Below are 220,670 nucleotides of genomic sequence, written 5' to 3' on the forward strand. Positions count from 1 at the left end.
AAATATTATTTTTCATAAGTCGAGTTAGTTTGCAAATCCATCTCACAAGATACGGTCTCATAATTTTTTTTTTTTATTGTATAAGGACAATACCCAATTTTAGTCCTATAGTTTTAGATTTTATGAAATTGGTCTTTCATTTAAAAAAATATATATTAAAACATGGTTGTTAAACTTACCAAATTTGACTTGATAAAATAATTTTACATTCAAAAATTATAGAATCTTACAATGTAATCTGAGTTATACTTGAAACAATTCTCTTTATATTTTAATATCATTAGATACATTCAAAAATTATAGAATCTTACAATGTAATCTGTGTTATACTTGAAACAATTCTCTTTATATTTTAATATCATTAGATAATGTGAGTCTATCGTATTTTAATAGAAGCTGACATTAATTCTCCTTATATTTTAATATCATTAGATCACGTGAGTCTATCATATTTTGATAGAAGCTGACATCTTGGAATTATTATATAAAAGTCACAATTTCTTCATATCGTGAGTGATAAACACTATAGATATAGCGTAAGAAAACCAAAATATAACGAATTGGTGCAAACGATAGTCACGAGACAAATATTTCCCTTAAATTGGTCGATCATCTCATTTAATTTTATTCTCAAATTTATCTGACCATACTGAAAGAGTGGGAAGCAAAAAATTTGGAGGTAGTTAATGAAATTATGCCAGGAAAATTGGCTTCCTAACTAAATATCACTTGCTCAAAACCGTTTTCTAATGTTTCCATAACGTTGAGGGCATTATTAGGAAATCGAGTCATTTTACTCTGAATGTCTCATACTTAATAATATAATAATAATATAGATTTGGGGTTGAATACTTACGTTGTGTGCGTAAAAAATTATATATAAATATTATGAAAATTTTATGTGTGATAAATATTTAAGTTGATTGAGAAATGTGAAGAAGTTAGAGAGATATTTATAAGGAAAAAATTAAAATAAATGAAAGTTCTTATATGTATTTAACTGATTTTCTTTAATATTTGAAATTGATTTTTTAGGAAGATATTGAATATTAATAAATTGTTATAGAAATATAAGGAAGTTAAAAGTATTTATTTTATTTTAAAAAATAGATTAACCAAGTTATTAAAATAGTTAGGTGATGTTTTAATCTTTAAAAAACTAGTGGACTGTGACATATTTGATGTGTGTGTTCTATAGAAAAATTAGAGAAGTAATATTTTTTTGTAAAAAATCATTTTAAACTAAAGTTATTAATTTTATATATAGAAAGAAAAATGTGGTATATATAGTTGAATATGTTTCTTGTGAGACGGTCTCACGAATCTTTATCTATGAAACGGATCAACTATACTGATATTCATAATAAAAAGTAACACTCTTAGCATAAAAAATAATATTTTTTCATGAATGACTCAAATAAGACAGCTGTCTCACAAAATACGACTCGTGAAACTATCTCACACAAGTTTTTGTCTATTTAGTTAGATTGGTATTTTGAGTAATAGATTATCCATGTTCTCACTAAATTTTTATTGCACTTGAAATAAATATCAACATTATGATTCATTATTTTAACACCCCCCACCACGCATGCGCGTTAAGTAAAAGACCCTTATGTTCAACTGTAAATCTGTTTTGGATATGGTCATTGCTCATTACCGACTATTTCAATAGCTTGCTTTCTCTTATCAAAAGATTTCAATAGCTTGCATTCTCTCATCAAAAGAATTCATCAGTGCACTTCAGAACTTCGATCGAGCAAAAGATATACGCTATTTGGATAGATTTGGACTGCTTTTTGGAAAAGTTATAAGCCGGATGAAATATCCTTTTAGCTAAGAGTGGCTGATAACAAGCAACTATCTATATATTGGGATTATGGTGCCTGTTTTCTTAATCTCTTTGATCAGCAGTATTTTCAAGTGTGTATCCATCTGAAATTTTGAATGTTGGAGTGCAGATTGGTTCAATATTTGAGTACGTGAATGAAAGTCCCGTGTTTGGAATTTTGAACTCCATTGCTCGGGATCTTTGTACTCGTGGGCATCCCTACATCTGTGAGTTGTTTCATTCTGCTTTGTTCACTAAGTTAAAAAATGTTTTAGTCATATTCTTCGAAGACTGGCAATGCAATATTTCTAGTAATGAATGCATATATCCTAAGCAGGCTTTCATACTTGCAACTGAAGAGATTCAGGTATTATCTATCTTTTCGGTCCAGCGTGGTTTAGGGAGAATGAGAATTTCATACCACTAATTGAAATTGAAATTTAAACAATTTTCAACCTTTTGAAGGGAAGTAAAGATTTTCCCATCAGGATAGTAACTACCGTTCATCATATGAGCAAACTCTGAGAAACCGGTGTTTAAATTGACAATGGTTTTCCTTGGCTATATGTGTATTTGCATTATCATTTCTTTGGGAAACAAGGGTGCATGGTTCTCCAGACTGTGCTTCTCAACACATCCAGAATGGGACAAGATCATCTACAAAGATAACTCGTGTATCTTAAAAAATCCCATTGATTTTACTGTATTCATGTGGGATTTCGTGAAGCTTTTGAAATCATAAATTACGAATTTTTTGCGCAATCCATGTGAAGATGGATACATAGCGCTGATATCAATGCATATTCTCATATTTTGTTGTGCAGCCATGATTCTGTTGACGCTTCACTGTATATTACCATCCATGTTCTCTGTTTCTCAGTTTCGATTCTTTAATCCCTTTCGAATATTTCCTTGTGTTTAATTTGATCCCCAAGAAATGATTTAACGAAGAAAGATGACCTGTTTTCTTTTCATGATCTTGAATAATGTTATCAGATGCAAACATTCCATGAAAATATGGACAAATTTCTTATAACTGATGTCCAACATTCTTTTTTGATAATGCTAGCTCAATAGAAGATGATTGTCCAATTCTATATACGCAACTTCAAGGAACTCTATCCAATTGATGTGAGACATCTTAATACTCATACTTAGGAATGAACAACTGATGCGTGAAAATATTAACAGGTGGTCCAATTATGGACAGTCCAACACAAAACTGTAGGCATGAGCTCTGGTACCATGTTGAGATTGAGATTTGGATCTAACTCAATCTAAAAGCTAGCTCAAGGGAGATGATTGTTCAAATCTATATTTGCAACTCCCAGATATTTATCCAACCGAATGTACGACAATTAACACACCTCTCAACCCAAGAATGAACATTTGGAGCGTGAAGTTAATAAGACAACGAGTGACACAACTATAGACAGTTCAACACATGACGGTGTAACATAGATTCGATAATATGTTAAGATTGAGACTTTGATCTAATTCGACCTCAAAAAATAGCTCAAGGGGAGTTGTCCAAATCTATATATACACTCTCAGAAACTCTATCTAACCGATGCGAGACATATGAACATTATTTTTCTCAGTTTTAATTACATTTAATTTTTCTTCTTAAATATGTTTCCTCTTTCTAGTCAAAGTTCGTATTCCAAACCTTGAAATGACGCGACGAATCAACTCTATATTTCAAAAAAAAAAAGGAATCTAATAATCTTTCTCATTTCCCATGCTAATTTTTCAATCCTAAATACTAATTTCAACATATATTTTTGGCCTATAACGGACACCGATCGATGTAGCCAAATAAAAATATCGTCAAAGTTAGGAAAATGTTAGAAAATTGAATCCGAGTGATGCTCAAGAAAATCCAAAGGACTAATTTCAAGAGTTGTTACCTGCTTGTCATGAAATGATACTAAACGAAAATCCTTCATCACTGATTCACGAGATATAAAATAGTTGCGTATGGCTGACGCTCCACCAAATCCAAAGAACTTTAAAGGATTGTTATTCGTGCAGTGTCACGAAATGATACCCCTACCCCGACCTCGACCTCGACCCCGACTCCGACTCCGACTCCGACACTCTAGCTAGTATGATCATAAATAAAAAGAGCTTGAACAACCAAATAAGAATTAACTTATCATGACATGTCTTGAGAATTAAGGGAATAACTTGATATATTTATAGGTTAATGGATGATCTTGTGAGTTTTATCTTGTGGAACCTGATACCTTGCTGGACATTGTTTCTTCAATAAATAGTCCTAATGATGGACCTTAATAAACAATTAATGAAACCCAAAACCCACCATCTATATATTCCATGTACCTACAAAAGTGAAGATGTCATGTCATTGCAAATTGACGGATATAACATCAGTTATTTGTTGGATTGATAAAATCAATTGTGTTTAGCACTATTTGAGGTCCAAAATATTGATTATGCTTGCAGAAGCTCAAGATCATTAGATTTTCTTAAAAATCTATAAATAGAGGAGTTTTCCGGATATATATATATTCAAGGTATGCTCTCATTTTTATAAAGTTTCTCTTGTTCGGACCCGGATCACCTACAGTGGTACCAGCACTGTAGGTGATGATGTGCCTATTTTTTTTTTAATTCTTTTAATTCTTTTCTTTTTTCTACTTTCTTTCCCTCTCTTTTTTTCTTTTGTTTTCCCTATATTTTCCTCATTTTTCCCTCTTCCACAAATATTATTCACACAGTTTTCTTTTCTTCTCGGCTATTTCATCTCGTATTCTTTTGTCTATTTTATTTTTTTTTCTCATTTTTTCTCTCTCACTTAATTTTATTATTATTTTTAAATTTTACATGAAATACTATAACATACAAGGTTCGATTTTCTTGTTTATTTAAATGTCTAATTTTTTCTCTAATTGTTTGGCTATCGAATTTTTTATTTGATTTTGTTGGTTTGCATTTTTACGGTGCTATTGATATGAAACTCTTATTGTGTCAATTCAATTTCGCTGAATTATTGATGATATGAATTTTAATGATATCTAGAAATTTTTTAGTGGTTAAAAATCTTAAGCCAAAAAAATATTAATTCTTATATAGTAAAATTGATTTTATAATATTTATTCTTATTTAATGTAGACATAATTTGATCATCCTCACCATTCTCTTGAAGCATGGATTTCAATAGAGATATATCCATTAATGTTCTTGAGTAGTTTTTTATTTAAAAAATAGCCGATTTACATTGTTAGTTGAAATGAAGTCTCAAAACATATGAATTATTTATTTTTGATGGAAATGTGGTGTTGAATTTTAATTTTTGATATTGCATGCTGGAATGTTCTAAATTTTAATTTAAGCATTAACATGTTAATAGTTTTATATTGTTAAAAATTTTGTTCATTGAAAAATAAAATTAATAATACTCATCAAATTCGAAAAAAATTATACGATTTTTCACATGTAAAAATTTAATATAGTAATTTTTAATGACAAAATTATTAATTTAACATAAAATAATTAAAATGTTTATATTATTTTATATAAAATTGTTGGCTAATATTTGTGAAAGAAGAAAAAAAATGGAGGGAAAACAAAAGAAAAAAAAATGGAGGAAAAAAAGTAGAAAAAAAAAATGGAAAAAATAATAAAAAAAATAGGCACAGCATCACCTACAGTGGTGGTACCACTGTAGGTGATCTTGGTCCCTCTTGTTCTCTGAGTTTTCTTTGAACTGCTTACTGACTTGAGCGTCGGAGTGTCTACGTCGGGAACCCTCCCGAAGCCCAATTGATCACGAGTGTTCGTGACTTAGGTGATGCCCCGTAAATTAACTGTGTATTGTTTACGTGGATCCGTTTACCAACCAAGTGAGCTCATTTACGTGCCAAGTGAGCCAGTTTACTAATCAATCGGATTTCGCGTGCACAGTCTACGTGACTCGTTTATTTTAGCTGCATCACAAAAGTTTAACATTATTTTAAAAATGGTCAATGATTTGATGTCAATTGCCCGTTAATCGTTCTTCAATGAGAATTTACGTATTGTCATGTATTAATTACTTTTTAATGCAATATGACATCTTTGAAAAGTCAAATATAATAATCATAAAATATTATATTTGATATTTTTGAATTGATGTGATTTTAATCATGTACTTTTATATATATTTAATTAATTATCTAATTATTTTTTTTATAAAATATAATTTCAAAAATTATACAATGAGGGTATTTTGATCATTACACTATAATTTACAAAAATTAATACGTCATTTTAAAATCATGTTATAAACATCATATAATATATTATGATGTACGGTTTGTTTTTATATTTTATTTTCTTATAACTCATATTACACATCTTTTATTTATTTCATTCAATGAAGTAAACGATATTTATGACATAATATTATATCAAGTCAGATTCGTTCGATAAGGTTAGTACTCGATATATTCATAAACTAAACTATTAACAACAAAGACTAAAATTTCAACTCCATAACTATCATGCATGCGTTTGTTTTGTGAACAATGAATTCGATCTATATCTACAATAAAAAATAATAATTTTTTTTATGAATCTAATAACAACAAAATTTTGGTAAATATATGTATATACCAATAACAATAATATATGAAAATTTCAACCCACTCCAAATACAAAGTCAAAGGAATTCTAGGCAACTTCCAAGCAGTTCACAAAACAATTGAACAGGAGATTCTTCCATTTATTTATATGCATGATTCACCGCAAGAAGATGAATATATAAAAAAATTTCCTCTTGATTCGACCCCATCTGCCGAAAAACTCACATCAAATGGCGAATCCGACCATAATCATCGTAGCCATAGCCATTCTCTCTTTGATTTCCACGGTCGTTGAAGCTGATAAAAAGCTCGAAATCTTCAGCAAGCAATACGGCGGCCCTTTCAACGAATCATACTACGACATTTTCGAGGTCGAAAAACCTGCAACTATTAGCAATGAAGCACTTCAGGTGACACTTGATACAGCTTCTTCTGAAATGAATCTAACTCACCAATCAGGACGTGTGTTCTTCAAAGAGCCTTTCAAGCTCTGGGATGGCGATATCAACGTAAAAGTTGTCGGCTCTTTCAACTCTTCGTTCTTGATCAATATTTACCGCCCGAAAAACGAGACACCAGGTGAAGGGCTGGCGTTCGTGATTGCACCGGACCTGAATCTACCGGAACGAAGTTCCGGAGAGTTTCTTGGTTTGACGAATTCGTCGACAGATGGGAATCCGAGTAACAAGATTGTCGCGGTTGAAATCGACACTTTCAAGCAAGATTTCGATATCGACGACAATCACATCGGGATAAACTTACACAGCGTGAGATCCGTGATAAATACGTCTTTAACACCCTATAACATAACTATTGCTCCGATAGGAGCCAGGTTCTACAATGTTTGGGTGGATTATGATGGAGTTGGAAAGGTCATGGAAGTGTATATTTCTGAACAAGGAAGCAAAACAGGCTCGACTCCGCCGAAGCCTGGTTCCCCGATCCTGTCATATAATCTAAACCTGAGAGATCACGTGAGACAGTATTCATATTTCGGGTTCTCCGCTTCAACGGGGGACGACATTCAGCTAAACTGTGTTCTGAGATGGAATCTAACGGTCCATTACTTCCCTGAAAAGGATGATCAGTGGCTCAAGATTGTTCTTGGAGCAGGAATTCCAGTTCTTGTGCTGCTGCTGATAGGAGCTTTCGGGTTAGGGTACTACATACACAGGCGAAGGATGCAGCTTGCGAACCCAAATCTGGTCGGGGCTTTGAAAACCCTGCCTGGAACACCAAGGGAATTTGGATTCAGCGATTTGAAGAAGGCGACGGGGAATTTCGACGCCAAGAATAAGCTGGGACAGGGAGGATATGGGGTGGTTTACAAGGGGTTTCTGGTTAAGGAGAATTTGGAGATTGCAGTGAAATGGTTTTCCAGGGAGAGTATTAAGGGGCAGGATGATTTCTTGGCTGAGCTTACAATTATTAATCGTCTGCGCCACAAGAATCTTGTCAAACTACTTGGTAAGTGATTCTTTTTGTTGTACATGATAATAAGTTGAATATTTTTCATGATTCATACCTCATGAGTTTAATTTTTTTATAATTTTAAAAAATTAATCCTTTTTTTTTATCCCATCCAAAACGTCATTGACTTTCTCGTATTTAGATAAATTCGTTACCACCTTATCAGCAGATTTATAACGACTTTTATTAATCGTGTTTGTTGACCCTTGAGCTAGTCAACATTTCTTGGTACCAAGACCAAATCAATTTGGTCCACACTTTTATTAATTCTACATATGTTGATTGTCTAATTTATCATGTGCTCAAGCAAGAAACTTCCTTGTGGTTTGATCCTTTTATCCAACCCTTTCGGGTATGTTAGATGTGTGTTTGATTGATATTTTGGGTATAAGTTTTGATTTTTCTACTGGACCAAGTTTATTAGGAGTTTTATAAAACCCGAACCACTTAGACTTTAGGTGGAGGTAATCTTCTGTCGGGCTCAATGCTTATCTTAAAGAATCTCCCTTTTGGTTTGGCAGTTTGACTTTTCTATAACTGGACAAGCTGGTGGCTATCGAAAATGAAATCAAGAATTTTTTTTTATGTTTTAAGTTCAAAAGGTATTGATTTAAAGCATACGTGTCTATAATAGGAATGGTGGATAATAATAGGCCAAGATCCAGAATTCCACTTGTCAATTCTGAGTTATTAAGGACTCCTTTAATTAATTTAGGATAAGAAATGATTGAAAGTGCGTAGATTTAAAAAATATAAGAATATGACATTCAGTTCCTGTCGTAACTTCTTTTAATTTATCGTAGTTAATTTACAGAGATTGTTACACACTCACATATACATACATAATTTTCTGCACAGGATGGTGCCACAAGAATGGAAAGCTACTACTTGTATATGAATACATGCCAAAAGGCAGCCTAGACAAGCACCTCTTTGCTCCTCCAAATGAAGATCCTCTCCCGTGGAACCTCCGATACAATGCCATTTCCGGTGTTGCCTCCGCCCTACACTATCTTCACAATGAATATGAACAAAAGGTCGTTCATCGCGACCTCAAAGCAAGCAACATCATGTTGGACTCGAGCTTCAATGCTCGTCTAGGTGATTTCGGCTTGGCAAGGGCTCTAGAAAATGAGAAGACTTCATACGCCGAGGTTGAGGGAGTTTTAGGCACGATGGGGTACATCGCCCCGGAGTGTTTCCACACCGGAAAGGCTACTCAACAATCTGACGTGTATGCATTCGGGGCTGTGTTGCTCGAACTAGTGTGTGGCCGACGCCCTGGTGCCAAGATTGGTGGTTTTAATTTCTTGGTGGATTGGGTTTGGCTCATGCATCGTGATAGGAGGTTGCTCGAGGCCGTGGATCCCAGGTTGGGAGACAAATACGTTGCGGAAGAAGCAGAGAGACTGCTTCTATTAGGACTGGCGTGTTCGCATCCTACTGCTACTGAATGACCGAAAACTGAGGCTATACTTCAAATGATCAGATCAAAAACAGTTCCAGTGCCTTTCGTGCCTGCTTTCAGGCCAGCATTTGTGTGGCCTTCCGCTGTACTTGCGTATTTGGATTCAAGCTCGACTGGTACCACGTCGATGACTCGATCTGGCCGGAGCCAACTAGAACGCAGCAGGAGGGAGAACCATATAGAATTGGTGTAGTAGTGTAAATTTTATCCATGTTTTTTCTAAGCCTGGTCGGAAAGCCAGTTTTAAGAATTCCAAATGTATGTGTTTTGTTTATAGTTTCTTGCTGTGATTTGTACATATATAAGGTTACATATTTTGATTTTGCATTGACCATAATAAGTTGTAGATGAGATGAATTGCGATGTCGGAAACAAGATGTATCTGTATCTTTTAATACAAGTATAGTGAGATTTACAATAACTTCGATATTCATCACCAGAACCATCAAATTCTAAATGAAACGGAGAAACCCGATTAAAAAACAAACAATATTTAATTTTGCAATGAAATTTATTAAAAGTACAATATCGCTAAAGAGTAGAGTTGTAAGATCTACATGATCCAACGATGATGCTGTGCATAACATCATCTGTATTCAAATCAATCATTGAATATACATAGAAATTTGGAAACTTCTGTTAATGTAAACTTTATGAAACTAAACGGCCCATAAAAAAAACATAGGAGAATTATCCGCAAATTTAGGGAAAAATTAATTGCTACAATTTTTATATACAAGGTCCTCTCAGGTTGACTATGTAAAAAAAATAGTCATATTTGCTAATGACATTTTAGAATGTTGATAATCAGTTTAATTTAACAAATCATTTTCTGACTAGCAAATTGATTATCGTAAAATAGTAATGTTAAGTGTGATTTTCCAGGCAACTTCCAAGTTCGAAGCACTTGGATATTTTCTCTCAGCATACGATAAATCAAAAATAATACTGGAACCCTTGAAGAAATGGCAAATCCGACCACAATCATTGCCGCCGTGGCCATTCTCTCTTGGCTCTCCACGCTCATAAAGAACACAAACAATTCACAGGCCGATACGGCCCTTTCGACGAGTCGTACTACGACGTGTTCCAGGTCGAAAATGCTGCCACGATTAGCAATGACGCACTTCAGTTGACACCTGATTCTGCTTCTTGTATTTTTAATTTAACTGACCAATCTGTATGTGTGCTCTTGAAATAGATTTTCAAGCTCTGGGATGGCGATGAAACGGTAGTGGCGTCTAAGTCTTTCAACTCGTCGTTCTTGGTCATTATTTATCGGCCGAATAACGAGACACCAGGTGACGGAAGAGCTGGCATTCGTGATTGCATCGGACTTGAATATTCCGGCAAATAGCTCCGGGGAGTTTCTTGGTTTGATGAATTCTTTGACAGATGGGAGTTCGAGTAACAAGATTGTTGCGGTTGAATTCGACACTTTTAAGCAAGATTTCGAATTGTCGATGATAATCATGTTGGGATCAATATTCAATATAAACAGCGTGTTATCCGTAAGAACCGTAACATCTTAACAAACCTTCCAAAACTTTTGTCTCCGATCTTTGGTATGGTATATAGCATAGAGATAAATAAGAAATGATTAAAACTGAGTAGATTCAGATTATAAGAAATTACATTTTTTTCTGCACAGGGTGGCCGGTGCCACGAGAATGGAAAGCTACTGCATGTATAAGAATACATGCCAAACGGCTGCCTATAGAAGCACATATTTGCTCCTTCAAATGTAGACCCTCTCCCATGGAATACAACGTCGTTTCTGGTGTTGCCTTGGCGCTACACTGTCTTCGCCATGAATACGAAGAAAAGGTGGTTCATGGTGACATCGAAGGCAGCAACATCATGGTGGAGTCGAACGTCAACGCTCGTCTATGCCATTTCGGTTTAGCAAGGGCTATATAAAACGAGAGGACGTCGTAAGTTAAGGCCGGGGGAGTTTTAGGCATGGATGGGTACATTGCCCCCTAGTGTTTACACACCGGAAATGTGACTCAACGATATGATGTGTACGCATTTGGGGCCGTGTTGCTCGAGCTAAGTAGTCCCAACACTACGTGAAATTTTCTTATTCAGCTATTGATGAAAATGTTCATTTTCTAGTCTAATAATTTTTTTCTTGAATTTTTGCTAGTTATTCGAGCTAAGAAATCTCAACACTTTGTAAAAATTTTCTAAGTGTTGAAAAGTAACCGGGACCTCATATCTCCCAAACTTGAATAATATGTCGAGGTCTCATATGTCACACCTCGGGACGGGGGTTAGTTGACACCGGCGTTGCTCTCAAATATTCATTCGAAAACAACAAGCCTCAGAAGTACAGAATCTCGTAAACCAGTCTTTTATTCATAATACGAAATAAATCAATTGTCTGTTACAACTCGAATACTGATGTTTTACAGCGGAAATGTAAAACCAAATATTACAGTATCTTAACAGATGCAGCGGAATAAAATAAACATAAACTGAGAACAACAGTCTTCTTCACCAGCCCCAGAACTGGATCTGTTCCTCTTCTTCTAACATTTCTTCAGTACTCTTATCTGAGATGGGTTTGGTGGATGAGTGATATGATTGTCACTCAGTAAGCAGGGGCGGGAATAACTCTCAGTTTTCGAAAAATCATTTTAATACAGAACAGTATTTCAAGAATATACAAAAACTCTTACTTTCAGAACTGGAATCAGTATTCATAAATCAGTAATCAGTAATCAGTATTCAGTAATCAGAAATCAGAAGTTTAACAAGTAAGCACTGAGCACATTCGTGAATTTCATTGCTAAACTGATATCAGTCCCCTATATGTTCTCTCCTCTAAGGGGTGAGGCCAGTAATCAGTAATCAGAATTCAGTAATGTTCAGAATATATATTCCTACCATTAGTTCACTAAGTTTCAGTGCTTCAAAATCAGAAATCGAGAATATACTTTGCTTTAAAACAGAAATCATCAAACGGGTTCTAAGATATTTATATATAAGCCCACTTACCGTAATTTGCAATAAGGTTTCGGTAGAAGTCTGGAATATGCTCGTTCTTGCCACTGGTTTCTACTGCTCGAAAATAAGCACCCTCCCTTAGCTCGAAATTCAAATGATAATTTCAGATTTGTGTAGCACCAATTCAGAGATTTGAGAGTGTTATTTATAGGCAAGATTCTGACTGTTAGTCTCCCAAATAAATGGCCATAATCTGCCATTAACAGCCTTTATTTCGAGTTAAATGCTTCAGTTACAACTCAATAGCTGAATCAGTAACTGTCTGCTGGAATTCGCTCTTCTGCTGCTGGATTCGGCCTGTTGGATTTTGTCTGCTGGAAAATACCAGCTTCTGAAATATTAGCTTCTACTGGAATTTTTAGCTTATGCTGAAATTTGCTAGCTGCTGGAATTTCAGGTTCTCACATCATATCTCCCGACAGGCTTAGATAAAGTGTTGGAGCCTTATGTCTCTCGGACTTGAATAAGTTGTCAAGACGTCATGTCTCCCGGGCTTAGATAAAGTGTCAGGGCGTTATGTCTAGCTCCCTGACTTGAATAAGATGCTGGGGCATCATTTCTTTCAGACTTAGATAAGGTATTGAAGCCTCGTATCTCTCGGATTTTTAACTTTCCTACATTTCTTGTTAGGTTAGTTTTCTTAAACACCAAATCATTAACTTGGAAATCCTGAATCTAAATCATTTACAGTAGAGTGGGATTTCCTAGTTGAACCGAATTAAGTGGTCGATATAATTGTATGTTACTGAGTGCATAGCCAAATGTCCTTCCATGCCAGTCTAGAAATAGCTGCCGAAATTCGAGCCCGGATAAATAGCCATAGATAAAATTTGAGTTCGAGCTGGTTGGGATTATTTTTGAATGGAAATCATATATATGTCTATAAATCGAATTTTTCATAGACGGTACCAATGATAATGTCCGGGTAGGTTGAGTGCGCTGGGTGGACAATCTATATGACATAAATGTGTTTTTCCCCCAATGAAGATTTTTTACATGATGGGATGAGCCCGGCCCGACCTTGATGGATGAACTCTGACTAACTTTTACTTGGACTCTACTCAGTTTTCCAAGAGGAACTTGAAATATGTCCCGATTAAGTTCTTCCATTTCCGTCCAAGTTCAAAAATGATCCGATTTCCTTTCCAAGACATCAATGACTAAAACTGTTATGTTGTCTTTTTAAATTTATCAAAGGCTATACTTTAAAATATTTAAGACTCCTGTGAAATCATATTAGAAATTAATTTTATGAGATAATCTTGATCGAAATCAATTTTCTAAAAAAATTGCTTTCATTTAAAAAATATTATTTTTATTTAAACATAAGATAGACAATCTTAGTAGTTTCATCGACCTCTTTTTATTGAAATATGTTTGAATTCTTAATTTCTCGTCTAAATATCAAAATATAATTCTAGTTTTAAATTTTAATACACGACGTCTCCTTGCTAAACTCCAACTCCCTATCTTTCTCCGCCACCCCGATCTCTCCCTTTGTCCTTATGTACATTTACGCGTATACGTTCACATGTAAATTTACTCGATCACTTTTCGATTCTGAATCTTCTTTTCTCATTGTTTTCGTTGACTGAATCGATAACAACATGGGCGTTCTTACGCCGGCGATTAAATCGTGGTTGATTCTTCCGAAGACAACTACCCGCTCCGATCATGAGCTGTTCCCTTTGGGGTCGCTGTGTCCGGGCAAGAATACGAAGCGGAATGGGATTTTAAAAAGGATTCAGGTGAAATCACAGCTTGAGAAGCAAGCATCTACCGCCCCGAGCATTGACTTCTCCGACCCGGATTGGAAGTCAAAGTACCAGAAGGACTTCGAATCGAGATTCAGCATTCCGCATATCACCGATGTGTTTCCCGACGCCGTTGCGTATCCCTCAACGTTTTGCCTCAAGATGAGGTTTGTGTGTGGACTTCGAATTAATCAAGTCTTAAAGACCTTAACTTTTTGGGGTTCTGCTTATTAATTTGTTGTCTATGAGGTGCTCGTTATAGAATATATGATTTTTTTTGTATATTTTTGTTCATGATATTCCACCTATATTTTCACTTGTTCTTGTATCAATTGATCAGTTTGTTAACTCATAATGATGATGATCTGGGATAGTATTTTCTATGCTGGATTAAGCTCTATCTTTTTTATGTTTGGAGTTTATAATTCAAAATCGCCAATAGTTTTCCTTCAATGTTGTTCTTTTGCTTATGAAAATTTTATACTTTCTTTATCTTTTGTGTAGAATTAAAGCCTGTTTCATTAATCAGTTTAAGGCACTGGTCGGGATAATAATCAATGGACCATTGGATTTTTTAACAATTGTGCTTTCCTTTTTAGAAAATAATAATTAGCTCGAGATTGCATTACAGGACTCCTGTGAGTTCTGATTTTCTGAAAGGTTATCCATCGGATGAGGAATGGCATGGGTATATCAACAACAATGACAGAGTATTGCTTAAGGTTAATGCTCATTCTGTAGTTTTGTCTTGTATCTTCCGTGCATTGGTCTGCTGCAGCTTTGTGGCTTATTTTTTTGACTCTTTGATCGGGACACCACCGTTATCTCCTTATCTCTTTGTTGAATTTAAAAAAAGAACCCCTCATTTTTCATCAGTGTGATTTTCATATGCATTAGGTTATAGAATCTTGAAATGATTATGCTTGATGATGCACTGCGAGGACCCAACACGAGTTCAAGAATTGTGTACATATAGTATAGTTTATATATTAGCATCAAAGCTTCCTTTCTTGATTATTCGACGATGGCTTCATGATTGAATACCATGTTTGATATATATGTACCTTGATATCCGTATTGTTTTCGTTATAATTTGGCAATTGATTGTTTTTCTTCTACATACGATGTCTTATTTTCACACAAGTTTTTTCCCGATACCTACGTGGATCGATATCAAGATTTGTATATGTAACAGTGAGGAATCTAAATCAGTGACGCACTTTACGTGATCAATCTGTAATGAGCATGTTCCTTCTGTTGTTAGATGATTGGAATATACTTCTTTTGTTGGTATTATTGCGGGGCTTCTGTTTTGGTTTTCATCATTTGTTCAATTATCTCAAAAACCTCTAAAGCGCTGAGACTTGCTAAAAGACTCATGTTAGACCAAATTGAAATAGATTTGAAATTGGGAAAGTCACCACAAACATTTCCGCATCGGACCACACTTAAAATCTGATTCCATTTGTTTCTCCAGCCTTATTAAATAAATATTCAAATTTTTGCATTTAATACTCGATCTACTTCTCATATGTGGCTCTTGCTATTAATTCCTCCATTATCTTGTATTTGATAAGCAGGATTAAAATTATGATAGGTGAACGTTCAACCTGCAATGTAGAGATTATTATCCTAATTTTGGTGTTTAACTAATACCTTGGGGGATGAGGGATGAGGCTTGACTAATTTATTTGTTCCTTTAATACCCTAAAGTTTAAAATGATTAGAAATTCAACAAATTTAGCAACCTTTAAATCTAACATATAATATGACTAATATTATAATTAGTTTGGTTATTATTTTATTACTGTATTTAATATTATAATTGTTACTAAAATTTATTATTATTCAAATTAGTATTGTTATTTTAATTGTTATGTTAATTATTATCACAATAAATGGATATTTCTATTATTATTAAATTTTTATTTGTATATTTGTTAATTAATATTTGTAGGTATTTTCTTTGTATTTTGAATATTGAATTAGTAAAAATTTAATAATTAATATAATATTTATAATTTTTTAATTTCTTTAAAAAAAGTAATTCAAGAAATTTTAATTATTTATTCTGTTATTTTTCAAATATATTACTAATTGATATAGGATAAGGCCTAAGGGCATTTTGGTAATCACGATATAATTAACAAAATTGATCCATGAAGTTAAAATCATACCAAACCATATAATCTATCACACTATTATTTATCCTCATCTTCATTTTATTATCATTCTTATTAATATCATTTACGTAACATATCACACGAACCAAATGGCGCCTAGAGACAAACTTCTTTTCTTTCCGTCGAGCATTATTCTTCTTTGTGCTGATTGGCTGTGAATTTCTTTTTTATGTGATGATTTCAGGTGATTCGTTATTCATCTACTACATCTGCAGGAGCGGAGTGCATCGACTCAGATTGTACATGGGTAGAGCAATGGTAAATATACTGATTCACTTTGACTCTACGAGGTTTGTTGACATAAAAAGTCTGTAGAAGCGATGATATATTAAGTATGTTGCTCTGTTAAGAAACTCATGAGATGAAAATTTAAAATTTCTGAATCTTGGAGTATTAGTTTATCAATGAATAGTATTAGTTCTCTCTAAAGTTTTTATTTTCACAAGTGAAAATGCCTTTTGTCAACTTATTTGAAACTATCCAGTATGATGATATCATTTCTAGCCTCGCAGTAGGCCTCTGAGGGTGCCATGTTCCACAAACTCCAATTGACTTCTTTGACCTGTTGAACTAGCATGGGCCCAAAATATTTGTTGTAGTAGACTGTCTGCTGGATCTTTTCATGGCGTTTTCACATGGTGTTATTATTTCTAATTTGGTAGGTTTAATTTGGTAGGTTATAGAAAATTCCCTTTTATGATCATGGAGAATAAGCTCATACAATATGTATTTCAGGGTTCACCGCGCTGGGCCCCGAGAAAAAATATACTTCAAACCCGAAGAAGTAAAAGCAGCAATTGTTACATGTGGGGGCCTTTGTCCTGGTCTCAATGATGTCATACGACAGGTATTTCCATGCGAGTGTACATTTTGATTTTGACATGTTTCAATAACATGATATTAAGCTGAAACAGCTTTAGAATCATGCACTGGACTTCACGAGGTACCATCAAGTTTTGGTTTGGACACATAAAATGTATCTGTATTGGGTCAGACCCAGAATGATTGCCTACTTATATTTACCTATATTTCTTTATGAGAAAAGAGAATAGTTAGGATTATTGATGTATTTTAATTTCTTTCTTCTTTGTTATTGCTGCAGATAGTCATCACTCTCGAGATATATGGTGTGAAAAAGATCGTAGGGATCCCTTTTGGGTATCGCGGGTTTTCTGATATAGGTTTAGCTGAAATGCCGGTGAGCTTTTTGCTACTTAAAACATTTGAAGTACACTGATCCATTTTGTCAACAAGTTGGTTGATTGAACACTTCATGCAAAAGCTATTTCTTCTACATGATACATCACCCAATCCAACAAGAATTGTATCAAAAGCCCTAGAAGCACAGAATTGAGCTAGAGACTATTATCATTTGGATTTTGGATGAATAATCTTTTCAAAATATCAAATGCATATAAATTGTATACATACACGAAAACATGGCAAATTTGTTGCTCAAGCAGTAATTCGTCTCACAAGGACTGAAGAACTTAGTTATGCTAGTTCCTTGGTAATGAATGATAATTTTCTAAGATTTATTTCTTCTTCTTTGCTAGTTCACATTTTAGTGTACTCCATTCACTAATTAATGTTTTAGTTTTCTTGGTTAAACAATAAAAAAAGAAATAAATGAATATTCAGAATAATCAGTAATAAAGAGTGAACTAGTCCAAGTGATTCACTGAATGGTGCAAATAGACAAAAATATACTGCTCTAACCCAATAATAACCGAGCAAACAAATTCTCCATTTTTTGTTGGTTACACAATCATTTTGTGAGATCCTAAATATAATTTAAAAGCTTAACTAGGATAATTAGTTCATTTAACGGAAGCATATGCCTTGTCCTTTGGTGTCAGCTAAAACTTGAGTGTGCTTTGGTGTGTCATAACAGTTGTCACGGAAAGTGGTTCAGAATGTCCACCTCTCTGGAGGGAGCTTGCTAGGAGTATCTCGTGGAGGACCTAAAGTTAGTGAAATTGTGGACAGTTTGAAGGTAAATATTAATGCTGATCCCTCATTTCTCTGGTTGTTGCACTAAAAACTCTCCTGTATGCTGAGGTTGTTTTGATACAAATCTAATTATTTGATGGCAGGAAAGAGGAATCAATATGCTTTTTGTGCTAGGTGGAAATGGTACCCATGCTGGCGCCAATGCCATACATGAAGAGGTTTATAAGACCTTACTTATACAATTTAATTTTGCTCTCAGATCTCTTTATTTCAAAGATAGCAAGTTCAATTTGGCCTGTGTGCATGGACATTGAAGGTTAAAACTAAAACTGGACAATGTTGTGACCTTTTTATTGCGGGCTGATGATAGTATGATGTATTCTATGTTTTTCAATTTTGTCAGGAAAAAATGTGTCCTTGTGTTCTTAGTTTTGTAATACCTTCTTTAGTTTATCTAAAAAATTTATTTTTATTGTTGGTGTTTGATGTCCAGTGCCGCCAAAGACAATTAAAGGTGGCTGTTGTTGGTGTTCCGAAAACCATAGACAATGATATTCTGCTTATGGATAAAACATTTGGTTTTGATACAGCTGTTGAAGAAGCACAAAGAGCTATCAATTCGGCATATATTGAGGTAAAAATGGCCACTTTCTTTATTCTTATAAGTTTGTTTTTTTATCATGATTTGATTATTCGTTCTCCGAGTTTCGGCCTTTGAAGTTTGTTCTCCGAAACCCTTCTATTTACATCCTCAGTTGAGATGATTCTGGCTCATTTGACAGGCACACAGTGCTTATCGTGGTATTGGGATTGTGAAATTGATGGGTCGTAACAGTGGATTTATTGCTATGCAAGCTTCTCTTGCTAGTGGACAAATTGATGTATGCTTGATTCCAGAGGTATTAATCTTTCAGTCAACACTTAGAAATTGCCTACTATTTTTGGTTGGCCTATTAATGGGATTTTGTATCTGCATCAGGTGCCATTTAATCTTCATGGACCTCATGGTATCTTACACCATTTAGAGTACCTTCTTGAGACGAAGGGATCTGCCGTTGTTTGTGTTGCAGAAGGAGCTGGGCAGGTTAGTATGATCATAGTTTACTTTCTAGGTCTCCAAAATGGCAGTAACTTATAGTGTAATTTCCTTGAGTAGGTGAATGCATGTGAAAATTCACTCTCTGCCATCTCTTGCAGCATGATATTATTGTCCGTCTAAATTAAATAACATTTGGAATCTTCTAGCATTTTAGATATCCACGATAGTTGCCAATGTTCTCTGTACATAATCTTTCTTTCTTGCTTTCTCTTTCCATGTTCTCGTTTATGCAAATCATCCTCCTTTTCACAATCATCCATTGGAGGACAAGCTAAACTTAGAAAAATTATACAGTTTCTTCTAGTTTAATATCTCTCACGTTATGGTTTACAGGAAGAATATATATAATTTTCTTTTCAAATTATTTTTTTGGCATTTGACAACTCTTGATCCTCAACTCAAGAAATATCTTCTCCTTTTTATCGGAAACATCATATTTTATTTTTCTCACACAGGACCTTCTTGAAAAAACAAATGCTACAGATGCATCCGGAAACATCGTACTGGGAGATATTGGTGTCCTTATACAACAAGAGGTTTGTCACTACCTGGCTCTTGTTGTCAACTTATAGGTTTATGTAATTTGTAAGCTATTAATTATTTTGGACGAAGTAAACACATTTTCTACCTGTCTGTCCCTTTCATTTGCTTTTTGATTGTTGAAAGCTGTCCAATAGTTGAGCTTACCATTCAATATCATTGCTTAATAATATAACCCAAACAAAAGAAGTGCCTGAAAAAAGATTATTGGCACCTGCTCTGATGATGGTCCATGCTTTTATCTTAAAGTCCTCTAGAGGCAATTGAATACTTGATATTGGGTCCATCTCATCAGCATTACATCTTTTGTTGTATATTAAAGGTGAAGAAGTTCTTTAAAGGGATTGGAAATCCAGCGGATGTGAAGTTCATTGATCCCACCTACATGATCCGTGCATGCCGTGCAAATGCATCAGATGGAATCCTCTGCACTGTTCTTGGTCAAAATGCTGTAAGACTACTTATGCCTGTTACTCTTTCAAACAGTTCACTAGTTCTTCACCAGTTTGACTGTAAAAACGGTTATTAGATTTGTTCAGACCGGACCATGATCGGTTTCTTGTCGAGCTAGGCATGTCCGGTACGATTTTAAAAACACTGGATAGAATATTAGTAATACATTAATATTTATAAAAATAATAATAAAATTATCGTAAAATTGATAATTATTATTTAATGATAAATATGTGCTAATAATAAATAAAAATAATAAAAGTATAAGGATGATAATACTAAATAAAATATTAATAATACTTACTATTTAATAGCAGCTATATTATAATAACAGTAAATTGTAATGATGATGATAGTAGTAGTAAATAATTTTGAATAACTATTTATTCAAAATATGATTTGCTCATTAAAAATAATTGCATCTCTCATCTCCCTATTTTTATGATATCAATAATCGGAATTGATTGTAGTAAAATCCGCCATGAATCATTTGTTGGACCATGATACACAATAATGGATACTTTTTCCTCATCGAAATTTTGTCGAAAAAGTCGTCTCTTGTGTTTAACCGGATGATCCTGGAAACCATTTTACTCAATGTACAAAACTCCTGTTACAGGTTCATGGTGCATTTGCGGGGTACAGCGGCATCACCGTCGGAATATGCAACACTCATTATGTCTACTTTCCTATTCCTGAAGTAATCGTGCAGCCCAGAGTAGTCGACCCCAACAGTAGGATGTGGCATCGTTGTTTGACATCCACTGGCCAACCAGACTTCATCTAATCTAAACGCGGCGAAGGTAATTAAACCCGAGAGACATGAGTTTCGTGTTGTAGACTAGAGTTGCCGATAGCCAGTTTTCCAGACTGCATCCCATTTTTTCCAAGTGTACAGCATTCACAATGCCATTTCTACACTAGCATGCGTTTAATAAAACTTAGAAATGCATTTCTATGACTTTTTAAAGGAGAGGAAGTTATAGGAAACTCTGCCCCACTGACTGGGTTTGTTGCCTACTGTTTATTATTCTTCAGAGAAAAAATCAACTCTAAATTTGTTATTGTTATTTGAAAATTTTAATTGATGGTATTTCTCTAGCATCCAAGTTTGATATTATTTTATTTCAACAATAAAGTCGATCAAGACACATGAAATATTAACATACATATATAACGAAAAATTCATATCGAGATGAGACAAACCATTAAACTACGATCAAGGAACATAAACAATTCATATATATTCGTTCATATAAACATATTTCATAGGATCCGATCAATAGGTCAAGGAAAAGAATCAATTTCCTTAGATTTTTAATTATAACTAAAAATTTATATTATTTCATACAATATCACGAAGCAAATAAACACTTTAAAAGTAAAAATATAACATAAAAACATACAATATTTATGTATTAAACACAGATAGTATTTATTTATTAAACGCCAAATGAGTGGGAACCAACGAAAAAAATAATCTCAACCAACACATTTGTATACACAACTTTGAACTCCATTACAGTTCAAAAACATCAGATTTTAAAAAACTACTGATTTTTCATAAAGAATTTTGTGCTCTTCTAATTTTTTTTCTGGGGATGCTTTTTCCATTGAATATGTACAAGTAAAATTTGCTACCAAAAAATTAATTATTTTGTGATATAATATATTTATGAAGCCCTAGAAATCCATAACCTCGACACCGTAAATAAGTAAAACTAATTTTAAAACATCATCCATGATTGAATTTATGAAAGAGAGAGTTTTGCCACAAGCCAAATGAAGGAATTACAAGGGAAAAAAGTCGAAACCTCACCGACTTCGCCACGAGTAAATTACATTTCCTACCCAAGTACTATATAAAATATGACCAGACTGCACCCCAAGTCAATCTTCATCAACCTTTTAGAGTAGTAATTCAAAGGTGCAGATTGTAATTTATTCGCTCTTCTCTCACCATTTGCACCTGTAAATCCGAGTTCATACAAGAAATTTTTTTCTATTTCTCAAAAAGAGTTAAGATCAAGAAGAAGCAAAACTCAAACCATCAAAATCATGCAATTTTTCAAATCCTCGAACAAATTCAATAAGACAATCATAATCATAGTTATATAGAAAACGAAGCTAATAAACACTATTTTAAGCGTCACATTTCTCCACAAACAAACTTCCGGGCATAAAGAGATGAAGTTGACCGATAATGAAGGAAACTACATACCTTTCATCTGACTGTCCTACTTTCTTCGAAATAGTGAGAAATTGACTTTGGATAGTTATGCACTCCAATACAGTTTTAATAAAACAGATACCACAACACAATACCAAGTACACAAATTCACCACCAGTCGAGTATATGCAAATTACAGAGAGATAATGACATTCAAACCCACCTCCTTGAGACAACACATAAAGCCGTTGGTTCAAGCCTCGTCTATTTGGTCCTGCATGGTCATCGAATGCCGAATTTTAATTAACTGGAATTTAATTTTTTTTCTATTAAACAAACCGTTTTTTAAATTACATTTGAAGTAAGATTGTAAGAAATACAGACTCATGGACATATTTGAAAAATCTAGCTTGATTCTTTTCATGAATCAATAATCAAGAACAACCAGAAGCCAAAAGGTGTATAAAACATTGTCTTAATTTGACAGTGTGAAGCCAGTAAATCATACATCAAATATAGGAAAATGCTGGATTATTTCATGTCAAATTCCACGAGGTAAGTATAATTTCATACTACGGAACAAACTCTCTTAGCTAGAGCTTCCAAATTTATCAAAGATGTTTTCCTTCTTTTTATTTATCAAAGGATAAAGATGCCTTCCTTTTTCTTTTTATTTTACTGAACTAAAATAATAGAGAATTGAACAGTAAAATGTAGAAATATAAATTTGCTACTGTCTGATGGCATAGAGTCATTGGTTTCCAAGCATGGACCAAATAAGTTAAGTTCTTCATTATCATAAAAAAGCAACTTCAAACACATTTACATTAAAATAGTATATACTCGTATTGATTGAGTTGATTGACAATCTGATGTAGTAAAGCACATGGCAACTTGTGGTGAAGAATTAATGAGGTAGCATATAACTAAGAAGAAGCGAGGGGGTCAAGGAATAAACAGGTATGCTACGAGAAATTGTAAGCAATGATATCTCCATACAAATTAAAGGTGGGGTGAAAGCCTTGCTTCTCCTTGAGCTAAGGTGCCATCTTGTAGGCTTTTAAATAATATGAATGTATCAAAAGAGTGTTTTACTTAATTGAAATCAAAACCTTCATATCACATCAGCTAATTTATAAAAAGCAACAATTATTTTACATTATTGAAGAGTAATGCAGCAACCCCAGGTGAATAAACCTTGCATTTCCCCTGTAGCCTCTACTCTTTACACGATAACTTTCCAAATGAAATCAGGAAACATAGCGATAAATCTAGGTATTCAAGTGCCGCATAGAGGAAGTAAGCTGCGAGCAAGAACTGATGGCCCAAAGTCAATGACGTGATCCTCACTATGACCAACAACCAAATTAATAGTGAGGCATTCAAGTGCCTTGATTCTTAGAAATTGAAGATGCTGAGATCGAGAGATTGACAATTTGAAGAAATTCAAGAAATTAAATTATGATGCTTGGAAGTCCAAGTTATTTAATAATCGAGCTTTTTTAATAGTGTAATTTAGTTGAAGGCCTATTTTGTGATTTTAAGGGACTCCATTTTGTTATTTATTTTAATTTTAGGACTTATTTTATTAGTATTTGATATGTGCCCAGAATTCCATATTTAAAGCCTATATAGCTATTTTATGTAGGTTTCTTATATAAATGTCATATAGACGAGAATCACAAGGAATCTAGAAGAAATTGATTGTCAAACAAATTGTGAGCTCAGTGCTTCTTCTCTCTCTTCCACGTGAAGGCTCAAATTGAACTTATCAAGATTCGTTCTTGTGGCAGTCGTCCCCTTATCTTTCTTAGGTTCTCAAAGACAAGTTCTTTGTGGGTTCAAGTTTCGTGGTGTCGTTTCTTCTTGTATTTTGGTTTCTACCTTGTTTATAGGTAACTCGTGAAAACATGCAATTGAAGCTACCTTCAAGTTTTGGACTTCTGTTCCAATTTCGATATTCGGTTTTCACCGGAATTGTTGAGGTTCCTAGCACTAGTTTGATATTGGGTTCATGCACGTTGGTATCGGTTCTCTATCAGTTGATAAAGCTTTGGTTCTAAGGCGAGTTTCGTTTATCTTTTTTAATTTTTGTTGAGTAGATTGAAAAAAAATCTTGATCAACAGTATGTGAGTAGCTCTTATTACTTTCGAGTCCTAGTGAAGTTTATGAAGATGTTTTGAGGATGAAAAAAAGATGTGAAGAAGAACGAGAGTTAAAAGAAAGAGTATGAGAGGATAGTAGCTTGAAAGTCAGGAAAAATCCGAGGATGAACACATTGTGCAAGAAAAAGTGAATAAGGATGCATTATTAGGTTCTCAAAGACAAGTTCTTTGTGATTTTAAATTTTGTGGCATCGTTTCTTCTTGTTGTTTTGGTTCCTACCTCGATTATAAGTAACAAGTCAAACATGCAGTTAAAGCTATCTCTTCAGTTCTTGGAGTTTTATTCCAATTTCGATATTGGGTTTTCGCTGGAGTTGTCTGGGTTCATATCACAAGTCTGATAATGGGTTCACGCATGTTGATGTCGGTTCTCTATCAGTCGATCAACTTTTTACACGTGAAAAGTTCAAGACTGAAGATTGAGCAAAAAGATTTAGTTATTTCCTTAATAAATATTAATAATTGATAATTTCGAAATCTTGACATTTCGATTGTATCTTTTAATTTTTGGTATGATTTCTTTCAGTTTATTTTGCTCGGGTTTTCCATTTATGTGCATGAACTTGATGCAATAAGGATTCATACAAGATTTCAATAATCAATTTACTCTTTGCAAGATAGAGAGGTTATCTTCTTAAACGAAGCCTCTACCATTATTCAATCATAAGTCCTCAGGTCCGTAAATCAAATAAGGGAATTTCCACGGAATTTGAGGATTTCACTGTTGAACGACCCATGACATATCCATATCACATGCAGAAAATAAATTCGTACGGAGACAGCTGTAACACTAAGGAAGGTGAAGGCCTCAAATATGTTCCTCAAATACTCAAAAATGGATTTATCGAAATACATAGGACAAATGGACCCATTGACATCAATTGGCGAGAACCTCTTCCCGAAACCAATGTACACTGGAGAAAGAAAAATATACAGCATATAAGTGTGTATACCATGCTTGGATATCTCAGTCAGTAGTACATCACGTACTTCATTGACTACACACTCAGGCGCATGTAGACTGAGCATGATATTCTTGACTTGATCTTTGATATCCGAGCATATTGCATTTCACATGCATCATATCAGTTTGTATAACCGTACATTATCGTATTGGACGATTGTCGCTCACATCCTTGCTTTCATCTTGTATTGGACGATTGTCGCTCACATCCTTGCTTTCATCTTGGACACCCTACTCCACGGGACAGGTCTTAGGTTGGTCGGTTCGGACTGCCAGAGCAGTGGCTATAGCAGTTGGGTTTTCGGTGGTGATCCAGTGGAGGTTTTATTTGGTTTTTCATATTCTCGTACATGATTATGTTTTCGATATGATTGTATTATCGTTTTAGACTGAGATTATTGTTCTATTTTCGTTTGTGTTGTAAATGATTAAGTTATTTGGTTTCGCTGTTTAATTGTTATCAATTTTAAAATTTGCATGCTTATTAATCTGTTTAGTAGCGGCTCTGGTAAGGACGCTATAACACCTGTAAAAGTTGAATTGGGCCATGATGGAAGAGCAGCTGTCGCATGAGATTTGTTTTAATTACAATGTGTGTTTGTGGTCATCAATGCAAGAAATTATTTTGATTGGAAGGAGTTGACAAGAACATAATGGACCAAAGGAGTCGGAAGACCTAGACTTATAGATACACAACAAGGCGGCGAGTTTGAGGACAAACTTGCATCTCAAGTGGGTGGCTGCAATGCCTAAGCCACATTGAGGAAATGGGCCTTGGGCAAGAGGAGGAAAGGAGAAAAAAAAAACATAAAAATGACGTAACAAGGTAGAACAATAATCTAACACAAAAATCCATTTTTTTATTTATTTCATCTATAGTCTACCGGTGTTCACCATGGAAAATTCAAGGCTAAAGATTGAGGAGTAAGAAAGATTTATTTATTTCCTTCGCAATAATTAATTGATACTTTCCAAATCTTGAGATTTCCATAGTATCTTTAATTTCGGTAGGATTTATATCAGTTTATTTTGCTTGGGTTTCCATTTATATGTATGAAATTGATGGAGTAAGGACTCATTTGAGATTTCATCATTTCAATAAAAAAATTTAATCTTTGCAAGATTAGGGGTTCTCTTGTTAAACGGGCCACGACTATTATCCAATCATAGGTCACAAGGGTTGCATATCCAATCAGAAGGGAGAATAGAGGATTCCACTGTCCATCAACCCATGACACGATCCATATCATAAGCACATAAAAATTACATAATATGACCGTTGTGCAATTCCAAGAGAAAATATTATAACAAAAAATTTAAGAAGGATTCTTAAGGAAAACATGGTTGCAGAGAGAACAACTTTAAATTGGAAAATTTTGAGATATTCTAAGTTTATAAACCCGGCAATTACGATCCAACCAAATTAATGGCACTAAAGAATAACTACGTCCGAATAAAAATATCGATTATACTATCAAAGCTCAGGCATACTAAATTTAAAAAGAACTTTGAAACAAGATTATAAAAAAATTAAAATGAGCAGATTAAAAAACATATGAGGATTAAAGTGTATTAAATGAATGCCTGGAAATAACTATTGTTCTAACCTGCATATCTGAGGTCCAAAGAGTGAGATTGTCCCTGAGAAGTTGCATGATAAGAGTGCTATCCTTGTATGACTCTTCACCCAATGTATCCAACTCTGCAATGGCTTCCTCAAAAGCCTGCAGGACAAGAGGGAAAAAATCAAGTTTGCAGATATCAAATGAAAAAGGAAAGGTCAAATGACATGAAAATATTTTCAAAAAAATCCCAATGAACTTTACCTAAAAATATCTCAGAAGTGTTTATTTTAGAAGTTGATAAACTTGCATAATAATTATGAAAGGCAGTAGAAGCTATTTCAGAAAATTGACAAGATAATTCTTCATGAGACTGAAACTAATGGTCCTTATTCTAAAACTCTCTCGATACCAATATATATGGTGTAGTCTCCAGTCTACACCAATATATGGAAGAAAGTGACATAAAAGGCACAAGATTTTGAAATTGATCCAACATAGAAACATCGGAATTAACAAGGTTCACAGTGGTAATGCTCCTGGTACCTTCCAATATAAATTGAAAGCTATGACCAATCAACTCTATCAGACAGAGTTAACCTTTTTACTGAGAATCTCAAAACTACTTACTTGGTCAAACCTTTGGAGTAACAATAAAAATTCGATAAGGCATTGCAAGAAAAAAAGGAATTTTGATGTATGGCAAAGTTCACTGATTCACACAGACCAATAAAAAATAATTTCTAGGAGAGTATTATACATAGTATGAATACTTGAGAAATTGAGTTTGTTCCAAAAAGAAACAAATTGTAATTTATCACCAATACACCAATCTTAGATGCATGTTTCTGAAAAGTAGACAGATAACAACCTGAAACCTTTCAGAACACAACATGAACACTTCGTACCTTTGACCCAATAAATGGAAAAAATTTGAAGATAGAAAGGAGACAATAAATTCTTCAAGTGCAAGGGACAAAGAAAGTAAGTAATCTTTTGCAGTATACTCAACTAACCTGTTTGGCCATGCTGCAAGCTTTCTCTGATGAATTCAGAATTTCATAGTAAAAAACCGAGAAATTCAGAGCCAAGCCCAATCGTATTGGATGAGTTGGAGGAAGATCAGCAAGTGCAATGTCCTGTGAACAATGTGAAACATAAAAAAAAAAGTTCAATCAAAAAATTCAAATAATAGCAAAACAAATAAATAAGATTGATGCATCCAGCTTTCTATTCAACTTTCTAACTTTTTACTGAAAAATAACAACAGCTTGGCATTGATATACACAGCATCTATATAGCACAGATTTCTAGCCAGAAAATTAAATTATAAACCTGCAGTCAATATTGAATAATCATGGATTCAGTCCCTGTACCAGAAGGGATGATCTTGGTAAAAGACCATGCAATTGAACCCTCAAATATTCATGGGATTTCACATCAAGTGATCTTATACCCATACCTACTTAGTCTACAAGTGCGGCATGTTTTTTTTTAAAAAAAATTTAACCTGGTTTACCTCTGCTGTAAGAAAGGCTGATTTTTTATTTCTTTGTTGCGCATGTTATAAGCTTCATTAAAGAAGGGAATCCAAACTACTTGCATAAGTACATATCCGGACATTTGTTTTAAAAGACATCAAAGTGCAAACCTGGGCAGCTTTGTAAGCCAACATAGTATCCTCAGCAGCCTCTTTGCGCTCATTCCCAACTTTAAACTCGGCCAAGTACCGATGATAATCTCCCTTCATTTTCAGATAAAATACCTTCGATTCGCTAGAAGCAGCCGAAGGGATCAAAATATCACTAAGGATCTTGAGAATTCCGGCGCAAACTTGTGACAGCTCGTTCTCGATCTTAGATCTATACTCCTTGACGAGAATTACGTGTTCGTCGTTCTTACGCCCCTCTTCCTTTTGCTCGATAGAGGAGACTATGCGCCACGCTGCACGTAGGGAGCCGATAACGTTCTTGTACGCGACGGAGAGAAGGTTGCGCTCCTCCACAGACAGCTCGGCGCCAGAGGAGCTGACAACAAGGCTGTCCATGAACTTAACCATCTCTTCGTAACGCTCGGCTTGCTCGGCTAGCTTAGCCATGTAGAGATACTGCTCGCGACTCAAAGCCATCGGAGAAGTCGTTGAGATTTTTACGAGGGTTAGGGGTTTGAATTGAAATAGGAATTTTTATAAGAGGTGGGAAGGGAATGGAATGAACGTGTGAAGGGAGTGAGTTGCCTTGTCACCTATTTTGGTCACTCTCTTTTATAATGGATAGTATACTAACCACCACAAACAAGGGGTTGTACTAATAATACGTAGATTATCTGATATCAATGTCTTGAGTTTAGATAAAATTCGAGTTCAATTTGATATCTCAAGTTTTAAATCTAATTGAACTTTTAATCACTACAAACAATGTATTGTACATCAGTCGATGACCCAAATTCCATTTATTGTTACGTATGTATTAATTCGTGAAAACTCTTCGTATCGATCTCTCGATTACACCTTCCCATACCCCAACTATCCATCCATTCAGTTGACAATGAGTTCTTCCTGAACCGGATGGAAGCTAATGAGCAGACCCCGTCTCTTTCTCACTACTCTTCACCAATGGACAGTGTTCTAAATGGTGGTCGAGGCGGCCGCTTAGGCGGTGCCTAGGCGGTAGGCAGCCCTGGACCGCACTGCCTATGTATGAGGCGGGTGTTTTAGACGGCCCAAGCTATACGGCGTTGGCGAGGCGGGTCGAGGCGGAGAGCAGGCGGGTCGAGCGGGGCGAGGCGGCGAGCAGGCGGGCGAGGCAGTCAAGATTTTTAAGTTGTAGTCAACAGTTTTAAAACTTAGTCAACAATTTTAAAAATCTAGTCAAAGTAAACTAATTTTAAATATTAAAACCCTAACACATCTCACTTTTTTTTTATTTTTGGTTTTCACTCTCAACTCTCAACCACCACACACAATCCGCCTGCCACCCCACCGTCTACTGCCGCCAGCCGTCAGAAAATAATTAAAAATATTTAAACTTAGTTTTCTGGTAAAAATAATTATATTACTTTGTTAGCATAATAGCATTAATATGATGATGAATCTTTATTAATTGAACATTATCTAGATGATATTATATTTTGTGCTTAAACATTATTTAATTGTACATTTTATATAAAAATGATTATATTACATGATTATCTATAAAAAAATTACTTAAAAAATTCAACCGCCTAGGCACCGCATGGGTACCGCCTAGGCGGCTCAGGCGGTAGGCAGTCACCGACCGCCCCGTCATCGCCCCCCGCCATTTACAACCTTGCCAATGGGGGATTGAGTCCACGGCCCTATGCCAAGGCATTTCAACCATCTCTTTCTCTCTCATAACTTGAGTTATCTCTAATATATATACTATATTATTAAGTGTGAGACCTATAGAATAATTACATTAGAGGATACCAAAATATTTAATTCCATAATTACCTTTCTTACCCTGTTAAAAATCTTCATATTTTACCTAGAAAAAAATTAAACAAAACTTCATTTTTTAAATCGAATAACTGTTATAAATTAAAAATAATTTTGTGTTAATTGTTTAGTATTATTTAATCAAATAAAAAATAATAATAACATATGTAATGCGTGTTCACTTTATTTGTATTAGAATTAGATATGTGTAATATTTTAATTTAAAAAATTAATGAGAATCATACCGTAATTTGGGATGAAAAATCTAGAATTAAGTTGAAAGGTCACATGAGACACCAAATTGGTCAATCTGACCTCTTCTGGATTAATATAATGTGGGGCCCTTAGCTCCTAATCGTTATTACAACACAATTTGATTAGGGTTAAGTAATCACAGCGGAAAATGAGTTTAAAATTTCTTTACAATGAGCCCAAAATATCTCTTCTGATATTTAAATACTAAAAATAGTATCTAAATTCAAATCATAAAACATGCCCACACGAAATCAAATCCATTCACATACAAGCAACTCATATCCTCGGGACATACCCTGGTATATAGATACATATACATATATACTGGGAACAATACATAAACATAAACCTCAGCCTAAGCTGTGGCTTCCTCCAGAATTGCCCTCCCTAGTCTCCTGATATCATGGAGTACCTGCCATTGTCCACACACAAAGACAACAACAGCCCCCTTGGGGGTGAGCAAAGCTCCGTATGGAACAACCAATCATATATACCACAGATATCTAAACAATGATATATGGTATGCAATGCATGTATGTCGTGGAGGTATCAGGTCAAATGCCCATCCACTGAGCATATGTCAGAATCAATCGAATTGCTATCAAATCAAATCAATGCTCGAGCTGGCACATCGGCCGATATGGGAATACACATATGATAGCGTCGACGAAGCGCCATCAATCCCACATCTCATATCCAATTATATGGGGCCACAATTGTCTATGCTTTACGGGTCATATAATACCGGCATAGCGATTGTGTTCACAAACCCCGGAATCCAATCAAATCATATCAGGGTATCCAAGGATCATAGCTCAACGTGCATGTCATGTATCGATGTATGCATAAAATGATGTGTGTTAACAAAACATTTATTTTATACATCGATATTCAAATCATAATGTCATGTATGCCACATCAAATCAACAAATAGGCATATAGACACGTATTCCAATCCAATCAATCCAATCATATATCATATAATACAGATACATGTCGTATGTTACCCGGTCGCAACATACCTCAATTCTTCGTTTCCCGTTGATGTAGCCTGAAGATATTGATACTACACTTTATCTACATCAATAACATACTCATTCCAATCAATAACATACTCCAAAATCATTAATATGAGTTTCAAATATCATTTGAAACTTCAAAAATTCATATCAAATCAAAATCATATCATAATTCAATTCCGACTTCGAATATGAGTTTTTGTCGGTTATTCTACTACATATCAGAATTTCAACGTCAAATACACGCGATTCCAGCACTTGAATATTTATAGCTACTGGAGCTAGGAGAAAATTACCTCAGTCTGAAGCCCTCGACGCGAGGATCACAAATATATAATTTGTTTCGAGTTTAGACAGCGTTTCGAAGTCGATTTGTAAGAAAGAAAATCGAATTCTCGAACTTATCTCTCGAACTCTCGGTGAGAATAAAGGAAGAAAGAAAAGAAATCTCATTCTTATCATCACCGATACCGCGCTCGGGCGGTAGAATTCTCGCGCCCGAGCGCGAGAGGTTCTGCCCCCGAGTCAATTATGTACCGCGCTCGAGCGGTCACAAATTACCGCTCGGGCGCGGCATGTTCTGTCCGAGAACATCCTTTATTCCATACTGGCGCTCGGGCGGTCATTTTCTACCGCCCGGGCGCCACATGTTCTGTACCAAATGTTGGTTTTGGTATTATATTGACGTCCGACCTTTCAAATCAAGTTCGTACAACATCCAGTCATATACAATATCCATTTCTCAATTCATTGTCATGATAAATATCAAATACATAATCCATGACAATTTCATTAATTATCGATAATCATATAAGATTTACGATAATACGATACACGGTCCTTACATATAATGTACATGTATTATCAGAAATATAATAATTTTGAATATCAAAATGAATTTTATGGAAACTAGTTTAAATAAAATCGTCTTTAGATATATTTATTCTATATTTATTAAATTAATAAGAAAACTTTAATAAAATTATAAATTTTTAACGTGAATTACTATATAATTTTTGGTTATTTTTTTAAAAATAAAATAAAAATCATTCCCATTTTGCAAAATATGAATCTACCACGGCAGAAATCATTTTTCCTTTTTTCAAAATTTTTCAAATGAAATAATAATAATTGATAACACATTATATAAGACCCATTGGCCATTAGTGTCTGATGATAAATAGGCGGGCTGGCAGGCAATTGGGCCCCTCCGGACTGGCAGGCTAGGGAATCGACACAATGAGCCTCTGGTTCTTAGCCACTATTACGACGAAGCATATCCCAAGTTCACGTTCATTTGATCAAGGGCAAAAATTTGTGTGAGACGATCTCACGGATTGTATTTGTGAGACGGATCTCTTATTTGGATCACCCATGAAAAAATATTAATTTTTATGCTAAGAATATTATTTTTTATTGTGAATATGGATAGGGTTGACCCGTCTCACGGATTATGACCCGTGAGACGGTCTCACATGAGACTAACTCTTTGTCAAGCACTCGACACCGATGATATGTTTATTTCGGTTTTAAATTTTTTTTCTATATAACATTGGTTGTTAATTTTTTTACTAGTTTTGTATTGTCATACAATGTGCAAAACTGAGTCGAGCTCCCACATCGTGGAAGCTTTTTAACAAGTTTTAAGCCACTACGACTGTCACATTTGTAGCGACTGTTTATTTAGTTTTTTTATATTATGAATATTTGTCACCGTATTGTATTTGGATGTGAAACATGTTTCTGTCATTGATATAATGTTTTGTTTTTAATATTTGTTTAATAGTGAAACAATAAAAGAGTTGCATATATTTTATTATTGAAATAAAATTTTGTATCCATGTACTGACATCATCGACAATCCAAATAAAATCATGGCTAAGATGTGTTCATTAAATGGTTATAACAGAAAAATCAAACTGTATCATAAAATTCATTATAATTGGTTCAGTTTAAACTGTTGAACAGTCATAGAATTTTATATTTGAAAACCGATTAAACCGAACCAAAATATTTCAAATTTGTTTATATGATATATTAAATAGGTAAAAGGATAATAATTATCCATTCAAGAGATCGTGAACTTTAATACAAAATATTAATTTGATGATTTTAAATATTTTACTATATTTAATTATGTTATTATATTTTTTATTGTATTTATTATAAATTGTTATTTTTATTTAATTTCAAATATTTTATATTTTGGGTATTTTAAAAATAAAATTCAAATATTTATTAACAATTTATTCTAAAACATAAAAGTTAATTTATCATTTGATTTTACTAATTGACCCGTAAAAACATACCGAACTAATCAAATTGTAATAAAAAAACAAAACAAAACAAAATCTAATTAATCAAACTGTAATTAAAAAAAAACGAATCAACAAGAAATTATATAGTCCAATTTTCAAATTAGGCATTTGAAAAACCGAAAAGCAATATGAACCGACTCTTGTACACTCATAATTATCACTGATTTCCGTGACTGCGACGTATTCATGTCGCTCAAGTTAGCCACTATTGTTTTAAACTGTCGCTGAATTCAACAAAAATATTTGAATAAGAACGTCACTAAATTAGCGATGATCGACTTAAATTGTCGCTAGTTACATCGACTAAAGCTACTTCCTCATAGTGCAAAAATGGTACTTAGTTTCAAAGTTAGCTACAACTAAAAACAACGTTTTAGTTGTAGCACTGTACTATGCTATTTAATAATTTATAAATATTTACCGCTCCTTTATAGATATAACCTAACCTTCCTCTCCCTTAATTAATAAGTAATAGATGAAATATTAATTTTACTCTGGAAAGGAAGACGAAAAATGAAACCCTTTTTTTCTAGAATGCATGTACATGAGAACCTTGTTGAACTAGAAAAGGGCACAAAGGCTCTTATTTCTTTCCATTAGTATTCTAAAAGACAAGAAAAAACATTGCAAAACGTGAAATTTGAGAAAAAAAATGTCGCTTAGGCCAAAAATATGAAAAAAAAAACAGATGATCAAAAAGTTGACCACATTAAACTTGGAAAGAACATATTTTTAAGAAAAATTATAAGTTATGTTTTTTATATATATAAATTATAACATTTACATTTAAAAAATAAATAAATATTTAATAATATATATTTTTTAAACAAAAAAAAAACCCTAAAAACGTCAATATAAAATCTATCATGAGCCCGTCATTTTTTTGTGACTAAGAGACTACTTAACCCAACAAAATTTTAAAATTTGTATTTTTATATATTATTTAATCTATTAATTTTTTCTGAGTAGATTTTATTTGTTAAAAGAATTGATAAAGATTTAATAAAAATTACAAACGCTTAATCTTATACTAAATCAACTTTGCGCTTTTTAGAACTTTGCTTTCCGATTATTATATCATATAACAAGCGCAACATGTTCCATACACATATATATATATATATATATAAATAAATATATATAGAGAGAGAGGCCCTTTATTTATTTCTTACCATTATCAGCCCAAAAAATGAATGCAGTGTACTCGACCAATAATGGAGTATTAAGACAAGAAACTTGAGGTGCAGCTCACCAACTGCTTTTACGACCTTTGGATCATAAAAATCACTCGTATATTTCTCTTGAGTTCATCGGGACGTACACAGAGTATAACTTCACCCATCTCCCCCTCATTGATTGGTGGCCTTTTGGCCAACAGTGAACAGTAATATTGGGTTCCCAAAATAACGCACAGCTCCCTAATCTGGTAAAGGTAATAAATTCTCTTGCAACCAATCCACATTCCCTATTCAATTTCTTTCCTTCTTTTTACCCTTCTCAACCAAAACGGATTTGTCTTATTGGTGGACTTTTTTTATGTTTCTCTTTCTTCGAGTCTTCTCTTAGTGTGTAAATCTGGATCTGAGAATGATGAGTGGAGCAATGGCCAAATGAGGATCCTGTCCCTCTTTACCTCTCTTTGTGTTTCAGTTTATTTTCCCTTTTTATCACTTTCTTGTTTTTAGGGTTTCTTCTCTTGTAAACATATCCTAAATATGGCAAAACGCCGCCTTTTGTTTCGAAAACGCTCGTCTCCCTGCTATTTTTGACCCCCAGCTTTTTGGCAACCCGGTTTATTGATTTCCATTTCCAGCTCGAGAATCTTTTATTTTCTGCTTACGTATTCACTGAAAATGGCGAGAGAGAAGATCAAGATCAGGAAAATCGACAACGCTACCGCGCGTCAAGTGACTTTCTCGAAGAGAAGAAGAGGGCTTTTCAAGAAAGCTGAAGAGCTTTCAGTTCTCTGCGATGCCGACGTTGCTCTCATCATTTTCTCCTCCACTGGGAAGCTCTTTGAATATGCTAGCTCCAGGTACTTTCTCATCTCCGTGACTGGTTGGTGCTTGCTTTTTTTACTCCGTGTTCGATTTCTACAGTGGAAAATAATGTAGTTTTATTTGATAACATTTTGAGATTCGGAAAGTGTTTTCATATCTGGTGATGTCCATAAATTTATGGGTTTGTTCAGAAATCGTATCTTGATGGTATGATGTTTTTCTTTTTCTCAATTTCCATCTGTTCACCAGTTCTTTATACTTTACAGATGGTTTCCCCACAGATTTTCCTTATGAATTATTAAAATATTATACTTCAATCATTCAACGTTAAGGGCGATTTTAAATTTTTATTTTCCAGTACAATAAATACTGTTACCTCTGCATTTTTTTTATCTTTACCTTGTATGTACGAGGTCTTTTGTCGTAGTGCATGTTATTTAACTTGGTACAACCATATTCTTAGAAATCTCTGGGGATTTCATTCATATATACACACACATAAACAAACAGTGACTAAACGTTGTAGATGTAGATTGCATTGGGAGAAGTGATCCCTTTTTACGGTATACATCTGTTGATGCATGGGTCTAACATGTACTATGTGTCGGGCCTATGTGTGTGTATATATATTTATACATACTTGAGGAGATCTACCATAAACTTTTTTGATATCAACTTTATGTGAAAATCACGTACGTATTTGTTTTTGTTTTTTTTTTTACGGTTTTAATAAAAAATATTCATCTATTCTTGAGAGTTGGATATTGAGATTGTTGCATAGTTTTTGTTGTAAGTCTTGTAAATTTATGTCATGAAATTACGATTTATTGGAAAAGTTTTTATGAGTTATCTCATGTGGACCGTCTCACGGGAAATCTTGAGACGGGTCACCCTACACATCTTCACAATGTAATACTCTACATAAAATATCTTTTTCATGGGTGACCAAATAAAGATTTCACGAATATATACCGTATTTTTGGGCCTTTTTTTATTAGCTATCCTGTTTTTTTTTTAAATTTTGGTCCGCTAAGTTTTAAAGTTTTGTTTTATACAATAACTTTTGATTTTCAGTTATTTTTGTTCAATTGCTAATGTGACACCTAAAACTTGAGTCTAAGTACTACCAATTCTTAAGACTCAACAGGCATATATATTAGAAAAATTCGAAAACCATTTGTCGGGAACTAAGTCTAGATAGGGTTTTGGTACTCAAATTAAGCAAAATTTGATCTTTATTAGTGTAATACTTTCTTATTTTCAGACATATAGTCTGATTTTTTGCTGGAGTGCGGACATATAATTTCAAACGTTGCTTATATGACAATTGATATTGCTGCCATCTTGGATCGTAATGTGAGGATTCCACCTAAAATCTGACTTAAATTTTGAAAAAACCCAATATATTTTATTAAAACCAAATTTTTGGCCAATTACATAACTAATCACTGTGATTTACACGATCTATCATCGACTGTAAACTTCCTATTTATGTCTTATTGAACATAAAAAACAATCTTTAATACCCTCAACATCACTCACATCCAATGGTGCATCCACAAGTTTGTATAGAAGAATTTACTCAGCTTCATACACACGAATACTTGGAGAATCTATTAAAAGAATGTGAACATGTCAAGAAAGGAAGCTTTTTAGTTTATAAGATTAGATTGTGTCCCAGCATCTAATTAAATTTTTGCTTGTCTTTGTGTTATAGATTGTAAACCTGACTCATACACTTTGGAACACGAAACTTTCGAAATTCGAGTTCTAAAATACCAATTATATTATAAAATTTTCGAGCATATATTTAGTACCTTAATTGATATAGTACTAAATAACAGGATGATGAGTTTAAGTAGAAGGTGAATGGATAATTATGTAACGAGTTATTTTCTTTTATGGGCCCAATAAAGTATGAAGGAGATACTTGAAAGGCATAACTTGCATTCAAAGAATCTCGATAAGTTGGAGCAGCCATGCCTGGAGCTGCAGCTAGTTGAGGACAGCAACTATTCCAGATTGAATAAAGAAGTGGCTGAGAAAAGCTATCAGCTTAGGTAAGAACTAACGTATATATAAACGTTGAGAGAATTATGTATTTTACGATACCATGTGTTACTGGTGTATATACAGGCGTATGAGAGGAGAGGAGCTACAAGGGTTGAACATTGAGGAGTTGCAGCAGCTGGAGAAGTCTCTCGAAGCTGGACTAGTGCGTGTTATGGAGAAAAAGGTAGGCTCATCATATCGCTACCCTCGATTATCCACGCATGGTTGAAAATTTGAAATTTGTGTCCTTGTCTTTGATCTGTGACAGGAAGAGAAGATCTTAAAAGAAATCAATGAACTTCAAGATAAGGTCGGTTTTAAACTTTGAACATCTCTTGGTACAGCAGCAGATAGGTGATTTGTATGAACCCCGGAAACTGACATTTGTATCAGATTATTATGTACCATCGCCATGAATTTTAAAAAAGTTTATAGCACACGCATCCTAGCATTGCAATGGTTTACGAAATTTTGTGAAAGACATTAGAATTCATTACATTGGATGAAACATATCGGACTTTCTCGTTTCTTTATGAAAATTTTTAGGGAAGGCAACTTCTGGAGGAGAATGAACGATTAAGAGAACAGGTACAATTATATATGAAATGGTAGCTAGCTCATCTGATATTCTTGAATTGTCCTTGTTTTGATGTGAAACTTGGTGCCATGTATCAAGGTGTCGGAAATAACAAATGGTCAAAAACCCGTCCCAAGAGCTGATACCGACATCCTAATCTACGAAGAAGGACAGTCGTCGGAATCTGTGACGAATGCCTATAACTCCACTGGTCCTCCTCAGGATTACGATAGCTCAGATACATCTCTAAAGCTGTGGTGAGTTGGTAACAATATTATACTTCATGATTTCTCGTGTTTTTACTTCTTCTGTTATATTATAATTCTAGTATCGAAAAATATCTACACTAAGAGAGTATCTTATAAGTTATTTTAGTAACTTATATTTATATATTATAAGATCTTTTTATTATTATAATTACAAAGAAAATGACATGATACTATGAAAATAATGCAAACAATTATTTTTTGGACATACGTTTGAGTTTTGTGTCATTTAGTTTTGGTATTTGTGATTATCCAAATACCCTCTAAATATTATAAGTTGATGTTTTTCAAAGAAGCAGATTGGTTTTCGATTGCAGGCTGCCCTATTCTGGCTGAACTCGCGGAGGGGCGGCTCATTCGACTTAGTACTTTTGATGCATGCATGTCTGATCAGTTACTGCATACTGACTCATAAGGCTTGTAATTCCTATGGTTTTGAAGGTTGTGTAACGCAGTATAAATTCAAGGGGATTATTGCAAATTAAATTATCTAGAATTTGCTAGCTATTTCATGTTCGACCAAGCGCATCTAATTCCTGATCAGATAATTCTAATTTTCATCAATATATTATTTTCTGCACTCCATTATTTCATTAGTTGGTCTTCTGGACGGTCTCACGGAACAATATCAATGAGACATGTCGATCCGGTCCATATTTGGAGTAAAAACTAATGTTTTTGGCGTAGAAAATAATATTTTTTTATAGGTCGGGTTCTTATAGAGATTTATCTCACGAAATTAATATGTGAGATGAGATGATCTTATAAAAAAAAATTGTTATTTTTTATGGTACAACGTGTTCATTTATTTATGTGGTAAACACAAATTAGCTCAGATAACTTGTTAGAAATTTATTTTACATCAGTTTAAGATTATTTTTTTAAAAAAAATTAAAATAACATACAGGGTTGGTTCATGTGTATAATTAATCTTTTTATTTATTATCACTAGGAAAAAGCAAGTATATTATTGTATGTGGAAGTTTGCTGTATGCTGGTTAGGGTCCAAATTAAGCACTCTTGTGATTTTATATTAAATTTTTATACAATACTTAAACATGTTGGCACGACTTATAAAAAAATTCTTACTTGAATATTTTGAATGAAATTGTAGTAATTGAGATATGAGGTAAAAAAAAAATGACTCGGAACTATTAATGAAAAATAAAAAGGAAAAAGTGTAATTTATTCTTAAGTATATGATATCTGTGATCGTGATTCTCTAGAATATTATATTTCAGCTTTATGCTATATTTTTTTGTAATTTTATTTATTTTCTATGTGATGTCGATATAATTGATGCAGACATGTACAATGTAATTTCAACACATTGTGAAAAAAAAAATAAAATGTCAAAAAGTGAAGAATATAAAAGTAACATTGAAATTTGACAATAAATAACCTATGATAATTTGATATAAGTCCCAAATTTCGGACCATATCTTCGATTCGAGACTCAATTATAACGTAAAATCATCTCCTCCAACCAAAAAAAAAAAACCTTTAAAAAAAATATTGAATGTACTTATTATATATATATATAACCTCTACGAGAAATCATATCGCTAGAAAATTTAAAGCCAAGATTGCACCTTCGAGAATGGCTCAACTCAAAGTATGGAGCGAAACGAACTCTTGACCAATGAATTCAAACATAGCAATTCACAATGATTCTTGTGCCAGCCATTCTTGATTGAATAACTCTTCTGTCTTTTTTGTTGGAACTTTTTCTTCCCTCCATTCTTTATCAAGGCTAATGTCATGTGAACATTAAGGGGGGAGAAAGAGTTTCATGCCGGGCCAATTATTTGTTCAAAATTAAAAGAAGAAAGTGTTGGTAAGAAAGATCAGATTTACGAAATGCTACAGAGAGCTGCGAACAATGCATATTCTTGGTGGTGGGCTAGCCACGTTCGAACCAAGCAATCCAAATGGCTTGAACAGAGCCTTCAGGGTAATCCCGCCCTCCCTGAGTCTCCTATAACCTTTTTTTATGACAAAAATATGTTCTGAGAAACAGCTACAAGATCGAAATGTTTTGTGTTGAATGTGTCGAGGCCCCTACAATTACACCGAAGCCGCATCGAACGTTTTAAAATTTTTCGAAGAAAGCTTCTTGTGTTTTTGCATAGGGAGTCAATGTATGGGGGTGTCAAATGAGCTCTCTTTTAGGAAAATGAGATATCAAATACATAAAAGTAAAATCATGAAATTATGGATTCAAACATAATGTGAATTATTTATAACACAATGCAGATATGGAAGAGAAAGTCCAAAGTATGCTAAAGCTGATAGAAGAGGATGGAGATTCCTTTGCAAAAAGAGCTGAGATGTATTACAAGAGAAGACCAGAGCTCATCAACTCTGTTGAAGAATCGTACCGAGCTTTCCGAGCTTTGGCCGATCGTTATGACCATTTGTCCAAAGACCTGCAGAACGCGAACCGGACAATAGCCACTGTATTCCCAGAACAAATTCAATTTGAAATGGAAGAGGATGAAGACTGTGCCACCCCGAAAACCCTGAAGAAATCTCAAATCCCGTCAATGAACATGTCGAACGTTCCAAAGGTTCCTAAGGCACCGATCAAAGATTTAAAAGGGTTCGTGACATCAACTTCAAAGCAGCTCCAAATGAAATCCTCTAAAGTGAAGGATCAAGTTAAATCGGGTTTGTCCAAGGATGAGGCCCTTGGAGAGGTTGACAAGCTCCAGAAAGATATTCTAGCATGTCAGACGGTCAAGGAGTTCGTGAAAAGCTCTTACGAAAACGGATTGGCGAAGTACTGGGAGATTGAGAACCAGGTAATGGAGATGCAGCAAAAAGTGTGCAGTTTGCAGGATGAATTCAACATGGATACGGTCATTGATGATGATGAGGCTCGTACTTTAATGGCCGGGGCAGCTCTCAAATCTTGTCAAGAATTGTTAGCTCAGTTGCAGGAAAACCAAGAAAAGTCTGTCATGGAAGCAAGAGAGGAATTCAATAAGATTGAAGATTCCCGGGAGCGTTTAAAGACCCTGAGGAATGAGTATCTGCACGATCGAACCGATGATGAAGAAAAACAAGGTCAGTATGATAAAACTGCAGCATTGGAAGATAAATTGCAGGAGTCAGGAAAGGAAAGAATGGAGGCATTACAGGGAAAAACTATAGAAAACTTGGATTTGAGTTCCATGGCATCAATGACAGTGAGTGAACTGGCAGAGAAGATCGATGAGCTTGTTAATAAGGTGATAAGCTTGGAAACCTCCGTGTCGTCTCAGACTGTACTTATTAATACGTTAAAAACCGAAGCAGGTGAGCTCCATGAGCAGATTCGAAGTTTGGAAGATGAAAAGGGGACCCTGATTGATGGGAAATATAACCTGAGAGCAAAGATAAAGGAACTCGAAGAAAAATTGAACAAAATCCAGGATCTAAACAAGAATGTGGAAAGACAAAACAGCAATCTCGAAACAAACTTTTCTGAAGCGCGTATGAATCTTGATCACTTATCAGAGAAACTAGGTAGTGTAAAGCCAGATGAAGAGGTACAACAGAAGGAAACATCACAAGATGAGGGCAGATCTTTTTCCCTAGATGACTTGAAGGTAGAGCAGGAAGATGATCAGAAAGATGTGCCGAGTTCTGAAAAAAGATTCAACGTTTCAAATACAGACGACAAATTGGATGTTAAGGAAGTGAATATCGAAGCTCCGCATTCTGAGGCATCTGTTCCTGAAAAGTTAACGATCGATAAATCAGCCACATTTCCGGAACAGAAACCAGAAGAACCGACCGGAATTGTTCACTCCAACGAACTTGCAATAGCTGAAGCTCTCGGAGACGCGGAGAAAGAAGAAGGGTTAAACTGGCAGAAGATGCTCTTGAGTGGGGTGGAGGATCGAGAGAAGATTCTGCTTAAAGAATACACAGAACTTCTCAGGAATTTCAAAGACGTCAAGAAGAAGCTTAGTGACATGGAAAAGAGAGAGAAGGAGAGCCAATTTGATACGATTGTGCAAATGAGAGAATTCAAAAAAGCCATTCTGAAAAGGGATGAAGAAATTCAACATATTCGCCAAAGGTTAAACTTGCTGCAAGCAGATAAACCCCAAGCAGCGGGTGAAAATTTTGGAGTAAATGAAGATTCCAATATCAACAAAGAAGAAACCAAGCTGGTTTACATTGAAAGAACACTATCCATCTCAGCTGTTGAAGAAAAATTCAGGATAGATATCGATGCCTTACTGGATGAGAACCTTGATTTCTGGTTAAGGTTTAGCACTGCATTTCATCAGATCCAGAAGTTTAAGACTGAAGTCCAGGATCTACAGGATGAAATATCAAAACTACAAGAGAAAAAGAAACAAGGGGGGAGTGTCACAACACGTCTAAAGTCCGAGGTCCTGCCCATTTACAAGCACTTGCGAGAAATACAAACTGAACTAACGTTGTGGCTGGAGCAAAGTGCGTCCCTGAAAGATGAATTGAATCGCCGATTTGCTTCACTGTGCAGTATTCAAGAGGAAATCACAAAGGCTTTGAAGGATGGCGCGGAGGAGGAAGAGATCAGATTCAGCAGTCATCGAGCAGCTAAGTTCCAAGGCGAGATCTTGAACATGAAACAGGAAAATAACAAGGTTAGAGAGGAACTAGAGACAGGATTAGAACATGTAAGTCTACTAAAACTCGAAATTGAAAAGACACTAGTAAAACTAAACGAGGAGTTTGACATTCCTAGCGATCAACCGCAATTGAAACATAATATGAGCAAATCTCGAATCCCTTTACGGTCTTTCATCTTTGGAACCAGACAGAAGAAGCAGAAGCATTCGATTTTCTCCTACATGCATCCTAATAGAAGATACCAAATCCTGAAAGCTGGTGTACGTGTATCAAATCCTGATTCTTGACCTTCTTTTGTTCAGATAGAATGACTATTTGCTTTAGAAGATCATATTGTGGATATCCCAGCTTTGGTTTTTCTTGAGGCAGAAATTTCTCAGTCTGTAAACAATGAAAATCTCATAGTTTGTATGTAAATTATGGAGACATTTACTGTTTTTTTATGTGATTTTACCAGTTAATTTCCAAACTATTAGTTTCCAGCCTATTTCTTATGTTAGCCTTGCATAATTCAGGGAGTCTACAGCAATATAGGAACATGCAATCTTAGTTCTTGCATAAACCTTTAAGATCTGTTTCTAAATGACAGATTTTGAAAGGAAAAATCTTCTGCAATATTCTTTGTTTCATTCTCGTAACATTCATAATTAATGAGATGCAACTTCTTTTAAGTTTCCATAATCAATACATGTGATGAATTTGTATTATATTTTAAAAGAGAAACTATAAAAGAGAAGGAAAAGAACATTTGATGTTTGATATAAAATAGGAAGAGATCATTAGAAAGGGGGAAAGAATATAAGGAGATGTATGGATATTACTAATAAGTAATAAATTCACATCGTCAAAGTTACATGACAAATTATGGAAAATAACCAAAATAGTTCTATAAGTTTGTTCATTTTGTGTTTTGGTCATGTCATAATTCAATTTTGGGTTTTAATCATGTACTTTAAGTTAAGTTTGGTTCTTAGTCTTCTTTTGTGGAGTGCTGATATGGTTTCAAAAATAACGATGTGACTCAAAAATGTTGTCTTGGACGTGTTACAACACGTTACACTCAATAGAAAAATGATTAAAACCAAAAGATAACTTAATTTATAGGACCAAAACCCAAAATGGAATATTTATATGACGAAAACACAAAATGAACAAATTTATCAAACCATTTTGGCTATTATTAGGTTTTTTGTGAGATGGTCATACGATCTTTATTCGTGAGATCGATCAACAATGTCCATATTTACAATTAAAAATGATATTTTTGGTATAAAAAGTAATTTTTTTATAGGTAATCTAAAAAGAATATATGTATAATAAAATTGATTTATGAGACCGTCTCAAAAAAATTTTATGTTAGATATTATCTCTAACAAATTATTTAATGGTAAAACTAAACTAAAAATAAGCTTTGGTAACATATTATTAGGGTAATCAAACTATCGAAACCCAACTCATCCATTTCCATTACGTAACAATTCTGAAAATAAATTTCTTCTTCAGAATTTGATTAGAAATAGGTACAGCTATCACAGCGCGAGGCACAACTGAGAAAACAAGCAGTTGACGATGTGCTATGGCAGCGGAAGGTAGCCGTCGGAAGACGACATCGTCGAAATTCGGCCTGTGGAAAACCAGAACAGAGCAATAGTGGAGAATCTGTTGGCCCGGCTTGCGGAGACGGAGGCGCGGCTTGAGCGAGCAAGGGCTAGGGAAGCCGAGCTGAGCCACCGGCTCGACGAGATGAAGAAGTTCGTGCACGTTATGGAGATCATAGAGACCTACCTCAGGCGCCGATGTAGGGAGCAGCAAGACCAACTGGCTCGGCTCCGCTCTTATTCTTCAGTCTGGGTATCATCGGAGTAATCCACGCCTTTTATTTCCATTTCCAGTTTTTGGCCCCCAATTTGTCTTTCTATCTTTTACTATTTCCTAGTAGTTCAAGAAGGAATAGTGATTGGTTAATGTTGTTTTTGCTGTAGTAAGTACTCACAACCGTGTTAATAAGTAAATTACCTTACTTTACTCACAACTGTGTTAATGAGTAACCTTACTTTTTTTGTCCGCTGTTGATTCATGGTCTGTTATTGATACATTGTTAAGCAAAAAAGCACAAAACTGATGCATTTATTGTTAATTGGATATGTTATATTTTATACAGTGCTTTTGTTCTTGAATGGTTATTTTTTTATGGGTTAAATAATGCTACAATAGTAGTTGGGTAGTTTTCCATTTTTTGATTGGTAGTAAATGTTTCGTCTTCTATAGTTTTTAAATTTGATCTTACTTGGAGATTGCGGTGAAAGTATCCTCATGATTGATTTCTTAGTGCTTTTAGATTAGGATTGATTCAATGTGTTTTAGCTGCTACATGTTGGAATTAGTTTAAGAGGTTATTGGGAAGAGGTTTGTTTGTTGTGTTGTCTTCTCAATCCGACGATGGAGTGGAAAGTGTCGAGTTATTGATTTGTGAAAGAGATGTCCGTGAACTGCCATGGAACCACTTTTTAGCAGATTAATATATTACTTTGGAATGGCATAGACATCCCATAACAGGATGAACCTTCAAGAGACCAGCGGCATATGGATGTTATCGATCAGTATAGCCTGTGTTGGCTACCATGAATGGTTTCATCTCAATGCTACATGGTTTGAGTGCGGTTTGTATGGCCTATATTGTATACCATGAATGGTTCAGTCAGTGCTGCAAGGTTTGAGTGCAGTTTGTTTGGGTTGGATTAAAGGAAGAAGTAAATGGTGGTTCAAGCTGGGACCCATTTATCTGCTGCTTGTGCTTGGTGAATACTTGTTTTTTGCGAGCATGCTCTATACTTTGTTTCTTATAATACTTACCTCATCTTATTAATGAACGTGACAGAAAGATGCTAGAGATTGTATACTTGTGTATGCTGCATGACTCGTGGGGCATATTTTGAATACGCCTTTAGATTTAAGCACGCTGGCTCTAGCTAGTTTCAGACTGAAGCTTTTGTGATGACTTGGGTTCAAGGGGTCACTTTTTTCGTTCAGGGATCACTTTTTTCATTCAGGAATGAGCTTATTGTTTTAGAAAATCGTACCATTGTTCGACTGTATTTGCTTGAGCGTCTATGTTGTAACCTAAAACTATAGGTGATAATAATAGTGTATCTTAAATATTTTAAATAGGACAGCAGGCCAAGCACGACATTTTCAATGTTTTGCCACATGTGCTCACATGATAAAAGGACAATTATTTCTCTCCAACCGACCACGCAGACTCACTCGGGGCAATTGAACATGTGATTTGGTTTTGATGTCATTTGTAGGAACAAGTGTATTGTTATACCTAAAACTATAACGGATGATAATGGCTTCACCTCTTTTTTAAACTGTACAATCACCCAAATGATTGTTGGTTTGTCGATACGAGTTTGTTGTTCTTATTGAAATGGGGATCTCCAGCTTGTGTAACGTGTCATGGTTCGTCCATATCGCTCGTGAATGGTCTGTCTTCTAGGTTTGTAACATCTTCGGCACCCTCCCCTCAATAGCTATTTTTTTGGGATGAGTGCTATCCAAGAGTTATAACAATGGTATCAGAACGTTCGTTCTAGATGACCCTCATTCCGATGGGTGGGAGGGCTGCTATCTGCATGCATATGGGATCCGCAAAGTCACCAACCGCAGCGGACCTCGGTTCTGAAAAGAGGATGAATTGTAACTTGACATGGTTCGTTCCACATCGTCCGCGAAAAGGTATTCTTTGTGTGTTTATAGCTTCTTGGACACCCTCCCCTCCATAACTAGCTTTTTTGTGGTAGTCTCATATCCAAGGATTGTAACAAAAGTTGACCCGACCGTGGATAGTTTTATTTATTCACGTTGTGCTAACTTCACTTCTCAATGTCCTCTCCAACAGTTGACTCGGACCACATAATTATAATAATTTCTTTTTAATTATTTATCATATAATTATATATTAGTTGTTTTATATTCACATAAAATAATTAGTAAACAAAACCTAATTATATTAGTTTTTTGAAGCGAACATTTTTTTTGAGCAACTAAACTAATTGGCAAAAACTTGTGTGAGACGGTCTCACGGGTCAAATTTTGTGAGACGGATCTTTATTTGGGTAATCCATGAAATAGTATTGCTTTTTATGCTAAGAGTACTACTTTTTATGGTGGATATGGGTAGGGTTGACCCGTCTCACAGATTGATATCCGTGAGACGGTCTCACATGAGACCTACTCAAACTAATTATATTAGTTTTAGAAACATTTTTAGTACAAATTTAATACAAGTATACCCAATTTTCTAAATTGAAGATTCCAAATTTCTTATATAGTATGATAGGCTCAAACTTTAAAGTTGGAATATTATTTTCATTCTTTTGAAGATAATAAATTTTTAAATATATATAAATCACATATCTCAGTATCACTACTCTACTACTGAAATGCAAGAAAAACAATTCAATGTCAAATATAAATATTTTATTATATCTAATCAAATATAATATCCATAAAAACCACCTAACCTCTTAAAACCGCACATCTATTTTCACAAAAAAAAAAAAAAATATATCACAACAAAAAAATATCTTCTAAAATGAACATCACATGACAATTCGATTTCAATTTAACAGAAAAATCGCTCGAACAACATTGAGATTACAATATTTATAACTTTTATGTGGTGTTTCTTCTTAACAATGGATTTGGGAATATGAAAAGGTTTGACATGATGGACGTGGAGATCTTTGGGTGCAATAACGAAGTATAACGAGTTTTTTCAGATAATGATGAACTCTCGAAGAAATCATACATCATTGAAGGAGTTTTTATATAAACTTTAAAGATCTCAATTAACCTGAGTATTAGTTGAAATAAGTTATAGACGTATTTAAATATTATATATTCACCATACAAGGTGATACATCTAAATTTAACGGAGCATTCGATGCTGGCATATGCATTCGCTACCAACAACCAAATAAAGGTATTTGTGGAGACATGCATCATATATGGATTAGAAGATAAGATCAAGAAGTTAATAATTTTATTAATCTAAATGCCATTTTTTTAGGTTTCTTTTCCACATAATGGATGCTAAAGGCTAGCTTTCTAGATGTGACCTTTACCATTAATTCCTCTAATGATAGAAACTTCACTTGTAAAATATGTGATATCTCACCTAATCCATCTTAATATTTGTCTTAATCATCAAACTTTCGTCTCTTAATTTAATTTTTCTTCTAAGCATACAAAGTTGTAATAAGTAAGAGCTTCAATTAGTCCACTTCTAGACGAAGAAATCAATCTAATCTTAACTAAAAAATTTGCAATTTGACGGTCTTTCATTGTCCCACCTTAATAATTTTTTTAAAAAAAAAACAACACACACACAAGTGTATTATATGTAAGTGTGTGCATATATTTGAGAATTAGTATATGTATATATTGTGTGTATATACTATATACATGCTTATCACAAAAACTTTTATGAAATTGATAGGAAAAATATTATTTTTGACGTTTACACTTCACGCTTGCTATAAACGAATATCAAAATAATTATCCTCGTGTACACATGGGAACGGGAAAAGAGTATACTTCACACCGACGAAAACATAGTTGGATCTCATCTCCCTCCGCCACTGTTTCAACGGCCACTGACAATGCCACTTCCAGTAGATTTAACTTCAAACTCAGTATGTACAAAAGTAGAAACAGTTGTTACAATAAGATAGTGCTGAAAGTTTTCAGCTTGGTCACTCACAATTCCCAAGCATGACACCTTCAACTGACGTTTCTCTCCACACTTATACTTCTAACTTTACGTCATAGTTTTGGTTTTTTGTTGAAGTGAGGGGAGACTGAATTGAATTGTTTGTTTGGGTTGTTTCTTGGAAATAGTTGGAACCCGTTTGAGGGAATCTGTATTGGAAGGTGGGTCGAGTTTGAAAATGGAAAATAGGGGTGAAGGGAGAAAGGGTGACCAAAAGGGGCCAGTTATGCCTCCCAAGATTGAGCCTTTTGTGCCCCTACAAGGTCATGACCCGAGGGAGTTGAAATCTTGGGCTAAAAGGACGGGCTTTGTGTCAACTTTCTCGGGTGAGACTGAGAGAAGTATGAGCAGCAGGAGGGAATCAATTGGCAGGAAAAACTATGAGAATGTTGGTTTTGAACGAGGGATTGATTTGGAGAAGGGTGTTCTTGAAAAGAATGGATCTGTATCACCCAAAATTGGGATAGATCCTATTTTGGGGAGGACCAGGAACAGAGGGATTGAGATTGAACCAGTTTCGGGGAGTGGAGGTCGAAGGGTTGATGATCGGAATTCCGCAGTGACAGGTGAAATTGAGACTCCGGGGAATAGGAAGGCTGAGTCTAATTTGGGGGGTACTGTTGGGGCAAGGCTAGATGAGCATAAGGAGAATGTCAATGGTGCTGTGAATGTAGATGGGCATGGAACTGTGACAAATAACCTGGTTGTGGAGCAAAAGAAAGATGACGGAAATTCGGGACAACAAGATGCTACTAATGCGTATACGGATGGGGACGATTCTGGGGACGCAGGCGTATGGCATCTGTCTCAGAAAATGAAATGTGGACTGCGGGATAATCCTGGTTATGGTCGGTATTATAATATTTATGTTTGCTTGATGATATTGTCCTTGTCCTTGCTTGATCTTCGTTATGGAGTTTGAATATCTTGAATCTTTGATTGAATTTCCTTCTAACACCACTGAGTGCAAAATGGAGAACAAACAGTGGAAAAATCCTCGATTTCATGAGATAGGAAATAAAATTTAATTTTTCGAAACATATTCCAAAAATTTCATTGAATGTAATTTGCCATAGAATTCTTAAATTTGTCTCTTTGAATGCTTTTAAGATTGAGGTTGTGGAATTTGCTGGAAGTTATGGAACCATAATATGCAGTCACTAGGAAGCTTATAATGGCCACATTGATATTATCTCATATTCATTGTTGACCATTTCCATCTTTTTTTAATAAAGGGCATCCTTCTATTGCAATGTGTTATCATGGGGTTGTTACTAAAAGAGTTGGCAATATACCAGTTTATGTGCTTGCTTTTCCACCCACTTATCTTTTATTTATAATTTCAGTATTGAAGATGATAATTCTACATGCTCAGATTGATTAGGCTTCATGTGAACTATCAAAAGTGTGTCATTTACTCCGACCAATCTCTTAAATTGCAGTGCCCCTTGTACTCTATGGTTTGCAACACTATTTATCTTTGGCCGGTTCTCTTATTTTCATTCCTGTTATCATTGTACCTGCAATGGGTGGTACTGATGTAAGCTTATGCTCTCTCCCTTTCTAAAATTAAGTTCATACTAGATAGGTATTTATCCTAGTGTCTTTGCCATTTTTGTGAAACAATGACAGAGGGATACTGCCACAGTAATTTCCACAATGTTGCTACTGTCTGGCATCACAACAATATTGCACACTTATTTTGGTACTCGGCTTCCATTGGTTCAAGGGAGTTCTTTTGTTTATTTGGCTCCTGCATTAGTGATAATGAATTCACGAGAGTTCCGGAATCTCACTGAAAATGTAAGTAACTTCTACGGCAGCATTATGTCTCTTGCAGTCATGATATTAAATTCCATAGCACTGTAATGTCTCTTGCAGTCATGATATTAAATTGCATAGCACCGTGGAACTCGTTTCTGTGTCTGTGAAGTGAATACCCGCTCAATAATTGCAGCATGAAAAGTGCCTTCTGCATGGGCGAAGTGAATGCGCTATTCAATTATGTTGCTTTTGCATTATCCTAAAGAACTGCAATTGTCATAAGGCCTTTAGGCGAAATCCCTATCTACTGAAAGTATCAACAATCACACATATAGCAGCAAAAGGTTTTAACTTGTCTAGTGCTCTCAAATTTGGTTCAGCTAAGTGATCTAGCAAGAGACCTAAAACAGCGCCAGCAGTCGAGTTGCTCCAATAACAACTTTTAGACATTTTACATTCTGTTCAACCTTTAACAAAAAGATGTATGAAGAATTTCATTGACGGGTTACATATATAAAATTGTTTGAAGCCAAACAGTTGCATAATATTATGCTATGCTAAAATGTGTTTTTGTCAAAAGTTGGCAAATTCTCTCTTTCCCCACCTTTAGAGAAGTGATAAATGTAAATTATGAATTATTTTTCTATTTCCTACAGAGATTCAGGCACATTATGAAGGAATTACAAGGAGCTATAATTGTTGGTTCAATATTCCAGTGCATATTGGGTTTCAGTGGATTGGTGTCTCTACTCTTAAGGTAGTCTGGCATGGGTGCCTTTTGGATTTCGAGTTTCCTTGTTATTTGGGGAAAATACTTGAGCCATGGGTAGGATATACATCTGTGAATGCAATCAGTTTCACAGTCGCTCTTGAGCTTTTTCCTCCGTACAGAATAACTTGGTTCTTGTGGGTTTTTAAATTGCTTTTTTCCACATTCTTGATCTTCAACATGATTTTTACATGGATTATAGTTAATAAAGCAAACATTGTCTCGTCAGAAACTTAAATATTGCACTGAGATTAAGTTCAAAGAACTTTAATTGGGAAATCTGATTATTTGAACACAAATTGCAGGTATATAAACCCTATTGTGGTTGCGCCTACAATAGCTTCAGTGGGTTTAGCATTCTTTAGCTATGGCTTCCCTCAAGCAGCTGCTTGTGTGGAAATAAGCCTTCCGGAGATCCTATTAGTTCTTATTTTTACCTTGGTAAGCATCTCTAAGCTGAATGTACATAAACAATATGGTTAGTCAAATGTGAATGGATAATGAATATGATAAATTGAATTATATTTTATTTTTTTTGCTTGCAGTACCTTAGAGGAATATCTGTATTTGGCCACAGAATTTTTCGCATATATGCGGTGAGTACATTCATATATGTTCATGTTAGGATTATTTATGATGTCTTATTCTAGAGGCATCTCACGTTTCCTTCAAAAAAGGTGAAAACACTTGTTGATAAATTTATTCTCTCTGTATGGCATGAGAAGTTTCCTTAATTTTTTTCCATTATATTTTTCTTGCACAATTTTTTAAAAAAATTTATCATTGCAGGTTCCCCTAAGTGTTGTGATTATATGGGCTTATGCATTTTTTTTGACGGCTGGCGGGGCTTATAACTATAAAGGCTGTAGTCCTAACATACCCAGTTCCAATATCCTCAATGATGCTTGTGTTAAGCATGCATATACCATGAAGCACTGTAGGACAGATGTATCTGATGCAATGAGGACTGCTGCATGGGTCAGGATCCCATACCCTTTGCAATGGGGTATTCCTATCTTCCGATTACGAACCTCGATCATAATGCTTGCCGTTTCACTTGTTGCATCAATTGACTCGGTCAGTAAGCATCTCTCAATTCCAATCCACCTATGAATTCTCATATTCAGGGGGTTTCAAGTAAGTCAGGAATAAAATGCCTTCTCAACCTTCCTAAGAAGGCTGAGGAACTAAATATCATAAAAAAATGGTATCCAAAGTTACATAACTTGGTTAAATATATATAAATAAATAAAAAGTAAGCATCTATTCTGCTCATGAATTCTCATATTTTAGAGCCGAATAACTCAGAAATAAATTGCCTTCTCAACCTTACTGAACATGGATGAGGAATTAAATATCATAAAATTAATAATATTCAAGGCACATATCTTAGTTAAATCTATATCTATATACCTATAAAAGTGTGGATCATCTACAATGTTTTTCAATTGTGCATTATCTATAATACCCTTCATGCAAACTTCAACAAATATATATATATATATGTAAAATTGTAACAAATGCTAATAAATTATCATTACAACATACATTGATTGTAGTAATTTATACAATTTCAATAATAAAATGTAACTCCTATATTAATTTATCAAATAATAGATCTTTATGCTATATTTAAATGTTTTATTCTTTTAATTTTCTTTCTATATTTTTTAATGATTTTATTAAAATTTTGTAATTATATTTTAAGTGCAATTTATAATTAAGTAATAAATAAATTATAGTATTACAAGAAGATGTATAAAAAATATTAACTATATGTCCAATAGTAGAATAACATGATAAATATAAAATAATATGATAATATAAAGTTTAATAATAACATATTTGAAAAATTGAAATAAGATGTCACCACACTGTTCATTACTATCATCATTATTTTCCTTTCGTTGGTTTTCTTAAATAATTTATTTTATATAAATGTGTGTGTTAGTGTGTATGATGTTAAATTCTTAATATATTGTATGTTCATGACTTCTTTAAGAGACTTAAATATCAAATTAATTACATAGAAATGAAAGCGAAATTTGAAAAGACTTGTCAAATTATACCAAAGATTTAAATACATTTGATATAATTAATAGGCAGGTTTAAAAGAATCTAATGAAAAATCAAGAAATTTGGGATTATTGGTTCTGTGATCACAGTGCTAGACATTATGACCAACATATCTAGCCGGGAACTAGATATTCATGCAGATGCAAATATGTGCAGAAAATAGAATGGAGATTTCAGGACTTGTTCAAGCGAGAAGAGGAAAATGACAAATCAAATAGGAATCAAATTTTCTGTTAATAGCTTCGAATCTTAGCAAATGTAATTTTAAAAAAAATGATAGGACAATGATTATGATGATACATGACACTAAAGATTAATTTAGAGAGGTGTCATTTTTTCCTCTTTTCTGATATAGAATAGTGATATTTCAATTATTAATTTAAGGAAATGAATCTCCATTTAATAAAATTGTTGGAAATGAAGTTTTCTTAGTTTACTGCTTTAAGTAAATATATCTAGGACATAGAAGGGGTTAGAGATGACAACTTTTCCCACGGGTTTAGGACCCTGCGGGGAAAACCTGAAACGGGGATGAGATCCCCGATTTTTTCGGGTTGGGGTTCGGGATCGGATATTTTTTAAAATCTCTAAAGTAGTTCGGTGAGGATATGAGCTTACTATCCCAAACTCCGAACTCGCCCCGCCCCGCCCCGCCCCATTGTCATCCTTAGAAGAGGTGAATAAAGTATTTATTTACTTTATTTTCAATTCTTGTGTTTAAATATATTATTATTTTTCTCAAAATACAATTTGTATCCATATGCTTTTTTTAGCTAATGAAATGTTTTATTATTTTTTATATAATTTATTGACTACCAAAATGTAGGTTTTTGAAATATTTCGAATTTACGATATTTATGTGGTTATAGTTTAGAATATAACTTAAAATGAAAAATTGTTGTCATATATTCTTAGTTATTCTAAAATTATAAGTAAGTACTATTTTAGATTTTCAAGATGAAATTTTTACATTTTATGAACATATTTATCTATTAATTGATGTAATGAGTAGATAAATATCAACATCATATAGTAAAATGTTTTCTTCCACTCTTATATTACTTAATTAAATAAAATATATTCATATAATTATATTTACACTCTTATATTGCTTAATCAATTCAAATCCTTTCATATCATTGTATTTGTATTGTTATGTTAGTTCAATTTAGGACTTTGTCTGTAAATCATTATTTCAAATTCTTATAATTTGTTTTGATCTATTTTTTTCGAACGAAATATTGTTCGATGGATTTGATCACGTTATGTAAAGATTAAAAATATTTTTATTATTAATTTATTTTTAGTTATTTAGAATTTGGGTTCACGTGCGGATGCACGTGCTTTTATGCTAGTACCTATAAAAGTGTGGATAAAGGGCATTGTTTTTCAATTGTGCAATGACAAAATTAACCTTTTATACACACTTCAATAATAGAATGTAACTCCTATATTAATTTTGTCAAATAACTCATCTTTATACTACATTTAAATGATTTATCCTTTTAATTTTCTCTTCACATTTTTTTCAATGATTTTATTGTAATTTTGTAATTATTTATTTAGTGCAATTTCTAATTAAGTAATAAATTATAGTATGACATATATATTATTATTATACCTATAAAAGTTTGGATAAAAGACATTGTTTTCCAATTGTTCAATGACAAAATTAACCTTTTTTACACACTTCAATAATAGAATGTAACTCATATATTAATTTTATCAAATAACTCATCTTTATACTTACATTTAAATGTTTTATCCTTTTAATTTTCTCTCTACATTTTTTCAATCATTTTATTGTAATTTTGTAATTATATTTTTAGTGCAATTTCTAATTAAGTAATAAATTATAGTATCACAAAAAGATATATGAAAAATTTATAACTATATGTGCAATAGTAGAATAACTAACATATTTTATGGATTTTTAAAACAATAAAAGTGTGGATAATACATTGGTAAAATACATAATTTGGTTGATTTTTAGGTTATTATGATTTATACGTTGTGTTTGAAAATATAATTTTTTTAAAAAAAATTGTTTCAGTTCATTTTGTTCTATAAATTATGTTCATTACAATGTATTATATAACATAAAATCAACTGTTTGAATTTTAATTTGGGAAACAGTTTTGAAAGTAAGTTATATAAGTTCTTATAATTCGTTTAATATGACAAGAAATTAAGCCCAAATAAATAACAAAATGATTCATTTTTTTTTAGAAAATCATTTTTTTTTTAATTTTTATAATATAATTGATATTACGTGCAACGCACGTGCATCATACTAGTATAAATAAATACACGTATATATAATCTAAAGTTGATGAAAGAAATCAGATACCAAGTTTTACATTGCGAAGTTTCTTAAATTTGTGTTGCTTTTCTGAATGGCAACATGGTAGCTGAGATATTATTGAATTTGAAGGTTAAGAGTATCCTTGATTAGAGATTCTTGGATTCCCTAATTTCATGTAACATGCTTTGCTCTCGTAGAAAAGAGCAATGGAGAAATGTTGGTGCTTTCTTTCTCTGCTGTGACAGTTACCTTTTTTAATGGTATCCTGTCAATGCCATCAAAGTTTCTTCTGCTCCTAAATTCTCTAGGACGACATAGTGAGTGTGTGTTAACTCAATATATACCAATGCAAATTAGCAGAATGCTTATCTAGAATTGCCACATTTTTTACTTAGAATGAATTTGGGGCGGGGAAAACTGCCACTCACACGCACTTGTTGAATTTATGAATGAGAACAAGTTGGTGAAAAACAAAAGTTCCAAAACTGGGTACTCATTACTATGTAGATGAAAATAGCCAGGAGAATCACTCTTTTTATTCAAATGAGGAAACCTTTATGCTCTTCCATGCTCTAGCACAGCACTTGATGCTCATGCATAATATGTCAGTTGAATTTTGAGCATTAGAAAGATGCCTGAAGTCCTACAAATTGTTAAAAATGTATTTGCATTGGTTGGCTTTGTAGCCGTTATTTGCCAGCATAGAGAAGCTAATTTTTCCAAAAGAATGCTTCAAGAATTGTCAAGTCAACACACCCATGGACGAGTAAGTGTGTGATTTAATGTACATCCTGACAAAAAAGTTGATGCAATTATATTGAACTGTTCAAAAGTTTATGTGCGCTTGCTTGACTCTAAATGCTTCTTGTGATTTGAGATTTTCCTTGTTTTGAGAATTATATGTAGCTAAAAATTGAGTGCTGGTTCATAGCTTAACACTGATGCAAAAAGGAACTGTACAGATTGGGACTTATCACACTGCATCTGTTCGAATAAATGCGGAGCCTCCTACACCTGGTGTTGTCAGCAGAGGAATTGGGTTAGAAGGTTTTTGCAGTTTATTGGCCGGCCTTTGGGGCTCAGGGACTGGGTCAACCACCTTAACAGAGAATGTGCACACCGTTGACATTACTAAGGTTGGAAGCAGAAAGGTCGTGGAGATTGGAGCCATTTTCCTTATCCTTTTCTCATTTATTGGTACTAACACACTCAATCTACCTTAAGCTTTAGATACTCCATTGTGAAAGCTTGTGTATGTGAAAAATGTCTTGTCTTGTACAACGAAGGTAATCTACGTGATTCTATCAGGGAGAATCATCTCATTTCTGTGAATTATCTCTTGATAACTTTTTCATGTTGCCGATTCCACCTCTTATGTCATTCCTAAATCTATGCATCAGAAAGCTAGGAGGGATTTAATGATGTGGATTGTGGTCAAGGGACTAAAATTTGTGACTTTGCATTTGTTAGGTAAAGTGGGTGCTCTTCTTGCTTCGATACCACAAGCTTTAGCTGCTGCTGTCCTGTGCTTCATATGGGCTCTGGTGGTGGCATTAGGTCTCTCGGCACTGCAATATACTCAAGCGGCTAGTTTTAGAAACATAACTATTGTTGGTGTTTCCTTGTTCCTTGGTTTGTCCATCCCAGTATATTTTCAACAGTACCTTCCGGAATCTGGTATGATTCTGCCGAGTTATCTCATCCCTTATTCAGCAGCTTCTGATGGACCAGTCCACAGCGGTAGTAAAGAAGTAAGTTATCAATCTGTTGGTTTCTTTATTTTCACCTTTACGATCTATTTTCATAGAAAATGGTTTGGCTTGTTCAGTTGTTTTAGAAAGGTGGAGTCTGAGAGGATCATAATTTACTATTTCAAATATAACTAATATATTTGTCAGTAAATATGCTGTAAGCACCTTCATTTCTCTTCATACAAAAACGATTTCAATTTCTCGCAGTTCGATTTTGCTGTCAATGCCCTCTTGTCTATGAACATGGTGGTGACATTCTTGATTGCATTTCTACTGGACAACACAGTCCCGGGTAGCCGACAGGAACAAGGAGTCTACATATGGTCAAACACAGAAAATGTCACGACAGATCCATCTTCACTTTCGGATTATGAACTTCCAAGTAAACTTTCTCGCTGTTTCCGCTGGGCCAAATGTTTAGGTGTTCAGTGATGTATGTATATAAAATGTTACATGTAAACTCTGGTGTTAAGAAAATATCATCTGGGTTATATCTAAGATTGTTAGAAAACAGAGAGTCTCAGCAAACTTAAAGTCATATCCTCAATTATTGGTCATGGCATCTATGTGCGCTTTGTAATGGAAAGAACGGGGGTAGACCCATTTTGTTGTATCAGTCATTTTATTTATATTGGAGCGATAAATTTTATATTTCGCGTCTTTTTTTTCATGGTGGCATTCGTTTCATTATGGCTTATTTTTTAAGTGAACATACACCCGATGCACAACCCTTGGATCAGCAGACCTTACATGCACATGGATCCAAGGTCTAAGTTTGCGCCTGGAGTACGCATAGTATTCGAAAATATGAACACGTGCTTCTTGCTGATACTTCGGAAATGATCATAAAGTTACAACTTTACATTCTGATCCAGTGAGTAAGAGAATTCATCACAACAACCTGAATTTTAATCCAGCAAAATTTGATTGAACATACATAAAATCAGCTTCTGGGAATGAAAAACAACTGGAAAATTAATCCAAACCCAAAATCAAACCTGCCACAGCATCATTCCCACCCGGCCACCCCACCATGATCATCAAAACCTATTCCTAAAGCTTTGACATGACAAAATGAAGGTTGGTATTCGACTAACTCAACCGCCGAGTTACAAAATAAATGTTAGTCGAAAATATCGAGTCAGTAATATTGGTGATGAGGCCAATCGAAGTATGGTATCGGAGATATAGTTGCGATGGAGTCAGAGGCATTAGGATTAGTGAAGTGATGGAAGAGATTGTGATGATCATATGGTGTCGTTATGGTGTTGAAAGGCACTTCACAAGGGGTATTGGTAGAAGGAAAACTAAGGCTGTTCCTGGATGGGGCTCGGAGGGTGGAGCTCGGTACTGCGGGTGGGAGCTGTTCTTCACCTTCAAGAGAGAGTTTTAACCTCTTTGCAGTCCCGCCGATGGGGAGAGAGCTGTTACCAATGGCTTCAATGTCATAACGGCTCATCTCAAAATTGGTTACTGCGTTTGCTCCTCGAAATTTAATCGCAGCGATGTCATATGCCTCAGCTGCTTCCTCTTCAGTGGCTGCCATGAGTATAAATTAGTATCGACTAAACAAACAAGCAGATATGGACCTAAAAATTCAGGTGAGACGGACGAGGGAGATCTCGAAAACATCAGAGGTGGGGGCACAAACGAAATAAGATACTTCAAGAAAATTAAGCATAAAATTTCAAGATTTTTCAGCCTCAACCTGATGCTGGTTCCACCCCTGCTGCATTAGATGGCTCATCTTTTCAAAGAATTTCAACTCAAATACAACTATCAACCAACTTTTTAAATCGTTTTCTACTTGCACACAACAGTTATTTAGCCAAAGTGTAGGAAATCTGGCACAGTACCAAATGTTCCGAGATACAGATCTTTGTTCCCAGCGACACGACCAATCCTTGCTTGCCATCGACCTTGCTGATGATGCCTGAATTTAAGAATTCGAAACCTTTGAAACTTAATTTTTTTTTTTAAAAAAAGATGACAATTAAATAAATTCACTTTGAAGAGAGTTCAAACCTCGTCACGCCCCGATAGATCGATGCACCTCGTGAGAAACCACTACTTTTCCTAAACAGAACAGAGACAGGTTAATGAAATGCGTAATCTTTCATGGCTAATTAGCATAATAATTTCCAAATTCCACAATATTTTATGACACACAAACCTTCTAAGTGAAGCAATGAATTCTTGTTTAGTAACATGCTTCATTTCCTCCAACTCCATGTAGTAGTTTGAGATCTGTTAGGAAAACTGAAATTAGAAATCACGCATATTCAAAGATAAGCGAGTAATGCGTGCATAGCACTATCTCCAACTAAACTCAATACTTGAGCTCGATCAAGTGGTCAGTTCAAGCTCTTATCGGCTTGCACGTCACTCTTCTGGAGCTTGAATCATATTTATTTTCAGCTGATGTTATCAAGATTATTGCTAGATGCAACTCTTTCATAAACTTGACCTCAAGTAGTTCAATAAGTAATGGAGCTTGGTAATAACAAAACTTGAATCGAGCTTCAACCAAGCATCGACCCTGTCTGCATATAGTCAGCATTTACTCGAAAAACAAGTATATTACCGGGAAGTTGGTGGTGGCGGTAGAGCCCCAGTACTTGAGAGCAGCCAAATCATATGCTCTTGCAGCCTTTTCTTCCTTGTCGTAACCACCTGGTTGTATCGAAATTATCATGCTACAAACAAATAAACACGGACATGAAATAGCATAAGTTAGGAGAGCATCACAAGGAATTACTTACCCAAGTAGACTGCAGATTTTAGTTCGCGAAATCCACGAAAATGACGCCAATTCATGCGAAAGAGTAGAGTTCGTCATAATACAAAATAGACAAAATCCCAGGTGCAAAACAAAAGATTAAATGCAATTCATAGAAATTACAGGGCGAAAAATCCATTTGAATACCATGGATTCTGTTAGTCCAAAAATACAAAAATAAATACGCAGGTTTTACGTCCAAGAGGCTCGGACTAAGAAAGCCACATGTTAGTTTGTTTTCCTCGAATTTTTGACAATGGAGTTATAGCGTAACTAATACAAGTCATCAATCCAAAAAAGTCGCTTTTAAGAAGCCAATCGTGAATAATCAAATCAGTGTTAATGATATGAATTCTGAAATACTCTTCAACCTCCTTTCTCTCATTCTCATTCTCACATATTAAGGGAGGGTTTTGCATATGCTATACAAGAGATGTAAACGAATCAAATCGGTTTGCGAGCTTTTCAAATCAGCTCGAAAAATATTTGATTTATATTCGATTTCGAACTTTTTTCGAGCCGAACTTGAGAAGTCCAAATTATTTATTTTGATAGTTCGCGAGCCTTAATATTTTATAAAAATAATATAATTATATATTAAATAAATAAATTTCGAATCTTTAAGTATTTATTTTCGAGCAATAGTTCGAATAGTTCGCGAACATGTTCAAATCTTTAGAGCCGAATTCGAACTCGAGTTCTAATTTGAACCAAATTCGAGCCAATATTTTTAAAATTTTCAACTCGAACAGAATTAATTCGAACCTTCAAAGTACCATTATATTAGGTTCGATTACACGGCTATGCTATACCGGGATCATTACTTCCCGTGCGACGTCGAAAAAGCTAGACTCCTTTTTTTTCCCAAAACATGAAACGAGTTTCCCATCAAATATAAAGGGTGTCCATTTGATCCAAAGTTGCAGAGATAGGGTGCTACTCACCCCGTATAGTAAATACGGAGAACTTTAATGTGATATTGAAAAATACCGACTTCATAGTAATTATTATATCCATAGCCTCACTTAATATGAAAACAGATATCCAATTCCAAGTGGTTATTAGGCAAATCAATCGACTAAAGTCCAAGTAAACACAACTAATTCAGCCATCACTCAACATGTACACAATATTATATGATAGCTGCTCATGTCTCTCAGTCTCCCTACTCTAAAATAAACAAAATATTATTATTAAAAAAACCAAAAAAATTTAAAAATACTCGATAATTATCCTACTCAGACAATTACTTCAATTAATAAAAAAAAATCATCTTGTGAATTATTAACTTTAAGAAATGGTTCACTTAATTACCAATTCTAATAATAAAAACAACTGTATTAATATTATTTTAAAATAAAAATATATATAAAGTATAAAAAAAGGTGTGAATTCCAGAAAATAAGGTGGGCAGGTGATATAATATTTGATGTGAGATATGTATATATATATATATGGTGGGATGGTGACATGGTCAAACCTTTAATTTGGGGCATCAAAGGAAAAGGCAATAAAGTTAAAGCAAAATCTGATGAAAATTCAGAAATTCAGGTGATAGAGTTCAGACTAGCTGCGTATTTTTGGTATGCGCTCAATCACTAGATGCTGTGTGTTTGGGAACACAAAATTCAATTAAAAAAACCTATCATAACTTGATAATATCCAACTCACTGACGAGAAGATCAGAAATTAGATTTTTGATATTAATATTTTTTTGAGCGAGTATAGTATAGAGTTTGTGATTTATTCGATTAACATAATTTACGTAAATTTCCTCAATGCACACTGAAAGATGATCATCGTAACAAAATTATATATTGCACTATTTTAGCAATAAATTAATTTAAAAAGAGTCTAAAAATACCCCTGCCTACTGGTTTAAATAAAGTTTTGATCTTGGTCAAAAATACCTACATATTGGTTTATAATAATGGCATGAAAACGGATTTATGTTATATCTATGTGAAAAAAATTTGCACTCATATCAAATTTTAAACAAGTAAAAAATAAAATATAAATATAAAAATCAATTCATTGGATAAATTTAGAATTTTCTGTTTGATAAATAAAATAATTTTACACATTATTCTTAGCTGTAATTAAGAACGAGTAAATGGCGGCCAAACTGATAAAATCAATGAAATATTGTCGCAGGAAACTAAGTACGAATTTGTACATTTTTCATTCTCTCAATCAATCATTAATCAATAAGAGAAATATTTTTTTATTTATTATTTTATTTTTGAAAATGAAATTAAAGACTTGTGCTTTATCGTCCACTCCACCTGAAGCAGACATTTCTTTAGCAAATGCATGCGGAATTAAATGTCCCCTTCTCCATATTTTTTTGTCTTTTTAAAAAAAAATTATTTTCGGTTTTTATAAAATATATTTGAATATTTATAAAATTATATATATTTGATATTTCTCAAGAAATGGAAACTCCTCGAAATGGTACCTTGACGCCCTTTCCTGGCTTGGCCTTCCCTTCTGCAGCTGTTATCCCACAGATGCGCCTCGTATCTCCCAGTCCATCGATGTCTGCAGCAAAATCAAAAGAAAATTTTTCACATTTTGCAGAATGTCCATGCACGTAATCAAAGATTCAATATAAAAAATCAAGAAAGTAAAACGAAAATGCCGTGTATGTGTGTGTAGATATATACATACTTGGTGACGCCTCTGTAAATGGATGTTCTTTGACCAAAAGTTTCGCCAATTTTCTTGCAACTCTCAGGGTTGACAACAATGGCGCCTTCGCTGTTCTTCTCGGTATCTTTAACGGGAATCTGAGAGTAAGCCACGAATTCTGACTCCACCGGCGACTGAGTAAACGCCGAGTCATCCACCTCCGAGCTCGACTTTGTCGAAAAATCTTGAAATCCAGCAACGGTCTTCAGATCTCGCTCCTCTCCATTGCTGACGTTGGCGCAGGCGTTGCTGGTCAGGTGGTGGTCATAAATGTGTGTTAAGGAGGAGGAGTCTTGAGTCTCGGCAGAGTCGCCGCCGGAGAAAAAGTCCTCCAGCTTGGGCTGCTGCTGCATGCTTTGATGCAGTTGCGATAAATCCAACAAACTGGTGAAAATGGAGGAATCGTTCTCCTTAGTCTGGTGGTTTTTTAACATGGTTTGGGGTTTACAATCGCTGGGGCACCCTGCAAAGTAATCTGAGCTGTAATTTGTAATCCAAGAACTCAAACTGAGACAAATACAGGGTGAAAATAGAATCTTTACAATAAATGCAAAACGGAAAACTAGAGTCGAGGTTTGTAATATTAAATATGGTTGGGTAAATGTAATCTCTTGTACAAAAAAATTTTGATGCATTAATGTTGGATATGTAATAGAGGGATGCATTCTCTTGTCTTTTCTCACATTTTTCAAACTTGTTTCGCTCAGCAAATAGAGACGAGGCCCTAATTTGTGCAAATCTTCAACCATTTACTCAAGACATTCCGGAAAGGTCCAAAAAAGCTGAATACATACACATCTCTCTCTCTCTCTGTGTCCATATATAAATGTCTAAATAATTTTTTTTACCATAGGGATAAGGATTATCTGCAAAAGGGTAGTAAAGGCGAGAATCATCCAGAGATGAAGCTTGAAACGCTGTCATTTTCATGGCGGATTCGAGCTGGGATTCCATTGGAGCTGATGACAGCGAGAATGAAAGCCAGTTTGTGCTTTCTCCTGCCATTTCCTTGATCCCTCTAATTCGCTTTTACCAAAGGAACCTCAAATAACATACAAATTCCACTTCAAAACGCCAACTGCATGAGAAAACAAGAGCCATTAATGAATCAGTTCACACACTACATATTTTTTAACATATATAATAAAGATGACCTGCAGAAATGCAGTCATACTCAGTAATTAATAATCCCTCATCACCAAGAAAACCCAGTGGATGGATCATAACAATGAGAAGAACAAAAAAAAACAAAAATTACTTGAAGCTGAATAAGATGGGTTGAACAAGGAAATTACAGAGAAAACCGAAGAAGAAGAAAGGGCACATGCAAAGCTGAATACACAAGATAATTACTGAATAAACAACCAGCTAGTAAGCAAGAGATTCTTCGCAAGTTAAAAAGAAAGAAGGAAAGACAATCTGTGATCCTCTTTTCACATCATACTACTATATATTAGTAAAAGAGAATGAAAGAAGAAACAGAAAGCTACTTATTAAACAGTAGAGAAGAGAAACAGTGGCGGCGGGTGGAGGATTACAATGGGAGAGAGGCGGTTCTATCTGCCATTCGGTGTCAAGCCTCAAGTCGACTCATCAAAGTTTCACTTTATATATTTATTTTTATCTTAATATTTGTAGGTTTATTTATTCATATGTACGCATGCATATTAACAGTGAAATAGGAAGCGAGAGCAGTGACTTTTTCGGCGGCTAAAAGAAACTCTCTCCGAACATTCGGGCGGACTGCCGCGCGTCGTAGCCATTATTCTACTGAATTGTTCGATCGCCGGCTACACCAGTTCGGTGATTAAAATTTTTGTTTTTTTGCATGTGAATGGAAAATTAAATTAAATGTATGTTATATTGAATTAAATTTTGTTAAGAGAACAAAGTCTAGAAATACTATGACTTATTAGAAATATTATTTTTTATATATAATATATAATTTTTCATTGTGTTGTTTGTTTAATAATTTTATAAAAAAATATTGTGCAATATACGATCATTTGAGTAAAATTTGATTCATTTATGTCCAAATCAATATTTTAATGATAAGAGCAATGAACGAACCGGTTTATCTTAAAATATTGGTTCAATTGATCAAATTAGGTCAACATGAACCGAAACATGTGATATCATATAAAATAATAATATTATATACTAAATAATATATTTTAGATTCTAAATATCTTAAATGTACACATAAATAATAAAAATATATAATTATATATATAATTAAATTAAAAAGAGTTAAATAAAAAAATAAAATAAAAAATAAACAAGTTCAACTAATTTTTTACTGGTTCAATATCGGTTCGATCAGTTCTTGGTTGAGTTTGAATTGAACAATTTTATTTAAGTGAAATATTTGATTTTTAAAATGATTTGATAGATGATTTCAAATAAAATTCATCTTCGTGGTATTTGAAATCAACTACAATTATTATTGAAATCAAGTCGAATTTTGTTCATGTATTCAAGCAAGTCATGAGAGAAATACAATATATTAAATCAAAGCTCAGATATATAAGTCTCAATCCTTCTAAAGAACAAGACATGCTATACTAAATTTAATGGTGAACACCATAAATATTTGTTGCTATCCATCTCAAACATTATAACCATTCTTTATATGTATATATACAAACAGCATATCAAATATCTCAAGAACCGAAGTCTCCTCCATAAAATTATGAGGATACATGAAATCATTCCATAACTAGTTCCATATGTCGATTCAAGTCCTTTAAGTACGTAGTACAAGTATAGTCTTCCAAGTCACAAGCATCCACAAGTAGTGCTCTTCCTCCCATGGATTTTTGCTTCATTTCCACCGTTTCATGGTCACCTCTTAACAGCTGAACAACCTGAGTGGAAGACAAGAATTTCACTTGAACTCGGAGGACAAAACAAGAACGGCCTCAAAAGTTACAATGTATCGAATATGATTAGTACCCGTTTCATATTGGGACGTAAGTCCGGCGAGTGATGAATGCACGTTGAAGCTACAAATATGGCACGTTTCATTTCTATAATGTCGTAATCCGAACTTAACCGAGGATCTGCTAGTTCTTTGACATTGTTCTTCTCCAGATGAGGTTTTGCCTATCAATAATAAGTGACAAAAATCAAACAGAGGAAACTCGTAGGCGGTGTTGTTATTTCTTGTTCTTGTGTATAGTTAGAAAGAGTGGCATGGTGGAAACAAGCCATACCCACATGACAAGGCTTTGTCTACAAGAATCTACTGCTCGACGACCTGTTATCAGTTCGAGCAGCAGAACTCCAAAGGCGAATACATCAGTTTTTTCATGAATTATTCCATGCATGAAATATTCAGGAGCCATGTATCTGATTTTAACATAAATTGAAAAGCGTGAATGAGAGTAATTGAATCCAAAAGGCAGGCAAGTGATCAAACTGTGGTGTGGTTACCCAAAAGTTCCTTCGATTGGAGAAACGACATGATGAACCCAGTTCTCAGGAAGCCATTTTGCTAGTCCAAAATCAGATATCTGCGCGAGATACGAATGAACATTTAGATAATGATATGGTTTCTAATAATTCTACATGTATATATATATATTCTCATTAAGCACGAAACAAGAACCTGAGCTTCGTAATCTTCAGAGAGTAGAATGTTTGAGGCTGTTATATCCCTGTGAATTATACGCCTTTGACAGTTATAATGCAGATATTGCAATCCCTCAGCAATGCCGATGGCCACCTTACACCTTATTTTCCATTCCAAACAATCTTCGGAACCTGCACTCCTAAACTTCTCATTCATTAGACAAAATATCATGCAATATAACGGAACACTGTTTTCTGATCTATTTCCACATAAGAAAGTCATTCAAATAGAATGGAAAAATCTCGGTCCTTTTTTATCCAAAATACAGGATTATCATCTTGAGCTTATGATAGTGTTACATTCTTAAAATTCAAGTTCCTTTTACGAATATGTCATACATGTTAGTCATATAATTTTAAGATAAATATTAGCCGAGAGGATCACCATGTAGTACGGTGGCGAGGCTGCCATGGGGAGAAAACTGGAGGACTAAGTGCAAGCCGTTATCAGCGCTAAAGCCGACTAGTTTAGCAGCATTTGTATGATCAATGTGAGCAATGATCCCGAGCTCAGACAAGAAGTCCCCAACTCTTTCTTCATCTTTCTTTTTTTCCTTTATTATCTTTTTTACAGCCACAACCTGACCTTCTGATAGACACCCTTTGTACACTTCTGCGTGTCCTCCTTTCCCAATCAGCTTATCTAACCAAAATTTAATGCAGGAGCTTGGTTAAACAGTTTAGCAGATAAATCATGTCACAGCTGGGAAATTATTACAATAATTTTGTCTATACAAACATACCAAGATTGTACATATATTTATTTTTGTTGTCTGAAACATTAAACATAATTGAATATGACTAGGACTCCTGCTCCACAAGTATGCCATGTGCAAAAGTTCAGCTCAGGTTCTATGATAAGAACTGCAAATCAAATTTTTTCAGATATGAAAATACAGCTACCAAATCTTGTTTTTTAACTTATACTGAGGTCAATAAATTTACCAAAAAATTATGTAGTGTCCTCAGAGACTAGATACGTCATCATCTGGAATTACTTTTCAGTAAAGCATGGGAAATTAAGCTTGGATTATTTCGAAATTTAACCTTCCTTTAACCATAATTTTTTGACATATAACCTACTTAATTTGTTAAATCTCGTCCCTTCCTTAGACTATATGTGCATGTGGTTTCTTAGCTTTTTACACAAGATACCGCAAATGGGACTACTTGTTTTTCACACGTGGAAGTCAGGAATCACAAAAACCCAAGAAGGTCATAAATAAAAAAAATGTTTGAGCAAGATTATACATAGTCATAGATAAACTCAGGGTCCCGATTCTGCTTCTATCCTAGTCTATTACCAGAGGTAGAGAAAGCATCAAAGAGAGGCCAGTCAATGCTATTGTGCTAGAAAGGGGTAAATAATATCGTTAGCAACTAAATTATATGCTGACTCTACACAGCAGGACCTAGAGATGGATTGAGTCCACCCTAAGGTCCCACTATTTAATGCTTTTTCAAAGTGCACCTAACTTTACCAATCTTATTACAAAAACGTTTAATCACATATAAATGCCAAGAAAATATTAAAAATCATAGTTTCAAGTAACATGATGCCCACTCCTATATTTATTTTTCATTTCTTTGTTTAGTGATTGGGTACATCTAATTAATATCAACTCAGTCAAAAGTGTTTGGCTACCAAAAGGAGAGGCTGTTATACTTGGAGAAAGCACTTTGACTGAAGAAGTGGGGTTGTTGATAACTTGACATTCAACCATAACTCTTAAATTTGTTAAATTATAACATGTCTGTCCACAAAATAGGATAGAAATTGCAACTTTTCTGCTGTTTTTTTTCTAAATAGACAATAATAACAAATATTATTATAACAAATTCATTTGTATCACAAACAAAAATAAACATAGCTTTCAAGATAGAAGATCATTCATCATCCCAATTTATATTGAAGCTTCTAATGTATTTCCAAGACTCTTTGCCGTGTCAACTGTTACCACATCTGATATTAGACTTGAATTTTGACTCGATCCCGTTTCGTGTTTGATCTTTAATCAAGAGTCCCAGCTTTTAATGAAATTTTAAATTTTGCAGCTAAATTTTTTTCAGAAGCTAAGACGCGACGGGTAAATAATAGTGGAGTATCGATTTAATGCTTTTTTGTATATTGTAACTTCAGACGCTTCAAGAAAGATTAATCATCTTAATAGGACAAAAGAACAGAATGAAAATATGATCCACCAAAAATCACCACTGGTAAAAGTAAAACTTTCTGTTCGAATATCCATTTATGTAGAAAAAATCATAGCTTGAAGCAAAATATGGATGAAGTATGAAGTATGAACACACTCGGAACTTAACGAGAAAATTTGAAAAACTAAAGAATAATTTAACTTACCAGGGCTAAAATTATCAGTGGCCTGCTTAAGCTCTTCAAAGCTAAAATTCCTCCAAGATGGCTTAGGCATCACGATGTCTCCACAATCAATGGCGTCCTCTTGACTACTCTTCCTCCCTATCTTCTTCCTCGTCATCTTCTTCCTCTTCAGGTCGAATCCAAACCCGTAACCGTGCCCGCCGAGCAATGAAATGGTGGGAAATTTCTTCAATGAACCTTTCTTTATCTGATTGAACAGTTTCTTCCAATGCAGATTCCCATAACTCAATTCCACTAACACTCCAGATGATTTCTCTCTCCCAAAACTGCTGCTCCTATCCATGGTGCTACCATTATCCGAGTCCGAACCCGAGATGGGAATCTCCAAAACACCCCTCGGAGACGACTGCTCCTCGATTTCTTCGTTCTTCGCCTCGGTTTCAGAAGACTCCGGCCCCTGATTTTTCCCCTTCTGTTCTTCATTTCCATCGTTATTGCTGTGTTCTGATGATTCTGTTTCTGGGTTTTCTTCCACATTCGCGGCAGTATCTTCAGAAACCAGTTTTTTCGCATGGATTTCGGATGGAACTTCATCCCCTGCATAACCAACAATCACGCATTCAAAATACATTCTCCAGTACACCCACACACGCTCAATATATTCTCCATCTTACCTTCAATGGCTATGGTTAAAGGGATAATGGGACTTCCCAAAAACAATCAATAAGCAAAATCTCCAAAAAAAAAAAAAAATCACCGATGTTTTCCCCAAATTTTTCTAGGATAGTTCAAATCTTTTTGGCAAAAAGACCTTGAAAAGTCACATTTTAGCAATCCTGTATTAATTACCCCCCTCCTCGCCCATCCTATCTTATTAAACAAACACAATCACGCATTCAAATTACGTTCTTCAGCACTCCCAACACACATATTCCATTAATATAAACTTACCTTGCATATCCATGCTTCCAGGGATCAAAAAGATTCAAATTTCCAACAAACACCAATGTTTTCACCAAAATTTTCAAGGATACGTCACATTTTTTTATCAAAAAAAAAGCTGGAAAGAGTTACATTTGAGCAATCCTACATTCATTCCCCTCTCCTTCGAAAGAGAGACACAAAAGAGAGAGAGATGGAGAAGGGAAAGAGAAATGGTATATTAGTATATCTTGTGAAGGTCGAGATTCTTGGAAGAGAGGGGGGAAAGGAACATGAAAAGCAGAGTGAAATACTGGGGCTCGTTTCAGTTTGTGGTTAAGGGAATGAATGCTATATTTATACATACAATAATAATATCTTAACTTAGACTTCATTTAAAATGATTAAATCTGGGCCGTCCATAGTTTAATGCGCAATCATCGCATCTACATTCTTACTCAAATGGGACAAGGGTATTTGTAGATTCCATCCCTACAATATAGGAAAACTTACTTCCTACACATATTGTTTTCCAAACATATTGATGTTATTTATAGTTAGACATCGTTTGACGTGAAAGATTATAGGTTAGTTGATTCCATATATTTATTTCATTCAATATTAAACTACATTTTATTTAAAAAATAAAATTATAAATCATTATATCATTTGTAGTCGTCTAATCATATCAGTCACACGACTGTGATAAAAAGACTATACGAACACATATGGTTACCTGAAATTTTGCTACAAGTAGATCGCACCATGGAAACTGAGAAAGATGAATATGAATGTATAAGTTCTTTTTTTACTTCTCTCCCAAAATATATGTAGACTTTATATGAGATTTTGGTTTGGTATTGATGGATATTTCTAAAAGTAAGAGTAAGTCTATCTATCGGATCAATGAGAATAAAAATTGATATAATATTTAGATTTCATCTTTAAACCACATTGGATGTTAGATTTGTGCATGAGTAAATTTTGGATTTAGGTTAGTAGATTGTGCATGGGTAAAGTTCGGTGGAGAGAGAGTGAGAGTTTTAGTGTAAATTCGTCGTAAATTATCACTTCATAGATTCCTCAAAAAAACAAATGATACTCTGTAGGTAAAATTATTATTTTTTTAAATTTTGGTTTTGTCAAATCATAATCAAAAATAAAAGTGTTTAGTAAATTATGATCTAGCAGTGGGGGTGTCTGTAAGTTTAAAAACTCATTTTTTTACAATTTTTATTGAGTTTTATATAAGAGATTTTTTTATCACGTTCTATCTAAGCTTTAGCTCGCACATAGACGATTGCACAATTACCTCCTGATAGCACATTCTTTTGTATTCCATAATCGTTTAACGAAAATGGATACTCAAGTATTAATATAAGTCGTTTTTTTAAATAATACAAATTCTTCAAAAAATTCCTAAATGTGGGATAAGAGGTATTATAGTATCCTTATCATTTATGACGTGGTGTCTTGTCCCAAAACCTGACCTTATATCTTATTTGCCAAAATAGCGCAGCTCCATCTCCTCTGCGCCAAATTTGGCGCAGAGGAGAGCTCTGCGTCAATTTGGCGCAGAGCTCTTTAATTTTTTTTATTTTTTTTTTTGTTTTTATTTATTATAAATATTTATATTAAAAATTATAAATATTATTTAAATAATAATTTAATATTAATATATTATTTTAATAATTAGATATAATGATTTATAAATAATAATTAAGGAATAATTTGATTTAATAAATAATAAGAAAAAATTAAATAAATAAATAAAAAATAAGGAATAATTTGATTTAATGATTTTTTTAATGTTTTTTAATTAATATAAATATGTATTAAATATTTTTAATAATAATATTATATAAATGAAGATTAAAATTAAATCGTGTTGATATAAAATATAATTCATAATAAAAATTCAAACACAAAAAAATTAATTATAATTATAATACTAATATTAACATTAATTATAATTATATTGTTAAATTTGTAAATAAATAGTAAACAAAAAGAATATTTTAGGAATATACTTTTTAGTGTAAGATTTGAAGTAAATGGGTTGGAGATGGATGTTATATTTGGTGCAGAAACTGCACTATTTTGGTGCAGAAACTGCACCAAAATAGATTTATGGGTTGGAGATGGCCTTAGAACGTGGCGTCTTTCAAAGCCTGACCTTTTATCTACCAGCATCAATAATCTAGAAATGACTCTCGTAGATGTAACATTTTGCCTCACAAGTTCAAAAAGTGAAACGTGTCTATAAAATTGTAACTTAATACGTTTTTTTTAGCGACGAGTAAATCTACGAGATGGACCAAACATAAATTATGCGGCTCTATGTGTGACAAAGGTACTCCATCTCCTTCCATGTCCTAGGAGCGGGTGAGCCCCTACAAACAATATTTTTTTAACGATGAATTTCTCAAAAATCCTCGAAAGAAAACAAAAAATTCCTTTCGCTCCCATGTTGGAAAAAAATGTGTTTGAACTCCTTAGACCCATATGTCTTTTCTTGTAAGTAAATCGGTAAAAAAACATTAAAAATATGGTTATTAAATATGATTTTTGAATATCAATTGTTTGATATGTAATACTAATATATGATTTTTGAAAAATCAAACATATATAACAAGTAGTATTAATGACACATTTATCTTTTCAGATTAAACTCGATACAAAATATTGAAAATATGACACTATATTATTTTTCACTGACAAATCTCTTTCCATCATATCTATTATCTTCAATAATTTCAATTACAAAAACTATTTTATCATTTAAATTTCAAAGTTGATAAGTTAATTTTTAATTTTTTTTAAAAAAAAACTGTGTTTTTTTATTCTACGGATAACATACATCGCATGTGTCATGACTTACTAATATATTTAATACTCGATAACGTTCTTTTCTTTTCTTTTTTATTGGAAAAAATTCAAAAATTTTTTTTATGCTTTCGACTCTCTATTAACAATCTTTTCTACTTGAATTAAGATGTATTGAATTTTTAGGTTGCAAAATTAGCTACTCACATGAATCAGTAACCACATCTATGCTACATGAGGTTGCAAACCTAATGTAGTTTACATGGTCAGTGTAATTTGCGAGCTACTTGTAATGCCCGAGATTTAATTGATACAATCAGACATTGATTAATTGACAGAATTGAGGTTATAGGAACTCAAATGACGAATCCGGGCGTTGGTTTATTTTAAACCAAGATGTTAGACCGAATATCTCGCGTCCGAGCGGTAGAAAAGCACCGCCCGAGCGCCAATTTTATTTCTTGGACAGAATGTTTGGCGCTCGAGCGGTAGAATATTACCGCTCGAGCGCCAGGAGATATTCAACCGAGGATTTGGACAGAACTCTCCGCGCCCGAGCGGTAAATTACACCGCCCGAGCGCCGAGTGAGGGCCCGGGCGGAAATTTATTACCGCCCGAGCGCCAATCAGGATTGAAGAAATGTGTGACACGTAGCTTTGCATGCAACATGATATATATAAATATATATATATATATATATATATATATATATATATATATATATATATATATATATATATATATATATATATATATATATATATATATATCAATTCATTCAGAATTGATAAGAATCGAGAAAGGAAAGCTACGAGAAAGCTTATGAAATCCTTACGCCTTTATATTTAACTCCGTCCGTCAGATTTTGAATCCGACTGCAGTACTGAGTTCCTGTCAGAGCAGGCTTCAACTGGACGTAAGTTTTGTTACGTTTAGACAAGATTTGAATTTATGATATTGTCAGAATTGAATATGATTCAGATATGGTGTTTCTGCTACAGTAGATATTATAGAATTGAAGTCAGATTGAAGAACAGATTGTTTCTGTATTTGTTATGATTTTCGAAAGATATTGACAGAGATTCGATATCAGATTTGTGTTATCGTTGAAATTATGAGTTATGTCATTATTGATTATGAGTTCTGGTATTATATCTGTGATGTTTAGACTGACGGGGTATCGAGACTGTGTTGTTATGCCGTTAAAACATCAGTTGATTAGATTGATCAGATTTAGTAATGATTTCGATTGTAACGTGATATCATTGATATGAATCAGATTGTACCTTGTTCAGATATGGATCAGATTATATACTGATTTGAGTATGGATCAGAACAGGTTTTGAATTGAGCTTATACTGATATTGTATTTGTACGATTGTCATTGCCAGACGGGGTATGGACAGATCAGAAGGCATGACTTCGTCTTCGTCAGATCGAGAGGATAAATGTATAAATAAATGTTGATTCGGGATTGTACAACTCGAGTTAGGTTTGACTTGAGTTTCCCTAAATCACATACTTTATTTTATTGCATTGATATTTGCAGATTATCATATTGATATGTTAATTTATTGACTTAGAACAAAGTCAGAGTCCGAGTCTAGGGCAGATCAGCCTAGCTAGGGCAGAACCGCCGAGTTTTTCTCAGAACCGATAAGACTCTAGACTTACGGTGTATCGAAGAGCCTTAGATGTAGATCGACGTCTATCTCAGATACTCGATACAGCATACCAAAGTCTAAATTATATTGGGATCCCTAGATTTGAGATAAGATAAGATTAGATCACGAGTCATTGATTCAGGTAATCAGATTAGATATATGTTTTGATGTTTGTTTATGCTTTTATATATGTTTTATATGATTGCATTTAATACATTGTTTATACTGGGATATTTATATCTCATCGGAGTTATACGACTGTTGTCTTGTTTTGTATGTGTGCATGACAACAGGTGGGGCAGGATCAGGGTCCAGAAAATGAGAAGAGATCGAGATTAGAGTGGTGATCACGGACTTGGATGTAGATAGGTTTATTTACTTGAATGTAGTAGTTGAACCTAACTTTAAATTAGAGGCATGTTATACAACATTTGTATTATTATACTAGTTTGTATAATAGATTGATTCCATTACCTTCCGCATTTTAAAAGAAAAATTTTTAGACCCTGTTTGTCTTAACTGATAATTAAACCCCAAAAATGATTAAGAAGATGATTAGCGTCCGGGTCCCCACACTACTACATTGATCTTTTGTCTTTACCCAGAACGTATCAAAGATAGAGGCTGCGTTGCGGGTTCTCAATGTTTAAAATATATATATAAAAAATAAACAACATCATGTTGACAACAATATTTAAGATCAACATCGTATTAGTACTACAAAATATGGAAGTAAACATGGAAGAAACCTTCTATTCATTGCATTCTGATCGATTTTTATTTTTTTTTTACAGATTGATAGCCTGATTAGATCAACTTAAAGAACCAATTTATGGTTTTCCTCTGGATTGGATTATATATTATAAATGAATCCCACGTCAATTTTATACGAAACTCGTATTAGAGTGACAATTATATAAATAAGACGATTTTCAATTTCAATTGAGTGGAATATCATATTTATAATAAATTTAATCACGAGCATGTTATATCGTATATTTAAAAATGGATAACGAATTAGTTATTAATCGGTTTCAGACACCAACTAACGATGAGAGACAAAGGTAAAAAAATCTAAGCCTGAAATTCGTGGTTTAGTTGGTTAACCAAGCTCTTCCAAAATACTAACTATTTTATAAAATAAAAAATAAAAAAAAAAAGCCAAACCAAAAAGTCAAGTCAACAACCTCACCAATGCAAATCCAATTAGAAATTACCGATTAACCACTTCGTTCTAAGCAAAAATAATATTTATTTTTATTTATAATAGGTAGTAACTAATATAACAAGCGTCGATGACTTGTAGCTTATCTGACAGTAAAATATTAAGTTTTTGATTATGTCTCGTGTTCGATACCACATTGTAACAAAATATCTCTCCATCAACTCAAAAAAAAAAAATAAAAAAAAATCAATGGCTATTTCTCCCAGGTTATATGCATGCATGCATATATCAATGTATATAATTTGGAAAAATAAAAATAAAGGAGTATATCTCTTGTGAGATGGTCTCACGAATTTTTATCTGTGAGAATGGTCAACCCTACCGATATTCACAATAAAAAAGTGATACTCTTAGCATAAAAAATAATATTTTTTTCATGAATGACCTAAATAAGATATTCGTCTCATAAAATACGACTCGTGCATAAGACCGTCTCAATAAGTTTTTGTCAAAATAAAGTTGTTTTTAGAAGAAAAATATGGATTTATATGGAGGAACTAGATATGATGAAGAGGTTAGAATTTAAATAATTTTAATGTTGGAATAATTTATACAGCATTACTTTTAGATGGGTTGATTTAAATTCGGAGGGGTTGATAGATTTTTTTTGTTGTTTTAATGGTGGCCGATGAATTTATATTGACTCCATTGGGTGAATTTTTGAAATTCAATGAAAATGAAGAAAGTGAATTTCAAACTCATGGGATTCAATACATCAAAATAGATATGATTAATTAAAAATACTGATTTTAATTTTACGTCCAAATATTTATGATTCCATAATTAATTTTAAAATTATTTAATTAACCAAAGTCAGTGGGTCTCGGACAAATTATGGAGTTGGTTAAAGAGATGGCCTAAAACAAACGAACGAACAAACATGTTTTAGTCGTATTGACCGATGATCTTCCATCACATCCAAACAATATTAGAAAAAGGCAATGTCGTAAATCTCCACTAAGGTTTATGGTACAGTTAAATATTTGGAGTAATCGATATATATATATATATATATATAGCTTCAAGATGGACCAAATCCATCAATTTTTGGTATTCGTGTAAAATATTTCAGAAATTTAATTTTCTAATATTATGAAATGAAAGACTCAGCTGACGTTTTATCAAAAATTATATATATTGATAACAGAACAAATCAAATATGCCTCAAACGCTGCGTTTCGATTGTTCTGTCAATAGATACAATTTTTTACCTCAAAAATCTTACTCACAATAATTGCACTCATTGAAATCAATGTGAATCGAATTTGTGACACTGACTTTGATAGCATTTGTAAGACAGAACTTTTTCTACTTTACCAAAAGTTATGATGTGTGTGATTATATGGAAGGTTCTGAACAACTCCAAATGTGAAGAAGTGTCGTGATTAAGTTTAAGTTTTAAGAGATTAAAATATTTTAGTATGTGATTAAACATAAAAAAGCGTTTAAATTTTTTACTTTAATTTTAAGTAAAACAATAGATAAAATGATATAATTATACCATAACTTTAGGATTAATTAAATATATATCCAAGTTCTAAAACAGATAAAGTTTTAAAAATGCAATGATTAATAGTTTACTAAAAATATTTTCATTCAAAAAAAAATAAATGAAACCTTGTGAATTAATGTTGAAACAAAAATGCGAGTGCTTCACGAGATTAAATATATTTAATTTTAAAAGACATTAGCGAGTTTTTTTAGAATATTGGTTATTGATTATATGATTAAAAATATTTAATTGTATAATTATGCATTATCACTTATTATAAAAATGACATCCAAAGAGAAAGTATTTCAGTATTTTGGCCGTAAATTAAATAATGAGAAATAAAAATAATATAATTTCAACATACATGAAATTATGAATGAAATGAAATTAATTGAATCGAACAACTGTGTACGTATGTGGACCACTCTGAATACTTTTCTGTGAAGAAATATTCCAGTAATATATTTTTCATAATAAATGAGATGTAAATATATTACGTTGTTAAGTGATAATTGAGGTTGATGGGTAAGTGATTTAATAACACATTGATATTTCATAATTTAAAATATCTGATTTACACAATTATTATCGGTGATAATTTTCGATAAAATGAAAATTTTCTATTTTACAATTGATATCTAATCTAAGATCATATGTTAGGTTACTATCAATTTCAATATGGCAAAAACTTGTGTGAGACGGTCTCACGGGTCATATTTGTGAGACGGTCTCACGGGTCATATTTGTGAGACGGATCTCTTATTTGGGTCACCCATGAAAAAGTATTACTTTTCATACTAAGAGTATTACTTTTTATTGTGAATATGAATAGGGTTGACCCGTCTCACGGATTATGATCCGTGAGACGGTCTCATATGAGACTCACTCTTTCAATATACCTCAGTTACTCTGAAATAAAATGTTAGATAACAATAATTATTTCCCTACGAACGAATCTCGGACCGGATTAACTAACCTAACCCTCAGTTGAAGAGACTCTCTTCCATTAGTGGGTGATGGAGTTGAAGTTAAAGGAATTTTGAGGAGTTGATATCAATTCATGCATATTTTTTATCGAAATATGGAGCTGTTGTATGTTTTATGATATATGATTCATATTTATTGTAAAATAGAAAATACTCGATCCAATAATATTAAATATTTTGGTTAGATTATTTTTCAAAATATATAAATATATTATATCATCGTAATATGTATAAAAACAAAACAAACGAACGAACAATTAATGCCTACGGGATAGTCCACTTTAATCCGTCTTGTACGATTGCGCAATAATGGTCGGATGGCCATCTTCTTTAAAAGTCAAAATAATAGACCACGTGACGTCTCTAATTAAAAGAATTCTCAGAACACCAATTTGTCCTTGTTTGTAAATAAAAAGTACATAACGTGAAATTTAAATCATTAATCGCATATATAAACTGCAGTGTTGTAAAAAGCACGTTTAAGTTCCATTTAAGTGTATTTAAATTTGAAATTCGACAAAAAAATCTAGTAGAAAAGTGGTCAAAATATAGTTTGATCGAATTATGTGTAATTAAAGCGTTTAATTAAATATATTTAAACACAATTAATCGCATCTGTTTATGTTTTAATTTTTTTATTTTGAATGTATGCATTTTTTTTTTAAATAATAAATTAGTTTTGTTATTTAGATGTTTATTTTTTAATTTTAATTATGATTAAGTGTGTTTGACAATGATTTGACAAATATTTAGCAATTTTTAATGTAGTCTAGTTGCAAAAACAAATAAAGATTATAATTTTGAGATTTTTATGTTTTTATAAATATGAGAATTAATGTATCAGACTTAAATTTATTATATTTATGTATTACTTTATCCATTTATTGATTTGAGATAATGACAATTACACTAAAGATAAAAAACGCTTTTCCACGCTTAAGTTTGAGTTAATTTCGCTTAAGCTTGAAAAGCTTGAAACTCGACATCCATGCTTCGGGACGTTTCACGCTTTTTATAACCTTGATAAATTGTATTACTTTAGAAGAACTTTTGTTGTTTGTGTTGAATAATTTTGGAAGGGATTGATAGAACAAATCAAGGATCTGATTTGAAGAATTTAATTCGAAATTCAAGGATATAATCCTTTAATCTTCTAAAGTTTACCATATTTATTAGAGCTCAGACGGACTAACCCGCAAATCCGGCGGGTTGGAAAACCCGCGCTATGCCCCAAGTTGTGCAATCTTTTTTAATTAAAAAAGAAAAAAAACTATGAAATAAAAGTTAATACTCGAGATTTCCAAAAAAATACATTAACAACGTAATAATTAGTAATCAATTTCACAATTAAACAAATAAACAAATCATATAAATTTTCAAGCTACCGATTTTATTTTGAATTAAAAAAACACACATACCTAAATAATATTAATAACATAAGTAGAAACTTAATTATAAAAAAACAAAGAAAATAAGAGAAATTAAAACACATCAAATATTAATTTTAAATTCCTAAATACATAATCTAAAAATAAGTTAATTGATGCAACTAATCAAAAAAATTAATGAAAAATTAGAAAATTTAATTTTTTTTAAAAAAACCAGCCTCCAAACGGACGACTAAAAACTTAACACAACATCTATTTTTCAAATTGGGACGTGCTGATACGATACGATGAGTCTGACTTTTTTTGACGACTCTAATATTTATGGTAGTGGAAGGTTCGATCCTGGGTGTGGAGGCAGTGCCCACACCCAGGATCAAGGGTTGAGATTCATATCATGGAGAATAAAAAAATTTTTTAAAAAAAAAAATTGCCCTTGGATGTACCCCTGCAGGGGTAGGGTGAAATAATCCGTAGTGGAGCAAAGAACACTAAATTTTCAGTAGTGAGGGAGTGGCATTTAACAGTGATGCTATAGATGCCAGAGAAGTGTGTGTCTACGAGTATATGATCCATTTCCATAATGCAACCATGCAAGCACTGAGAGAAATTGAGACGATGAGGACGTTCGGATTTTGGGATTAGGACTTGTGTATGTATGCAAGAATATGGAGAACATTGTTATAAATTGGGGCTCTCCCGACACACGTGTAGAAAACTTGAGAATTCCATTACCTATTGAGAGATGAGTTGCCGACAGACATTTTTCGGGTTAGAATTTAACATATGGACGTGTAAATTAAGACTGAAAATTTTCAAGAGAGATATTTGGGAAAAAGTGAAAACTAAAGGGATAAAATAACGTATTAGTTCTGAGTTTTAAATTGGGGCGGGCTAATGCACGTACAGAGCAAATGGGAATTCCGTTACAGGGGATTGATGAGTTGAGGACAAGAGACATTTTTAAGACAAAAATTAACAGACAAGATATATTAATGACACATGAAAAGTTTGAGGAACATAGTTGTGAAAAATGAAAACTAGAGGAATATAATTATGTATTATCCCCAATTGAGAGGAGCTCAAGTTGCAGCCCATTTTATAAACCAGCTTTGGGTTCTAGGCTTTGCAGCCCATTTTATTAAAAAAATAGAAAAACATTGCGGCCTTCACCAAGGCGGCGCCCTGGAAAGCTTCCAAGGCGCAACTACGATCTTTGCTCCCAAATGGTTTTTCTTAATTTGTGCGAATTTCTACAATAGCACAATCTCTGTGAATACTTCATCTAATGTTATAACATGTCTCAGCTGTTGTTTTTCTGCTTTGCAAATCTATCACATTCACAAGAAGTAAACCTTTCACCAAATAAGTTCCAACTTTTTCCAATCCAAACCATTACTTTAAGGCAAGGATCGAGGGTGCTTGGTTGACCCTTGATGCCAGCTTCAGATATAAATCAATCAAGAAAAAAAATGCACCAACAAACTTATAAACTGAACCATAAAGTATATGAATAACAATACAATCCATCAACACACACATCAAATATTATCTTTACCAAAGAACCAAAATTTCTCCATAGGGAAATTGCAAGAATCGAATGAGAAGAAATTTCAAGGCTTTGAGTTCTAGGCTTTGCAGCCCATTTTCTTAAAAAAATAGAAAAACATTGCGGCCTTCACCAAGGCGGCGCCCTGGAAAGCTTCCAAGGCGCATCTATGATCTTTGCTTCCAAATGGAATTTTCTTAATTTGTGGGAATTTCTAAAATAGCACAATCTCTGTGAATACTTCATCTAATATTATAACATGTCTCAGCTGTTGTTTTTCTGCTTTGCAAATCTATCGCATTCACAAGGAAGTTAACCTTTCACCAAATAAGTTCCAACTTTTTCCCATTCAAACCATTACTTTAAGGCAAGGATCGAGGGTGCTTGGTTGACCCTTGATGCCAGAATGGAGCAGATGGAAGCAACAAAAGAATTGGCTTCAGATATAAATCAATCAAGAAAAAAAAATGCACCAACAAACTTATAAACTGAACCATAAAGTTTATGAATAACAATAAAATCCATCAACACAAACATCAAATATTATCTTTACCAAAGAACCAAAATTTCTCCATAGGGAAATTGCAAGAATCGAATGCGAAGAAATTTCAAAACCTTTCCGCCAGGCGTGCAGTTACTGCTCTTAGCTTTGAATACACCTTCGCGGCCGGGGAACCCAAAATTAAGCTACATAGAGAGTCCCTTGCAACCTTAATGCTAGCGAAGGAACCCAGTATGTGAATCTTCGTGTCAGCTATCACGATTCTCGTTCTCGTCGAGTTTTCGATAGCGTGCTTCGTTCTTCCTCCTTTGCCACTCAAGCGCCCGATCGCCCGCGACAAGTGTTCCCCTCTCAACGTTTTGACATCCTTAATCTCGAATGATTCAACATAAAGCTCGTCCAAACGTAGCAATGCGTCCGCGTCTATCACGTCGAACCCCAGCATGAACGCGTGTACAAAATCTGCACACTTCTGCAGATTGCTGACATCAGGAGTGTCGGGTCGGGTCTTGAGCTCCACCCGGCGGGATTTGAGGTTCATTCGGATATCGATTTTCATTTTTTCGTATACAGGTGTGTATATTTCAAGCCATGCTTTTTTGAGAGGAGTATAGCGATGAGGGGGGACGGGGATTTTACGGAATTGGATTTGGCCGTCGGAGATTTCATGCGCTTTTAGGGGCTGAAAGTTGGGCTTCTGCGCAAATTGAACGCCCTTTTTTGGAGTTGTGGAGGGTGCAATGGCGGAGGCGACAACGGCGGTATCGTCCATGGCTGGTGAGCTGAAGGCGAGACTCGAATTTTGGTGGCGTCTCTCACAGAAACCCTATCAACAAATCAAGAGTTAAATGGGCTGGGCCTGTATGACTTGCTACTTAAGAAACAAATCAAGAGTTAAATGGGCTGGGCCTGTATGACTTGCTACTTAAGAAACCTCGTCTACTTACTTTGAAAACTTGATATTTTATCGTGGAGAATTTCATGGATGACCCAAATAACAGATATGTCTCACAAAATTTGACTCATAAAATCATCTCATACAACTTTTTATCAATAAATAATACTTTTTCATAAATATCTCATTTTTATCCGAACAATCAACTTATAAAATTTATGTATATATTCCTATTCCTATTCCCGTTAAAAAAACGGTTAATGGCAAATTAGGATAATTGATCACGGAGAAAAGGAGGTTCATGGCGTTGATGGGAGACGACGGCCGAGGCTACGAGCTCGCGCGGAAACTCGAGAGCCACGGCGTGTGGCGTTCCTGGCTTGGAGACGCCGTCTACTCCAACTTCGTTCACTTCCTCTCGTCCCCGGCCTCCTGGGACGCTTTCATGCGACCCAATGACTCCAAGACTAAGTCTCAGATCCAGCTGCAGCTACGTGCACGCGCTCTCCTCTACGATAAGGCCTCGGTTTCCCTATTCTTTCAATCTCAGCAGCAGTTCCCCGCCGTCTCAAAGCTTAATCCCAATTGTAATTATTCTTTTTTCTGAGGGTTTACATTCATGATTTTGTTAACTTGGGTTTGGATTTTGTTTTCGTATCGATAATTTGGGTTTCCAAACCAGGCTCAAATTTTCTCCCTCGTTCTTAGTGCAGAACAGTTCTGTTTCTAGCTGTAGTATTTGTACAAAATTGGAGTTTATGGTCTGTAATTTTAGTCTCGAATGTTTGTAAATCTTGATCTAGGTTTATATATCAGTGCCCTTTTTAGCTCGCACTTTCTTTTTCTAGAGGGCCGACTCTGAGGAATATATTTTGCTCATTGAGATCCCATTTTCTCTACTTTCGTCATTTTTGTTCCCTCCGCACCTTATTACTGCAGCAACCTAAGGTTTGTCATTTTTTTACTCAACCTTTGTTCAACATATAAATTTGAGTGTAGATTTGGAGTTGCATGGCGATGATGTGTATTTCACTTTGGAAAATGGTGCTCAAGATGGCGATCAACCCCGCCAAGGCCTAGCTGCATGGAATATGGCACCTTCCAAGGTTTTGCAATTTCTTTTAGTAGCTGTGAATTGTGATTAGTAATATCTTCTGAATTGATTTGAATTTAGTTAGAGAATCCCAGTTTAATTATCTAGAGGCTTGATTGTACTTTTGAGTTCTTGTCTAGTAAGACGAGGAAAAGGTAAAGTTTAAAATACCGGTGTCTAAGATAGAGAACAAAAGTTAGGATAAGATATTGATGCGAATAAAATACTGGTGCTCAAAATCAAAATAGTACCATATTTTGTAAATTTAGCCCGTCAGAATTTCTATTTATCTGTTCAGTTACTTGATTATCTGATCTATTCTTCTGTCTATGCAGTAATTCAAATCTTTTTCATTTGTCTGTTGCTTGATTGCTGAAGTCTTTCATGTTTTAATTCACTGCTAGATTTATTTTTCTCGTTAACAATGAATTTCGCAGGGGCAATCTAAAGGAAGCCTTAATGCTGGTACAAGGTATATTGAATCCGAAGTTGATTCAATATCCCAAAGGTTTAAGTTCGAAGAATTGCCGGAAACATGGTATACTCTGTTTTTTGAGAAATATAAAGCAAGCAAATCATATAGATTACTGTTAGGGGATAGAGAATCGGATAAGCGGACACCTGAACAGATGGCCACATATCTTAGAGTACTAGAGAATCACAAAAGGAGGAGAACAGCTTTTAATGACACTCCGAGTTTGCTATCAAACTTGGTTGCAGTTGACAGTAACACAGCTGATGAAACAGTCTTTTTCCCTGAAACCATGTTTACTTTGAATTGCGTTCCTGATAGTGCGGTTCTGCAAAGAAGTGCACTGGATAACAATCAGAAAGTACAGTTCAACGGGGTTTTGGATAACCTGCCACAGATTATGAGCAAGAGTTCTGTGATCAGCCCTATTATGATTGAAAGGCTTGGTATTAGACCTGAATATCTTAATATGGAGCAAGGAGGACGTCAAACTCCTGGAAAAAATGGATCTCAAGCAAGAGAAAAACTTCTTGGTCAAGAAGAAGCATCACAAATGTCGCAGAAGGTAGTAGCACGATTACTAATTAATGTGGGGTTTGAATCTTCTACAGAGGCTCCTGTAGAAGTCTTGACGCAGTTTTTGAGTTGTCATATCAACAAATTGGGGTGTGTTTTGAAGCTCCTTGCTGACAGCTACCGGAAACAGTGTTCAGCCATTGAGTTATTAAAAATGTTCCTTCAGATGTCAGAAAATAGGTGAGAAATGTGTTGTTTACTTTATATGTGAAATTTTTAGAAGCGTTATCTGTTACTGGAAATGAACACGATATGTTACGTGTTATCTGCGAAATACATGGGAGTTAGGACAAATATAAATGAGGAAGAGTGGACTTGATCGTACTACAATTTTGAGGTCTATTAATGGCCCGTATTTTTAATAAATCATGTTACCTTCATTTATTTTGCTCATATATTCTGTTTCTGTTGCATCTTCTAAAGCATACTCATTTCACCGGAAGGTCTTTATAATAAAATATTATTTTAGTTCTCATGCTTGGATTGCTTTGATCATTGTTCAAGCATACGTTGACTCCACTGGGAAAAAATTCTTGATATATCCCTGTATGAGGCATTTACAATGATAAGATATACCATGTCCGACTATGGAAAAGACTCACTGATGAGCAGGGACTCATGCAGTTTGTCGAGTAGAATTCGAAAGATTACATTAAACATGAGATATGTTTTGCTGTATGCCTGTACAAATCAACTTTATCGTTATACATATGCAATTATGCATTGTATTTTTGCATTTGTATCTGGTTTTTTTTTGCATTGTATTTATCTGTTTCCTATACTTTTCTCAATGATATAACTCTGACTCACCTTGCTGTGGCCTGTGAAGAGTAATCCTTTGTTTTAAGTTATGTAAGTTTTGATCCATGAGTTGCTTATAGTTTTTTCGCTATACATATGCAATCATGCATTGTATTTTTGGCATTTGTATCTGGTTTTTTTCTTTTGCATTATATTTTTATATGTTTCCTTCAATATTTTTCTCAATGATGTCACTCCCTCACCTTGCGGTGAAGAGTAATCCAGTGTTTTAAGTTATCTGAGTTTTGATCCATGAGTTGCTTATTATTTTTTCTTCGTCAATGTAGCTTGTGTTGAGGCTTATTACCATCATCTGAGAACTTCTTTCCTCCACATTTGACTAACTTGTTATGCTCTTGATTTGTAGTAATCTGGGGGCTTTGGCTGAACTTGTGAAGGACAACACTAAGAATGTTGTGCACCAAACTCAGCAACAAGTGCTGGGAATCCATGCACAATTGCCAGCACATCATCAAATTCCCTTTCAGCAGACACAGCAGGTATATGCTTTTTACCAGCTTTCTTACTCTCTTGAATACCTTTATTTACTTGTGGTTTTTGACATGAGAATATTTATAATAAATCTGATGTTGAATTAATTTACTCTGGTTTTTTTACAGATTCTAAGACAAATGAACCCTCAGATGCAGCAGATGAATAATCCCCAGTTTCTGGCTTTTCAGCAACAGCAGCAGTGGGAGAGGATGAGAAGACGACAAGCAGCGCCTCGTCCTGCCATGAATATGAATATGGACAAGGACAGGCCACTGGTGCAAGTGAAGATGGAAGCTCCATCTGATTTTCCACTTGATACAAATGCCCTAACTGCAATAAATTCCAGACATCCCCAGCTGCAGCAACAGTTGCGACAGCAACAACTTGCTGCAATATCGTCTCTCCATTCTCAAGCCAACAACCCATTTAGGCCAATGACTTCTCTTCAAATTCCACAAATCCCATCACCGTAAGAAACTATCTTGAGTTTTGACATGAATTCGATCCTTTTCCATATTTTTTTGAGATCATTGTGAAATGTATCTAATCGAGGATATATATCTTTGAATATTTCTCCTTCATACAGGAATGTGGGAATGCCGAGGGCTCAACCTGTGAAGGTCGAAGGCTTTCAGGAACTGATGGGCGGAGATTCCTCCACGAAGCACGACTCAGAGGAAAATAAGCTAATTTCTCCCCAAAAGTAGCTAACAGAAAACACTGGTCTGAGTTATCTAGCAGTGAGTTAAATAGGTACTCCTGTCACTTACAATATGAAGTCCGCGGTATAACTTTTACTTTCTTGACTATTTGTTATTATTTTTTCGAAATAAATGATTTATGTTTTTTTAATATGTCCACTACCAAAGGGGGAAAAACAGGAGAAGTGTCATTATGTCATATGTTCAAATATATGTATCCACCAAATTTAATGTACTCGAAAATTTATTTTAGATATTACTGCTCTAAGCCTCTATTTTAGAACTACCATGCCATTCTGATTCTGAATAACGAAATATGATATTCCAAATCTCGTGCAATTTATATGTTCGGTTATGAATATTTATTTTCATGCTCCGCAGAATTATGAAATTTACATATTGGTCCTTTCACTCATTTGGTTCTATTACTCGTGAACCCAGAATGCTTTTATACCATCACTAGTTTCTGGCACCAACAGTGCCATTCAATTGTAGCAAATTTGAGAGCGGGAATCGTGTCGTGTTGAGTTGACTTGACTCAAACTCGAGCTTGATTAGATTAATTTGAGTTACACGAACTCAAGCTCGACTTGCTAGACGTTCAGTGTTAATTGAGTTTGAGTTAGTGCAAGCTTGATGGGCGATATAGTGGTCTCTAAATGTCCTGCGGTCTTTCCAATATAACTCATTGGTGCATATAATTTATGAAACAGTCGTAACAAGCTCGACTTGATCTATTCAAGTTCGGTCAAAATCAAGTATAAATCGAGTTTTAATTGAGTCGGTCACAAGTGGTGATACAGAAGCCCAACTCACTTTTAGCGCCCAAAAATTTTGATGATATTTTAAAATTTTGCCAAATTTATGAATTATAGAAATTTATATTATTCTACTTTTGTTAAATAGATTATTATCAAATCTGCCATGAAATCTATAATAAATAATTGCAAATTTTCAAAAATATTATAATATATGGCGCAGGTTTGCAAAATCAGTTATATCTGTCAATGAATTTCTATAATTTTCCTAAATTGAGATAGTAATTTCAGTTTCCTTGAAATTTTTGTAAATTAACACCAATGCAATATACATCGAAACAGATAATTAAACGCCTTACAACTGTTTTTGGATACTTTCACGTGCTAAAAAATCTGTAAACAATTTGACTGGAAAACAATTCGTCCAAATATCATAGCATCCAAGGACACAATAGTTTTTACCTACGGATACTGTCGATCTTCCTGCACAAGTGAACCCCAATTCACGTATTATAAGAATACCTGGTAATTTGCACTGACAGGCTATTTTGGATTGCTTCGTATCTTATGTGACGTCGAATGGCGATCTCTTCTATTGCGATGAAAATAAGCTTGACAACCTGTTCGTGCGCATTTTGATAGTCAACAAGCCAATAACATGTGTCCTCCATGTAGATGAAGATAAACAACAGAATCAAATGCCCCCTCCCTATTCCAAGATGTTGCATTATCCCTTGTGCTAAGTAGACTTTAGCGTTTTAAACCTGTTGCCAAGGGCAGCAAAACCTGTTGTCACATGCAGCTCGGTTTTTTTTTTTTTTTTTTAATATTTGACAGTTCTCTTTAACTCGATAAAAAAAGAATCTAGCTCAGCCTTCCTTGATTTTGGGTGGTGCAGCAATATGTTGAATATATAGTTTAACATATTAATCGTTCCTCTCTTTTATAGTAATAAGCCAAAGATAATGGTGAGAGTAATCCAACATCCACAATAGAAGCGTAAGAAATGAATATTGATTACCAGAATGGAGGTCCCACAACTTCACTACCTTGATTTTGGGTTGCGTCCCAATTCAGGCGTTCCAATACCCATCATTTTGTAAATTGGTATTGAGTAAAACTTCTTCATATTAATCAAATGTATCGGATAACTAGTATTCTGAAATAACAAAATCAAAATATATAAGACAACCGGAAGAGGAACTAAAAGGAAAGTAACAACTGTTTTACCTTCTTCTATGCAGTTCATTAAAACTTCGATATTATCACCTGACAGGATTCCATGACGGAATTATTCCATTTACGCCTGTTAAAACAGAGTTTAAGGACTCAGAAACCAAGGGTACATATAACAAACAACAAATGACAAGTTATCAGATTGAAGCAAGAATAACGTACAAAACCAAAAGTGGTCCACCTGGAAAGGGTGAGCTACAAAGCAATCAAAGATAAAATTGGATATCAAAAGAGAAGGGAACCACAATTTAATTGTAATGAAATGGACTGATGTGTGTATGTCTTGTTATAAGCAAGGTTACACATTATCCTACACTCGCAATTACTTGTGGAAGGCCTTTAAGGAATTTCAGGTTCATAAATTGCTTACAAATACAAAATAGTACAACCTAATATCTCCTAATCTTCAGTATTCATCCCATGACATTCCCCCCCTTGCAATTGTGTTTGTTCTCAAACACAAACAAAGGGTATGCAACCTCAGTCTGCACAAGGGGGAACTTGCTGCTGTAGTATTCCAGGGATTAACCTTAGGTGGTGTTGGTTCTTAAATTCATTCCACTGTAACCCTGGACGATCTCGTTCCAACTACAAAAAACAGGTTGGACATCGATCTCAAGGTGAAAGAATGTCAATCCAACCTCGTCTTCCTCAGGGATCCGCTGGTGTCGAGATAAATGTTAACATCTATTAAGCCAGCCCAAGTGATCCAACTGTCCATCGACTCATTCTGGGGAAAATTTAGCTTAGAATATCGAGGCACGTAAGATGGCCTTTTTCTTTGCCTTGCAAACCTTGCAAACACCGGTCGTTGATTCCTGCCGGTTGTTGTCCTTGTCTCCGTTGTCCCAGCCTTCCGTCCATATTGATGACATGGTTTTGAACAATTCTTCCAATTGATTATTTAATGCTTGCTGCCATTTCTCAGCGACTACCTCGTCCTCTTAATATCTCTTCATAAAGGCTTCGAATTGCTGTTGACTAGCTTGAAAATCCCCTGTAACGACTGTCTCTGATATCAATTTGTTATGGTCCTTGAGTATAATCATGTGATGGGGCAGTTAATAGGTTTTTGGTGGAAATGGAGGCTCATTTTAGAGAGAATCTTAGATCTCGTAAAAAAAGAGTTTCTGAATAAATTTTTTTATTATTATTTTAACAATTAAACTCTCAAATATATAAAAGATCCACATATCTTAACTCACAATCCTAACTACGGGAATTATTCATTTCAAACTAAAATAGAATAAAAGATAATGATTAAATAAAAGATATCAATCAACTGACAGCCCTATTTGATTTGAATTTCCATGGAGTAAATGTTTTTCAAGTTATCTTCATAGATTTGGACAGAGTTTGTCAGCAAACAAAACTGAAGCGCATTGTTTGCCCATGGCCGAGGCGTTCTCCCATAAAGCATATGTGTGTGACCGCCCCTCCCAAATGGACCAAAATTTTTATTCCCTGTGTGTTAGAATGGCACGTGGAAAGGGTCGAATTCCTGCGATAGTGGTGGTAGAGTGGTATTACTAGTAGCATCCCCCTTGAACTTCATCAAGGACGAGTCATAAAAGACTGGGTAGATCTTTGAAGAATAAGGAAGTTGGAGATCGCATGCAACTTGCTAGACATGGTTGATGATCATAAATGGCCATATCGATCGAGGAGGAAACTTCTTGTAAGTGTGGGAGGCCATAGTCATTTGGCTATATAAGCAAGCAATTTCAAAAGTACCATTATCACACATTTCCATTCGGACTTTTTCATGTGAAGAATTGTAGTTGGGTCGTCATGGAATTCTAGGCATGAAATAAACATTTCCATTGGTTGTTCAACACAGTTTCACTATCTCGCAGCTAATGGTCCACTAACTCAATGTGCAAAAGACCTGGACAATAAGATAGGGGCCAAGGCATATGCGTCTGTAAAAAATTTTCAAAAGGTGTTGTTCTAAGGATGGGTGAAATTGAAGCTCGTATAATAACATGAATCATCCTTGACAACCATTCCGTCGATTTATAAGGTTTGTCTCCTATAAAGGATCACAAGTACATTTCCACGAAGCAGCTAACTGCTTCAGTTTGGCTGTCACATTGCAGGTGGTAGGTAAAACGAAAACAGAGATGGAGACCACTCAAATGAAAGAGTACCTTCCAAACGGAATTAGTAGAAGTAACATCACAATCACTATCAATTGTTTCTGAGAGCCCATGCCCCATGGAGCTTATAACCGTGGTCGAAGAAGAACCGTGCAAGGAGAACCCTCGTCTATGGATGAGAAAAGAACACAAAATGTGCGTACTAGGAGAAACCGTCCCCTACTATGAGGAGAAATTTTTGCCATGGTCAAAAGAAACCTTCAACAAAATCCATATACATGTGTTCCAGATGTGATAGGGAATGGGGTAGCAGTTGAAGCAACCCAACCAGTTTCAAATGATCCACCTTGTTGCATTTGCACACAAGAAAACTATTGATAAAATCCTGTGATGTGTATCTTTGATATGATATCACACTGATTTAGGTTCGGGAATTATTTCCCACCATATTTACCCCCAATAAAATTTTACCTACATGAAGAGGTAACAATTGTAATCAAAACCAAGATATTGTAATCAGGTATTAGTGGTCATCTGGGAATTGTGTTGTGGATGTAGTCCTCAATGGTTGAACCACATAAATCTTGTATTGTGTTGTGTGTTCTCTTCGTATATTTCTTCAACTTTAAGATTACATTTAGATTGATGGATTTGGATCTAAAGATTCCAAATCATAATAACGAATCCATTTCACTTGTTTGGGTGCTCTTGAAATTCATCTCGCAGAATTTTTGCTTGTTTATTAACTAATGCAATAGATTTCAAATTACAAATTCCCACAAATGGAGTTATTTGAAATCCTTCCCACAAATCTTTTATAAAATTCAAATCCTTCAATCCAAATACAAACTATAACTCTATAAAATGAAAATGAGATGACAATTTTGGTTTTACCATGTGGGATGGAAAAGATTTTATTGGAATGAAACTGCTATGGGCTTGGGCTTATGAGTATAGTGGGCTTGGGTTTATGGGTAATAGTGGGGTTAGTTATTTTATGTGTGTCAAGAATAAAATGGGTTGGGATTAGTTATTTTAGTATGTCTTTAATGTTATGACAGTTTCTGAGAGGGATAATGTTCGATTATGAATATTTTCTGCTCTAAGGGGACATTCATTTGAGGATTGGTCGTTTTCTTAATAAATCATATTGTTATTTGCTGAATATAATTACCTTGTGTACTATTTCCTTGAATCTCTTTTATTACTGGCTTTGTTGGTGTTTTGTGGATTGAGACCTAACAGAAACTAAACAAGACCAAAATACCTTGTAATACACAAGTATTGGCAAAAAAGAATTGTGTTCTTAGTTTGCCCTTAAAATAAACAAGCTCGTCATGTTCAAGACTCATCAGATCAACCTGCAGGAAATATGTGCATCAAAGATACTAAGATGACATAGCAATAATATACACTACTATTTGGTTGTAATTACCTTGTGAAACTCCCTTAGAGTATTGTCGAGAATACTGGCAGGATCAAAACCTTGCAACCAAAACATCTAATAGCATTCCTTGCTGATGTATCAAAGCATTCCTTGCTGATATATCAATTGTAATGTCTTTCCTTGCAAGTTAATACGAGTCAGCGTCGTTTGTCCAATATAACCAGTAGAACTTCCGTAGCCCTTTATCTCGTATGCATTTGTGGATTTCTACATGATGGCATTATCAATTGCACATTTAAGTAGTGCATATATGTTCTAGCGATCCACATCTGTGTAGAACATTAAATTCATCTACCAATAAATTGATACAATGTTAACTGAATATGACATGAAGAATGAATTTTATGCATCTCAGATAATACTACCATTGAACAAATTTAAATTTGTCCTTATGATGCATCTCAATTCTCAGACAATACTATTGTTGAACAAATATTAGGTTGTTCTAATCTTTGTTCATGATATTCTCGATATGCAACTGTTGAAACCAGGTGCACTGTCAGACTACAGCAATAACTGGTGCTTGCAAATTGATAGTAATACCTGACAGCCTCAGAGCTAAATAAAATATAAGATATGCCAAACAAAAGGACATAAGAGAAGATATCACCAGTCAGCTAAGCTGATGCATCACCTCAGAGATAATGAGCAACAGAGAAAACTTTTAAGTTCATTCTTTTCCATGGGACCATTTTATGACCCAGAAGGAGTTTCAACGATCTTTCCACATACCCTAACAAAACAGTTTGTAACTGCACCTGGGCTGGAAATTCTACAGAGAAAACATTAATCAACCAATCTCAAGATCCAATGATCAAGGGATTGCCTATCTGGCTCGTCTGCAAGGTAGACTCACTTGATCAAATAAGGTAATCAAGAACCAACAAGGAAGAAAGGCCTTGTTTACTATTGGTCCCAAAGTCACAGTTTAATAATTCAGGATGATTTTTTTAGGCGAAAAATAAGGAAAGACAACTAAGGAAAGTAATAAATTTCCAATGAGGTGGATGCCATCTTTCCTTGATCTAGACTTTCACAGCTGGAAAAAATTCCTATTGGTCTATAAAAAAAAGGTGCATGAGTTACACATTTTCTAACTGCTAGCCTCACCCACCAACTTACTTTCACTAGGAAACTATGAAGTTCATCATTTTCAGCCACCCTTTCTCCTTTACTGTGTGAAACAGATTTAGAAAGCAACTTCAACATCCCAATTGGTTGGTTGTTAGTCATGCTACCATTATCATCAACAAATGCATGAATCAGTCAACATATTCAAATTCAAAATATATGGATGCTGTGTAACTGAGAATAACTAAACAAAAACATTCCATGCAAAAGTAAGAGTAAACTGTTTGTCTTCACCACTCAAGAAAATGGTTGAACTACTAAAGATAAAAACAAAAGAAAGATAAGCAATTTCAACCAGATAGTGACAGGAATACCAAAAAAACTATATATTATGGTAAATAGTACATACACAAATGAGAAAAATAACAAGCAGAAAAAAAAGAATATTTTGACAAGTAATTAGAACATTTTTAAAATATATAATATGAGTTACCTCAAATGTTCCAAATGACACAGGCTATAGTCTATTGTGATTGCTTGTCCTAGAAACATGCAAGGAGCAGGAGTGAGATCACTGACACAACCACCAAATCCGACCGCAAAGGCTAAAGAGTATTGATCTGATATACGCATCACATACAAACCAGCACGGAAAGATCTGGTTGGAGGTGAGTCTATGCTTTGCCTTGAATAATATAGACAAGTTGATCGCGAAAAATTTTCTCACCAATCATAGACCAATACCAAGAGACGAATAAAATACTGTCTTATGGTCCATCTCTTTCAACCATTAGCCCATCCATTATCATTGTCGAAGTCTGAGGATTAACCTGGCAGCCATTTTTTTCCATGACGGTAAACAACTCAAAGCTTCCGTCCAGAAACCCTCTTTTTTGCAAGCCATCAATTAAAACCTTCCAAGCCACTTCATCATAATTGTAACCACAGTGAAGCAACCTGGAGAAGATTGATTTAGCTTTCTCATTATTTCCCTTTTCATATAAACCACAAATAAGTAACTTATAGGGCTCTAAATGAGGCAAAAATTCATGCTTGTGCATGGTCTCAACTACATCTAGAGCTTCCTCATACAGTTTCAATTTGCAGCAACAGCTTAGTAGTGTGTTGTATATGACTTCATTTGGAGAGATTCCACATTGTTTCATATGAGCAACCAACCTCCAGGCTTCAGTGATGCGCCCTTCTCTGCAAAGTCCAGTGATGAGTGCATCAGTAAGTGGTTATATTCGGCATGCATCCACGCTCATTCATCTCCTTAAAGAGTTTGAGAGCTGTATCATATTCCATAATTTTCCATACATCAACAATATTAATAGAGCCACTATCCATTTTCAGACGAAGCCTTGTTCCACTGTCATTTTCCTTGATTTGTTTTGCAATTGAGAGATGTTTTATTAAAACAGAATATGTATAATTAGATGGTTCATACCCAGCAGTAACCATAGATACAAAGGTATCAAAAGCAAGATTTACGGATCCTGAACGTCCATATCCATCAATTAACACTGTGTAAGCCATCAAATCAGGTAGGACACCTTCTTTTTTCATTTCAACCATTACATCTTCTGCTTCTTTCAATTTTCCTTGGTTGCAATAAGCAAGAAGGAATGAAGTGTATATACAGACATCAGGTTTATGCCCCAGAGCAATCATTTGATTTAAAACCTTATATGCTTGTTCAAACGCCAACTCTTTTAGCATTTGATCCACGAGAACAGTGTAAGTAACAATTGAGGGCTTCATGCCTGCATCCAACATCCTTTCCATAAATTGTGCAGCTTCAGGTAGTCTTTTTGCTTTGCACAACCCGTTGATCAGCGCATTGTAAGAAGCCAAGTTTGGAAGGCAACCCTCAGTGAGCATTTTTTCAAATAAAGTCAAGGCAAAATCAACCTTTTCCACATTGCAGTAACCATCGATCAAAGCAGTATATATAACTTCATTAGCCTTTATTCCTTTCACTTTGAGAGAATCAAATATTTCATAAGCCTTATCAACCCTTCCTTTCTCACATAAAGCATCAATAAGAGTACCAAAAGTAATCTGATCAGCGACAACATTTTTCTCTTTCATTATCCTAAGCAGGTGAAAAGCGCAATCTAGATCACCATCCTTACATTGTCCATAAACTAAAAGGTTAAAAGTGACTATATCTGGAGACATATTCTGCTCTTGCATCTTAGTGAGAAGTAGCCATTGCCTTGTGCACATTTCTTATCTCACAGAATCCAGATATTAACTCATTATATGTCCGTACATTTGGACTACAATTTCTTGCCTTCATCGTGTCAAATATCTCAAGAGCAGCATCAACCATCCCCTTCTTACAGTACCCATTGATCAATGCATTATAAGTCACTACGCTTGGAGCCAAATTCCTATCTAACATAGCATTCAATATTCCCTGTGCTTCATCCAGCTTACCATCTTTACAAGCACCATCAATAATAACTGTATAAGTGTGAACATTGGGCTCACAACCCTTTTCCTTCATCTCCTGGAACAAGTTCAAAGCCTCCAACCTCCTATCCAAACCACACAAAGCATTGATAAGAATTGTGTAGGTTCGGACATTCGGCTTACAATTATCAACCCCCATTTCCATGAATAGCCCCTTTGCCTCGTCCACCCTTCCTGCTTCACACAATCCATGCATCAAGTTATTGTAAGAAACTTCATTCCTCCGACAACCCTTTTGTGGCATTGTCATGAAAATCATTCTTCCAGCATCAACATCCTTTCTCCTGCAATGTCCTAAAATAAATGACGTGTACGTATGCGTATCGGGTCTCAACCCAGCCTGCAAAATCTTATTCAGATACAACTCAGCTTCACTCACATCACCCAATTTACAAAATGCATTAATCAATGTATTAAAAGTATAAATATTTGGAGACATCTTATCATCCAACATCTCCCCATAAACACATTTAATGTCATCAATCATAAGAAACCTCGTCAGCATCATCAAGAGCGTGTTATAGCACCTCACACTAAGTTTAAATCTAAAATCATCATGGCAACTATTCATCTCCCGCAAAACACACAATGCCAGACCCGCTTCCTCGGCAGTGTCACAGGACTTAATCATCAGCATCCTCGTTTTCTCCGCGACCCCGAAATTCCTACTCCGGATCAAAATGCGTAACAGAGATGAATACGTCTGCACATTTGGCTTAAAAGTGGGGGCACCGGAGAGAATATTGAAGAATCCGAGGGCAGTATGAGGATTGAGATGAGGATGCTGAGAGAGGAATGAGGAGAAAAGTGAAGGGGATATCACCGGGATTAATCTCTTGAAAGAAGGATGCTTTTGCCAATTGGGTTGGGAGAGTAGAGAAAACAATTGAAAGGAGATTTCACCGACAGATGATTCTGATTGGGAAACGGGTTCGGCTGCGGGTGCGATAGAGAACGATAGGGGTTTGAAGAATGAAAAGATGACAAAAAAGGAAGATTGACCTGAGGAGAGTAGCGGCTGCGGTGTAATAATGGCGGATATCGATCGTTTCATCTCGAGGGGGAATACGGAGGCGGCGGAGCGGAGGACGCCATTCATGAATGGATTTGGGAGTTAGAGCTGAGAATCAGATTCATGAAGGAAGAGGGAGACTCCTTTGAAAATTGGAAAATATTTATTACATTTGAAAATTCTCATAAGATAAAATAATACAATGACACTAAGGAAAAATATATATTTTCTCAATAAAAAAAATTATTTATTTCAAAATTATATATTAATTATGATACATAGTATAATATTTTTGTATTAAACTAGAATTATTAATTAATAAAAAAGTATATTTGTATAATGTTGTATTAAACTAGAATTATTAATTAATAAAAAATATATTTCAATTGATAAATTATATACTCAAATATAATATTTTTTAAAAACAATTAAATATATAAAAATAATATTCTATCTAGATTATAATATTACTAATAAAACTAAAATCAGTAAACAAATCATATATGACTAAAAAGCATTATAATAAATTAATAAAAAAATAATCATAAAAATAAATATATTTCATCCGAGTACACAGATATTATTTCCAAACAATTGAATAAACTTAATCCCCATTTAATTTTTGAAATACGACCATCATCATCAATGTTATAAGATAATGAAAAGACAAGGACCGCATGTGTATAACATTCCGATATTTAATTAAAGTCCAATTGAATTAATTTAAGATTATATTTATTTAATTTGTCCTAGTTCTCAAGATATAAATAAAATAAAAATTTAAGAATAATTATTGGTATTGTTAAAATAATTATTATGTCAAATAAAAATTTGAAATGTATCGCAGATGCCAAATTTAACCTGAATATTGTCACAGCAGCTGTATTACGTGTTCTTTATTAGGCTCAGGTCTAAATGGCAATGCAATGCAACCTTGAACGGAACGAATGTGGACATATAATTAAGATGAAATAACATCTACGCCTCATTCAGTTAACTGTTTTCATAAATTAAGAATTACTGCGGCGGACAGCTCTGCCAAAACAATTTATCAGGTACAGATTTTGTAACTCTAAAATTGTCTGATCCAAAATCCTTTTGATGCCTACAAGTGCTCGACAATTACAGAACGAATCAGTAGAGAAGTACCAGAGCTTCTATATTCTATCTTAAGCTACATTTCAAAAAAGAGAAACAAGAATGAATGAACCATCTGCGACTATCTCGTGATAATTTACAAGCATTCATAATTGACAACCGATGCTATCTGACCATTGTCGTGCTCACCTCACTAGTTTGGTTTAAGAGTTAGTATTTGATCACATGGTGTCGTAACCAGAGCTCATACATGACCATATGGAATGCATCGTGTTTCACAGGAGGCGAGTTCCATTGGAAGTGCTTCTGGACCTGATACAGTATATCAAAAGCATAAAACAGCCCTGTAATTAGAGTCCTGCTAAAGTCGATAAACTTATATAAAAGAAGAAACAGAATCCTGTCACTCGAGGAAAAATGAAAGTATCACACAATAAATAATTACATATCAGTTGAAGATTCTGCAGCAAGGATAATAGATTCATACCTTGACCAAATTGTTGTGCAGTGTGACAAATTCTGCTTGTGTTATATTCTTAAGAATTTGTTTAAGCTGATAAACATCTCTCTCCTTTAGTACCACCGCAAACTTTCTCCAATTCAGAATATCATTGAAAGGCAAGTCATAGAAATCAGAAAGTATCACTGTGACAACGATTAAGAAACGATTAGAAAGCAATGATACCTTAATCATGGGAAATTTTGAAAATTAACTGTAGTGGACATTTCATACACGAGGAGCATCCAAATCATTTTTTTAACTAAATTCATATGTTTCAATGTGTGACCATAGAGAACAAGGATCTGTTCTCAGTTGATGATTAAACCTTCCATAAATGAATGGATATTGTCAAGTGAACAGTAACCAATAATGGTTTTTTGTGCAGTTCACTGTAAAAAGTAATCAAAACCAGTTGTTAGTTGTTTTCTCGCTTCCGTTTTTCTTGAATGCATTAGAGACAACACATGTGATATGACAAACTAAATTATCATTTTCCCGCAAATAGTGGAAGGCAGTGAAGAGTGAGAAGGCACGTTTCAGGAGTTAAAAAGGATAAAGTTCTCACCAGGTATGCATCCATAATGTATAGAATCTGTTATGCGGGCACTATTCACCTGAGAACCACCAGGACATATGCAGAATTTATTTCTGTAAAATCTCTTTTGATACTCAAGATGTCCAGTCGCCCTGTTAATTCTGTTATTTGAAATATCAAGTTCTGTATCATTTTCCCATACACGCGCCAAAATGACCCTGATTTTAGAATTTCTATGCCCGGCCCAGAAACCGAGAATTGTCCTGAAAATAAAAAATTTAAGCTACATGAAAATAATTAGAGATAAGTTTGGGCTTTAAGAGAAAAATACTGACGGGCATCCAAAAAGAAGAGAAAATTTCAAATCGCTAAGATTTCTAATAACAAAGAAGATGATCAAATAGAAGAGAGAGCCAAAGAAATTTGAAACTGTGACTCACTCATAAAGGGAAAGTTATCAATATCAGACATCTATTTCACGAATTCACAGAAACAAGAAATCAGAGTTAATGGAGGGAAAAAATCAAATGTTAATGGAACCAACACACTACAGTAATTATTCAGTGGTGGAAAAAAAGTTGAGAAGCAAACCAGTTCAAGAGTTAACATAAATTATATACAAGAAGTTCAAAGTTATTAAACACACTAGTTCAAAGCACATAGGTCCAATGCATAAGGTGATTTGCACGCCTTAGCAAAAAAAGACACATTAAGAAATAATATTTAAAAATTAGATGTAAGAAAAAATATTCACACGATTCACAGTACGTACTTTATGAACAAGTAAATAATAATACAAAGAAACTCAGTTCTGGGTTTAGTTCTTACAAAAACAAATACAGAAACAAAGGCTTCTGAGAGGTAAGCTATAGCAGGTCTCAAGCCTCTGTACCATCAATCAACTCAAGAACCAGCTTTATTAGCTTTGCATATAGATCGATCTCCATGAGTTATGTAACTAACAAACAATTTTAGAGAAGTCAAACTTGATTCGCACAATAAAGTTTCAAGACAGCAGACCAGCTTTACAAATGTAAAAGGTACATTATGCACCAGGACACCAAACAAAGCGAGACCTAGAAACCATGCTCAAACAATGTAACGACAAGATAGAAGACCAAGTCTCCCAATTATTTATCTATAACAACTTCCAACAAATTTCATGCTCTTCTGTAACAATTCTGTTAAACAATTTCATCTTTTGGAAGTAAGAAATCAACTGCAACATGTCTTATGAAACTTCTACTTTATACCTTCTGCTTACTCAAAACCTGAAAAAAGCTGAAATATCCCTAAGCATGTAAACAAACCATGGGGATGCTTTTTCCTGCTGTTTGAAATGGTAATATTAGGGCATATGTTGCATGGACAAAGAAAGAGCAACAGAGACATGATATGACATGAACACCGCGAACATGGAACTTTTTAAAATTTAGCACACGATATGGCAAGGACACAGCTATATTTTATTGACATAAAAAAAATCGATAACATCAAGTAAACATATAAAAAAAATTTAAATTAAAATAAATATATTTCAAATGGATAATTGATCATTTTTAAAATTGAGAACATAGTCCAAATCCGATAAATATTAAATTTCTTGAAAAATAAAAAAACTGTATCGAAATTGTCTCAGAAAAGAAATTACTAAAAATAATTTGTTAAAAAAGCTTACCATAAATTTCAGAAAATATTAAAAAAACTGCTGTATCGAAAATGTCTCAGAAACTCCACGGCTGTGTCCATGCCATGCGTGCAGTGTTTTTCCCTCTTAATCTTAAAACACACCACATTGCATGTCCGACACATAACCGAGTAATGTCCATGACATGTCCTTGGATGTGTAATAAAATGCATTAGCCAATTTTTTGGAATGTCTGAGCATCATTAGATATGTATATATTCTATGATATTTCTCCGCATTTTTTTATATTACAAGAATAGTCTCCATATTACTGTGATAGTTAATTAATGTAAGCATATAATATTCAATAACAATATACATACATAAACATAAATTTTTCCACAAAGCAAAATATTTGCTCTCATATAATAAATGTGATCTTGCGAAAGATTCTATCTTAATCATATAATAAGCACATTATCACCCAATTATGCATAGGGAGAGGAGAGACTTCATCAGATGAAGAAGGCATCTCGAGCACGCTTCTAAAATTGTCCCAACAGTAGCCAAGGACCAAACTTAGGTGCCTATTCTGACTTCGGGAATTTAAATTCTCAATATAATCAAAACCTAAAGGGTTTCATGCCATGAAAAATTCTCCTTCATGGATGGGAAAAAGGGTAATGAATAGTTGATCATCCCAATCTTAAGTAGTTTAAAAATTACAGACGATATAGATCCCTCATAAGTGCATTCTCGAGCTACAGGGTAGAAACCCAAAAAGTTCAAGTAACAGAGCCATTTTAGCTACACTTAAATGATAGATAAATAAAACTAAAATGGCAGAGGACAAACACTCATGAGGTTATATGTCATGAAATACCTATTTTCCACATCATTTCCTCCAGCTGGAAGGGCAAATGGTTGAAGAACTTGAGGGAGAGCAACATCTTTATGTGGTATGAAGCCAACATCATAACTTGGAGAGCAAACAACACGAATCGAATTTTTTATCAGATTTGGAAGTCCTTCAGTGGCCCTCACACCAACATCAGTGGCAAGTAACAAAGAAGTGATCTGCACCCAGCGTTCTGTTCCAATATGGATACTTGGACATTAAGCCGTCCACGTAGTTCTGGACGATGTATGGTCATATTGTCATAGGATATTCCCTGCATGTTAATTAAAGATACATTGCATAATGGTTCAGAGGCACAAATGTTTGGCAGCAGATGTAACAGCAATAACCCCCTCCCAGCCCAAAATCAAAATCTCTGATATTTTAATAAAAACAGGTAAAACCTCGCTAGAAAACAGACAAATGACCCAAAACTATAAATAACACTACATAATGGACTTGTGAGCATTTGACCATCAACCTTTTTGAAAATGGATAGAAAATCATTTTTAAAACACGAGTGCCTCATTTATGAGCATGCAGTGACGGCTATGGCTAGATCTGATAACAGATCCTTTGGAACTGTGAACCAAAACCTAAATTATCTCTTAAAACCGGAATTAAAACCATTTCTCAGTTACCGTTCGGTCCTATATATATAGGAAAGAGGAACCTCACACGTAATAAGTCTCAAGTCTCAACTCTTAATTTTAAAATCCTGGAGCATATTCGAGAACTTAATTTATATAATTCAACTACCTGGTTCACATAAACTAAACTTTGACCCTATTTTTATTTCTTTTTAATAAAAATTTAAATATCCATACCATTTTGTAATATAATTGCTAAAAATAATTAACTTTGGTTGGATTGAGTACTCATAAATCATGCCATGTTTTGCCTGACCATGATCATACTGAAACCGGAACTGTAACCAAGTTGTTCGGTTCAGTTCCAGAATCCAAACCAGTAAGTTTTCTAACATTGGTCAGGCTGGTTATGGCAAGTGGAAAGAATACACATGGTAATTGCGGGTAGTAGCAAGAGAGATGACTGAGGATGCCATGTTATGAATGCGTCAGTCTCTAAGCACTGCCTTGAAAATATTCCACCACCAATCAAGGGGAAAGGAATACGTGGCAGATAGGGCAGGGCAGTGCCACCTCAGCCTGCAGAACTCAATGTCGCTTCCATCATTCAAAGGCACGACACTTCTTCAATAGTGATTCAATAATCAAGCATAAAACAGAAAAACAAAGACACAAATTTGAATGTTCAATCAAATCTACGGCGTCACTGTACCTTGCCTCGCATCTTATGACAAGAGATCGGAATGAAGAACAAATCTGCAAGATTCGGATCATCCGTCACGTAATTGCTCTCTCTAAGATTCTGGAAAAAATACCCCTCGCTCGCGTACTTCCCCGTCAGCTTCCTCGGGGTCTGGTAATACGTATTCGGATCCCCATCCGAATATACGTAAATCTTAAATCTTATCTTCATTTCCTCATAGTTCAACCTAAACACCTTCGGACTGTGGAAAACGTCGCCATATTCATCATCACTCGCATCCATATCTTTAACCGCAGGAACCAAATCTGCGTCGTTTTTCACCTTGAAATTTAAAATAAAAAATGGAAAATCGGTGAAATCATATCATATTGTGAAAAAATAGTGAAGGATTAGAATTAGTTAATCAATTAAATGGTAGTACCTGAGATTGAGAGGTGAGAGGGGAATTGGGGGATTGTAGAGACGGGGAGTTGAGGGATTTAAAGGAAATGTAAGTGAAGGACACTAGTGTTACGATACTAAGAGTGAGTAGGGAGCCTCGGAGAGTGAATATGGAGGAGGAAGACGACATCTGCTGGGGTTTCACCGCCGACATTCTCGGGCGGAGCTGCTGCCGGAGTGATTCTGAGTCTTAATTTTTCAGCAATATCTAGCATCGCACGAATTATCGTACGGTACTTTACTCCTCTACCTTCTTCTTTTTTCCAAATTTATAACCTTCATTTAGTTTTGTTTTCACTAAAATACTAAAATAAAATACCAATTTTTATATTAGTCAGGAAAATATATATTTTTTGAGTATTAATAATTTCTCATTTCTCTTGCTCAAAAAATAATAATAATAATATAATTTCTCTTTTATTTATATATTTGAGTAATATTAATTTCTCATTTTCGTTTTATATACTATTCGTAACATTTTTCATGTTGTTGATGGTAAATGCATGGTGTTGAAATTCCAAAAGTAACCTCGAATTAAAGCAAATACTTACGTAAATAATAATTTCCAAAATTATTGGACATAATATTTAGCAATATAAAAACTTGTTTCCAATAAAAAAAAAATTGAATTTTAAAATTTAAAATTAGATCAATTGGTTTTGATTCCCCCATTGTTGAGATAGGGAAATGGTCCAAGAGAAAATGATGCAAAAATTATAGGGAAGATTTAGGCACGAAAAATATACCTTTGATCGTCAATGCTTGTCCTATGCAATGCAAATTCATTATCATTTTCAAATAAATTAAAAATAAACTAAAACTACAAACAACACATAAAAGGTAGATGAAAACAAGAAGCCAGACCAACATATAAATTGAATGTAGGTCTCTTATAAGACGGTCTCACGAATCATTATCTATGAGATGGGTCGATCTTACTGATATTCACAATAAAAAATAATACTCTTAGCATAAAAAAGTAATACTTTCTCATGGATGACCCAAATAAGATATCCGTCTCACAAAATACGATCCATGAGACCGTCTCACACAAATTTTTGTCTAAATTGAAAAGTAGTCTTTTGGCGTACATAGACTGATCATAAACTTGATACAACAAGATCACTTGCTATAGCAGAGTCTCGTTGTTTAAAAAATTACAAAAACGCAACAAAAGAATCGATTATTCATATACTCCAAAACTGTAACTTATTAAGAAGCAATTTTTTTTTATAAAGCCTCACTCAACTTTCAACGATTTTTCAATGTCAATGACGAACCGATACTTCACATCAGATTTCAGGAGACGCTCCATAGCGGTATTTATATAATCTATATTGATCATCTCCACCTCCGGTAGTATATTGTTCTTGGCTGCAAAATCGATCATTGGGATATTATTTTCAGTTCTTTCATTGGGATATCCGTGAAAATTTAGGTGTATTCTTTAATGACTTTTTCCTTCAATTTTTTCCTAACAGACATTTATTCTCACCTTGAATCAGGGGAAAGGTGTGAAGCTCGAGTGGCTTTTCTGGAGCACCAAGCAAGATAAGCTTTCCATCGGGCTTTAACAAACTTATCAAAGGTACTAGGGGATGAACTGCGGACACAGTATCAAGGATTCCATCCAAAGTTCCTGCTGCAGCCTATGCACGCAAAATCAAATAAGTACGACGTTAGTAATTTACATTGTACTAGAATAGAAGAAAGCGATCCTCTGAAACGAGAAGAAAGAAACCTGCATCTGCTCAGGATCACGGCTAACTAAAAACTCATCAGCGCCAAGACTTTCCATAGCTTCCTTCTTTTTATTGATCGACGTACTGATGACTGTCACATGAGTCCCGAAAGCCTTAGCAAACTTCACGGCTACATGGCCGAGGCCACCAAAACCAACTATACCAACTTTCAACCCCGGCTTGTCAAGTCCAAAGAACCTTAATGGGCTGTAAGTCGAGATCCCAGCACATAAGAGAGGAGCACCAATATCGAGAGGCAGATTCTCAGGCCAACGAATGACGAAATGCTCGTCAGCAACCATGAGATTAGAATAACCTCCGTATGTAACGGTCCCGTCAGCGCAAGGCATACTGTATGTGAATATTTGTTTGGGACAGTAGTTTTCGAGATCAATAGCACACTGATCACATTGGCGGCATGATCCGACCAAGCCACCTACGCCTACTTTGTCTCCAACCTTGAATTTCTCCACCTTTTCACCTACCTCAGTAACAATCCCCACGATCTCATGCCTACATATCAATAAAATTAAGCATATGTATCATGCCCCTTTTGCTCAGTTACCATATTGTGACCAGCGAATACATCAAATTCTAACATAAATATTTAAATTAAGTTGAGGATTATACATACGTATACAGCAACAACATTGGACCAAAAAGTCAACACTCGAGCAAGAACTATTCAAAATAGTAAACAGCCCTTCTCATTTTGTACTTGAAAATACAAATTCAACTATTATATTTTGCAACCGATATCATCAACAACCCACAAACTACAAAAATCTCGCTCGAATTCCTCCTAAATAATAGCACAAGGAAAAAACATAAACCCATTATACATCAAGAAAACTTATCCACAAAATATTTACACGTGAATACACAAACACACACAAACAGGATAAATCTTACCCAAGAACAAAAGGATATAGAGTGGATCCCCCCGAACTTATTCTTGCCCATATGAAGAACCCATAATCCATTACACATCAAGAACACATTTCCACGTAATATTTACATATGAACACACATACACACACACACACAGAGTATAAATCTTACCCAGGAACGATAGGATATAGAGTAAATCCCCATTCGTTCTTGACCATATGAAGATCAGAATGGCACACGCCACAATACAGAACTTTGAACTGCATATCATGCTCCCCAGTAGCCCTACAAATGTTCCGCAAACTAAATGAAACCACCGAGAAAAAAAAACCCATGTTTAACATTAAAAAAGATCAAAACTTTCATTATTCCCAGTTCTACAAAAATCTTGAAAAACAAATGTAAACTCGGATCTGTACCTTCTGGAGAACTTGAAAGGAGCTAAAACCCCAGAAGTGTCATTTGAAGCCCATCCAACAGCCTTCACTGGGTGCTCTGTTTCCGGTGATTTCGCCATTAGTCAATGCAATCTCCCTTCTCTCGCAGGAAAAAGAATCTCAAGAAAAATGCGTGTGAATGAATACAAGAACAATGGTATTTATAGCAAAATTCCCTTCTCTCGCAGGAAAAAGAATCTCAAGAAAAATGCGTGTGAATGAATACAAAACAACGGTATTTATAGCAAAATTAAACAGCTTTAATTACGTGGGTGTCAGAGTAAATGTCTTGTGAGCAACTGTTAGTGGGAGAATTTATTGAATGAAGTTGTAATAAATCATTTTTATTTTAATATAATTTATTATTTTATGATTTGTTTTGTATATTTATTTAATTTAAAACATACGAATATCCAAATTAATATTTTAAAATTAAAATAAAATTTTTAAAACTTTCGTTATTTTTTGAATACGAGAAAGTCGAGATCTCAACATAGGGTGGTGAGCTCATAAGTAGAAAGATCAAATCAAACTCGTTTACTTTCTTAATTGTAAACAGATTGTTTTAAAAAAAATTGATATTATAACCGTTTGCAACATTTTTCATATTCGAAGATATAAAAAGAAGAAGTGCGTCAAACATGTTCAATATTATCGATTCATTTGAATTATTTTTACCAATTTTGGGTGATATATTAATTGAATGTGATCCTTAATTTTATTTCGAAACTTACAACATATGGTTTGCTGATATAATAACGGAGATTATTGTTCTAATTTTATTGATATTTTACGAATTTTTAATGGATATTGTTGTTAAAATTATATTGATATATGGAGATATTGTTCTAATTCCAGTGATATTTTACGATATTTTAACAGAGATTATTGTTAAAATTCTAATTATCTATTACCAATTTTATTGATATACAGAAATTATTGTTCTAATTCTATTGATATTTTACGAATTTTTAACAAAGATCGTGTAAAATATCAATCGAATTTTAACAATAATCTCTGTTATCATGTCAGCGATTGTAAAATATCAATCGAATTTTAACAATAATCTCTGTTATCATGTCAGCGAACCATGTAGTATAAATTCTTTATGAATTTTATCCTGCATTGATTTTTCAAAAATAAATTTTTTTGTATAAGCAAGAAGATCACTTCAAATTGAACTGTTGGGTTTTTTTTTTTTTAATTCAGGCTCTAAACAATTAGAAGAAATTTTTACATATAATTTTTTTATGGATTTTCTCGGATTCATATTTGTTGGGAGTACAACAATTACTCATGTTAAAAGAGTGGAGCATATTGCTTGGGATTGTATACAATTTAAAATATTTAAGCTGCAATGTTCATATTTAGTTTTTAGTAAAGAGAAGATTGTTCGGTCTCGTAATTGATATCAGAATTAAGATAATGATACTATCATCTACCAATAACTATTATTAATTAAAAATGACATCATTGTACAAATTAATTCTATAATCATCAAAATAAATTAGTAGATAATTTAGTCTTACTTTCAATAAATGATCCTATTAATTTATTTTGTACGTGTGTGGTAGTGTTGTATAGTTAAAATGAAATGGATTGTATATAGGCAAATTAAAATAAAATATCGTACAAGTTAAAATAAAATAAGAATATTTAATTTTATCTTGAAAGAAGAGCTTGATTCATACCTTTCAAGAAGTTCAATCAAATATATTTTTTTATGAGATTTCAGTCAATCAAATAATTATGTGACCTTTTTCATAATTCGGCCGGCCCGCCGAACTTTGGAATATTTACAAGGGGCTAGATGTTATCGGTGAGCTTGGTTTTGCAGTCTTTACCGCGCGGGGTCGGGATGAGAAATCGAGGTGGGTTTGCATAGACGAACAAAAAGTCAAGGAATCTCGCAAGTGTTTGCAGTATGAAACACTTGCAGCCCAAACCTGAGAGGACGCAGAACTAAGGAACGGAAAAGATGGTCAGAAAAAAAGATGGTTTTACCTTCCAATTCATTCTTTGATTTAGGATATCAATTCTAGCAACGAGCACTCACGGACGTGGCAACAAAATAGCTGAGCATACTCCAACATTATTATCTGCAATTCTTACAAGTAATCACGGCAGGAGCATGAACCATTTTGGAAATGGTGGAAACGTGTTGCATCTGTCGAGACAATTTCTCGATCAACCAGTTTCAAGATAAATTTGATGGCAGAATGACGGTCATTACAAACTCTAAGGTTCTTCATGATCCTTATAGTAGTATTTTGATTCTGAAGTAGTCATTAATGCAAATGAAATAGCAAGTTTTTTTTTTTCACTGTGATGCTTTAGAATCTGCTCTTTCAATTCTCATCGAGATCGGGCAGGTTCCTTCCATTTTCCACAAGCCAAATAGACATTGGCTAGCGCTGAACATGCTCCACTGTTGTCCGGTTCGATCGAAAGGAATCTCCCTGCTGCAATTTCTGCCAGTTCCACAAATTTTTTTTTTTGAATTGTACAAGCCGCTAAAAGTGAACCCCAAGCAATGACATCCGGTTCAATCGGCAGGGTCGCTATAAAATTTTGTGCTTCCTGCAACAACCGAAATTCAAACGTTTTGAATTTCTTTTTTAAAATAAAATATGGGTTCTTACCTATCGCAATACGTAAGTTTGAATATTCTCCTAGCCCGTTAAGATCTCTATTAGTCCATCAATGTATATCAATAATCAAGTCTCCCAACAATAAATACCTAAATAATGTGACTTGACTTTAATTATGACCCATAATTACATGGGTTGACCTACAAAAATAGTTTAGTCTAAGTTAGATATATGACCATAAGGCTACGTTTGGTTGAAGGATAGAGTAAACTAATGATTAGTACGTAAATGATAAAGAAAATGATTGTGAGAGGATTGTAATATATGGTGTAAAATAATATTATGTTTGGTAAGATTTTTAAGTGTAGGATTATTTTGAATTTTTTGATGAAAAGACGAATTTGCCCTTCCCCTTCGCGACGGCGACAGTGGCGGTGGTGGCCGGCGGTCGAGCGGAAATGGTCTGCCGGAAAAGGTCGGCGGGTGAGAGGCCTGAAACGTCGCTATTAGCGACGGATTTGCCGGAAATGGTCTGCCGGAAATGGTCTTGCGACGGATTTACCGTCGCCGATCTTGTTTAGATCGGCGACATTTTCTGAAAAACCGTCGCTATTAGCGACGGTTTTGAGAAAACCGTGGCTATTAGCGACGGTTTTTGAGAAAACCGTCGCTATTTGGGACAGATTTTTACAAACCGTCGCTAACTTGAGTTTGAATTTAGGAGAAGGGTAAAAATGGAAAAATAGGAGGTATTAAGAGTGGGATAATTTATCACACCTAAATTGTCAGTATTATTTGTCCAACAAATAGTAGCTACAGTGCGGGCTTTTCAATTTTATCACGGGCCCTCGTATTTCCTAAAAATCCAACCAAACGGGTGATTAGCCGGGATAAAATAATCTATCCCGGCTAATCACCCGAACCAAACGCAGCCTAAGAGGTGAGTTAGCCCAGGTTGAAGCCCATACTATCTCACGTCGTGTGACCGTCATCGATGTAATTATTTTCATATCAATAGACTATGATACAAATATACTGAACATATACTCGTAATGATATAATACAATGTTATTTCAAACGATCGATAGTAGTGGTTCACATACTTTTTCAACTCGATGTTACTTTAAAATGGCTGAGTGATATATATTTCGGACAAGATCCATTTCACAATTTGCTATTTGTGCCTCACTTTCTCAACCAGTTCGGACCAGTTTAAAGTTGTTAACATTGAAAAAATGAAGACGACCCCCCCTTTGTCCATCATCACATGCAAGTGACATGTGAGAATTGGTTTAATTGGGGCAAACAAGAAAGTGTGTGATAAAATGTGCACATATGAGTGTACATGCATATATATGTGTTGGGAGGGGGGGGGGGGGGGGGGGTGGCGTTACGGGTGTGGGTGCGACACGGAATTATCTCAATCTTACATGACTTAAACATAAAGAAAATTTGTGTAATTCATTATCTAAGTTTAAACATCGTAAAATTCTCAAACAGTACTGCATCGACATACATATATTATATATATATATCCTTTGTGGGTAAAGGGAAGGTCTAGTCATGCCTGGACAACAATGAACACACAAATATGTCCTAATTTTTATCTTGTTTTTGGGTCCCCAAATTGTCGAGGCTATAATTGGGAACAATACTTTCCATGTTTAATTGTGCATGATGCACATGGGATGAACATTGTTCATTGGCCTTAAATCCCATTCAAAGGGATGTCCTCTCCAACGTGATATGATGTTTTTCTACTATTATTACAATAATTCAGTCACCCATCAAATAAATAATTAAAATCTAAGAATATATTGCATTATTTTGACTATTATATGATTTAAAATATAATAATTTTGTTATTTTTATTAACTAAATTTTTTGATAAAACGAACGACGTTTGATCCTACGGCTTATTTCTCAAACGATATGGGTTTATATTTTATAAACAAGCTAAACACATCTCTAGGTATATATTTAAACTTCTACTTCCTATAAAAGGCAAAAACTTGTGTGAGACGGTCTCATGAGTCGTATTTTGTGAGACGGATCTCTTATTTGGGTCATTCATGAAAAATATTATTTTATATTAAGAGTATTACTTTTATTATGAATATCGATAAGGTTGACCCGTCTCACAGATAAAAATTCGTGAGAACATCTCACAAAAAACATACTCCCTAAAAAAATGACATGTTATAGTGTACAGATTGTTAGTTAATCATTGTTCTCATCAGTTCTTTTATTAATCATTCGGATGCTCGACAAATAAGTAGGTTATTTTATTGGTTATTACGAAGTTTTTTATACTTTGTACTGTCTTTTTGTTAAACTAAACAAAATAATTATCTAAAAGATTTAAAGGTATTGCTAAAAAGGTAAGATTCTAAAACTCATAACAATAAATTGGTTTTGTTTTTTTACATTTAGTCCGATTTTTACGGTGATATTACCTTCACTGACATTGTTGGTAGATGTCCAATTGAAATATTCAACATCACGTGTTCTTGGATGAAAGTTGAAGCGAGTAAAAAGAACAATTTTTATCGTCGAAAATCAAATTTTGACCAATTCATGGAAAAAAATTGTGCATAAGCCAACTTTAAAAACCAATTTAACATTTTCTCGTCTTAAAAATAGATTTTTTTTTTGACAAAGTACATATTAACGTATAATTGGCTAATTAAAATTGAGATTTGTTGACTCAATTTTAAAAGTTAGCTTAAAGAGATTCTCCAAGCTCATATATGCAATTTCTATATATTTTTATGCAACCGATGTAGGATAACTAACACACATCTCACGTGCAAGAATAAATATCTAGAACGTTGGGAGATTCACGAATGACCCAACTATGTGTAGTCTAACACATAACGATGAGTCTGAAACTTTGATAACATGTTAAGATTGAGACTCGAACTTAACTTAATTTCAAGATAATTAATTAGTTATAATAAGAAAAAAAAATTATATATATATTTGTGTTTTTCCATCAGGATCAGATAGAATCGGCAATTCCAATCACGTCTTAATCATCTCCAAAGACTGATCATGAGTGGCTTAAAATCGTCAAAGCTTGTGTAATATTTCCCTCAGGTGGAATATTATTGATAATGTTTGGTAAATAATTATGACAACTTACCTACTATATCAAAGTCAAGAATTTAATTTCCACTTAATCACTTGGATTATTACGACAAGATTTTAGGATTAAGACAACAACATGCTTTTTAACAACTACGAGTAATAGGATAAGTTTAAAACTCATAGTTGCGATCATAAATTTTTTTTTTAAATTATCAGGGACATGTTTAATCAAGATACAATACTCTTGGATTCCTAATATATGGGGCAGTCTCTCGAAAAATACAGAGTTATTTATCATTCATCGAGAGCAATTCTCTCCATATATATTTCAACATTATAATCAGATCATTTGTCTTTCATATTTTAATAAAATTGACATCATGTATTAATGATCCAATAAGTAAAATTTCATCACATCACATGATATAATACAATTCAAGTATAACATGGAAAAAAAATCCAAAAACACGAGAGGTCTACTTGATCCAAGGGTTTTGAGGGCGAAAGCATGGTTCCCCGATGCGGCTGTGATCGATGTCCGGAGCTATCTATTTCAAAATAAGTTCAATAGCCACAAGCAAATCGTAGATCTTTCGTATAATCTATAATATATTTGAGAGTTAACCGTTATTTTTAACTTTCATTTTCAAACATCATCTCTTTGTGAATTTTTATGATCTCTTCTTTATAATCTATAAATTTAATCATTTTTATCAAAATATAATCTCTTACGAACACTACCTACGATCCGACGACGAATTCTGCGAGGGTCCCCACAGTGCTGTATAGGGGGAGCTGGATACCATGATATAATATGTGTAATGTATTATGCATTTGTATCATATATTTATTCGATTGGCAGGCTATAGATACCATAATATTATAATGTCATTAAAATTAACACCAAAAACAAAATAAGCTGGCTAGGTCATTAAAAACTAATCATCTCTAAACTGAGACTAATAGTTTAATTATATTAATTTTTTTAAAAATATATAAATGAAACAAGTGGGAGCAAGATTCCATTATTTATATAGTTCGTTTTCAAGAGACTGACATCGATTTAGCCGGAGGAATCTAATGCACTTGATACCCGAATCATCCGTTTAGTCGTTTTATCGATAAAATTTTATTCAAACAACTCATGAGATGTCAAAATAATTATTTTCAGCTCCTATTGATTTATTTCTTCACAAAGAATAGTTAGGAAAATCTACAAAGTAAGAACAATTATATATGTGAGACATTCTCCTAAGATATGTACTCAATAAAAAAATTAGTAAGTCTTTTGTAAGACAGTCTCATTGATCTTTATTCGTGAGATTGGTCAATTATGTTCATATTCACAATAATAAATGATATTTTTTCATTGGTGACCCGAATAAAAAATTCGTCTGACAAAAGTTTTTGTTATAAGAAATACTTAAAAACCTAAAAACGGATTCACCTGAAAAATTCATTTGTTTGTTTTCTACTCAAATTTTACTCGTGGAATCGTCTTATAATAATTTTTGTGATTAAAAATACTCAAAAACGAATTATTCTTCAAAATCCCAACACTTTTCAAATTTGAAGACCTATCTTATCCGAATGCGCCGTAATTGATCGCGATGCATCAAATACCCAATCAATCCTTGGGAGAATTAAGAGTAAAAGTTGAACAAGTAACTTGTCAAAATTCAACCTTCATGTGACCATTAGGACCCCAAAAATTTTTCCTTGATTAAAATATTATTCCATAGAGCAATAAAATACAAAAATGTAAAAAAGAAATGGATGGCCTTATTAATACTTTAATGATTATTAGAAAAAAAAACATGACCCGTGGAAAAGGACATATAATACCATTTTAATTATAATTATAAAATTTATGACCAAGTGAAAAGATATATAATTATCATTAATTCTACGTTATGCATGTGAGGCAAAATTTGTGTGAGACGGTCTCACGAATCATATTTGTGAAACGGATCTCTTATTTGGGCCATCCATAAAAAAATATTACTTTGTATGCTAATAGTATTACTTTTTATTGTGAATATGGGTAGGTTGACCCGTCTCATGGATTATGATCCGTGAGATGGTCTCACATGAGACTCACTCATGCATGTGATCTGTTAAAAGTAAGATTTTTAATTTTTTATATTAAACAAATACAAGAGAAGAGAAAATATCTTATAACGTTATCTGTGAGACGGATCAACCTTACCGATATTCATAGTAGCTTAACATAAAATTAATATTTTTTCATTGATGACTAAAATAAAAGATTCGACCCACGAAATTGATCCGTGAGATCGTCTCACAAGAGTTTTTGTGATAATAAGAATTTTTGTGAATATTTAGAAAATAAAATAATTTATCTTTATATTTAATAGCATAGATAATCAAAACATCCCTACTCTATATATATAATAAAAATAAATAAATTGTTGTGGAACAAAATTCACCACTATTATTATGATATTGGAATGAGAGTGACTGAAACACACAACTTGAACAGAAAAGAAAGATAATTAAACAGAGTACATCAAACCCAAAAAGGGTTTTTTCACACGCAAAAAAAAAAAAAAAAAAAGGAAAGTGAAACATAGAATAAAACCTCGAATTTAAAGGGGTGAAAAGTAATTAAAAAAGTGAGGTTAAGATTGAGAGCAGTAAAACAGGTAAAAAGACAGGATTTGACTCCATTTTTGGACTGTCGCTCTCAGCCCCTCTGTGCCATTCTCTCGAGCCAACTCAGCTGTACAACTTTCTAGACCCACTCGGTCCCCTCGCCGGAATTCTACTCCGCCTTAAGCCGCCATGCGGAGGTGGCGATGAGCGGTCGAGTCTGCCATCCAAGCATCAGGCATCCGTCGTGCTCCTCCACCCTGTAACCATCTCCGCCGGCGAACAGCGCCAGTAACATACTTGCCTGTTTGAACGCGTTGGAGCCCAGGTGAACCGGGTCGAAACCGGCGGAACCCAGGCGGAGCCGCCACTGGGCCAAAGTTTCGTGTCTTTCAACCCTCTCCGCCCCCTCGCACGCCACCACGTTGCATATCTGTCGCCCTAAGTAGACTTCCGTCATCACCAAATCTTGGCTGTTTGGGTCGATCGAGCTGGAGCTCTCCAGAGAGTCGAACATGGTGGAGTAATAATGTAAGGCCTCGTTGAATCTGTCCAAGAAAACGTTCCCATTATGATCAGCTTCTTGTTCGACAACCGTTACTATTTTGGGATTCATTGATTTGATTGAATTCAGTACTTTTTCTATCGCGCTTGGTCGGGACAGCAGTCGGTGCAGCTCGAAAACAGAATTTACGGCCACCGCTTCCACGTTACTCGGCTTAATGTCCAATATTTTGGCATCAAGATCAGCCAATGAATTGGCAACAAAACCTCTGAACTCGAATTCTACGCCGATTGTCTCCGCCAGTTGAGCCAATTTCCAACCCACCTGCTGCAAAGCATCTGTGTTATCCGGCTGCGGCGGACCAATCCCAGTGAGCCTAAACGCTGGCGGGCCTCCGGGACGCAGAGCCAGAGCCTGCATCAAAGCTGGCCACTGCATCCCCTGCTTCAAGCTGAAATCTATCACATGAACTCGAGTTGCTCCAGCAAACGCCTCTAGGATCGCCTGATTGGCAGTGAAATGGGCAAATTTAAGATAAGGGCCCGTCTCGTAGAAGTGCATCTGCAAGACATCGGAGTAGGAGAACTCAAGTGAATCTTGGGGATAAATCTTGTAAATCTTTCGTGCCAAAGCCTCCGCGAAATAGGTGGCAACTTTCCTCATGGCCCCAACTTGAGAGACCGCCAGTAAACCAACGTGCTTCACCAAAGCATCCGCTACTTTCTGGTTTCCTTGCTGAACGGCCTCCGCGCACGCCATTAAAGTGTGGACGAGTCTGACTCCGGTTTCTTGCGAATCCAACAGCACCACCGGCCTCGCCGCCTCCACCATCGACCCATTCTCGAGAAATTCAGATCCAGTAGCGGATTTTATCCTCTTATTACCTTTTTCGGGATCATAATCAAGAACATCTTTCTGGTGGTTACCAAAAACAGCACCGCCAGGAATTGCTCTCAAATCATCATCATAAATGATATTTCCTCCGTTTCCTTGTATGTTCCCATCATTTGAAAAGCTGATCATATTACTGGAAGATTCACCTGAAATTACAATTGAATCGGGAAGCATATCGAAACTACTGGAGTTGTTAAGCTCAGATAACATGCTTTCGACCCATCCAGAAAGATCAGAGGGATTGTAGTGCACTGTATCAGTTGAAAGAACAGAAACCCCATCTTCAGTTGTGGTTCCCATCACCATCTCCAATTGCTGAAGCTTCTCCGCCACATCCGCCATTTCTGAAGACTTCACTTTGTACCCCAAAACAGCAAACAGCTCATCCATACCCGCATCTGGCTGCTGCCACTTCTGCTCTTCCTCCCACTTCTTGGATTTGTCTGCGGAGGAAGGGGGCGCCGCCGCTGCCTTGCCACGGTCTCGATCTCTTTTCATACTGTGAGATAAATGTAGGGGTTGATTTTTCTTTTCTTCTTTTCTTTTAGGTTTCTGGTTCTATTTTCGGTGGGCAATTGCTTCAAGAAACATGGATCTTCACAAGTGGAGTTGAAACTTGAAAGCCTTAATTTTGCTTGGTTTTTTGTATCGATTTTTGAGTTAAAAATGGAAGGGCTCGTGAAGAAGGCGCGAGCTTCAAGAGAGGAGCAGGGAGGAGAAGTGGAGGAGATAAGGAAGAGAAGAAAGCGTAGCCATAATAATGGTGAGGTCCTTTATTTATTTATTTATTTGTTTATTATTATTATTATTATTATTATTTATTATTGTTATTTTTTGTTATAAGCATTAATATAAAGTAAATTGATGATATAAGGAAATATAAATTTGAGCTTCAACTACCAAAACCTTGGTTGTTAACTATGTCAAATCATTTTATAATTCACTTTTGGTTGAATCAATTAATATTAGGGTGTATGAGTAGGGAGAAAAATTTGTGTGCATGAAGAGCAAGAGACAGTCTCGTAGATTTTATATTTGTGAGATGAGTCGATCTAATTTATATTTATAATAATAAATAAAATAACACTTTATTGATAAAAAAAATCGCGATGTGAGACTGTATAATAATAGTTTCTGTATTGCGAAAAAACATCCATGATGACGCATTTACGATTTAGCAAAACTATTAGTATAGAATTTTTAAACAGCATATGAATTGAAACCTCCTCAACCTTAAATAATGTGTTTGGATTGATATATTTGGTTTATTTGAGGTAAATCTACTCGACAATTAATTTCAATTGTTGCATAGGATTTCAGATCTAACACAATATAAAGGCATTTCAAATTCTTCTTTCGAATATTTTCTCATATCTAAAATCAACATAGAAGAAAGGGATTTGACTTGGCAAATGAGTCCATATTGTTTATATTTGAAATTCACCATTATTATTAATATTGAAATTTCTTAACTTGATATAGAGTATATTTGAAATTTATTTAAATTTTGTTCATCCAAATAAATCAAGAATTTGAAATCAATTATCTCAAATTCAAGCACAACAATGTTGTGTTTGGATCGAAAGATTTGAGTATATTTGATTTCAAATATATTGTATTATTTTGGCCCAAAATTAGAATGAATACTTTAAAATTTCTTGTATCGTCGAAGTATAATTTTTTCCTTTAATTTTAAATTCAGTCTCCAATCTAATCATTTTATATACAAAACATTTCAAATCCTTCCACAAATTCAAATGTTTCATCAAAACACAACCTTATCAAACAACTGAGACAAATTATAATTAAAAACTTTTGGTTGATCGCCCTACAAGCTACTCTATCACCATCTCATTCCCAAAGAATGGACCTTTTTTTGGGGATGCAACGATAAGGAAATGGTTTGGGTTTCATTTATTTTATTTAAGACCGAATGAGATTTAGCTTTGGCAAAAACTTGTGTGAGACGATCTCACGGGTCGTATTTGTTAGACGAATATCTTATTTGAGTTATCCATGAAAAAATATTACTTTTTATGCTAAGAGTATTACTTTTTATTGTGAATATCAGTAGGGTTGACTCGTCTTATAGATTAAGATCCGTGAGACGGTCTCACATAAGACCCACTTTTTAGTTTTAGATTTTTTTTGGGTAAATAGTTTTTAGATTATTCGAAATTCCATCTACTATTGCTTTTTTCTGACCTTTTCACATTCAATCATTGTGGATTACCTATTTTTTCCTCCTTTTTTTCTTTTTGTTTTTTTACCAACATCGTAGCTTTTATCTGCGCTTCACGCTCAATGCTCATTTTTGCCTCTTTTTAACACTTGCACAAGAACACAAATGAATTTAAACATGAACTTATATTTCGAATACAAAATTGGATTTGGACCTAATATCCTACCATCTTGACTTCAGATAAATGATCATTTAGATACAATATCACACACACACGCACGCACACTTGAAAATTTACAAACCAACTTGTCTACAGATATATATAGGAAATCAGAGAACAATACGAACATCAATGCAGATTGTCCTTGTCAACACCTATTCGGGCGAACATGTCGTACATGACTTGTTTAATACGGTTACTTGGTTAACTTGATTTACATGCTATCGTGTTAGTTCGAGTTTACTCAGTACGCAACGAAAGATAGCGACCGCGGTTTTTCACGTCATTGAAAAAAACAATGCTTCCAAAAGACACACGATTTTTAGTTGGTTCAGGATAGAGATATTATTAGAAAAATAATCTACAAGCCTTTGAATTATCACTATTTGTAGAAGATCTTCTCTGTACTTCACGTATGGTGCCTTTATATTCAAGTTTGGTTGTTCAAGTCTATTGTCTTCAATCACTTTTCAATCCTCTAGTGATGTGCAAATAAACTGATTCCTGGTGATATCATAACTACCAACTTCCAATCACTTCACTTGATGATTTTTGCATTGACATACATTGGGTTCGGGTTCGGGTTCGGGAAGCTTTCGATAGCTAGGCGGGTAGGATTCTCTACCAGATGCTTATTCATCAAGTGTATCATTTGTCCCTTACCTCGGTAGGTTTCAGGGAAGGTGGTAATCAGCTTCAGTGAAAACTCTTCCAACAATTGCTATAGCTTTCTGTGTGTGTCGAGCATCTGGACCAGGATATATTTTAGTTGCACTGTATATGTTTCGTTACTTTTAAGTTGTAACCTTTCCGCACACGTCATGTTATCAATTATCGTTGTATAGACAATTTTGCTTATGAAATAGATTGGTTTGGTTAAATTTTGTATTATGAGATTTGTTGGTTTCGAATTTTATTTGCAAACACCGGTGTCATTGGTTCTAGGCACGGGACGTGACAACTCTCATTCTAGTTAAGACGAAAATGAGAAGAATAACAAGAACGAGATCGAGGAGAACCACATTTTTGGAGGGTAGATACATGATTTCGTAGATTCGTTAGTTGCTACTTTATTTATTAACATGTTTTACTTTTGTTTATGTTGTTATATTTGAGACATTTGGAATGTAAATACAATATTTTATTACTTTTATGAATTAAAGACTGCTTTTAGAATTTTTGTATTTGAGAGACTTAATTTCAAAATATTTAAAGGCAAAGCCGATGCCATCAACTCCTGGCGCAGGACATGACACCCCCTCACTAACAAGAATATATTTTTTGGGAGATAATTGAATCCACTACCTTCTCTCTGATACCAAATATTAAGATCTCTCACCAGTAAGATAAAAATTATTGAGAAAGAAGCATGTCTTACTGCATGTGTTATCTTGTCAGTCTTATTTTTTTTTCTTGCTCGCATTGTCTCTACCTGAGATCATTCTCATCAATTAAAATCTGACATGTATCTTTTACGAATCATCAAGTCAAACAGATCTTTAATGTCAACAACTTGTCGGACGAGAACTTTCAGAAAGTCATAGATCCAAATACTTCTCACACTTATACACGTTTAACCTAACACTTTTTATCATTAAAACGAAGGTTTTTATATTACATTTCATTCTTCTTCCAAATTTATATAAATTTTTATTCTTTTAAATATTTTTAAAACAAAAATTCATTTCAGGGCAGTTAAATTTTAAAAAAAAAATCGGAAGAAAAATACAACAAATTTAGAATTTATTGAATTTGGATGAGATAGATTGTTGTTAAACATGTTTAAAGATGATCCTTTGTTTCCATTCGACTCGTTCCTTGCGTGGTTGATAACCTTCCAAAATCCTACAATAATGGGCTTTAGGCCAATTTTTTGAAGCTGTGTTTGGCCCATGAATTTAAAAATTAAATTCCATTATCCATATTTGAAATTTTGCCTGCAAATATCGAGGTTGTTTGGAGATGCAGATGAACTAATAGATCGCTAAATAGTAAAAATATATAATTATTATAAATAATAAAAATGGATGGTGAAATATTTGTGAAATACGAAGGGAGATAGGCCGGCCCACATAAAAAGTTGAACACCAAATAAATAGAAATAATTAATTTTTCTATCAATAAAAAATGAATTTTTGAATCAGTTTATCCTAATATTCGAATCAATTCAGTTTGGTCGATTTTTTCAATTTAACCGGAGTTATGCTCACCATGAAACGTAAATCTAAACAACATACTCTTCAACTTTCTGATAACATGATTTCTAGTTGTGAAACTATATTTTTATTTTTGAGTTAGGTGAAATGATTGTTACAATTGAGTCTTGAACTCGAGATCTCGTTCTAAACATGATATATTAGTATCATATTAGCTAAAAGTCATCGGATTGGCTTACGACACTCTATTTTGATTTCTTTTTAAGTGAATGTAACAACCTAATATTTAATCCATGTCGACATTTGGTTAATTAAACTTAGGCTTCTCGTTTTTTGGATCTTGTCACGGGAATCAATTGACAAGGATTCTCTTTCATTTCACATATTAAATTTAATTTTGTTCATATCTAGCTAACTTAGGCATTTTTGTCACCTTCATTGAGGTATATACTCCAATTTCAAATAATTAACAAACGCCAAACAACATTTAATGATTAATAACTCATATTATATGGAGGCGATATCAATCAAAGTATGATGTTTGGAATAATAGGGGTTCGATCTAACTATTGTTAAAAGAGTGAAATATCACATATTTAACTCGAAGTCGATATAATTATGGAATAGGTGATCGTACGAGAAATAATTACATGTGTTGTCACGTATAGAAAATATTATTCATATATATAAACAATATACTAGTATTTTCTCCCATGCACTACCTAGGCTAATAATATGTACAAAAAATTTAGTCGATTTTAGTGAGAAAAAAAATTGGATTCATATTTTCTCGACGAACTATTACCCTAATATCCAATCAAGGAATATGCGTGTAACGGTATATCGTGGCTAGAGATTATTTGTTAGCACTGTCATTTTGTATTTGGCAAAAAATTGCGTGAGACGGTCTCACGGGTCGTTTTGTCATAGGTCCCGAAAACGAAAATGACGATATGCACGGAATAATGGGCTCATTGCGCTCGTCATGAAATTATTTATTACCGTGTGGATTCAAACTCTAATTATAGAGGAGTTCTATCTGAGTCAAATAGGCTATGTAATAAATTGAAGAGATAAAATATTGGACTCCTGGAAAAAAATTTGGAGAGATTTTTGAGCCAAGTGTGTCGCTCGAGCAGATTTTATGAATGAATATTTTCTTATTTTTCAAGCCACTGATAATTCTTTCAATACTTTTCGATTAAAATGTTATACAATTGACTCTCATAATAACATGTGTTAGTCATTTTCATAAAATTAGAATTTATACGAATTAGATGCAACAAAAGTCTACTTTACAGTTGCGTTTACGAAAGCATGAATTCGAGACGTGATATAACAGTATTAGCGATAGTTGCCGATAGAGATATCAGAAAATAAGTTATATGCACAGTAAAGTGTTACGTGTATAAATAAAATAGATACGAGTCACCTCTTGAACGTGCTCGATAAAGTGTTATGTTCCCTATAGGACGGAGCCAAAAGGGGCGGAGGTCCCCTCCCCTCAAATTTTTCTCGCTCATACATCCGACCCCGTAAAGTTTGAATATAAGTTACAATTAAAATCACTTGCCCCCTTCCTGCCCCACCCAATTGTTCGACAAAATATCGTTTCTATAAATAATTCAATCATTTTTTACTACTGAGAAATAATTTAAATAATCCAATCATTTCTGTAGTTTTCAAATCTCTTCTCTCCTCTATTTGTTTTCAAAATCTCATCTCTCCTATTACTAAGACTAATCACCTGAAAAATATTTAAGAGTGAGTCTCATGTGAGACGGGTCAACACTATCGATATTCACGATAAAAAGTAATATTCTTAGCATAAAAAGTAATATTTTTTCATGGATGACCCAAATAAGACTTCTGTCTGACAAATACGATCCGTGAGACCGTCTCACATACGTTTTTGTCAATATCTAATTACTAATATATATTAAGAAAGAGATTGCTTAAACTTTCAATATTGACTCAATTATGGATAAATTTGAAATCATAAAGAAACGTTGTTCACATTTTAAAATTATATCTTTTGTAACTCTAATTTTTATATTATTAATTTTTATCCGTCGTCGCTTTATAGAAATGAATAATTCGAGTTACTAAGTGAATTATATTTCATCACAAACTAATTTTAAATATTTAATTGAGATTACATTAACTGCGTGCTGAAGTTTCTAAAATATTCAGACTCATTACAGTCCAAATCTAAGATCAGTGGCATAATTTTGAAGCACTTTACTAGGGAATCAAACTGCCTCCTTACTTCATATAAATCCACCTCGTTATCATCATACTATATGTATCTACATATAAACTAACCCTTTTCATATACTTATATATATATACATAGACTAACCCTTTTCATATCTGCAAGATACACACACAAGATCAATGGCTGTTCTAGCAACTATTCCTGCTAACGAAACCTTATTCTTTCGAAAATACTACTTTGGTAAAATCAAAACATCAAATAACAGTAGAAACAATATCATCCGAATGAAGATTCAGCCTCCGAATGTCGCGACGACGTCTGCAGCTCAACCTTTATCTCATGATATATTGATCAGTCCATCGAAGCCACTGGATTTTGTGTTTCCCAATTTCCAGTTTCAAGATTATATGGCAGCAAAGGTGCGGAGGGTGAACAAAGCCTTGGATGATGCAGTTCCGCTACGAAACCCCATTAAGATCCACCAGGCTATGAGGTTATAATAACGTGTTTCCTACTAAGATATATCTATCATCGTGCATCTTGATATATACAATAATCAAGATATCATCAAGTATGATTTTACTAGACTGTGCTAACAAGTAAACCAATCAGGTACTCACTTCTTGCCGGCGGGAAACGTATTCGGCCAGCATTGTGCCTCGCTGCGTGCGAGCTGGTGGGGGGAGAAGAACACATGGCCCTCCCCGTTGCCTGCGCTATTGAGATGATACACACGATGTCGCTCATTCACGACGACCTCCCATGCATAGACAACGATGACCTACGCAGAGGGAAGCCGACGAATCACAAGGCTTTTGGGGAAGAAACTGCGGTTCTTGCAGGAGACGCCCTGCTTGCCCTCGCCTTTCAACACGTTGCGGTCAATACTAGAAACGTTTTGCCCCGGAGGGTAGTTCAGGCCATTGCCGAGCTGGGCTCTGCTGTCGGGTCCGAAGGGCTCGTCGCGGGACAAATAGTAGACATATGTAGCGAGGGAAAACAGATAAGCCTGGATGAATTGGAGTACATTCATGTACACAAAACATCGGTGCTTTTGGAAGCCGCGGTTGTGTGCGGCGCCATAATGGGCGGCGGGGATGCGATCCAGATTAAGAGGTTGAGGAAGTACGCGAGATGCATAGGGTTGCTCTTTCAGGTGGTGGATGATATTTTGGATGTCACGAAATCGTCCGAGGAACTAGGGAAGACTGCGGGGAAAGATTTGGAGAGCGATAAAGCGACGTATCCGAAGCTTATGGGGCTCGAAAAGGCAAAGGAGTTCGCTGCGGAACTGGCGGATAAGGCCATGGAGGAGCTTAATAGCTTCGACGTTCTGAGGTCAGCACCATTGTATCATCTGGCTAACTATATAGCCTATCGCCAGAATTAGTCCACAACTTCACAGGGATTTTTTTTTTTGAGCACACGGGGAGGTGGAGTAAATCTCGGGTCATTGCCAACATTGGCCGAGATCGAGCTCAACTGAGCTACAAGTCCGGTCTCGACTTCACAGGGTTTATGTGTGTACATTACTTGATATATATGTTGATCCTCTATAATAATAAGAAAATTATATATATGTGTGACCAGTACCCCTCTCCAATTTTTTTTATTTTGATGTTACGATCCAAAATACATTTATATTTAAACAAGATTTGAATTCTGTCAGAAAGATACGAGATAAATCACAAATAAATTATTTTTGTCTATCAAATTATATAGCATAAACATGATTGCCTCGTCCCAAGATGTGTTTCAATTTGTAATTGGCCGAACGGTCCGAACCCAAATGGTAATTTAGCAATCTAAACAAAAAAATATATTTTTTTAGTAAAAATAAAAAAAGAAACTATGATTTTCTTATTCAAAAAAGTTTTGTGAAATTGTCTGATATATCTATACAATTAGACCAATATTCTACACGACCCAACGCAATAAAAAATATTTTTTTAATCCTCTATTTTTCAACCTCTAATCTCCAAGATATATCCTCTAAATTTTGCAGAAACCTCCATTTTTTATTTTTCATTCTCATCCATTATATACATAATTAAATAATTACGAAATGTAAACCCAAAATTAATTCGATAATTTTTGTATAAAAACTGTATAATGCATTAAATAATCACATGATTTATTATTAAATCGAACACAATTAAACATATATTTGACTCAATTTTTTTAAAAATAGTGGAATTATTTTGTCATGAAACATAAATTTAAAAATAAAAAAAACAATATGCAATTTTGGAGGATGACATTTTCGTAATTTATGTCATCCTCCAAAACCATCCTCTATTGCTAGATCGTTGTAGCATTAATCTCCGCTCCATATCATCCATAGAGAATGGCTGGAGATGCTATCAAAATCAACCTCATGTAGACTCCTATTTGTTATGCATCGGGTCAACCCTACCGATATTCACAATAAAAAAAAAAGTAATACTCTTAGCATAAAAGTAATACTTTTCACGAATGACCCAAATAAGAGATCCGTCTCACAAAATACGACCCATGAACACAAGTTTTTTCCATTACAATTTTAACATACGCTTCCAAAACATTTAATCTAAATCTAAATTCCCGACATGTGTTCAAGTTAATGAGTTGGATCCATCTAATTAACCATCACATAATTATATGATGATGATATTTTTTTATATATTATAAAAAACCGAAATCAAACCGAACCATAATCTGAATTTTTTCAGTAAGCTCAATAGATATATAATTCAATTTAACTCGAACTTTTGAGCCATAAAAAAGAAAATGTGATTTGACAAATTAAATAACCTCAACCCATCAAGTACGGCGCTTTTACCTCTCCCATTGCCTCCAATAATACTAACATTTTCTTTGTCAAAATCTAACTTTCCTTGATTAACGCCTCAAATACTGCCCTTTTCTTCCCTGGATCCAATCAATCTTTTCCCCTATAAATTACCAACATTTTATGCACCAAACGTACCATCACATTTTACTACTACATTTTCTAAGGGAAAAAAAATAATCTTCGAAGATATAATGGGAAGCCGTACTCACAGTACCGCTACTATTTTCTTGGTTTTGTCCCTAGTTTTCTTCCTTACATTATCTAATGTTGTTCAGGTATTTTTAAACATTTAATCTTATTACATCTTTTTATTTTTTTTAATGATTTTTATTAACATTTGTTCTTGACATTAATTTGACAGGGGTATAATCATCTTCGACCTCAAGGTTAGTGTAAAAAGTTTATTCATTCAAATGGATCCAATTTTTTTAAATAAATGGGATCTCCCATTCATACAGAACAATCCCATTTATGTCTCTGGATTCAAGTTTAAAATCCAAGAATATAACGAGCTTCGTAACTCGACTGACATTCAGAATGGTCGAAGATTGCAATTTACCCGTCGTTACTAATTAATCGTAGAAACTAATTGATCTGCATGTGGGTGCCACAGATTGCAAGCCTCGATGCACGGACCGTTGCTCGGCTACATCGCACAAGAAGCCATGCATGTTCTTCTGCCTAAAGTGTTGCGCCAAGTGCCTGTGTGTGCCGCCGGGGACCTACGGCAACAAAGAGACATGCGCTTGCTACAACAATTGGAAGACTAAACGAGGCGGCCCTAAGTGCCCTTGAACTATTAATTTTTTTTTGTGTGTGTGACTATTTCTGATTAGCAAAATAGCCGGAATCTTATTATTTTGGAATTAATTGGGTTTGTCGTCATTTGTAAAACGAAGCAGAAAAGTTTTTGTTTTCAATAACCATAAATTTGATTTAACTCGATCCTCCTTCCCGGTTTAATCGAAACCGAACCGGAACTTAAACAAAATCGAATCCAAATCCAAAACTATAATATTTTCAATGTCTTCATATAATAAATTCATTTTTATTTGTTTTTAAGAAAAGGGATATTTGTCCAATCATTGATTGAAAATAGAAAAATGTTTTTTTTTTTAAAAAACACAAAAACAAGAATAAAGAGTTTTCCTATGCCGAAAAGTGGAAAATTCTTGAATGAATTAAAACTCGATTCATTTCAATTTTATGAAGTTGAAATGGTTCAAATTGATTCAATTTACATCCTAATCCGATTCTTTTGAGTACAAATGGGAATTACACTAAATGATTTATAATATTAAATAAAATTCGTCGAGTAATTTTTGTAATATTATGGCAGCTATGCCCAAAAATGTTACAGCTAGCAATTCAATTGTCTATAGATAGCTATCAAACGGCTTGCCTCGTCAAGCCATCAAACATGGGGGATTTTCAAAATTCATTAATTATACATAATTTATTATAAATATTTCGAAAATAATCGATCATACATAAACTATTTTAAATAATACAAATATTTCAAAAATGATGGATCCTATATAAACTATTAAAAATAATATAATTTTTTTTAAATATAAAATGATTGACCAACCTCCACTGTCCCGACCCGGCCACAACCCGATTAGGTTAGTTATTTTGGACCCGCCTCCAAAGATTCTGCCAAAATCGTAATTCAACATGCATTTTTAGTGGTGGCAGACCAAATCCAAATTGACATTTCTACTGGTTTGGTAACGTTTAATGGCATAGACTAACTTAAAGGGTAAGGTAATACAATTTAGTGCTTTTTTTTTTTTAATAAAAAAAACACCATACGGTTTTGTTTATTTTGAAATTCTTTTTACTTAGTGGTTTTGCTACATTCTGACTTCATCTATAGCTTCTCAAAAAGAGACATTCCATATTTAAATATCTGGACAATAGATATATATTTGTATTATGTTTGTGTATATTTTTTACAATATACATGCAAATATGCAATATATTATAATATTAACTCATATATTATATTTTGCACAAACATGTTAGGATCAAACGCTTACCACTACGCCAAAAATTATAGTTGTTAGCTAAGATCAAATTTTATTTCCTTATAGTAGTGGCAACACATAGTGTACCTACTTGGATGTTAATAAGTTGGGCTGTTAGACCCACGATTTCGAGAATGTACGTGTTTATCTGTTGGTACTGTCTCATCAATATTATCATTTTCCTAACATCGGTTTTTTCCTAGCAAAGATGATATTAACCTTTAATATCTAACTTCACTCTTTTACTGTCCACCTAGCTAATAAGATCAACAACGTAATATTAGCAGCTTGACGGACGAAAACTTCTCAGGAGATCACTCGCCCCAATATTATGAGTTATGTACGCTTAGCCCAACTAAACTTGGTGGCTTCATGTATTTTTTACCCACAGACCGACAAGCCGTTGGAACTTCGAATGTTCATGATTTAACCAAAAATTATGATTATCCGAACTAATCTATTGGTTCATAATCGAGTCTTCCAAGTAACTGATGGAGAAAAATCTTTGTGGGCTATCACCTGCGTCACAAACAAAACGTCAGAGGCGCCGGGGTAGACACTTCGACGCTCAAGTCAGGAAATAATTCCTAGATCTTAATTGAGAGCTAAAAGGTTTAAGTATCCAAAAAATCCTACATGAATAATGAAAATACTCTCTTATTTATTGTTTGCACAATATTTGGTGTTGCGGGCGTGCCAGGTGCGAAGTGCACCGATTTGTGTGAAAATGATAAAATCTAACTTCTAAAAACAAGCGATTGTGAATTCTAAATTTGATCGTCGGTTCTAATCTCCTAAAACAACTATAACGCTAAAATGAAGAAAACTATTGGAGTTGGAAGAATAAACGCCTGACATTGTTTATATTTTCAATAAACCGTAGGAATTTACAAGACATAAAATATAACAAATAGAGTTGATGAAATCTAAAATGAGAAGACGTGAATTGTTAGAAATATGCTGGAAAGCTTGAAAAAACTAATGCTTGAATATTGGAATTTTTGCAGAGAGCTTTTGCAGATTTTTGTCTGTGTCGAGTTGTGTTGTGTTTTTTTGTTTGCCGATGTCCTCTTTTTCTTTCTGCAAACTGTGCGGTTCCTCCCACTCCCCCATGAGCCATGTTCCCCGCTCTTCATGCCACGATCTCAACCTCTCCTCCCACGATCTTCCCCCTTTTTCAGTGCTTCGTGATCGGTTTTAAAAATCAACCCGATGCGTTTGATGGGCTTTTAATTAATTTCTACATTCATTGGGCTTCGAATTAAATAATTATTTTTAGCCCAAACAATTGCCCCCCGCAAGCATTGGCCCGTTGGGCCAAAATGCTTGTATGTCAGCCCAACTCAATTGTACTTGTAGCGGCCCGCGATTTTATTTGCATGTGAATTGGGCTTATGATAGTGGGCTGAATAACCAAGCCCATTCACAATTGGACTTCAAACCATTGTCTCTTGGTTTTCTTTATTCACGCTTTATTCACTCTTCAGATTCAAAACTCCCTTGCCTGCTTTCTTCAATCTCCCTGCCTCCCCTTTGTCCGATTACTCTTCACTGCAGCTAGAAGATCGCTGCCCCTTAGAGCTTGCTCGCCTTTTCTTCGCCGTCATTTCTCCTGCTCCATCTTGCATAATCCCACACCATCACTTCCTTCATTCAATTTCTGGATTTGAAAATCTGGCCACAACCCTTCTTCACCAATTTCTTTTTCTCATACCACATCACGGCTACAGGCTCTTCTTCATTGCGCCTCCCTGGTTCGAGCTCCGTGAGTGCATCTTCTGCGCAAATCACCATCTTAGCTCCATCTTCGTCCCTTGTTTCTTCCACTACGCCGGTCGTGCCAACCCATAAGTTATTTTGATCCATTGTGCCTTCATGGTGTTTGCGAATTTGCCTAAACCAGAATACATTAAAATTTTGTCGTTGTCATTCTTTGCTAGACCGGCGCCCCAACTGCCGTGGTTCCTCGGTTCACCACTGCCTTTTGTTTCTTTGCTAGTATCGAGTTCCTGTGGGGAGTTGGGTGGTTTTGTGCACGCCACTGACAAACAACTGATTCAAGCCATGTATTGGCATAACTCCTCGCTAGATCACTGGCTCTCTTGTTTAATGAACGTGCATATTACCATGAGTTGGCATCCAAGAGGTAACTCTAATATTTTCTTTGTGTGTTGCACATCACTTGGGTCACATTTCCCCTACCCAAGCAGCCATTTGCATGCATTGCACTTCATTTGGACCATTTTCCCGCATACCTGTCTACTTATTGCTCTTGCATGCGGTGGCTCCGCTCTCTATCTGTTGACTGTTGGTTTGTCCTTCTGATTGTTGGATGTTGTTGGGGATTGGAGATGGGTTGAATGTGGTGTTGGATGTTGTTGGAGAGTGGAGATGGGGTTGAATGTGATGTTGGATGTTGTTGGGGAGTTTATTCTGAGTTAATCCAAACAACTCCCTTCTCACATTGCTTGTAATATAAATCGGCTTGCCCAACTCCCCACACCTTATCATTCCTTTAATCGATACAAATTTGTAAAAGTGGCTTTGTAGCCTACTTTATCCATGATTTTTCATAACATTCTACAAAAACATCAATCCAAATGTATGCACAAGTGGCCACCTGGTCAACTCCCCACATTCAAAATTTCTTTTCAAGAAGTGAGAGACCCAGCTCTCGACATGCTACTATTCAAACCATAAATTAACTCACAAAAATGGTTGTGGAACCCACTTTCGCTACTATATTTCTCAGTACTCAAGCAAAGATAACCAAAAGAGAACATGTGCTAAAATGGCCATAAGGCCAACTCCCTGCTGAATAAAAGTTCATCTCTCTCTTTACTCACTCTCTCAACAAGCTGATCAAATCTTGCTTAATTCTTTCTTCCAGCAATGTGCTCACATATCATCAAGTTCTCCTAAGTTGATATCTTCTAACGGATCTTGTACCTCATGTTGGCCATCTTCCAGTTGAGATGGCGCCATTAATAACTCGTCAACTTGAATCTCATCTTTTTCATGCTCCTCTTCGAACTCATCTTCATAAAACACTTCCGTCCCATGGATATTCCATTGTTCCTCATCGCATACTCTATCCGAAACCTGCTGCATGTAGACTTTCCACACGAAGGCTGCAGCCACCTCTTTCTCCATTTGGTTGTATTCAATCATCGATCTCCTCGATCGTCGGCTGAATCATCGGCCTATATGGCCCGAAGACAGTAGGTTTAAGTATCTGGTTCAACACTGAACTTGGGGTTAGGGACTGCATGTAAACTAGACTCCTTTTTCTATCCTTGCCACAGACTTTTATGGGCCCGAAATCCCCGTTATAGTATCTGGCCTCCACTGTGTTGGCATGAGCTTGGAAAGGCTGTGCATCGGCTTCCACAATCTCCACGTAATCTCCTTTCCAAAATAAAAAGAACCGGTGCATTGAGGATGTGATGCATTGATTTGCATGGATCCAATATCTGCCTAACAAAGCTTGGAAGTTGGCAGATGAGTTCACAACAAAAAATGCGCAAATAGACGACATACTCCCCACAACAACATCAGCTGGGAAAAACTCAATGTTCTTAGTGGTTTTTTCCGTAAACGCAGCAACAGAAACTTCTGTGGAGATTAGGTCCTCTTCATTTTTGCCCAAATTTTTAAACATCCTCACTGGCAAGACATTCACTACCGAGCCATTGTCGATTAACACTTTGGACACTGGCTTGCCATTCACATGAGCCTTAATGTATAAAGACCTTATGTCATTAGTCATATCGGCTGTTGTCTTTTCCAAAATCACATGCTTAGGCTTGTTAGGGTGATCTTCTCTGATAATAACTCCTGAACCTCTTTCGGGGAGTTTGTTGCCAACCTTCATCTCTTCAACCGCTACTTTAGACACTGACTCCCCGCACTCTTCCTCGACAAGTTTGAACCTTTCTGGTAGTATCGTCAATCCTGTGGCACAGTCCACTGATATGTGGAACTTCCCTATACAGAAACTGAATGTTTTCCTTTCTTGCTTCTCATAATCACTCGGTAAATCATCGTCTTCGTCGACCCACTTATCTTCAGTGGCGGACCTACCAAAGTTTGACCCACTTCCCGCTTGTGATTCGATGACTGGCATATCATGTATGGGTTTATTGTCTACCTTAGAAAGTTCTTCCTTTTTTGCAGCCGCTTTTTCCCTCAACAGCCTTCTTTTCTGGGTTCGAGTTGGTGGCCTAGGGAATTTTCTGTGTTGGGCCACTCTCCATTCGTGGGTGAATTCTTTTTTGGCTGGACGTACAAATCTGGGTCGAACTTCCCTGACCTCTACAGTCTTTCTCACCGGAGCTTCATTCACACGCTGACTTTTATCATGATAAAGTGACTTCTTCCTGATTTCTATCTTTCGTGGTTCAACTTTGTTCACGTTCCTCCTGTTCGAGTATCTCTGGTGCTGATTGCGAGACGACTCCCCTCTAAACAATTGATTCTCAAGCACTGGTCTCTTGAATAAATATTTGTTCTTCGGCCTAGAGGCCGCAGATTCACCAACACTTCTGGGAAAACGCTGCTGAAATGTTCTTAGTTGATTAGTACTATACCTTACAGCGGCCTCAAATAGTTGACCTTTCGGAATCCAACATTTCTTAATTATTCGGTCTTTCATTGCAAAGAATCGGCTTCTTCTCTTGTCATTCAACAAATTTCTCAAATTTGTGACGTTCACGTTTACCGATGCCGCAGGAGGAAATGGGTCATTGTCCACTGCCATGTACTCTTGCTTGTTAGGGAATTTCAATATTCCTTTGTTGATTCTTTCCTGCAGAACATTCTTGAAAGCCCAACACAATTTAGTGGAATGATTGTATGAGTTGTGATACTTACAATATTCTCGACTTTTCAGCTCATTCTTAGCAGGCATCCGATGATCAGGTGAAAAAGCGAGGAACTTTTCTTTAACCAGAAAATCAAATATGTCATCTGTTTTGGAAATATTGAATGTGTACTGCATGTCCTTGGGAGGTTGGGAGCTATTCTTCTTTTCAGGTTCTGTCAGCTTCTTTTTTAGCAAGGGAACCGTATATGAACCAGCTGATCGAATTTCTGCCAAAACATCTTCCACCTCTTGGTAATAAGATTCCATTGTTGTTTTCTTGTTAGACGGCTCATCTGTCAATAGTTCCTCGTACTCCCCAACCTTTGCTGCAAGTTCAAAGAAATCTCTGAATTCCATATCCTGAAAATTCTTCTTATGCTCAAAGTCTAGCCCCTTTTGTACTATTTTGACAAACTCAGTCTCTGGCAGAAACACCTTGCACTTGTTCTTTGTTTTCTTGAACCTATCAATGAACATATCAGCTGTTTCTCCTTTTTTCTGAGATATCTTTGACAAATCAGCGATGCACGCCTCAGGCTCAGTTCGGTAAAACTGAGTAAGGAATTGCTTCTCCATATCTTTCCAACCTAAGATTGAGTTTCGAGGAAGTGCGGCATACCCCGAAAATGCCGTGCCAGTAAAGGTATTTGGGAACAATCTCAACTTCAAAGTAATAAAGTTTTCCAAGTCCGCCAGCTCCCCACACCTTATAGTGAACCTAGCAATGTGCTCAAGGCTAGATTGACTATCTTCTCCAGAAAATAAGCTGAAATCTGGTACCTTGTAACATCTGGGAAATGGATTGTCGATATCTATGTGGTTGGGGTATGGCTTGTGAAATTCTGGGCGGCCAATTTGTCTCAAAGCCGGCCCATACATTTCTTGCACAGTTTCTCTCACCATATCAGGATCGATCATTGCTGCGTTTTTGTTGGGGAGCAGATGGTGATAATAGTTTGCCCCCCGAGCCTGAGCCTCTGTACTGTAACCAACATTACATCCTTGGAAACTTCCATCAACTCCATGATAACCCAAGTGTGGTATATCATCATCCATTCCTGGTTGATACAAAGGATTAGTAATCGCATGGACTTGGTTGACAGGTTGTTTCAAACTCCCTGCTCCATCTGTACGTGGATATGGCCGAACTCTTCCACCTAAAGTTTTCTCATTTTTACGTGATAGTGTGTAACTTCCTTCCCGTTGGTTTGGGAGTGCCAACTCTGGGCGGCGAGGATCGCCAGCCTTTGAGTGTCCTGCTCCCTGGTCGAGTTCAGTGAATTGATTACTCCCCTGATCAGCCTCTTTGACAATGGTATTTTGCTCTTTGTTGGTTGATTGGTTCGGTTTACCCAATACTGTCTTCAAGCAATCAGACACAGCTTTGGACAGTGCTTCTGATATTTCTTCAAATTTTATCGCAGCCAACGTTTCAACCAAATGATTTGAAATATGAGCATATACCTCTGGAACATGACTTGGATGCAAATCCAACTCCCTGGTCGGCTCTTCAGAAGCCGATTGTTCTATCTGTGGAGCATGAGTCTCTTCCTGGCTTGGTAGAAACTTCCCGTCTCTTTGATTGACGTTTTCTTTCCTTCTTGGCGGCATGATGGTCCCACTGGGCGTGCCAAAAATATGTTTGCACAATATTTGGTGTTGCGGGCGTGCCAGGTGCGAAGTGCACCGATTTGTGTGAAAATGATAAAATCTAACTTCTAAAAACAAGCGATTGTGAATTCTAAATTTGATCGTCGGTTCTAATCTCCTAAAACAACTATAACGCTAAAATGAAGAAAACTATTGGAGTTGGAAGAATAAACGCCTGACATTGTTTATATTTTCAATAAACCGTAGGAATTTACAAGACATAAAATATAACAAATAGAGTTGATGAAATCTAAAATGAGAAGACGTGAATTGTTAGAAATATGCTGGAAAGCTTGAAAAAACTAATGCTTGAATATTGGAATTTTTGCAGAGAGCTTTTGCAGATTTTTGTCTGTGTCGAGTTGTGTTGTGTTTTTTTGTTTGCCGATGTCCTCTTTTTCTTTCTGCAAACTGTGCGGTTCCTCCCACTCCCCCATGAGCCATGTTCCCCGCTCTTCATGCCACGATCTCAACCTCTCCTCCCACGATCTTCCCCCTTTTTCAGTGCTTCGTGATCGGTTTTAAAAATCAACCCGATGCGTTTGATGGGCTTTTAATTAATTTCTACATTCATTGGGCTTCGAATTAAATAATTATTTTTAGCCCAAACATTTATAGATTTTTTTAGAGGATATATAGTGGACTTGGATTTTTATAATTAACATAGTGGACTTAGACTTTATAATTAATTTGAATCTCACTAATCATTACCCGTCAGTTCATATGTACACAATTAATCTCTCTCTTTAATATTTTACACAGCATGTCTGCACAACTCATCATTGCCTTGATTCAAAAAAAAAAAAAAATTGGATGAGCATCAGCCACGAGGTGTGGGATGGTACCGGGCCTTATTGGGCTGGGTCGGCCCACGTTGTTGACCCGTTTGATGCGACTCCTGTTACTCTTATTCTGTTTCTTCTAGTACGCTGGCTGGCTACAGAGGGGCCACACACCAAGCTTGTGGTCAGAATTTGCTTCAATCCATCAATGGCCCTCATTTCACTGTCATTCTTTATTATATAGTAATAATAATATTAAGAATAGTTATTGCATAACAATTTTTGACGCAAGACTACACAAAAAATCTCAGCATCCCTCTTTCTGTTCAAGTCAATTGGAGGTAAATGCTTCCGAACTTCTCAATCTTTGTATTATATCTGCTTTCCGATGAAATTTCACCATCTTTGGTTTGGTCAGATTCATGCCAAATGTGGAATCTGGGCTTGTTGATTTCTTGTTATTGATATAGTATAAAGCTTATTATTGTCATTTTGAACTTGTAACATTTTTTGCTTGGAATGGGATATTTTTTATACTTGTGTTGCAGATGATTGATGATTATGCAGCAATTTTCCTGAAATGTCTTTCGCTATGTTTTGGGTTGGATTATATCGACAACATGAAAAGATGATTTCTTTGGGAAGTTTGCTATGATTGTAGTATAATTTTTATAAACTATTTTCGTCTAAGCGCACTGTATCTCTTGTCATTGAACATCATTTAAGTGTTGAAGTTATTGTTAAAAGTTTGTCAACCAATCTCGGTACCTATTTTTGACACTAGAAAAACAGGAGAAAAATTGAGGCCACTGGTAAAAAATTCAAGAATTTGACTTGTTTCATCCTAGCCAATCATGATATCAATTAATTTTAACTTGTGGACTTGTATATCCCTCATGAAATATAATCTGAATTCAGCTTGTTAACATTTGCTCTTCTTTTTACTTAACAGCTCTCGTACTACTGGGAAAATGCTAGCTTGAGTTTCTCATTTTCTGTATTAATCCGTTCTCATCGCTAGCCAAGCCACTTCGCCGCTGACACAAGATTCCTTGGATTAGAATTTATGGCTAGTCCGAATGGCGTTATTTATTCATCAGTCAAATTGCCGCATAGTACTAATGTATTCTCGATTAAGCAAGGAGTCATCCAGCAAAAACAAGGGGATGGATATCTCTTGGTGTTGAAACCGAAGTTCTTCAACAAGGGGCTCTGGCTTTTAGGTGGAAAAAGGAAATTTTTTATTGGATTTCGACGAACTTATCTGGTGTGTCAGTCAACAGAAACACACAGTACGGACACAAAAGAACGTGTGAGATGTTATACTGAATTTTCACATGTATCCAGGTAATGTGTGGCCTTCTAATGATTCTTCTTTCTTAAACAGTTAAACCATATGTTTGTGTGGCCCTCAAACGATTCATTAGTGTTCTAGGTTATCCGAAATGGTAAGGTGTTCTCCATACAAATATGTTCCTTTTCAAACTCTACTATTATGAATTTGCACAAAAGTGTTTCAATCCATCGTATAATTCTGGAGCTTTCCACATGTAAACTCGTCAATCATCTCAAAATGATGAAATATAGAAACTAATACTTATTGAATTGTTGGTTTTTACGGAATGGGCTTGTGAATCAGGGGCATTCTTAATCTATTTTTGTTGTGAGATGGTCATAACTCAAGATATGTATTTGTTTTTGCATCAGTCCTCAATCTGAAAGCAAGCACCCTATCGAGACTGATAAGAGTACCTGTTCGAGTCATAGATTATCTGAGGCATGCAAATTTGTTCACAATGATGCAAGGTTCATGAATGAACGAGCTAGAAACGACATTATACTTCTTTCTCGGTAAAATTATTGTCCAATTATTGCAGCTCAGGCAATGGTTATATGGTCCAAAATTTTCGAGTCTTTTATATATGTTTTTCCAAAAGGATCCTTTTGCTGGTTCATGTCATTGATCTGAAGGCTTTCGATATCTAAATATAAACGACTATGCATCCTTTTAGTTATCAAGACAATGCTAGATAAGCAACCATCATTTGTATGAATGCTAATAATTTATTCTTTCACATATCAAATAGAGGCATAATGAGGCTGGATGCTCGTGCAAGACAAGATGTTGCCTTTCTTGGTTCAGAGTTCCTTAAACTTGATGGTATGAAGTTTGTGGCTACCTTATTTTAGGATTTTATCAAATTTACGTTATATTCAAGTGTCTGAATTCCTGTCACCTGCTGTACCAATTATTTGGCATATCACTTAACATTTGTTAGGATGCTTCATTTCATTTGAGGAGCATATCATTATTGTTTTTGTGTATATGAGCTTGACCAAACTAGTTGATAAACTTATGATTATGGCAACTGGTGATATAAACACAAAGCCTCGCCTCCAAATAATGCTAGCTATAAGGGAAATAACAACGACAGAAAAACACAATCAGGATTTTTATTCAATGAAAAGTAACAGGATAAATTACCAATTCACCTCAAGACAAAATGGCCCCAGGAGCAAGAAATACGCCCTGAAGGAATAGATATCTCTCTCCTTCCTAATGCGACTGAAAATTTCAGAAGCAACCTATTCCCTCTCCCTTCTCCGGATCCTCCTAATCTAAACCTTTGATACTGGAGGATTTAAGTTACTTTGGCTTCTTCTTTATCTCACTCTCTTGGACCACCCGCTAGGCTTCCTAAGCCCAAATATCTAACAATTGTATCTTCTCTCTTAATGAATTTTCCTACCCTACACTGAAAGAATAGATTCTGCTATGCTAATCAGCACAAGCACCTAAATGAGTATTTTGAATGACTTTTCTTAGGAGGTCAGAACATAAATAACCCTGCTTTGTAAATTTTTATCTATTCAATAAGATTATGCCTTTTATCGGGCAGCACGGGCCAGAGAAGAAACTGAGAAAATTGACAATGATGTGAAGAGAAGAGCGGAAAGGCTTCATCATATTGCTACTGTAAGGATCCTTTCTTACTTTTTTCTCAAGCATATTGAAAACATGCTGGAATTATATTCGATAATGTTCTAATTAGTTTCGGCTTCCTGGAAGATTTTAAAAGAGAAAGCTCAATCAAGATTGAAAAAAGCTGCTGATAAGCACTGGAGTGATGGTGCATTAGAGGTGAGTGTCTGTGCCTTCAATACTGTTCTGATCTGAATGTATTATTTTACTTGGTACGAATTATAACTTGATTCAATTCTTTATTGAGCAATTAATTTGCATTTTTTCCAGCTTTCCACTTGCCTAACATTAAACAAATGAAGTGATCTTTTAATGCTTTCTTTTCACTCGACATACCTTGAAATATTGTATATTGTATTTCCATTTATTTTCCTCTATATTTGATTGGCATATGATTTAGAGTGACATCTATTGAAGGAGATTGATGTTGGATCTGCTGCTATACATGTTCTTATAATATTGGTTAACCTTTTGTTTATATCAAATAAATTTTTAATCGAATGAGCTAATTGGTTGTTTAGTTCTTTGGTAGCTAGTGTGTCATGAAGGCTTTTTCTTTTTCTTTTTCCCCATCCCAATTAGATATATACTTTTTTCTTTCAAAAGTATGACGTTATCCTTTTTTCCCCATTTTTTTGGATTCCTGCATTTATCGCCGCGTTGTCTGACAAATATTTTGTTATAGATATGCCATGTTCGTCATTTGGTAATCTCTCTAAAGGAAATATGGAGGAGAGATGAAATAACTATGACAACAATGGTTATTTGGTGTTTCCTCGAAGATTTGGACTTCTTATAATCTGTACTTGTTTCTCAAGTAAAAACACACTGCTTTTTCTCGTTCAGGCGGATTTGAAGAGGGCTGACGTTGCTGCCAAACGACGTGCAATGGAAGATTCTCTTATGGCTTTGGAGGTACTGTCCTTAGAAATGTGTTGTTTCTTTTCCTTGCACAGTTGGAGCGAAACGTTGTTTTTCTTGTGATGTCTAGTATCCCTCTACCAATCACACCCTCTTTCCTTCACAAATAATACTTTCCTTTGTTTTTATCAATGATTTGAGAATTCAGATATCTGTTTGTTGGAGTTGCAGTTAGTCAAAAATCTTCATGATAGGATGGTGAACAAAATGTGCAGAGTGTAAGTTACTGTAATAACATAAGAGTTTTCCGATGTAAAATAAATCAGGCATCACGTTTTTGAGACTGATTGCTCAAGCAAACGCTTTATCTGCTCAGGAAAACAGATTCAACTAATACTGAAGAGGTGGCAAGGTATGTTACACTTGAAAATTTAAGGAAAACTCTTGATGTCATTTCTGGAGAGGTATCTGCAGACCGTATCGATGCTATTCAGGTTTGTCTTGAATGTATTTAAATCTTGAGGAATTTACTTTCAAGAGTGATAACTGTTATTTGAGCCTTAATGTTTTGCTGATGCACAGGAAGCTTATTGGTGCATAGCTTCAGCGCTTTCAGAAGCTGATGGGATTGACTACACTGATCCGGAAGAGGTCTGAGCCAAATGAGTACATTGTCTGAGATTGGGAAAATGAATTTGAAATTGATTTAGAACCACTATTTTTATTTTTTATTAAGATAAAGAATCTTTGGGGAAAAAAAAGGTTTGTTTCAGCATAACATGAAACCAGAAACTCATACTTATTGTTTTTAATTGCCACTGATATTTCTCAAAATCATGCTCAAAAGTACTGGAACGAAAACATAAAATTTCAACTTTGAAGAAAATCTCGAGTCCAAATACATCGTCTATAACTCATTTAAGTCGACTATTTTTATCTTTGCTGTTTTTGTTTGGATCAGCTGGAGTTTTTGGTGGCAACCCTTATAGATCTTGATGCCATGGATGGTAAAAGCAGTGTATCCCTATTGGCAGAGTGTTCAAGTTCTCCTGATGTCAGTACGAGGTATCTAATCTCATGCCATGATTCAATGGGTGGTAGAAGCAATGTTCCCTGCTATATATTCTTTCTGTACTACTGTCCTATAATATATGCAATAAATTTGCGGCAAAACCTGAAATGCTATCAACCAAACTTTCATATTTGAATGTTTAATGCCTAAATACTGGATTCAAATATGATAGATAAGCAGAGTGATCGCCACATTTATTCCCAAACATCTCAAATTCATGTTCATGCGTTCCACTTATGTTCTTGTTTTTCGTAAACCTTGATGAGCAGGAGAGCATTAGCTAATGCATTATCAGCTGCCCCATCCATGTGGACTCTTGGAAATGCTGGCATGGGAGCTTTGCAGGTACATATACCATTGCTATCGAAATAGTCTCCACCAATTAAAAAATGAATATGAAATTTTTTTATGTAAAGTTTGTCGGAATTTCCTGCCTCACTGGAAAGATACGTGAAAGCATCTTTCTTATGATAAACTCCTCGTTCTGCGGTTAATGTCTTCATTTTCCCTTCTGTTCAGTATTATTTATTTTTTAAAACCTATGACTCTTCTTTTGTAAGAGACTAGCACAAGACCCAAATCCTGCAATTGCTGCGGCTGCATCAAAAACAATATATGAACTGAAGAAACAGTGGGAAATAGAAGAAGACGATACCTGGAGATACATGATGAGCCAGAGCTTGCCAGGTGAAATAGTCGACGGGGACATCGAAGATGATACCGGGACTGATTGACAATACCGAGTTCACATATTTACTGTAGATAGATTATGAATTCGTAGTTCATACTAACTAATGAATGGATAAAACGACTAATATATAAAGGGTTTGTGAGCTTCATCTTTGTATTCTCATCATTCTTGAACCAGATATGTTTTGTGTTATTTTTGTTGCTATTTCATTCCAAATGGTTAAAGAATATGTGAAAAATGAAAAATAAACACAATCTTCAGGTTATTTGAAGGTTTGTGAATTTCGAGCTCGAGTTGTTAGGAGGAGGGGCATCATACAAGAATTATGAAGAGCATATGCGTGAAAACTAATTTTGCAAGTATTTGATTATTACAGCTTCGATCACGGTTATGCTGATACAGATTTTTTGGTCGACTGCATAAGTTCAGCATCTAATTGCCTTCAAGTTCAATGAGTCTCATAAACATGTTAGATTAGATAATTTCTATCAAATATCTTTCGTTTATGATTTTCTAAAAATAGTTTTTATATAAAAAAAATTATGCTTCAAACATCTTATTAAAACAAAAAAGATGCAGAGAAAAAAATTTATACATCAAATCCGGCTCAAACAAATACTAAATTGATGCCCCACTAAACTCCAGGCTAGCCAAATAATTTTAGCTCTTTGGTAATATGAAATTTTCCTCTGAAACCTTGGACTCTATGATAAAGTTGTCACCTCGATTTTTTTTTTTTAAAATGGAAAATTCTATGATACTATGGGAGCTTGACTGTTTTATCGAGTCGATGAATAATAGTATTAATCTTAATGGAAAAAATTGAATATCAATATATTTAGTTTTTAACAAACTCGAATCAAGGTCAAACTCGAACTCAATTGTATTTTTTACGAGCTTGAATTGTTAAACATGATAAATGAGTTATTAATGAATCAAGTTTGGGTCCGACTTGATTTTCATGATAAACGAACTTTAACGAGTCGAACTCGAGTTTTTCGAGAGTTTAATAATTTGAAAACTAGTCGAGCTCGAACTTGATGATAAAATTCGAATCGAGCTCAAATTTCTGTGAGTTTTAAACGATCAAGCTCAAACATAATATTATTTAGTTTTGTTGTGATAATTTACAACCCTAATCCTACCTACCCAACCGGTGGCTCCTGAATACCAAGAGATATCTCGAGGTTGATTCAGATTCACCTTACCCAGCGAGAGGCTGATATTGGACCAAACACTCCCACCGCATCTCCCTCACCCACTCCTCGCTCGTGAACTCCCAAATTCCTATGTTTGTCGCTTCTTAGATTTCGCCTTTGTGGCCCTCACTCTCCACAAGATTCTCCCTTTATTCACCAATCATCATTTACAAAATACAACACTTTTCTTCCCAATTCAAATAACTAAGAATATTCAAATGGTAAAACCATTATTATAAATGGAAATTCAGTAGTACCCCTTTGGTATTTCCTCCTTTAATTGTTGCATTCTTCAACCCTTTTTCCGCCTTCGTTTAAATACTCTATGCATTCAGGGATTTGACAGTCTTATTGTGCCCTCTGTCTCTCAGATTGCATCTGGGATTTCAGCATAAAGGGTGTGCGGTTGATTTGGGATTGTCTGTTTGTTGCAAGTTTCATTTGGGATTTAAGGGACTAGGACGAGGTGAATTTTTTTCCTGTGATTTCTCTATGATGATCTTTGTTTTTCATGAAAATGGATTCTTATTTGAAGTGATTATCAATCGTTTCTGGAGCTATAAATTTACACATATACGTTGTTTTGATGTTCTTTCGGTAGCTGCCTGTTGAAACTAAATCTTGTAGGTATTGAAGTCCCTTTAAATTTCTTAAACCCGAATTTCTATGAAAAAATGCCTTTGAACAGAATAGGTTTCTGATAAAGGGCTTGATGACTCTAAAAAAGGAGATTGTTGTTGGCTATCTGAATGATTTTCTTGGAGTGAATCGCTTGGATCTTGAATGTTGATTGTAAGGATTTGGATTTTGTCCGGAACTGCCTTTGGTTATTGATTCATTTGCAAATTTTCCTTGACAACAAAAATTAAACTAAGACCTTTATCATGTAGAATAACATCAGAATAATGTGTGAGTTGCAATATTTGATGAAATATGCCAAAACATAGTTCATCTGCATTATATTTGTATGTTAGTTGATCAAGATTCGTTCTCTTATATAATGATACTCACAGACCTGCTAACTTATGATCGATTTGAATTTTGTAAAATTTATCAATGTTATGATATTTATCTAACTTCTCTTGAGGAGTCTTTGTGCGGGTATGTGTGTTAGTCGATCAAAATTATTTCTCTTATGTAATTATACTCAAAAGGCCTGCTAACTTATGACCAATGCAAGTTTCGTAAAATTTGTATATAAGTCATGGTCGTGGATTCAAATGTTGAGTAAATCTGCAAAAAGATAAAACCCATCAACGAAGCATGTCAAAAGGATATTACCTCTTTCGGCATTACACAAAGAAGTTTACCAGGTTGATAATTAGATGGTTACTTTTGAGGAAAAAAATATTACAAAACCATGCACTTGCCACACGGAGGTGTATAACTTCGACATGTGGATTCAAAACTTTCTAAATATGACTTGATATTCACACATGAATTCTGGAGATGGGATATGATGATGATAATTATAAATTACTTTTTCTGGTGATGGTTTTGTTAGGTTCTTATTTCTGCAGGAATAAAATTTTGCCAATTTGTATTCACTCACTGGTACACACTTTTTTCCCTCTCAAATCGTTGTAGGATCTTTCACACAAGAGGAAGATTTCTAATGCTATTTGTTGCTGATGCTTTGAACCATCCTTCATTATCTTTAACATTTCTAGTACCATTCTTTATCTCTCAATATCGTATCATTTAATTCTTGTGTAACTGTGTGTATACTTGTTTCACATCTCAAAGATTCAAGTCTCCATATTCTTTTCCCAGTTTTCTCTAATCAAAGTGGATGCGCCCATTTTCCATATTTTGAGAGAATTTTGAATCTGAATATGAGACTAATAAGGAATTTCAAAAATATCCGGAAGTTCTGCTATCTAATTTCATTTTCTTTTCTAACCAAAAACTGTGCAGATGGGTGATGTAGCTAAAGATCTAACCTCTGGCACAGTTGGAGGGGCAGCCCAATTGATAGTTGGACACCCTTTTGATACCATCAAGGTCAAGCTCCAAAGTCAGCCTGCTCCACTTCCTGGCCAGCTTCCTAAATATGCAGGTGCAATAGATGCTGTGAAACAAACAATAGCAGCAGAAGGTCCAAGGGGTCTGTACAAGGGAATGGGAGCTCCACTTGCGACTGTAGCAGCTTTCAATGCATTGCTATTCACAGTCCGAGGCCAAATGGAAGCGTTGTTGAGGTCTGCACCTGGTGCTCCCCTCAGCGTCGATCAACAAGTTATTTGTGGCGCTGGAGCTGGAGTCGCTGTATCCTTTCTTGCTTGCCCCACTGAGTTGATAAAGTGCAGGTCAGTTTCCAAGTTCAGTCTCAATAGGAACATGGTGGGATAGGTCTGTTTGACGTGTGGGCTCATTTGTTCAATGGCAAGATAATGATAATATGATTGCACTGTTACCTTTTACTAATTTTTGGTACAGAAGCCAGTATTCAATCTTACTATAACCATTTTAAGAATATAGAAATTCCAAGATCAATTAATCAAGAGTCTTTGATCAAATGTAGAGAATTTCTTTGATTCATCCTGCTTTCCCAAGTTTGACTACCAGTTCCTTCTCTTACAAGGTTTCTTGGACTTTTATGATAATTGGTTATTTTAGCAGGCAATTCTGAATAATCAAGTACTAAAAACGTGCTCAGAAAGGTATCTAGTGAGCGTATTGCGGAACAAAAGTATTTAAAATTGTAAAGCGATTCATCATTTAATAATAATGAAACCTTGTCGATGTTTGCATTGTTCCTCGTTGCAGATTGCAAGCCCAGAGTGCATTAGCTGCGTCTGGCACTGACACCGTTACTTTGAAATACAATGGGCCAATGGATGTGGCAAGACATGTCCTTCGATCAGAAGGGGGAGTAAGAGGACTGTTCAAGGGATTAGTTCCCACCTTGGGACGTGAAGTACCTGGTAACGCTGCTATGTTTGGTGTGTATGAAGCATTGAAGCAGTATCTTGCTGGGGGCCACGACACATCCAATTTAGGACGAGGGTCGTTAATATTAGCTGGAGGCTTGGCTGGAGCTTCATTCTGGGTTTCAGTTTACCCAACCGATGTCATAAAGAGTGTGCTTCAAGTCGATGACTACAAGAATCCGAAGTTCTCTGGATCCATGGATGCCTTCAAAAAGATCTTGAAAGCGGAAGGAATCAAAGGTCTTTATAGGGGATTTGGGCCGGCAATGGCGCGTAGTGTTCCTGCAAATGCAGCATGTTTCTTGGCATATGAAGTTACAAGGTCTAGTTTAGGTTAATTGCATTATTTTGGCAATGAAGGGCATTGCCAATTTCGCCATCTTCCGGATATTATTTTCTCCACGATCTCTTGAATTTTATTGAAAGTGGATATATGCATAATGCTAAAAAATAGAACATCGTGATTTAGAATTCAAGTAATTTTTTCTGTTCTTGCTTGCTTTGCCGGATGAGATTTTCAGCCACAATCAGCATGATCAGGCAGCCTCTGGTCATTCTTTTCTGTGGCAAACTACATTTGTCATTTATAAGTCAACAGCGCACAAAGCTCCTATGCAAAACTAATAATCTTTTAAAAACCACAAACCTAAATCTTCTAAAAGTGAAGTATGGAGTTTTGTGTTCTATTTCAAATAGTATGATGTTACTGATCTTATCTAACTCTTGGCATACATATCTATATTGTTTATTGAAGTTAAATTTTTTTTTACTAATTAACTTTGGTATAAGGGCAAAATTATTATTCAATTATATATATCAAAATTTTCTTTATATTTTATTTTCTTTCTTATTATTTTAATTTCAAAAATTAATTATTTTTATTTTAAAAATAAAAAATATATTTCATTATGTAAATTTTCTACAGAACTGCCGCGATCTCCTAATATATATTTTGATAGAAATAGAGAAAAAAAAAATTAATTAGACTTTATGAAAATTTGGTAATTGCCAACCAAAAAAGTATATGTGATGCAATAAACACCGACCCAATATTCCAACTTACCAAAAGTTGTTTTCACCAAACATCATCCACAAATTTAATTATGTCGACGTGGTGGTTCAGTTTAATTTAAAGAGCGAATATTTGTCTGTAGAACAGCAATATGCGCATACATAATTTTTTTTTATGTAAAATAAAATCTGTGTGAAATATTTAGAGATTATGCTAAAATTTAAATATATTCTTTTATAATAATATTTTAGGTTACTGGTGATATGATTTTTTTTAAAAAAATCTAAAATACAGATAAAGCTAACATAAATTATTATCGAGATATGTTATTTATAGATAAATTATAAATTTATTAAAATAAAATTTTATAATTTTTTAATTACATGAAGATTAAACATTTTTGCTAAAATAAATATTATTCGTATCAATTAAATGAATATTCACAAAATTTCATTATTCTTGTTTCGGAAATTTCAATTGCAGAAATCCATTGATAAACTTCTTGGATGCATATGATCACCAACAAGATTAAAGCAAAGGTCAATGAATCACACAGATTCTTACATGTTATCAGCCAAACCCTTTCTTGGAGTTGCGCTAAAAGAATAGTAAAAAAAAAAAGGAATAAACCAATGCAGTGTCGACAGTATAATATGTAGGAGCCATCTGAGTGAGATCTCACTCCAGCAGCTGAAAGAGGAAGTACTGGGACAATGTCGCCACTCCTCACTAGCTTCTGTAGGCTCAACTATGGGAGGAAATAACTCGTCATATCATATGACAAGACGAGGACGAAATTATCTTTTCAGCTTGAGAAGTCATTTCTAGAGAGAAAATCTCAAACAGAACCACTAGAACAAATGAGGGCGTGTGTCGAAAGAGTTGCAGCAGATCAGGGAGAATACCTGTTCAGATTTTCATTTCCAGCATCAACTATCAAACCTTCTTTGTGTTTGCCCAAAACAAATTGAGACTTGCCCACAAATTCAGCCACTTCCTGTCAATAAACTGGCTTTTGTAACAGTTCCTATATTACAAGGCAGGAAGCTAAGGTTTTTCTTTAATCTCATCGTGCTTAAGGAGCAATGCATAATTTACCTTGTCCCTTATCTTCTGTCGTAGGTTACCACACGAGCCTTCAGTCACTGAATTTTCTTGATAACATTTTGTTGAGTGTGTGTAAATCAGAATCTCTGTGGTCATCACCCTATCCAAACATTGAATCATAAGGTATGCTTGCTTCAAATTTCACTCCTTGTTTGGCATTTCAAACACAGGAGTCCAGGTCTGCTGTTGCCACTCCTCCTGTCATTATTTTTTAACCACTTTCCATTGGGACTTTTCTTCGGCTAAGTGGTGGTTCATAAATTGAAGGAATAAAGTCTAATGTGAATTACTTGAAAAGGCAATTAATCCTAATAGAAAAGATTGTCGATCTTCTCTGACAGGATATTTTTACAATACAGAAGACCATTTGAAAAAAATATGGAAACCTCTTACAATTTGGAACCTTAACTTTCGATTTTAAGAGGTAGAAAAGCGCCAACTTACTGACTCAAGTTAAAATTGTCATATAATTAACTTTTTTAGCTCTGAATATAAACATGTTCGCTAGATATTTAAGATGTTCGTCAATGCTAATAATGCCTTTTCTCATGGAACCTTGTGCATGTTTAGTGATACGCATGCACATTCTGATTCTACACATGCGGCGAATGCCTTTATGCACTATGCCTAAGACATTAAATAAACAGTTTCTGAACTCACCCAATGACAGGATTCAGATATCATGAGTTGATCAAAAATTAAATTACTGTGATTTAGTAAGATTTTCCAATGCTTCAAGAGATATTTGCAGCTCCATTTCTTGATGGGTGATCTTATTTCCTGCTACAAACTCGTGCACAACATCTTTCACCACAATCAAGCTTCTACCAGGGGGCTTTTCCTGCATTACTCCTCTCATTTCTTTCCTTATGAGTGTGACTTTGTTCCATTCGTTCTCATTTGCATACATATTCGACAAAATAACAGTTGATCCTCCCTTCTCTTTCAACAAATCGATCTTTCTTATAACAGCTTCCCCCAACTCCAAATTATTCTGAAGACGACAAGCACTTAGTAGTGATCCCAATATGGCCAGATTAGGTTCCACTGGCATGTTTTCAACAATATTATGAGCTTGCTCAAGCATCCCGGCTCTGCCCAGTAGATCAACAATGCATCCATAGTGACGAAGACTAGGCTTAATCCTATATCTTGTTGTCATTGACTCAAAAATACGTAACCCTTCTTCAACCAGTCCAGAGTGAGAACATGCCAAAAGAATCACAAGAAAGGTTACTGAATCAGGAGTAAACCTGCCAGCTTGCTCCATTCGAGAGAACAGGTTTAGGCAATCTAATCCTCGGCCATGGATTGCGAAACCAGAAATTATCGCAGTCCACGAATACAAGTCTCTTTTCATATCTTCAACATTATCGAAAACTTCTTTCGCATAACATAAATTTCCACATTTCGCATAAGCATCTATGAGTGAATTAACTACAGAAGTATCTGATTCAACCCATCCAGCCTTCTCTAGTAAAGAATGCATACATTTCATAAGGGTAACTGATCCTAAATTGCCACAAGCCGACATCGTAGAGACCATAGTAGCAATATTGGGACACGGGACACACTCATCTACCATAAGCCTTTTGAAAACAAGAAGTGCTTCACGATCTTTGGACAGAGAGACGAGCCCTGATATTAAACTAGTCCATGAAATTATATCTTTATCAGCCATTTCATCGAACAGGATCCATGCTTCTATCGTAGACCCACTAACCAAATAAGCATTTAGAAGACAATTTAGTGCAAACAGATCACTATGAAAACCCAACTTCATAACGTGACAATGAACTTCCTCAACCAAATGCAAATCAGAAGTAGCCCCACAAGCCTGAAGCAAGAACGGAAACGTGTATCTATCGGGAACCATTTCATGGCTGAGCATTTCCATATAATAACGCACAGCAATCCCACTACTTTGCAAGCCACCAAATGCGCCGAAATATCTAATCATTGTATTCCATGAAAAAATGTTGGGTTTTCTGATTTGATAAAAAATCCTAACTCCAAATTCACTTTCCACCCCATTGGTGTCTCCCAATTCGATCAAAGCCGTGTAAAGAAGGCGGCTCATTACGAATGAGTTGCGATGAAGGCCTGAAACAAAGACGTAGGAAATAAGCTGTTTGAGGTTGTGAAAAGTTTTGCTGCATTGTTCTTGGAGGAGTTGCAGTCGGGGGTGCCTTTGAAAGAGCTGGTTATGGTGAACCCATGTCGGAGTAGAGAATTTAACAGCCAATGGTTGGAGATTCTTGACCATCATCGAATTCGTAACATTCTTGATTTTTATTTCGAAAGCACAGTTAGCAGATTAGATTTTTTAAATTGACACACAATTAAAGGAATTTTCAATTTGGTAGACAACTCAATTTTATTTCCTTCCTATGTGCAAATTTGTGATTATCATTCGAATTGAAGATATCACATAACATTTAATCTATATTTCTATATGCATGTAAATATGAGTTTCATTTGTGAGCTTAATGTTGTGACATCATATTTTGTATTTTGACATAGTCGATAAAGTTATTTTATTCATTGTCAATGTTAAAGTTAATAGGATTTAATTCATTTTAGTAGTTATCATTCAATTGTATTTATGTTGGTAGATATTTGACGTCTTGTGATATTATTTTTGGTTCATGCATTTATTATCTTGTGACTTTTAGTATTACTTCTTGTGTACTTCATTTACGTACATTGTTGTTTGGGATAAAATCCATTACTCTATTAATTTATCTTTATTGTTTTTCCTTTATGAATGTTTTTTTGGATGAAAAAAATCTTTTATGGCTCGATAAAGTTGTTATTATGTTATAATCAGGTTGATTGAAAAGTTTGTCATATGAACAAGTGAACATATATGTTTATGATCATGATGTTATTTTATTTATTGTGTTTGGATCTGTTTAGATTGACAAATACTCTTAAACAATATGTTATTCATAAACAATATCTAAATTTCGTAAGTATATTTTGATCGTTAGTCAACCACGTATAACGCATATGCACTTTCCTAGTTTGTTAAATATATAAAGTTTAAAAAGTAAATGTTTATAGATTTTTTGATATCATTAATAAAATACTATGTTAAAAAAAAGGAGAACAATAGGATCCTCTGACTCACGTACCAGGAAAATTTGAGATAATATACAACATATAGGCACAACCTTAGATTCAAAAATTACACGGGAACATAACCAAAGTATTGGTTCTGCGCAGATTGAGTAACTAACAACACGAGCATCTCCTACAACTATGATAATACAAGAATTATACATAGGAGCAGGGCTCTACAATTCCTCGAACTGAATTGAGAATCCACAATGGCATCGCTTCGCTCTTGTCGAGCCATCTTCATTGAATGCTTGCTCGTCTAAAGTAAATTCGTGTTCGTGGTGGTCATGGTTTCTTGGTGATTTCATTTTTGGCTCCGGAAATTTTGGAGAATCATCACTTTTCTCGGTACCGACAGCTAATTTATGATACTTAACACCAGGTGCTGGGACGTCAAAAGAGGCTTGTGATGTTGATCCTTCCCCGTAGCTGTTGTTCAATCTCTGCCGAATGACTATGGAAGAAAGAAGCTGGTACCACCTTGAAAGTGCCCGTACCTCGTCCTGTTTTCTCTCTTCAGCCTTCCTTCTATCTTCCTCCTCTGCATATGCCTAACAAATATAATCATCATCAAACACAGCAAAGAATGAAATTTTTCATTCGGGTAGAAATGTTTTACCAAGGTGGCAACTGGTCAACAATGATGACTAAATGACTTTATCAAACAAACATATATTAAGGTTTCAAGATTCCATGACATACCGAAATATAAATATATTTCAAGGAATATTCGATAAAATAACAATTGAGATTTGATAGTTTGTTACTTACCTCTAGAATGGAATCATTAAATTCTTCACAAACAACAATACCCTCAAAGACGGGAAAGGATCGATCATTTCTGTATTCAAATCCAACCATAGCAGGGGCAAAATCGATACCGAGCCTTTTCGCAACAGGTTGTATCCTTGGAAAAGGCAAGTGGACTGTACCTGGTGGGAGGCATTTCTCAGACCACACCTCCACTTGACCGCGTTCATTCTACCAAGTAGAATATAGAAATCAGCAGTTCACAAATGCAAAATAAGTGCAAAATTTTTATCGCTATATAATCTAGGATAAGGCTATGACAAGTATTGGTACGGGTCCTTCCTTTTAAGTATGATATACTAGATGTCCCGACAAAACAAAAGGTGAATTACAATGATGTCTCTCAATATCACGAAGCAGCATAGCAAGAACAAAAAACTAACACTGAGAAATAATCTAAACTTCGTAGAAACATATTTAGCAGATAAGCTTTAACAATGTATTAAACTTATCGGTTCTGTAAACATGTTTTTCACTTCGGTGACAGCAAATCGCATCATGCATAAATTTTTTTTAAGATAAATATTTGTCAGATCATATATAGGACAATTCTAAATACTCAAGTCTGACTCCCAATTCAGCTGACTTCGATACATGGCTCTAACATATTTAAAAATAGGTCTTTGGTGGCACATCAAATTATAGGTGCTAAATAGATTCAGAGTTTGCTTAAAGGTACCAATTCCTGATACGCTGCTAAAAACAGGGATTAATGTGATAACCGTGTGCCCCTGCCAACCAAACAAGATTCAGCTGACATCACCTGGAATTCGACTTCATATAAAAAATGAGTGCTAATTGTAAGTTTTAGAGAATAAAAACATTCTATTCCATTGAATATCAAACGTAGCATAAATAATACATTTGAGAAAGGATAACACCTAACTACTAGCAAAGAACTAGGGATAAACCCGATAAACCCAACAACTAACAATTTAAAGAAAAGATAAGATAGGGACTAAAGATAAGATAAGGAAGAAGAAATAGAGTTCAAATAAACTCCTATCCTAACACTCCCCCTCAAGTTGGTGCATAAATGTCTATCATGCCCAACTTGCTTATACAACTCTCAAACATTGGCTTAAACAACCCCTTGGTGAAGATATCCGCGGTTTGCTCGGTTGATAAGACATACGGAGTACAGACCAGCCCATTATCTAGCTTCTGTTTTATGAAGTGTCGGTCCACTTCAATGTGTTTAGTCCGATCATGCTGGACTGGATTATGAGCTATGCTAATCGCTGCCTTATTGTCACAATACAGTCTAATTGGAAGAGTAGCCTCAATCCTCAGGTCCTGTAACACTCGATGGACCCAAATAGCTTCACATATCCCATTAGCCATAGCTCTAAACTCGGCCTCGGCACTGCTACGCGCTACAACATTCTGTTTCTTACTCCTCCATGTGACAAGGTTCCCCCACAAGAAAGTACAGTAGCCCGAAGTTGATTTCCTGTCGGAGATGGATCCAGCCCAATCAGCATCTGTATAAGCCTCCAACTTCTTGCTCTCACTCTTTTTGAACCATAAGCCCTTCCCTGGGCACCCTTTTAGGTACCTTAGGATTCTGTTAACAGCTTCATGATGGTCTCTAGATGGAGCGTGCATAAACTGGCTTACAAGGCTCACAGCAAATGCTATGTCTGGCCGAGTGTGAGATAGATAAATCAATTTACCTACAAGTCTCTGATACTGATGCATATCTGCGGCATTCTTAGTGGTGGTCTCCCCGAGTTTTTTATTTGCATCTATTGGAGTCTCAGCTGGTTTACAATCACTCATGCCTGTCTCTTTTAGCAAATCCATGATGTATTTGCGTTGAGAAACAGCCAGCCCCTTGCTTGACCGAGCAAACTCCATAGCTAGAAAATACCGAAGACCACCTAGATCTTTGATCTCGAATTCCTTCGATAGTTTCTCCTTCAACGAACTCATCTCTTCAATATCATCACCTGTGAGGATAATGTCATCCACATAAACAATCAAAACCGAGACTTTCGATCCCGAGAACTTTGTGAACAAGGTGTGATCGGATTGCCCCTGCACATAGCCTTGTTTCAACACAAATTTGGTAAATCTTTCAAACCAGGCTCTTGGGGATTGCTTTAGGCCGTATAGAGCCTTCTTCAATCTACATACTTTCTTACCACATGTACCTTCAAATCCAGGAGGAGGATCCATGAACACTTCCTCCGCTAACACTCCATTTAGGAAAGCGTTTTTCACGTCAAGTTGTTGAAGAGGCCAGTCCAGATTTACAGCAATGGACAGCAGCACCTGGACAGTGTTCATCATCGCAACGGGTGCAAAGGTCTCCGAGTAATCGATGCCGTATGTTTGTGTGAAGCCCTTGGCCACAAGGCGTGCCTTGTATCTTTCAAGTGTCCCCATTGCATTAAATTTCGGTGTAAAAACCCATTTACACCCAACGGTAGACTTCCCCACAGGCAGCTCCTCAAGAACCCAAGTCTGATTTTTCTCAAGTGCACCAAGTTCCTCGTGTACAGCTTTCTTCAATTCAGGACTTTCTAAGGCTTCTTGAATATCTCGTGGTATATGGACAGAGGAGATATTACCTGAAAAACTGGAGAATTGTGGAGACAGTCTAGAATAGGAGACAAAGTTTGATATAGGGTATTTGGCACATGATCTTCTTTCTTTTCGTATAGCAATTGGGAGATCCAGAGGGGTAGGGGACTTACCTTCAGAAGATGGCTCTGAGTTGGACTCATGGTCAAGTTGAGATATGATGTCTCTCCCTTCTTGATGTGGAGCTCTTCGCTGGTAGACATGCTCATAGAATTCTCCTCTTTGAGTACTACCTTTATCAATTGGTGAAGATTGAGGAATACTTGGGCTAGTAGGGAAAGAATTTTTATTATGCAAAATTTTTGAATGGTCCACATTTAAGTGGTCAATGTTTCCCCCAATTTCAGGACTTGCTGGTACTACAGTCGAGTCCTCATATAATCCAGGGATGGTTTCTTTATTCTTGGAAGTTAATTCAACAGAAATATTAGGATCTTTAGTATTTTCATTTATGCTCTGATTGTTAGAGACCGAAAGGGGCGATAAAAAACCTAAACCATCATCTTCACTAGTCCTCATCCCCCCCTGAAGATGAGTCCCAAAAAACGGAATTTCTTCAAAAAACGAAACATCACAAGATACATATAGTTTTTTTGAAGTTGGATCAAGACATTTGTAACCTTTTTGATTGGAACCATAGCCAATAAAAACACATTTTTTAGCCCTAGGATCTAATTTACCCATGTTTCGATCTAGGTTTCTCACAAAAACAGTACATCCAAACATACGTAAAGGTAGAGAAGAAGAGAACAATTTCGAGTTTGGAAAAATGTCTTTGAGAATACCTAGAGGAGTTTTAAAGTTGAGGATTTTAGATGGTAATCTATTAATTAAGTAGACTGCTGTTAGAACTGCTTCGCTCCACAAATATTTCGGGACCTGATTAGAGAACATAAGTGCTCTGGTGACTTCTAATATGTGCCTATTTTTTCTCTCAGCCACACCATTCTGTTGTGGAGTATTAGTGCAAGAGCTCTGTTGGATGATACCGTGCTCTTTAAAATATTTGCCTAAGGTTTCTTTAAAATATTCCCCTCCATTGTCATTTCTTATTATTTGGATACTTGTTTGAAATTGATTGACAATCATGTTGTGAAAGATTTTAAACATTTGTTCTACTTCAGATTTCTCTTTCAATAGAAAAACCCAACAAGCACGTGTGTGATCATCTATGAACGTGACAAACCATTTTTTTCCAAGAAGACCTGTAACACTAGAGGGACCCCAAACATCACTATGGATTAGTGAGAAGGGTCTACTAGGTTGATACATTTTTGGTTGATACATAGATCTATGATTCTTAGCGAGAGCACAAATTTCACATTTAAACAATGAAGGATTTTTATTCAGAAACAACTTAGGAAACAATTTTTGCAAATAAAAGAAACTAGGGTGTCCTAAACGGTAATGCCATAAATAAACTTCATTATTCAGATCAATAGAGGTAGTCTCCAAACCAGAGAATGCTTGAGCAACTTTACAAGAGTCGATTTCCTCATCAAGAAAGTAGAGTCCACCATATTCCCTAGCATTGCCAATCATCTTCCCCGAGTCCACATCCTGAAAAATACAATGAGACTTAGAGAATTTAGCTTGACATTTAAGGTCTTGAGTTAGTTTGCTAACAGATATAAGATTACAAGACAATTTAGGAACATGGAGGACATTTGAAAGGGTAATAGATGGTGTGAGTTTGATTTCTCCTATCCCTGCAATCGGGTTGAAGGATCCATCAGCAATCCTCACTCTTCTATTACCTGCACACGGTTTGTAAGTGGAGAAAAAAGGAGACGAACCAGTCATGTGATCAGTTGCACCTGAATCTATGTCCAGGTACATTTGGGTTTAGGACACATGAGAGAAACAATAGGACGTTTACCATTTTGAGTGATAGAACAGTTTGTGGAGGAAGGGGCTGGATTTGAGGTTCGAAGTAAGCTAACAAGTTTGTCTACTTGGTCCTGAGTGAATGGAAGCTGTCCAGAGGTGATTGGAGTTCCTTGAGAGGCCTCAGTCATGGTTTGTAGCGCCCTTTCCTTCTCAGATCGTTTCTTCCAACCAGGTGGTTTTCCGTGAAGCTTCCAGCAAGTTTCTCGAGTATGCCAGGATTTCTGGCAGTGGTCACACCAGGGCTTCTTCTTCTTATCAGTATTCGGAGTTGAGTCTGAGTCCCGAGATACCAAGGCTGAGTTATCACTTATCGGACCAATATTGTTCTCGGCCTGGTTATGCATCACCTTCTTCCTGCTCTCTTCTTGACGAATTTCAGAGAAAACTTCTCAGATCGACGGAAGTGGTTTTCTTCCAAGTATTCGTCCTTTAACTTCATCGAGATTTTGATTCATTCCAGCCAGAAACATATAGACCCGATCATTCTCCTCCCTCTTCTTTTGTCTCGCATAGTCATCCTTGCTGGCCCAGACATCATCATAGTGTTGATCCAGCTCCTGCCACAAAGCCGCCATTTCATTATAGTAAATGGTTACCTCACGGTCACCTTGTTTCAGATTCCAAAGCCTTGCCTTCAACTCAAATATATGAGATGAATTCTCGGAGTCTGAGTATGTCTCTTTTACAGAGTCCCATACATCTTTCGCGGTCTTCATGAACATATGGGGTCTGGCGATTGAGATGTCCATGGAGTTGAGAAGCCATGCCATCACAAGAGAATTGTCTGATCTCCATGTTTTGTATGTTGGCTCTGTCTCAGCCGGTTTCTCTGCTTCTCCAGTCAAATACCCCAGTTTTCCACGTCCATCAATTGCAAGCTTGACGGACTGTGACCACTCCAAGAAGTTCTGCCCATTTAGGCGATGGACAGTAATTTGAATCGAGGTGGATGTCATGTCGTGAGGCAAGGATGAGGCAGAAATTCCCGATGTTGCCTCTGATTCAGAGGTTAGCCCAAACGAGCCAAAATTTATTCCGTTGTTGGCGGCCATGAGAGGTTAACGTAACCTGGCTCTGATACCATGTAAGTTTTAGGGAATAAAAACATTCTATTCCATTGAATATCAAACGTAGCATAAATAATACATTTGAGAAATGATAAAACCTAACTACTAGCAAAGAACTAGGGATAAACCCGATAAACCCAACAACTAACAATTTAAAGAAAAGATAAGATAGGGACTAAAGATAAGATAAGGAATAAGAAATAGAGTTCAAATAAACTCCTATCCTAACTCTAATATCCTTACTAAAAGAATACTATTTCCTATGTACCAAATGGAATTCCCAAACAATCACTCATAATGTAGTTCGGAGAATATAAACATAGGGAATCTAATATTATGTTTTTCATTCACAATTAATAAAGCATTCGTTCAATGATCTAATCCTCTAAATCCATCATAGTATGAAAACATAGATCTACCTTAGGAACAATCCCATTAACAGGAGGAGGAAGCAACAATGGTTCAGTTTGCCACTTCCCATATAGATCGATATTCTTTTCATTGTTGGCATAAGTATATTCATTGTCTTCTGCCACTTCCTTCTTATGTTGCTTCATAGAGCGCTTCAGAACCTGAAATAATACAGCACTTACTTACACATACTCATAAAAGTTAATCAAACTAAGTGAATCGACCAAACATAAATTCCAGTACAATATCTGACCTTAGCAGGAAGTTCATCAGCTTTGACTTGCAGCCCCTCACGCAACCACATCTGTCTCGTATGAAGTATTTGGACACAAGTGCGTGGATATACAGCATGCCCGGAACAAAAGCCCAACACAAGTCCCTTGGGATAAATTATCTGATACTTCTTAAGCCATCTTTCAATCGCATATAAATGATGATTTTTGTAAGCCTGATAAAGTAAAATTACAGGAAATAAAAACTATGTTAGCAGCCATTTCTAATAGTTGTAAGAAAAACACTTGGATTATATACATATGGTGTCTTGTCATACAAGTTGATTGGTGGGAAGTGGTTCAGTTAGTGCTCTAGTTGCTAATTCCATATCTTCAAGAGAGCTCAAAGTAGCATTACACGAGGCTTCTATACAGGAATCAACAGCCTTCTTCTCACCAAATTCTTCAGACGCTCCATCTAAATCTTTAGCATTTAGAACACATCCATTATTCAGATTTGCTAATACAGATTGTTCAACCTTCTCATCACCTAAAGCTTTCTGACCAAAACTGACAGTGCCACCGGTTTCACCTGACTCCAACTCCTTCAATCGTGACAACACAGAATCCCACCAGGTCGAATTGATCCTTTGTGATGCTACCTTGTACCATTGAGTACAATATCTGAAATGATAATCTTCGTGAAAAATGGAAATTATTCTATGAAGAATTATTAGCTGAATAAAATAAAGTTCCTCTAGCAAGGGATCTTAAAAGGCCAGAAGCCTTCAACTTACATAGCACCTCACGTGCACAAACAATAGACAACCTAGTAAGACAGTGTGCATCCGCATAATCCCTATGTAAATCAGAATCTACAGACATTATCAATTAATATGTAACTATTTCCTCCTAACTGATTATAATATAGCTTAACACGCATATTTTTAAGCATAACTTTTAGTATCTATTTTATAATCCACACATGAATTCATGTTATACTTAATTACTGTATCTGAAACTATAATATTGATATCAGATAGAGGCTTTGGAGTAACCACTTGGTCCAATTATTGTTATGGTAGCTTTTCTTCAAAATATCACTCTTTAAAAATTTTCTGCTATGCCACCACGCTGTCACCGGCCGACTTCATTCTCCACATAAAGTAAGCAGAATCAATACACGTTCATACAGAGATAATTGTCTGCTACTTTAAGAGGAGAAAACCTAGTGGTCAAGATATAGCTCAACAATCAAACACTCAGAAGGTTTTTAACCTGCGTGTCACGTCTTTAGCCCCGTTTCCAGAAAAAGCAACCACGTATCTCAATGATGTTTTGCATGCAGCAGCTGCAGCTTCTACCTTACTCTCTCCATCAACAATTGCATTTACAACATCAATATGCACCCATTTTCCAGTCAAATTATCTCCAGCACAAAATACCTCGGCCCAATAAATGGGAGCTCCCACCTTTCTGGATCCAATAGCTGTAGATATTTCGTGTGAGGAAGTTTGAGAGTCTTCTAGTTTGATTTTCTTCGTTCTTCTATATGGTGGAGAATGAGTTGAAGAAGTGCTTGGTGATTCCAACACAGTAGATGTCATGCTGTGTTTAGAACTTTCAACAGCAGTGGCCGAGAGTGCCATCTCCAACTGCATCTGAAATTCAAGATCTCCTTTTCTCTTCAATCCCTCAACCTGAACATCGCATGATTCAGAAGCATTATATGGGTTTTTGTAGACTAATTCATCCAACATTTTTTCTTTTGGTTTAGCAGTGATTCGAGAAACTTGGGATTTGATTATGTTCCTTTTGGACTTTTCTGTCTCAGATACGTAGGTGCTTTTTGCATCAGTCTGACCACTCTCCTTGACATCTGACAAGGATTTGAGAGAGAGAGTAGATGAATAGCTTGGTCCACCCACCATCGGCGTTGATGAATTAAAAATATTCTTCTGCCCCTTGCCTACTTCAGCAGCAAATTTCCATTTGTCTGCATCTGGCTTCAAGGATATCACATCTAAAATGGAGACAAACCTGAAAAAAACAACAATTTTAACACTTAAGAGTTTGAAAACGAAGATTTACATATGATTAAAGTTGAAAGGTCATCAAAAGGATCATATGGGGACCCAAAAATTGTAGCACAAATGAGACAAATATTACGAAAAATTTAGGGCCCGATCTTGCTCGAACATTTTATTGTATTCTGCTCACATCTTCACTTCAGGAACAAAAGATCACACCCAACTCTATGAGTATGCAGGCCAACAATTGTATTAGCTAGAGCTAAAGTTGACAAAAATTTTGGACTTATTAGAGGCTACAATTTTGCATGCACACCAGTTTTACATCGCATGCACAAAGACATGGAATAAACATAATAAAAACCTCATAATTACACCTAATAAGAAAAGGAGGCCAGTAACAAACTAAAAGTAGCATCAGGCATCAAGTGATGATAAAATTGCATACCGAGTCTTCAGATTTAGAGCCCTAAATAAGGCTACACATAAAGCCACAACCTGCAACAGAAGCAATAAAGTGGCTGTCAAACTCAATATTTAATATTGTTTCACTCAATAGCAAGCATTTAAAAAAAAAACATAAATCCAACTCTAAAATTTAGGATAAAAGTATGATAAAACATGATATTCTGCAAAAATTACTATGAGCATAAAATAAAAAGTAAAAATACTAATCTCGGATCTTCAGGAGGGATAATCAATTACTTCAATGGTTCTACCAAAAATGAGCATTGTATCCTATGTTCTTTTACTACATCCTATATATCCATATGACTCGCAAATTACATAATATTGCTATACAGTACCCTCAAAAATTTGCTACCAAGGTCCATATTAACGCCTATAGAAACTTTTCTCCAGAATTTCTGTTTTTCTATTTGACTGATTCAGCTAAAAGCTATAGCACACATTGGGTGCATAATTTGGTCCCCAGTGTATGGTCACAGAAGTTCCCTAATGAACTCAAATTTAAGCTGCCAGAGTTAAAAAACACAGTTCACATTGCATCAAGTTCTGAAAGCTAGAAAATCGATTTTGGCAGATCTCTGGCAGATACATTGTAAATGACTTTAATGAGGAACTCATTAAAATTTGTCTTCACATTCTACATAGACATACAGAATTGCTAACTCAACACTGAGTTAATTCAAGTAGCATGCCTATAGCCAGAGAGAGAAAGAGATTACATAACCTAAATAAAAAGAGTAGAAGCATACCGCTTCTGGAGTACCCTCTCGAGTTTCCAAAGTAGATGCTAATGCGCAATGACATGTCTTTTCAGCTAAACTTGGACTACATACACTGAAGTTATTGTGGAACTGACAAGAAGCAGAGAAAACAGAAAAGTACTATAAAGTCCTACAAAAGGGGAAAAACGAATGTGTGCTAGAAAGCTCATAGTCATACCCAATTGACAAGCGGAGACAGATGACTAGCTGCAAGTTTTGGAGACTCTGCTATCTTCAGCAAGTGAGTTGGCAGAAGAGAAAGAAGAGAAGCCTGCAATGGTTGAGGTCTTCTTAGTCGAAACAACAGCAAATTAGTTGATGAAAACAAACATTGTATGTATGCATAAAAATATTGATAAAATGATTATTTTATATTTTTGTTCAAGTTACATTTGAAAACAGAAGATTTACTTGCAAGTTCGTAGAGCAAAAAAATACTTCCTAATAAAACTGTATTTTTTTAAATAGAATAGTATTTGGTTATCAATCATTCAGCATATTAAGCATTTTTCGAATTATTTCATGTCCTAATTTTAATTGAGCTTAAATTATTCATGAAAGTTTGCACTTCAAATTCAAATTTAGCTTTTATGAATTTCTTTTTATCTTTATAAATAAATAGAAATAAACTTGTGAAATATGGCTGATTCTGATACATGCTTCATATCCTTCTTTAACAAATCTGAGGTTAATGTGAAACTGGCAGTGTATAAATTTGTAGCTCAAAATGAAAATTAATGGTCAATTTACTATGGTCTTTTAAAATTAAAATTGAGACTAGTTTTGGAAGTACATATTTAGAGTCCTAAATATGTAACTATTATGCATTCTCTCTTGAAATATATAGGGAGATGTTATATTTATCTCATTGTGGAAAAAGGAGGGAAACTGAGAAATCAAGAAATGAAGAGGCAGAGAAAGACTATGAGAGTTAAAATATATGACATAGAATTTACATTGTGTTCATGAAAAATCATTCGTGAAATTTCAATCTCGTCCAAAGGAAGAAAATTAATAGTGGCGTTCAATTATCAGTTTTTAAGAACGATACCAAATTCCAATATAATTAACCATTGAAAGCAAATCAAAACATATGGAAACCATTATTCTTTCCATCAGAAAAAGGTACAATTAATCTACAGCAACTCAATTATGGCCATGGCATGTTTTGGCCCAGGACTTAGTTAAAGGCTCCGGGCAGCCAATGTTTTGGGGTTTTGGGGATACAAAACACTTCCAATTTATTTGCCAATACCACTGGAAAAATAAGTGACGTGAAGAATGGCATGCATCCTCAAATATGTGGTTTTACAATGTACTTTGACAAAAAAAAAAAGAATTTGATTTCCAGATGGTAAATAGCATCAGAAATCATAGCACACATGAGGATATTTCTGTAAGATTAATTCTATGAAATAAATGGAAGCATAAATGCAGATGATTCAAATGCTAATACAATGGGTTAAAACAGCCAGGCAAAAATAATTCTTCGAAAAAATTAAGCATTGGACCACTATAATCTAATACGAAAGAGACTGTAACTGATCTTTCATCAGTTCATACAATCATGTATTAAGTCCTTTGCGCTCAACATTATATTGAATTTATCACTCATCAATCACTTGTCCATTAAATGGACAAACAATACTATGGCCAATGCCACAACAACATATTTCTTTGACACTTGAAAGGCTGCATTCACAGAACTGCTCGGCTTGAATGGAAAATGGTATAAGTAGAACATAGAAATAATTCATATAATAGTAAATATACATCCTGGTCATAAAGATGTGCATCAAAGAGGTCACAAAACACAGACAAGGTGAAAAGATAATGACCTGGATTAGTGGATCATTGCAAGCACCGTCAATCAACCTTCCCCTTCCTAACAGGCAAAGCAAATGACACTTGTGCACAACCTCAGCCACTTCCTGAAATCAAACAAGATTAGATATAAAAATGCAGGAAGTAAATGAGCATACCTTCGAAAGACAATGTTCATGCTTGTATTCGAATTGTATACGCTACCTTCTCTTCTGAAGTGGCTCTTCGCACAGACTTCCGCTTAGCCAAGCCAGGTGAAACATCAAACTCAACTGAAACTCCACTGACTAAATCTTCTTGATATTCTTTTGGTGTAGATAATGTAGGAATTGAACCATCTTCCCAATCAGAATCTTCATATTCCTCGTCGAGATTATAATACTGTTCGATTGCATCTCCTCTACAAGAATCAGCGTCTGCTGTATCCTTTCCTCCTGTTTTATCCAATAATTCTTCCTTGTTCTCCTTTAATTGTATTCCCTGCTAAAAATGGTATCAAAATTTTGTAGAGACATTACCAAATTGAATTAGTTGAGAAATGAGATGTAAGAATGCCCATCTTCACTCAGCATATCCCATTGATCTCATTCACACTAGACCGTAGGAAGTAATTGTATCATACATACATTAAATTAAAAAATTAATTCTCAGCAACTGTTCATCATATTCAAAATTTAAAATCATTTGCTTTTTTCCAATTCCAACTACTTTATATGTAGTATTATATTTCAAGATTCAGTATTTGATTACACGCAAAATCTGGTGTATGCATAAATCATGGGTTAGTATTCATAAGTATCATAGTTAATGACAGCAACATATTACATATGCTCCTTTATAAAATCTCGATAAGATGAAGATATATACTCAACACTCAACAGTCTTCTCTGTGTTTTGTGTGGGCACTAAAAGTTTAAGGAGTAGGAAGTAAACCACTATAATCTATCACTATTTATTAAGCGGGAAATCCGTTTATAAACTTTTTTGGTGTATTAGGAAAAGCACAACCAAAACAACAGTCGGATAAAAATAATTCAACTCCACTTATGAAAAGTAATTCAACTTTTTGGCTATCAAATTGAAAAGAGAAAAAAAAGAAATTTCCCTCTGTCATTTCTTATATCATGTTTCCTTCATCTTTCTATATTTTTACTTGATAAACCGACAAAAATTATTGTCTTTTTTAAGGGGTGAAAACAAGAAACATGCGCCTCACTATCACTAGTTGTGAATAACAGACAAATACCATCGCCCAGAAAAATCAAAACGGTAGTAAATATACCTCAGCTGCAGATTCACAGAGCCGCAAATAAACATCATCTTCATTGTTAGACCCTTTTTTAACTCTTCTTAAAAGTTTTGCCACCGCGTCTCCAGATATATCCACAAGAGTCCCTGAAATACCATTTAAAATTCCCAGTCATAAATCAAACGTAATGCATAACAAAAACTCCTCTAAATTCAGTCTTGTACTAAAATGGGCATAATAAACTCACTTCTATCATCAGCGATATCTGATAAAAGACGGGTTTTCTTTGCTCCCTCCTCACCTAGCCACACAGAACACGCTAGTAAGCTCCACCGTTCAGATATTGTAAACGCTAACCTCAATTAGGCTCTCAAAACACACACAGACACATGTACATATTCCACTGAAAATCCTGAAACGGATTTCTAAAGGTCTTTGTGCGAACAATCGGACATCAAAAGATCGATTTTCCAAAACCAAAACAAATAGTGTGAGCTTGGGAGTGGAATTCGTGTACGTACCCGTCGATTGTGGTCGCTTGGATTGGCTTCTGGTTCGCATTCTCGTTGAAATGCGCGCGCCTCTTACGTATGTAGGAGTAGGAAATGAGCCAAGAAAAGGTATCGCTTTTATACTCAGTTTGGCGGTTGAGGAACGAAGAGTGCCCGGCTAGCTGGTGGAGTGGCGCGAGCGGTGGGCCGTGACAGAGGCCCGAACTTTTTGAAGGCCTGATATAGTGGCCCAAATTTGTGGAAGTTTCTTCAATGAAAACCCAAGGACATATGTGTCAATTTGTAGCATTATCCATCACACTGTGGAGGATGTGAGGAAATTATAGACAATTTATTTTTTTGGGATTTTTGGGAAAAAATAATAAACGTTTTCTTTTCTTTTTTTTTTAATGAAAAATATTTCTTTAAGAAAAGGTAAAAAAAATCAATATACAAATACACGTATCATCCCAGAAAATACTTAAACAAAAGTCAACAATAACATACCACTACGAAAATACATAACTAGATCGAAATATGAAAAATATCATTACAGCTCAGGATGGAACGGAAGACATGTATCTTGTTGATCGTCTCCTCAACGTTGGGCACTTCGCAATCGATGATGGCTCGATTCCATATGTTCCAAACATGGTATACAGTTGTTGTTTTTGTCCAAACAGGTGTACAACAAAACATGGTAAGAAAACAAACCACGTTCATGTTAAATTATCATCGAGTGCGTACATGTGTTCAAAGAATAAATACAAAAAATTTACAAGAATCAAGTTTTGAAGCAAAATTTTGGCCTTTTTATGAATCAGGGGCATTTCCAACGACCGGGTCAGAGGCCCCTTGTTTCAATATCAAATTCCCTGACTCAGTCTTCTTGAAAAGCTTCTTCACTAAATAATTCCAATTGGTCCTAGCATCCGTATGTTCTGTTTTTGAAGAATTTCCGGTGTCATCTGGAGATTCATTTTCAGTATTTCCCCAAGTTTCTTCTTCTGCAGACGCAACAGCATGAGGTATATTCAAACTGACGGCTCTCTCCAATGCGTCCTTGTGTTCTTTCTCTCGAGTCTCCTTCCTGTCAAGTTTTTGTACCTTTGGTGGAGTCGTTATGGTCTCCGTACTAAGGTCTTTTAAATTCTGCATAACATTTGATGGAATATATAAAACCAATTTCTTTGAGTCTGATATCTAACTAGTAGATACAACCAGTTGCAAAGCAATTCGTACAGAATTTGGTAGCCACTTTTTCAAGTAGTTAAAAGGGAAAATATGTACTTCTTTAGACTTGAGGATTCATAATCATTCACAATCTAACTGCCAGTATGATTTCAGAAAACGACTGCATCAGATTGCTAGACATGTGACAATATATGATTAATTAATAACTTGCCATTATGTTTAGAGGTTTGACCTAGTTTAGAACCACGATAACCTGATGGGAGACTAACAAACTAGATTTACTGGAAAAGCATCTTTGCTATATATTATAATTAAAACTTTGTTATGTATTTCTTGTAAGTGCTAAATACTTCTCTGTTTTTTTCTGGAGGAGAGTGAAAAGCTCGGAGGGTAGAATAACTTTATTGTTATTTCTCTAGGATCGGAAACTACAAAAGAGTAAAGCCCGTAAACCAAATGAAAGTAAATCATTGGACTCGATTTTCAAATTCTCCAGGATTAAGATACCAAGTTTGCTAAGCTAGAGAAACTGAATGGTAAAAATGAGCTATGATACTACTGGCTTATGCTTACCACAAGAGCTTTTTCAGACTCTCGTTCGATCCAAATAATACCATGATCAGAGGTAGCATTGCATGACAAAACAATATGTTCGAATCTTCCATCAACAGGAATTGCAGTTCTAACCTCTGGGGGATACCTTCCACATCTGCAAGTACCCAGTAGTGAAATAAATCTTTAATTTTTTTTTCTCGTCATAATTGCTAGCATATAGAATTCTTTACACTACATTAAAGCACAAGGCTTACAAGCACCACGTCAGTAGTATTCCCATTGTATAGAAAAAGATAGTTATTGGAAATTGTGAAGATAGCTACTTGCATGAGGTTGGTGTTTGGTAACTCTGCTAATTATAAAAAAAGCAGTATTCAGTACATTTATATATTGTTAGGAATCTGGCAGCAATAGAGTTGCAGCAGCAGCACAAGAATTTAAGTAATGTCTCAATTGTGCAATATTCTCAAGTATCGACAACTCCAAATATAAAGACACTCGTTACCAAGTTCTGTGTGTGTGGCAATGACAAGAAGTGTGTACATGGCTACGTGACAGTGACGCATACATTAGGTGTGGTCTTCAGGGATGCAGACGATGAAATACTAAGGATCCAACAATGATAAAAAAAATTCCTTTTATTCGGTATACTAATTTTGGTGCAATTTACCTGCAAAACTTCCTTTCCACGATGTGATATATCCGACCAGGGGCATATAGTCGTCTTGGATCTCTGAGCTTTCTACCTTCAGGAATGAATGTATCCCTCAGACAGATGAGAAACATTAAACAGGGCAAACTGTCCAAAGCAAAAAGACCTGGTTTAAAGGATGATAAAATTCACTCCTTTCAGAGGCAAATAATAAAAAGAATTCGATGTTTTCGAGCAATATTACTTATAACTACTAACCAAAAGACGGATTTGAAAATGTCTTCCAGTGGAGTGGGTGTTCTGGGCAAGAAATCATCCTGAAGAATATCAAGTGAAAAGAGAACAATTAGTTTAAGAAGCACTAGTGGTTTCAACCGATGAAATGAGATGGAATACAATACACCATTTACTTCTTCGCAAGAGAGCTCACTTAAAATGCAAAAAGAACTCTCCTCCACAGGAAAAATGAGAATAAAATTGGCCTTGGTTTCATTTCCCCAACACATTTTCCATCGAAAAAAAAAAACCAAACATTACCATCTCATTTTATTCCTCTCTCCCTAAAACACATTCGCTCACATCACCCAACAAAATTATTAATTTTGATACAAGTTTTCACTATCAAATACCTGGTGAATATATTGCATTCTAATCCAAAACATGCTATTTCAAAATTTTAAATGATTTTCTCTTATGACATGACATCAATACCAACAGTTTCTACTGTGATTTGATATATGTACTAAAAACTTTAAGATATATCGTACTTCCCCAATACAATTTCCCTAAAATGTCTCCAGAACCAAATGAAACCAGAAAGCCCATTATGTGTATTTTTCTGAATCATGGTTCTAATTTTACGAGTAAAAACTGGATTGACATGCCTAGCATACATACAAAAGGGAATGAAAGTCAAGGCTCTTTTGTTCAGCTTGATCCACCCACATAACAAGACAAACTCAACAAAAGTAGGAATAGCAATTAATCACTGATTTGAGGTATACTGATGACTACTCAATTTTTCTTATCAACACCGAATGTTAATTTCGAAGATTTCATAAAATATAGCCAAAAGAATTCTTGAAGGAGTAGGACCTATATGCTGATTTCATTCAGGTGAGTTTTTAACCTCAAAATGGAGTGAAGAGGCAGAGATAACACTGGGGCATGTTTTGCCCCCTATCAGGTTAACCAATACCAAGGCACATGTAGAACATTTTATTAATTTCAATAATGCAGCCTAGTGGTCTTGTTCCTGTTTCAAACAACATGAGATTATTTTTTAACGGAGTAACATGAATGTCACATACAATAATTATGATTATGATCTTTTCCTTCTTAACACACTCTAAAAAACATGTGTACAAACATCTGTGACATTAGCAAAACCTAAACAAGTTCCTCCTTTGCATTTTAAGATTAATGATATACAATGATGCTGATGCAATATTCATCTATTCCCAAGGAGAGAATGGTTTTTAATGAGCTGGAGCACCTCTCCGTTTCTATCGATTACCTCAAAGTGATTCGAACAGAAATTAACGTAATTAGCAGGATCTTAAAAGTGACAAGGCAATGTGATTTTAGGCCACTAAATAATTTCTTGAACTACTTTTATGCCTTGCCAATTGATCCAAGAAACCACATTTATGTGATTTAAGTAATTCACACTTCCACTAATCAAAAGTAATGTTCGTTCAATCATCCATACGTTCACGTTAGCTGACTACAAATTGGTAAAGACTCTAATATCTTTTCCATTTCCATAAGGTTTGCATAATAGTGTTGCAGCAAGTTGTCCACAACTTTATATAATTAAAGTAAGAAAGAAAATAAATAGCTAGACATAGCGGTTTCATTTTCCAATAAAAAACAGAAGAATCTCATCGAAATGAATTAAAGATTGCAATTCTAAACAAAATAAATTTCCCAATATACAGCTGAAGGCAAAACAGTAAACCCCCTACAAACAAACCAATAATGACAGAAAATAATTGCCAGGGAACACCAAAACTACACACCTGAAGCACAACGGAGTATATAACATCAGCATACTTAACAGCCAGATTCAGCGACAAGCAACGAGCCGGTGCCACTGCGTAACACCTCAACAGACTCCTGGGAACTCCCCCTAATCGATTCCCATGGTTTGCCACAATCACAGTTAACAGCGTCGCAACTCCTGACCCCAACGAGTGCCCCGTAAAAATCATTTTGTACCCCCTTCCATTCTCCGTCCACAGTTTACTCAAAGTCTCCGACTCAGCATCCAAAACCCATTTCGCTGATTTCAACAATCCGTGATGCACATATCCCCCATCGAACATCTGCATACCCAGCCGATTATCCAGCAGCATCCTGTAATCACCTTCTTTAGCCAAATTCAATCCGCGGATCGCAAGTACGATCTCTTGATTATCATGGTCGAGGTAAATCATGTAAGGAGGCGCGCGGCCAAGAGTTTGCTCGTATGTCACGCGCTTGACAACCCAGTCGGGGTTGAGGCGGTAGCCGCCTTGGGGGGCGTATTTGGGGCAGCGGAGGTCCGGTTCGTAGACTGCTAATATGACGCGGCAGACGCGCGGAATGGGCTCGAATTCCTCCGCGCTGGCAATGGTCCACGTGGCGCTGTCGTCCGCACCTATGTAGGTGCAGCGCTTCCACACCCACCGCATGCAGCCCAACATCACCACGCATTCCACCCCACAGCCCACCGACATTTCAGCAAGCAGATCAACCACAACTCAGAACTTGGAGTTGAATAGAACCCTTGTTTCCTGCGCTGGAGTAAAAGAAAAAAAACTGGCAACTTCACGTGGGAAGCCGATCAGAATCAGCAAAAAGCCTCACGTGGGTGGGGCCTGTAATTACTTGTAAATATGGAAACTCTGTGGATAATCAGATATAGAAAACCCAGAAATGGGTTTATTCCAGCGCTCAATCTTGAGATACAAGATTCCTCCCCTTTCTCCTCTCCTTTGTAATGATAGTAGTCATGCGTGTGATGCGCGTATTCCAAAAGAGTTGAATAAGTGAGGACGGAGAGACAAAGTGCTCGTTATATGTTCGAAGAATCGACCAGCTGGGAATGAGAGGCGACCTTTGACAATAATAAGTCATAAATAAGCGAAAGAGACAGGTGGACATTGTTTCTCCACCCGCACTATGTAATTCTAGGCTCGTATGACCCCCACTATACCAGGCACAACCAGTTAGGCTTCAACTTCTGGCGGCCATAAACATAGCTTCTCTTTTTTTTTGGTTGGGGCATGAATATTTTGTCATAATTGAGTTTCGAACTCTGAGATTTTCGAATTTGAGAACTGTCTCAAATTTAGGATCTTTATAAATGTTTGGTTGGTTTTCAAAATAAGTTTTTCCATGTTTCTAAAAATTATTATTATTGTTTTTTAGTTGAGAAAATGTTTATTATAATTAAAACTTGAACATGAGATGTGGTCTCAAATTTAAAATTTGGATGTCATACATTCTTAAAGTCACCACCAAATTTATTATTACTTTTATTTAATTCTCCATTATCTCGAAATTTCTCCATAGAGTATTTTACCGGAGTGGAATTTTAAAAAAAACGTCTAAAAATGGCATTGCTATATTATTTTCATTTTTGTAATGTTTACCAAGTATGGATTATATTTTATATCAATGAAAGAGTTGACCTTATAATAATAGGAAATCCCTAATGTATATGGCGATGACACTTGTATCTGTAGCTTGAAATCTTGAACTTACTCATACACTGTTTTTTTTCCTTTTAGTTTCTTGAAAATGATTATTCTTTTATTACACACTTCAATAGTCATGGAAAGTAATTTGGTCTTTTGGAATATGAAGGATTCTTTATCGGGCTGTGACGGTATTTGCATATCGCGAATCACCTAGGGCAAAAACTTGTGTGAGACGGTCTCACGGGTCATATTTGTGAGACGGATCTTTTATTTGGGTCATCCATGAAAAAATATTACTTTTTATGCTAAGAGTATTACTTTTTATTGTGAATATGAGTAGGGTTGACCCGTCTCACGGATTAAGATCCGTGAAACGGTCTCACATGAGACTAACTCATCACCTAGATAGAATCTTCCATGTTATGTTGAGATTGTTTACATTTCGGGTAAAAATCAATTCTAATCTTTTTTTCCACGTGCTATGCATCAACATACCAAAACAATCCACCGATGTTTCATTTTGTTAAAACAAATGGGAATACCCAAACCCCCGACTCACATTATACACCAACCTAATTATTTATCCATTCCAACCATCAAGATAGACGGAAATGCAGGGACTATTGCCACCCATTCAAGTGGAGGAGGACTAAATTGGGAATAATTCAAATAATAGGGATTAAAAAGGTGTGTTGCACCATTTCGATTATATCTCACATCTCATTGATATAAATGACAGCCACAAAAATGAATAAATAAAAACTCAATTTTTCACAAGTCATATTTCACAGCAGTTCAATTGGTTCGAATGTTATATATGTGAAATACTAGTTGCAAGATCGAGCTGACGGAAAGGAAAGAGCAATTAGCTCAGTTGGCCATTTCTTGTATTTTTGTCATATCTCATTCAAATGGAACAATTCAATATGCATCACAAATCTAAAAGAATGGTATACATATCATCTTCAAAAGTAAAAGAATGAATCTGACCGTAAGAAGCTGATAAACTACGATGAAGTTGCTAGTTCTGCACTGAATAAAAAACTAGTTTTAGATTGCCAACAGTCTGATCTGTAAAGCATATATCTCATATGAACTTAGAATTGAGTGATTATTGATTTCATAGAAGGCTAATAGAAAAGCATATGACATTTATGTTTATCACTTTGTCCGAAAATTGATGAACCGATATTTATGATCAAAAGAACAGCAGAGCTTGACTTGATAATCTTGACATGGTTAAGCTCAAGTAAAGACCAAACAGGTCGGATTAGATCAAACCAAGCTGATTTGATGGCGGACCATCAACATTCCAGTTCACAAAATGGCAGAAATACGAATTTGAGTGTTGCAATATCAGAATTCATACACAACATTTCCAAACGACAATATTATTGAATCTAACATCTATATCGTTATTAAATGTCATAAATAAAATATATTGAAGATCAAATACAAGCTTTGGAAGAATATTCAAAGCATGAGCAACATATATGAATAAATTAGCTAGAATGAGAGTAAGCTCAAGTGTGAGCTTCAAAGTTTAGATGAGTGTGTCTTCACTTAAATATATTAAAGATTGTGTTTGTAATATTTGCATAAGAGACGTTAAACATTATGTGGATTGTGATACTAGAACTACAATCGAGTATGCTAGGAGTTTCAATTAGGCAATGTATACGTCCTAATTCAAATGAGTTTGTATAATGAGTTGTATAAAGCAAATTTTTCTAGTGATGCTTTCTTAGATAGAAAAATAGTGTCATAAAAGTTCTTAATATTCGAACATCCAAAAACAAATCCATGTCTATTTTTTTATCGCATTTACTTACTATTCATAATGTTTTTAAGATGTATTGTTGTAACACTTTATATGTCAAGTATTTATAAAATGTTTTAACAAAAATATTTTTACATATTCAACTTGCAAATTTTTTAAATATTTTTCAAAATGTTTAATCAATTTTTACGATGAATTATTTTGAATATCTTCCGTTTGGTCGAAAACTAAACTCGATTTAATTTTTTGATGTTCAATATTACAAAAATCGAGTTATTATAGCTCGATGTTTGTCCCCTCATAGGACCCTATCATTTTTGTTCCTTTTTTTGTTGTTTTTTTTCGAAATTATCCCTTTTTTTTTTTTACAGTCAAATTAATCTCTAATTTTTTTATTATGCTGAAGAGAGTAGGATTTTAATAAACTTGAATCATTTTACATTTTGCTATGATTTTTTTTTATTCTGCCAAAATTTGGTATAAAAATTATTACAAACTTTCGATGTGTTTGACAATAAAATATGACAAAACAAATAGACTCGTGTTATTAATATGGGTTAATTACCGTATTTATCCCTTTTTGTAATATTTTTAGCTTCCAATATTTCAATGTTCTAATTCGCCTGGATATGAGATCAAGAACAATGATTATAGATCATTACCATGAAATCTTGCAAATATAATGATATAATAATTAATGAGTTTGATTATAAAAATAAAATAAAATAGAAGAGCACAAATTCAATACTGTTTTTTCTCCTCACTTTGGAATGTATCAAATATTAAATAGAATACGTGTCCCAACCCAAGTAGTTTTGAATCTTGATTCCAAGCTGCGAGTTCCATCGTCATCGTAAAAATAATAAATAAAAATTATAATAGGAGAATAAAAATCTCTTATTACTGCAGGTGAACAGTTACATATAATTCTTGCCAAAAGGCCAGTACATTTATTGTGCCCCATTACATTAATTATTCAGACATTAATTTTAAGTAGCATTCAGACAATGTTATAAACTTCAGTTTGACGTATTAATTTAAGAGAGAAGCGATACGAGCAGACTGCTGGTTAATAACAGCAGCAGTGGAAGGGCTTTGTTCCAGCACAACTTCATATCCATCGCTCCAATTCTCCATTCCGTCGGCCATCACCTGCCAGAATAGAGCACCAGCACAGGGCCCTCCGCTCCTAGCACAGCTATAAACACTGTTGAATATGGTCCCGAAGTACGAGTCCCGAGCCACGACACTGAAGCCTGATGATCTTGAGGACTTGCCGAACTCGGTCACCATAAGTGGCTTCCCCAAGACCGTTTTCGAGTCTAGGCTATGTGAGCCGATCCATTTCTCCACGAACTCGGTTTGGGCCTCGTCGTTTGCTCCTGGAACCCTGCAACATGTACAACAACGTGCATTCGATCACATGTAACTTGGATATCAAATATAAGAAAATAAGTATATATATGTACCATTGATCAGGGTATAGATGAATGGTGGCAAAATCAACCCCCGGAACGCGGTTGTTGGATATGAAATCAGTGCCAACTTCATAACCTGGATTGAATTGCTTCTTTTCGGGCATCGACTCTCCGTAGAATCCTTCCATTCCAACTTCGAGCAGATGGTTCTTGTCGATTGATTTAACTTGATTCGACATCTCCACAACCCAATCCTATCCAAATAAAGATGTACATCCAACATTTATTTAAGATCAAATGAGAAACATTAATGAAATAGGTAGTAAATCGGCAGAAATGAGTAACTTGAATAATTTTTCCGGAGAGGTCAGTTTGGCAACGAGGTTCGTTCATCAACTCCCATGCAAATACGGTGGGATCATCTTTATATGCAATCCCAGTTATGGAATTCACCCTTGTCAGCACAGCCTGCAAAAAACAACAAATTCATTATAAATTTTATTCAACTTAAATTTTGATTATGAATTAAATATGATAAACACGCATACGTACCTTGATGTGATTTTTATAGTAACCTTTAACAATATTATTGCTAAAGAAATCATCCTCGTTGTTCATGTACTGGCCACGATCTCTAGCCCACTGAACATATTGTTTCTTCCCTCCAAAACCTTCCCAATTATTCACCAAGCTTAGAATAAGATGAATACCATACTTTTTCGCCTCCGAGATCACGAAATCCAATCCCTAAAATCAACGAATTAATCGTAATAATACATACCACAACGAGACAAACATTAACATCACCACACTCTAACAAGACCGCCACGTACCTTAAACATATCCTCGTTGTATGAACCAGGGGATGACTGCAAAGACCGATAACCACCGTCACTAAAAGCCCAAGTTCTGGCTAAGTTCATCCCATATTTCGAAGCCTGTCGAAAGGTATCAGTCACCTTCACCCGTGTGGATGGGTCTGCGGCCATGTACATTAGCCAATAAGAGTTGAAACCATTGAAATACAACGGCTTCTCATTCAATACGAACTGGGTTCCCATTGTCTGGACAAAGTTTCCATTAGCCATGGCTTCACTATAACCCGATAAAATGATTGCTACCAAGAAAGAAATAACGAAACCCTTTACCCACATCCAAATTGGCGAACTTCTTTTTGTTCGTTTGGTGGTTTGATTCATGCAACAAAGAGGGGTATATATACAAGGCTAATCGATTGGCAAAGTGCAATAGGCAGGGATGGGATGGGTATGTAGGTTGTGATACGATGATGTTATTATATATAATATTATAACTATTTTACGATCGAATAAAGTGAAAAGTGGTTGGGGTTTTATACAATTGAGCAAGTAATAGCCCATATATACATGTACTCTAGTTCTATAGAGTTTCGGATGCTTACATCCTTAAGAAAACATACTACAAATCATTGATTGATGGAAACAAATGTTTTTGCTTTTAATTTTTAATAGTAAAATATCTTAGTACTCCCTCGTCCTAATGGTGTAGACTTCGTTTCTTTTTTCGCTTGTGCCAACGATATAATTCAGTCTCTATATTTAATAGAATTTTTTCTTATTTTTTTACTTATATACTCATATTAATTAAATCTTGGAAAATGTCACGCCCCGAGCCTGAGCCCAGGCCCGCACCTGCGTGACTACACAATGAGCCTCCTATAGCAACTACTTCGTATTCGAAATCGCTTTACAAAAATGATTAACTCAAGTTGTTATAGAAGTCCATTGTAAGTCATTATAAACTCATTTTAAATATTTCATTTTTAAGATGTGGGACAAGGTATCACAGAAAAAATACGATTATTTTTTCAATGAATTAAATAAAGATCGTAAAATAGAAAATTTATTTGTAAACATTGAGAAATCAAGCAAGAGTACTATATATTCGATACGGATGGATGGAGTAATATAATTTCCATCAATTCTATCCCTTTTTTGGTTTCAAGTTGATTGATGAGTTCCCAACATTATGCAGTGAAAACTTGTATAAAGACAGAAATATATAGGAGTTTGGTTGCATTAATTACGCCTTGAAGTAAAATTAACCCATGAATATTAAATAAGATTACGAACAAATTTGGTGAATTATTCTCATTAGTTCAAGAATTAATTATCCTCTTTTGACTGAATTAAAAAATTCATTAATTGCGAGTTATATAGGCCGTTCTCAAATTTTGAAAGCAGTCTAACTTTAAATCATTAATTTCATTACAAGAAAATTCCGACTTCTGATAAGTTTTTTATTGTAAGGAAAATTTTTGTAAAAGACTCTCAAAAAAAATATATGGACATATTATATTTTATTATATATATATATATATATATATATATATATATATATATATATATATATATATATATATATATATATATATATATATATATATGGAGAGTGATATTTACACTCCAAAAAATGTTAGTAGGACTCCACTTTAATTTTTTAATTTTTTAATTTAGTGCTTGACGATATTACACTTATACATCACTTTCCTTAATTTTATTATAAAGTTTCCTTTCAACCCCCAAAAATTGAAAAGCAAATATAACACAAAACTTAAAAATTCTAAATGAAATAATGGTTTGTTTAATTTTAACAACCAAATTTATCGTATTTTAAAGAATTAATCATAATTTTTATCATATAAAAAATATAATAATAGAATAACAAAATAATTAATTTTTATTCTAATATTACAAAATGTTTAATAGATTTTCCCATGTTTAAGGGGTGAACAAATTTTGGCTTTTTTGTTTTTGTTTTTTTTTAAAAAAATACCTAAAGTTACGGAGTGCAAAAAATTTAGATTTAGTTAATATAGGTCAAAATTTTTTAACTAAATCAAAACTTTGTTAAAGCTTGTAATAACTTGTGAAAAATATATTATTTGAGATTAAATATAAGGATTTTATGTTATTTTATATTATTTAACAAAATATATATCTAATAATACAAATATTTTTAAATTTAATAGTGTGTGTATCTATTTATGGACATTGACTATTCTATTTACAATATTTTGAGTAATTAAGGATAACAAACTTACTCAAAAAGAGCAACCAACAAGGGTATAATTGTAACTCTAGGATTGAGCACTTGCGGTTTAAGTGTTTAACCAAAAGTTATAGTTAGTAGGTAGTGATGATGCAACTTAAATCTTTTAAATTATACAACACCTCAAGCACCATTGTTCGAACACTCTTCCAGCAGAGACAATTATTGTACCTAACAATCTCCCTCCCAATATTTGCATTCCTTGCAGTTGTTGGGAATCGAACTCGTGACCTTGACTCTGATTCTAGTTGTATGACTGAATGATTGTTTTATCAAAAACTATAACTGGTGGTAACAGTGCAATTTATATCTTTTAAACAATATAGTAGCTCAAGCATCATGATTCGATCGCTCTTCTCGCATAGACAATTATTATACCCAATATTAATAAAAATAAATTGGAGTGTAAATATCATTCCCTACACACACACACACACACACACACACACACACACATATATATATATATATATATATATATATATATATATATATATATATATATATATCTGAGTGTGTGTGTGTATTTTCTTTTTGAATACTGAATGTCATAAATAAAAAATTAAGGGAATTCAAAATATTTAAATATTTGACTAACCCTATTTTGCAACACCATTATTCTTTTAACTGGTTATATAAATTAGATCAAATTAATAATTACAATTTCCCAAAAAAGATTCATAAATTTAATATACCAATAAATGACTTATTTTATTTTTTAGTCAAAACAATAAATGATTTATGTGCAAATCTTCAAGGAAAATTGGGTCATTATTGATAGTAGAAAATTGAATATGTTATCTGAGATGTGCTAAAGACCAATGATGTCATATGAAAACAACAGAATCTAATTTCCCTTTTCACTTGCACAAGCAAAGAAGAAATAACAGCAAATTGTTTTCGGATGACGCCAAATATATATAGTTGCTCCATCCATCTTTAAAAAAATAAGGTTTCACAAATTGACGCGAGGGGATCGAACAAGTCATGGGTGATATTTCATTTTAAAAAGGGATCAAGATTTTTTTTTAATGTTTCTTGATGGGTATTCGTTATAACGTTCTTTTCATATTGTGTAGAAGAATTTAACATATGTTTTGTGGGGGATGGATATTGTTGGGTGCAATAATTGTCCTTGTTTGTTGGAACGATCGAACCGTGGTGCTTGAGCTGCTGTGCGGTTTAAAAGATTTGAGTTGCGCCATTACCACTAGCAATAGCTTTTGGTAAAACGACAAGCACTCGGTCCTACAATTGGTATCAGAGCCAAGGTCACGGGTTCGATTCTCATTGATTGCAAGGAGTTTAATTATTGGGAGGGAGATTGTTGGATGCAATAATTATCACTGCTTGGTGGAGCAATCGAACCATGGTGCTTGAGCTGCTGTGCGATTTAAAAGATTTGAGTTGCACCATTACCATTAGTTATAGATTTTGGTAAACTGGTAAACACTCAGTCCTACATATATCCTAATTAGTGTTTAACTAATATAAACAATAAAAACGAGTTAAAAAGTTTAGATATTGTAAAACTTATTTCATATAGAAATAAAAGTGTTATTTAATCATATGCATTGACATCAATATCAGTCATGAATACACATATATTGTTTTGAAAGTGGATAATTGTTTTATTTTATTTTTTTTTGGGATATTTTAACAATTTTATCTTAGAAGATTGAGATAAAAATTTCATTGTGTATACTTTTGTAAAGATATACATTGTATCTTATCTCATGATATATTTGCGTAACATGCATACATTTCATTGTCATATCTTGAGATTTAATGTTAATTCTTTTGATTATTGTATCTCAGATCTTGGGAAATGATATATGTGTTTGTTATGTAAGATCGATAAACATGTATTAGAAAGATGTTTAGTTTCATGTTGTAAATTTTCTAAAATATATATGTAATAATGATGAGATGAATGTGATAATTGTTTAACTTTCTGAGTAGATTTTATGCAGATATAGGTTTGATAAGACATATATTATGATGTCGAAGCATCCGTTGAAATGTGAGATTTTTGGAAAGAAAAAAGCTTGACTGATCATTATTTGTCACGACTACTGTTGTAGCCAAGTTTTGTCAGCACCACTATATCATTCTGATTTTCAGAGCTTCAATTGTAATGATGTATACATACTCAAAGCTTTGTGATTCATTAATCGGGAGAGGAATGTAATGTTCTCAGGAGATAACAATCCATAGTTTCAAAAGAAATTCGAGTCGACGGATATTGAAAACGAATGGTATTCGCAAATGAATTTTTTAGTCATAGAGGATTCATTAGAAAGATGAAGTATTTCATTTGAATAAGTCCTTGTATGATCATAACAATTTATGCTTAAATTCACTTTATTGTTGGGTGTGACTATGTGGATGTAGGTATTTTGGACCAAATCATGCTAAAATCCTGGTGTTTCCATTGTTCGGTCACTTAAATAAACAACGACAAATAATAAGACATTAACACCGCAAGAAAATACAATTTTCACAAACTAACATCTTCAAAATTCCATTACTGACTGCATCACATGTCTTAATAGACGTCGTACTGAATCTCGTATAGCGATCTATACATACCTTAAGTAGCATCTAAATGACTCCAAATAAATCCTATGAAACTTATTTTTACGATTTTGATTAAGAATTTATAGATTTAAAGGGTGTCAAGTTTTAAAATTTTATTTCAAGTCCCAATTTAACTGTTAATAATGCCTTTTTTAATTACTTTCAGCCCTTATTTAAAACTCATTACAAAATATAATATTGGTTTGAATTAATTGAATCTATTGAATATATTCAAAATTCGAGTCAAATACTGAATGTAATAAAGATATAATAGCAATCAATGACTTATACTTCGTACCAAACGATATCTATAGAGCGTTAAAGTTTCCGAAATGGAAATTTCAGGAGATAAACTAATAAGGCGTTAGTTAACCACCCCAAAATTTATATATATTTAAGTCCGATAGCTTCATTTTTTTTTAAATTCTGTCTGCATTAAGTAGCCCAATTGTTACGGGCAACTTTTGGCTAAAACCCATTTTCTGTATCCTTCTATAGTCCAGGGCTTTGTGTCTTATAACTTCAATTTTTTTCTTGGTTTTTGAGCTACTTATTATTTGGAGCATGTTTCATTTGACGCGATCTTATGTACTTATATTTGTGAGACGAATCGATTTAGTTTATATCTTGAGTGAAAAATAATATTTTAGTTTTAAAAATTAATATTTTCTTATGTATCACGTTTGATAGATGACTTATCTCACAAAAATGACCAATGAGATGTTTTTGTACATATTTGATTCTTAGTGCTGTCGACTTCATTCATAAAAAAATATTTATGAAACTTTAGTGAAATAATCATTTTGAGTTACTTTCCTAATTTAATCAAAATATTTTCTATTATAATATTTTTTTTATGAATTTAAATAAAAGATTTATGATTTATGTTAGCCCACCCAAGCGAAAGAATTCTGGTTTCGCATAGGAAATAGATCGATCAAACCACCCACCCCCCTACCCCATTGAATCATGGTGATGGGACATACCAATCCACTAACATTTTTTCTATTTTAGTAATTTTTTATGTGAGTGTTAACGTGATATCAAAAAATATAACGACGGGCATTGCTTACTTGTTCGAAATCATGTAATCAACTAGGTGGATAAGGGCGGAGGGTAGAAAAAATGCAAGTTAGTCTGTATGACTGTAAATTGATCAAAAAAATAAGAGTGAGTCTCATATGAGACCGTCTCACGGATCTTAATATGTGATACGGGCCAACCCTACCGATATTCACAATAAAAAGTAATATTTTTATCATAAAAAGTAATACTTTTTCATGGATGATCCAAATAAGAGATCTGTCTCACAAATACAACTTATGAGACCGTCTCACGTAAGTTTTTGTCAAAAAATAAATACGTGCAAGTAGTAATTCTCTCCGTTTTGGAGACAGATTTGTTTCATGATGAATTGGTGATGGAAATCTACTAATTCGGAAATTCAGTTATTTCTCACTTTTTTGCTAAAGAAACTTGAATCAACGGAGCCACATACAAAAGATTAATGAACAAATCACCCTTTCACATTACATATATCACAGCAGGCTCAATAACTGGTTCATTATGTTATCCCTAATAAATTCTCTATCGGAATCAATCAACAAATCTGATCCACTGAAGTCATCCTCCCAGATGTTGTAATAATAGTCCAAAGTTGGCGAAAACGTTATTTCTTCGCGCATATTCGAGGACGAAGGAGAAGACGACGATGACGACGAAGAAGAAGATGGAGGACATGTTTCATCGAAAGAAAACATAATTTCATGGGGTTGGATCACTGGGATTTCATCGATGCAGAAATCTTCTAGGATTAATTCAATGGAGGCAAATGGGATCTTGGTTTTGTCATCATCATCGTTGAGTAGTTCGACATTATTAGTGTTAGACTGCATCGTGATGTCAGGGGCAGCAAGCGGATGTTCCCCCTCCACCGCCGTGTTTAGCGATGGTGCTGCAGGTGGTTGTCCGGTGACGGGCGGTGGTAGAGGCTTGTGCGTAAGAGGGTCGATTCCCATTTTCCTTAGCTTTTTCTTGATGTGAGTGTTCCAGTGGTTCTTTATTTCATTATCAGTTCTTCCAGGGAGATGCGAAGCTATTTTAGACCATCTGCAAAAAATTAAAAAAAACTTGTTATTCAAAAGGAAAATTGCTTGTTCCAAAAAAGAGATCAAACCTATATTTATTATATGTATGAATCCGGTAAGAAAGAAATTTCAACACTCTGAACTTAGGCTGTGCATTTGCGACTAGGACAACGGGAGGAAAGCAAGAGGAGAGTGGCTTTCTTCATCATCAACTTTGGTGGGAAAAATGCATTATATTGTTGAAGGAGTCAATATAATTAAATAAAGCCAATCAGGGACTCTATCTCCCATATCAATTGTATCCATTATATATTTTAAAAAAATTTAAATAAGCGCTAAACGCGTATGTAAAATCAACAGTCTTTTAAAATTCTATGTTTTCAAATCATAAGCACATATATCATCTTCATATTTCAAAATAGCACGAGATCAATTTTGTGCTCTTTTAATTTTTTTTTAAAAATAGCGATTTTAGTTGATCAAGAACATGATAATCAGATGTAGAAAAAAAGATACACTAGATTTATTTATTTATGTGTATAGATAGATATATGGCAATGCAAGGAAAGTGGGAAAGTGACAAATGGGATAAAAGAAGCAGGCCTTAACTTTGAAAATGCCTGTGAGAAAAGCTGAAAATGGAGAAGCCTTGCCTTTTAATCTTACATTTATATATATAAAAATTCCTAACTTTTTATTTTATAATTGCAGATAAGATGGAAGGCTTGCCTGTTACCAAGCTGGGCATGAAGATCAATGACCATCTTCTCTTCATATTCAGAGAGAAGTCCCCTTTTCAAATCCGGCCTCAAGTAATTTGTCCATCTCAATCTGCAGCTCTTTCCGCACCTTAACAGCCCTGCAAATCGAATACTTAATTATATTATGTTCATCGAGTCGAAAATCAATGAACTTCACACCCTTCCCACTTTCCCCATTCATCTTAATTATACGAAAAATTTCGACTTCAACCCTTTAATTAAGACGAAATAAATAAGAAACTACTGACCGGCGAGTTTCGGCAGAGCTCTCCAGCAGCATTGGCCATTGTTGAGGATGAAATCGATCAGTTTCTTGTCTTCCTCAGCAGTCCATGGCCCTTTCTTTAATCCCACTTTATCACAGCATGGTTGCCTTCCCATCTTCTTCAACTCTTCATAAAATTTTAGATATCGTAAATTTATATAATATATATATACGAAGGTTATATATATTTGTATAAAATTTGGAGCAAAGATTTCATGAAATGTGATGAAACTGAAGGCTGAACTTATCAGAACCAGACTACACATACTTATATATATAGAGATGGACTCTACAACTCGGTCTACGTGACTTTGTAATAATAATAATCTTTAAATGGTAAGTGGATTTTTTTTTTTTTTTGAAGTAGAAAATGGTAAAAAAATTAGATTTTTTTTTAAAAAAAACCCGGATAATATTTTAAAAATATTGAAATAGCTGTATATTCAATTAATGCTTCCACTCAAACTCCTGGAAGGTCTACCATCACAAAACACACCCTTTTTTAAAATTCAAACTATATTATTACAATGGATTTATAAAATAGGCAAGAATAGTAAATTTCAGGTAACTTTTGGTATTTCAACGTTAATTAAATACCAAAAAAATTATGGAAAAATAATTTAAAAAAATCCCGACTTGGTAATCTTTTTCTTTTAACTTGCATTATTGAAAATATATCATGATGGTCAATGTTAGGCATTTTCTTGGGGGGGAAAAATTAATAGAATGATTTTTAAAATTTTTCTCCTAGAGATATATGAGGAACGTGAATCGTTTTGTGATTAGATTATAATATTTGTTCATACAAAAGGGAAAAGGTAAACAATATACATACATAGTCAACAAAATTAAAGTGTACTGATATTTGTGCTATTTTGGTTAGTGATTTGTAATAAATCTGATAGATTTCGGACACCAATATAAGTGTCTTATGTGAGATTTTGAGGAGCTGAGTTGAATTTTAAAAATTGGACTTCAAAACAATAAAACACCTTCATTTTTTTTCTTTTGATTAAAGAGAAATTTTCAAAACTAGAGAAAAAAATTTCAAAACTAAATTTATGGCTGTAGACTCCATTAAGAAATAATGCTTTAGAGGCATGGACTATATATACTAGTTAATCTGCACATGTGTTGTGTGTGTACAATTTTTTTATCATTATCGATGGACTAAAATGAAATTTGACAAATTATGAAGGGACTAAATTGATATTTGAATGGTTGAAATTAAAAAAATTAAAAAATAAAAGTGTGTTGAAATTTAAAAAACAAAAGTGTAATATTAGTATCATATAAGAGTAAAACTGTAAAAAAAAGTTGGTGTCATCTCTAGGTAGTTATTATCATGTTCTCATACTTAATAATATAGTATAGATAATATAGATACATGAAATATTTTATATGTATATGTGTGTGTGTGTGTTATATTTCATGAAAATTATAATAAGAAAAAATTTAAAATATACTTGAAATGATTTGTCAATGTATCGTGAAAGTTGAGGAGAAGATAACATAAAAATAAGTACGAGTAACTATTTTTTTTTTTTTTTTTTGATATCCTAATAGTAACTAAACAACCAGCAATTATTGTTATTATCGAAAAACTTAAGACAATTTTAATTCTAACAAATTTCCAACGCTAAAATATATATTATATATACACCCATATTAATATATACAAAATAAACCGTATATATGATTTTTTTTATTATCTTAATTTAGAAAATTTCAAACTTCGTTGAGATTTTAGATAATCAGTTATCTAATAATTTGCTAAAGTTTTTTTTCTCAGATTACAATAAAATATAATTAAATGAAATATATATCTAGCTAACATAATTTACAGACTATTACATTAACATCATGATTTACTCAGTACATGTAAAAAAAATTAATTATGAATTCTAACATTATAAAAAAAAAATTAAATACCGATAAAAAATGACATGTGTAAAGTGTAGAAGACACATAAACAGCTGTCTTGGGACATAATCACAGTCGTAACAAGATTTTTCAACACTCCAATATGGACCCACACTAATCCAAGTTTAAAAGTCAAGAAAAAATAATTATACAGATGCATAATACGGATACATATCTCATTATTCATTATTAAAAAAAACTCGTTGGATCATCTCAATACTCAATTTTGTGTTACAAATCTTTTATTCGATCCATTAAAAACATTATTTTATATGCTAAAGTTTTTATTTTTCATAATAATTTATATCACATTTTGATTTATGGTGATTGACCTTCCATATCTAAGTAACTCACTTGTGTAAGGTTAGATATTACACTCGTCGATTATTCTATGTTCAATTATTCTTGCCAAACTTTTATTTTGTTTTTGTAGCATTATTATTATAAATTCTCCAATAGATTTGGTTACTAAGTTGGCAAATTATTTTTTATCTTGAAAAAATACATGTTGACAATTTCCGATAAGAAATTAAACCAGGAGAGTAAAACTAGGTTAGACTTCACGAAGAGGGTGACTAATTAAGTTGAAAACTTATTTTTTTACCATTTCAAAAGGGACTATTGCCAAAATGGTTATCTATATTTGTATTTTCGGTTTGGCAAAAACTTGTGTGAGATGGTTTCACGGATCGTATTTTGTGAGACAGATCTCTTATTTGGATCATCCATGAAAAAATATTACTTTTTAGAGTGAGTCTCATGTGAGACCGTCTCACGTATCTTAATCTGTGAGACGGGTCGACCCTACCCATATTCACCATAAAAAGTAATATTTTTACCATAAAAAGTGGTACTTTTTCATGGATAACCCAAATAAGAAATCTGTCTCACAAATACGATCCGTGAGACCGTCTCACACAAGTTTTTGTCTACTTTTTATTGTGAATATCAGTAGGATTGACCTGACCCATTGCACAGATAAAGGTTCGCGAGACCATCTCACAAAAGACCTACTTTTTCGGGTTTTGGTTTTTGGTTTTCTAATTAATTAAAGTTGAGTTTCGGTCCCGTAAATTTGAATTGGAATATTTTCTCATTTAAAAATTTAAAAAAAATACTTGTATTTAACTAGTGTTTGAAATATTCAAAAGATGTAATGTCAGATGTCTTATGTATTATTAACCTTTTCAAGATACACTTATACTAAGTACTTATACATCAAATACGTAATGCAAATAGTATTTAACTATTTTAAATCTCTAAAATTCAATTGCTTTATCTATCTTCATGCTTAATATATTATAGTTCCTGCTTTAAAAAAAATATTATAGTTTACGTGTTTATAATAGTAGTCAAATCATGATTTTGTGTGGAAAATAGCTTCACAAATTGATATATTAAAATTCGAATTAAAGGGTTGGAATTTGGGAGCAATCGAATTAATGTAAATTTTGGGGGAATAAAGTTTTTAGTAAATTAACTTATCTTATTTTAGGTTTTAGTCCATTAACTCGTTATTCTCGGGAAGAACTTGTGAAAAAATAATAGGATTGTAATAAGAAAATAAAAGTATTTTTTAAAAAAATTAATAATAATTGACCATTTCTCGATTTATGCATGTCATCTTTTCGCGAGGGCCACTCTCATATTATCTGTATCGTTCCAATTTTATCGGACGACCAAAAAAATAAAAGAGTTGTTGAAGAAATAAAAAAATACCATGAATGGGTTTCATGCATATTAAACTAGTACATATTTCAAAATCTTATGGAAAAGTATAAAGTCAGCTGTTTCAAATAGTGCTTTTCATATTCACAAAAATTTATGTGAGATGATATCACGAGTAAATTTTGTGAGACGAATCTCCAATCAATACGATTCATGGAAATATCAAATTTATTGTTAAAATGTTATTTTTTCAATTTAAGTATGAATCGAATTGACCAGTTCTAATCAAAATAGATATGTGAGATAATCTCGCAAAAGACCTATTTGTTAATGATTACATATTCTAACCACACTTTCTTGGATATTGGATTTCACTGTCATAAAAATATACATGCTATCATTCATATATCTATATTTTTTAACTTAATTAAAATTTTTAAAACAAATATATATGTTATTAATCATGATTAAAATTAACAATCATTTAGATCTTATATTTTCATAAATTCAAAATATGTAATAAGGATAAATTAACATTCTAATTACTTTTACAATTTGAAAAGGTGAATTAAAAGGGACTTTTTTAAAAAATAATATAAAAAATTATAAAAATATTGTAAATTCAAAAGTTTTACAAAACTATGATAAACCGAAAAATATTGTCGTGGATTCTACAGAATACGTGAGAGTGTTATCCAGACATTTTTAATATATATATATATATATATATATATATATATATATTATATATATATATATTATATTTTTTAAATGAAATAAAATAAAATAGATGGCACATACCAAAGATGTGTGCAAGAACATTTGTACAAATATTTATTTATAGTAGTATTATCTAAGAATCTAAAAAAATTAATTATTAAAATTAACATTTTAACTACGATGATATATAATAACTTAAATAATAATATTAATAAAAAGACTAAATAATATATTTATTATAGGAATATTTTTATTTTTATTTAAACTATTCTGATTTAAAACATATTATAATTATTATCACCCTCCGGAATTATATATAGCATAGGCGCATTTACACAAATTATTCGGATTCAGATCCTCTACTGTGGGGCTCTCCCACAGTAGAAGTACTGTGCTATGGACACTATTATTAAAAAGAAATTATTTTTTAAAAAAAATTGATATTTTTATATTTTAATTATTTCAAAATCAAAATTATATTTTTTATAATAAAATATGTTAATAAAAATCCAATTTAAAAGTTATAATTTAATTTTTTATTACAAATATATATTGTGGGGGTAAAATGACGTCTCTCTTATTACTTTTTTTTATAATTTTTTCAACTATTTTTTTAAAATTGTTAATAAAAATTTAATTTTTTTTATTACAAATATGTGATTCCGAACGAAAAAAAAAAGATGGTACATTCAATTTTTTTTAAAATATTACAAATTATTTGATTTGATTGCTTCATACTTTTCAATAAAAGAAAAAATAACAAGAGATACGTCATTTTACCCCACAATATATATTTGTAACAAGAAATACAATCGTAATTTTAAATTAGATTATTAATAACATATTTTAATATAAAAAATATAATTTTGATTTTGAAATAATTAAAATATAAAAATATCATATTTTTGAAAAAATAATTTTTTTAATAATATTATGAAATAAAATCATAGCACAGCACCTCTACTGTGGGGTTCTCCACAGTAGAGGATCTTGATCCAAATTATTCGCACACACGCGTGAATATAGTCAGAAAGTAGGAACCGTGACAGTTTTTTTATATTTTATTTTATAATAAATTAAAAAATTTAAGATAATAAATTTTATAATTTTTATTGGTGTTATATTATTCTTTATCATGATAAAATAACAGTTTGATTAGAACGCAAAGGTTACTTTGGATAGAATGACGTCCTAATTAAAACAAGGTAAAAGTTGAAAATTTATTATTTATTTGTTTATTTTAAATGTCAACCTTTACACATTCAAAAATACTGTGCAATCTTTTTATTAAAAAAAAAAAAAAACTGTGCAACACGAAAATGACAAAATGACCTATGAGTAATAGTTAGTGGTAAAAATATAACTATAATATTTTAAATCATACAAAAATACTAAGTGTCGATCTTCGTTTTTTCTTACAACGGTGCAAGCTATTGTACTCAACAACATCTCTAACAATAATTGTACTTTTTACAATTAATCTATGATAGTCGAACATGTGATATTGAATTTTATACTAATTGCAGGATTCAATATTTGTCGTTTTATCAAAAAATATAGCTAGTAATAATGGCGTAATTTAAATCTTTTAAATCGTACAAGTTTCAATTGCTCTCCAAAAATTCCAACGATGACATTTATTGCATCCCAACATCATCTACATCTAATGTCACTTTTATCATACAATTTTTTTTTTTGAATTAGCTAAATAGATAAATTTAGAAAACGATATTAAAATTCAATCTCGAGCATTATAATTTTTACATGATAATCAAATATGTAAAATTTTCATCTCCAGCACACATTTTCGATTACTTTAATAATAATATAGTATAGATAATATAACTTTTACATAATATAATTAATATATATTAATTTATTTTGTTTGTGAGAGTTAATAAACGTCATGCCCTATTCTTGAATTTCGGATTATTATAGATTTGATTATGATTACAGTGTAATAATAAAATATTGTTCATAAATAAATAAAACTTAAATTTAAAGTTTTGTGTTAACCAGGAGGTATAAATTAGATATTATTATCTTTTATTTTGGGTTTTTAAAAGCGCGTTTCCAGAAACGTTGATTACTTAACAATCAACAAATATAGTGAGTGAGTTTTCGTCGTTTACTGATTCACTATCAACAGATATAAAAACGCGTTTTCCGTTAGTGTATGTGTGAAAACGTCAAGAGTTTTAAACCCGTCTTTTTTGTCCCACTTTTTGAGTTTACCCGAGTCTTCTTTCAAAACCAACGAGCGATTCCATTCACACCGTTTCCTTCTCGATCTTTTTTCACTATAATTTTAAATACGATGTAACCACTAGAATAACTAAAAATTTTGGTCCAACAATAATCAAAACTGTCACGGTCCGAGCCCGAACCCGAGCCCACGACTGTGTAACTGTATAATGAGTCCCTATAGCAACTACTTTTTATAAAAAAAAATAAATAAACGTTTGATTCTAAAAAAATATTTAAAAAAAGTGACTCTAAGGTGGTAAAACAAAGATAAAATGAGGCCGCTTCAAATCGCGTGTTCTAGAAATTACAATGTATATGGTTCACTCACGTTGGGATAAACACATTTGTCCTTTCAAAAGTAATATTTGAAATTGATTAAAAGTAATTCGACAAAAATCAATATAATGCATTTTCGGTGTTGGTGAGAAATAATTATTTAAGTTGGAAAATTGATCGAAATGTATTGTTTTAGAGTCTTATATGATTTAAAATATTTAAATTTCACTATTATCACGAGTTATAATTTCACGTTAAAACGGCAAGCCACTTATCCTATATCGATATGTTTATTTTATTAAATTGATTACTGACTTTTACAAATATATTACACTTCACAAAATTTTGCTGTTTTAAAACTCACAAGTAACCTCGGCTGAGTTAGAAACTAATGCCAAAATCTCAATCAGTTGGTTGCAGTAAACAACTCGTTAAAACACTTTCTAAGTTTGGGAAGAGCTTGCCAGACTTAATGAATAAGTATAAACAAAAAATCCAGACAACGAGAACGAGCAAATGAAAAATGCAGGAAGTAAATGAGATTAAAAAAAAATATGAAAGTTTGAATATGATCCTTTAATGTCTTTCCTTCTTTTTGAATTAGAATAGCTTTACTAGAAAACTTTGATTTACACACGCCCCATGACATGAGCTGATGACACCATCATTGTTTAAAAATAAAATTGGAAAACAGTAAGTGTAGTATCCCGATGCCTAATTTGAGTTAATTATTGGATTAAATATATTTCGGTGGGATCGGAAGGACCGAACAGAGTTCGGATCGTCCGAAGCGGGTTCGGATCGTCCGAAGAGGGTTCGAATCGTCCGAAGACAGGTGGCTGGACACGTGGAAGACATGCAGAGTTCGGATCGTTCGATCAGGGTTCGGATCGTCCGAAGACAGGTGTCTGGACACGTGGAAGACATGCATGGTTCGGATCGTCCGATAAGGGTTCGGAAGGTCCGAAGTGTACAGTGGATCGGATCGTCCGAAGTGGATCGGATCGTCCGATCGTTGTCTATAAATAGAGGCGCGAGGCTTCATTTGTTACTCGCCAATTCCGAGTGTTCCAGAGCGTTTTGGTCGTTTCTGATGGGTTTCTAGTCTTTTCCCGAGGTTTAGGCACTAGCGGGGAGCTACTGGTTTTGTAGCAGAGCTGTGCTCTAGTTGGGAGCTAGCGGCAACAGTGGGCTGACTACGGACGCAGACTTGATTCTAGGACTGATTGCTAGGATCTACTGGTTTGAGGTACGAAAGTACTATCCGAGATAGCAGGATTGAGTATGCTTTACTATGTGTTGCATGTTTATATGTTGCATTATTATCTGTCATATGATGCATGGTTTATTATGCGGCATTTGCATAATCATGTTGAGCCTGACTATTTTTGAGATAGCCTGTTGAGAGGGTGCTCAGCCCTCGTTTGTTGTGGATGGTTGGACCCCGTTGGCCGACGGTGGTCAGGTCACCGGTATATCCACAGGTTTATTTTGGTATGGGAGCCACCTCCTGGTGCGACGGCGCAGAGTGCTACATACCTTGACGTCATTTACCTGAGCAGTATTTCGATATACCCAGATCCTGGTATCCAGTACATTTTGCATACATGCATGTCATAGTCTTGTATACTCATGCTTTCGGTGCTGAGCGTTTTATGCTCACGTCCTCGGTTTATCTCTGTTTTGGACACCCTATTCGATGGGGCAGGTCTCAGGTTGGACGGTCCAGGAGGGAGTGGACAGGGAGCTGGCAGAGGTTGACCTGTAGTTGTTGGTATTTGTTCTTGGTATTTAGTTCGATCTGGTTGTTTAAGTATTTTGTACTTACAGATTCGATTGGGTTGTATTACTGTTTTTCCGCTGTTTACCTGATTCAGTTTTAAATGTTAATTTTGCATGCTTAAGTTCTGATTAGTAGGTGATTCTGGAACGGGTCACTACATTTATGGTATCAGAGCGTGCATTAAGATTTTGGGATTTAGAACTGTTCTTTTGGGTTTAATCTCTGGTAACTTTTGTAGCTAAGAGATGTCTGGTTTTGACGACGATGCTAGTAGTCATGGCAGCGTTGGACGCTGGGGAGACCGCGACGATCGGGAGCGTCGTCGAGAGCATCGAGAACGTCGTCAACACCGTCGTGATGAGCCTTGGAGTTTTAGTATGCATCGGTTCTTGCAGATGGGGCCGAAACCTCTTTCAGCCGGTGAGACCCCGGATGTTGCGGAGAACTGGCTTGAGAGGATGGAGAGCTGCTTCAAGACTTTTCAGTGCTCGGCGGAGCAGCAGATTGATACCCTTGATTTCTTGCTGGAGGGTGGTGCGCGCAAGTGGTGGAGGTCTACCTCTGCACCGATAGTTCAGCGACAGGGTCGAGTTCTTTGGGCCGATTTCCGAGCCGCTTTCATGCTGCTTTACTTTCCGCCAGCTCTTCTGCAGACCAAAGCGATTGAGTTGATCAATCTGAAGCAGGGAAGTTTGTCTGTTGATGAGTATCAGCAGAAGTTCTTTGAGTTGCTTCCATATATTCCGCATGTCAGTAACAATGCTATGGCCAAGTATAACCATTTTCTTCAGGGCCTCAATCAGGAGATTTATGATCGGGTTGTTGTCTGCGATGATCCGACATCGTATGAGGGCCTTGTAAATCGTTGTCGCCAGGCTGAGGGCAGTTTGTTGAGAGGTCGAGCCTTGCAGTCTGCTCGTCCTACTAGTTCTTTGGGTCCCCGCGCCCAAGCATTTAAGAAGGCTGGATCTACTTCTTCTTCCTCTGGATCTGGAGGAGTTCACCATTTTGGGAAGAAGAGGGGCCCGTGTCAGCACTGCGGGAAGGATCATCCGATGGAGCGTTGTCGCAAGGTTGCGGGTGCTTGTTACAAGTGCGGTGAGATGGGCCACATGAAGAGAGATTGTCCACAGACGGGCGGAGGATCAGGATCTGGTTCTCAGGCTTCAGTTCATCAGAGGCCACAGCAGGGACAGTCTACTCAGGGTTCTAACCTCTGACCGCGTACTCAAGGGCAGGTCTTTGCTCTTAACCAGGATCAGGCTGCTGAGGAGAACGAGAGAGTTATCGCAGGTTTATTTTTATTATGTGGATTACCTGCTTACGTTCTCATTGACACTGGTGCATCTCATTCATTCATATCTGCGAGATTTGCTAAGCGTCATGCATTACCTTTCACTTCTTTGGACGTTGTGGTATCTGTTTCCACACCGATGGGTCATTCGGTGCTAGCTAAACGTCTAGTTTTGGGTTGTCCTCTAGAGTTTGAGGGTAATGTTTTAACTGCTAATTTGATGATTCTTGTGATGGAGGATTTTGATTGCATTCTGGGAATAGATGTGCTGACTGTGTTTAGAGCTACTGTGGACTGTTATCAGAAGTTTGTGCAGTTTCGTCCAGTTGAGGGCGACAGTTGTTTTTTCTATGGAGAGGGAGCGCGACCCCCGATGCCTGTGGTTTCTGCTCTGAAAGCCTGTCGTGCTTTAGAGTCGGGCGGGGAAGGCTACCTTATCTATGCTATTGATTCGTCCGCAGATAGTGTCGGTATCAGTGACATTCCAGTAGTTTGCGATTTTCCGGATGTTTTTCCCGAGGAGATTCCTGGTTTTCCTCCCGTTCGGGATGTGGATTTCGGCATTGATTTAGTGCCAGGCACGGCACCAATCTCTAGAGCTCCTTATCGTTTAGCTCCATCGGAGATGCAAGAATTGAAACAGCAGTTGCAGGATCTTCTTGACAAGGGGTATATTCGACCCAGTGTGTCCCCGTGGGGAGCACCAGTTCTTTTTGTCAAAAAGAAGGATGGTTCTATGCGGCTCTGCATAGATTATCGGCAGTTAAATCGTGCGACGATAAAGAATAAGTATCCGTTGCCACGGATTGATGATTTATTTGATCAACTGCAAGGTACCTCTGTGTATTCCAAGATTGATTTAAGGTCTGGTTATCATCAGCTTCGGGTTCATCAGGGAGATATATCGAAGACTGCATTCAGGACCCGGTATGGGCATTATGAGTTTCTGGTTATGCCTTTTGGGGTGACGAATGCACCAGCAGTTTTTATGGATCTGATGAATCGGGTTTTTCGGGAATTCTTGGATAAGTTTGTTGTGGTGTTTATAGATGATATCTTAATCTATTCGCATGATCAGCAAGAACACGCACAACACTTAAGGATTATTTTACAGACACTTCGCGAGAATCAGCTTTATGCGAAGTTGAGTAAATGTGAGTTTTGGATTGACAGGGTTGTTTTCCTTGGTCATGTCATTTCTAGCAAGGGAGTTTCAGTTGACCCAAGTAAGGTGGAAGCGGTATTGAACTGGTCGCGTCCGACGACAGTAGCCGAGATCCGCAGTTTTCTGGGATTGGCTGGGTATTATCGCCGTTTCATTGTCAACTTCTCTCAGATTGCTAAGCCACTCACTCAGCTCACTCGGAAAGATGTTTCATTTGAATGGACATCAGAGTGCGAAGAGAGTTTCTTGGAACTTCGCAGACGTTTGACATCTGCGCCTGTTTTGGCTTTACCGTCTGGATATGGTGGTTTCAGTGTTTACACCGATGCCTCTTTACAGGGACTAGGGTGTGTTCTGATGCAGAATGAGCATGTGATTGCTTATGCGTCGAGACAGTTAAAGTCTCATGAGGAAAACTATCCTGTTCATTATCTGGAATTAGCAGCGATCGTTTTTGCTTTGAAAATCTGGCGCCATTATCTGTATGGTGAGCGATTTGAGATTTTCACCGATCATAAGAGTTTGAAGTATCTGTTCACTCAGGCTGAGTTGAACATGTGTCAGCGTCGTTGGATGGATCTACTCAAAGATTACGATTGTGAGATCAAGTATCATCCAGGATCTGCGAATCTCACGGCCGATGCTCTTAGTCGCAAGGTGAGGTTATCTGCTCTTCAGACTTGTGCTGTATCTGGGATTATTCAGGATTTCTGTTCGATGAGATTCAATTGTAAGCATCGGAAGGGAACAGAGAGTATCCGTATAGCTACTATTTTGTCCGAGCCAGTTTTGTATTCTCGGATTAGAGATGCTCAGATGTCTGATTCTAAGATTCAGAAATTAGCTCGGTTGGCTGATGGAGATAATACTTCTGGTTTCCACTATCAGTCCGAGGGTCTTTTGTGCTTATCTGGTCGTGTTGTTGTACCGGAAGATGACACTTTGAGGGAAGAGATTTTGTCCCAGGCTCATCGTAGCAAGTTGAGTGTTCATCCAGGGAGCAACAAGATGTATAAGGATTTGAGGACTCGATTTTGGTGGAAAGGTATGAAACGTAATGTTTATCAGTATGTCTCCAAGTGCCTTGTCTGTCAGCAGGTGAAGGCTGAGTATCGACGACCTGGAGGTTTGTTGCAGAATCTTCCTATTCCGGAGTGGAAGTGGGAGCATATCACGATGGACTTCGTGACTCACTTGCCTATGTCTGTGGGGAATAGAGATGCTATCTGGGTGGTAGTGGATCGGCTTACTAAGTCTGCCCATTTTCTTCCGTATAACAGAGATTTCACTTTCGATCGGATGGCACGGTTGTACATTCAGGAGATTGTACGGTTTCATGGTGTGCCCGTGAGTATCGTTAGTGACAGAGATCCTCGATTTACATCTACATTTTGGGGCAGCTTTCAGCAAGCTTTGGGCACTACCTTGAGTTTGAGTACTGCATATCACCCAGAGACTGACGGTCAGTCAAAGAGGACTATTCGTACTCTTGAGGATATGTTGAGATCTTGTGTGATGGATTTCGGGCCAGCTTGGCAGGATCATCTGCCGCTGATAGAGTTTGCATACAACAACAGTTTTCATAGGAGTATTGGTATGTCTCCGTTTGAAGCATTGTATGGTCGACGTTGTCGTACTCCTCTGTTCTGGGAAGAAGTCGGAGAACGACAGGTCGAGGGTCCAGAATTGATTCAGCAGGCCATGGACAAAGTTCTTGTGATCAAACAGCGGATTAAGACTGCTCAGGATCGACAAGCGAGTTATGCGAACTCCAAGCGCAGACCTCTTCATTTTGATGCAGGCGAGAAAGTGTTTCTCAAGGTATCACCTTTTCGGAGGATTCTGAGATTTGGACTCAAGGGTAAGCTATCTCCGAGATTCATTGGTCCTTTTGAGATCTTAGAATGTGTGAGAGATTTGGCCTATAGATTAGCTTTGCCACCGTATCTATCTAGTGTTCACAATGTGTTTCATGTGTCCTTGTTGAGACGATACGTAGCGGATAAGTCTCATGTTTTGCATCCGACAGAAGTTCAGCTGAATCCGGATTTGTCTTTTGTGGAAAGACCGGTTTCGATCTTAGACCGGAAGGATAAGGTACTGCGGAATAAGACTATTCCTCTTGTCTTAGTGCAGTGGCAGCGCCGAGGTACTGAAGAAGCTACTTGGGAACTAGAGAGTCGCATGCGATCAGAGCATCCAGAGTTGTTCTAGTTGTAGTATTTTCAGTAATGATTGTAATTTCAGTTATACTTTCAGTTGTAATTCATTCTTAAGTTGAATGTATTGTTGTTCAGAATTGTCATTCTTCAGACTCGATTTCGCGGACGAAATCCTTTTTAGGGGGGGAGAATGTAGTATCCCGATGCCTAATTTGAGTTAATTATTGGATTAAATATATTTCGGTGGGATCGGAAGGACCGAACAGAGTTCGGATCGTCCGAAGCGGGTTCGGATCGTCCGAAGAGGGTTCGAATCGTCCGAAGACAGGTGGCTGGACACGTGGAAGACATGCAGAGTTCGGATCGTTCGATCAGGGTTCGGATCGTCCGAAGACAGGTGTCTGGACACGTGGAAGACATGCATGGTTCGGATCGTCCGATAAGGGTTCGGAAGGTCCGAAGTGTACAGTGGATCGGATCGTCCGAAGTGGATCGGATCGTCCGATCGTTGTCTATAAATAGAGGCGCGAGGCTTCATTTGTTACTCGCCAATTCCGAGTGTTCCAGAGCGTTTTGGTCGTTTCTGATGGGTTTCTAGTCTTTTCCCGAGGTTTAGGCACTAGCGGGGAGCTACTGGTTTTGTAGCGGAGCTGTGCTCTAGTTGGGAGCTAGCGGCAACAGTGGGCTGACTACGGACGCAGACTTGATTCTAGGACTGATTGCTAGGATCTACTGGTTTGAGGTACGAAAGTACTATCCGAGATAGCAGGATTGAGTATGCTTTACTATGTGTTGCATGTTTATATGTTGCATTATTATCTGTCATATGATGCATGGTTTATTATGCGGCATTTGCATAATCATGTTGAGCCTGACTATTTTTGAGATAGCCTGTTGAGAGGGTGCTCAGCCCTCGTTTGTTGTGGATGGTTGGACCCCGTTGGCCGACGGTGGTCAGGTCACCGGTATATCCACAGGTTTATTTTGGTATGGGAGCCACCTCCTGGTGCGACGGCGCAGAGTGCTACATACCTTGACGTCATTTACCTGAGCAGTATTTCGATATACCCAGATCCTGGTATCCAGTACATTTTGCATACATGCATGTCATAGTCTTGTATACTCATGCTTTCGGTGCTGAGCGTTTTATGCTCACGTCCTCGGTTTATCTCTGTTTTGGACACCCTATTCGATGGGGCATGTCTCAGGTTGGACGGTCCAGGAGGGAGTGGACAGGGAGCTGGCAGAGGTTGACCTGTAGTTGTTGGTATTTGTTCTTGGTATTTAGTTCGATCTGGTTGTTTAAGTATTTTGTACTTACAGATTCGATTGGGTTGTATTACTGTTTTTCCGCTGTTTACCTGATTCAGTTTTAAATGTTAATTTTGCATGCTTAAGTTCTGATTAGTAGGTGATTCTGGAACGGGTCACTACAGTAAGTCTCCTAGTGCAGAAATTTGCACAAACCTTTATAAGAGTTTATAGGAGGTGAATGAACTCTTTTAAAAAATTGAACGTTTTTAAATTTGTTTTCGAGCGTTTTTAGGCGGTTGAATATTTTTTCGAACGGTTAGAAATGTGAACTACTTAAAAAGTGTGGAAGACGGTTCAAAATTTCTAATAATAGTTACAACCGGTTGACTAGCTGGTTAACAAGAAACAATTCAAAATGTAAGAAATTGCATAAGGTAAAAATACAAGATTTTATGGATGTTCAGAAATAAAACTCCTACGTCACTCGTTCTTCTTTTTCAGGAAGGATTCCACTAAAAGAATTTGGTTTTGTAACAGTCCACTCCAACTAGGACTTATCACACTGCCTGTGTTAGAACTCTTAGTGATCACTTTACACTTTTGGATATTTAAGAACCCTAGATTCACCAGATCACACAGTAAATCAAACAACTCAAATGTCACTTAATATAAAGAAACAATAGGCTTGGATAGCACGAGGTGGATCCTTGAATGATCGGATAAATTTCTGATGAGTGTGTGCTGAATAAGCGATGAAAAGTGAAACTTTAAGTGCACTCAAAATCTACAGGTATGCAGGCCTAGTGATATAACAATATAGCGGTTGAAAAGCTTGTATGTCGAAGAGTGCAAAGTCAGTGAGCTATGTTCGTGCATTCTTTTTCGGGACTGGAACAAGACATGGTTGACTTGTAGCAGTGCAAACCATTGAATGTCCTAAGCCGATCAGATAATGTTCTTCATTAAGTGTTCAATAAATTGCTCCTTAAACGAAGCGGTTGAATGTCTTTAAACAGGCGGTTGAAAACCATCTAGCGGTTGAAACTCTTCAGTCTACTGAAATGCTGCAAGCGATTGAGATCCAAATGGTTGAAGAATTCATGTTGTACAAGAGAGATTGCGGCTATTTCCTGAAACAGTTAGGTATTGTTTTGATTTTAATGACATATTTGACAGTCTTCTTTATCATCGTCCACAAAATAAAAATCCTCTAATTTCTCTATAATTAACGCTTGTAAAGATAAGGTCAAAATGTCGGTTCCTCCATCGAATAGAGGGTCTAAAAATCAGAACAAGGGTTACTCACCGTATAGTTGGAGATCTTGGTTCTCACATCCATATACCGCGGAACTTTAAAATTTTAATTAATTTTGTCATACAAAGTTCATGGGACTTTGATAAGTGCATTTTATGCATTTATATTAGTCCTATATTTCATATAGATTGTTAGTTTTTTCAGGCGGAATTACGCGTTTTTTGTTATTTCTGGTGTGATCGCAGGAATCTAGGTGAGACCACTGAAAGGGCGCGAAAAGGAGCGAAAATGGTGCCTAGTAGAGAAATGTGAGCCAAGCAAGCAATGGAATGCAGGAAGCCCCGCGCATATGCGCGACGTATTCCCGCGCACATGCGCCCCCAATGCCGCGCACATGCGCGGCCCAGACAGTGTGATTCGTGCATATGCGCGAGTAAGATCGCGCATATGCGCGAGTGTTGCCCCAGGAAGAGAAATGCCGAGAGCTGCGCGCATATGCGCCGCTCATGGCGCGCATATGCGCGCGACGCGAGACCCGAATCTAAATAGGTTTCGGCGTTGAAATTAGGGGGGCATTGGGAAATATTTTAGCACAGCCGTCACACCACTCGACGGAGCGGAGAAAAAGTGAGAGCGCACGGAGCACGGGACACGAAGAACGGAGATAGAAGACGCTGAATCCGGACACGGAGATGCACTTCCATCTCTTGCCAACACGTTCTTAATTTGGTTTCTTACTTTTACGTTTTTAATGATTACAAACAGGTTTTGTATTGATTTAATTACGAGTATGAACTAATTTCATTTTCTAGAGATTGATATAGTCGTGGTTGAACCTATGTTAAAGACGACTTGAATTTTCATTGAATTATTTCATCGTGTTTATTTGTGATTTCTTGTTTTTAATGCTTTTGAATTACTGGCCATAATTCGATTGATTACATAATTGAAATCTAACACTTGACAGAGGGGATCGAAATTAGGACAGAAGAAATCACATCGTTAGAAATTTATAACGTGCAAAAGACGTATAACTCTAACGAATCCATAAAAGAACCTTGTTTACATTTATTATGTGTTACGTGATTTTAAATAGACATATTAAAATCAGTAATAGGTAGTACATTTCTATTTATCACTCGACGGAGGGAATAGAAAATATTGTGAGTTCTTGGTTAATACACATGTTGCAATTTAATTGAATGATGATCAATGTTAATTTAGCATAGGGGAGACTCGACGAAATCATATCTTTAGATTTATTTTCTCAGTGAATTGTCTGCTACGTGCTAGAATTACAAGAATTGTTATTTTATTTGAATTGATTCCAAACTAGGGGTGCAAACGAACCGAATCGAGCCGAATAATAGTAAAAAAGTCAGGCTCGAATTCGGCTCGAAATAGGTATATTCGAGTTCGAGCTCGATTCGAAGTTCGATAATTTCAAATATTTGGGCTCGAGCTCGGCTCGAAATGAAGTTCGAGTTCGAGTTCGGCTCGAAATATTCGAATATATTCGTGAACTATTCGAATTATTGCTCGAATATTAAGGTTTGAAAGCTCGAAATGCTCGAAATATTCGAAATGTATATATATATATAAATATATATATATATAATTATATTATATTAATAAAATATTAAGGCTCGCGAACTATTCGCGAGCTATCAAACAAAATAATTTGGGCTCGAGTTCGGCTCGAAAAAAAGTTCGAACGTGTTCGAGTTCGGCTCAAATTCGATAAGTTCGAATACGAATCGAATATTTATCGAGCCGGCTCGAAAAACTCGCGAACATGTTCGGTTCGTTTGCAGCCTATTCCAAACCAACTATTTGATTGTTTAAATAAAGTTGAGCTATGTCAATTATGATAATTGATATACATTTTTAAATATTTACTCTTCGTGAGATCGATATCCGTACTCTAACCAGTACTAAAACTTGACGCCGTATACTTGCGGTAGTGAAAACACGCAACAGACTTACATATGGATCTAAAGCAATAAATAAAATATTATCTCACCCTTGGAGATGACTCAAATTATTTCGGTGTGTAGACGGATATAGTTTTTCTTAGTATTCTTTGTAGAACACGAATGAAAAGTCTTTCTTCTCCTTTTGATTGGAATGCCGAAATCCGGTCCATAATTGCAATCATTGTTCCTAGGCTAAACTGCGATAGAAAGAACTAGCGTATTTTGCATTTGTTGGTACTTGGAGATTTGATCGGGATATATGTATTTTGCATATTGAAAATTTTAAATATATTATATTGCTTTTATATTATTCATCTGCATATGTCTAATTAGCATACGACAAAATTTTAAAATATCACTAAGTAATTTGAACTAGGTATTTTTTTGGTTTTTTTATTTATCAAAACTTAGGTTTCATACAATACATTTATTTATTTTGCATTCCATCCCAATTTCATTAGCTCATCAATATTTGACAAGCACTCAGCACTGAGACGATAAGCACATTAAATGTGACTTAAAAACCAATTTATTGCACTAATTAGAGTAAATTTTGACTAATTTCAAATATAGTGTTTATTTCATCCTACCCATGTGGGCATTGTCCCATGATAGGATGGATGATCAAGATTTGTCCATGCATATATAGGACCCATTTTTTTTTAAAATTATATATGTGGCAAGATCTTACCTGTTGAAATGAACTGAGGATAATGTCCATATAGGTAGTATCTCATCCACCCAAATATAGGCTGACTTAAAAACCAATTTATTGCATTAATTAGAGTTAATTTTGACTAATTGCAAATATAGACTAACTTTAAAAGCGATTTATTGCATTAATTATAATAAATCTTGACTAATGGCAAATATAGACCGACTTATAAGACAAATTTTGAAAAAATTCATAATTAATTTTTTTGTTAGTATTATTATTTATGGTAAAATGTAAAAAGAAAATTGAAACATGACGTCGTAAATAACGTTTGTTTGAGATTATACTTAGTTGGATAGCCAAATTTAATGATGTTGGGAGCCGACATTCAAAGTGGTTTTCCTAAAGTTAATCACTTTTTTAATGGTGTTTTGCTTGCACATTGAATGTCAAAATTATATCATTAAAGGCCATGCTCTCATTTGAATTTGTCTAAAAAAACAATTAAAATACTCATATTTCATTCAAGCTCTAATTCAACAAATTATGTTTTGAAGCTCAATTAGGGGCAGGATTTAAATGAAAACATAATTAATTTATAATGTATATCGGGTTGAAATACTTTCAACGGCTCAAACTCTAAAGTGATAGTACTCGAACTTTACTCGAATTCAATTAATTGGAACACACATCCAAATTATACAAAGAGAGAGTCATTGATTTTTTTTAAAAAGGAAAATTTGTGGTTTTGATTTTGTTTTTTATGATTTTGATTTTTTATATTTCAGTCTCAGTCTGTTAACTTTATTTTTTTCTTTTTTGTAAATTAGTAACTTTTGATGATAAAGAAAAAAATTACAAGTTTAATTATTATAAAGAAACACGAGTGTGTGACGCTTCGATGATATATAGCTCTTGCAACGATTTCGTCATCCCAATCCCATTGTCTTTTGTCAATGCCACCTACTGAACTTGAAGGCCCGCAAACAAAGCGGAAAATATGACAAGTGTAAAATTTAAAGTACACATCCATCCATTGGTCAATGCACAACTTATGATGTCTCATATTATGAATGTAGAATATGGTTGTAAATTTATAGAGTCGGTTCGTGAATTTTTTGAGTCGACTCAATAAATATTTGATTTGTATTTGAATTTATCGAATTCGAACTAAATTTATTTTTTTCGATAGTTCGCGAATCTCTCATGAACCTTAATATTTTATTATTATAATATAGTCATATATTAAATATATATATATATAGTCATATATTAATTATATTTTTTTTTATCCGAGTTTGATAAATTCGAATACAAATCAGATATTTATTGAATCGACTCGAAAAATTTACGAACCGACTCGATGAATTTACAACCCTATTCTACAACCCGACTCGAAAAGTTTTTGAACATTCATTCTCGAACTTTACTATCCGAACAATATTTCGAATAACTCATGATTATGTTAGAAGATTTCGAGCAAAATTTGAACTTCATTTTGAGCCAAGCTCGAGCCAAAAAAGTTAAATTTTTTGAGTTTTGAATCAAACTTGAACTCAAATATACTTAATTCGAGCCGAATTTTAGCCTTAATTTTTACTAATGTTTGACTCGATTTGCTTCATTTATACCTCTATTGTAGAAGATAATTTATTAAATTTTTTTCCATTTTTGATCAATTTCTTTTTTCCCAAATGGAGTACATGTATCATCGATTCAAAAAATAAAGCCTAGAGAGAGTTCTCTTGCATTAATCATTCTGTTCCGCGAGTTCAAAGGGTGACTCGTATACATATAACACTAGTATTGCATTGCATGACATTTGTATTTTCGATGTTTCTTTTGACGACTCTTATTATACCGTTATATCATGTTTTAGAGTTAGATATGTACAAGTCATATTATACAACATATTTCTATAACAACTATTCGTATAAAAAATCACTATATGAAAATGATTAAGCTGAGTTGCTAAAAGAACTTCTTATTAATCAATTCAAATACTCCATTCGTAAAATGATTGGCTAAGTTGTTATAGTAGTTTATCGAAACCACTTAGTAATCAATTTAAATACTCAATTCCTCGTCTATATGTGCATAAGAAATCAATACAAATATAATATTTGCTACTTTTGTTAATTAAAAATGTAATCATAAGCTATTAATAAAGTCAAAACTGATCCATTTCCATCAATGATTTTCAAACAACACAATTACATTACCAAAAAAAAAATTATTCATGTTATAGCCACCAAATCTAGACAAAAAAATAAAAAATAAAAAATTGGTATAGCATGCTTTGGTAGAAATTTAAACGCGTTTCCGATGTCCAAAAAACAAAATCGAAGACTTGGTAAATAGTCAAAAGGAGACTTGGAACCATTGATTTATAGGCAAATCTCGTGTGAAATCCAACCCAATATAAATAAAGCAACTAGATTCCTTAAAAAATTTAACATGTGTCTCTATCATATTCACGACATGCAATTTTCAGGTACACGCACTTTATTTTTTAATTTTTTTTAAGATACTTTATTTTATACCTATTAAAATTGGTCGAAAACATTAATAAATGAACAAAATATTCGAATTTGAGAGAGTTAATTTTAGTAATAATAATGGATATTATACTTCCACTTGTTTAAATTAATCTTATAGGTAGTGATAGCAATTAGCATAAGCAGAAATGACCAAAAAAATTGTTGGTGCTATATAACCACTTAGTTCCCAAATATGTTCTTGTTAAACTTTGAATATATTGTGATTTTGTCGCACTTTGATTCTTTGTTTGTTAAGAATTTTAAATAATTGTAAATTGCTGAAAGGTTTTGTTGCTATACAATTTTTTTTTTTTTATTTCATAGGAAATGGTGGGAATCAAAATCTAATCTTCTCAAATATTAGGTTACAATTATATGAACTAATCCTTCAATTACATGTACCAGCCTATAATTTATTTTAAAAAAAGAGGTGGGAAAATATATATTTTTGGTTCTCTAATTTGTACAAGTTTGGGTTTTAGTCCCTTAAATTTTCAGTTTTTGTTTTGGTGTATTAAATTTTAATTTTCAACTACTATTTTGGTCTAATTACTGACTTGGTGCTAGACACGTCAACAAATTTCCGACGCCACGTCGGCATTATCCAATGTCATACCATCATTTTCCATGAGCACATAAGCATTTTTGATAAATCAAAAATATGTTCAATACAAATCGTCAGTTCCAAACAACATGTTTAAACCAGCAGAACCGATGACTTCATAAAATCAATATATTTATTGAACATAAAGGGAAAAAAATTAATTTGACTATAATCAAGGACAAAGGAGGAAAAACTTTAGTAAACAATGATATGGAGTTTAAAGAAGATCAAATAAAATCATTGGAAGAGGCTGCTATAAAAAGGAGAAATCCTGAAAAAGAGATGGAGGGTGATCTATCAGAATTAATAAATGTTCTCAAGTCACAATGGATGTTCATCCTGCGGAGCGGAGATGCATCCATTTGTATCTCACATTTCCCTGACATATTTACTCAACCAAGGAACATTTTTGAGCATTAGAGTACGACTTCAACGTCCACATCATATCCATAAAGATCAATATGCTCTACTCTCACTACAACAACTTGTTGAAGAATCTAGAGTTGATCACTAAACTTGTCGTTTTGTTGATCGGTATAGGGTAACCAGAAATTTTGTCTAGATTATCAGTAAGCAACCAGTTAGGGCTTGTCGTTTTGACTGACTGAGTATGCTAGAAGTTCTAACTTAGAGTGACTTAGTTGGAGTGAGTTTGTAAATCATGCTTGTATAAATTAAATCTTATAGTTGAACCTTTCGGAAATGGAGAAATGGGAGACGAAGAGGGATTTGGTATTCGAACGTCTAAAAATATTTGTGTGTTCATTTATCTTCATTATATATATATATATATAATCAATTCTGAAATACACACATGCTCTTAATATGTTTCATGTTTTATATATCAGTTTGATCAAAATATTAATTGTACCAGTTCGAGTTATTTCTATACTTTCTTAAAATTACTCGACTGATCATTTTAGAGTAAGAATAGCTCACCGATTGTTAACCCAACCTCGAAGCACTTGTAAGAAAGTCCAAACCCATGCTAACAAAAATTTTGATTTTTTTCTAAAAATATATATTTATATTTTAAAATTTTAAATTATATTCATTTATCTTTTATTCAATATTATTTGATACAAATCGGGTTTCATGTCATTGCTTTCAGGGTTTTATAAATTTTATTTTATCAGACATTTATTGTTTAAAATCTTAAATTTAACTATTATTTTAACAATAAAAATTCACTTAAAATTTATAAATAAAAAAAATCGCCACTTTTCCGAGTTTTTAACACTTAATGTAATCAACCTTAATTATTTTTCTCTCACTTTTGCCCAAATCGAATTTTTTATTCATACATTACATTTAATCACACATAATCTGATATATAATTTTTGGAACACTTCATATATGTTGAAGGTCGTGCCTCCACTTTGTCTTGGACTTCCGACCATGCGCATGACGCATGCTTATCGGACAGATCAGTTCGGAGCAAATCGGAATCGATCTGGTTGAATCCGATTCAATACGGAATCAATTAAATCAGGTTCGGATAAATCAAATCATGCATCACTCCTGAACGGCAGCTGCTTGAAAAACGAATTATTTAGTACAGTCGGTTGAATCCAATCACGTCCAATAAATAGTAAATAACTAGTTTAGGAATATAGTAACGATCATGGACTATCATTAATCTTAGGTGTTGTATCCTCATGGGTTTTCCTATACACTGTTACTCATAACATTATCTCATTTCTAAAAGTGGTTTTTTTTGTCTTCCCTAACACTCGGACTCATTATCGCTATACTTAACTACCTATGTTCCTAGGATGTAATCAGTACCAATTGATGAGAGCCAAGATTGATGTTTCTTTTGTTTTCTCCAACACTCGAATTCAGGACCGACAGACTTAAATAACTAAGTTCTTAGAGTGTCAGTACCAATTGGAGAGGCCTAAGATTGAGGATATCTCATGTTCGTTACGATAAAAGGTGCATCTCAACTGATAATCACACTCAAGAAACTCAGGCACTTAAGCCTAGAGGTCTTGTGTTCAAATGTTGACAAATGCGAAAGAAACTACTTTCAGTTTCAAATTCGATAATTGTGCTCAATGTACCAACACATATCTTTCCAGCTTACTTATGTACTCATTCACATGTACCATGTGAAATTTCTTAGGGAGTTATTCATCTTATAATTGTCTCAAGTCAAGCACACTTAATTTGGAGTGTTTGTATCGCGGGCTTCTGGAAAGAAGATGAACATTGTTGATATGAGTAGTATCTATCAAATATAGTATGCATCTCACTTTGGTGTGTGATCGGTTCATTCATGCTCTCGGAAAAGATATAGTAATTATTTTCGAATTAGCGGAGATAGGATTCATTCATTAAAAAATAAATAGATTTATAAAATGACATTCATTATTTCGGAAAAATGTCCCTTTGGGGTATAATAGTCATAAAATTTTGATCTACGCTGGGTTTGGTATCTCATGAGTAAAAATTATGGTCTACATTTCCCACTTTAAAAAATTATAGTTAAAGTTATGACATGATTTTGAATATTACATATAAGATAATAACATGTTAGTACTCTAGCTTAGAAAAAAGAACATGAATAAAATTACGAAGTAAATAAAATTATTAAAAATTATTTATTTTTTATTAATTTAGATATCGTTAGGAGTGGATTATAAGATGATTGTTGATACCTCAACCCATATATCAATTCTTTCTTTCCATGTCGTACAATATCATGACATTTTTAGTAGTAACAAAGATAAACCAACTTGGGAGAGTTTTAAACAAGACAAAAACTTGTGTGAGATGGTCTCACGAGTTGTATTTTGTAAGACGGATCTCTTATTTGAGTCATTCATTAAAAAATATTATTTTTTATGCTAAGAGTATTATTTTTTATTGTGAATATCGATAGGGTTGACTCGTCTTATAGATAAAAATTCGTGAGACCGTATCATAAGAGACATATTCTTTTAAAATTTTGATATTTTTCCTAATATGCTAGGGATATCTTGTTATAATTAGATTTTGATCTGAAAACATCATTTTAAATGTGAGATCTTAATTTCAAATAAACTACAATAATTGACAAAATATTATAATTATTAGGTGAAAAGAGGACATGCCATAATATGGAAAGCCCAAAATAAAATAGTAGTAATATCAAGGCAAAGTACGATTTAATCCCTGAAAAGGGTAATGATTGAATGGTACAGTGCAATGGCCAATGGGGACATCTCTGAAGCAAATTATGATTAAAAAAATACTAAATTTATTTATTTATTCACGCGCACGAATTATTAATTTAGAAATTTATTTTTTTACAATATATATTTTTAAATAAAATCAATTAACAAATAAACAGGGATTTATATTTAAATTAATAATATATAAGGAATTTCTTAAAAATTATTTATAATTAAATAAAATATTTTTTAATAAATTTAATTTGGTTCTTTTAGAATTTAATTATAATTATTTTAGGACGGAATGTTTGTCAATTTATCAAAAGTTATAGCTGATGATACTAATGTAATTAAAATATTTTAGATCGTACAACATATTAAACATCACATTTCGATTGTTCTACTCAACACGGACGATTATTGTACCCCCAATAATCTCTCTATAAATAATTGCACTAATTATAATAAATGTGAATCGAACATGTGGCATTGTCTCTAATATCAATTTTAGGACCGAATTCTTGTTGTTTTATCAAAAACTATAGCTGGTAGTAACGGTGCAACTGAAATCTTTAAATCATACAATAGATCAATCATCATATTTTGATTGTTCTATTGGCAGGTGCAGTTATTGCCCAATTACATCTCTCCCAATAATTGCATTCACATCAATGGGGAATAAAAAATGTGACCTTACTCTGATGTCAATTGTAAGACGGCCGTTTGCCGCTTTACAAAAAAATTATACCGGTGATAATATTATAGCTCAAATCTTTTAAATTATAAGCATATCAAACATTACAATTCGATTGCTCTACTTAAAAGGGATAGTTATTACATCTCATTATAATGTGTACCATACCACCACTTATAGCATGGGCATAATATCACCACTTATAGCATGGGCATTTTATATTAAAAAAAACACACCATACCATAACAAAATATATATATCGGAGAACATCAATTGCTCTCACTATAAAGCATTAAAAATTCAGAATTTGGATTAACGTGATGTTTGAGTTGTTGTACAATTGAAATATTTAGACTTATAACATTAGCACAAACTATAAATTTTGATAAAACAATAAGTGCTCGATCCTTCAATCAATATCTGATAATATGAATGTCATGTGTTCGATTCTCTTGAGTTACAAAATAAAACGATAATTGTGAGGACGATTCCTTACTAGGAAAACGACAAAAAAAAAACATGATATTTAGACTGTTATACAAGTTAAAATTATTGTATTTTATCATTATAAAATTTTTTGTAAAACGATATTTCTTTAGTTCTACAATCACTTTCCCAATTTATATAATATTTGTAGGATCAATCCCATATATATGCGTACAAATCTAAAAGCTTAAACTAAACATTTTATTTTGATTTCTTGGTTTATAATAATTTCAGTTTATTTCTTTTATTAATGACATTATTTTGAATCTTACGACATAAAATGTGTAAATAAAATCTAAAGTGGAATGTAATTTTTTGGGGTCAAATTAAGAAAGAATAGAAGGAGCGTCTGAGCCACATTTGCTCACTTTTTACGAAGCACGCCGTGATAGGGCGGTCGCCTTCTAGTGCGATACGGTTGCTCCACGTGCCAATTTTTATTGGCTTAATCATGCATGAGGTTGGATATTCGCATCATTACACATATTTTATAGTATTATATTATGTGGCTCAGACATGAAACAAAACCCGAAATATTGACAAAAATTTGTGTGAGATAATTTCACGAGTCATATTTTACGAGACGAATATCTTATTTGGGTCATCCATGAAAAAATATTAATTTTTATGCTAAGAGTATTACTTTTTATTGTGAAAATCAATAGGATTGACCATTATCATAGTTAAAGATTCGTAAAACCGTATCACAAGAGACATACTCAATATTTGTCTAATTATGTAAAGGAGTTATGATATTCGGTTTAAATGTTTTTCGAACCGATATGAATCTAAAATAAAAGTATCCCCTCTATGAGATTGATCGACACTTATTTTCGATCAGATATATCGTCCAATTACTACTATCAATTGAGAAAAAAATGGTTGAACACGTCGATAATGTAAACTTAATATTTGAGGCATATGATGGTATCTGAGCCTGGTAAACTTTATGATTATGTAAATTATGTATCTTTAAATAGCAACTTATAAAACTAATAAAGCAAAAAATTTAAATTAATTATAAAATTATAGGGCCTGTGTGGCCCACAAATCACCTATAAAAATCTGTGAAAAATTATGTTCGAGTTGAGCAAATGAGAGTGTGATGTATTGCCAACGTGTGCAGTTATCTTCTGCTAAATATTAGTTCCTATTGAAATGGATCGTCTTAAATAAAATAGTAATTATAGATCGAAGTTTACTATTTAATTTATTTAATTTATCAATAAAGTTAACAAATCTATATATTTATTTAGATTCGTTCGGATTAATGTCATTTGAAATCATTCATCAAATCATATGTTTTCATTCAGATCAAATCGTTCTTACCAAATTCAACATCAAGAAACTTCGATTGAAAAACGATTGTGTCACTTTATTTTTTTTTCAACTTAAAATGCTATTTTAAAAGAGGAAAAAATGACTAATTGTTTTTGAATTGTTTAAAATAACAAATTTCTTGTGAGACGGTATCACATATCTTTATTCGTGAAACGAGTTAACCATGTTCATATTTACAATAAAAAGTAATATTTTTTTCATGGATGACCCAAATAAAATATATGTCTCACAAAATTGAGTTGTGTCATCGTCTATTGATCGTATTATGTTATTTAAGTTTTAAAATTGATAATTTAACAAGACATAATTAGATCTTAATACTATAATTTTTTTTCTTCTTCTTCACTTTAGTTATTATTATTTGTCGTATTGCATCCGATATTATATCGCTGACATGATATCTGATGTTGTTAATATATAATCTTATTTTGAACCACTCAAATTTATAGGATGAAAATTGTTGTTTTTTCTTAAAATAACCCATTATTTTTTTAGTAATACTTTTTCTTCACTTTAGTTTGTGTTGTCATGAAACATTAATATATTAAATTATCATTTATAAGCTTTCACTTTATTTTGTACAGACAAGTACTGATTGCCAGCAATCTTTCTCATACATACAGAAGTTCTTATAAAATTCGATAATACACATTTTTTACAAAAATCGAAACTTCAATTAAAAGTTTCGTCGCGTGCAACTTTAGGACATAATTTATTATACATATATTGCTCCAACTTTCAGTGCTTTTCCGATCCTGCCTGAAAATTGCAAAAGATTTTGTTTCTTTTTGCAAATCGTTATATAATGAAGCCTCTATCTTTTCTGCTGCTATAAAGTCCACTCCCAAAAATTACAATTTTCCTTTAGTATATAGTTGTCTCAAATTTATAATTTTACTATACTTTCGAATTTGAGTCTTAAATTTCAGGTACAATAAGATAACGTGGTTTCCAATTAGATAATGTTGTTTCCAATTGAGTAGATCTTTTGTAAGACGATCTCACGAATTTTTATCTGTGATACAAGTTAACCCTACTAATATTCACAATAAAAAGTAATACTCTTAACATAAAAAGTAATATTTTTCATGGATGACCCAAATAAGAGATCTGTCTCACAAAATATGATCTGTAAAACCGTCTCAAATAAGTTTTTTTGCCTTTATAATTTTGGTAATCTATATTTTCGAATTTGAATCTTAAATTTATATCTTTCAATTCCAGTCTTGGTCTTTTTTTATCGAGAGTTCTATTATCTTAATATACACGTCAGCACTACGGTAGCATCATATTGAAAAAAAAAAATCAAAATTGCAAAATAAAAAAATAAAGATAGTAGAATAATATTGAAATTTGACTAAATTAATAAATATCGCAAAGTAAGAAAATATATAGGATCAATTTACTGCATGATTTGTGCCATAGATATATATTTAACAAACAAAATATTATACATACAACATATCAATTTCACATGGAATATTAATCACCTCGGGATTTTACCCAATTTTCACATCTATATAAAAAAAATTGAAACAACATATTTTGAAATGAAACATCTCTATAACCTTTATACAATATACAAAAACTTGTGTGAGACGGTCTCACAGGTCGTATTTTGTAAGACAGATATCTTATTTGGATCATCCATGAAAAAGTATTACTTTTTATGTTAAGAGTATTACTTTTTATTGTCGTTGGGATTAACTCTTTTCACAGATAAAGATTCGTGATACCATCTCACAAAAGACCTACTCTATACAATAAAAGGGATTTGTCTATGATTTTTTTTTGGTTAGTTCTCCACTTCTCCTCCTATAATATTGAAAAGACCCGATTTTTGGATCCCAAAAAAATTGCCGACTCTCGTGGAAATCAGCTTATATAACATGTATTTAGCACAAAATCTTCTGCTACAATTAGTATTTTATCATGTTCCATTACTTATTCTCAATACCACATGTAGGCAAAATATTAAAAATTACCAGCATTTCATTTTCTCGAATCAAATCACTATCTTTAAGTAAATAATAAAAACTATGAAGAGATGCGCACTCTACTCTAAAAAAAAAAAACAATTTTCCCATTATTTATAATGGTTGCGGTATAATTTCTTCTCACGAATTCATATAAATTAGATTACATATCAATTGAAATAGATAGTTGAAAAGTTTTGATATCCTGCACACTTATCGTGCACATCTTTGTAAGCACCGATGAGGTGTCACTCACCCATTGGATGTGATGAAATATAGAAAAAGAGCCATTTGTCAACTTCAACTTAAAATCGCGTCTCAAACTTAAGACATTTACGCCAATAAACTATATAAAAAAAATAATAATAATGTGTTGCCTCTGTTATAGGACCAACCGTAGTGGGAATACAATGCAGTAGAGCAGAGTCCATTTGTAACTGAATGGGCATCCAACACGTCAATAGAATGATGGGAAAAGCCCCACACTAAAGAAAAGAATGACCACTCCCTACAATAAGCAAATAATGCGCTTCTGATAAATTTCCCAAATGATTGAATTTACAAACTTTATTATTATTATTATTATTATTATTATTATTATTTTTTAAAGTTGTATATTATCTTTTAGCCGTATCTCTACGGTCCACATTTTTTATATTTGTATCTGATATTATTCAAAAACTTGAACTGTTCTTGAATCTTGCCTTGGTGTAACCAACGTTTAGATTGGGTGGCCATGACCAGATTGAGGGAGGGGGTGGCATTTTGTCTTTTATTTGGAGATGGTGGACTTGGATTACTTGTCCCAATCAGATTGTAACACATTCCACTTTAGTTTTGGACTTCATGCTAAGTTCGTTAGGATTCACAACTTTTTTCTCTATCTTTTCTTGTTTGGGAGTAAAGTTAATGTTTCTATCATAATCGACATTGGTTGAGACCACGCGGTGCAAACAAATCGAGCTCGACTTAATTGTATGGTTCATGTTTAATCAAGATTATCGAATTCGCGATGAATTTGTATCGGACTAATAACTATAGATTAATCGATTGTATTACAGAATAATTTTAAAAAAAAATCTCAAATATTGACATTGTCATTAGCAATGTTTTATCTACACACCTTTCAACTGACTGTATGGATTTTGTGATTTTATATTAACAAAATGTACTCATGCAAATATTAAATTTATTTGTTTTCTTTTCTTAGTTTCTTGCAACATCTTCGTTGGCAAAAATTTGTGTGAGACGATCTCACGAATCGTATTTTGTGAGACGGATATCTAATTTGGGTCATCCGTAGAAAAATATTAATTTTTATGCTAAGAGTATTACTATTTATTATGAATATCGGTAAGGTTGACCTGTCTCACAGATAAAGATTCGTGAGACCATGTCACAGATAAAGATTTGTAAGACCGTCTCACAAGAGACCTACTCGGTTTCATTTGAATGATATCATCAGATAAGATATGATTTTTTTCCTTAGGAACAACGGAAGTTTGGTTAGAATGGAAGAACCTCAACATAAATGTCGCCAGGGCAAAGGCATATCCAAGATTTTTTTTCCTCGGAGGGCTTCACGTATTTTCTTTCAAATTTGTCAATGGTCTGAATGCCGCCCCTAAAAAATAAAGAGGAAAAAAAACACTAACTTGAACATTCATGAACCATTATTAAACACTTACTAAGATGATATATTTCATTCTTCTGCCAATATACGATAGAGGGTTGAGTTCAACCTATCCTTAGATTACATGGATAGATAGATGAACTTGAAGAATTTCAAGTCCAATAACAACTTCATTGATTTGTTTTGGTAAACATGAGTTTCAAATCCAAACTAACTATTTTTCGAGTCATTGTAGTTCATTTTTAATTCATTCAAATATAAAGTCATTTCAAATTTTTCCTTCAAATGCTCATCAAAATCAAGATTTAAAATATAAAAGCAAGAATCCGGACCTAACCAAACTGTCTCTCACATTTAGAAAGCAAGAAAAAGAAGATATTCGACGAAGGAAACTCAATTTCCCCAAACCATATCATATACACTAGCTTTTGACACGGTTACAGAACCCCACGTCTCTAAGCATTTAGGAGTGTCAACATCCACGAGATTATTGGCTCTCTCCAAACAATAACATGGCTGGATCCTATCACGCACATTAGAAACGAAATAAATGAATTACCAGGGGAACCGGGAAACGAATTCACATAGCTCTTTCTCAGGTAACCCTGAAAAGATAGCGCGCTTTACCTTGTAAAACGAGTGATGTTCTTGACAAATGGTATACACATCAAATGCTAAGAATGTGATGGTAGTTTTCATTCATGGAGTTTTACTAATGCTCAACAGCTCAAGCCAAAATACCCGTTAATTCAATTTACATATGCTGCATCCAACAAATAGCAACTTGCAAGTGCCATAATCGATACCATGCAATTCCTTCACGAATAGCTCCCGACTAGAATCAAATATCCACCATGTTCAAAATAATCATAAAAAATGCCAGAACAGTTACAAACAGATATGTTACAATATCCTCAATCCTTACAAAAGATTCATAGCTGTAGTGCACACTGAATCGAACTGGCTACATCTGTGATCCAACTCTGTAAATAGAATGTGTTTAGGCACACATCTAAACGATCAACCATAGCTGCACCTAGTCTAAGCAAATCCTTATGCCTTTTAGCAACTGCCTCTTAAAGGCACAAGACAGACATAATTTAATCGTAATGATTGTAAATCCCTAAATCCAATGTGAAATGGTGATGAGATGATCATTCACGTTTACTTGTACGCTTGTGAATATTTACTTTGTTGCTGTTCTATAATCTGCAAAGTACAAATAAGATGCTTTGAATTAGAATTTTCTATGTTTATCCACTGTCTGTACTCTGTATCATTATATCCCTCTACTCTAATACAAGCTTCTAAGTGTCTTTGAGGTCTACTTGGAATCACAAAATCAGTTTTTGTTAAGTAAATTTATCTTAGCAAATAGAAACACGTGTAAAAAACATTTGATGTTCCAAATCACCCGAGGCCCGAGTATAGAAATATGACAGTAAAATAACTGGGTACAGCATATGATAAACAAGGTCAGATACATATCATCATATGATATGAACCATTATATGAAATAGTTGCCACATCAATCCAGTTATCCATGCAGATAAACTTACATATGTCGTCATTCCCAATAGCCACCTACCAGCTTAACCTAAAACTATAGGCAGTTACCAGATATATACTAGGAACATATTCTCCACTAAAAGGTGTATAAGATTTCCACTACAGTGATAAATGGTGATATAATATGTAACAATCCATGTTCGACGAATGTCCTCACTGTACCAAGACTGATCTTTTCAGCATGCTTATTTTCTCACCCACACGTCCTAAGAAACTTCTCAGGGTCACCCATCCTAGAATTGCTCGTTCTTATATGATGACCTCCCGAAAAAAACACGCACCTTCTTGATATGAATACTTATTAATTATTTTAAACCCTCAACAAATACAAAGTTTTTTACCTAAACAGTTTTGGAATCTATCTGGTGTGAAATTTGTTCATTCACGTTCTTTTCGCCTTGAAGCCTGTCAGGAGCTTGCAACCTCATGGCACCGGTGATCACCATCCACCTCTTCAGCCTCGTGTGTCAGATGCCCATCAACTTCCGCTTGGTTGGACCCCTAACCACGTCGTACCAGGAGATGTTGGCTCTGAAACCATTATGTAACGCCCAAAATTCGATGATTGTCCCCACTATACTGCTCACACATACCTAAGAAAGTTCTTAGGGAGTTTAGAGTTACCCATCCCAACATTTCCCGAAGTTAACTTCGGAGTTCTTATGTGACGAGCTTCCGAAAAAAAATGAATATTTTTCATATGACAAGTATCTATCAAATCTCTGCACAGTTCTGTACCTAAACAGCTTTGGAATCATGTCATTCCGATTTGAGATCAGTTCATTCATGTTCCCTTAACCTAAAAGGCTCTTTGCAACTTCATGGCATCGGTAATTACCCTACCCTCTTCAACCTCTGTTGTCACATAATAACTTCTATACAAGATTTGCTTGCGCCCATACTTTAATGAGTTTTCATAATTTCAAAATGAAATCTACAAACAATTTGCATTCCTTACAAGCCAAACAAATTATCCGTGCTTGTGTATAGTTGGAAATACTAGACTAGACAAAAAATAGGAGCTTGTAGCATCCGATGTGTTCCAATCTACGAATCACCTCTGAAAACCATCAATACAATAACCAGTTAAACCAAGCCCACGAAATACAGTTCTAGCAAGATGGGAATTCGTTGTTTCCATCTCAACCAAACAACATAAAGCATATTCAAATACTAGATTTTGCAGATATCAGACATCCAAACATTAGAAAAAGTTGATGAAAATCAGGACCAGAAAAAAAAAGGATTGCTCAAGAAGTAAAACACAGAATTACAGTACAGGAACAAGATCCAGATTAGCTAAAGAGATCTTTATAACAATCCAAACATTAAAGTGAATTATTTTCGTAGTAATGATAAAAGATACCAACAACAGGTCCATAGACAGCAGAAAATCCATTACTGAGACTTGAGCTTCTCGATCCGCTTATTCAACTGATCGATCTTAACCACCAGACCCGTAACAGAGTACAGGAGCCAGTAGAAAATAAGCGCCGAAGCGATCAAAATCGCGTTGCGCTGAGACTTCATGGCGGATTTCTGGTGGCGGAGGTGCTCGGATGGGGAGCACGACTCGGATTCGCAACTGGGTCGGGTCTCGTACTTCCAGTAGATGTCCATAAGAAGGAACAGACAGAAGGGAACGATGGAGAGAAACGGCTTCAGCAGGCTCCGAGTCACGCTGATCAGGCCCTTGCGAAGCGGGTCCAGACCCGGAACCGTCAACAGGAGGAGCATGATTGCTTCCGCCGCCGCAGCATAGCTCAGAACAACCCATTCCAAAGCCATTTGACAGTGATGAATCGAGAGAAAAAAAGGGATGTTTCCAAGGAATTGTGAAGAAGATTCCAGCGTGTGTGAGAATATGGGTGGGGAGAAGTAGTAGGTTAAGAAAAGAATCCCTGAGCGGGCCTATTGGGCCTGTATCTGTATCTTAGGCTTGGAGACTAATTTTGGTGACATGCCTTTCTTGATGATATCTCCATCAAACGTTTGTCGTTATGGATTCAAGAACCTTTGAGCTAGATGTTACTTATTATGTTGATTTGATATGAAAGATTTAGTTTTTTCCTGTTTATATTATTTAATTTTTCTGTAATTAATTCTTAACATTAACCAGATTTGGTTTGAAGGATGTGATTATTAAACGATTAGTAATTTATTGATAAAAAATGATAGATAAAGATGTGTAATATGTGGAAATAAAAGATTGAAAAACAAGTTGTTATTAGATTAATAATCTAAAAAATGACAAATCAAAAAAAGGTGGAGGGATCATTCCACCACACACTCAACCTACTTAAGAGATAATGCCAGACACAGCTGGAAGTCATTAAAAAAAGGCTAATACAAGCTTTGAAGTCCGGAATTCATAGCTGCAAATGACTTCTATAAATATCAAAACAGAAGGAATATGAATTCATCATTCAACCACTTCATTTTCTTTCAAATCATTATAATATTTTCTCTTTCTAATTTATGTGTGTTTTACATTCAGCTACTATAAGTGACTAAACAAGTTCCTCTTCCTCTACATGAGGTTATTATGTAATAATAGTTTGTAAGTTTGAATAAAAAGACCAAGGCTTTTATCCTTATCATGTATTAGTTTAAATTGAGTTTTGTACTATACACCCTGAGGTAGGAAACGAAACAGGGTTGTGTTAAGTGGTGTTGAAGGAATCTGCGTTAGAAACCATCGGTTGCGATTGTGTAGTTGGGCTGTGAAGAGCAGTATGTAAAACTCGGTGGATATAACCCGAAGACACTCTGGTCAAAGAGGTAAACTGTTCAATATATTATACGGAAGTATGATGAGCCATTTATAAAAAAAATTCGATCATTTGAGTATGATATATAGGCTGGAAACCTTGTGTAGCTATATGTCTTGAGGCTATATGCCTTTAAAAACTTGCTCGACATGTATAACAATGCCATATACCAAATTCATGAGGATTAAGGATATTTTTGGAAATTTTAAAAATTTTGGGAGTTAAAACAAAGATTTAGATGGATAGAGAGAGTAAGGGGAAAGTCAAGTTTGAAAAAAGAGAGTTAATATTACAAATTTCCCCTTATAAATTTGGTTTCCAATGAATTATGAAGAAGACTCGGATAAATAAGTTATTGGGGGATAGTCCAATTGGATCCAGTTGCAAAATCAAGTATTTATTGGATATCATATAGTATACAAATAATGTTCACGAGTAGGTCTTCTATCCGTGAGAAAGATCCATCAAGTCCAAATTTAAAGTCAAAAATAATATTTTTCGTTAGTCAAGTTGGATAGAAAATTTGTCTCACAAAATTGGTCTGTCAGACGATTTTATCGAAGATTTTGTGAATGTTTGTTTACATCCGGTGTTAAAAATTTACAACAAATATATGATATTGTCTATCATCAGTAAGTGGCATTCGGCATAAGTTAACATAGTTATGTGCTCTCTCATTCGTTATCCATACAAGTGGAACTTATATTGAAAATTGAATAATAATTTTTTCATAAAAAAATTATTCGATATAACCAATTTTTTTCTCGGTTTGAATGGAATAATCAAGAAGAGTACGAGAACTTATTTATTAAAGAGAAGTAACTGGAATAGACCTATCGTGCCTGTTATTGGTTGGATATCTAAATCATATGATTAATTTCTACCTATAATATTCAATTTATGTCATAATTACACAATTTAGTTAAAAATATTTTAAAAAATAATGTTACATGTACACTGATGTTAAGAACATGGCGAAGGATGTGCTACGCCCAAGGGGAGGCTATAGAATAAATAATTTTATTTTCTATAAAGTAAAATGCTTACAATATAGTTTAAATATTACTTTTGAAATTACAAAACTATCTCAAATATACTTTAATTAAGAAAACTCTTTCAAAAGAGCACTCGAGGTGGTTTTATAACTTCAAAAGTAATGTGTAACTTAAGGTGTAACCACCATTGTACATTTAACGGGAAATTGACCTTCAGTTCTCAGGCCGTCGATTTTTTTGTGTTCAGTCCCTGGGTACTTTTTTAGTACCATATTTCCACATGAAGTGTACCACATTTTGTATGACATAGTACCACAATTTTGTAGGAAGAGAGTGAACCCAAAGAAATGTTTTGATTAAGGATTTTTCACCAACTTTCCCTACATTTAACATCTTTTAATTTAAAATTAGCAAAAATATAAAGTAAAATCTAAAATAAATCACATTAATAAGAGGGGTGCAGACACATCGTCTCATTCCACTGGTCAAACGACATCATATCAAGCTCAGTAATATAATAAGAGATAAAAAAATAGTAAGAGATAATGAGTGGGTCTCATGTGAGACCGTCTCACGGATCCTAATCTATGAGACGGGTTAACCCTACTCATATTCACAATCAAAAATAATACTCTTAGCATAAAAAATAATATTTTTTCATAGATGACCCAAATAAGATATCCGTCTCACAAATACGACCCGTAAAACTGTCTCACACAAGTTTTTACCAGGGATAATAATTCATATATAAGATTTACATTTATGAGTTGATAATATTAAACTTACGTAATGTGTAATCCAATCTCGTCAACATCTCTCTTATTATTACATGATTTTGTTAATACCATACACGCACAAAGGAAAGTGGGCAAGAATCTGTTGCCAATTACGTCCTATATGTGTAAAATCAGCTAAAAAGATAAAATATCATTTGGTGAATTACTTTCCATATTTTTTAAAATAAAAAACAAATTGTATTTGCTAATTAAATACAGCAAATGCTTCTATATATATATATATATATATATATATAGATAGATAGATAGATAGACATCTGACAACCAATTTATAAACACTCAAATTTCCCCTGAGAGAATACAAAAATGACGACAAACTTTCGATTTTTGCAGTTGATTCTCATCTTTGTGGTCATGTTTTTCGTAGGTTCGAAATTTTTTTTCCTCTTTATTTGTAAAAATAAAAATAAAAATGTTGATTAGATATGGATTATTATATATTAATCTTTGGTTGGGTCCTTTTGTTTGCAGGCGATAATCGTATTTACGTGCGAGGGGTACCTCCCTGTGACTATCAATCCTATCACATTGGTCCTTGCGATTCTGGAAACCCAAAACAGAACGATCACTGCAACGGATTTTGTCGCGAGTCCGGTTGCGGATCTGGGGCTTGCGTTAACACCGATCCGAACCCCGAAAATAATTATTGTGAATGCTTTCCTTAGGTTCTGGTTGATCACCGAGAATAATATGGAAATTTAATAATTTATTATAGGGGAAATAAAAGTTGATTTTGTAAGAGATTTTTGAGGAGGCATGCGATTAAATTAAATATTTCAAGGGATTTCATCTTCGATTCTCTATTAATATATGATCGTTTGTTGATCGTCTTTTCAAAAATCTATGTTACATATAAATATATGGCTAAATTAAATTTACGCCAGCTGAAATAGTTCAAATAATTTAATTATGTAATGGATCAAATAATCCATCGGGTGTACATTTAGAGATGGATAAAATACTCGCATTTTGAAAGGGGAAAAAAATATAATCAATGCACACTCTAAACCCTAGCTAGAAATGCTGATGATATTCCAAGGTAACTAAGGGAAACAACACAAAAACTTTTATTAGACTATCTCACATATTAATTTTGTGAGACGGATCTCCTACTCGACCTGACTCAGAAAAAAAATAATACTAAAATATTAGTTTTCACTACAAATATGGATGGGGTCTACGCGTTGAAAGTAGTATTATTTTTAATGAGACAATTTTGTAGCACTCACGATAAAAAAAAGAGAAATTGACAAAAATTGAAAAATATATTATTGTAACTCAATTGACCACATAAATGTGTTGAAAAATAATCCTATGAGATGATGTATTTAATTAAATGTGTTCATGAATTTTTAACTTTTAAAGTAGAACCCAATTAAATGATATACTAGAGCTACATTTCATCGAGTTTGGACCATCAAGTTTAAATATAGAGATTAAGGGAAG

General features: G+C 34.5%; 25 protein-coding genes and 1 non-coding gene across 36 annotated transcripts; 11 read left to right on the forward strand and 15 right to left on the reverse strand.

Annotated features, from left to right (window-relative positions):
• Nucleotides 1–6,473: 6,473 nt before the first annotated feature.
• Nucleotides 6,474–9,779, forward strand: LOC140814715 (probable L-type lectin-domain containing receptor kinase S.5). Its single transcript, XM_073173826.1, has 2 exons — nt 6,474–7,887; nt 8,749–9,779. The coding sequence occupies exons 1-2, from the start codon at nt 6,651–6,653 to the stop codon at nt 9,345–9,347; spliced, it is 1,836 nt and encodes a 611-aa protein (XP_073029927.1). The 5' UTR covers nt 6,474–6,650; the 3' UTR covers nt 9,348–9,779.
• Nucleotides 9,780–13,791: 4,012 nt separating this feature from the next.
• Nucleotides 13,792–21,333, forward strand: LOC140814798 (ATP-dependent 6-phosphofructokinase 5, chloroplastic). The gene is made up of 13 exons (XM_073173925.1): nt 13,792–14,291; nt 14,756–14,846; nt 16,492–16,565; nt 17,043–17,154; nt 17,410–17,505; nt 18,202–18,303; nt 18,404–18,478; nt 18,754–18,894; nt 19,043–19,159; nt 19,240–19,344; nt 19,815–19,895; nt 20,222–20,350; nt 20,972–21,333. Exons 1-13 carry the CDS (start codon nt 13,978–13,980, stop codon nt 21,137–21,139), a joined length of 1,605 nt encoding a protein of 534 aa, XP_073030026.1. The 5' UTR covers nt 13,792–13,977; the 3' UTR covers nt 21,140–21,333.
• A 709-nt stretch (nt 21,334–22,042) lies between these two features.
• On the reverse strand, nt 22,043–29,461 carry LOC140814891 (14-3-3 protein 1). 2 transcript variants are annotated; one of them, XM_073174082.1, is made up of 5 exons: nt 28,866–29,461; nt 28,231–28,353; nt 27,260–27,376; nt 22,746–22,796; nt 22,043–22,321 (listed from the first exon to the last, which is right to left on the reverse strand). In XM_073174082.1, the coding sequence occupies exons 1-4, from the start codon at nt 29,340–29,342 to the stop codon at nt 22,776–22,778; spliced, it is 738 nt and encodes a 245-aa protein (XP_073030183.1). In that variant the 5' UTR covers nt 29,343–29,461; the 3' UTR covers nt 22,043–22,321; nt 22,746–22,775. The 2 variants fall into 2 exon arrangements, with proteins under 2 accessions (XP_073030183.1, XP_073030120.1); XM_073174019.1 differs by lacking the exon at nt 22,043–22,321 and having other exon boundaries at nt 22,443–22,796; nt 28,866–29,460.
• Nucleotides 29,462–35,624: 6,163 nt separating this feature from the next.
• On the forward strand, nt 35,625–39,674 carry LOC140815048 (MADS-box protein SVP). Its single transcript, XM_073174187.1, has 7 exons — nt 35,625–36,298; nt 38,180–38,323; nt 38,400–38,499; nt 38,584–38,625; nt 38,862–38,903; nt 38,992–39,149; nt 39,476–39,674. Exons 1-7 carry the CDS (start codon nt 36,117–36,119, stop codon nt 39,492–39,494), a joined length of 687 nt encoding a protein of 228 aa, XP_073030288.1. The 5' UTR covers nt 35,625–36,116; the 3' UTR covers nt 39,495–39,674.
• A 1,030-nt stretch (nt 39,675–40,704) lies between these two features.
• Nucleotides 40,705–44,226, forward strand: LOC140815143 (kinase-interacting protein 1-like). Its single transcript, XM_073174289.1, has 2 exons — nt 40,705–41,112; nt 41,415–44,226. The coding sequence occupies exons 1-2, from the start codon at nt 41,019–41,021 to the stop codon at nt 44,054–44,056; spliced, it is 2,736 nt and encodes a 911-aa protein (XP_073030390.1). The 5' UTR covers nt 40,705–41,018; the 3' UTR covers nt 44,057–44,226.
• Nucleotides 44,227–45,239: 1,013 nt separating this feature from the next.
• LOC140815227 (protein SKIP34) lies at nt 45,240–45,946 on the forward strand. Its single transcript, XM_073174387.1, is given in 1 exon segment — nt 45,240–45,946. A coding segment is annotated over 1 exon segment (297 nt). The 5' UTR covers nt 45,240–45,338; the 3' UTR covers nt 45,636–45,946.
• Nucleotides 45,947–49,330: 3,384 nt separating this feature from the next.
• LOC140815323 (nucleobase-ascorbate transporter 11) lies at nt 49,331–58,861 on the forward strand. Its single transcript, XM_073174480.1, has 10 exons — nt 49,331–50,393; nt 50,988–51,085; nt 51,178–51,348; nt 51,966–52,066; nt 52,384–52,519; nt 52,624–52,674; nt 52,868–53,155; nt 57,422–57,656; nt 57,930–58,210; nt 58,418–58,861. Exons 1-10 carry the CDS (start codon nt 49,724–49,726, stop codon nt 58,640–58,642), a joined length of 2,256 nt encoding a protein of 751 aa, XP_073030581.1. The 5' UTR covers nt 49,331–49,723; the 3' UTR covers nt 58,643–58,861.
• A 226-nt stretch (nt 58,862–59,087) lies between these two features.
• LOC140815405 (AP2-like ethylene-responsive transcription factor AIL7) lies at nt 59,088–64,362 on the reverse strand. The gene is made up of 8 exons (XM_073174541.1): nt 63,660–64,362; nt 63,448–63,530; nt 60,973–60,981; nt 60,795–60,883; nt 60,384–60,457; nt 60,236–60,286; nt 60,067–60,143; nt 59,088–59,749 (listed from the first exon to the last, which is right to left on the reverse strand). The coding sequence occupies exons 1-8, from the start codon at nt 64,343–64,345 to the stop codon at nt 59,352–59,354; spliced, it is 1,467 nt and encodes a 488-aa protein (XP_073030642.1). The 5' UTR covers nt 64,346–64,362; the 3' UTR covers nt 59,088–59,351.
• A 1,806-nt stretch (nt 64,363–66,168) lies between these two features.
• Nucleotides 66,169–70,916, reverse strand: LOC140815466 (receptor-like cytosolic serine/threonine-protein kinase RBK1). Its single transcript, XM_073174585.1, has 8 exons — nt 70,603–70,916; nt 69,673–70,248; nt 67,699–67,956; nt 67,291–67,445; nt 67,116–67,195; nt 66,896–67,031; nt 66,636–66,785; nt 66,169–66,547 (listed from the first exon to the last, which is right to left on the reverse strand). The coding sequence occupies exons 1-8, from the start codon at nt 70,613–70,615 to the stop codon at nt 66,389–66,391; spliced, it is 1,527 nt and encodes a 508-aa protein (XP_073030686.1). The 5' UTR covers nt 70,616–70,916; the 3' UTR covers nt 66,169–66,388.
• Nucleotides 70,917–82,168: 11,252 nt separating this feature from the next.
• On the reverse strand, nt 82,169–83,024 carry LOC140815534 (uncharacterized). Its single transcript, XM_073174636.1, has one exon. The coding sequence runs from the start codon at nt 82,972–82,974 to the stop codon at nt 82,309–82,311; it is 666 nt and encodes a 221-aa protein (XP_073030737.1). The 5' UTR covers nt 82,975–83,024; the 3' UTR covers nt 82,169–82,308.
• Nucleotides 83,025–83,342: 318 nt separating this feature from the next.
• On the forward strand, nt 83,343–87,564 carry LOC140815598 (uncharacterized). The gene is made up of 6 exons (XM_073174695.1): nt 83,343–83,684; nt 84,097–84,203; nt 84,628–85,418; nt 86,407–86,539; nt 86,660–87,003; nt 87,121–87,564. The coding sequence occupies exons 1-6, from the start codon at nt 83,399–83,401 to the stop codon at nt 87,239–87,241; spliced, it is 1,782 nt and encodes a 593-aa protein (XP_073030796.1). The 5' UTR covers nt 83,343–83,398; the 3' UTR covers nt 87,242–87,564.
• A 702-nt stretch (nt 87,565–88,266) lies between these two features.
• On the reverse strand, nt 88,267–97,497 carry LOC140815658 (uncharacterized). The gene is given in 7 exon segments (XM_073174754.1): nt 88,267–88,757; nt 89,015–89,152; nt 89,224–89,299; nt 92,764–93,044; nt 94,340–95,078; nt 95,080–96,057; nt 96,059–97,497. Coding segments are annotated over 3 exon segments (2,811 nt in total). The 5' UTR covers nt 97,427–97,497; the 3' UTR covers nt 88,267–88,757; nt 89,015–89,152; nt 89,224–89,299; nt 92,764–93,044; nt 94,340–94,613.
• An 847-nt stretch (nt 97,498–98,344) lies between these two features.
• Nucleotides 98,345–103,986, reverse strand: LOC140815752 (probable glycosyltransferase At5g03795). Its single transcript, XM_073174801.1, is given in 8 exon segments — nt 98,345–98,749; nt 98,925–99,082; nt 99,505–99,737; nt 101,985–102,154; nt 102,156–102,245; nt 102,247–102,273; nt 103,302–103,613; nt 103,714–103,986. Coding segments are annotated over 8 exon segments (1,266 nt in total). The 5' UTR covers nt 103,888–103,986; the 3' UTR covers nt 98,345–98,647.
• Nucleotides 103,987–105,181: 1,195 nt separating this feature from the next.
• On the reverse strand, nt 105,182–106,982 carry LOC140815863 (8-hydroxygeraniol dehydrogenase-like). Its single transcript, XM_073174903.1, has 4 exons — nt 106,786–106,982; nt 106,538–106,651; nt 105,475–105,988; nt 105,182–105,382 (listed from the first exon to the last, which is right to left on the reverse strand). The coding sequence occupies exons 1-4, from the start codon at nt 106,881–106,883 to the stop codon at nt 105,197–105,199; spliced, it is 912 nt and encodes a 303-aa protein (XP_073031004.1). The 5' UTR covers nt 106,884–106,982; the 3' UTR covers nt 105,182–105,196.
• Nucleotides 106,983–114,901: 7,919 nt separating this feature from the next.
• On the reverse strand, nt 114,902–117,263 carry LOC140815936 (DELLA protein GAI-like). Its single transcript, XM_073175018.1, has one exon. It carries the CDS (start codon nt 116,992–116,994, stop codon nt 115,270–115,272), a length of 1,725 nt encoding a protein of 574 aa, XP_073031119.1. The 5' UTR covers nt 116,995–117,263; the 3' UTR covers nt 114,902–115,269.
• A 6,121-nt stretch (nt 117,264–123,384) lies between these two features.
• On the forward strand, nt 123,385–124,851 carry LOC140810380 (geranylgeranyl pyrophosphate synthase 7, chloroplastic-like). The gene is made up of 2 exons (XM_073168250.1): nt 123,385–123,765; nt 123,885–124,851. The coding sequence occupies exons 1-2, from the start codon at nt 123,452–123,454 to the stop codon at nt 124,660–124,662; spliced, it is 1,092 nt and encodes a 363-aa protein (XP_073024351.1). The 5' UTR covers nt 123,385–123,451; the 3' UTR covers nt 124,663–124,851.
• A 1,314-nt stretch (nt 124,852–126,165) lies between these two features.
• On the forward strand, nt 126,166–127,045 carry LOC140815994 (protein RSI-1-like). The gene is made up of 3 exons (XM_073175082.1): nt 126,166–126,380; nt 126,467–126,491; nt 126,719–127,045. The coding sequence occupies exons 1-3, from the start codon at nt 126,297–126,299 to the stop codon at nt 126,898–126,900; spliced, it is 291 nt and encodes a 96-aa protein (XP_073031183.1). The 5' UTR covers nt 126,166–126,296; the 3' UTR covers nt 126,901–127,045.
• Nucleotides 127,046–135,614: 8,569 nt separating this feature from the next.
• LOC140816059 (senescence-associated protein SPA15, chloroplastic) lies at nt 135,615–141,247 on the forward strand. 4 transcript variants are annotated; one of them, XM_073175149.1, is made up of 13 exons: nt 135,615–135,772; nt 136,384–136,778; nt 137,139–137,282; nt 137,519–137,592; nt 138,332–138,408; nt 138,502–138,573; nt 139,261–139,329; nt 139,507–139,553; nt 139,652–139,769; nt 139,858–139,926; nt 140,237–140,340; nt 140,617–140,692; nt 140,908–141,247. In XM_073175149.1, exons 2-13 carry the CDS (start codon nt 136,498–136,500, stop codon nt 141,079–141,081), a joined length of 1,305 nt encoding a protein of 434 aa, XP_073031250.1. In that variant the 5' UTR covers nt 135,615–135,772; nt 136,384–136,497; the 3' UTR covers nt 141,082–141,247. The 4 variants fall into 4 exon arrangements, with proteins under 4 accessions (XP_073031250.1, XP_073031326.1, XP_073031369.1 ...); XM_073175225.1 differs by having other exon boundaries at nt 137,139–137,237; XM_073175187.1 differs by lacking the exon at nt 135,615–135,772 and adding an exon at nt 135,876–135,900.
• A 1,003-nt stretch (nt 141,248–142,250) lies between these two features.
• Nucleotides 142,251–145,661, forward strand: LOC140816233 (mitochondrial carnitine/acylcarnitine carrier-like protein). 2 transcript variants are annotated; one of them, XM_073175383.1, is made up of 4 exons: nt 142,251–142,501; nt 142,609–142,703; nt 144,155–144,546; nt 145,007–145,661. In XM_073175383.1, exons 3-4 carry the CDS (start codon nt 144,155–144,157, stop codon nt 145,506–145,508), a joined length of 894 nt encoding a protein of 297 aa, XP_073031484.1. In that variant the 5' UTR covers nt 142,251–142,501; nt 142,609–142,703; the 3' UTR covers nt 145,509–145,661. The 2 variants fall into 2 exon arrangements, with proteins under 2 accessions (XP_073031484.1, XP_073031565.1); XM_073175464.1 differs by having other exon boundaries at nt 142,251–142,458.
• A 990-nt stretch (nt 145,662–146,651) lies between these two features.
• LOC140816334 (pentatricopeptide repeat-containing protein At5g66520-like) lies at nt 146,652–149,667 on the reverse strand. Of its 4 annotated transcripts, none has more exons than XR_012114594.1 (3): nt 147,950–149,667; nt 147,281–147,389; nt 146,652–147,179 (listed from the first exon to the last, which is right to left on the reverse strand). XR_012114594.1 is itself a non-coding variant. In XM_073175650.1 (2 exons), exon 1 carries the CDS (start codon nt 149,556–149,558, stop codon nt 147,993–147,995), a length of 1,566 nt encoding a protein of 521 aa, XP_073031751.1. In that variant the 5' UTR covers nt 149,559–149,667; the 3' UTR covers nt 146,652–147,389; nt 147,950–147,992. The 4 variants fall into 4 exon arrangements, 1 of the variants encoding a protein (XP_073031751.1); XR_012114590.1 differs by having other exon boundaries at nt 147,281–147,487; XR_012114586.1 differs by having other exon boundaries at nt 147,281–147,531.
• Nucleotides 149,668–150,392: 725 nt separating this feature from the next.
• LOC140816477 (DNA repair protein RAD4) lies at nt 150,393–164,412 on the reverse strand. 3 transcript variants are annotated; one of them, XM_073175977.1, is made up of 14 exons: nt 164,245–164,412; nt 163,971–164,024; nt 163,757–163,869; nt 162,679–162,939; nt 162,489–162,581; nt 160,829–160,921; nt 160,639–160,740; nt 159,870–159,919; nt 158,670–159,431; nt 157,730–158,075; nt 157,433–157,627; nt 157,188–157,340; nt 151,184–151,393; nt 150,393–150,963 (listed from the first exon to the last, which is right to left on the reverse strand). In XM_073175977.1, the coding sequence occupies exons 1-14, from the start codon at nt 164,282–164,284 to the stop codon at nt 150,589–150,591; spliced, it is 2,847 nt and encodes a 948-aa protein (XP_073032078.1). In that variant the 5' UTR covers nt 164,285–164,412; the 3' UTR covers nt 150,393–150,588. The 3 variants fall into 3 exon arrangements, with proteins under 3 accessions (XP_073032078.1, XP_073031920.1, XP_073031995.1); XM_073175819.1 differs by having other exon boundaries at nt 162,679–162,957; XM_073175894.1 differs by having other exon boundaries at nt 162,679–162,954; nt 164,245–164,411.
• A 488-nt stretch (nt 164,413–164,900) lies between these two features.
• LOC140816657 (uncharacterized) lies at nt 164,901–169,864 on the reverse strand. The gene is made up of 5 exons (XM_073176087.1): nt 168,637–169,864; nt 166,874–166,932; nt 166,634–166,762; nt 165,982–166,117; nt 164,901–165,366 (listed from the first exon to the last, which is right to left on the reverse strand). The coding sequence occupies exons 1-5, from the start codon at nt 169,333–169,335 to the stop codon at nt 165,028–165,030; spliced, it is 1,362 nt and encodes a 453-aa protein (XP_073032188.1). The 5' UTR covers nt 169,336–169,864; the 3' UTR covers nt 164,901–165,027.
• Nucleotides 169,865–172,966: 3,102 nt separating this feature from the next.
• On the reverse strand, nt 172,967–174,668 carry LOC140816731 (putative mannan endo-1,4-beta-mannosidase 9). Its single transcript, XM_073176193.1, has 5 exons — nt 174,333–174,668; nt 174,052–174,246; nt 173,845–173,967; nt 173,551–173,753; nt 172,967–173,471 (listed from the first exon to the last, which is right to left on the reverse strand). The coding sequence occupies exons 1-5, from the start codon at nt 174,651–174,653 to the stop codon at nt 173,114–173,116; spliced, it is 1,200 nt and encodes a 399-aa protein (XP_073032294.1). The 5' UTR covers nt 174,654–174,668; the 3' UTR covers nt 172,967–173,113.
• A 6,005-nt stretch (nt 174,669–180,673) lies between these two features.
• Nucleotides 180,674–182,511, reverse strand: LOC140816811 (uncharacterized). Its single transcript, XM_073176312.1, has 3 exons — nt 182,266–182,511; nt 181,986–182,115; nt 180,674–181,278 (listed from the first exon to the last, which is right to left on the reverse strand). Exons 1-3 carry the CDS (start codon nt 182,396–182,398, stop codon nt 180,708–180,710), a joined length of 834 nt encoding a protein of 277 aa, XP_073032413.1. The 5' UTR covers nt 182,399–182,511; the 3' UTR covers nt 180,674–180,707.
• Nucleotides 182,512–185,793: 3,282 nt separating this feature from the next.
• On the reverse strand, nt 185,794–185,898 carry LOC140814799 (U6 spliceosomal RNA). Its single transcript, XR_012114165.1, has one exon. It is a non-coding gene; the product is annotated as a U6 spliceosomal RNA (small nuclear RNA).
• A 29,997-nt stretch (nt 185,899–215,895) lies between these two features.
• Nucleotides 215,896–216,535, reverse strand: LOC140816889 (uncharacterized). The gene has a single exon (XM_073176411.1). It carries the CDS (start codon nt 216,447–216,449, stop codon nt 216,060–216,062), a length of 390 nt encoding a protein of 129 aa, XP_073032512.1. The 5' UTR covers nt 216,450–216,535; the 3' UTR covers nt 215,896–216,059.
• Nucleotides 216,536–220,670: the final 4,135 nt, after the last annotated feature.

The sequence above is a fragment of the Primulina eburnea genome, chromosome 1 (genome assembly GCF_022965805.1).
Source record: "Primulina eburnea isolate SZY01 chromosome 1, ASM2296580v1, whole genome shotgun sequence".
In the NCBI taxonomy this organism is placed as follows: domain Eukaryota; kingdom Viridiplantae; phylum Streptophyta; class Magnoliopsida; order Lamiales; family Gesneriaceae; genus Primulina; species Primulina eburnea.

Bases quoted from the DNA above. Each gene is read 5' to 3' on its own strand.
- LOC140815143 (XM_073174289.1), top strand. From the start codon at position 41,019: ATGCTACAGAGAGCTGCGAACAATGCATATTCTTGGTGGTGGGCTAGC. The intron at 41,113-41,414 runs GTAATCCCGCCC...AACACAATGCAG, and splicing joins GCTTGAACAGAGCCTTCAGG to ATATGGAAGAGAAAGTCCAA.
- LOC140816889 (XM_073176411.1), bottom strand. From the start codon at position 216,449: ATGGCTTTGGAATGGGTTGTTCTGAGCTATGCTGCGGCGGCGGAAGCA.
- LOC140816233 (XM_073175383.1), top strand. From the start codon at position 144,155: ATGGGTGATGTAGCTAAAGATCTAACCTCTGGCACAGTTGGAGGGGCA. The intron at 144,547-145,006 runs GTCAGTTTCCAA...TCCTCGTTGCAG, and splicing joins ACTGAGTTGATAAAGTGCAG to ATTGCAAGCCCAGAGTGCAT.
- LOC140815405 (XM_073174541.1), bottom strand. From the start codon at position 64,345: ATGCATCCCTCTATTACATATCCAACATTAATGCATCAAAATTTTTTT. The intron at 60,458-60,794 runs GTAATATACTTG...TTTTCCTAACAG, and splicing joins CCGCCACCACCAACTTCCCG to ATCTCAAACTACTACATGGA. The intron at 60,144-60,235 runs GTTTGAACTCTC...TCTTAAATTCAG, and splicing joins ATCTATCGGGGCGTGACGAG to GCATCATCAGCAAGGTCGAT.
- LOC140810380 (XM_073168250.1), top strand. From the start codon at position 123,452: ATGGCTGTTCTAGCAACTATTCCTGCTAACGAAACCTTATTCTTTCGA. The intron at 123,766-123,884 runs GTTATAATAACG...TAAACCAATCAG, and splicing joins AAGATCCACCAGGCTATGAG to GTACTCACTTCTTGCCGGCG.
- LOC140815534 (XM_073174636.1), bottom strand. From the start codon at position 82,974: ATGGACGATACCGCCGTTGTCGCCTCCGCCATTGCACCCTCCACAACT.
- LOC140816059 (XM_073175149.1), top strand. From the start codon at position 136,498: ATGGCTAGTCCGAATGGCGTTATTTATTCATCAGTCAAATTGCCGCAT. The intron at 139,927-140,236 runs GTCTGAGCCAAA...TGTTTGGATCAG, and splicing joins ACTACACTGATCCGGAAGAG to CTGGAGTTTTTGGTGGCAAC. The intron at 140,693-140,907 runs GTACATATACCA...TTCTTTTGTAAG, and splicing joins CTGGCATGGGAGCTTTGCAG to AGACTAGCACAAGACCCAAA.
- LOC140815048 (XM_073174187.1), top strand. From the start codon at position 36,117: ATGGCGAGAGAGAAGATCAAGATCAGGAAAATCGACAACGCTACCGCG. The intron at 38,324-38,399 runs GTAAGAACTAAC...GTGTATATACAG, and splicing joins GAGAAAAGCTATCAGCTTAG to GCGTATGAGAGGAGAGGAGC. The intron at 38,500-38,583 runs GTAGGCTCATCA...GATCTGTGACAG, and splicing joins TGCGTGTTATGGAGAAAAAG to GAAGAGAAGATCTTAAAAGA.
- LOC140815994 (XM_073175082.1), top strand. From the start codon at position 126,297: ATGGGAAGCCGTACTCACAGTACCGCTACTATTTTCTTGGTTTTGTCC. The intron at 126,381-126,466 runs GTATTTTTAAAC...TTAATTTGACAG, and splicing joins CATTATCTAATGTTGTTCAG to GGGTATAATCATCTTCGACC. The intron at 126,492-126,718 runs GTTAGTGTAAAA...TGGGTGCCACAG, and splicing joins TAATCATCTTCGACCTCAAG to ATTGCAAGCCTCGATGCACG.
- LOC140815936 (XM_073175018.1), bottom strand. From the start codon at position 116,994: ATGAAAAGAGATCGAGACCGTGGCAAGGCAGCGGCGGCGCCCCCTTCC.
- LOC140815323 (XM_073174480.1), top strand. From the start codon at position 49,724: ATGGAAAATAGGGGTGAAGGGAGAAAGGGTGACCAAAAGGGGCCAGTT. The intron at 50,394-50,987 runs GTCGGTATTATA...CTTAAATTGCAG, and splicing joins GCGGGATAATCCTGGTTATG to TGCCCCTTGTACTCTATGGT. The intron at 57,657-57,929 runs GTACTAACACAC...TGCATTTGTTAG, and splicing joins TATCCTTTTCTCATTTATTG to GTAAAGTGGGTGCTCTTCTT.
- LOC140816731 (XM_073176193.1), bottom strand. From the start codon at position 174,653: ATGTGGGTAAAGGGTTTCGTTATTTCTTTCTTGGTAGCAATCATTTTA. The intron at 174,247-174,332 runs GTACGTGGCGGT...CGTTGATTTTAG, and splicing joins ACAACGAGGATATGTTTAAG to GGATTGGATTTCGTGATCTC. The intron at 173,754-173,844 runs GTTACTCATTTC...TTATTTGGATAG, and splicing joins TCTCCGGAAAAATTATTCAA to GATTGGGTTGTGGAGATGTC.
- LOC140816811 (XM_073176312.1), bottom strand. From the start codon at position 182,398: ATGGGAAGGCAACCATGCTGTGATAAAGTGGGATTAAAGAAAGGGCCA. The intron at 182,116-182,265 runs GTCAGTAGTTTC...TTCGATTTGCAG, and splicing joins AGCTCTGCCGAAACTCGCCG to GGCTGTTAAGGTGCGGAAAG. The intron at 181,279-181,985 runs GCAAGCCTTCCA...AATTTTTTGCAG, and splicing joins CATGCCCAGCTTGGTAACAG to ATGGTCTAAAATAGCTTCGC.
- LOC140814891 (XM_073174082.1), bottom strand. From the start codon at position 29,342: ATGGCTTTGAGTCGCGAGCAGTATCTCTACATGGCTAAGCTAGCCGAG. The intron at 28,354-28,865 runs GTTTGCACTTTG...CATTGTTCACAG, and splicing joins TGGCTTACAAAGCTGCCCAG to GACATTGCACTTGCTGATCT. The intron at 22,797-27,259 runs GTTAGAACAATA...ATGACCATGCAG, and splicing joins TTTGGACCTCAGATATGCAG to GACCAAATAGACGAGGCTTG.
- LOC140816477 (XM_073175819.1), bottom strand. From the start codon at position 164,284: ATGCGAACCAGAAGCCAATCCAAGCGACCACAATCGACGG. The intron at 159,432-159,869 runs GTATGCAATTTT...TGTTTTTTTCAG, and splicing joins GCTCTAAATCTGAAGACTCG to GTTTGTCTCCATTTTAGATG. The intron at 157,628-157,729 runs GTATGACAAGAC...TTACTTTATCAG, and splicing joins CACTTCCCACCAATCAACTT to GCTTACAAAAATCATCATTT.
- LOC140814798 (XM_073173925.1), top strand. From the start codon at position 13,978: ATGGGCGTTCTTACGCCGGCGATTAAATCGTGGTTGATTCTTCCGAAG. The intron at 14,292-14,755 runs GTTTGTGTGTGG...ATTGCATTACAG, and splicing joins ACGTTTTGCCTCAAGATGAG to GACTCCTGTGAGTTCTGATT. The intron at 19,345-19,814 runs GTTAGTATGATC...TTTCTCACACAG, and splicing joins TTGCAGAAGGAGCTGGGCAG to GACCTTCTTGAAAAAACAAA.
- LOC140815598 (XM_073174695.1), top strand. From the start codon at position 83,399: ATGGCGTTGATGGGAGACGACGGCCGAGGCTACGAGCTCGCGCGGAAA. The intron at 85,419-86,406 runs GTGAGAAATGTG...CTTGATTTGTAG, and splicing joins CTTCAGATGTCAGAAAATAG to TAATCTGGGGGCTTTGGCTG. The intron at 86,540-86,659 runs GTATATGCTTTT...GTTTTTTTACAG, and splicing joins CCTTTCAGCAGACACAGCAG to ATTCTAAGACAAATGAACCC.
- LOC140816657 (XM_073176087.1), bottom strand. From the start codon at position 169,335: ATGTCGGTGGGCTGTGGGGTGGAATGCGTGGTGATGTTGGGCTGCATG. The intron at 166,933-168,636 runs GTGTGTAGTTTT...GATATTCTTCAG, and splicing joins TATACTCCGTTGTGCTTCAG to GATGATTTCTTGCCCAGAAC. The intron at 166,118-166,633 runs GTAAATTGCACC...GGGTACTTGCAG, and splicing joins GTGGAAAGGAAGTTTTGCAG to ATGTGGAAGGTATCCCCCAG.
- LOC140815863 (XM_073174903.1), bottom strand. From the start codon at position 106,883: ATGGCGAAATCACCGGAAACAGAGCACCCAGTGAAGGCTGTTGGATGG. The intron at 106,652-106,785 runs GTACAGATCCGA...GAACATTTGTAG, and splicing joins CCTTTCAAGTTCTCCAGAAG to GGCTACTGGGGAGCATGATA. The intron at 105,989-106,537 runs GTAAGATTTATA...ATTGATATGTAG, and splicing joins CTATATCCTATCGTTCCTGG to GCATGAGATCGTGGGGATTG.
- LOC140815466 (XM_073174585.1), bottom strand. The intron at 67,196-67,290 runs GTTCTTGTTTCG...TATCTCGCGCAG, and splicing joins CTGAAGATTACGAAGCTCAG to ATATCTGATTTTGGACTAGC. The intron at 66,548-66,635 runs GTACTAATCATA...TCTTCCACTCAG, and splicing joins TACGTCCCAATATGAAACGG to GTTGTTCAGCTGTTAAGAGG.
- LOC140814715 (XM_073173826.1), top strand. From the start codon at position 6,651: ATGGCGAATCCGACCATAATCATCGTAGCCATAGCCATTCTCTCTTTG. The intron at 7,888-8,748 runs GTAAGTGATTCT...TTTTCTGCACAG, and splicing joins GAATCTTGTCAAACTACTTG to GATGGTGCCACAAGAATGGA.
- LOC140816334 (XM_073175650.1), bottom strand. From the start codon at position 149,558: ATGATGGTCAAGAATCTCCAACCATTGGCTGTTAAATTCTCTACTCCG.